Source organism: Petromyzon marinus, chromosome 43, assembly GCF_048934315.1.
Source record: "Petromyzon marinus isolate PM22_M1 ecotype Great Lakes invasive population chromosome 43, UKy_Petmar_22M1.pri1.0, whole genome shotgun sequence".
In the NCBI taxonomy this organism is placed as follows: domain Eukaryota; kingdom Metazoa; phylum Chordata; class Hyperoartia; order Petromyzontiformes; family Petromyzontidae; genus Petromyzon; species Petromyzon marinus.
In genome coordinates this window covers 269,647-558,004 of record NC_133709.1, presented here as the reverse complement: position 1 = coordinate 558,004, position 288,358 = coordinate 269,647, and the positions used below count along the sequence as shown (strand labels likewise).

Genomic DNA, 288,358 nt, shown 5'->3' with positions numbered 1-288,358 from the left:
TCTGTGACCAGTCACAAGCTAATCACTCAGTTATTTCAATGCTAAATTCTCCTAGTTATTTAAATGCTAAATTCTCCTGTTTGATTTGTACTAGGTGCCTCTATGAATGTGTATGCTAATCACTCAGCTATATCAATGCTAAATTCTATGCTAATTCTTTTGTCAAGGGGTGCCTCTGTGGATGTGTATGCTTTAACTTTAACATAGCCATTTCTGTGACCAGTCACAAGCTAATCACTCGGCCATTTCAATGCTAAATTATATGCTAATTCCTTTGTCAAGGCGCTTTGTTTCTTCTGACACAGCTTAAAGGTCGTGATCTGAACGTGGCTTTTTTCACTCCAGCGCTGTCCTACCAGACAGTCTCATCCCTTCACCTGATGAAGGCCACTTGTGTTGTGGCCGAAACGTCGTGAGAATATTATTGTGTTATTTTATTTTATCAATGTATTATTTTATTCTCATTCTACGTGACTTTACCGAAAGAACCAAAGAAGAAAAAGACAAATAGTTCACTACATTAGCCCACCGGTGTGTTGAAGAGTGAATCCACAACATTTACAGTTTGAGTACGACGTTTCGCCGGTAATTACATCCAGCATCATCGGGCAATTCGCCAGAATGGGAAAGCCCTCGCTTGCTCCCGGTCTTAAATAGAGCAGCAGGGTGACGTCATCATTGAACTCATTCAGGTGCAGTGATTTGAGGCGTCACTCTGCTGCTCTATATAAAACCGGGAGCAAGCGAGGGCTTTACCATTCTGGCGAATTGCCCGATGATGCTGGATGTAATTACCAGCGAAACGTCACAGTACTCAAACTGTAAATGCTGTGGATTCACTCTTCAACACACCGGAGGGGTAAAGTAGTGAACTAATTGTCTTTTACATTATGAGACCTCCTTTGCCAGTAACAAGATATAGGAATAGGTTTTACCCTTTTAACTGGCACAAAAACCTGACGCCTTCATTCAAGGCATCATGTTTGAAATAACCACAACACAAGCAGTCACAAATGCAAACAAAAGAGACAACTCTGATAATAATACGCACTGTCCCTGAATTTGATTGGTCCACACCCGAGACGGCTTTTCTTAGAGCCTAGTCTCCACTGGTGTTGGACCAGAAGGCGCCAAAAGGCGTACAACTCAAAAACAGCGCACCATCAGAGTATTGAGGGCTCGGGGTGAGCATTACATTATGAGACCTCCTTTGCCAGTAACAAAATATAGGAATAGGTTTTACCCTTTTAACTGGCACAAAAACTGACGCCTTTATTCAAGGCATCATGTTTGCAATAACCACAACACAAGCAATCACAAATGCAAACAAAAGAGACAACTCTGATAATAATACTAACTGTCCTTGAATTTGATTGGTCCACACCCGAGACGGCTTTTCTTAGAGCCTAGTCTCCACTGGTGTTGGACCAGAAGACGCCAAAAGGCGTACAACTCAAAAACAGTGCACCATCAGAGTATTTAGGGCTCGGGGTGAGCATTTACATTATGAGGCCTCCTTTGCCAGTAACAAGATATAGGAATAGGTTTTACCCTTTTAACTGGCACAAAAACTGACGCCTTTATTCAAGGCATCATGTTTGCAATAACCACAACACAAGCAGTCACAAATGCAAACAAAAGAGACAACTCTGATAATAATACGCACTGTCCTTGACTTTAAAAGGGTAAAGGGTAAAACCTATTCCTATATCTTGTTACTGGCAAAGGAGGTCTCATAATGTAAATGCTCACCCCGAGCCCTCAATACTCTGATGGTGCGCTGTTTTTGAGTTGTACGCCTTTTGGCGTCTTCTGGTCAGTGCGTATTATTATCAGAGTTGTTTCTTTTGTTTGCATTTGTGACTGCTTGTGTTGTGGTTATTGCAAACATGATGCCTTGAATAAAGGCGTCAGTTTTTGTGCCATTTAAAAGGGTAAAACCTAGTCCTATATCTTGTTACTGGCAAAGGAGGTCTCATAATGTAAATGCTCAACCCGAGCCCTCAATACTCTGATGGTGCACTGTTTTTGAGTTGTACGCCTTTTGGCGTCTTCTGGTCCAACACCAGTGGAGACTAGGCTCTAAGAAAAGCCGTCTCGGGTGTGGACCAATCAAATTCAAGGACAGTGCGTATTATTATCAGAGTTGTCTCTTTTGTTTGCATTTGTGACTGCTTGTGTTGTGGTTATTGCAAACATGATGCCTTGAATAAAGGCATCAGTTTTTGTGCCAGTTAAAAGGGTAAAACCTATTCCTATATCTTGTTACTGGCAAAGGAGGTCTCATAATGTAAATGCTCACCCCAGCCCTCAAACTCTGATGGTGCGCTGTTTTTGAGTTGTACGCCTTTTGGCGTCTTCTGGTCCAACACCAGTGGAGACTAGGCTCTAAGAAAAGCCCTCTCGGGTGTGGATCAATCAAATTCAAGGACAGTGCGTATTATTATCAGAGTTGTCTCTTTTGTTTGCATTTGTGACTGCTTGTGTTGTGGTTATTGCAAACATGATGCCTTGAATAAAGGCCTCAGTTTTTGTGCCAGTTCAAAGGGTAAAACCTATTCCTATATCTTGTTACTGGCAAAGGAGGTCTCATAATGTAAATGCTCACCCCGAGCTCTCAATACTCTGATGGTGCGCTGTTTTTGAGTTGTACGCCTTTTGGTGTCTTCTGGTCCAACACCAGTGGAGAATAGGCTCTAAGAAAAGCCGTCTCGGGTGTGGACCAATCAAATTCAAGGACAGTGCATATTATTATCAGAGTTGTCTCTTTTGTTTGCATTTGTGACTGCTTGTGTTGTGGTTATTGCAAACATGCTGCCTTGAATAAAGGCGTCAGTTTTTGTGCCAGTTAAAAGGGTAAAACCTATTCCCATATCTTGTTACTGGCAAAGGAGGTCTCATAATGTAAATGCTCACCCCGAGCTCTCAATACTCTGATGGTGCGCTGTTTTTGAGTTGTACGCCTTTTGGTGTCTTCTGGTCCAACACCAGTGGAGAATAGGCTCTAAGAAAAGCCGTCTCGGGTGTGGACCAATCAAATTCAAGGACAGTGCATATTATTATCAGAGTTGTCTCTTTTGTTTGCATTTGTGACTGCTTGTGTTGTGGTTATTGCAAACATGCTGCCTTGAATAAAGGCGTCAGTTTTTGTGCCAGTTAAAAGGGTAAAACCTATTCCCATATCTTGTTACTGGCAAAGGAGGTATCATAATGTAAAAGCTCACCCCGAGCCCTCAATACTCTGATGGTGCGCTGTTTTTGAGTTGTACTCCTTTTGGCGTCTTCTGGTCCAACACCAGTGGAGACTAGGCTCTATGAAAAGCCGTCTCAGGTGTGGACCAATCAAATTCAAGGACTGTGCGTATTATTATCAGAGTTGTCTCTTTTGTTTGCATTTGTGACTGCTTGTGTTGTGGTTATTGCAAACATGATGCCTTGAATAAAGGCGTCAGTTTTTGTGCCAGTTAAAAGGGTAAAACCTATTCCTATAATTGTATTTTGTCAACGTGACACTTTATTTTGCTGATTGGCTGTGTCGGGTGGTGGAGGGTTACGACACATTTAAAAATAACGCGATCTAACCCAAAAACCTTGATTATGAATAATATTGGTCGCGAAAGCCTACGTGTTAAACTAACGTATGGTCATGTTGTCGTTCAAAACTCAAGGAGTTGAGGGAATGTGGCTGTCCTACCAACGCACAGCAGGGACACAGAGACCTTTACGTGTTATTCCTTTCCATTGTCTTCCAAGTACATAACACCGATGCAGGCCTGTGGCTGCGCTCGTCGGCTCCTTTCGTGGAAAGTCGGAGAGGCCTTTGGTGGTTCGCTAATTCGTCCTCCACATAGGTGGCGTTATAGCCGAGAACGACCCTCGCAAGGCCCATCCTGAAAGTGAATCTTGAGACTCGGTGAGGCTTTCCTGGATATATAACATCACAATTATGAAACTACTTTCGTCAGAAGTATAGTTAAACATTTCACAATAAATAGTGATTCATTGAAACTCTTTCGCTGATAAAGGCAATTGTCTCCAAAAATGACAAGAGACACCCGCGTGTATTCCCCAGCATGAATGGATTATAAAATAAATATGGTAATAGTTTTAGAAAATTTCCTTCATCAATAGCAACTGTAACAATAATGTAGATATAATATATATACAAATCATGTAAAATCTTGACTTAAAGCTTTCGTGACTGCAGTAATTCATATTCTTTGGGTCTATCGGTAAAGTCACGTAGCTAGAAGAAAACATAAAAAATAATAAAAATATCACGACGTTTCGATCGCAACACAAGCGGTCTTAATCAGACGGAGAGAAGACCACTTGTGTTGCGATCGAAACGTCGTGGGTTTTTTGCTTTTATTATTTTCAAGTTATTATTTTTATTTTATTTTTAGAATTTTTATTTGATTTAAAAATACATCCATTTTTTTTGTTTTGTATCTACGTGACTTTACCGAAAGAACCAAGAATATAAATTCCTGCAGTCACCAAAGTTTTAAGTAAAAATTTCACGTGTGAACAATAACACAATATAAACGGTGCAGCACCATTATATAGATGTGACGATAGCACAAAAAGGTCCCATGATGAGATTGCGACATCTCCAGACCATGAGAGATGGCGAAAGCTTAGAGATGGAGGCCTTTATCCATCAGAGCCTTGGCTGATTTTCATAATTATGCTGGATGGTACTATCACGCAATATGCCCTCGTGTCATGCTCTTGACATCAAGGTGCGTACCCAGGTAGCTGATGTTTAAGATCTCTTTCTGATGAACGTGCGTTTGTTTGTAAGCCATATCTCATCGAAAGGAGTCAAAATCAACCACGCGCATAGGAGCTGCAGATTTATCAACGCCAAGTGCACACTCAGCTGACCTCTTGTTTGCACACGTGGAGAACAAGCAAACAGGAGCACACACAAGATGAAATTAAAGGACCTGGGCATTTACTGCGGTTTCGATGAATGGCTTGACTTACTGGTGCGTCATTGCTCTGTTGAAATAGGAACGATTCTCTGAGCGAGCGGAAAGACAACACGAGCCGAGCAAACGTAGCGAGAACTTTCAATGATATCCGTGTGTGGTCTTCGTGCGAAGTTTAGAATAAATGCACTGCGTAAAGAATGGGGTTTATTGTTGCACGCAGCACAGGCGTGGAATGGAAAATGTCTCTGCCTGTCCACGTCAGCCGCCCGCCTTCTGTGTACTTTAACACGCACTACGAATTGATAGTTACCACAAAGCATGGGGCGACAAGGTGGCCGAGTGGTGACACTCGTGGCTCGCAAAAAGAAACCCCTGGGTTTGATGTGTCCAGCTTGTATGCTCTCTCCCCTTGGTCTGCACGGGTTCCCCCGGGTTCGCCAGTTTCCTCCCATAGCTAAAAAAAAACACATACAATGTCACTGCTATTGACAAAACATTCCATTGCTGAAAATTATTACCTGCAAATTACTCAATTGAGATGACACATGGCAACATCGCCACATGCTATTTAACGAACGTGGCGAGACCCTCATGGAGAGGAGGTCTGAGGCTTCCCTCGGTAAACAAGTGGCATCGTCATTTGGGTTATCGTGAATGTGCCAACCCTTGGCTTGGCTGGTGAGTATAAATATTCAGATTCTGTATAGTTTGTATACGTGCTATGTATACACGCGTGTTTGTCTAAAGGTGATACATACGCTGTGTACTCTGAACATCGCCTCTTGTGAAACCACCGTTGTATCAGAGGAAGAGGTATCACCAATTTGTCAGTGGTACACTAATGAATGAAACGGTTACTTCGTACAAAATTGAAAAGCTTCGAGTTTAAATCAAATGTAATGCATATACTATATGTGCCGAAAGTAATGTCTCCAGAATTAGACTAGAGTCTGTATCCACATCGTCCATAATTTGTTAACTCTATGTAAAGTATATATATGGCTCTGGACATGGCCTGTAATCCAGCACCTCCACTTAGCACGGTTAGCTATGTACGATGTGAAAGAAGTTCAACATACACACACATTGTGGAGGCAGCGAGGGTCGGTGAATCGCAAAATTGTTACTGTCGGGTGGTGGAGGGTTTGTACGGGATAGAGTGTTTCCCCCTCGTACGCGTGAGGTTTCTCCGTGTGCTACAGTTTCCTCTCACATGTAAACACTCACTAATGGGCTAATAACGTCTCCATATATAGAGGACGACAGAACTTTGTCAATTGTTGGTACCGGCTCACTGCCTGTCTGCTGCCACTGCTGCCTTCCTGCCCGTGTCTGTTGTCCCGCCTCCGAGTCTCTGTGGTCTCTCTACAAGAGTGCCTGCCGAAGAGCGCGTTCTATTCCCGTGTATTACTATGGATCAGAAACATGAACATCTACAACAACATGGAATGAAGGCTAGGAAATACATTTAGAGGAAGGTGTCTGAGAGGAAATTCGCCGTGGAGATGAAGCGAGGCCTCCATCCAGCAGTGGTTCGATCTTGGCTGATGGTAATGATTATACCCATCCGAGGCACGTGACACGGCTTCTTTCGCAACATGGTTTCATCACTAAAGTACATTTGCAGACCTCAGACGTAGTGTAACCACGTGCATTGGCTTATGCTGAAGACACGCTTGGCACGAGGTCTGTTGTCAAACATGCCTCTGTTCTTATCACCATCAGCTGCCTATCTCTTTCAATGCAACGCTGAAACATTGATTTCAAACTCCAGAACTTATTTACAGTTAGAAAATGAATAATCTGACCGCAAGCCTCTTTCCAATATCTGACCCTCCAAATAATATCAGAGTACGGTATTTTTTTTTACACATCCAATCAGCCATACGGCCTTCTAGGAGTGCGTGATTTCAGCAGCATTGGTTCAAAACAAGCATTTTGAACACATTATTTGGTGACAGTACTACTGCTCTGGCAGTGATCCACAATTTTCGTTAATCATACTACCTTAAAGGAAAAACATACGTGTAATATACGACGTTTTGGGGAATGGCCATTCTTCTTGTGTGTGATGTGCAAAGGCCATTGCCCGAAACGTCACCTATTCTATATATTTTCCCTTTAAGGCTAGTGTTACGGGCGAATGTATTGAGTTGTAATGTCTCCAATTATCAATTGTGGTCTATGGAAGATTAACAGCCTATTGGTGAACAGCAGTTATAGTTGTGTATATTGGCTTTAAAGTTATAGTTTCTCATTGCTAAAGTCAGTTCTCATGAATTTACATCAAAGCAGTATCCGAATAGCTCTTGACACAATGTTGGCCATGGAGAAATAAATAACCAAGGTGGCAAGGTGGTTGTTTGGTGGAACCAAGGTAACAGAAAATACACAAGACTAATTGCTTAGCTTCCACCTGTTCAATTTCCCTGTACTGTAGTGCATAATATCTTGTCGACATTTGTGCTTTCATAAGAAGAGAGGAAAACACAGGATTATTCCGGTTAAGCATCGGGTGAGGTCTCAGTTGTTTAGTCAAATGAAAAGCTTTCCCTAATCTCACGAACTACATTTCAGTGAAAGGCACTGTAGATAAATGAAACATGTTAACAGTCATACATATAATGCAAGGCACATAGTGCAAAGGCTTAAGCTCAATGTAAATAAAGTGAATGTCCACAAGGCAAAACCTTTCCACAAGATTATAACTTTACCAATAACGCTGTCGTTTGTTGAGTATTTAGAAAACTCTTATGTAACGATGCCTTCAGATGGAACACAGTTTATTATAAACATATGCTCCGTTGTCTCATCTACAGTTCTCAAAAGTATTCCAATAATCTACGCGTGCAGTTCAGGAGCTTGTCGACCATGTAAACCAGGCTGCATCTGTCAGTGAAAGTCATATCGAGATATTAAATCTTGTTACATATACTACTCCGTTTAAAAACAATAAAGTGCTTTTGGAGACCCAAGGTGCTGGATTGCAAACAATATTTACTAGACCGACAATATTTCCTAGACCGACAATAACTCACCCACTGACATTTCAATTCACCTTCGGTGCAAATTCAAATGAGTCTTCTTCAGTGCTTTAAAAAAAAGCTTGCTGACGGAAGGACGCAGTAGTGGGCCGTCCATAAATGACGTCACGCGATTATGGACGATTTTTGACCACCCCCCCCCCCCTCGTCACACGGCGTCATAAAAAGTCAGACCCCCCCCCTCAAATATGACGTCACAAAGCTCTGTCATTGGAGTGCGTATTTCATGTGGCGCTGCACTCTGATGTTGTAGGAGAAAGTATTTATTAAAAAGTCTATTTAATTAAGTAGAACGTGTTGTCTATATTTATTAAAAGTTGCGCATGCTGATGTGACGTCACATTTCTCAACCCCCCTCCCTACTCTTTGGTTCTATTCGGTAAAGTCACGTAGGTAAAAAATAAAACAACAAAAAATCACGACGTTTTGGCCACAACACAAGTGGCCTTCAACAGGTGAAGGGACCGGACTGTCCAGAGGACAGCGTTGGAGTGAAGACAGCAAGCCCAGGTCGCGTCCTTTAAGCTGTGTGGAAGGAAACAAAAAAACGCCTTGGCAAAGGAATTAGCATAACAATGATGTAGAGGACCGGCACGGGGGGAGGGGGGGGGGAGTTTACATAATGTTGGTGTGAAGGGAAATAAGCTGCTGTGAAAGTTTGGGATACACTACTTGAATAAATATACTGTACCATTGAAAATTAGTTTAATGTTTGATATGATTTAGAACATCTTTCCAATGATTGCTTAATTTGAAACCATCTTCTCGGTTGAAATTATGTCTGTGTTTGTAAATCTGAATTGCCTGATGGATAAATCTCTGATAAAAAACCCTTGGGTTTGCAGAGGACCTTGGTATCGGAGAAAATTATATCGTGATCACCCACAGCGTTGTAACAGTGATCAGCTACGGCAGAAGAATTAATTCTGCCATGTTTCAAATCTGATTTGTGCTCGCGAATTCGGTCAGAGACACGTCGTTTTGTCTCCCCGATATAGCAATCACCACAGGTGCAGATCAATTTGTAAACCCCGGGGTACTGTAAGTCAGGAATGACATCCTTCACCGAAGGGATCAGGTCACGGATTTTGTGTACTGTATTAAACCGGACCAGGATCTTGTGTTTGTTTAGAATTTTGGAGATCTTTTTAGTAACGCCTGCTATATATGGAAGTGTGATGGTTTTGATCGGAGTATCAAGTGGTTGTTTCTGTATGGAGGGAGAAACAGCTTGGCGGATGGTACGGTCTGAGTATCCATTCCTTTTGAGGGCCAGGTGTATATGTTTTAATTCACTGGTCAGGTGGTGTTGGTCCGAAATGCAATGAGCCCTGTGGTATAACGTTTTGATGAGATAATTATTTTGCGTCGGGTGGTGGTGGGAATCAGGTTTCAAGTAGGAATCTGTGTGGGTGGGTTTCCTGTAGACAGAATGTCCCAATGAGCCATCAGGTCTCCTCTCGAACAGAACATCCCCCCCTCGTCACACATCGTCACAAATGTCTAACCCCTCCCCCCCCCCCTAGGTGCGTGACGTCATTTATGGACGGCCCCTAGGCACGTGATTGTGTCCTTGCTTTGAGGTGATTGGCTTGTTTCCATGCTTGCAATAGCAGGCTCACTGTTGAAACAATAAATATTGGTTGCATAATGGTTCATTGTAAACCCACTGCTGTAGGCGCGGCAGTGAACATGCAGCGAACCCATCAACATTAAACGTTCCACCAGGACTGGGCCACCGTTAGATCCATGTTGCCATGTGCTGTCTGGAGCGTGGTGTATTACATGCGAGACTTTGAAATTCAAAATCACCCTAACTCTGCTGATGACTGACATAGTCGAAACCATTCCAGAGTTTGTGTTGTACCAATGCTGCTGCTGCTGAAAGTGTGTACTCCTAGAAGGCCGTGTGGCTGAAGGAATATAATACAAATTTAAAAATCATGCAAAGACGGTTATGTGAAATAAGTATGTTTGCTTATTTATTTTTAAGCAAACTGGGCGAACTTGATTTGAAGCTTTCGTGACTGCAGGGATTACTCTTTGGTTTTTTCGGTAAAGTCACGTATAAAATAAGAAATAATTAAATAACATAATAGCGTACGACGTTTCGGTTGCAACACAAGCAGCCATCATCAGGTACAGAAGAGCTAACTTATGAGAGAGGGGAGACACATAACCCTCAGATGTATACACAGACACCCAAGTAGGGGGAACTGACACAGATACAGCAGGGGACACAGAGATAGAAGCATACCAGACAAACAGGGTTTAGAAAAAATTTTGGAAACCATGTAAAGCAACACAGACGGTCGGTCAAAACACAATTAACGCATAGTCCGGTTGATCACGCTATTTCAAAAGATTGCTAAATTGCAAGTAAAGTATGAAACTCAAAAGACAGACCGCACACACACAGGCAACCAAGTAGAGCGAGCCAGCACAGAGACAAGCACACAGTAAAGTTGTCTTAAATAGGCAGAGAAGGTAAGGCTGAGTGACAATGGGACAAAATTAGCATGAGGTATGCATGGAGCAAAGTGGGGTGCGGCAGCGCACAATGGGACAAATCAGCACGAGGTAAAGTGGGGATCGGCAGCACCCACTCGGAAGCAACAAGGCCCACACACAGGCAGAGACAGCACAGAGACACAAATCCCAGCCAAGACACAAAGGCAGATACACAAGCAGAGACAACACAAAGACACAGACCTCTTACCTCCCCGAAGAGGTGGTTCAGACTTGATTTGAAGCTTTCGTGACTGCAGGGATTACTCTTTGGTTTCTCCGGTAAAGTCACGTATAAAATAAGAAATAAGAAATAACATAATAGCGTACGACGTTTCGGTTGCAACACAAGCAGCCATCATCAGGTACAGAAGAGCTAAATTATGAGAGAGGGGAGACACATAACCCTCAGATGTATATACAGACACCCAAATAGGGGGAACTGACACAGATACAGCAGGGGACAGGGTTTAGCAAAAAAAAATGGTTTTACCTCGTGCTAATTTGTCCCATTGTGTGCTGCCGCACCCCACTTTGCTCCATGCATACCTCATGCTAATCTGTCCCATTGTCACTCAGCCTTACCTTCTCTGCCTATTTAAGACAACTTTACTGTGTGCTTGTCTCTGTGCTGGCTCGCTCTACTTGGTTGTCTGTGTGCGGTCTGTCTTTTGAGTTTCATACTTTACTTGCAATTTAGCAATCTTTTGAAATAGCGTGATCAACCGGACTATGCGTTAATTGTGTTTTGACCGACCGTCTGTGTTGCTTTACATGGTTTCCAAAAATTTTGCTAAACCCTGTTTGTCTGGTATGCTTCTATCTCTGTGTCCCCTGCTGAATCTGTGTCAGTTCACCCTACTTGGGTGTCTGTATATACATCTGAGGTTATGTGTCTCCCCTCTCTCATAAATTAGCTCTTCTGTACCTGATGATGGCTGCTTGTGTTGCAACTGAAACGTCGTACGCTATTATGTTATTTTATTATTTCTTATTTTAAACGTGACTTTACCGAAAAAACCAAAGAGTAAACTGGGCGAAGTTCATGGTCGCTGGGTAATTATTTTTAATGATACTTGTTTACCTGGACAATCTTCATTGAGTATCATGACTCGTTTCACACAGTAGGGAACAATGTTTTCTATGTATAGTCCCAACTGAGTGATTTGAGGGAAATATTTTAAATTTGGGAAATGTGGCCCCTGCCGTTGGCACGAAATGGCGAATAACATCAGGGGGTCTTTAACGTCCACAGTGAAGCAGCCGGCGCATAGTAGCATTATGGGTAAATACACCCGCAGGAATAACCAGTGCAGCCGCTGCAGTTGAACCGTGAACCTCTTAAACAAGCTGTGAACTATATATATTCTTAGTTTTTTCGGTAAAGTCACGTTGAAGAGAAACAACAAAATAATAAAATATATATAAAACAATAAAAAAAATTCTCACGACGTTTCGACCATAACTCAAACGATCGTCTTCAGGTGTGTTGGTTCGCATAAATTTATTTTTAAACGGCGCATTTATTTATTTATTAAAAAAAACGTTAGCATCACGCGCAGCGATTTGGCAGTTTACCCAGGACTAGTCCATCTATATTCTGAAAAGAGGAGGGGGGAGACGAATTTTTTTATAATGTATGCTGTCTGAAAGCCACTGTAAGCGTGAACAATCAATTAAGACCTGAAATGGTTTATCACATCTTTCCAATGATTGCTAAGATAGAATCCATCTTCTTGGTTGAAATTGTCTCTATGCTTGTATATGTGGATAGCCTCATGAACGAATCTCTCATGGAAGCCAGATGGCTTACAAAGAACCTCTGTCTTGGAAAAGTCAATGGCATGTGAGCCTACTGAATTAGAACAATGATCTGCCACGGCCGAGGTGTTGGTCCTACCGTGTTTAAGGTCTGCTTTGTGTTCACGAATGCGGTCCGAGACATGGCGTTTGGTTTCTCCAATGTAACTACTGCCACAGAGGCAACTTAGTTTGTAGACACCAGGGTATTGTATGTCCGGAATCACATCTTTTACAGACGGAACCAGATCACGGATGTTATGTAATGTGTTGAAACGGACCTGGATCTTGTGTTTATTCAAGATTTTGGAGATCTTTTTTGTGATCCCAGCAATGTAGGGTAAAGTGATGGTTTTGAAAGGCTCCTCAAGAGGGTTTTTCTTCATGGTTTGAGTGATAGCTTTGCGGATTGTATAGTCGGAGTAACCATTAGCCCTAAGAGCTTGGTGTACGTGCTTGAGTTCACTGCTTATGTGTTCCTGGTCGGATATGCATTGGGCTCTATGATACAGAGTCTTGATGAGAGAATTCTTCTGTGATGGATGGTGGTGGGAATCCGGTTTCAGATAAGCATCCGTATGGGTAGCTTTCCTGTAGACAGAGTGGCTCATTGAACCATCAGGTCTCTTTTTAATTAGGACATCCAAAAAAGGTATCTTGCCATCTATTTCGACTTCCATGGTAAATCTGATGGCTGGGTGTATGGAATTGATGTGGTCGAAGAATTGGTCTAGAGCAGGCCGGCCATGTGGCCAGATGACAAAAGTGTCATCCACGTACCTCTTCCATAAGGTTGGGCGCAGAGTGGCAGTCTGGATGGCGTCAGTCTCAAATTTCTCCATGAAAATGTTAGCTATAACTGGAGAAAGGGGGGAGCCCATTGGGGTGCCCTCAGTTTGTTTGTAGAAAGTTCCATTCCAAGTGAAGTATGTATTGGTTAAATAGTGTCTCACCAGGGGGGGTACCTCCCCCTGAAGACGACCGTTTGAGTTATGGTCGAAACGTCGTGAGAATTTTTTTTATTGTTTTATATATATTTTATTATTTTGTTGTTTCTCTTCAACGTGACTTTACCGAAAAAACTAAGAATATGAATTACTGCAGTCACGAAAGCTTTAAATCAAAATTTAAGCTGTGAACTCTTTTCTGCTAGGCCACGTCACCAACCTGATTTATCAATCGGAATTATTGATGAGCAAATATTTTAATAAATCAAAACTAGCTTCAAGCTAGGGCGTTCTCTTTGTCATCATGACTGATGTACGTGACACTACAGGTTGCCTCAATCGTGGTTTATTGTTTTCATTAATAAATATTGTCTTCAGGAATTAATAACATATTGCAATTACATTTTTATTTAAAGCTGTCGTTACTGCAGGGATTCATATTCTTGGTTCTTTCGGTAAAGTCACGTAGAAGGGAAACAACAAAATAATTAAAATATAAAACAATAAAATTGCGGTCCGAGACATGTCGTTTGGTTTATCCAATGTAACTACTACCACAGAGGCAACTTAGTTTGTAGACGCCAGAGTACTGTATTTCCGGAATCACATCTCTTACAGATGGAGCCAGGTCACGGATTTTATGTAATGTGTTGAATCGGACCTGTATCTTGTGTTTATTCAAGATTTTGGAGATCTTTTTTGTGATCCCCGCAATGTAGGGTAAAATAATGGTTTTGAAAGGCTCCTCAAGAGGGTCCTTCTTCATGGTTTGAGTGATAGCTTTGCGGATTGTGTATATGGGTAGCTTTCCTGTAGACAGAGTGGCTCATTGAACCATCAGGTCTCTTTTTTATTAGGACATCCAAAAAAGGTAGCTTGCCATCTTTTTCGACTTCCATGGTAAATCTGATGGCTGGGTGTATGGAATTGATGTGGTTGAGGAATTGGTCAAGAGCAGGCCGGCCATATGGACAGATGACTAAAGTGTAATCCACGTACCTCTTCCATAAGGTTGGGCGCAGAGTGGCAGTCTGAATGGCGTCAATCTCAAATTTCTCCATGAAAATGTTGGCTACAACCGGAGATAGAGGGGAGCCCATGGGGGTGCCCTCAGTTTGTTTGTAGAAAGTTCCATTCCAAGTGAATTATGTATTGGTTAAGCAGTGTCTCACCAGGGGGGGTACCTCAGTGTTTAGTCCTTGATGAACCAAGTCTTCAATGATTGCGATGGTGTCAGGTACAGGAACTTTGGTGAATAAGGAAACTACATGAAAACTGACAAGCAGGTCGTCTGGGGACAGGGAAATACCCGTGATTGTCGATACCAGGTGAGTAGAATTTTGTACCGCAGAGGTGTTTTTTCCAGTGAAAGGCCGCAGGATTTCAGACAGAAAACGATCCAGTTTGTAGGTGGGGGAGTTGATAGTAGAGACGATGGGACGAAGGGGTGGATCTACTTCATGTCTCCCCCCTCCTCTTTTCCGAACATAGATGGACTCGCAATCTGAATAACTGCCAAATCGCTCTCCGTGGTGCTAACGTTAAAAAAACGCCACTTTTTTCAAATTTTCTTGCTGTGGTTTTCACACCTGATGATGAGTGCTTGTGTTGCAGTCGAAACGTCGTGAGAATTTTATTGGTTTATATTTTTATTATTTTATCGTTTCCCTTCTACGTGACTTTACCGAAAGAACCAAGAATATATATTGCAATTACTTTGTCACTCAGCAATCTAGCAATTCTCATTATTTTGTACGTTTTAATGGAACATGGGCAAACATCTCGAGGCTACAATCCGTAACGTCGGGTGGCAATCTGCGATTTTAACAAATAGTTGCCATAGCCCCCTCCCCCCAACCCCCCTCCAAAAAACGAGGGTTTTAATTACTTGCACCCCGAGGACATGTAAACTCATACGTATCGAGTCCAAAACTAAAAAATATGGAATCCATGCTTGTGAAGAGGAGTCGGAGACTGGTGAAGCGCATCTTTATTTTTGAAACCGCAGCCACGCTCGTTCCTAAAACCAACCCCGAACACGCGTTTCACGGCCCCTTTTAAACTCTCCATCTCCGCCCTCGTTCCCAATCCACATCTCCGTCTCGCAATCCGGGTCCGTGTGACGTCAGTGCCCTTTAACCCTTGACCCCCGACAAAAAGACCACCAAAATCCATCGTCCTGCCACAACACCGTTGTGAGAAAGTAGCAGTAAGGCTCGGGAGAGCCTCCGTCGAACCGCAATGCAGAGTCCCTCCTCGGCTGGACTGGCCTCCCAGGATTACAGTGAGGGAAAAAAAGTATTTGATCCCCTGCTGATTTTGTACGTTTGCCCACTGACAAAGAAATGATCAGTCTATAATTTAAATGGTAGGTTTATTTGAACAGTGAGAGACAGAAGAACGACAAAAAATCCAGAAAAACGCATGTCAAAAATGTTATAAATTGATTTGCATTTTAATGAGGGAAATAAGTATTTGACCCCCTCTCAATCAGAAAGATTTCTGGCTCCCAGGTGTTTTTTTTATAGGAGCACACTCTTAAAGGGAGTGCTTATAATCTCAGCTTGTTACCTGTATAAAAGACACCTGTCCACAGAAGCAATCAATCAATCAATCAGATTCCAAACTCTCCACCATGGCCAAGACCAAAGAGCTCTCCAAGGATGTCAGGGACAAGATTGTAGACCTACACAAGGCTGGAATGGGCTACAAGACCATTGCCAAGCAGATTGGTGAGAAGGTGACGACAGTTGGTGCGATTATTCGCAAATGGAGGAAACACAAAAGAACTGTCAATCTCCCTCGGCCTGGGGCTCCATGCAAGATCTCACCTCGTGGAGTTGCAATGATCATGAGAACGGTGAGGAATCAGCCCAGAACTACACGGGAGGATCTTGTCAATGATCTCAAGGCAGCTGGGACCATAGTCACCAAGAAAACAATTGGTAACACTACGCCGTGAAGGACTGAAATCCTGCAGCGCCCGCAAGGTGCCCCTGCTCAAGAAAGCACATATACATGCCCGTCTGAAGTTTGCCAATGAACATCTGAATGATTCAGAGGACAACTGGGTGAAAGTGTTGTGGTCAGATGAGACCAAAATGGAGCTCTTTGGCATCAACTCAACTCGCCGTGTTTGGAGGAGGAAAGCTGCCTATGACCCCAAGAACACCATCCCCACCGTCAAACATGGAGGTGGAAACATTATGCTTTGGGGGTGTTTTTCTGCTAAGGGGACAGGACAACTTCACCGCATCAAAGGGACGATGGACGGGGCCATGTACCGTCAAATCTTGGGTGATAACCTCCTTCCCTCAGCCAGGACATTGAAAATGGGTCGTGGATGGGTATTCCAACATGACAATGACCCAAAACACACGGCCAAGGCAACAAAGGAGTGGCTCAAGAAGAAGCACATTAAGGTCCTTGAGTGGCCTAGCCAGTCTCCAGACCTTAATCCCATAGAAAATCTGTGGAGGGAGCTGAAGGTTCGAGTTGCCAAACGTCAGCCTCGAAACCTTAATGACTTGGAGAAGATCTGCAAAGAGGAGTGGGACAAAATCCCTTCTGAGACGTGTGCAAACCTGGTGGCCAACTACAAGAAACGTCTGACCTCTGTGATTGCCAACAAGGGTTTTTGCCACCAAGTACTAAGTCATGCTTTGCAGAGGGGTCAAATACTTATTTCCTCATTAAAATGCAAATCAATTTATAACATTTTTGACGTGCGTTTTTCTGGATTTTCTGTTGTTATTCTGTCTCTCACTGTTCAAATAAACCTACAATTAAAATTATAGACTGATCATTTCTTCATCAGTGGGCAAACGTCCAAAATCAGCTGGGTATCAAGTACTTTTTCCCTCACTGTAGATTCAATGGGGGAGGCCAGGATAGGGCTTGAATGTGGATAGCTAAACAGGCCCAAATGTCGAAATATATCGAAACACTGCTGCCCAGCCGATTGGTAAACAGTGGACTCACAGAGCGAGTTTAAACCTACGTGGTCACCGATCTGCAATGATCAGCAGGAAACAGAGCCGCGGGAGAAAATGTGACACGCCTCAAAGCATAAGCACTATAACAATATGGCATTTTAATTCACATCCTTGTACACCACCTGTAAATCAGACACCCAATGCCTTCCCGCTGTGAATGCACACGCACAGGTGTGCCTTCCAAATGTTCAAAATCTACCAGTGGAAAGCACCATATATTTACGATTTTGAGGAAATCTCATTGCACCATGTACAAACGCCATGGCATTCACTACATTGGAGAAACTGGCAAATGCCTTGGCAATTGATTGGACCAACATCTTGTGTCAGCTCGCCACACGGACATGTCCAAGCCAGTGGCTCGTCACTTCAAGTGGAGGGATCATAGCCCCAGTGACAGGTCGGTGCGTGACCTTGTCTTGATTTGCTGGCCTGAATGAGACCAGGAAAATTAGAAGGTCGTCACGTATTCAAACCGAACACCGTTCAGTCGGCAGGACTAACGCCTCGCCTGCACTTAAAACAAAGCTTTATTGTTGAGTGCTGGACTGACCTATATATGGTGTGCCTCCTGTTGTAATTCTCATTTGTTTCCAAGGCACATTCGTGAAGATAATACGTACCTCTGATACATCAGTAGAATTGGGACAGCAAGAGCTAAAGATACAATCAATAATTGTCTCCTGTAAATTCCTCTACCTTGCAAGGTTCAGGACTGTTAAACGTTTGAGAAGCCATCTTTTGAACACACATTTCTTGAAATACTCTTTTATCTGATTGAAATGAAAATTGAGCCCAGCAATGATCCAATGTGGATAATTACGTTGTTTATATTTTGATTTAAAGCTTTCGTGACTGCAGTAATTCATATTCTTAGTTTTTTCGGTAAAGTCACGTTGAAGAGAAACAACAAAATAACAAAATATATATAAAACAATAAAAAATTCTCACGACGTTTCGACCATAACTCAAACGGTCATCATCAGGTGTGTCGGTTTGCATAAATTTATTTTGAAAACGGCATATTTATTTATATATAAAAATAACGTTTGCGTCACGCGCAACGATGGCAGTTTGCCAGGACTAGTCCATCTATTTTTTGAAAAGAGGAGGGGGGAGACGAAATTTGTTTTGTTTTTATGTATGCTGTCTGAAAGGCACTGTAAGCGTGAACAATCAATCAAGAACTGAAATGATTTATCAAATCTTTCCAATGATTGCTAAGATAGAATCCATCTTCTCGGTTGAAATTGTCTCTGTGTTTGTATATGTGGATAGCCTCATGAACGAATCTCTCATGGAAGCCAGATGGCTTACAAAGAACCTCCGTCTTGGAAAAGTCAATGGCATGTGAGCCTACTGAATTAGAACAATGATCTGCTACGGCCGAGGTGTTGGTCCTACCGTGTTTAAGGTCTGCTTTATGTTCACGAATGCGGTCCGAGATATGGCGTTTGGTTTCTCCAATGTAACTACTACCACAGAGGCAACTTAGTTTGTAGACACCAGGGTATTGTATGTCCGGAATCACATCTTTTACAGACGGAACCAGATCACGGATTTTATGTAATGTGTTGAAACGGACCTGGATCTTGTGTTTATTCAAGATTTTGGAGATCTTTTTTGTGATCCCAGCAATGTAGGGTAAAGTGATGGTTTTGAAAGGCTCCTCAAGAGGGTTCTTCTTCATGGTTTGAGTGATAGCTTTGCGGATTGTATAGTCGGAGTAACCATTAGCCCTAAGAGCTTGGTGTACGTGCTTGAGTTCACTGCTTATGTGTTCCTGGTCGGATATGCATTGGGCTCTATGATACAGAGTCTTGATGAGAGAATTCTTCTGTGATGGATGGTGGTGGGAATCCGGTTTCAGATAAGCATCCGTATGGGTAGCTTTCCTGTAGACAGAGTGGCTCATTGAACCATCAGGTCTCTTTTTAATTAGGACATCCAAAAAAGGTATCTTGCCATCTATTTCGACTTCCATGGTAAATCTGATGGCTGGGTGTATGGAATTGATGTGGTCGAAGAATTTGTCTAGAGCAGGCCGGCCATGTGGCCAGATGACAAAAGTGTCATCCACGTACCTCTTCCATAAGGTTGGGCGCAGAGTGGCAGTCTGGATGGCGTCAGTCTCAAATTTCTCCATGAAAATGTTAGCTATAACTGGAGAAAGGGGGGAGCCCATTGGGGTGCCCTCAGTTTGTTTGTAGAAAGTTCCATTCCAAGTGAAGTATGTATTGGTTAAACAGTGTCTCACCAGGGGGGGTACCTCAGTGTTTAGTCCTTGATGAACCAAGTCTTCAATGATTGCAATGGTGTCAGGTACAGGAACCTTGGTGAATAAGGAAACTACATCAAAACTGACAAGCAGGTCGTCTGGGGACAGGGAAATACCCTTGATTGTTGATACCAGGTGAGTAGAATTTTGTACCGCAGAGGTGGTCTTTCCAGTGAAAGGACGCAGGATTTCAGACAAAAAACGAGCTAGTTTGTAGGTGGGGGAGCTGATAGTAGAGACTATGGGACGAAGAGGTGTATCAACTTTATGTATTTTTGGTAAGCCGTATAATCTTGGTGGCCTGGCAGCAGAAGGTTTCAACGAAAACTGTTTAGATTGATCAATTAATGCGGTTGAATCAGAAATTATTTTGTTGGTTTGTGTGACGAGGCTGTTGGTGGGATCTCTTTTTATTTTTGTATAACTACCATCGTCGAGTAATTCTTTAATTTTGTTGTTGTATTCTATTTTATCCATGATAACAGTAGCATTGCCTTTGTCAGCTGAGAGAACTACAATATCATTCCTCTTTTTTAATTTATATAATTCAAAACGCTCATCTTTGCTGAGGTTGCTAGCTGGCATCTTAGCGTTTTTGAGGGTTGCAGCGATTTCAGATCTTGCTACGTCTGCAGCGATGTGACCCAGGCCCCTGAGAGCAACGTCTACTTGGGCAATTATATCATTAACTGGTATGTGTTTAGGTGTGACTGCAAAGTTTAGACCTTTAGCTAAAACGGATTTCAGACCATCGGAAATAGAACTGTTACTGCGATTAATTACGACTTTATTAACGCATTTACACTCACCTCTGCTACTGTAACTTCTTCTAATGCGAAACGAATTCTTTTCAAAACTAGCTTAGCTCTTATCTCAGAAAAAATCAGACTTATACGCACAGAACTAGATCAGTTAGACAAGACACTCTACAAATCACACTTATCATTGACGGCAATAATGTCCACATCGGATTGGGAACATGTAGACAATATGACTGCCTCTTCAGCTGCTACTATGTCGACCAAATGTAAGGAAAACCTGATTTCCAAATTTAACCTCCTCTTAAACAAAAGACCGGACCCACACACCAAAAAGTTAGACGTTAATAAAGTCGTAATTAATCGCAGTAACAGTTCTATTTCCGATGGTCTGAAATCCGTTTTAGCTAAAGGTCTAAACTTTGCAGTCACACCTAAACACATACCAGTTAATGATATAATTGCCCAAGTAGACGTTGCTCTCAGGGGCCTGGGTCACATCGCTGCAGACGTAGCAAGATCTGAAATCGCTGCAACCCTCAAAAACGCTAAGATGCCAGCTAGCAACCTCAGCAAAGATGAGCGTTTTGAATTATATAAATTAAAAAAGAGGAATGATATTGTAGTTCTCTCAGCTGACAAAGGCAATGCTACTGTTATCATGGATAAAATAGAATACAACAACAAAATTAAAGAATTACTCGACGATGGTAGTTATACAAAAATAAAAAGAGATCCCACCAACAGCCTCGTCACACAAACCAACAAAATAATTTCTGATTCAACCGCATTAATTGATCAATCTAAACAGTTTTCGTTGAAACCTTCTGCTGCCAGGCCACCAAGATTATACGGCTTACCAAAAATACATAAAGTTGATACACCTCTTCGTCCCATAGTCTCTACTATCAGCTCCCCCACCTACAAACTAGCTCGTTTTTTGTCTGAAATCCTGCGTCCTTTCACTGGAAAGACCACCTCTGCGGTACAAAATTCTACTCACCTGGTATCAACAATCAAGGGTATTTCCCTGTCCCCAGACGACCTGCTTGTCAGTTTTGATGTAGTTTCCTTATTCACCAAGGTTCCTGTACCTGACACCATTGCAATCATTGAAGACTTGGTTCATCAAGGACTAAACACTGAGGTACCCCCCCTGGTGAGACACTGTTTAACCAATACATACTTCACTTGGAATGGAACTTTCTACAAACAAACTGAGGGCACCCCAATGGGCTCCCCCCTTTCTCCAGTTATAGCTAACATTTTCATGGAGAAATTTGAGACTGACGCCATCCAGACTGCCACTCTGCGCCCAACCTTATGGAAGAGGTACGTGGATGACACTTTTGTCATCTGGCCACATGGCCGGCCTGCTCTAGACAAATTCTTCGACCACATCAATTCCATACACCCAGCCATCAGATTTACCATGGAAGTCGAAATAGATGGCAAGATACCTTTTTTGGATGTCCTAATTAAAAAGAGACCTGATGGTTCAATGAGCCACTCTGTCTACAGGAAAGCTACCCATACGGATGCTTATCTGAAACCGGATTCCCACCACCATCCATCACAGAAGAATTCTCTCATCAAGACTCTGTATCATAGAGCCCAATGCATATCCGACCAGGAACACATAAGCAGTGAACTCAAGCACGTACACCAAGCTCTTAGGGCTAATGGTTACTCCGACTATACAATCCGCAAAGCTATCACTCAAACCATGAAGAAGAACCCTCTTGAGGAGCCTTTCAAAACCATCACTTTACCCTACATTGCTGGGATCACAAAAAAGATCTCCAAAATCTTGAATAAACACAAGATCCAGGTCCGTTTCAACACATTACATAAAATCCGTGATCTGGTTCCGTCTGTAAAAGATGTGATTCCGGACATACAATACCCTGGTGTCTACAAACTAAGTTGCCTCTGTGGTAGTAGTTACATTGGAGAAACCAAACGCCATATCTCGGACCGCATTCGTGAACATAAAGCAGACCTTAAACACGGTAGGACCAACACCTCGGCCGTAGCAGATCATTGTTCTAATTCAGTAGGCTCACATGCCATTGACTTTTCCAAGACGGAGGTTCTTTGTAAGCCATCTGGCTTCCATGAGAGATTCGTTCATGAGGCTATCCACATATACAAACACAGAGACAATTTCAACCGAGAAGATGGATTCTATCTTAGCAATCATTGGAAAGATTTGATAAATCATTTCAGTTCTTGATTGATTGTTCACGCTTACAGTGCCTTTCAGACAGCATACATAAAAACAAAACAAATTTCGTCTCCCCCCTCCTCTTTTCAAAAAATAGATGGACTAGTCCTGGCAAACTGCCATCGTTGCGCGTGACGCAAACGTTATTTTTATATATAAATAAATATGCCGTTTTCAAAATAAATTTATGCAAACCGACACACCTGATGATGACCGTTTGAGTTATGGTCGAAACGTCGTGAGAATTTTTTATTGTTTTATATATATTTTGTTATTTTGTTGTTTCTCTTCAACGTGACTTTACCGAAAAAACTAAGAATACGTTGTTTATGTTATGTAAAATAGATAATAACAGACTGCACGTATTAAATGGTTAACCATAATGCAGTGTGCCAGCAACATTTTATAATCTAACTTTTAATACAAATGGGTTTATGGAGTTATACATTTTTGACTATTCAAGAGTTTGTTTCACAAAATGAGCGAAAAGACGACTATGATATTCACGTGCCATTTTAACACTTCATCAGGAAACATTTTTCAAATGTAGTTCTTATGAGGTGCCATGGTGTAAACAAGTAAAGCCTCCATCTTTACCCACTCTGTCTCTCTGGCCTACAGTACATACTATGAGAAGGGTCATTGTCTAAAACGTCACCTATTGTATATTTTGCCTTTTCAAGGCACAGCTGCGGTGTTGTTAACAAATGTGTTTAGTGTTTGTTTTGTTTCTTGTACAAATATACGGCACTAGAGATGACTCTCTTGCAGTATTGTCACATTTCTGAAACGCATGTCAGAGCTATGCGTACTTCAGATAGTAATTCTCTCCCGTCACAGTGATTGGACGCTCATCGTTAGTCATGACAATTTAGATGACATTTCTCAATGTGTCTGCAGTTTCACGACGTTGCCGGGACTGCCCGCAAAGAAGTCATCCGCGACCATGGCTTTAAACCCGCAAAGAAGTCATCCGCGACCATGGCTTTAAACCCGCAAAGAAGTCATCCGCGACCATGGCTTTAAACCCGCACGCACCATCGCAGCCCCGTGAGCCAAATGCCCCTTTCCAACGAGCGAAGCACGTAACATCGACATTCTACAGGATTGTTCGCCTGGTGTAGAAGACACTTGCTCAGTGGCAGGTGGGAGTGATGCCCCCCCCCCCCCCCCACATTCAATCAGGAAAGAGTAAGGGAACAGAGTTGTATTTATTAAGCGTTGAAATAAATGTAAGCAAAAACCACCGTGGCTGTGTCCTGGAATGTTGTTCACCACACGGACGACGTTGATGGACAGGCCGTGTGTGTGTGTGTGGGAACGCGAGCCTGGCTGTGCTTGTCCCAGGCTGATCGACAGGATTATGGATCATTACCTAAATGTGCAACAAGACTGTCAGTGATTGCTTTGTCAGCGATATGTTCTGCTTGTATATTCTAAGCCAAGACGTCTTAGTCTCGTATTCTGACAAAGCAGTGTGTCAGCCACACTGCTTTGTCAGTGTGGCTGACACTTCGCTCAGAGGCCGCCTCAAGTCAAGTGTACGGCTGTGAGCCGGCTCAGCCGAGCCAGAGACAATGTTTAAAAATCCACCTCCTTATTAATAATATACAGTCGTGAGATTGCCCTATTCCTCGTAAACATAGCTCAAAATGTGTAGAGTGTACAGTGTTTTCACGCGACAAATACCGTAGTGTGCAGAACTCGGTTTTATTACTTCGTAATTTCGACTCGTGTGTGTTTTTATTTTCTGCGGCTGTGGAGAGTAAAATGTGCCCGTGGATCATTGTGAACTATGAACACATCCATGTGCCTTTGAACGTCATAAAAAGTTCGCCAACCAAAAAATACATGTTTTCCTTCACAAGACTGGAAATCACAAGGGTATTTACAGTACATGTGGGACAACTGTTGAACATGGGCTGGGATCGATTTGTTTAAATCAAGGGGTGAACAAGGACAGAAAAGATTGATTTTGGAAAGTTGTGTTTTTAAATAAAAAAAACACGCATTAATGTGCGTCAAGAGGCACGTTTTCAATCTGTGCCATACCGGTAAACATACCAAGGTTTAGGGACCGTTCATAAATGACGTCACGCGATTTTGGACGATTTTTGACCCCCCCCCCCCTCGTCACACCGCGTAACAAAAAGTCAGACCCCCCCCTCAAATATGACGTCACAAAGTTCTGCCCCCCCCCCCAAAAAAAATTAAAGATGCTTCAAATCGCTTTAAACTATTGCCATTGTAGTGCGTATTTAATGTGGCGCTGCAACTCTGATGTTGTAGGAGAAAACATTTATTTTAAAAAGTCTATTCAATTAAGTAGAACGTGTTGTCTATATTTATTTAAAGTTGCGCATTTTGGTGTGACGTCACATTTATAATCCCCCCCCCCCCGCAGCTCCTCGTCACACATCGTCACAAATGTCTGACCCCCCCCCCCCCTAGGTGCGTGACGTCATTTATCGTGTGCAACGCCCATGATGAAACCGGTTTCGTCAAGAGTTGAAGCGTCATGAGTTGACAGTCTGCGACCTTTCATCGATAATTGCACAATCATATTAAATTGAGGGTTTTAGATCATTAAAAAAAATTACGTGCCAATCAACAGTTTCAAGTAAATTTTGCTAAATAAGAATTCACGGGACTGTGTGAAGGGTAATAAAGACCGTATGTAGGATTCTAGGTTTGAAGTTTTCGTGACTGCAAGGATCCATACACTTTGGTTTTTTCGGTAAAGTCACGTAGGTGAAAATAAAAATAACTAAATTAAATAACGACGTTTCGGAAGCAACACAAGCCTCCGTCATCAGGCGTGGTTGTGTCGCCTGATGACGGAAGCTTGTGTTGCTTCCGAAAGGTCGTGATTTAATTTAGCTATTTTTATTTTATTTTTTATTTTATTTTCACCTACGTGACTTTTCAGAAAGAACTAAAGAGTACGTATGTAGGATATTTTGGGAGATAAAGCGACAACGCCAATGTGCCTAAAAGAAAGGTTTTCGATCAGTACATAGTGCCTGGTCTGACACGTGCCTCTGACTCCGGGTCAGCCTGATGAGCAAAACTACCCAGTCGTCTCCTCCATGTAGCCTAACTCACACACACACGCATAAGCACACATGCGCACGCAAAAATAAACATGTGTTTTTTTAACACTGAGTTAAATGTGTGTAATTGTAATTAGTATGCTTTGTTTAATTGATTGATCAATTGGTTTTGTATATAAATTGTTATTATTTTTTGCGTGGTTTTCATATAAGCCCTCTTGAGTTTCCAACCTCACCTGCAGACCTTTTTACCTTTTTTGTATTTGCATTTTTTAAATTATTGGGTCTTTCGGTAAAGTCACGTAGATAGGTTCAAAGAAAATTACACAAAAATAACAAAAAAACTACGACGTTTCGTACGCTTGTGTTGCGATCGAAACGTCGTAGTTTTTTGTTATTTTCTTTGAACCTATCTATGTGACTTTACCGAAAGACCCAAGAATATGAATTCCTGCAGTCACGAAAGCTTTAAGTCAATATATATTTGCATTGTTTGCCTTTCGCTTGTGTTTTTGTGCGAATAAACAATACAATATAATTTAAGAGATTCCTTAAATTATATGATGCTGGTCTTCTTCTACCTTTGTCGTACCTCCTGTCCGACCGATGCGGTCCCAATATTCTGCACAGCCCACTGCTTCTGGTGTGGGCATTGCCAAATCTTGAGGAGTGCAATGTGGTGCTGCAGGCCATCTCAGAAGATGATCCCATGATTTTCTTCTCCTGACAAGCACATTGGTCAATTGTGTAGAAGCCCGCACCCCCCCATCCCTTCATGATTTTATGAGAGAGTTGCATCTGCCGAAACCCACTCTGAGTTTGTTTAGGCTCCGCCATTTGAGCCATTTGGAATTGGAGCCAGACGCGAGCTGCTCACTGGGAATGATTCCTCACCGGCTCCATTCAGCAGCTTCGTCACTTGATGTTTCCTATTCTTTTTGTTCTGTCAGATTCCGGTGATATGGTCACAGTGATTCCAGTGGAGCACAAGAAGCTGTTTCTCGATAACAGACGACAACGGTGGTGCTGGCTGATGGCCATTAAAGCGGATGGTGGACGTCACCTGCGGAGTGTGGGCACTATGTCAGATTGTGCTATATAGGCAGGGAAAAGGGGAGCCTCTCAGGAACCCTGTTGTTATTCTGCGCGTATCATTTAGGGCGGTGTCGACATGTTTACTGTGGGTTGAGCGTCCCAAGGTGGAGCATGCATATTCAGCCACAGAAAAACCAAGTGCTAAGGCGGCGGTGCGTAGCGTGGATGGATGTGATCCCCACTTTTAATTAGAGAGCTTTCGCAGAATGTTGTTTTGTGAGTTGATCTTGGCGTTGGTATTTAAAGTGTGCTTTTTGTGCTGAGTATAGGATCTAATGTTACCCCGAGGTACACTGGGTGACTCTGGTGTTCGAGGCCCTGGTCACCCCAGGTGACATTCAGGTGTCGCTCTGCATCACAGTTTCTCAGGTGGAAGGCACAGATTTGGGTTTAACTCGTGTTGGGTTTGAGATGATTATTCAGGGAGTATCTTGACATCTCGTCCAGCGCTCTCTCCAGGATATTCTCTGGGTCCTGGAAATTCCTCTGCTGTGTGGTGATGCAAAAATCTCCTTCATGGATGAACTGCTGACATTCAGTAGGAAGTGGCTGATCGTTGGTGTAGATATTGACGCTGCCTTTGTGGAAAGCCATTCTGTTGGGAACGCCATCTCCTTCTCTGCCCGTTTAGTTCCACGTAGAATCATCTGTTCTCTAGGAGACCTGGCACAGACCTAGGTCGCCAGTCACGAGGTACAGTTTGTGGATCAAAATGCGATGTTGAACAGTGTCACATACAGCAGACAGATCGACAAATGCTGTGCCGGTGAGATCTACCAGGCGTGAAATTCGTTGCAGGCTAAAACGTTCGTAGAGTTTGCTATGGAGGGAGATTGGTCGAAAGCTTTTATGGTGATGAAATGTCGTTCCCTGGTTTTGGCAGACAGCCAGTACACACACCCAGCTTAATAACCAGGCTACAGTCTACATTATAGACTGCCAGTACACACACTCAGCTTAATAACCAGGCTACAGTCTACATTATAGACTGTCAGTACACTCACCATACTTAATAACCAGGCTACAGTCTACATTATAGACTGTCAGTGAACTCACCATACTTAATGACCAGGCTACAGTCTACATTATAGCCTGTCAGTACACTCTACATTATAGCCTGTCAGTACACTCACCATACTTAATAACCAGGCTACAGTCTACATTATAGACTGCTAGTACACACACCCAGCTTAATAACCAGGCTACAGTCTACATTACAGACTGTCAGTACACTCACCCAGCTTAATAACCAGGCTACAGTCTACATTATAGACTGTCAGTACACTCACTCAGCTTAATAGCCAGGCTACAGTCTACGCTATAGACTGTCAGTACACTCACCATACTTAATAACCATTACTACAGTCTACATTATAGACTGTCAGTACACTCACCCAGCTTAATAACCAGGCTACAGTCTACATTATAGACTGTCAGTACACTCACCATACTTAATAACCAGGCTACAGTCTACATTATAGACTGTCAGTACACTCACCATACTTAATAACAAGGCTACAGTCTACATTATAGACTGTCAGTACACTCACCATACTTAATAACCAGGCTACAGTCTACATTATAGACTGCCAGTACACACACCCAGCTTAATAACCATTACTACAGTCTACATTATAGACTGTCAGTACACTCACCATACTTAATAACCAGGCTACAATCTACATTATAGACTGCCAGTACACTCACCCAGCTTAATAACCAGGCTACAGTCTACATTATATACTGTCAGTACACTCACCCAGCTTAATAACCAGGCTACAGTCTACATTATAGACTGCCAGTACACTCACTCCGATTAAGAACCAGGCTACAGTCTACATTATAGACTGCCAGTACACTCACCCAGCTTAATAACCAGGCTACAGTCTACATTATAGACTGCCAGTACACTCACTCCGATTAAGAACCAGGCTACAGTATTATTTTTATTCACTTATTTTTTCATAATAATCTCATATCTACGTGACTTTACCGAAAGAACCAAAGAATAAGCAACACGCTGCCAACAATCGTAGGACGTGCAAACAAAAAAGCACAAATGAGGTACACATCAAGTACACATCAATTAATTCTAGATTTGAAGTTTTCGTGACTGCAATGCTCCATACTCTTTGGTCACGTGGTGTTTCAATCGTGCAAAGTTGTCTCCTATCCCACTCTCCCCCCCTCCGTGGTGCACGAGCAGGACCTTTACCACCCTGGGTCCGTCCTCCCTGCCCCCTCCTCCTCTTACCCTATATAAACAGGTCCCTGCAGGGTGGGCTGGTAGGAACATTGGAATTTTGCGCAATTTTATTTTTACACCCCAACAGCACGAGATTTCACTTCGTTAAACTATTGAAACGGGACGGACGGACACATTAATCTATTGCAGGCTGGTACACTCAGTTTACAACTTCGTTCCTACCAGTATAATCTCTTGTTACAAATAGCTCTCCTAATTCCTTTGTCAAGGGGTGCCTCTGCGGATGTGTATAATTTAACTTAGCTATTTCAATGAGCCATTTCAATGCTAAATTATATGCTAATCCCTTTGTCAAGGCGCTTTGTTTCTTCTCACACAGCTTAAAGGTCGTGATCTGAGCGTGGCGTTTTTTTCACTCCAGCTCTGTCCTCCAGACAGTCTCGTCCCTTCACCTGATGAAGGCCGCTTATGTTGTGGCCGAAACGTCGTAATTTTTGTTATTTTATTTTTTTACCTACGTGACTTTACCCAATAGAACCAAAGAGTAAAGCTCTCCTTATAGTCGTGTTGCTGTGCTAGTTACACCTGATGACGGAAGCTTGTGTTGCCTCCGAAACGTCGTGATTTGATTAACTGTATTTTTTTTACCTACGGGCCATGAGGAAAAATTGAATCTCACAAGTCCAGTTCTAGTGCCGTGCACCGTGAACTTCGCGTTTTGATTGAAATCCGAGCGTCACTCTTCACGAACGTTCCTTCTCGGACATATCACTCGGTCAGCCGTGTTCTTTCAAAACTGTCCAATATACTGTGATGACGTTCAATACAACAACGTCGATACCAGATCTCTCCAACAACAACGGAGGGCGGAGGAGCGACGCTCACAACAACGAGCGGAGCGCCGGGTGGCTAAAGCACAGCAGGTTGGCACAGTAGGGGGCACAGGTGGTGCATCAGCCAGTCATCTTAGTCAGTCGACCCGTGGCACCTGGGTCTGCCCCGTGACCTCCTGCCAGCGGGCGTTCGACACTACACGTGGCCTCAAGGTGCACATGGCCTGGCACAAGCGTCGTGGTGACGTCACCGCCACTTAGTGGCGAATGGCGGTTGTTGTTGTTGTGTCTGTGTGTGTGCATCAGTGTGTGTCTGTGCGTGTGCATCAGTGTGTGTGTCTGTGTGTGTGTGTGCATCAGTGTGTGTGTCTGTGTGTGTGTGTGCATCAGTGTGTGTGCGAGCCCATGTGCTTGACACCAGGACCTACCGTGGAGCTGATCTGCCCTCTGACCATCGATTAGTCACCTGTAAGATGCACCTGCCATTCTTCCACTCCGGTGGTGGGTGTACACCCAGGACTCCATTCCAACCTAAAGTGGCCTGGTCTCAGTTATCTGATTAAAATTGCAAGCGAGAATTTCATCATCGCTTTCGGCTGGAGTTGGCATCGTCCCCCACTCCTCCTGATGTCGAGGTTAAATGGGCGAGGTTTAGAACTGTAACTCATGCGGCTGCAATGTCTGCTTTGGGTACGCGGTCAGGACCTCCCCAGAGGTCCTCGCGAACAGAGGAGGTGTACAGAATGGTTGAGAAAAAGCGACAGGCCCACTGTCATCGGCTACAGAATCCCACGTTAGAGAATGAGGAGGCTTAGCGCAGCCTTCGCTCGGAGGTTCGGAGAGCCGTGAGGCGCTGCAAGGATGGGTGGTGGTCGCGGGTTGCTGAGGAGATGGAGTCTGCCTCAGTGGCCCGTGATCACTAATCTCTATTTAACTCCATCAAAAAAGTAACCTGCAGCGCCACATCTATTACCATCATTAGGGGAAAAAACGGTGATCCAATCTCCGACCCCCACGAACAGGTTTGCAGATTTGCTGAGCATTTCTGCGAGGTCCTGGGGGAGGGGAAATCTCTCAGCCAGGAAAACATCGTGGCACAAAGTGGGGATGACCCTGCTGAGGCTGCAGTGCCTCAAATATTGGAAGGAGAAGTTACCCCCTGTGAGTGGCTGGCTGAGGTGCCATCTGTTGAGGAAGTACTGAAGGCGATCCGGAGTCTGAGACCAGGAAAGGCACCGGGTAGAGATGATCTCCCAAGCGAATTGCTGAGGGAGGGTAGCGTTTGTGCACAGATTGCCCTATATGACATCATAACAACAATCTGGACCACTGGACGGGTTCCGCAGGATTGGAAGGATGCCCTGGTGGTCCCCCTCTTTAAGAAGGGGGACCGCACAGACTGTAACAACTACAGGGGCATCTCACTCCTCAGTGTGCCGGGAAAGGTCCTGGCAAAGATTATTCAACATCGCCTTGCCAGGCACGCTGAGGAGAGGCTTGCAGAGCCCCAATGCGGTTTCAGGAAAGGGCGGTCCTGCACAGATGCCATATTTTCTGTCCGTCTGCTACAGTAGAGGTGTAGGGAAATCCAACAAGACCTACATCTCTGCTTTATTGAGCTGGTCAAGGCCTATGATACCATCAGTAGGCCTGGGCTCTGGGTTGTTCTTCATGCTTTTGGAGTCCCTGACCCTCTGCTCACGATCATTAAGGGCCTTCATGATGGTGAGCGGGCCCGGGTAAATCTACGTGGCCGGGAGTCAGAGCCATTCCCTGTACACCTTGGGGTGCGACAGGGATGTCCTCTGGCTCCCACATTATTTAATATGTATTTTGACCACGTAGTTCGTGAAGCCTTCAATAGCTGTACCGGTGGAATCTCCATTTGGTACAGATATCATGGGAGGCTGATCAATGCACGGGTGCGGTCAAGGGATGGCTCCCTATTGCTCAACCACGTTATGTATGCTGATGATTTGGTAATAGCTGCTCATTCAGAGGAGGAGTTGGAGACGCTGCTGCTGAGACTGGAGCGTGCCACTAAGAGATGGGGCCTTACCATCAGCCCCACCAAAACTAAACACCTGCCTGGGTATTTTGTACCATCGGACACTCCACCCCCACAACTCCCAATCGGTGATGGGGCAGTTGTGGAGAGAGTGGAGAGTTTCCCATACCTGGGCAGTGTGCTTATGACCGGCTCCAGTTTAACAGCAGAGGTCTCACTCCGAATCAGTCGAGCGGCAATATCTTTTCATCGGTTGCGTAATACTGTGTGGAAGCTACCTGGTCTGTCGCTCCGCACTAAGCTTCAGGTCTTCTCGGCCACGGTCATTCCCTCCCTTCTCTACGCTTGTGAAACGTGGACCCCCCTAATGTGTGAGGACCTCACAAATCCTTGAAAGATCTGGGCAAGGTCCCATCGGTGAGCTCCTCCGGCAGGCAAGGCTGCGTTGGCTGGGTCATGTAGCCCGCATGCCCAGCCACCGTATACCGAAACAGCTTTTGTTCGGCCGGATCGAGGGGGCTAAACGGGCGTGGCACGGGCCAGAGAAGAGATGGAGTGATGTGGTACAGAAGGACGTGGAGCTGAGTAGACTTGCCGATGACTGGTACCAGTGGTGTCAAGATCGGCCTCTGTGGAGGAGGCTCGTGAAGGACGCTATTGGGCAGTTGGAGGCAGTCGCCCTCCAACAACAACGGAGGGCGGAGGAGCGACGCTCACAACAACCAGCGGAGCGCCGGGTGGCTAAAGCACAGCAGGTTGGCACAGTAGGGGGCCCAGGTGGTGCACCAGGCAGTCATCTCAGTCAGTCGACCTGTGGCACCTGGGTCTGCCCCGTGACCTCCTGCCAGCGGGCGTTCGACACTTCACGTGGCCTCAAGGTGCACATATCCTGGCACAAACGTCGTGGTGACGTCACTGCCACTTAGTGGCGAATGGCGGTTGTTGCTGTGTCTGTGTGTGTGTGCATCAGTGTGTCTGTGTGTGTGCATCAGTGTGTGTGTCTGTGTGTGTGTGTCTGTGTGCATCAGTGTGTGTGTCTATGTGTGTGTGTGTGCACCAGTGTGTGTGTCTATGTGTGTGTGTGCACCAGTGTGTGTGTCTGTGTGTGTCTGTGGAGAGCGATAGTGTAGCGGTTAGCGCGCTGCGCTATGAACTTGGCGACCCGGGTTCGATTGCCGCTCACGGCCAATACCAGTGACGATTATCTGAACCGGTCCCGGGCCTCTCCTAAGTCGACTCAGCCTCAAATGAGTACCTGGTGCGGTGTGTAAACATTGCCACTAGGGAGACAAAGGCGGTCGGGCGTGGTGCTGGCCACCCACCCCCTCGTGTACCGTTCCGGCCTTCATAGGTGCTCGCTAACAGCACTTGCCCCTACAGTCTGTTAAGTCTATATGGGGGATCTTTGTCATTTGTGTGTGTGTGCATCTGTGTGCATTGATTCACTGCTGATCTGCCCAACCAGGAACATGAGTTTGTATTGCTGGCCATGGAGAACATCACAAGGCAATTGGTATCAAAATCTGCTTTTATTCTCTCCTAGATCAAAACATGTCGTCAAAGATTTGTTATGAGAACATTCAAGCATGAATTATTCCTAAAAATGTGACATTGCTGAAGCGAAAACAAACACAATCGTGTTAGTTAAGAAATGTATATTAATGCGAATATTGTTTTAATATGTATATTAAATATGTGCCAACAATTTGTCAGCAAATTTGTCAATAAAAATGAAATCATTACACTCGGATTTTTTTTTAAACACAGAACTGCACTGTATATCTGTTAAACATGTCCAAGAGTAAAAACGAACTTAATATATATGTATTTGAGATAGAGGAATGCACGGGGCAGCGATTGGCGTCGAAGCTGCGTCGAGGTGCCACGCTAGAAGCATCTCCGGAGTCCCAGCAAGATCACAAGGGAATTCAAACTTCCCCTGTGCTATTATTTTGCACCATCGTAAAATCTTTAAAATGTGCAAATAAGCATTTGCACCGAGGTTGCTGGGCATTCAATTCTTAATATGCTCGCCACAACACATGCCTGAACAGCAGCCCTGTCTGTACACGGGACGTGTGTCTGTGGTAATATGGTTTGGCTGTGTGTGTGTGAGAGTCCAGTTGCAAAGAGTTTTTATTTAACGAGGCGATACCTCAAGAGACCACCACGATTAGTCACATTTGCAAAGCAAACTACAGCAAAGCTAATGGGCCCGGTACATGTAAAATAATCACAACATTCAATAATTCTATAATCCTATTGACATTTGTCGCATCATCAACTCCGAAGTCCTTATCATACATGTGAATGAAACGACTGCCCTTTGCCTGTCACCTGAGTATAAACTGACCACGCGATCTGATGAGGTGGTGTTTCGAATAACCCACAGTACATTTCATACCAAACAGGCACAGGCCTAGCAGCAAGGCCCAGCAAAATTCAAGCAGGAAGGTCACTCCAATATCGCGACCGTTTTGCCACGACATTTATTGGACTGCGACAATAAAAATATGAATTCGATATAGCCATTACACCATAAAACTACGACTTAAAAAATCTACTAGAACTTCTTTGGAGGTTTTCCTTGAAAAAGGGTCATGACTTGTGATTTCCGGAGCATCTTCCAAAGTATCCTCTCAAAGTTTAGGTCATGGTTGGCATAGAAAACGAGCTTCTGCTTTTGGTCATAGTAATGGTCGGGGAAGTGCTTGTAGGTGCTGGTTATGAACCCATAGGCGGAAACCTGCCCATCGGGATGAGAAAAAGGAAATGAAATGGCACATCCAAACTATAACACAAATCAATCGTGTATTATATAGTCTCGTGGCGAAGCAGGACCCGTATCTAACAAAGAGGGTCCTTGCCTGTAAATACCTGGCTGATCAGCAGCATTGCTTCAAGCGAGCCTGACTCTTGCTGATGAGACAATGAATGTCAAAGCTGATCCAGAGTTTGTGTATGAAACCAATGCTAATGGAAAAAATACTTTGAGAATGCTGCATGGCTGATTGGTTGTGTAAAATATATATTTTTTATGTTTAATGTGGAGAGACAAGTATGGGGAGGAGGCGCCGTGTCTGCTTATTTATTTGTTACTAATATTCTGTTTATCCATCTCCATATCCTATAAGCACATCCTTAGAGGATACATTTGCAATAATAATACAATATTATATACCTTTAACTAGGAACACATGACATTAAATGCACCCTATTTCATCGGATCTCAGAAGCTAAGCAAGGCTAGTCCTTACGACGGGTAACCCACAAGAAATGTCAGGTGTTGTCTGTGTGAGGGCGAGGTGGCTAAGAGATGGAATTGCCGAGTGTCATCCCCCTCGTATGCTTGGTTTGTCTCCGGGATTGTCAAAATATTCCAATTTAGCAGAGGCTTTCTGAAAATAATCTTGAGCCTCAGCTAAGCTTTCGTGGGTAGTTGTGGCATTATTATATTTTACAGCTGATTGTTTAACCACTCAATTACCGATTATCGGCTTTATTACTCGGCCCATCATGGATACAAAAATAGTTGGGGAAAAAGTGTGGCCTCTGTTCCCAGGTGTGCCGCCGGATGGGAGGTGGTGAGCGGGGCTTGGTGACATCACTGGCAGGTGAGCCGTGTCACGCCGAGCACGGCTCGGAGGGAGTTTCCTGGCAGAAGGTTGGCAATATTTCAAGCTGTCACCGTATTTAAAGGGACGCAAATAATTGTTAACAAAAATAAGAAATTGCTTCCAACTTTTAACTAATTAATCAACTCAATCGACTAATTGGGCCACATCCAATTATATGATATTTTCAGAGCTTGGTGCTCATTCACAATATACGGGCCTGGAGCAACACGAAGAGGAACTGTAATCCTGCAGTCAGTGATCATTCGTCTGCATGCGAGGTGTCAGGGACAAGAGGCACATTACCTGGTCACAGGTGTGCAGAGCTGTGAGCAGGGCTATGCCGCCTGTGCTTGGCCTATAGATGTCTTTAAACTTTGATTGAAGACGCGTCGAAGGCAAAAAACTGAAATAAAAAAAATGGAGACATTACGTAGTTTGTGCTAAAAAGATTGCAAAAAACATTTTAGGTTTTGTAATAATACAATCTACGTGACTTTACCGAAAGACACTGAGAGTATGAATTCCTGCAGTCACGAAAGCTTTAAGTCAAGATTTAATACAATGTTATAAAAACATTCAGTCAATATGCAAAATGTAAATATTATTTAATAACATGAATGGATGATAATGGATGATATTGGTCGCGAAAGCCAACGTATTAAACTAACATGAATGTGTTTAAAATTGCCTTTTACAAGGTACACTATGTCAAAACATTTATTGTTACAGCTACCCGCAATTCTTATTATGGGCAGCAGCAGCGGAGTCCACGACTGGCTCCCAGTTTTCTTGGGCTCTCGTCACGCTATCATCCACCATCACCTGTCACGCTATCATCCACCATCACCTGTCACGCTATCATCCACCATCACCTGTCATGGTATCATCCACCATCACCTGTCATGCTATCATCCACCATCACCTGTCATGGTATCATCCACCATCACCTGTCATGGTATCATCCACCATCACCTGCCATGCTATCATCCACCATCACCTGTCACGCTATCATCCACCATCACCTGCCATGCTATCATCCACCATCACCTGTCACCCTATCATCCACCATCACCTGCCATGCTATCATCCACCATCACCTGTCACGCTATCATCCACCATCACCTGTAACGCTATCATCCACCATCACCTGCCATGCTATCATCCACCATCACCTGCCATGCTATCATCCACCATCACCTGTCACGCTATCATCCACCATCACCTGTCACGCTATCATCCACCATCACCTGTCACGCTATCATCCACCATCACCTGTCACGCTATCATCCACCATCACCTGTCACGCTATCATCCACCATCACCTGTCACGCTATCATCCACCATCACCTGCCATGCTATCATCCACCATCACCTGCCATGCTATCATCCACCATCACCTGTCACACTATCATCCACCATCACCTGTCACGCTATCATCCACCATCACCTGCCATGCTATCATCCACCATCACCTGTCACGCTATTATCCACCATCACCTGTCACGCTATCATCCACCATCACCTGTCACGCTATCATCCACCATCACCTGTCACGCTATCATCCACAATCACCTGTCACGCTATCATCCACCATCACCTGCCATGCTATCATCCACCATCACCTGCCATGCTATCATCCACCATCACCTGTCACGCTATCATCCACCATCACCTGTCACGCTATCATCCACCATCACCTGTCACGCTATCATCCACCATCACCTGTCACGCTATCATCCACCATCACCTGTCACGCTATCATCCACCATCACCTGTCACGCTATCATCCACCATCACCTGCCATGCTATCATCCACCATCACCTGCCATGCTATCATCCACCATCACCTGTCACACTATCATCCACCATCACCTGTCACGCTATCATCCACCATCACCTGCCATGCTATCATCCACCATCACTTGTCACGCTATTATCCACCATCACCTGTCACGCTATCATCCACCATCACCTGTCACGCTATCATCCACCATCACCTGTCACGCTATCATCCACAATCACCTGTCATGCTATCATCCACCATCACCTGTCACGCTATTATCCACCATCACCTGTCACGCTATCATCCGCCATCACCTGTCATGCTATCATCCACCATCACCTGCCATGCTATCATCCACCATCACCTGTCATGCTATCATCCACCATCACCTGTCATGCTATCATCCACCATCACCTGCCATGCTATCATCCACCATCACCTGTCATGCTATCATCCACCATCACCTGTCATGCTACCATCCACCATCACCTGCCATGCTATCATCCACCATCACCTGTCATACTATCATCCACCATCACCTGTCATGCTATCATCCACCGTCACCTGTCATGCTATCATCCACCATCACCTGTCATGCTATCATCCACCATCACCTGTCACGCTATCATCCACAATCACCTGCCATGCTATCATCCACCATCACCTGTCATGCTATCATCCACCATCACCTGTCACGCTATCATCCACAATCACTTGCCATGCTATCATCCACCATCACCTGTCATGCTATCATCCACCATCACCTGTCACGCTATCATCCACAATCACCTGCCATGCTATCATCCACCATCACCTGTCATGCTATCATCCACCATCACCTGTCATGCTATCATCCACCATCACCTGTCATGCTATCATCCACCATCACCTGCCATGCTATCATCCACCATCACCTGCCATGCTATCATCCGCCATCACCTGTCACGCTATCATCCGCCATCACCTGTCATGCTATCATCCACCATCACCTGTCATGCTATCATCCACATCACCTGCCATGCTATCATCCACCATCACCTGTCATGCTATCATCCACCATCACCTGTCATGCTATCATCCACCATCACCTGCCATGCTATCATCCACCATCACCTGTCATGCTATCATCCACCATCACCTGTCATGCTATCATCCACATCACCTGTCATGCTATCATCCACCATCACCTGCCATGCTATCATCCGCCATCACCTGCCATGCTATCATCCGCCATCACCTGTCACGCTATCATCCGCCATCACCTGTCATGCTATCATCCACCATCACCTGCCATGCTATCATCCACCATCACCTGTCATGCTATCATCCACCATCACCTGTCATGCTATCATCCACCATCACCTGCCATGCTATCATCCACCATCACCTGTCATGCTATCATCCACCATCACCTGCCATGCGATCATCCACCGTCACCTGTCATGCTATCATCCACCATCACCTGTCATGCTATCATCCACCATCACCTGTCACGCTATCATCCACAATCACCTGCCATGCTATCATCCACCATCACCTGTCATGCTATCATCCACCATCACCTGTCATGCTATCATCCACCATCACCTGTCACGCTATCACCCACAATCACCTGCCAAGCTATCATCCACCATCACCTGTCATGCTATCATCCACCATCACCTGTCACGCTATCATCCACAATCACCTGCCATGCTATCATCCACCATCACCTGTCATGCTATCATCCACCATCACCTGTCATGCTATCATCCACCATCACCTGTCATGCTATCATCCACCATCACCTGCCATGCTATCATCCACCATCACCTGCCATGCTATCATCCACCATCACCTGTCATGCTATCATCCATCACCTGCCAATTTGCCCAGCAACTGAAGAACAGCGCCCGTTTACCCGCCCAGTTGTTTGTGGATGAGGGAAACCACCCAGATTATTCGGTTATCCACAAACCCGCTGCGCACCACAAATGTTTCACTGATAGCCACACAGATAATAGGATACACTAAAATCCCCCCCCCCCCCCCCCCCCCCACATTGCTATGGATAAGAGGAGTTCTGCTAACTTAAATAAAGATACTTAAGAAAACACGATTTTGATTAAACAAATTATTTGACGGTGCTGCTGCCGAGTTGGCAGTGGTGTACGCAGACAATTAACAACAACAAAACATTCGTCAACAAAACGGCCTGAAAAAAATACGTATGTATATAAATAAAATCGGTGACGTTTCGGCCAATAATCCTATGTGCTATGTTTTACTGTGACTGCAATCGCAAAATAAATAAACACCTACTTATTTTTCAGGTATCGCAAGAAATCCGGATGCAGCATTTTGAATTTCCTGTCGACATCGTCACTTCCAAAGTATTTCCAGGGTCTGAAAAACAACGTGTTTTATTGACACTTTTAGAACGCCATCAAATGATGGACAAACACTGGGCTGACGCGAGTATTTGCGAACGCGTTAGCACTCACTCACCACTCAGCACTCAGTCAACACTCACTCACTCAGCACTCAGTCAACACTCACTCACCACTCGCTCACCACTCACCCACCACTCACTCACTCACCACTCAGCACTCAGTCACCACTCACTCACTCACCACTCACTCACTCACCACTCAGCACTCAGTCAACACTCACTCACTCATCACTCACTCACTCAGCACTCAGTCAACACTCACTCACTCACCACTCACTCACCACTCGCTCACCACTCACTCACTCACCACTCACTCACCACTCACTCACTACTCACTCACCACTCACTCACTCACTCACCACTAACTCACTCACTCACCACTCACTCACTACTCACTCACCACTCACTCACCACTCACTCACCACTAACTCACTCACCACTCACTCACCACTCACTCACTCAGCACTCAGTCAACACTCACTCACTCACCACTCGCTCACTCAATCACCACTCACCACTCACTCACCACTCACTCCCTCACCACTCACTCACCACTCACTCACCACTCGCTCACCACTCACTCACTCACCACTCACTCAATCACCACTCACCACTCACTCACTCACCACTCACTCACCACTCACTCACTCACCACTCACTCACCACTCACTCACTCACCACTCACCACTCACTCACTCACCACTCACTGACCAGTCACTCACTCACCACTCACTCACCACTTACTCACCACTCACTCACCACTCACTCACTCACTCACCACTCTCTCACCACTCACTCACCAATCACCACTGACACACCACTCACTCACCACTCACTCACCACTCACTCACTCACTCACCACTCACTCACCACTCACTCACTCACTCACCACTCACTCACTCACTCACCACTCACTCACTCACCACTCACTGACCACTCACTCACTCACCACTTACTCACTCACCACTCACTCACCACTCACTCACTCACCACTCACTCACTCACCACTCACTAACCACTCCCTCACTCAGCACTCACTCACCACTCACTCACTCACTCACCACTCACTCAATCACCACTCACCACTCACTCACCACTCACTCACCACTCACTCACTCACCACTCACCACTCACTCACTCACCACTCACTGACCAGTCACTCACTCACCACTCACTCACCCCTTACTCACCACTCACTCACTCACCACTCACTCACTCACCACTCACTAACCACTCCCTCACTCAGCACTCACTCACCACTCACTCACCACTCACTCACTCACCACTCACTCACCACTCACTCACCAATCACCACTCACTCACCACTCACTCACCACTCACTCACTCACCACTCACTCACTCACCACTCACTCACTCACCACTCACTAACCACTCCCTCACTCAGCACTCACTCACCACTCACTCACTCACCACTCACTCAATCACCACTCACCACTCACTCACTCACTCACCACTCACTCACTCACCACTCACTCACTCACCACTCACTCACCACTCACTCACTCACCACTCACTCACTCACTCACCACTCACTGACCAATCACTCACTCACCACTCACTCACCCCTTACTCACCACTCACTCACTCACCACTCACTCACTCACCACTCACTAACCACTCCCTCACTCAGCACTCACTCACCACTCACTCACTCACCACTCACTCACCACTCACTCACTCACTCACCACTCACTCACCACTCACTCACTCACCACTCACTCACTCACCACTCACTCACCACTCATCACTCACTCACCACTCACTCACTCACCACTCACTCACCACTCACCACTCACTCACCACTCACTCACCAATCACCACTCACTCACCACTCACGTACTTATCCTTTTTATCCGGCCCTTTGTTGACCAGGGCACGTCGGAAGGCAGCGGTCACCATGTAGTAGTCCTGATGGCCGCAAGGAACGAACACATATCGTGTTTCCTGAAACGCAAAGTAGAACGAACACATATCGTGTTTCCTGAAACGAACACATATCGTGTTTCCTGAAACGCAAAGTAGAACAAACACATATCGTGTTTCCTGAAACGAACACATTTCGTGTTTCCTGAAACGAACACATATCGTGTTTCCTGAAACGAACACATATCGTGTTTCCTGAAACGAACACATTTCGTGTTTCCTGAAACGAACACATATCGTGTTTCCTGAAACGAACACATATCGTGTTTCCTGAAACGAACACATATCGTGTTTCCTGAAACGAACACATATCGTGTTTCCTGAAACGAACACATATCGTGTTTCCTGAAACGAACACATATCGTGTTTCCTGAAACGAACACATATCGTGTTTCCTGAAACGAACACATATCGTGTTTCCTGAAACGAACACATATCGTGTTTCCTGAAACGAACACGTATCGTGTTTCCTGAAACGAACACGTATCGTGTTTCCTGAAACGAACACGTATCGTGTTTCCTGAAACGAACACATATCGTGTTTCCTGAAACGAACACATATCGTGTTTCCTGAAACGAACACGTATCGTGTTTCCTGAAACGAACACATATCGTGTTTCCTGAAACGAACACATATCGTGTTTCCTGAAACGCAAAGTAGGACGGAACGTTTTTCACTCTTCCGGTTGTGCCACACAACGTCCGACGTTTCGCGTCACCCTCACGGGTGACAAACGTAGGCTCACGTTAAATCTGGCTTTCACGAGTGGTCGCTACCCGCTCTTGTGCCAGGCACAGAGGATGGAGTTCAAGGGTGATGGGTCGCTTAACTCGTCCCTGATCACCGTATGAACAACCACGAACGGCGCTACCATTAGCACCATCCTCTCACCGCTGATTCCAAGGCGATGGGGAAGTCTCTCCCATCGTCAAGGAAACGGTACCCCCATTCACACGGACACAAGGGTGCCAGTCGCAGCGCACCACCTCAACAAACACAATAAATATCTCTAAATGGCCAAACAAACGTCACTTTCTGTGGCCAATAAGTAAACTTTAGTCCAATCCAAAATACCTGGGTGTCATCTTTGACGGTGAAATAACCTTTAGATCATGCACGTAGTAAAGACCTTTGAAAAGGTCAAAACCAAGTCTCAAGTTCATTTCGTGTAACCCGGGGAGAGAACTCAAGGGACCAAGATCGACTTTAATTTGCAAGAGTCACCTGGGCCACCAACATGACAAAAATAAATACAATAAAGTAAGGCAATGAAGTCAATATTAATTGGTGCAAAACGGCGGCGTTTTCACCGCATTCAAAATAAAACAAATTGCGCAAACATAAATCAACGTTAACAAATGTATCCCCTGCAGCGAGTGAGGGTTAACCGGGGGCTTCAATAGAAGCCTTGGTTTGGAACGGAGAGTGTACGGACAAGAGGAAAATGAGATGAGAGGTATGCAGAGGTGAGTCAGTGGAGGATCTAGAGGACATTGAGTGTGATTTTTTATTTGATTTTGGATTGGATTGCGAGCCAGTGGCAGGATTGGAGTGTTTGGGTGACGTGGTAAAGTTTATGATTGTGGGTGACATGTCGTCAGTGCTCATAAGGCTCATGAGCAGAAGTGTAAACATTCCTGTTGCTAACTTCACAGTCAAAGCCGTTTGTTACCGCACCATTTACCACATTTTAGAAAACATCATAAAAGGTCAGGGCTTTTAATGAACACCGTCATCTGCAGTTTAGTGATGATGATGATGATGAAAGTGGTCTCTTACTGCTCACATAAGCATTGAAGCGGTGCTCATCTGTTCACAGCCTGGAGCCAGTGGTGGAAATTCCACATTCCTATGACGGGGGGAAATCTATCAATAGAACAAACACTGTTGACTTCCTCACAAAATAGTATTAGTTTGATCGACCTCAGAGGAATTATGGGCCGAGTCAACCCATGAACATGGATTCTGTGACCTTCTGATTGTGTGCCTCTCGCTGAGCCAGCTCACCAGAAGGTCAGAGTGGTTGACCTCACCTTAGACCAGGGAGGGTGCACGAACCCAAACTTTCTGTATGCTCTCATGGAATTTTTCATGGTATTGGTTGAAAAAAAGTAGAAGGATGTCCGATTGCCAACATCTCGCTCGAAGCCCGCCGTGATCGCCCCGTTTACCCTGGTGGCGAAAAGATCACAAAAGGTCAACGATGTCAGGCATTTGTCTAATCATTACTTATATATTGTAACCTACTTGGGTGTATGTATTCTATCTACCAATATTTTAATTTTGAAATGTTTATATATATGTCTTGAGCTACATAAGGCGAGTTTAAGTATCGTTAAAACAACAACTCTTCTTGGTTGGAATGCACTCCACCGGGGGGGAAACCAGACAACCTCACAAGACCTCCCGGGTCGCTTCAGCTGCTCCTCTTAACTTCTGACGAGCCGGGCTGTTGCGAGTTGGGCAACTCAAAGGGAGTGACATCTGAACTGGTACTGCACGCCCCGCTTCACCAACCTCGCGCACACCGACTCGCATGGTGAAGTATGGTCAACAAATCCGATGACTGACTTGGCATGGGGAGGCCTTCACACAGCAGTAAAGTTACCAAGGGTTGTAAAGTATTTCCGTATTTATGATAACGAGCAGGCTGCACATCATTTAGATGTGATTGTCCCTCCCACACTACCTTCCTACAGCCAGCCAGCCAGAAAAAAACTTTTTTATATATATATTTGTCCAAGGCAAATTTTGTTCCAGGAAATTAATTTAACATCGATTTACGATTCGTGCACGTTTTTTACATCTCCTTGCTTTTGACCCGCTTCATATTTGCTTCACTGGTGTACAGTTCTTTATTTTACGCCATTGCTTTTGTGATGTCGGTGACCCAGATGCAGATGAGGCGACTCTGCTCTCACGAGTGCTTCACCTGATTCAACAAATTACACATGAACCACCTGACCCCCCCCCCCACCACCCCCTTCCTTGGGGAGGGACAGGGAACGGCTCCGAAGACTCCGTACAGTGATCAGGTTGCTCTTCGCCATTGCGAGCAGTTGCGATTCAAAGTACGTGTCGTTAACTGGCGCTGCACTGAAGACCTAGATCGTGTTTTCGAGGCTGTGATTAGAATGTTGTTGCCATGTTCTAGTGAACGCCGCCCGCTAGAGCACAGGCAGAGGAGCACGTTATTTAATTATTTTTACTTCAGCTCTGCAGCAACACTGACCTCCATCTGCGCAATGTCTCCCGTGTCCAACCTTCCCTGACCTCCCCTGACCTTCCCTGACCTTTCCTGACCCCAACTGCCGCTGAGAGCCTCGTCGGTGCCTTCTTGGCACGGCTCCCCGACTGCGACGCTGTCCCCTCTACGGCCGCGACGGATCCCTGAAACTCCACGTTGTCCGAAACGCCGCTACGGGACTTCTCGCCCACGGCCATGAACAACGCCACCACCCCACACGCTGCTCCAATCCATTCGTCGGCACCCAATCCAATCCGGATCAATTTCAAGATTGCACTCTCCGTCTCTATAATATCCTCCGCGGATTCACACCTCCCGATCTCTCCCTTCTCAGTTCACTCCGTCGACTCCTCTCCACCACAGGCCTGGTTCAGATACCACCTGCAATTGGTGCTGGCCTCAGCCATTATTCGAACTCGGGTGACTTCGATAAAAGCGCTGTGGGCAAAAACAGCTCGAATGTGTGCATGAACTTCAGATTGCATACTTGTGTAACTAACACGGTCAGCAATGTGCTGACACGCCAGTAAAAAAAAAACTCAGTTGTACAAGCCTTCAAATATTTAGCCTCCAGACTTGGCATTTACGCACCTCCCTTCTCCGAATCCTTGAAGTTGACCGACGCCTGCCCAAGCGATCCCATGAATCTGGCTTCCAGGAAAGTACGAGGCAGGTGCAGCGTGGAGAGTAACCGCACCTCATCTTGCAAGCCACTGAAATATTGCTGAAAACCATTTATTGTGACAGAGACAAGAGGCAGAGTTTGACTCCCACCCCAAATAAGCATTGAGGCATTGGTGCTCATCCCCTGCTTACAGCCATGCTAAGCCAGTCGTGCAAGTTGACATTCATATAATGGGTGGCGTGGGGGGATAACTTGACAAGACAACCTCTGTTGACTTGCCCACAAAGTGGCACGGATCTTATCCACCCTGGAGGGATGATGGCCTGAGTCAACCCCAATCAGCATTTTTAACTTGCAACCTCCCCATTGCGAGCCGCTCGCTCTGCCACTGAGCCACCCGGACGATATTTCACCTCGCTGGTCAGTGCGGGAAGGCGATAGGGGGGGTGGGGGCGCGGTATTCCCTGGACCGGTTCAGATATCACTCGCCACACAGCGATATTAGCCGTGTCTGGGAATCAAACTCATGTGACTGGGTCCATTGCCATAATGCAGTGCGCTGACCACACTCGTGCCACCGCTCACTGACGACAAAAAAGGGCTCGAAATGTGTTCGATGTAGAACTGAAAGCACGGCGATTAGAGGTTCAACCTCGGGCAATGCAATGGATCTGCAGGGGGCCTTGCCTGAACACGTAGTCGTGGGAATCGATTTCCTCTCCCATCATGGACCCGTTGAGGATCCCTCCGTTCCCGACAACGGCGCAGCGAACGCACTTCTCGGCGTCGCGTCCTCCGCCGCCGCCGCCGCCACCATCCTGCAGGCGGTGGGTAAACATCTCCCGGCACTCCGGGTGGCTCAGCATGTCCACAGCGTCTTCAACATCTGCACATTTCACCCAAAAGCAAAACAAAAAAATACGAAAACCAGAAGCCGTCACTTTTATACAAGATTAGCTAGCTTCAATGACACACCTACCCAGCTTATAATTACCATGAGAGTATTGTCACGTGCAGAAGTGTAGCTATGACATCTGGTTCAGAATCGTGGTGGTTATCAAAACGAAATGGACCAAAAATTAGAAAGTGCACACAGAAGCACGGAGAGATGCATACTTGGAATTAAGTTGAGAGACAGAGTTACATGGATTAGAGAGCGCACGCAGGTTAATGGCATCATTCATAGTGTTAAGAAATGTGAGTGGGCAGGACGCGTCACGGCAACGAGGAATTATGACAGATTCCCGAGAATAATAATGGAGTGGCAGCCACGGAACAGAACTCATCCGAGGATGTCTACCTCCGAGATGGAGTGATTATACCAGCACACGGGCAGGTGCGAAGCGAATGATTACATGGCTAGAGAACCCAGAGGAAACCGGTGCGGAACAAGGGGGAGAACATCCAAACTCCCACATGGAAAGCACCCGAGTGGGGAATTGAAACCATGCCCTTCTTGCTGTGAGAGGCCCGAGTGTTACCACTGCGTCGCCGCCGCCCTGCCACCTGGAAGGATCAATTTACCCTGCCAGATGGACAAAGAACATACGTTAATTGAATAGAATGAACGAACGAACTAACGTACCACTCATGTTCATTCCCTTCCAGCCGTACGGAGTGCGGTACTTTGAAAGGCGATCAAACTCCTCTGGGCTGAAGTGTCCCTTGCGCAGCAGGACCGGGACGTTGAAATCAAACACACGTTGCAGGAGTGGCTTCCTGCCCACCACCCTGCGCAGACTCGCGGAGCAGTTCTAAGCACAAGGGAGGATTGGACAAAACGCTGTGAGGTTACGCCGAGTCAGAACACAAATAACAAAGTCTCCGTGACTGTTGAGGACAGGATAATCCGAAGCATTGTTTTCTCTCTCTGGCTTCAAAGCTGAAATCCTCTGTTGCATTGAAGCCGAGCACGGGGCCATATTAACGCAGGGGCTTTAGTGGCTTCACCAAGTCGCCTCCAATATATACAGACAATATTTGTATCGTGCTATACAGTATTTGTATCGTGCTATACAGTATTTGTATCGTGCTATACAGTATTTGTATCGTGCTTTACAATTGTTAAAAGTGTAGCACAGCAATTCGCTGTTGTGCAGATTGCGCCAAAGTGCCGGAAACATTTTATAATTTTACTTTAGATATACGTTTATTTACTTTTTCATTATTAAAAGGTTTGTCTGTTACCCAAATCTACTATAAGTTTAACTCTTCACATGATAATTTAAAAACTGGCCATCTCAAATGTGTTTTTTACGTAATTCTCATCAGGTCCCTTGGTGTTTTGTGCAGTCTCCAACTCCGCTCTGTCTCTCTGGCCTATAAGCTGATGTGCTATTACGAGGTGTGGGCTATTACCTGAAATGTCACCTATTATATACTTTATTTATTTTAAAGCCACACAGTGTTATTGACACATGTGTTGAGTTTTTCTGAAGCTCTGTGGCCAATCCTAGAGATAATGTGGCAATTAAATCAACAGCATCGCTGTGTGTGTGTGTTCCTACCGGTTACACTCCTATAGATTGCATTCAAAAACGAGAAGTGAAGTAACCGAGAGGTGAATAACCGTGCCATCGTCGTGCACAGGAGGTGGCAAACCGGTCCAGGGAAGGAATTTACAAAAATATAGGCCACATAAACAATAAGAGCCCGGACCCCCATCAATCACAATCTCACACTTCCGTCTTCAAAGACTGCTGAACTTGGGTGAATTAAAAGTTTCACATTTTATTAAATGAAAATAATAAAACGTAAAAATATGTTTTTACTCGACCATTAGTTTAGCTGAGCATAGGATCGAGGTGACGTTGAATTTAAAAAGTCTACAGAGGCCACAATTCCCCATGTGGCAAGTGTAGAATGTGTAGATATTTAACACGTTGAGCGAGATCAATGAAAGTCGAATAATTCGTACATAGACCTGCACGTGTTACGGTGCATCAACAATACATCGGTATCACTCTGAACAGCGCGTGTGTACAGCATCCAAGCACTGTCCACCTTCAAGAAGCAACTCAAGGCTCGCAACCGTTGAGGCTCACGCCTGTTCAGGGCGGTGTGCGAGCGACATTGATGTCTGACTCCACGCCTGCGAGTCGTCAGTGGTACATCGCGTCCAATACGCAACACGTGCGCGCGCTGTATATCACGTTTACTATTAATAATGTGCGGCTCTTAACCTTCACGGAAAACCTTCCTTGCGTGTAGCTCACATGTTGTTGTGTCATGGAAAGGTGAAAATCATTGATAAATGGACATAAGTGCTGACGATTAGCCTGGGTGTGATTCAGCTGGAGGGACACGCGTACTTATGTGCGTACTTGTGTGTGTGCGTGCGTGCGGCTTGTCGACTAACTCAGCAGAAATCACTGACAAACGCGCAGGAATAGAATGCACATTACTTTATACAGTGAGGGGAAAAAAGTATTTGATCCCCTGCTGATTTTGTACGTTTGCCCACTGACAAAGAAATGATCAGTCTATCATTTTAATGGTAGGTTTATTTGAACAGTGAGAGGCAGAATAACAACAATAAATCCAGAAAAAAACGCATGTCAAAAATATTATAAATTGATTTGCATTTTAATGAGGGAAATAAGTATTTCACCCCCTCTCAATCAGAAAGATTTCTGGCTCCCAGGTGTCTTTTATAGAGGTAACGAGCTGAGATTAGGAGCACACTCTTAAAGGGAGTGCTCCTAATCTCAGCTTGTTACCTGTATAAAAGACACCTGTCCACAGAAGCAATCAATCAATCAGATTCCAAACTCTTCACCACGGCCAAGACCATAGAGCTCTGCAAGGATGTCAGGGACAAGATTGTAGACCTACACAAGGCTGGCATGGGCTACAAGACCATTGCCAAGCAGCTTGGTGAGAAGGTGACAACAGTTGGTGCGATTATTCGCAAATGGAAGAAACACAAAATAACTGTCAATCTCCCTCGGCCTGGGGCTCCATGCAAGATCTCACCTCGAGGAGTTGCAATGATCATGAGAACGGTGAGGAATCAGCCCAAATCTACACGGGATGATCTTGTCAATGATCTCAAGGCAGCTGGGACCATAATCACCAAGAAAACAATTGGTAACACACTACGCCGTGAAGGACTGCAATCCTGCAGCGCCCGCAAGGTGCCCCTGCTCAAGAAAGCACATATACATGCCCGTCTAAAGTTTGCCAATGAACATCTAAATGATTCAGAGGACAACTGGGTGAAAGTGTTGTGGTCAGATGAGACCAAAATGGAGCTCTTTGGCATCAACTCAACTCGCCGTGTTTGGAGGAGGAGGAATGCTGCCTATGACCCCAAGAACACCATCCCCACCGTCAAACATGGAGGTGGAAACATTATGTTTTGAGGGTGTTTTTCTGCTAAGGGGACAGGACAACTTCACCGCATCAAAGGGACGATGGACGGGGCCATGCACCGTCAAATCTTGGGTGAGAACCTCCTTCCCTCAGCCAGGGCATTGAAAATGGGTCGTGGATGGGTATTCCAACATGACAATGACCCAAAACACACGGCTAAGGCAGCAAAGGAGTGGCTCAAGAAGAAGCACATTAAGGTCCTGGAGTGGCCTAGCCAGTCTCCAGACCTTAATCCCATAGACAATCTGTGGAGGGAGCTGAAGGTTCGAGTTGCCAAACGTCAGCCTCGAAACCTTAATGACTTGGAGAAGATCTGCAAAGAGGAGTGGGACAAAATCCCTCCTTAGATGTGTGCAAACCTGGTGGCCAACTACAAGAAACGTCTGACCTCTGTGATTGCCAACAAGGGTTTTGCCACCAAGTACTAAGTCATGTTTTGCAGAGGGGTCAAATACTTATTTCCCTCATTAAAATGCAAATCAATTTATAACATTTTTGACAAGCGTTTTTCTGGATTTTCTGTTGTTATTCTGTCTCTCACTGTTCAAATAAACCTACCATTAAAATTATAGCCTGATCATTTCTTCGTCAGTGGGCAAATATACAAAATCAGCAGGGGATCAAATACTTTTTTTCCCTCACTGTATAGAGGCCGGCAGGGCACACGATGGGGTGGCGGGGCAAGCCCCACGCCCGGCCGCTTTCATCTCTCTCGTGGCGATGTTTACTTCCACACTGCACCAGGTACTCATTTAAGGCTGGGTTGACCTAGCGGAGGCACAGGACCGGTTCCTATAATTGTCACTGGTGTTGACCGTGAGCAGGATTCAAACTTGCCGGGTATGCAGTGCAGTGCAATAACCACTACACAGCAAGCTGTAGATGTACGCACCGACACAACTCATTACTTTGGCTACTTGTTTGAGAGTAGTTTACAGCTATTCGCGATGTTTTGTTACCAGGCTACAAATCTGAGGATGGAAAAGGAGCTAATTTCCCTGTCAAGAAGACCACCGTCGACAGCGATTTACTTGGCTGCCGATACCATACAGAGTGCTTCAAAAAATGTGAACACTTCCGATAATTTGCAACAACACCACGTGACATGTGCTGCTGCCTCCGGGCTCTGGAGACCACCTGGAGAAGATTCCAGGCCACGTGATCACAACGATGGCGAACAAGTGGAGACTCTTTGACTTTTTGAAGCTTTGGACATACATTTGTGATAATGTTACGGTGTATTATCCGTTCTTTTTCCATTAAAAACGATAGTCCCGTATAAGTGTTAAAACATTTTTGAAGCACCCTATATTTGGCTACTGTTATACATTTCCACACGATAAGCCACTTCGTTCAGCTATCATTTGTGATTACCAGTAGGTCGCTTTGAAAAATAGCTACAGAGCTCAGTGGGCCTTACCTGGTAAAATAAAAAAAATAGATTAGTGGTTTATTTTTTAGCAAATTCCATCAGTCCTTGTGCAAAAGTGAGAATGCACCGTGATCGAGCAGGAGCGGACAGTGATGGCGACAGCATGTGGGGGAGGCCTTCAACCAGCAGTGGATAGGCAATGACTGACGATGACGATGATGTGAATGTAAATTGCTCGTCACAACAATCCCGCTATTTCAAATGAGTCGAGGCGCGTGCGTGTGTTGTGTAGTAGAACGACACTACTGTGTTGGCTCGGTATGGGGGCTGTATACGGGTGTCACGGAGGTCGTGTCAGGCCGTGACACTCTGCGTGAACCCAACAGGACACGTGACCGGATAAAGGGGGGCCAGGGGCCCCAGGGGGGTCACGTGGTTGGGGGCTCGGGCCTTCCCGAAGGATCGGGAAGGGGGCGTGGCCTGGGGCGGAGCCAGCCACGCCGGAGTAGTTATAAGCGGTGTGTGGACGGGGAGCTGTGCTGTTCTGCTGGGTCATCTCTGGGATGAAGCTCTCCGGTCTCCGCTAGTGGACCAGGCAGCGTGTTGGGCTGTCCTGGTCCAGTGATGTAGTAACCCACGTGGGTTAGCTAAGTTCGGAACGGTGGCTACCACCTTAAGTCGTTATGTTAAGTGTTACCTGTTGTGTTAGCTAATAAATAGTGTTGCCTCAAAAGTCCAGTGTGCGCCTGAATTTAACGCACTACACGTGTCTCGTCTAGGCACGGACGGAAAACCCAAGAACCGCAATCACGCGTGGAAACTTTTATATTGCCCGACTTTTAAGTTGTGCCTGACATTCACGATCGAAGATAATCACCACCCCCACCCAGCGTGCGTTCTACAGGACACGGGGTGGGGACCCGCGGGCCCCCCCAACCCCGGCCACGCCAAGCCACGCGTCAAGGCGAAGCCTTTCAGACTCACGTCCGCTAGCGCGTTGCTCTCACGAAAGTAATCGTCATCCTTGTCGAAGCTGATGTTGTATTTTTTCCTCGCCAGCAGCCACTCCTTCGCCGCCAGCTTCTCGTCCTCCCTGAGGTCGGGATCCCAGGGCAGGGAGCCGCCGGCCCTCATCCCTGCCGCCCTCGCCCTCGTTCCTGCCGCCCTCGCCGTCGTCCCGGCCCTCGTCGTCCCGGCCCTCGTCGTCCCTGCCGTCGTCCCGGCCCTTGTCGTCCCTGCCGTCGTCCCCGCCGCCGTCGCCACGGTGGCGTCGAGCGACATCACGTCCGCGTGGCTTCGCTGGATCCGTTCGTAGAAGAGGGTCTTCTCCTTCAGCCACAGCGCGAAATTGCACCTGCAAGGCGACAATGAGAAGAGACGGGGTTATCTGTGCCTCCAGCGGCCAGACGCGTCTCTACTCGACGGAGCGTTGCGCAACCCCACAACTTCCAGGCTGAAACGAACCTGTCTGACGATGACATTGACAAACGTTTCATATAAAATAAAGCCTTCAAAGTAACGATTACGGTACACGGTCTGGTGCCATGATCTCAGAATACCCCTCCCAATGGTTACCTGTGGTTTTTTTATGTTTGTTGTGTCGTTCGCGTGACTTGCATCTCAAAAACGCTGAAGGGTTTTGTAACGTGGAAAATTTTCTTTTCACGGAGTCACAGGGGGAAGCCACAGGCAAAGCTGAAAGGCAGCCAAAACCGGCGCCAACAATTGCCCAAGCTCTGTGATCTTACATTGGGACGTTTGGCCAACTCTGTTTCAGAATGTACTTGCGTCCAGCCTCAACGGGGAGTTGGGATCTCATGCTCACACCATCTGGGCCCACAAACAGAACCGGCTTGAAGTTTCCAATTCTATTATTTTGTCTAACTGCCTGAGACCTCAAGAGACCAGGATGAGTGTCATTTATACGAGTTACCCAGGTCACCAAAATGGTTAAAAGGGTACATTTGAATGGGTTAAATTAGAATAATGGGTTCATGCTCAAAATACTTAAACATTTCATTATTTAATGAACGTGTTGGATTTTGCAGCCTGTGATGTCATTCATTATCGATTTTTGGGTTGAGCTAAAGTGCTAAGTTTGGTTATGGGAACCTTTTCAGCTTACCTGTGCGTCGGATCGTGGAGGGTCTGAACTACGCAAATTTGGCCAGATTATTAGGTGGAATGATAATTCCAACTTGTAACTACTTTCCATCATAGCGTATTCGCTCACTCTCAAAAGCAGACAACGACTCGGAGGCACAAGGAAAAACAAACAAGCAGAAATATATAGAGGTGCGATGAGCCTATGCCAAATGTACAAGCTCTGCAGCAGGGGGAAATGGAGCACCCAGGTAAAACACACGTGTGCGAGGGGGAAACACTGTATCCCAGACAGACGGAACATGTAGAGTCAATATTTTTGCTCCTTCCGCATTCTCCTGGCGAGCCAGGGTACGGCTCCTTCTCGATCCACATGAGACGGGAGTTTCGAAGGATGTGTGTGATCCACCAACCCTTGCAGCTGCCTCCACAGCGCTAGAGTACAAAGCACGTGCAGCAAAAGCCACCACTGCCCGGTTCAAAGGAAATCGGTATACATATATACATTTATATGTTACATAGGTGACGCTTCTGGACAATGGTCTTTGTTCACAGCAGAGGGAATGACAAGTTTCTTAAAGAGCGTTCCTTTTTTATTTGAAGCATTCGTGACTGCAGGAATCCATACTCTTTGGTTCTTTCGGTAAAGTCACGTAGGTAGAAATAAAATAAAATAAAACAAATCACGACGTTTCGATCGCAACACAAGCGGTCGTCATCAGACAAAGGAGTCAGCCCCTAAAGGCAAAACTCTTTATCAGGGTTTGGCGATGGGCGTAGCCCAAGTGTATCAACAACACCTGGAGCACATGCGGTGCACGAGTGCCAATGAAACAACAATGCCAATGCAGCAGCAATGCCAAGGAAACAACAATGCCAATGCGTTCCTTTGGCTAACCATGGGCCCCTGAATGCAAAGTTGCGCAAAGGCACACACCCAAAAGGCTTACCTTTGTGGAATTTAAATAAATCATAATAAGACAAACGACAGCTTGAGATGATGCGCAGTGGACGTGCAGCAATGAACGCAGCCCGCAACTCGAGGGTGTAAATTCCACTCCTTGCAGAACATTGCTTCTACCACATTATAAAGTGAATATCTATCCAGCAGTGGAGAGATAATGTATAAGTTTAAATGATGACGGGCAGAATACGTTACTAAATAAAGGATATGGACTTTCATAGCTACTTAACGGACACCTTTAAAACTTTGCGAATGCAGAAACCACTTTTGTCCCGTACGGCAAGAGTCAATTACGCGACAACTTCCACTCATTTCCTCCAGCTGTTGTTCATTATTATTACTGCTTTTATTTGACCGCATCACAAATATTGATTCTACGAATGTTTCGGAGTTCAGCCCCACAGCAATGTCAGCAACTTCGTGAGCAATTATTGTCGCCGGTTGAAGCTCTACATTCCTTGAGACGATTCGTCCTTAAAGGCAGAAAGAAAAAGCGAGTTTATGGCTCGCGAGTTCATTTACACAGCGCGCGACCAAAGCTACGCCTCCTACCAGTGGCATAAGTCGACTTCTGACTGATTTGGGATTTTACAAAAATTACACAAACTGCACACAAAAACCCGCTCAAACAGTGCAAATGCGGCTGGTGTCCATATACAGCACCGCATGCAAAACATTAGTGTGAATACTTTGTGTGATTGTACAAACCGCGCCAGTGCAGTGCTCAAACCATCACCACGACGTACACGTGGACACGAGAGCAATGACTCAACAGCTGTGACTCTACAGTCTTCACGACAGCACGTTATTCAATACATTTATCATCATTTACCGTCATCAATTTTAGTCTTGTACCGAATTCACGCATCACAGATTCGACCCCATTGCTTCCTCTCATTGATTCTATTCCTCTCATATCCACCATTACAGTAATCCACTATACTCTTTGGTTCTTTCGGTAGTCACAACAGCAGAAGTGCTGGTCAGCAGTTCTGCTGTTGTGACTGTTCCACCTGATGACGGACGCTTGTGTTGCGATCGAAACGTCGTGATTTATTTTATTTTATACCTACGTGACTCTACCGAAAGAACCAAAGAGTATGGATTCCTACAGTCACGAAAGCTTCAAATCAAGATTATTACAGCAATATGTTGTATCGCTGTTAATTATCTGCAAAGCGTATTGATTAAGGTGCTATCTAAATTCCACTAAGATCAGAATAACATATATTGATTTTTTTTTAATACAGGGAAAAAAGAGTTATGTATTTCAAAGACCTACGATTATAATTTAAGGACTAGAATTCACAATGTCAGTATTAATTATCGATCAACATAAGGGAGCGGATGACTGCATCTCTTGGATGGCAGCGTTTGAATAAAACCGAGAACATCTCACGTACCTGAGAATTCCTGCATTGCAGCGTCTGCTCATCACCCTTACATTGTAAATGTACACGCCACTCGAAAGCAGCACAATTAAGGCAAAGATCTTTTCGATCGACCTGTAACGCATCGTTGTCAAAATATTCTCCTTATGAAACCTTACGAGGCATGTGCCAAACAAGAACCACACACGCGCGCAGCAGCAGTCTGATGGAATCTTACAAGCACAGTTGGGGCATATATCTATATGCGTGGCAAAAAATGGGTGTAAACTTTAAAAAAAATAGTGATGTCAGCAAGACGAAGCTTTCAAAGGTACTCACGGGTGATTACTTTTGAAGGAATCATTTGGCGTGTGTGTTTGTCAGGAGATTATGTAACCCTAGACAAGACGGCATTTTTACGTAACATTGCATCGCTCGTGGAATAAAATGTTCCAGTGAAAAGTAACATCCACATTTTCGTGGCATTACACCTTTTGCCATCTTTATTTATTTGAAACATTTCTGAAGCGTGACAAATATGTCCGTTCACCAGAATTGATTCAAGCAAGCCTGCCTGCTGATCAGACACCGAATGTCAAAACCGGGCCAAAGTTGTGCTTGTATTGAAGCAATGCTGATGAGATTTTCACTCCCAGAAGGCCGTGTGGCTGAGGGGATGTGTCAAGTGTGCCTCGATGTATGACGTGGATCGACGGATTTGTGGAGGAGGCGAATTGTCTGCTCATGCGTAAGGCAGCAGCGGCGCGCGTCCCTATCAGCCAGCAGTGCGTGGTGGTGGAGCGCACCACGTGTCTCTGTCAGCCAGCAGTGCGTGGTGGTGGAGCGCACCACATGTCTCTGTCAGCCAGCAGTGCGTGGTGGTGGAGCGTACCACGTGTCCCTGTCAGTCAGCAGTGCGTGATGGTGGCGCGCACCACGTTTTCTCTGTCAGCCAGCAGTGCGTGATGGTGGAGCGCACCACGCGTGTCTCTGTCAGTCAGCAGTGCGTGATGGTGGAGCGCACCACGTGTCTCTGTCAGTCAGCAGTGCGTGGTGGTGGAGCGCACCACGTGTCTCTGTCAGCCAGCAGTGCGTGGTGGTGGAGCGCACCACGCGTCTCTGTCAGCCAGCAGTGCGTGATGGTGGAGCGTACCACGCGTGTCTCTGTCAGTCAGCAGTGCGTGATGGTGGAGCGTACCACGCGTGTCTCTGTCAGTCAGCAGTGCGTGGTGGTGGAGCGCACCACGCGTCTCTGTCAGCGAGCAGTGCGTGATGGTGGAGCGCACCACGTGTCTCTGTCAGTCAGCAGTGCGTGGTGGTGGAGCGCACCACGTGTCTCTGTCAGCCAGCAGTGCGTGGTGGTGGAGCGCACCACGCGTGTCTCTGTCAGTCAGCAGTGCGTGATGGTGGAGCGCACCACGTGTCTCTGTCAATCAGCAGTGCGTGGTGGTGGAGCGCACCACGTGTCTCTGTCAGCCAGCAGTGCGTGGTGGTGGAGCGCACCACGCGTCTCTGTCAGCCAGCAGTGCGTGATGGTGGAGCGTACCACGCGTGTCTCTGTCAGTCAGCAGTACGTGATGGTGGAGCGTACCACGCGTGTCTCTGTCAGTCAGCAGTGCGTGGTGGTGGAGCGCACCACGTGTCTCTGTCAGCGAGCAGTGCGTGATGGTGGAGCGCACCACGTGTCTCTGTCAGTCAGCAGTGCGTGGTGGTGGAGCGCACCACGTGTCTCTGTCAGCCAGCAGTGCGTGGTGGTGGAGCGCACCACGTGTCTCTGTCAGCCAGCAGTGTGTGGTGGTGGAGCGCACCACGTGTCTCTGTCAGCCAGCAGTGCGTGATGGTGGAGTGCACCACGTGTCTCTGTCAGCCAGCAGTGCGTGATGGTGGAGCGCACCACGTGTCTCTGTCAGCCAACAGTGCATGATGGTGGAGCGCACCACGTCTCCCTGTCAGTCAGAAGTGCGTGATGGTGGCGCGCACCACGTGTCTCTGTCAGCCAGCAGTGCGTGATGGTGGAGCGCACCACGTATCTCTGTCAGCCAGCAGTGCGTGGTGGTGGAGCGCACCACGCGTCTCTGTCAGCCAGCAGTGTGTGGTGGTGGAGCGCACCACGTGTCTCTGTCAGCCAGCAGTGCGTGATGGTGGAGCGCACCACGTGTCTCTGTCAGCCAGCAGTGCGTGATGGTGGAGCGCACCACGTGTCTCTGTCAGCCAGCAGTGCGTGGTGGTGGAGCACACCACGCGTCTCTGTCAGCCAGCAGTGCGTGATGGTGGAGCGTACCACGTGTCTCTGTCAGCCAGCAGTGCGTGGTGGTGGAGCGCACCACGCGTGTCTCTGTCAGCCAGCAGTGCGTGGTGGTGGAGCGCACCACGCGTCTCTGTCAGCCAGCAGTGCGTGATGGTGGAGCGTACCACGTGTCTCTGTCAGTCAGCAGTCCGTTATGGTGGAGCGCACCACGCGTGTCTCTGTCAGTCAGCAGTGCGTGGTGGTGGAGCGCACCCGCGTCTCTGTCAGCCAGCAGTGCGTGGTGGTGGAGCGCACCACGTGTCTCTGTCAGTCAGCAGTGCGTGTTGTGTTGGTGGAGCGCACCACGTGTCTCTGTCAGCCAGCAGTGCGTGATGGTGGAGCGCACCACGTGTCTCTATCAGTCAGCAGTGCGTGATGTGTTGGTGGAGCCCACCACGTGTCTCTGTCAGCCAGCAGTGCGTGTTGTGGTGGTGGAGCGCACCACGTGTCTCTGTTAGCCAGCAGTGCGTGGTGGTGGAGCTCACCACGCGTCTCTGTCAGCCAGCAGTGCGTGGTGGTGGAGCGCACCACGTGTCTCTGTCAGTCAGCAGTGCGTGTTGTGTTGGTGGAGCGCACCACGTGTCTCTGTCAGCCAGCAGTGCGTGATGGTGGAGCGCACCACGTGTCTCTATCAGTCAGCAGTGCGTGATGTGTTGGTGGAGCCCACCACGTGTCTCTGTCAGCCAGCAGTGCGTGTTGTGTTGGTGGAGCGCACCACGTGTCTCTGTCAGCCAGCAGTGCGTGATGGTGGAGCACACCACGCGTGTCTCTGTCAGCCAGCAGTGCGTGGTGGTGGAGCGCACCACGCGTGCTGTGAAGCTCTCAATGCCGTCAGCGTTCAGGAGGAGCCATAACCATGGCTCACCAGGAGACGGCGCTAAGGCAAACTCATCTCCACCTGAAGAGCGCTGACCTCTCGCAAGCGTCGGTTACCTCCAACAATCATAACTCCGGGTTCTTCCCACGTGTATAAGCGCTCGTCAATTAGCTGAAAACATCTTCATATCAAGAAGACGGCAGAGCTTGGGCAATCGCCTGGCTGCTGCCTTTCCGCCTGTTTGTGGTTCCTCCTCGCACCTCTGCGTCGCTATCAGAGAATGCCGTGCAGCGACGCGTTACAACTCTTATTGTTATACTCTTTGGTTCTATTCGGTAAAGTCACGTAAGTAAAAAAATAAAACAACAAAAATCACGACGTTTCGGCCACAACACAAGTGGCCTTCATCAGGTGAAGGGACCGTACTGTCACGAGGACAGCGTTGGAATGAAGAAAGTCAAGCCAGTTCGCGTCCTTTAAGCTGTGTGGGAGGAAACAAAACGCTTTGACAAAGGAATTTGCATAAAACGCTCATAGAGTAACAACACGGTGAGGAGAGGGGAGTTTACAAATGTACAAATGATGGTGTGAGAGGAAATGACCGTGCAGCAACGTGACGGACCGGCACGGGGAGGGGAGTTTACAAACGTTGTTTTGAAGGGAAATAAGCTGCTGTCAAAGTTTGGTATATCACTACTTGGATAAATATACTGTACCACTGGAAATTAGTTTAATGTTTGGTATGATTTAGAAAATCTTTCCAATGATTGCTTAATTTGAAACCATCTTCTCGGTTGAAATTGTGTCTGTGTTTGTAAATCTGAATTCAGGCGGCTACTGCCAAGTTTTCGCAGTCGTGGGCGGTGTTTCTGCGGTCCGTGTGATCCCGTGTTCAATCATTTGCAGGTAATCGTTCGGCACGCGGCATGTTGTTTGGGTCAATCCCAGTTACACGCTGCGTGCGTGCGTGTTTAGCCACGGGAAGAAGCCGAAGAACCCGGAGGAAACCCCATGCGGAACAGGGGGAGAACACGCAACACCACACACACGCAAAGACAAAGATCCCCCGTATAGTCTGGACAGACTTTTGGGGCAAGTGCTGTTAGCGAGCACCTATGAAAGCTGGCAAGGCACACACGAGGGGGTGGGTGGCCAGCACTTCGCCCGACCGCCTTTGTCTCCCCAGTGGCGATGTTTACACATCGCACCAGGTTCTTGTTTGAGGCTGAGTCGACCTAGGGAAGGCCCATCACCGATTCAGATAATCGTCACTAATACTGGCCATACACACTCCACACACAAACTCCACACACACACACTCCACACACAAACTCCACACACACACACTCCACACACACACTCCACACACAAACTCCAAACCTCCGTGTTGTGGACACCACCACGTTGGTAACACGGAGGGGGGGGAGATTATGTCGATGCAGAGCAGCAGCTGCCGTGGCTTGACACCGAGGTGGGTAATGATCCGGATGATTGCGAAGGGGAGGAGCGGAGTGGAGGATCTGTTGTGGAGGGGCGCTGTAATACAATGAAATTGTACACCCGACCAAATCACCCATCACAGCTTTGCCCCCCATATAAGGAAGTAAATTGGGCGTGGCGTTAACCGATGGGGGTGTCTTTGGCCATGAAAGGTTTTATTTTAATGTTTCTGCCGTGCCGCTTCTACCACCGCCGGGCGACTCAAATGCAGCAAGTTGGCATAGTAGGGGGCCCAGCTGGTGGTGCATCTACCGGTCATCTCAGTCAACCCATGGCACCTGCTGGGTCTGTCCCGAGACCTGCACCTAGCCTGGCACAGTAGGGGGCCCAGCTGGTGGTGCATCTACCGGTCATCTCAGTCAACCCATGGCACCTGCTGGGTCTGTCCCGAGACCTGCACCTAGCCTGGCACAGTAGGGGGCCCAGCTGGTGGTGCATCTACCGGTCATCTCAGTCAACCCATGGCACCTGCTGGGTCTGTCCCGAGACCTGCACCTAGCCTGGCACAGTAGGGGGCCCAGCTGGTGGTGCATCTACCGGTCATCTCAGTCAACCCATGGCACCTGCTGGGTCTGTCCCGAGACCTGCACCTAGCCTGGCACAGGCGCCGTGGTGACATCACCGTCACTTAGTGGCGAATGGCGGGGATTGGTGTTGGTGGTCTTGTGGATCGTGATTCTTGTATCAATTCCGCTCAGTCCATCCGGCACCCAGCACTCAGTCAATCGGGTAGCGATCTTGAAAATTTACGATTTTATCTTTGATTTAATTCAACGGTTCACAGATACAAATAACTGTATTGATTTTGATTTAAAGCTTTCATGACTGCAAGGATTCATATTCTTGGTTATTTCGGTAAAGTAACGTAGAAGGGAAACAATAAAATAATAAAAATATAAAAACAATAGTATATTTTTATTATTGTATTGTTTCCTTTCTACGTGACTTTACCGAAAGAACCAAGAATATCACTGTATTGATGTCCTATTTGTACTTAACGTTTGATAGTAGTTTGTTCATATAGTCGATCAGTGCTGTATTAAACATTTCCTTTTTTATGCTTAGCAATCTATGCTATGCTGATGTGTGATTTCACCATGGCCGCGATTCAGTGCATCTCCGATGTCGACTTCATCTTAAACTAAACTCTGCGAGTGTCCGATCTTTGATTAAACTTCATGAAGTGAGTCCATACAAGACCATTGCATTCTGACGGCCGACTTCATCTTAAACTTGATTCTGTGTCAGATGTGCTCAACTTCATTCAGTGAGTACATACACGCGCTTGTATGCTGATGTCCGCTTTTATCATAGCGATTCAGTGTATTCTGACGTCCGACTTCATCTTTAACTTGACCCTGTGAGCAGTGCCGGATTGAAGCAAAAGTAGCTACATATGCTATGGGCCCCGCACTTTCAAGGGCCTCGCGCTAAATGCTTTCAAGCTGTCAACTCCGTTTCAGTGATTCTGCACTTGCTCTACTACTATAGTACTATACCGCCTTCAACTTTTATGAACGACTGGGTGTTTAAGGTTAGCGATTTGTCGTTTAACTGGCTGTATAGCAAATGAAAAAATACAATTACTTTCCTATGCAAGTTAAACATTTACGTGTTTTAATATTGACGTGTTGTTATTTTATTTAGGGCCCCTTTATAACATTTGTTGCAGGCTCCGCACTAGCTTCATCCGGCACTGCCTGTGAGTGTCCGATGTTATAAACGTCACTCAGCGAGTGCAAACAATGACACACACACAGGCTGACACACACACAGACTGGCATAGACTGACACAAAGACAAAGATCCCCCATATAGCCTTAACAGACTGCAGGGGCAAGTGCTGTTAGCGAGCACCTATGAAGGCCGGAACGGTGCACGAGGGGGTGGGTGGCCAGCACCACGCCCGACCACCTTTGTCTCCCTAGTGGCAATGTTTACACACCGCACCAGGTACTCATTTGAGGCTGAGTCGACCTAGGGGAGGCCCAGGAAACGGTTCAGATAATCGTTACTGGTGTTGGCCGTGAGCGGGAATCGAACCCGGGTCGCCAGGTTCATAGCGCAGCGCGCTAACCGCTACACTATCGCTCCCTATCTAATAACACAAACACACAGACTGACACACACACAGACTGACACACACACACAGACTGACACACACACAGACTGACACACACACACAGACTGACACATACACACAGACTGACACACACAGACTCCACCCGGCTTCGACTTCTGCAATCTGACGCCTCCGTCGCGTACCAAGTGAGCTGGTCATGGACACCACCGTGAATCTGTGCCCTGTAATCCTCCCATCATCACCGCCACCGCCACAGTTCATCATCACGCGGATTGTCAGAGAGATGTCCTGCTCAGTTGTGCTTTTGGGCACTGGCGTCCATCTCCCGTCCACAGCCCTGTAGATCCAGTGGTGGAAATTCCACATTCCTGTTGCACGGGCGAGTCTATCCACAGGACAACCACTCGTGCGTGTATGTTGAACTGCTTTCTCACCGTGCGTAGCCAACCGTGCTAATCCGAGGTGCAGGGGAAGGGCAACTAACGAAACAAAAAAAGCAGTTCGAAAGAATTGAGTTGATTTGAAAACTCATTTCTTTAAAACTTGTTTTTTTGTTGTTGCTGACACTGTCGACTTCCTCACACAAGCGGTACTCGGTCTATCGACCCCAGGGGCTGATGGGCCGAGTAGATCCCCACCCAGCCAGGGTTTGCCGAGCCGCCCGACTGGACGTGCTGCCCGGGTTGCTGGGGTACATCCGCCATTCCGGCTGTGTGTGTAGCCATTGTTACACGCGTCGAGTGTGGCTGTGGTTGTGGGGCTGTGGTTGTGGGGCTGTCGTCTGCAGTTGGGGAGGTAGTGAAGTAGGGACCGGTCGTGTTGCGCCACGAGCCTGGTGACCCGAGTTCGATTCCCGCTCACGGCCAACACCAGTGACGTTTATCTGAAATGGTCCTCGGCCTCCCCTAGGTCGACTCAGCCTCAAATGAGTACCTGATGCGGTGTAAATATCGCCACTGGGGAGACAAAGGCGGCCGGGCGTGCTGCTGGCCACCCACCTCGAGTGCCGTGTCGGCCTTCATAGGTGCTCGCTAACAGCACTCGCCCCAACAGTCTGTTAAGGCTACACGGGGGATCTTTGCCTTTGGTGGTTGCTGTGATGAACTGAAGTACTGCAGTTGGAGAGTCGCTCGTGTGGGCGTGGTCAGGCACCTTCACCAACCGCCAATGGGCAGTGCGGGGAAGTATGGTCACAGTCTCCCCTATGTCAATATCTTGTAAATGACAGTAGCCTGCCAAGTGGTACGCATCGGTGGTCACGTTTAGGCGTTATGACATCACAATGCCACGTTACGCCATATCCTCATGGCCCGCCAGCAGACGGCAAGTTTGTCAAGCGGCCCGCCATGAAATGTGTTCACGTGACAACCTACTCAAGTGGGATTCCACACAGCAGCATTCATCGGCCTATGCCTGTTCGCAGGCCTGGTCCTGGGCCATGTTGTGTCCACAGGGACAGCTGCCACTGGGAGTGCTCTTTCAAATCTATGGGTGTGACGTAGGGCGCTCCCAGACGCCCCCCGTATATAGGGCAGCTATATAAAAGCCAATCATGACCAGTGTCATCGTTACCCTCCATCCACATAAGTCTGGTAACAGGGTCCCACACACGTGTTGTGAAAGCAGATTCACTGGGATCCTTTTAGAAGCACCTCTATGAGATTCCAGAATCAATCTGCTACTCACAACCGAGCGAGCTGGATGGACCGAATGGCCCCCTTTAATTTGTAATCTCGATGTTCTTACGATAAAGGTCGCTACATTCACCACAAAGTAAAACAAAAACAATCATTCTCAATCGCAATGACTAAATTGTGAGTGGAAACAGATCGTAACACCACGACCGCAGAAAAGACAAAGATCTCCGACATAGCCTTCAACAAACTATTGGGGCAAGTGTTGTTAGTGATCACCTATGAAGGTCGGCATGAGACAAGGGTGTGGGTGGCCAGCACCACTACCGGCCGCCTTTGTTTCCCTAGTACTGATGTTTTACACACGCCACCAGATACTCATTTAAGGCGGAGTTGACCTCGGAGAGGCCCATTACCAGGTCAGATATTCATCACCAATGTTGGGATGTGAGCAGGAATTGAACTCTGGTCACTGGGTTTGTAGCAAAATGTGCTTAACCACTCGGCCAGCGCTCCCCACACGTGCACACACATACACACACAATGTACACGCGCGGGTGCACGCAACAGACATGCGATAAACGAGGTTTCGAGTGGGCGCTGGTACCAAGTGCTTGTTTATTACATGGAGCCAATGGGAAACAGCCTCCACTCGCTCAGCATAGTCCATTACATCACATTGTTTTACAGGCTTTTTGTGACAACATATTTGGCAAAAAGTTGCATGCATTTTAGAAAATAGCAAAATAGATCTGTAAGTCGGCACGCAGAGCACGGACAGCAGAGCCCGTGGGGTCAAGGCAATCACGGGGGCCCTCAAGCCCCATCCTACCAGCGCTGTGGGTCGGGTCCCACGGCACAGATGGTCCCACTCTCCCGGCTGGGTCTCACTCTCCCGGCTAGGCCCCACTCTCCCGGCTGGGTCCCCTACCCCACCCTGTTGGTGATCTGCGTCTGCAGCCAGAGGATTGAGGAACCTGGCCCATGCAGCTTCCCCTGTGCCCACCTCCCTGGCGTGACGATGCTGCGCAGCGAGAAGCCAAGGCCGCCGTAACGCGTTCTAGAAAAATACAAAACCGAGGCGCACCGCTCCTCCTGGCGCCGTCCCCGTTCGGCGCTAGAAGAGCTGCGAGGCCGCGCCGAACACCAGGTCCTTTCCACCGCCGCCGGCGTCAAACAAGTCCACGGACGAGAAGGGCCCGGCGGGGGGCGCGTGCGCCAGCGGGGCAAGGCCGGACGCTAGCTCGGCCCAGTCCACGCCGTCCTCGTCGCGCTCGCGGTCCGAGGCGCCGCTCTCCGAGCCCGCGCCGGCCTCCGTCTCGGCCCAGAACGCGTCGTCGTCGGCCCAGACGGCGTCGCTGCCGCCGCCGCCGCCGCCGCCGCCGCACACGCCGATCACCACGCCGAGCGAGGCCGCCAGCTGGGCCTCGGAGGGCGGCGACGACGACGGGGAGGGTGCGGCGGTGGACAAGCTCAGGCGGAAGGCGGCGGCGAGGCCCAGGTGGCCGCCGCCCACGCCCCCGGTCGGCCGCGCCGGCGTTGGGGCCGCCCCCGGCAGTGACGATCGCGGCTCCTTCTGCTCGCGGGCGCTAGCGGGGATCTCTGCAGGGGCACGAGGAGAGGAAGGGAAACATTTATTTACGTGCATGAAACTTTCATGGCTTGTGTTTATTTTTCTAAATTATTTATTTTTCATATCACCATTTCAGTAATGGAGGCCCATGCTTCCGTGTTTACAATCCAACGATAACTTATCTGCACATTAAAAATATATTATTTCCACAAATATTTTTTACTGAAACCAAGTCAGTCATTTAGTAGTTTTTTTGGGACATTTTAATCAACTCAGAATAGATTTTTTTTCAAGAGAAATGATCGATTGGGGACCCAGTGTGCAAAGGGACAGCCAAGAGTTGTATACACGTCCCCCAAGAGGTAATGATGGGTCTGAAACATGCAAGAGACATCAATATTGCAAGATTGAGCCATTTCATTTGCGCACGGTGACAATGGTGTGCACAGCTTGACATGCTTCCACTTCTTTGATGGAGTCCCGGCCGCACGGCACGGCCGCGATGCACACGTCAAACGGCCCACACAACGCGAACCGGTCCTTTTACGTTCGTGTCAACGATGAGCGCCTTGGCAACGTATGGTGAAGTAACTCCCATTGCCGACGCGGCGTGGGTACAATTTCATATCCAGCATCGGAAATTGTCAAAGGCCTGTAAATTATTTTAAGACACCGTGATGGAAATGATTTGCATGATATCTGTAGGGCCGAGAGGCACCCCATGTAAAACCATGTTTAAGGAAAGACAAGAGAGTCAAGTGTCTGTTATGTGGGGGTCTGCTGTCTGGAATGCTGTGGCCCAACGCCACAGTTTTGAGTCTATATTTGTGTAGTTTATTGTTTTGTCTTATTTTCCTTCCAACTAAAAAAAAAGCCTCACATTTGGCTTGCACTTAACGGAGTCATAAAAAATAAACTGTGCTGGTCGTGTTGCGAGTTGTGTTTTCCCATTTGTTGCCGCGTCACCTCCGTTCTCGATGAGGATGTCCAGGAGGTCGTCCATGTGCTGCTCCAGGCCTCCCTGGGAACGACACGACGCCGGGTCACAGCGAGCAACGTCGCGACGGCCCTACGGGCGCCATCGCGAGCCTCTGACTTGAGTCAGGGAGTCGACGAGAGCGCGGCTTCTTCTACAGAGGGACTGGCCGCCACATTCCGCCCCACGATTCAAGCTTCAAGTTTTGTTAAACCAGTTGAGAACAAAAGACCAGGACGAGTCTCATTAAAAACAAATACAAGGATGATGCAAATAGAAATACGAGCAAGAGCAGCCACGTCACAGCAGAAATGGACGAGGGGGGGTTGGGGAGGGGGGCGCTCGCCTGCATGGAGGGCCCCTTGTGCTTGACGGCATCCTCGTACGAGGGTGGGAGATCAGGCGTCTCGAGCTGCTCGTGTAAACAGACACATGTGCACACACAGACACGCACAGACACACGCACTTACCATTTATAGTACACAATTGGTAACGTGCGCAGATTTCCCTCACTCTTACCATTTATAGTACACAGCAACGAGTGACACCATTTATTTCCCAAGCTGTGTGACCCTGCATTGTGTTTCTACAGTACACGTGGGAGGAAGCCGCAGTAGCCTTGAGAAAGCCCAAACCCGACCCCCCCCCCCCCCCATAGATGGGAATTAATGCACTGCCCGTGCTGCAATCCCGTGACAGGAGAGAGCGGCGCCCTCGACCCCACGGGTAGCGAGGGAATCTCGTGAGCGTGTGTGTGCTCCACCAACCCCAGCTGCCTCCACGGCAGCGCATTCCGGGCCACGTGCAGCACGGACGCCGTGACAGCAGCGCAAGCCTCGAGCGTGGGCGGGAGGTCGGGGGAGGCAGAGGCTCGGGGAGGGGGGAGGCTCACCTGTAGGGCATCCCCGGGCCCCGGGCGGTGGTGGAGCGGGCTGTCGGGGAACGCAGCGAGCTCCTCGCGCTCCGGCGCCGGCCACTCGCGCTTCACCTCGAGCGGCAGCGCCGCGACGCCGGCGGGCACCGGCGGGGTGCGCGCCGGCGGGGGCTCCCGGTCCGCCTCGGCCTCCGCCCCGCACGACCCCGGCGCCGAGGGGACGGCGCGGTCCCCGGCGAGCGACTCCTGCTGTGCCGGCGCGGCGGTTGGGCCCGGGGGCGATCTCCGACGGGGGTCCACCCGAGGGAAGCAGAACGCGAGCGCGTCCTCGCATCCCCCGGGCCCGCCCCGGCCGTGCGGGGCCCGCGGGACTACGGGGCCCCGGCTTGCCTCCAGGAAAGCGGGCGACGCCCGCTTTCCTGGAGGGTAACCGGGCGAGACCTGGGCTTGCGGGAAGCACGGCGAATGCTGCTGCTGCGGCGGCGGCGAGGCCCGGCCGCCATGCTGGAGGCTTTTCTCGCGCGCGATCTGCCTCCGCAGCTCGTCGGCCTGCTTCTGCTCCTGCTCCAGCAGCCTCTGCAGCTCCTGGATCTTCCTGCGCTTCATCTCGAGCAACAGGCGGTCCCCGGCCGCCGCGTCCGCCTCGGATCCCGGGGTCCCCGTCCTCTCCTCCTTGACCCCGGGCGAGGGGGCGAGGGCGCCGGGGGTTCCGCAGGGACCCGGGGAGAGCGACGAGTCGATGGAGTCGCAGCCCCCCCCCGACGGCGACCCCGAGCCGTCGGGGGGGGGCGGCGCCGCGGCGGCGGCGGCGGTGGCGGCGGCGGGGGCGCTCCCCCCCGCGGAGAAGGCGCGGCGGAGCCGCTCGAGCAGCGCGGGTTTGGTGCCGGAGACCGGCAGCGAGCGGCGCTTGAGCTCGTGCCTCAGCTCCGTCACCTGGCGCGGGTGAGAGGCACGCGGGTGGCGGGGGAGGGGGGGAACGGGCGAAGGCGTCATCGCGAGACCGCGCGAGACCGCGCGCGACGCGATGAACGCACGGGAACGTTCCGCCCGTTTTATTGTGCCGGCGGAGTTCCGGCGGCTCCCTGAGTCACCTTCATCTCATCCAGGTTGGAGGGCAGGGCGCCGGGGCGGTGTGCGGGGCTGCCTGACGAGCTTGCGCCAGGACTCGCGTCGGGCCCGCTCGTCTGAGGCTCAGATTTGATGGCACCGAGAGTCGGGCTTGAGGGTGGGAGACTTCACACATGCAGAGAGTCACGGTTACACTGGCAGCATGGCACACACCTCGTGCCTCCATCACCCTGCCATATATAGCAGGGGTAACCAAAAAGATTTCCAAAATCAAGAACAAATACAAGATCCAGGTCTGATTTAAAACAATTCACAAAATTCGTGATCTGATCCCATCCGTGAAGGACAAGATTTCTGACATGCATTATCCATCCCGGCGTCTGCAAACTAAGCTGTATCTGCGGCAGCAGTTACATTGGGGAAACTAAGCGACATGTCTCGGACCGTGTCCGTGAGCATAAGGCAGATTTGAAACACGGCAAGACCAATACTTCTGCCGTGGCTGATCATTATTTTAATGCGGCTGGCTCACACGAAATTGATTTCTCTAAGACGATGGTACTTTGCAAGCCGACTGGCTATCGACAATGATTCGTTCATGAAGCCATCCATATTTACAGACACAGACAAAATTTCAGGAAGGTTCTAGACTCAGCCATCATTGAAAATATGTCATCAACCACTTTGGGTCATGACTTGATTTGAGTTTTCTTGTCAATCAACCTCCACTGTCAGCAGTGTGGTGTGTGGAGCAGGGTGCAGTGATTGCCTGGCGGTCCTTTGCCACATTGGCATTGCTGCTGCATTGGCATTGCTGCTACATTGGCATTGTTGCCGCATTGGCATTGCTGCTACATTGGCATTGCTGCTACATTGGCATTGCTGCTACATTGGCATTGCTGCCGCATTGGCATTGTTGCTACATTGACATTGTTGCTACATTGACATTGTTGCCACATTGGCATTGTTGCCACATTGACATTGTTGCCGCATTGGCATTGTTGCCGCATTGGCATTGCTGCCGCATTGACATTGTTGCCGCATTGACATTGTTGCCGCATTGGCATTGCTGCCGCATTGGCATTGTTGCTGCATTGGCATTGCTGCTGCATTGGCATTGCTGCTACATTGGCATTGCTGCTACATTGGCATTGCTGCTACATTGGCATTGCTGCCGCATTGGCATTGTTGCTACATTGACATTGTTGCTACATTGACATTGTTGCCACATTGGCATTGTTGCCACATTGACATTGTTGCCGCATTGGCATTGTTGCTACATTGGCATTGCTGCCGCATTGGTATTGCTGCCGCATTGGTATTGTTGCCCCGCCCATTCTGCTGGTGCTGCTGACACACTTGGGCTACACCCATCTCCAAAACTTTATAAACAGTTTGCCTTTAGAGGATAACCCCTTTTCCTGATGACGACCGCTTGAGTTGCGATCAAAACGTCGTGATATTTTTATTCACTTAATTTTTTATTTTTTATATCTACGTGACTTTACCGAAAGAACCAAGGAATAGTTGTGTAATCTTACCAGGTGAGTAACCATTCAGGTCACGACTCAAGAATGGATTTTAATAATGGAGTGTGCCCCCACTCGATGCAGAGGCATTTAAATAATCGGGCCTCACCACGATGCTGTGGCACACGGGGTCGTGATCGTAGGATCGATTTCAGACGACACACCTACGCAGGTTGACGTGTCCAGTGTCCAATCGCACCCGCAGACTCCGTGCTGCAGTACGCCACATCGAGCGGTAGGTGGCGCTCCAAGCCCACAAAGATTCCCCTCTTAACATTCTCAGACCGTTGGGGCAATGCGCTGTTTGGCGAGGACCTTCGAAGGCCGGCACGGCGCACAAGTGGGTGGCCAACAGCACGTCCTGCCGTCTTCGTCTCCCCGGTGACGATGTTTATACATCGCACCAAGTACTCAGTTGAGGCCGAGTCGACCTCGGGGAGGCCCAGAACTGGTTCAGATATGAGACACCGATGTTGGCTTTCGCCGGAAATCGAACGTGGGTCGCCAGTTTTGTAGCGCAATGCACTAATCTCTGTCCCACCGCTCCCCACACACACTCCTATACACAATAATGTACACACCCGGAGCCATACACAACAAATTGCCATTTGCCACAAAGCGACAGGAATTTCACCGCAGCGCGTGTGCCAAGCTAGGTGTACTTTGAGACCACGTGAAGTGCCACACCTATACACTGACGCACAGGCCCATGGACCCCAGTCACCTGGAGGGTGCGTGCGGCCCTGCTTGGAGGGGCAGCAGCCGCTGCTGCCCCAGCAGCTGCCGCTGCTGCTGCTCGTGATGGAGCTGCACCTCTGGCTGCCGCTGCTGGTGCGGCTGCCCGAGCGTTTGCAGATCCAAGAACATCTGCTGCTGTTGCAGGAGCCGCGTGTAGGGAGTGGTGCCGGCTGGCAGGAGCTGCGGGCCGCGGGCCAGGCCGTCGCAAGGCGCCTCCGGCCGACCCCCTCCGGGGCTGCGGGCCGCCGTGGCAGTTCCCGGCGCAGATGCGGCAGCGGCGGCGGCGGCGCCTCCGCCCTTGTCCGGGGCCGGCCGCTGGCCGGGCGGGACGTACTGGTGGTACTTGAGCTTGCGCACCTTGGGCCGCGGGTCCTTGCCGCGGCTCCTGGCCCGCTGGCCCCCGGCCTCCGGCTGGGGCTGCGTGTGCTGTTGACGGGGAGAGGGAGGGGGGAGAGGAACACATCCATGCCACGTCGTCCGTACCGCGTGTATTTTAAGTTAATCTCCGTTAGCATCTGTTTCATGTCTGCTCGCCGCGGAGGCGGTGTGTGGGGGAAGGGGCGGCGGTGGCGGGGGCTCACTTTGACGAGCGGCGAGCGCGGCTTGCTGGGCGGCGTGACTCCTGCCGGCTGACCCTGCCTCGCGTGGAGGGAGACCGCCAAAACCCCCATGGCACTGGCGGCGTCCCCTTGCCGGCCGCACTGCTGCTGCTGCGAGGGGTTATAACGGGAACGAGCGTCGGGAATGAGCGTCGAGAACGAGTGAACCTGCACCACTGCCGTAGTCGATCACCGATCCTCGACATCGGAGTTCTAGAGCTATGCCTGTCCTTGTGGGTCCATGTGGGTGTAAGTCTAGGTGTACACGTGGGTGTACGTGTGGGTGTATTAGTGGCAAGCATACTTCACTATGCATCCGGGAAGTTCAATCCCCACTTATGACTATCATCAGTAATACAAATCTGAAACGGTCCTGGGCCACGCCTTAAAACGAGTACCTGGTGCGATGTATAAAAATCAGCGGTCGGACGTGGTCCTAGCCACCCACTGCCTCGTGCGACATTCTGGCCTTAACAGGTGCTCACTAACAGCACTTACCCCAACAGTCAGTTTAGGCAATACGGGAAATCTTTGTATTTCTACTCTTGCCTCCACAGCGCGGTCTCCATGGTAACGTCTCCATATTAAGGACCCCCCGGAACAAAAAGCAGGACTCACGGCGCCGGGATCTGCAGGGGACGAGGGGTCCGGTCCGGGGACCGAGAAATCGAGGGAGGGGCCCTGCGGGGGAGGGGAGGGGCCCTGCGGGGGAGGGGAGGGGCCCTGCGGGGGTGGGGCGAGGCTGTCGGGCGAGAGGGAGCGAGCGTCGTCCTCCTCGTCCACGTGGGCACCGCCTGCGATGGGCAACACATGCACCAACAACAAAGGCACAGATTCCCCGTGTAGCCTCAACATTCTGTCAGGGCAAGTGCTGTTAGAGCCACCTTTGTCTCCCCGGTGATGTTTATACACTGCACCGGATACTAATTTTAAAGGCTGAATCGACCTAGGAGAGGCCCAGAATCATTTAACATATTTGTCACAGGTGTTGACCGTGAACGGGAATCCAACTCGGGTGGCCAGGGTTCATAGCGCAGCACACTAACTACTGTGCTACCACTCCCCACTTACATACACTAACTATCGTACATACACGTACGTAGAAACACAAGCACATAACATCAGCAACAATAGCCACAACTCGCCACGAAGTGGCGTCATTCTCACCACAACGCTTGTGCGAGGCTAGGCCCACCTTGAGGTCATCACGTGAAGTGTTGAAGGCTTGCTGGCAGGACGTCGCGGGATAGACCCAAGCTTAAAGCTTCTCGAATTATATGTTAAATAGTGTAGGGGGTAGAGGGCATCCCTGTCGCACCCTACGGTAAACAGGAACTGGCTATGACTTCCAGCCCCGCAGCTCTACCCGGGCCTGACCACCTTCATGAAGGTCCTCAACCATCGTGAGCAGAGGGGAAGGAACGCTCTGCTCATGAGTTGCGAGGTCCGGGTGTGAGGTCCAGGTGTGGGCAGCCGTGTGAGTGGTGAGGGTGGTCAGAAGGGGTGGACGCTGTTGGCCACGTGGTCGGTGCGGTAGTCCGTGGTTATTGTGGACGGTGCGGGCCTCATGGTGCAGGCGGTGCAGGTGGTGTGGGTGGAGTGGTTAGTGCGGATGGTGTGGGTGGAGTGGTTAGTGTGGATGGTGTGGGTGAAGTGGTTAGTGCGGACGGTGTGGGTGGAGTGGTTAGTGCGGATGGTGTGGGTGAAGTGGTTAGTGTGGATGGTGTGGGTGGAGTGGTTAGTGTGGATGGTGTGGGTGGAGTGGTTAGTGTGGATGGTGTGCGTGGAGTGGTTAGTGCGGAATGCAGTGGGCGGAGTGGTTAGTGTGGATGGTGTGGGTGGAGTGGTTAGTGCGGACGGTGTGGGCGGAGTGGTTAGTGCGGATGGTGTGGGTGGAGTGGTTAGTGCGGATGGTGTGGGTGGAGTGGTTAGTGCGGACGGTGTGGGTGGAGTGGTTAGTGCGGATGGTGTGGATGGTGTGGTTAGTGCGGATGGTGTGGGCGGAGTGGTTAGTGTGGACGGTGTGGGTGGAGTGGTTAGTGTGGATGGTGTGGGCAGGGTGGTTAGTGCGGATGGTGTGGGTGGAGTGGTCAGTGCGGATGGTGTGGGCAGAGTGGTTAGTGCGGTTGGTGTGGGTGGAGTGGTTAGTGCGGATGGTGTGGGCGGAGTGGTTAGTGCGGATGGTGTGGGCGGAGTGGTTAGTGCAGACGGTGTGGGCGGAGTTAGTGTGGACGGTGTGGGCGGAGTTAGTGTGGACGGTGTGGGTGGAGTGGTTAGTGCGGATGGTGTGGGCAGAGTGGTTAGTGCGGATGGTGTGGATGGTGTGGGCGGAGTGGTTAGTGCGGTTGGTGTGGGCGGAGTGGTTAGTGCGGATGGTGTGGATGGTGTGGGCGGAGTGGTTAGTGCGGATGGTGCGGTTGGTGTGGGTGGAGTGGTTAGTGTGGACGGTGCGGGCGGTGCGGTGAGTGCGGCCGGAACCTATGCCGGCGCCAAGCTGCAGGCCGGCACCGTCCACGGCGAGGATGTGCCGCTGCACCAGCTCGATGGGGCCGGGCCGCAGTGCCAGTCTCCCGTTGAGGTCGGCGGCGAGGCGAGCGCGCTTGAGCCGCAGCTGCACGGCCTGCAGCGCGGGCTGGGCCTGCGTGTCTGTGGCCGCACGCGGGGGGCGGGGGGACGACGGCGTCAGGACCGGCCGCGTCCTCCGCTCTAGACGCTCTGCCTACTGCCACGCTCATTGAACCGGCGGAGCCCATGACGTCGCGTCGAGCGCCGCTCCCACGGTGACGACGGCCGGGTCGGAATCAAACGAAACGAGACAAGTGACGACGAGCGACGCGTGACGAGCGACGCGTCGCGAGCGACGTCATCACCACCTTCCAGGATGTGCTTCTTGACGAGCTCCTTGCGGTCTGGGCGGTTCCAGATCTTGTGCTTCAGGAAGTCCTCCGTCTGCGGGAACGGACGGCATGCGCCTGGATCAACGACGGTCGCAGCACCCGCTAATGCTCACTTCGGTCACTCGCTCACCGTCCGTCAGTCGCATCCGTACCACTCTTAGATTGCTACTGCTTTGGTTACTGATCCCTGAACTTTAGTCGTTGATTCCTCTGCCCATGATTGATCATTGAATCTCGTGGGTCGGATCGCAGAACCACAACAATAATTTGTACCGATTAGGCGCCTTTCGCAACGTCTCAAGGCGTCGTGCGTAAGGAACAGGGTGGCAGAATAGGAGCAAGAGAGAAACAGAGCGAAATGGAAGACAATTTTTTCTTCAAGATATCAACACAATGCCAATGTTGCGTTGTACACCCTCCTCCACCCGACACAGCTAAATAGGAAAGTGCCAATTTGTCATTGCCTAAGCACACCAGTCGCACCAGCCTATGCGGTAAATCCTCCACCCATGTTCTCAGTCACCATTCGTTGTCCGGGTCAGATTTAACCCAAGCAATGAAGTACGAATCCTAGCGTTGGTCGTGAAAGCCAACAACGTGCGAAATCAACTTCTGTCTTTCGGCTTCTTCTCTCACACTGCTCCACTCCTACCATCATTGTCTCTTTTCCCCACGCTCTTATTATAATACTAATAACCTCGCTCAATGCAACTTTAATCTTTTACAACTAGGACAATGATTTTTGTTGCTGGGCGCTTGATGTTTTGGGCCTTTGGGCCCCTATGCCCTGCAACTGTCTGATTTTAACAGGCAAAATTAATCCGGAGCAATTCAGTGGTCAGAGTCCATGTTTGCCCTTGACCCCTGCCCCCCTGGCAACATTGTCCCCCTGTGGCTGCGGTAAGCCTTCCCTATAAACCCTGACCTTTGCCCCCCTGGATAAAGTTGCCCTTCTCCATGGCTGCATTACCCCCCGTGCCCTCTGCCCCATGGGCGTGTGTCCCTGGGTTCTCACCCGCGCTCTGTCCAGGTTCCGGATCGCAGAGGCCATCCTGAGTGCTGCAAAAACACACGCACGCACACAAAGACACGTATACACACACAGACGCACGCACATACAAATACGCGCACGCACACACACACACACGCGCCCGCAGAAAACCGTTCACGCACGGCGCCGGTTTAGAACGCCGAGGCCGCTCCATGAAAACAAAACAACTCTCAAAGTGTTTTTTTGTGCGCGCGATCCTGAAACATCTCAGTCGTACAAACTGTGCGCTCGTGCGTCTCTCGGGCACCTTGGTTTATTTAAGAAATCGTGGTTACCACGATTATTGTTGTTATTGCTGCTGCTATCGCTGCGATTGTCCTTATTGCTGCGCAAACAAATCGGGTGGCGCCCGGCGCTGGCCCGTGGCCCACAGGAGCCCGACGCTGCGAGCGATGAGAGCGATGAGAGCGGGCGGCAGGGCCGCTGGCGTTTCCTCTCCACGGCGCGCTGCCGGATTGACACCGAATCCCCCTCACGAGTGCCTCTGCACGGCTCAGCGAGCCGACCACGAGCGTGGACAGCGAGACAAGCATGCGTGTCCGCGTGTCGGTAACCAGCGCGGCATGCGTATCCACGCGTCCACGCGTCCCCGCGTATCCACGCGTCCACGCGTCCACGCGTGGACGCGTCCACGCGTCCACGCGTCCACGCGTCCACGCGTCCACGTGAGTATATGCTTGTATGTACATGAGTGCATGTGCTGGTGGGGTAGTGGTTAGCACAAAATACCGTGACCCGGCGACCCGAGTTAGATTCCTGTTCACGACCAATAACAGTGGGCTCATATATGAACCAGTCCCGGGTCTCCCCTAGGTCGACTGAGCCTTAAAATCAGTACCCAGCGCATTGAGCGCGAGTGACCGAGTGCGAGCGAGCGCGCGAGCGTACTCACGCGGCACGAGGCACTGCTGCTCCAGGTTCTCCCACGAGCGCCGCTGCTGCAGCTTCACCTGCAGCACTGGGGACACGGACGCGGTGGCCGCTCAACCCCGGCCTCCGCCACGGCGCCCGACCCTCGTCGCTCCCCACCCATGACCCCTTCACCTGCCGCCCCGAAGCACCCCAAACCTCGAGCCCCCGCGCCCGCCCCCCGTCCCCCCACCCTGCCCCGCCCCCCACGCTGCCCCCCACGATGCCCCCCGCGATGCCCCTCGCCACGCGCGCATTCCATCGCGGCTCGCCGGGCTGCGTCGCGGGGATGCGCGGCGTCGCGGTTGGCTCTGCCTCAGAGGCCCTATTAGGACTTTCGATTCCCGCCGCTCCGACACAAACCCTGCCAGAGGCGACACGCACGCGCGTGCGCACGCACGCAAGACGTTACCGAGCCGGCACGTGTGTAACCTCGCCAGGGATACGAGCAGCAGAATTTCCCATTTTTGGAATGCGAGGCGTGTGTGTGTGTGGTTTTTTTTTTTTGCAAAAGCGTGTTTGGGCTGGCACGCGAGCCGCCAGTTTTTTTGACGAGAAAATTACGAAGTGCAGCGAGTGACATCACTCGGCGTGTTGACCGGGGAGAGGGGGGCAGGGGGGGGGGGGGGGCTCCACCCGCGGCGACGAGTGGGGGTGGGGGGCAGAGGGGCGGCGGGGGCCGTGACACCGCAGCCAGGCGAGGTGGGGAAACCTCGTCTTGGAGCGAGGGATCCGAAGAGCCGTCCGCTCCCCGCCACGCTACGCCGGGTCGTGCCCCCTCCCCGCACCCCCACCGCCCCCCCCACCCCCCCGGGGTCGCGCCGCCCTCCAGGGGCGGCACGGGGCGACCGTGCCGCCCCATGTGGCAGTGATTGTGGGGATGATTAAAGAACGGAGGGCTAGAAAACAATAACACGGAGGAGACGCACGCCGCACCGCGCACGCCCAATGGAGCCGTCAAATGAGCCGAGCGCTCATCGCCGGGCACGGCGCTCGGCTTTTGGGAATGGGGGAGGGGAGTAGCCAGGGGGAGGGGGTGGGGGGGGCAGCCACCAGGGCCCACGCTGCCAGGGCCCCCCTGGGATGGGATGCCCGTCCCCCACCTCCCCCCCCCCCACCCCCCCGAGGGAATCCCTCGACCCTGAGCGGCCAACCACGCGAGGAGGAAGTGCACAAAGGGTCCGGCAATCCCTCTCGTCACCGCCTCAACCACCCACAACCACATGCAGCGCAACACCAACTCAACCACACGCTCTCAGATATCACTCTCAACTATCGTTGTAATTACCCCCGCACTCTCGCTCACGTAATCTCTCGCTCTCCCCCCGCTCTATTCCCCAATCTCTCTCACCGTCTTCCTCTCAAACTCTCGCTCATCTTCACTTTTGCTTCACCCAACAATGCAAACCGAGAAGCAAACTCCTCACATCAACCAAGGGCAGTGGTGAGACCTCAGCCTCACAGGTGCCACCTTCTCCCCCCACCTCCAGGCACCTCCTTCCCCGCAGCCCACACCCGGACGTGTCTCTCGGTCGGCACTCAGCCCATCATCAACACTGCGCGAATCACCGTGATGAAATTCAGCACAGTTACAGGCACCAGATCCCAGATCTGGGTAACAAATCAATTTCGGCTGCCCCGACACAGATGCCAATTACCGGACTGTCCCTTGGGAATACTCGGGGTGCCGAAGACAGCTGACGACCCCATGACGGGTGACGACCCCAAGAGGGGTGACGACCCCATGACGGGTGACGACCCCAAGAGGGGTGACGACCCCATGACGGGTGACGACCCCATGAGGGGTGACGACCCCAAGAGGGGTGACGACCCCATGACGGGTGACGACCCCGAGAGGGGTGACGACCCCATGAGGGGTGACGACCCCATGAGGGGTGACGACCCCATGACGGGTGACGACCCCGAGAGGGGTGACGACCCCATGAGGGGTGACGACCCCATGAGGGGTGACGACCCCATGACGGGTGACGACCCCGAGAGGGGTGACGACCCCATGAGGGGTGACGACCCCATGAGGGGTGACGACCCCATGACGGGTGACGACCCCGAGAGGGGTGACGACCCCGAGAGGGGTGACGACCCCATGACGGGTGACGACCCCATGAGGTGTGACGACCCCGAGAGGGGTGACGACCTCTCGCCCAGGTCCAACCTCCCATAGGCCCTCACTACGTTTCGCTTGCCTTACTTTGTTTATCCACGTGAGAACTCGAGAGAGACGAGCTCGACTCTTCTTTGCACGTGTGACCTTTGGTCAACATATTGACCCAAAGTACAGCAATGAAGCAAATAGAAATGGGCGCAAAAAGAACCCTGTTACAGAAGAAATAAGAAACAGAGCTCACAGACGTAATTAAATATTAATCAGAAGATAATTAATTTCCTGTAACGAAAGTTGGCTCGGACAAGCGGCAGAAACATCAGCATGGAGTCGGGGTGATTACTCCAGATCCCTTCGCCTCCACAGGCCCCACTGCCACCCCAGGTGCTGGCACCTGTGCAGGTCACCTACCCCCACCCTGCACGCGGGGGTGGTGGGGGGGGGCCGGGGGGGGGGGGCCTTGGCACTGGACTGCTAAGATAATAAACGCGCCTGATGAGGGCAAGTTCCCAGAAATCAGCGCAAGCGACGCTAATCACTTCCAGTAGCCGCTCAAGGGGTGCCGGGGGAAATGCACACAGACTCGCGCACACACACTCACAAACACACGCTCACACACAGACACAGATCCAGATCCCACGTGTAGCATACACAGGGCTTTTGGGAAAAGTGCCCCTTAGCGAGCACTGATGAAGGCCAGTAGGTCACACCAAGGGGGTTGTGTGACCAGCACCATGCCCGGCCGCCTTTGTCATGCCAGTGCTGATGTTTACACACCGCGCAAGGTGGTCACTTGAGGCCGAGTTGACCTAAGGAAGGCCCAGGACCGATTTAGAATTGCGAATGCTTGGTATGTAGTGCAGCACGCTATACACACATACACGCAACACAAGGTTCCACCTATAGCCATACAGTTTGTTCATGAAAGTGCTGTTAGCAAGCACCTATTGAGGCCAACACAATGCGCAAATGGGTTACGTGGCCATGGCAGCTGGGTAGGCTAACCACTCACTGCACCATCACTCCTAACACGACCACAGCAACTCCTATCCTCTTGTACATAATGCACACACCCACACGCAAGGGGACAATCATATAAATACTCACACCCCCCACCCCCGTATGTCACGTAGAAAAGATCAGCGGATGTCATCAAAGCGGCGACCGAACGTCGAGCATCAACCTCTCGCTGAGAACAGCGACTCTTTAAGCCATCAGAAAAGGTCCTCAGGGCCAAACCTTCCACCTGGTCGCCCCCACAGGGGTACAGATTCGTCAACTCAATGTCGAGGGCCTTTCTCGGGCGATGTGCGAGGAGCTCGCGAAGATCTGGAAGGATGTCATTGACGTCCCCCGCACTCCAAGGAAGCCACGTGTCCGGTGACATGCGTGCTGTTATCACAGACACAGCCGCAAGCTGCTAACGAGGCACTGCCACTCGAAGCATGGTCTCACTACGCGAGTGAGACAGCCCGTCGCCTATCCTGCCAACAGCACACGGAGAGGAGCCACCATTTCTGTCCGAATCGGTCAGCTCATCGTCATGAATGTACAAACCACCCAGGACACACTGGCCGCAAACCTGCTTTACCCAGCATGCAACATCCCGCTACACGGTACTGTATATATGTAAGGGCTACTTCAATAGTCACCATACACAGTAGGGCCATGCGATCAGCAACAGTGCGGACGAAGACCTGACAGACTGGACATATGCAGAAGACCTCCACCACCTATTTGACCCAAAACACCATGCGACCTTTCATTCGGCGAGATGGAGGGGGGATTACGTCCCAGACCTGACCTCTGTTTCCATGGATGAGAATGGTGCACTCCCTGTATTCCCAAACAGCCAGGATAGGCCCGTCGAGACTCACATTGGCATCAAAGTCCCCGTGATTTTCGTCGGAGCCAGTTCCAGGATAGAAAACTGTGGGCAAGGCGACCTGGAGTACTTTTTACCGTCGCCATCGAAAACAATTATTCGGATCCAGCCGCCCCCAGATAGGTTTGAATGGAGCTTGGTCCTTGTGATCTCCGCCGTGAAAAATACAAATTCCCACTCTGTGAACTGAAACGATCAGAAACTGACACAAATCTCCTGCCCATCGACGTCGATCTGACCAACATCCCACCTCCACGGCTGAGATCCGATTTAGAATCACGCGGCGCGAACTCCGCTTCACCCGAATGTCAACATCGAAACGGCGCGGAGCGAACTCGTGGCTTTCAAGCGCCGCGCTCATCAACCAACTGGTTCAGCGAGCCCTCCCCCACCACCACTGCCTGCATTGCACCTTGAAGGGAAACAATGGGCATCACCCGAACCGAATCCCCACCAACCACGGAAGATGCCGACAATTTAGGCACAAATGTAAAATCAAACTCTCCTGCTTGCGACTGCGGCCGGGAACTCCGAATCATGGACCAGACAAGGTCACGCTGCCCCATAGACAAGCGGTGGGCAGTTTGTGCTCGTCACCAACCCCCAGGAAAGGAAACGGAATGGCTGCATCGCTTGTGAGTCCGGACCGTCGCTCCTTCATGGGCCACGAGGAAAGAAGAGAACCGTTCACACGGTGGAGGGTGGTGGTGGGGTGGTGGGGTGGTGGGGAGGGACTGGGTCTGAGAGTCGACTGACTCACTCAGGAAAGAGAAGACTACCATGGTTAGAGAAGGCTGCGGAGGATACGAGGGATGTAGGGAGTGAGAGGTAGAGGGAGTGAGTGAGGGGTGGAGGGAATGAGGAGGTAGGGAGTAAGGGATGGAGAGAGTGAGTGAGGGGTGGAGGGTGGAGGGTGTAAGGAGGGAGGAATGGGTGGAGTGAGAGGTGGAGGGAGTGAGTGACGACGAAGTGAGGGTGGAGGGAGTGAGTGAGGGAGTGAGGGGGAGTGAGGGGTGGAGGGATTGAGGGGGAGTTAGGGATTGAGGGGGGAGGGAGGAGTGGGGAGTGGGGAGGAGTGAGGGAGTGAATGGTGGAAGGAGTGAGGGGGGAGGGTGGAGGGAGTGAGGGTGGAGGGAGTGAGGGCGAGGGGGGAGGGAGGGAGTGAGGGGGAGTGAGTGGGGAGGGAGTGAGGGGGAGTGGGTGGGAGTGAGGGAGAGTGAGTGAGTGAGGGGGAAGTGAGTGAGGGAGGAGTGAGTGAGGGAGTGAGTGAGGGGGGAGGGAGTGAGGGTGGAGGGAGTGAGCGAGGGGGGAGGGAGGGAGCGAGGGGGGAGGGAGGGAGTGAGGGAGGAGTGAGTGAGGGGGGAGGGAGTGAGGGGGGAGGGAGTGAGGGAGGAGTGAGGGGGGAGTGAGTGAGGGGGGAGGGAGTGAGTGAGGGAGTGAGTGAGGGGGGAGTGAGTGAGGGTGGAGGGAGGGAGTGAGCGAGGGGGGAGGGAGGGAGCGAGGGGGGAGGGAGGGAGTGAGGGGGAAGTGGGTGAGGGGGGAGTGAGTGAGGGAGGGAGGAAGTGAGGAGGGAGTGAGTGAGGGGGGACGGAGTGAGGGGGGAGGGAGACAGGGAGTGAGTGAGGGAGGGAGTGAGTGAGGGGGGAGGGAGTGAGGGGGGACGGAGTGAGGGGGGAGGGAGTGAGGGGGGAGTGAGTGAGGGGGGAGGGAGGGAGTGAGGGGGGAGGGAGTGAGGGGGGAGGGAGACAGGGAGTGAGTGAGGGGGGAGGGAGTGAGGGGGGACGGAGTGAGGGGGGAGGGAGTGAGGGGGGAGTGAGTGAGGGGGGAGGGAGGGAGTGAGGGGGGAGGGAGGGAGTGAGGGGGGAGGGAAACAGGGAGTGAGGGGGGAGGGAGTGAGGGGGGAGTGAGTGAGGGTGGAGGGAGTGAGGAGGGAGTGAGGGTGGAGGGAGTGAGGGGGGAGGGAGGGAGTGAGGGGGAAGTGAGTGAGGGTGGAGGGAGGGAGTGAGGGTGGAGGGAGTGAGGGGGGAAGTAAGATTTTATTCAGGAGGGGGAGGGAGGGGCTATGGGTGGCTCCCAGGCGCGGGTATTTGCGGCTCTCGGCGTGGGAACAGCTCAGGCCAAACCGGGCCCACGGACACAGCATGTACACACACACACAGCGTGTACACACACACAGCGTGTACACACACACAGCGTGTACACACACACACAGCGTGTACACACACACAGCGTGTACACACACACAGCGTGTACACACACACACAGCGTGTACACACACACAGCGTGTACACACACACAGCGTGTACATACACAGCGTGTACACACACACACAGCGTGTACACACACACAGCGTGTACACACACAGCGTGTACACACACACAGCGTGTACACACACAGCGTGCACACACACACAGCGTGTACACACACACACACAGCGTGTACATACACACACACAGCGTGTACATACACACAGCGTGTACACACACAGCGTGTACATACACACAGCGTGTACACACACACACAGCGTGTACACACACACACAGCGTGTACACACACACAGCGTGTACACACACAGCGTGTACACACACACAGCGTGTACACACACAGCGTGCACACACACACAGCGTGTACACACACACACACAGCGTGTACATACACACACACAGCGTGTACATACACACAGCGTGTACACACACAGCGTGTACATACACACAGCGTGTACACACACACACAGCGTGTACACACACACACAGCGTGTACACACACACAGCGTGTACACACACACAGCGTGTACACACACACAGCGTGTACACACACACAGCGTGTATACACACAGCGTGTACACACACAGCGTGTACACACACAGCGTGTACACACACAGCGTGTACACACACACAGCGTGTACACACACACACACAGCGTGTACACACACACAGCGTGTACACACACACAGCGTGTACACACACAGCGTGTACACACACAGCGTGTACACACACACAGCGTGCACACACACACAGCGTGCACACACACACAGCGTGTACACACACAGCGTGCACACACACACAGCGTGTACACACACACAGCGTGCACACACACACAGCGTGTACATACACACACAGCGTGTACACACACACAGCGTGTACACACACACACACAGCGTGTACACACACACAGCGTGTACACACACACAGCGTGTACACACACACAGCGTGTACACACACACAGCGTGTACACACACACACACAGCGTGCACACACACACACACAGCGTGCACACACACACACACAGCGTGTACACACACAGCGTGTACATACACACACAGCGTGCACACATACACACAGCGTGTACAAATACACACAGCGTGTACACACACACACAGCGTGTACAAATACACACAGCGTGTACATACACACAGCGTGTACATACACACAGCGTGTACATACACACAGCGTGCACACACATACACACAGCGTGTACAAACACACACAGCGTGCACACACACACAGCGTGCACACACACACACACGGCGTGTACAAACACACAGCGTGCACACACACACAGCGTGCACACATACACACAGCGTGCACACACACACACAGCTTGCACACACACACACAGCGTGCACACAACACCCGCCATTCGCCACGAAGTAGCGGTCACGTCACCACAGCGCTTGTGCCAGGCTAGGTGGACCTTGAGGCGACATAAAGTGTCGAAGGCTCTCTGCTGACAGAAGGTCATGGGACAGGCCCAAGTGCCATGGGTTGACCGATTGAGATGACTGGCTGATGCACCAACTGTGCCTCCCACTCTGCCAACTTGCTGTGTTTAGTCGCCCAACGCTCCGCTCGCTGTTGTGAGCGTCGCTCCTCTGCCCTTCTTTGTTGCTGGAGGGCGCCTGCCTCAAACTCCTCAGCAGCATCCTTCACGAACCTCCTCCACAGAGGCCGATCTTGACACCGCTGGTAGCAGTCTTTGGCAAGTCCACTCAGCTCCACATCCTCCTGTACCACACCGTTTAGCATCCTCTATCCGGCCAAACACGTGTACGCACACAGCCCGTACAAGTACACACATGCACGCGCGTTCCCACACGCACACACATTCACGCCGTCACATGTTCACTCACACACGCATCGGCTGCGTAATGGGTTCACGAGGACACGACACGGATCTCCCGCGTGAAGCCTGAACAGACTGTTGGGGCGAGCGCTGTGAGCGAGGAACACCTTCGAAGGTCGGCACGGCACACCAGGGGTGGTCAGCGCCACCATCGTCATCATAATCATCATGACCACCAACATCACCATCATCATTACCATCACAATCACCGTCTAAACCATTACTGCCATCACATAATCACCACCATCATGATTACGACCATCAACCACGACGATCATCAGCGTGTCTGAGTGAGAGTAGTGGATAAATAATAATTTCATGCGCTCACTACACAAACACAGGCGGAGCGTGCGAATGCGGAGGAGGGGAGAGGTCACGGGAGAGAGAGAGAGCGGGCGAGAGAGAGAGTGTGCACGAGTGTGAAAGAGTGAGAGCGTGAGAACGTGGGTGCGAGAGTGTGTGTGTTGAGAGTGGGAGAGTGTACGTGGCGTGTGATCTCGTGTGTTTAGGAGAGCGGTAGTGTAGCGGGTAGTGTAGCGGTTAGCGCGCTGCTGCGCTACGGACCTGGCGACCCGCTCATCACCAGTGACGATTATCTGAACCGGTCCTGGGCCTCCACTAGGTCGACTAAACCTAAAATGAGTACCTGGTGTGGTGTGTAAACATCGCCACTGGGGAGACAAAGGCGGTCGGGCGTGGTGCTGGCCACCCACCCCCTCGTATGCCGTACCGGCTTTCATAGGTGTTCGCTAACAGCTCTTGGCCCAACAGTCTGTTAATGCTATACCGGGGATCTTTGTCTTGTATGTGAACTCGTGTATGTGTGCGTGTGTGAACTCGTTTGTGTCCGTGTGTGAACTGTGTCTGTTTGTCTGAACTCGTATGTGTGTGTGCTAACACCGCTTGTCCCAACGGGCTGTTTACGCTATAAAGTGGATCTTTGTCTTTGCTCCACTTTCTCGAAGTGGACAACAGTGAATTATGGGAGAACCGTTTGAAATTAGTGAAGTTATTCATCCACTCGTGCTCGCCGTACAACCCAAGCGGTGACACTAAGAAGTGGCGTGGCGCCTCTGCTGTAAGTGGCCTGTAACCGAGCGCTGTAGAGGTGGATCTCACACACACACACGTTGTGAAACTCCCTTCTCGTCGGCAGTGGGAGAGATACCCTGGCACGCCAGGAGAATGCACTGGAACAAAATGTGGATGAACCTTTATGTGTTCCATCTGTACGGGAATAGAGTGTTGCCCCCTCGCACGCGTGGGTGTTCTTCGGGTGCTCCGGTTTCTTCCCACGTATAAACACTCATTAATTGGCCGATAACACCGTGATACGTAGAGGACCGTAAAGCTTGGGAAATTGTTGCTAGCGCCGGCTCCTGACACGCGGCTGCTGCTGCTGCTGCTGGCTCCCCGCTCCTCGTCTGCGGCTCGTCCTCACGCATCGGAGCCGTCCTCCCTCTCTCTACATGAGTGATGAGCGACCGCTGTGTGGCGGTGGTGCAGAGGTACACCTACTTATTATTATTGTTGTTGTTGTTGTCGTTATTCAAGTTTTGCAACCTCAGGTGGAACCGATTTCTGCTCTGGCCCAGGGCGGGGAAGACAACGCTTCCGCACGCACCTCAGGTTCAGTTTCCAGAGACGAGGACTCCGCACGTTCGAACAAGCGCCGGTGGGCAGCACGTCCACATTTCAGGCGTAATTATGCAAACATTTACTTCGCTTTATAAATACGGTGCACGGGCTGTAAATATTTGGCAGGGAGAGGCCAAAAACAACTGCTTTCCATGACCTTACACACTGCAGGATTGCAAACACACACTCGCCGTACACCGGTACATACACACACTCGCCGTACACCGGTACATACACACACACTCGCCGTACACCGGTACATACACACACACTCGCCGTACACCGGTACATACACACACTCGCCGTACACCGGTACATACACACACTCGCCGTACACCGGTACATACACACACTCGCCGTACACCGGTACATACACACACACTCGCCGTACACCGGTACACACACACACACACGCCATACACCTGTACACACACACACTCGCCGTACACCGGTACACACACACACTCGCCGTACACCGGTACACACACACACACTCGCCGTACACCGGTACACATACACTCGCCGTACACCGGTACATACACACACTCGCCGTACACCGGTACATACACACACTCGCCGTACACCGGTACACACACACACACACTCGCCGTACACCGGTACACACACACACACTCGCCGTACACCGGTACACACACGCACACACTCGCTGTACACACACACACTCACCATACACCGGTACATACACACACTCGCCGTACACCGGTACATACACACACTCGCCGTACACCGGTACATATACACACACTCGCCGTACACCGGTACACACACACACACTCGCTGTACACACACACACTCGCCGTACACCGGTACATACACACACTCGCCGTACACCGGTACACACACACACTCGCCGTACACCGGTACACACACACACTCGCCGTACACCGGTACACACACGCACACACTCGCCGTACACCGGTACACACACGCACACACTCGCTGTACACACACACTCGCCGTGCACCGGTACACACACACACTCGCCGTACACCGGTACACACACACACACTCGCCGTACACCGGTACACATACACTCGCCGTACACCGGTACACACACACACACACTCGCCGTACACCGGTACACACACACTCGCCGTACACCTGTACACACACACACACTCGCCGTACACCTGTACACACACACGCATGCTAACCGACTGTGGGGGGCAAGTGATGTTATTAAGGTCACCACAACACACGAGGAGGTGGTTTGATCAGACGGCCCCCAGCCGCCTTTGTCTCCCTAGGCCGAAACGGTGCACGCACTCTGTACACACGTAAACGCACAGACACACGCACACGTGCACGCACGCAGTGTACACCATTATACTGCGCTCGTCGATTTACTTCGGAGCATCAACTCGGAATCAAATCATCCCCAAGCTGTGAACCCTCCACCCTCAACACCTCGCCCTGGGGCTGGCTCAAAGGCGAGGGGACCTTGGGGGCAACGTGGCAGCAATTGCTCTCACTAGGCCCGAGCGTACCCCTGGACCAGGCTAGGTGCACAGAGGGCACGCGCAGTGCCTCACGCCGGCGGGTGGCTTCACGCGATTGGATGGCACGTGCCGAGCACGCCCGCGCAGAAGGTGAAGCGTGGCACAGCGTGGCACAGCGTGTACACAGCGTGGCACAGCGTGACACAGCTTGGCACAGCGTGCTTACCAAGCTTTACGGCTTTTCTGTCGTGCTGTTTGTGACTGGCCGCTTGACGTTTTGGGCCTAGCTCAGTATATGTAATAGATAAATATAAATAAATATGCCAGCCATACGGCTCTTGCGGATGGCAAAGGTGGTGGTGGTTAAATAGTCGATGACATTGAAAATAATTAGAATGAGGATGTTGGTGATGATGTTATGGATGATCTGTATGATATGGGTCTTCGAACTAGGAGCTATATCGTAAAAGAGGGTCATTGCGGTAACATCTGGCAGTTCAAGCGAGCTGACCCTGCTGATGAGACACTGAATGTCGAAACTGGTCCAGAGTATTTGCTTGTGCTGCTCAAATTATGCACTTTCAGGAGGCCACGCGGCTGATGGCATGTGTAAGAAATGTTTTTTTTTGTGGAACCACGGACATGTGAAGGAGGCATTGTCTGCCTATTTACTTTGTTAAAAAATGATGGTGATGAAGATGCTGGTCGTGCTGATGGTAGTGACATGAATAAGAGGCATGGACCACCAAAGCCTGCTTATTGCTATGGTGACGGTGGTGGTGAGGATGATGACACTGACGATGACGTTATGACAACGATGATGATATCGGTAGTGCCGATGATAAGTATGATAACGGTGACTATTTTATTGATCGTAATTACATTGGTGGTGATTGGGCTGGTGATGATGCAGATCATTTCATCGACGATGACTATGGCGATGATCATGATGCAAGCAATGATGTCAGCGACGACAGTGGTGGTGGTGGGGACAGCGATGACGGTGATGATGATGCCAGTGACGGTGATGACAGCGATGACGAGGGCCGGCACGTCACCGCTTCATCCCTGCGCATCTGGCCTGTGTCAGGCTGCGTCACCGCTTTGTGTAAACGGTGTCTATGGCCGTGCCAGGAATGTTTCCATGCCTCAATCCGGGAGTGGGGGCTCTGGGGGAGGGGTCCCCGTGGGGGGGGGGAGGAAGGATCCCCTTTGGGGGGAGGGGTCCCCTGGAGGTGGCGATCCCCAAATTGGGACCCGCGTCAGCCCAGTCTGCGGCTGATACGGGTTTATCATTTCGTACACAAGCACGTCCCACACGTCTCGTGCACCACACCTCTGTCTAAACTTCGTTACAAATCCCCCTCACCCCCTTCACCCTTCACCCCCACCACCGCCGCCCCCCCCCCCACCACTGGCGCAGGGCAGCTCTGCCGTCACAGGGGTTCGCGTGCCACAGTAATTACCACTCGTAACCTACGCAGTGACCCATCGCCCATCAACGTCGCCCAGCAACGTCGCCCTTCAACGTCGCACTTCAACGTTTGCCCAGCAACGTCGCCCATCAACAGCTCTATGAACATCAGCAAACACTCTTCATCACCGTCATTAATCAACATTATGATCACACTCTCCCCAACTCCCTCTGTCTCCCTCTCTGTGCCTCAACGTCTCTCTCAGCCTTCATCTGGTGCTGCTCCCCCATGCCGAATCCATGAAACATGATGGATTAATGTTTAAAATTTCACTCGGACTAAATCTACACCTATCGCTACACCTGCTCATTCACCTCCACCAGCCCATGTCCCCCGCCCTCCCCCACCCCCGTACCGGTCCGGCGCTGCTCCAGGCTGAGGCCGTGCAGCTCCTCCGCCACGGCGCCTCCTCCTCCGTCGGACCCGGCGCCTCCTCCTCCGTCGCGGCTCCCCGGGGGGGTGCTCCCCGTGCGCACCCCCATGGCCCCTCCGTGACAGCGCGGGGGTCCGCCCGATGAGTGCAGCCGCCTGCCCAGATAGACGGCGCCGGTGACGACGAAAAGATGACGATGTTGATGGTTTGTTATTACGCCTGCTCACCCAGGAAAGCCTCGCCGAGTCTCAACTTTTTGTCTGGAGGGTCCTGCCAAGTTTTTGCCGGAGGGGGCGACGTTGCCGCTGCTGTGTGGCATCCCAATTGAGTAGTTGGCAGGTACATGTTCATCATTGGGAGGTTTTGGCCAATACCTGTTACATTGTAGTGTATACAAACAATTGCATAAACGTAAGTGTCAAAAATGTGAATTGCCAATGGGCAATTTGAGTGACGGAGTGGCCTCCAACGGAGGGACCACACTTAGGGAGCGACGAGGAGTGAGTTTGTACATGGCATCGTGGGGCGTTGAGAGACGGAGATCATGGCGAAGCAAAGATGACAACGATCGTTGGTGGTGATGGTGGCGATGGTGGAGATGGCGGCGATGGCGGCAATGGCGACGATGGTGGAGATGGCGACGATGGTGGAGATGGCGGCGATGATGCAGATGGTGGCGGTGGCGATGGTGGTGATGATCGTGGCGATGGTAAAACGGCATCACCACCAAAACGGCAAAACAGCCAAACACAATAATATTTAGGGTTTTTCCCCTTTTTTCTGGCAACAAAACTGAAACCTTTTTACAAGGATTCATGTCTGCATTAACCACAATACCTGCAGTCAAAATGCAAACAAAAAACACTATGATAATATATGCATTGTCCTTGAAACTGATTGGTCCACACCAAGGGATGGTTTTCTTTTTATACTCTTTGGTTCTATTGGGTAAAGTCACGTAGGTGAAAATAAAATAACAAAAATCACGACGTTTCGGCCACAACACAAGCGGCCTTCATCAGGTGAAGGGACGAGACTGTCTGGAGGACAGCGCTGTCCTCCAGACAGTCTCGTCCCTTCACCTGATGAAGGCCGCTTGTGTTGTGGCCGAAACGTCGTGATTTTGTTATTTTATTTTCACCTACGTGACTTTACCCAATAGAACCAAAGAGTATGGATCCTAGCAGTCACGAAATCTTTAAATCTAGAGAAGGTTTTCTTTTTAGCCTCGACCCAATTGGTGCTCGACCAGATGACGCCAAAAGGCGTACACAGCTCAAAAATTGTTTGCATTTTGACTGCAGGTATTGTGGTTAATGCAGACACGAATCCTTGTAAAAAAAGGTTTCAGTTTTGTTGCCAGAAAAAAAAGGGGAAAAGCCCTATTATTATATTTGGTACTGGCAAAAGAGGTCTAATGATGTAGATACTCACCCCGAGCCCTCATTACTTTGATAGTGCATTGTCTTTGAGCTGTGTACGCCTTTTGTCGTCATCTGGTCGAGCACCAATTGGGTCGAGGCTAAAAAGAAAGCCGTCCCTTGGTGTGGACCAATCAGTTTCAAGGACAATGCATATATTATCATAGTATGTTTTTTGTTTGCATTTTGACTGCAGGTAATGTGGTTAATGCAGATATGAATCCTTGTAAAAAAAGGTTTCAGTTTTGTTGCCAGAAAAAAAGGGGGAAAACCCTATTATTATATTTTGGTACTGGCAAAAGAGGTCTAATGATGAGCCAAACACAAGTTCCAGAAAACATCTCAAAAGTCACCGCTTGGGCCGAGTTTCACAAAATCTCCATCCCTGATCGCGAGAACCCACCACCTCCCTCCCCCCTAGACTTCCAAACCCCCCAAACCCGCGTGATTAAAAGCGCCAATAAGCCCCGGACTCGCGGCGCGCGCATAAATCAAGCGCCCTGCGCGGCGGCACTCCTCGCTGCTGCTGCTGCGAGCGAGCGAGTCACGACGGTCCGGGGATTTGGGGATAATCTGATGTGGAGCCTAGCGGGGGGTTGCCCCCCCACCCCCGGCCCCAGCCAGGGTTTGGGGTCTGGCATCAGGACCCCCCCCCGCCACCGAGTGCTCGCTGTGGCACGGCGGCACAATTACTCTTTATTTGAGCAAAAAAAAATCTAAATTCCAAACACGTGTTTGTAGAACAAGATAACGCAGATCACAGGGCGTCTCGCCGGGGCAAAGCCAAGCTCTGTATTTACCAGCAAAGGTGGCCCCCAGGTGGTGGTGATCAAGTTGAGTGGGGGGGAGAGGGGGTGGTCGTGGGCCATCCCCAATGCCCCCCTCCCCAGCCACTGGCCCATTACCCCACGCGACAAACCGGGCCAGCCAAGTCATTAAGTGAGCCTCCTATTCGACTTCACTATTTCAAATAAGAAACTTATTTTATAGTGTATCATTGATTGTGGCTTCACGGTTGCAATCACCACGCAGCTGCTGTTCGCTGGCGGTACCGCATCGTGTGGCCTTGAACATGCCGGAGCAAAGTGTCGTTCGCGAGCGGCGATTACGTCCGGCGCAATGCACGAGGGGGCGGTGTGGCCAGGGCCAGGCCCAGCCACCTTTGTCTCTCCCAGTGGTTACGTTTACACACCGCACCAGGTACTCGTTCGAAGCGGAGGGTGGGAAGGCCCAGAACTGGTTCAGATATCAACTCGCCGCCGATGTTAGCCGTGGCCAGGAATTTAACTTGGGTCGCCCGGTTACAGCGCGGTGCGATAACCACTTTACCACGGGTTCCGGCGGACAGTCCTCTACTCGGGACAGGATAACATCAAACAACAGAAAGTGTTTTTCTCTGTAATATATAATTATAATAAAACGTTGTACCCATGGCGGCACACCATGGAGAAGGGGATGTAATGAATGGAACGAGAGCCAGGAACGGGAGAGAGAAGGGATCCTGGGACAGAAGTCTCCGAGACGGACACAGAGAGGGCACGGCTCAAGATGAGCAGAAGGAAGTAGGTAGGAACACCGGGCAGGAAGGGGAGGAGGCGAAGGCATGACCGGGACGAGACGTCGGGGATGAGAGGAGGAAGGAGCAAGCAAAAGTGAGCTGCATGGAGGAGCAGCGTCTGTTTTCACCGAGGGCGGCAGTGAGAGGGGAGGGAATCAGAGTGGGGGTGACGCTGACTTAAATGCATCAACAACTCAACGCCCCTAAACTCACATCTTATCTGAGCCATTAGAAGGGCCCCCCCCCCCCCCTCCAATGGCAGTTGTCCCTGTGCAGCACAAGGTGACTCAGCACGTGGAACTGCGAGCATGTACATGGAACCTAAAAGCATGCACATGGTACCTGCAGCATTCACGTAGTACCTATAGCATGCACATGGGGTCCTATAGCACCCTTTCCTGAATTCGGGATGACATAACAAAGGAATATATAATAATATCATAACATAAAACAGACAATGTCAATGAAGCTGGCGCAGAGCATGGGCTAAGCGCCGAGATTTACTACTCGGGGAAAGGGAGGGAGAGTGGGGAGGGGGAACCGGGGGGGGGGGGGGGTAAAGGGCCGCTTTGGCCCAGGAGAGCTACAGGCGCAGCCATGTAATTGCCTGCTCGCGCCTCTGCTGGTGGAGGGGGGGGGCTCCCCTCCTCCAATTGAGCGAACTCTTACAGAGTGTTTGGTCTCCTCATCCACGTTCACCAAGCGCGTTGGAAGAGGTGACATGGGCCCCTGGGTGGGGTTCAAATTAATGGGGTGGGGGGGGGGGTGATTGGCTGCGTCCCAGTCTTGTCGCTACCTCGCCCGTGTTCGTGCCCTTTCCCGACTCCTTAACTCCCTCTCCCAAGGTCGTGCAGGGCTTGTTGCGATGATCTGATTGTGGTCATTAAACAGAGACAATCTGCACACGGCAAACAGACACGACGGGCTATGGGGTTACACAACTGCATTGTGTGCCCATGTTTGCACACCGAACCAGCTGTTAATTAAAGGGCGAGTCGACCTGGGGGATATCATCTCCGGTGTTCGCCGTGGATGTGATTCATGGCGCAGGGCGCTAACCACTGCACCACCGCTCCACCCGAGTTGACACACAAATGCAGCAACACTCACACTCGCGTGTTCCAACACAGCCACCACGCTCACTCACGCGCAGAGCTCTCTCTGAACCCGTCGGATCGCATTCCGGGCCGGGAAGGAGGATCGGCAGCCGGAGAGCGGGACACCAACCCCCTCCCCTTCTTCTTCTCTTCAACGAGGCGGAGGGGATCGCAGATCCCCCACTCGCCCCCCACCTAAGAGACCCCCCCCCCTCGCCCTCAAAAAGCATCTCCCCTGCTTCGTGTCCCACCGGCTCCGAGACCCCCCCCCACCTCTTGGTTCCAGAGACCAACAAGGATCACGTGACCAGGCGGCGCGTGCCTCTGCTTAACGATCTGCCTACCCGTGTCTCCGTCTGCCCGTGTCTCCGTCTGCCCGTGTCTCCGTCTGCCCGTGTCTCCGTCTGCCCGTGTCTCCGTCTGCCCGTGTCTCCGTCTGCCCGTGTCTCCGTCTGCCCGTGTCTCCGTCTGCCCGTGTCTCCGTCTGCCCGTGTCTCCGTCTGTCTACTTCTCTAACTACCACGGCTCTCTCTGCCCGCCTCTGATTCCCTGCAATGCCGCCTGAGTACTCGCGGTCTGCGTTCCAGGAGGCCGCCTTTCCCACGCCCACTCTCACCTCCTGAGCAGTGAGGGGGGGGCAGAGGTGTGTGTGGTGGGGGTGAGCGCCTCACCTGTACGGGGGGCGGCGCGGTATTGGGGGGGTGTCGCGCTCAGCTGTCCCGCGCCGCGACCACCGTCGCCCCGTGTCGCGCGAGCCGCTGAGTCTCCGCTTCTGCGCTCCCCGCGACTCCCTCTCCCCGCGTCTCCCGCTCTGGGTCCTCGGCGTGCGGCGTGGGCGCGGCCTCACCAAGTACGGGCACGGGGTGGGGCTGGGACAGAGTTGAGGCGAGGGTTAGGGATGGAGTTGGGGTTAGGGATGGAGTTGTGGTTAGGGACGGGTTGGGGTTGGGGTTAGGGATGGAGTTGTGGTTAGGGACGGGTTGGGGTTGGGGTTAGGGATGGAGTTGTGGTTAGGGACGGGTTGGGGTTGGAGTTGGGGTTGGGGATGGAGTTGTAGTTAGGGACGGGTTGGGGATGGGGTTGGGGTTAGGGATGGAGTTGTAGTTAGGGACGGGGTGGGGATGGGGTTGGGGTTAGGGATGGAGTTGTGGTTAGGGACGGGTTGGGGTTGGGGTTAGGGATGGAGTTGTGGTTAGGGACGGGTTGGGGTTGGGGATGGAGTTGGGGTTGGGGATGGAGTTGGGGTTAGCGATGGAGTTGGGGTTAGCGATGGAGTTGGGGTAAGCGATGGGGCTGTGGTTAGGAATGGAGTTGGGGTTAGCGATGGGATTGGGGTTAGCGATGGGGCTATGGTTAGGGATGGAGTTGGGGTTAGCGATGGGGTTGGGGTTAGCGATGGAGTTGGGGTTAGCGATGGAGTTGGGGTTAGCGATGGGGCTATGGTTAGGGATGGAGTTGGGGTTAGCGATGGAGTTGGGGTTAGCGATGGCGTTGGGGTTAGCGATGGAGTTGGGGTTAGCGATGGAGTTGGGGTTAGTGATGGCGTTGGGGCTAGCGATGGGGTTGTGGTTAGGGATGGGGTTGTGGTTAGGGACGGGGTTCGGGATAGAGTTTTGTGCACACATTGGTCACCACTATCGCGCGAAGGTCAGGAGTTAGGGTCCGGAAATCCGCGGGAGGGGGGGGGGGACAGGGGTCAGGTCGCCCCCTTCAGGGACCCCGCTCTGTGTGGAAGAGCCTCACTACCACGCCCCGCAAATCCCCCGCGCTGCCTTTAACGCAGGCGAGGCAGCGAGCCCCGTGCACGGTCCAGCCGCTTTTTTCTCCCCCAAGTGCTGATCTTGACCACGCCACATCAAGCCCTCGTTTTTGGCTCAGCCGACTTACGCGTAGGCCAAGCGTTGTAGATTCCGGTGACTGCGATGTAAATGAGAGGATACGAGTCTGGTGGGAGGAGGCCGCGTAATGAGTGTCGTTGATGAGGATCGATGTGGGGCCCCAGCCCCGCCCCGCCCCCCATCTCCCCGTCCCGCGTCTTGGCGTGCAAAGCCCGAGACCGGCTCCATAAACAAACAACAGCGCGACGCGTAAACACAGTGCGGGCTGATCCCCCCCCCCCTCTTCCCTGATCCCTCCTCCTCCTTCCTCACCTCCTCCTCCACGCGCAACGGAGCCCGCGTCACTGACCACACTGGGACACTCCCAGCAGGGAGCCCCATCCCCTAGGCCGTACCACTGCCACAGGACACACACCCTCACCACTCCACTACACCCTCACCACTACACCCTCACCACTACACCCTCACCACTACACCCTCACCACTACACCCTCACCACTACACCCTCACCACTACACCCTCACCACTCCACACACCCTCACCACTCCACATACCCTCACCACTACACCCTCACCCTCACCGCTCCACTACACCCTCACCACTCCACACACCCTCACCACGCCACACACCCTCACCACTACACCCTCACCACTACACCCTCACCACTCCACACACCCTCACCACTCCACTACACCATCACCACTCCACTACACCATCACCACTCCATTACACCCTCACCACTCCACACACCCTCACCACTCCACACACCCTCACCACTCCACACACCCTCACCACTCCACACACCCTCACCACTCCACACACCCTCACCACTCCACACACCCTCACCACTCCACTACACCCTCACCACTCCACTACACCCTCACCACTTCACGCACCCTCACCACTCCACTACACCCTCACCACTCCACGCACCCTCACCACTCCACGCACCCTCACCACTCCACGCACCCTCACCACTCCACTACACCCTCACCACTCCACTACACCCTCACCACTCCACACACCCTCACCACTCCACTACACCCTCACCACTCCACTACACCCTCACCACTCCACACACCCTCACCACTCCACACACCCTCACCACTCCACTACACCCTCACCACTCCACACCACCCTCACCACTCCACGCACCCTCACCACTCCACTACACCCTCACCACACCCTCACCACTCCACCCTCACCACTCCACTCCACCCTCACCACTCCACTCCACCCTCACCACTCCACTCCACCCTCACCACTCCACTCCACCCTCACCACTCCACTACACCCTCACCACTCCACTACACCCTCACCACTCCACTACACCCTCACCACTCCACTACACCCTCACCACTCCACTACACCCTCACCACTCCACTACACCCTCACCACTCCACTACACCCTCACCACTCCACTACACCCTCACCACTCCACTACACCCTCACCACTCCACTACACCCTCACCACTCCACTACACCCTCACCACTCCACTACACCCTCACCACTCCACTACACCCTCACCACTCCACTACACCCTCACCACTCCACTACACCCTCACCACTCCACTACACCCTCACCACTCCACTACACCCTCACCACTCCACTACACCCTCACCACTCCACTACACCCTCACCACTCCACTACACCCTCACCACTCCACTACTCCCTCACCACTCCACTACTCCCTCACCACTCCACTACACCCTCACCAGTCCACACACCCTCACCACTCCACTACACCCTCACCACTCCACTACACCCTCACCACTCCACTACACCCTCACCACTCCACACACCCTCACCACTCCACACACCCTCACCACACCACTACACCCTCTCCACTACACCCTCACCACTCCACTACACCCTCACCACTCCACTACACCCTCATAACTACACTACATCCTCACCACTCCACTACACCCTCACCACTCCACCACACCCTCACCACTCCACTACACCCTCACCACTCCACTACACCCTCACCACTCCACCACACCCTCACCACTCCACTACACCCTCCTCACTACACTACATCCTCACCACTCCACACACCCTCACCACTCCACTACACCCACACCACCACACCCTCACCACTCCACCACACCCTCACCACTCCACCACACCCTCACCTCTCCACTACACCCTCACCACTCCACTACACCCTCACCACTCCACACACCCTCACCACTCCACTACACCCTCACCACTCCACTACACCCTCACCACTCCACTACACCCTCACCACTCCCCCACCACTCCACCACACCCTCACCACTCCACTCCACCCTCACCACTCCACCCTCACCACTCCACCCTCACCACTCCACCCTCACCACTCCACCCTCACCACTCCACCCTCACCACTCCACCCTCACCACTCCACCCTCACCACTACACCCTCACCACTCCACTACACCCTCACCACTCCACTACACCCTCACCACTCCACTACACCCTCACCACTCCACTACACCCTCACCACTCCACTACACCCTCACCACTCCACTACACCCTCACCACTCCACTACACCCTCACCACTCCACTACACCCTCACCACTCCACTACACCCTCACCACTCCACTACTCCCTCACCACTCCACTACTCCCTCACCACTCCACTACTCCCTCACCACTCCACTACTCCCTCACCACTCCACTACTCCCTCACCACTCCACTACTCCCTCACCACTCCACTACTCCCTCACCACTCCACTACTCCCTCACCACTCCACTACTCCCTCACCACTCCACTACTCCCTCACCACTCCACTACTCCCTCACCACTCCACTACACCCTCACCACTCCACTACACCCTCACCACTCCACACACCCTCACCACTCCACTACACCCTCACCACTCCACTACACCCTCACCACTCCACTACACCCTCACCACTCCACTACACCCTCACCACTCCACACACCCTCACCACTCCACACACCCTCACCACTCCACTACATCCTCACCACTCCACTACACCCTCACCACTCCACCACACCCTCACCACTCCACTACACCCTCACCACTCCACTACACCCTCACCACTCCACCACACCCTCACCACTCCACTACACCCTCCTCACTACACTACATCCTCACCACTCCACACACCCTCACCACTCCACTACACCCACACCACTCCACTCCACCCTCACCACTCCACCACACCCTCACCACTCCACTACACCCTCACCACTCCACCACACCCTCACCACTCCACTACACCCTCACCACTCCACTACACCCTCACCACTCCACTACACCCTCACCACTCCACACACACGAACCGACACTCCTCACCACACCACACACACGAACCGGCATGATTCGCAACGGCTCAAATCCCTGCACTGCGGGCAGTGAGTGTCTGTGTGGGAGGGTGTGTGTAATTATATATGACAGTGCACCTAGCCTGGCACAAAGGTCGTGGTAACATCACTGCCCACCCTGTCCTCCACCCTTACCCGCAGCCCCACCTACCCCGAACGAGGGCTCCATCCTCTCCGATGCGGGGGGTGAGTGCCGGGCTGTCTCGGTAAGGGGGTGCTGCTATGGTAGGGGGGGGGGTGTTGTTTTTGTTTTATGTTCTCTGCATGAGATCTCTCTCTCCCCAGTTTGTCGCGACGCCAGCAGCCCAGGGAGAGGGGAGGGGGCGAGGCAGCCGCCTTCAACTTCACGATCCCCCCCAGCGATCCACCACATTCTAATCCCATCACTGAGTTTTAGTGATGTGCAGTGGTGAGTGCACTCCGCCATCAAGCCGGCTCCCCAGTTCGATTACTGAACACGGCTACCATCAGTGGCAACCGATCCTGGGCGCCACCCTCCCTCAGCAACCCGCACGAAGCAACGTGGTGTAATATGGTCAAACAATCGGCATGACTGGACGCGGCAAGGGGAGGAAATCATCCAGCAGTGGATTAGCAAAGGGCTGTAAACTTTTTACTCTCCTGAATGTTTATATGCGGACCACCACTCTCCTGTTACCCCCACTCTGCCTGCGCCGCCCGGCCCACACCCCCCCCCCCCCCCTTTCTCTCTAAGCCTCTCCCCAAATAATTGAAGGTTCGACTCCCGACGCAGTTCAACGATGTATTGCAGGCCATTGTTGTTGCTGGTGTCGACTCTCAGTCACGGAATTGGCCACACATCCCGACGTGGAACTCTCCTGAATGAGACTCCTGGAGCCTCGGTGAGGCGTTCCTCTGAGGGGAATAATTGGTGCCCTTTGTAATTGACAGATGAGAGGCGAGAACGCCGCGCGTTACAGAGGAGACCCCTCCAGGGCAAACACAACAAGCCAGCACTCTGGGAGGAGGTGAAGCGAGCCTCTGGCTGGGGGGGTACAGGCGCCAGCACGCAAACGGAGACACCGGCAGCGCCGGGAAACGTCGTCCCCCCCCCCCACCACGAAAGTTTATCTTCGCCAATTTCGTCACAAAGTGCACAGAGCTGGGAGAGAGGCGTCGGGTTGGCGTGTCGAGCCTCCTGCAGCGAGCGCTTTCGAGCGGCGGTTCCAACCTCGCTGGACCCTCCGAACACCGCCAACCGTCATCAGTAATATATCTTTAAACATGACAACATCTTTAAACATTACAACATCTTTAAACATTAAATCTTTAAACATTAAATCTTTAAACATTAAATCTTTAAACATTAAAACATCTTTAAACATTACAACATCTTTAAACATTACAACATCTTTAAACATTACAACATCTTTAAACATTACAACATCTTTAAACATTACAACATCTTTAAACATTAAAACATCTTTAAACATTAAAACATCTTAAAACATTAAAACATCTTAAAACATTAAAACATCTTTAAACATGACAACATCTTTAAACATTACAACATCTTTAAACATTAAAACATCTTTAAACATTACAACATCTTTAAACATTAAAACATCTTTAAACATTACAACATCTTTAAACATTACAACATCTTTAAACATTACAACATCTTTAAACATTACATCTTTAAACATTACAACATCTTTAAACATTACATATTTAAACATTACAACATCTTTAAACATTACAACATCTTTAAACATTACAACATCTTTAAACATTACAACATCTTTAAACATTACATCTTTAAACATTACAACATCTTTAAACATTACAACATCTTTAAACATTAAATCTTTAAACATTAAAACATCTTCAAACATAACATCTTCAAACATTAAAACATCCTTAAACATTACAACATCTTTAAACATTACAACATCTTTAAACATTAAAACATCTTTAAACATTACAACATCTTTAAACATTACAACATCTTTAAACATTACAACATCTTTAAACATTACAACATCTTTAAAAAGTGGCATCTACAAAGAGATCTGCGACACCTCTTCCCACGGCCCAGCGGGGGCCTCCAACAGGTTGGGAGACACTCAGACAGACACTCAGACAGACACACACAGACAGACAGACACACACACACAACAACACAACAACCGCCATTCGCCACTAAGTGGCAGTGACGTCCACACGACGCTTGTGCCAGGCCATGTGCACCTTGAGGCCACGTGAAGTGTCGAACGCCCGCTGGCAGGAGGTCACGGGGCAGACCCAGGTGCCACGGGTCGACTGACTGAGATGACTGGCTGATGCACCACCTGTGCCCCCTACTATGCCAACCTGCTGTGCTTTAGCCACCTGGCGCTCCGCTCATTGTTGTGAGCGTCGCTCCTCCGTTGTGAGCGTCGCTCCTCCGCCCTCCGTTGTTGATGGAGGGCGACTGCCTACAACTGCCCAGTAGCGTCCTTCACGAGCCTCCTCCACAGAGGCCGATCTTGACACCGCTGGTACCAGTCATCGGCAAGTCCACTCAGCTCCACGTCCTCCTGTCCCACATCACTCCATCTCTTCTTCTAGCCCATGCCGCGCCCGTTTAGCCCCCTCGATCCAGCCGAACAAAAGCTGTTTCGGCATGCGGTGGCTGGGCATGCGGGCTACATGACCCAGCCAACGCAGCCTTGCCTGCCGGAGGAGCTCACCGATGGGACCGTGCCCAGATCTTTCAAGGATTTGTGAGCTCCTCACACAATCCAGCCTGGTTAAACCAAGGATGGATCGTAGGCAGGCCAGCCTAAATGTTTCTAACCGGCGAAGTTGTTCCATTAGGGGCATCCACGTTTCACAAGCGTAGAGGAGGGAATGACCGTGGCCGAGAAGACCTGAAGCTTAGTGCGGAGCAACAGACCAGGTAGCTTCCACACAGCGTTACGCAACCGATGAAAAGATATTGCCGCTCGACTGATTCGGAGTGAGACCTCTGCTGTTAAACTGGAGCCGGTCATAAGCACACTGCCCAGGTATGCGAAACTCTCCACTCTCTCCACCACTGCCCCATCACCGATTGGGAGTTGTGGTGTGTGGAGTGTCCGATGAAACAAAATACCCAGGCAGGTGCTTAGTTTTGGTGGGGCTGATGGTAAGGCCCCACCTCTTAGTGGCACGCTCCAGTCTCAGCAGCAGCGTCTCCAACTCCTCCTCTGAATGAGTAGCTATTACCAAATCATCGGCATACATAACGTGGTTGACCAATAGGGAGCCATCCCTTGACCGCACCCGGGCATCGATCAGCCTCCCATTATCTGTACCATATGGAGATTCCCCCGGTACAGCTATTGAAGGCATCACGAACTACGTGGTCAAAATAGATGTGAAATAATGTGGGAGCCAGATGACGTCCCTGTCGCACCCCAAGGTGTACAGGGAATGCTCTGACTCTCGGCTACGTAGTTTTACCCGGGCCCGCTCACCATCATGAAGGTCCTTAATGATCGTGAGCAGAGGGTCAGGTACTCCAAAAGCACGAAGAACAACCCAGAGCCCAAGCCTACTGATCGTATCATAGGCCTTGACCAGGTCAATAAAGCAGAGATGTAGGTCTTGCTGGAATTCCCTACACCTCTGCTGTAGCAGACGGATAGAAAATATGGCATCTGTGCAGGACCGCCCTTTCCTGAAACCGTATTGGGGCTCCGCAAGCCTCTCCTCAGCGTGCCTGGCAAGGCGATGTTGAAAAATCCTTGCCAGGACCTTTCCCGGCACACTGAAGAGTGAGATACCCCTGTAGTTGTTGCAGTCTGTGCGGTCCCCCTTCTTAAAAAGGGGGACCACCAGGGCATCCTTCCAATCCTGCGGAACCCGTCCAGTGGTCCAGACTGTTGTTATGATGTCATATAGGGCAGTATGTGCACAAACGCCACCCTCCCTCAGCATTTCGCTTGGGAGATCATCTCTGCCCGGTGCCTTTCCTGGTCTCAGACTCCGGATCGCCTTCAGTACTTCCTCAACAGATGGCACCTCAGCCAGCCACTCACAGGGGGTGACTTCTTCCAATATTTGAGGCACCGCAGCCTCAGCAGGGTCATCCCCACTTTGTGCCATGATGTTTTCCTGGCTGAGGGGTTTCCCTTCCCCCAGGACCTCACAGAAATGCTCAGCAAATCTGTAAACCTGTTCCTGGGGGTCAGAGATTGGAACACCGTTTTTTCCCCTAATGATGGTAATAGGTGTGGCGCTGCAGGTTACTTTTTTGATGGAGTTAAATAGAGATTTGTGATCGCGGGCCACTGAGGCAGACTCCATCTCCTCAGCAACCCGCGACCACCACCCATCCTTGCAGCGCCTCACGGCTCTCCGAACCTCCGAGCGAAGGCTGCGGTAAGCCTCCTCATTCTCTAACGTGGGATTCTGTAGCCGATGACAGTGGGCCTGTCGCTTTTTATCAACTATCCTAAACACCCCCTGTCAGCCAGGTTCTCTGGGGAGGTCTGGACCGCATACCCAAAGCAGCCATTGAAGCTGCATGAGTCACAGTCCTAAACCTCGCCCATTTACCCTCGACATCAGGAGTGGGGGACGATGCCAACCCCAGCCGCAAGCGATGATGACATTCTTGCTTGCAACTTTCATCAGCTGAGACCAGGCCATTTTAGGTTGGAATGGGGTCCTGGGTGTACACCCACCACCGGAGTGGAAGAATGGCAGGCGCATCTTACAGATAACTAGTCGATGGTCAGAGGGCAGATCAGCTCCACGGTAGGTCCTGGTGTCAAGGACATGGGCTCGCATCCGCTGGTCCGTCACTATGTAGTCCAGCAGATGTTCTTGCTTGGACCTGGCATGTATCCATGATGTTGTGTGGATGCGCCGATGCCGGAACAACGTGTTGGTAATTACAAGCCCATGGGCTACACAAAAATCTAGCAGCCTCCTACCGTTGTTATTGAGCTGATCTGGCCCATGCCCTCCAATCACTCCAGACCAGGTGCCAGCATCATGACCAACTCGGGCATTGAAGTCACCCAACAAGATGACTCTATCCCGAGAGGCCACTTTGTCAGCACCTGTGACAGGAGGTCATAGAAGGCATCTCACTCATTGGCTTTGCCTGCATCCCTCCACGGATGTTCGTCTTCGGTGGGGGCATAAGTAACCACGACCACCACTCCTCACCTCTGGTTGATGGGAAGGCGAGCCCAAAGTGGCCTGGGGCTTACAGCTTCCCACACCTCACCGCCACGCTCCCACGCACCCTTCATTATTTTGTTCAAAAGAAGAGCCACACCCTGTTGTTTGGCAGTCTGCTGTCCCGAGTAGAGGACTATTCCACCCCTCATGGTGGCAGGAGCCAGAACCAGTCCACCGGACCTCCTGAATGCCACAGAGATCCAGACGGTACCGGTCCAGCTCCCAACAGAGGAGTGGCAGCCTCTCCTCTGCAGTGAGCGTTCAAACATTCCACGTGGCCACACAAAGTGGCTTTTCATTGTTTCTGGAGGAGCCCCGAGGGTAGAGATTCAATCTCCTGGCTCCGCCAATTGGGGTTTCACCAGGAGACGGCATACACGCCTGTCCCCCCGGGGCCTCCGGCACAAGCTTATTAGTTATATATTTAAGTCGTGGTTTCGTGGTAATTTTTTGAAGGTGGAGGGGTTACCAGCCCCTCGCACCCATCCAGAGCCCCCGTTTAGCCACTGTGGTGGTCACAGACGCCATGAGGGGAGACGGCCAATCGGAATTGGCCCTCTCCCCACAGCACTGTCCACGACAGAGTTGTCCGTCCGGCACCGCGAGGAGGTAGGGGGTTCATATTCTTGGTTCTTTTGGTAAAGTCACGTAGAAGGGAAACAATAAAAATATATAACAATTTTATTGTTTTATTGTTTTATATTTTTATTGTTTCCCTTCTACGTGACTTTACCGAAAGAACCAAGAATATGAATCCCTGCAGTCACGAAAGCTTTAAATCAAAATTTAAAAAGGTAGGGGGTTGTTTTGCCGGACACACACACAGACACAGACAGACACACACAGACAGACGGACACACAGACAGACACACAGACAGATTAACACAGAGACACACAGACAGACGGACACACGAAGACACACACACAGACAGACACACAGACAGACACACAGACAGACAGACACACAGACAGACAGACACACGCGTGGACAGACACAGCCCACCGGTGGCTACGCTGCACGTGGCCTGTAACCCAGCACTATGAGGACAGCGAGGGTTGGTGGGTCATAAGCAGGTTAATTAATATCTATTATTTCATCTGGACGGGGATTGAGTGTTACCCCCCTCGCACACGCAGAGTTTCTCTGGCTGCTCCAGTTTCCTCCCATGCGTATAAACGCCCGTTCGTGGAGTGGACCAAACATAGGAACATGGAGCTTGGACAATTATTGGCGCTGTTTATGACTCTGAGTTCCCGCGCTTCCATACAAAAACTGTGCACATTACAAATTCTACAGCGTTTTAAAGAGCAATTTCATGAATGACGCGATATACCAAATTATATATCAACATGATGTTAAACTGGCGGACACACGGACGGACACGCCAGAATTGTAACAGTATATTCCGGACACAGCAATAATAAAGTAGCCACCTTGACAATATGAGTATGGGGTAACGTGGGCCCTGTGACACTATTTCAAGAGCAAGTCATTATGTGCCGGGTCCCAAGCCACATTCCACATTTGCGAAAGCAGTAGCAGCAGATAAACTACCCTGGCCAACTACGGGTAGAGGGGCCTCCTCTCCTCCGTACCAGCGCGGCAGCTCAGAGGAGCTCACCTGGTTACACGCAGGAATCGGGGGTGATTGTAGACACCTGACTACACACACGCGGCACGTGTGCCCTGCAACCCACACTCACTCACCACGCTCACCAACCACACCACGCACTCGCAATGCGTACCACTCAATCACTACACCACCCCCTCGTGTGCAGTTACAATCTCCACGTGGGCTCTCTTGACAGCACAGCACTTGCCCCCAACAACCTGTGTATAGGCTACACAGGGGATCTTCATCTTTGCGCGAGCGTGTGTCCGCAACACGCAAAGTCGTAAAAAACTGAGCGCTGCCAGAGACTCAACAACCTCGTCACAACCACCCACTTCGTCACTCATCACAAGCACCTCATCACTCATCACAACCACGCACACCCCATCACACATGCCCTATCACCACTCATCGTCCTCTCACAACAACAACAACAACCGCCATTCACCACTAAGTGACGCTGACGTCACCACAACGCTTGTGCCAGGCTATGTGCACCTTCAGGCCACGTGAAGTGTCGAGGACTGCACTCAGACACACCCCGCTATTCACAGCTCTATACCCATAGACGTCCTCAGACAAAACTCACCAATACACACATCCCACTCACTTCACAAGACAAAGACCCCCCCACCTATAGCCTTAACAACCTGTTGGGGCCTCTCACACACACACTACCCCACTCACTCACCCACCCACAAACACCGCACCCACGCATTCAACGCACACCCCAAAACACCAAACACCCCCTCTCACGCCACACACACACACACTACCCCACTCACTCTCTCACCCACGCATTCAACACAAACCTACTCGCAACAAACGCCACACACCCCAAAACACCAAACACACCCTGTCACACACACACACACATATTCACTCTCTCACCCCACACACCTTCCCAGCTACACCCCACTCACCCACAAACCCTTTCACCACCATCACACACCCACCACACCCTTGGCACACCACGTCCGTCCTCTTGCCAGAAACACCTCCCCACAGGGAGGGGGGTGAGCGGTTCTGGTGCAGGGTGGGGGTGCTACTCGATTTGCCCCCCACTGTCCTCCCACCACGCTCCCCACTCTGCCCTGCCCTATCCTGCCGGTGTTCATGTCACATGGGCATTCACATGGGCATTCACATACGCACAAACGATTACAACAGCCGCTATCCGCCACTAAATGCCGGGGATGTCAGCACAGTGCTTGTGCGAGGCTACATGCGGTGTGGGAGGCTGGCTGCTGGCAATTCACCTGACATACCCAGGTCCAATGGGTTAATTTACTGGGATGACTGACAAATGTACTCCCTGTGGTCCCCAATGTGCCACCTTGCTGCATTTTAGTCACCTAGTTCTCCCCTCGTTGTTGTGAGCGTCGCTGATCTCCCCTCCATTGCTGCAGGAAGACGACTGCCTCCAACTGCCCAGTAACAGCGTCCTTCACGAACCTCCTCCACCGAGACTGATCTTGACACCGCTGGTACCGGTCATCGACAAGTCCACTTAGCTCCGAATCCAAACCCTACCACATCACATCAGCCTTGTTACCCCGTGCCACTTACACACTCACAGATCAGCCCATCTTCTCTTGAGCTCGCGCCGCGCCTCTTTAGCCCCATCAGAAGCTGCTTGGGCATGCGGCGGCTGAGCATGCGAGCTACATGAGCCAGCGGGCTCCATGAGCCAGCCGACGCAGCCTCGCCTGCCCCGTGAGCTTGCTGTCTGTGCGAGTGTCTGTGCGAGTCGATAAAGAGTCAACAGCCATATTTTCGTTGACTCGAACAGACACACAAAATCTCTCTCACACACACACTCATGTAGACACACAGACATACACGCACACACTAACTCACTCGCAAACTCGCACTGGCAGGAGGGGGAGCGGCAGTTTCCTGTCACTGCCTCGGGTTGGGACTCGAGTCCCTGCGCCAGGGACTAGGGGAGGGGGCGGGGGAGGGGAGGGGCCCCCACCCCACAAACCTCCCACGTGGAACATCCACAACACAACCACAACACGACCGTAATGTAGATTGAACACAGGCACCACACACACCATCAGCCATACCACCCACCCCACACACAGCATCACCTACAGTCCTACACCATTAGCCAGACCACCTACACCACACCATCACCCACACCAACAACCCGCTGGTCACCATTAAGTGGCGGTGACGTCACTTCGTGGTGCCATGCTCGGTCACGGAATAGACTCAGGTGGTGTCATGGGTTGTCGGACTGAGATGACTGGCAGATGGCACCAACTGCGATCCCCACTGTGCCAACCTGCTGCGTTTTAACCGCCCGGCGCTCTGCTCGTTTTTTTTGTGAGCGTCGCTCCTCCGACACCGTGCACACCACCACCCACACCACACTCCACCATCACCCGCACCACACTCCACCATCACCCACACCACACTCCACCATCACCCACACCACACTCCACCATCACCCACACACCATCACCCACGCCAAACTCCATCACCCACACCACACTCCACCATCACCCGCACCACACTCCACCATCACCCACACCACACTCCACCATCACCCACACCACACTCCATCATCACCCACACACCATCACCCACGCCAAACTCCATCACCCACACCACACTCCACCATCACCTACACCACACTCCAACATCACCCACACCACACTCCACCATCACCCACACAAAACTCCATCATCACCCACACCACACTCCACCATCATCCACACCACACTCCACCATCACCCACACCACACTCCACCATCACCCGCACCACACTCCATCATCACCCACACCACCCTCCATCATCACCCACACCACACTCCACCATCACCCACACCACACTCCACCATCACCCACACCACACTCCACCATCACCCGCACCACACTCCACCATCGCCCACACCACACTCCACCATCACCCACACCACACTCCATCATCACCCACACCACACTCCATCATCACCCGCACCACACTCCATCATCACCCGCACCACACTCCACCATCCACACCACACTCCATCATCACCCACACCACACTCCATCATCCACACCACATTCCATCACCCACACCACACTCCACCATCACCCACACCACACTCCACCATGACCACACCACACTCCACCATCACCCACACCACACTCCACCATCACCCACACCACACTCCACCATCACCCACACCACACTCCATCATCACCCGCACCACACTCCATCACCCACACACCACACACAATCACCCACACACCATCACCCACACCATACTCCATCATCACCCACACCACGCTCCATCACCAGAGGAGACGGAGTACTTGTTAACTAAAGCCATCGCTCACTAGGGGGCGCACGTTCCCATAGCCTCGCGACACACGCATGCGACTCGCATGGGCAGTCAAGCTGACACAGTATTTGCAATTCTCAAAGCTGAAATTTAGCCGAGTTTAAAAATGCACAACCCATAATGCGCCTTCGCTAGTTACCGGGCTGAGACCATCAACTCCCTACACTTGAGAACCCGGTTCAATTGGTGTGGTGGGGCGGCTGACAGCTGGGTTCAAACCCAGCTGTCGGTTGTTCCGGCTCAACGGTGTGAGCCCGAGTTCTCGGTGGTGAACATCCCAGGTCACGTAACTCAAACAGATGTTCATTCGCCAGTCGCATTGCCAGTTTCACGGCAGCATTGGCTGTCACGGAACAAATGAACTTCCATTGAAACCCTGGCAGCGAGCAGTGCAGCACCTTGTGTTAAAACACGGGCTCTGAGTAGAGTGATTCCTCAGTTCCCTTAAATCGCCTATTGCACGGACTATACCCTCTCAGAGCCATGCCCTCCAGGTCATCACAGGACTCACCAATGGACACGGCCGCTTCACCTCGCTCCTGCAGGAAACACAGCGCACGGTTAGCCTCTATCCGACCGACGAACATTAGTTAACTTTAACATCCACAGCAATTAGCCCCCATTACATCCCCTGCCCCACTCACTGTCCCCCCACTACTCTCACTTCCCTCCACTACTCTCACTGCCCTCCACTACTCTCACTGCCCCCCACTACTCTCACTGTCCCCCATTACTCACTGTCCCCCCACTACTCTCACTGCCCCCCACTACTCACTGTCCCCCACTACTCACTGTCCCCCCACTACTCTCACTGTCCCCCCACTACTCACTGCCCCCCACTACTCTCACTGTCCCACTACTCTCACTGCCCCCCACTACTCTCACTGCCCCCCACTACTCTCACTGCCCCCCATTACTCACTGTCCCCCCACTACTCTCACTGTCCCCCACTACTCTCACTGCCCCCCACTACTCTCACTGCCCCCCACTACTCTCACTGCCCCCCACTACTCACTGTCCCCCCACTACTCTCACTGTCCCCCATTACTCACCGTCCCCCCACTACTCTCACTGCCCCCCACTACTCACTGTCCCCCACTACTCACTGTCCCCCACTACTCACTGTCCCCCCACTACTCTCACTGCCCCCCACTACTCTCACTGCCCCCCACTACTCTCACTGCCCCCCACTACACTCACTGCCCTCCACTACTCTCACTGCCCCCCACTACTCTCACTGCCCCCCACTACTCTCACTGTCCCCCCACTACTCACTGCCCCCCACTACTCTCACTGCCCCCCACTACTCTCACTGTCCCCCCACTACTCACTGCCCCCCACTACTCTCACTGCCCCCCACTACTCTCACTGCCCCCCACTACTCTCACTGCCCCCCACTACTCACTGCCCCCCACTACTCTCACTACCCCCCACTACTCTCACTGTCCCCCCACTACTCTCACTACCCCCCACTACTCTCACTGCCCCCCACTACTCACAGCAGTCGCTGAGTTTCCTGGGTCGCGGTTCCATACCGGGAGCAGGAAGCGCTCTGCGTAGCGCGAGCCCGGGCGCAGCCGTTTAAGTACGAGTCGTAGCGGGGGGGGCCCACTCGTCAGCCCTCGGGCTGCGACCCGCCCCTGTAATGCCCCCCACCCAATCCTTGCCCCCCACCCCGTCCTTGCCCCCCACTCCCGCCTACCTGGACTGCTGCTGCTGCTGCGGCCGGTTAATGGGGAGTGCCCGCCAGGGGGCGGGGGCTAATTTAGGGGAGGAGCGAGTTCGGTAAGAGTGGGCGTGGCTACGCTGTGAGGGGGCGGGGCCCAGGGAGGCAGGGCGTGAGCACAGGTGGTGCAGAGTGCACGCTTCAGATGACCCAAGCGCTGCCTTGTTCACTCGCTCAGCATTTGCGACTCGTGGATAAACGGTTCATGCGCCAGTGTAAGACTGTTATTAAAATGTAATTGCAATCAAGGCCCCATGGCGTATACGGTGGTGGAGTTAAATAATGCATTCTCTAACTACGATTCACTCAATTACACTCATTATTTGGTGATCCTGCTGCGGCGTTGGCAGTGGTGTACAGACAACGACACATTCTCCAATCAGACTGTGCCCTTCTATGTTTGTGCTATAAAAGATGACCATTTCCCGAAATGTTTCTGATGATGTATCGTTTTTTAAGGCCATGATGTTGTCAAGTTGTGTTGCTGTTCTCTGCGTATCTGTGCACCACGCGGGCTCCGGGATGGTTCTGGCATCCAGCGCAATGATATATTCAGTCACTAGGCTCACTATGTACTGTGAAGAAGGGCCATTGCCCGAAACGTCGCGTATGATATAGATTTCCTTTTAGGGTGACGGTGTTTTTGAAGAATGTACTGAGTTTTTATGTTAGTGGGCTGGGAGGGAGAAGTGGTGGGGACGGTGGGGGGGGGCATCACCGCTTCCCCCTGAGCGAGTGACCCCCGCCGCTTGGAGCGTGCATGTGGAACACGGGCGGCAGCCGCCGCCCCCGCTGCTGCTGATGGTGCTGATGATGATTTGGCTCGAGTTTAAACACGAAGGTGAATGTGGAAACAACTGCCATGGGTTCCAAGTGCGGGTGCAGGGGAGGATGAGAGGCGGGGTAATGGGATAATGACAGCAAGGAGAGGGGGGAGGGGCGGGGAGGGGAAGGGTCGCCTCCCAGAGACATTGGCTTTGAAGTCACCGCGTCTCCTCGCCACCATCACCTCAGCGCCATCACCTCATCCAGCGATATTATCTCCCCTTACTTTCATCACTTCCCATACTCACCACCATCACCTCCTCATCACCATCAACTCTCTTCACCACCATCACTTCCCCTCCTCACCACCGTCACCTTCCCACGTTAACATCACCTCCAGCACCTCATCCAAATGCATCAGCTGTTTCTCCTGCCATCCCCAATTACCTCTCACCCCACATCAAACCATTCATCACCTGCCCCCCCCCCCTCCACCATGCCCCCCCCCCCCCCCGCTGTGTGTCTCGGCGTGCCGCTGTAATTGGCTCCCCCCGGGTCGCCCTCGAGTAATCTCTTCCAGGTATTGCCCCCACGTCACGTGGCATCTCCCCCCTAATTAACGGGGCCCCTGCGCTAATTGCGCGAGGGTTCATGCTCTCCCTCGCACAGACACGGGGCCCCCGGGGCACGGAGAGTGCTCGGGCCCCAGAGCGCGGGGTCCCCGTCTCCTATCGCCTTCCCCCACCACCACCGCTCTTGCTGCGTGGGAGCAACTGCAAAATGAAACATCGCAGGGCGGGCCAGACCCCGAGACACGGAGACACGGGGGCGAGGCACCGTGGACACACTGAGACACGGGGTTGAGACACTTAGACACACGGGGGTGAGACACCGGAGAGACAGGAGGACGTAGAAACGCATGCCCGCGCCACGTTGTTCTTTGTAGATAGCATCGGCTGCACGATTCTTCCAAACCTCTTGAGGTTGTTAAATCAGCGCTTATTTATAGAGACATAAAACATTTGACAACTTTATTTCTGATGGGTTTTGCGGGGTCGCCGCACGAGTTGGCGAGCTCGCTATACTATTCGGTTTGCACGGTCACAATGGATTCACTCTGCAGTCCACAGCCCAACACTCCACGGCCCAAGTCCACAACGTGTGGTGATCGTGAAAACAGTCGTAAACCCCCACGCCACCAAGGAGTCTCCAATCCGGAACGACTGAGAGCTTCAAGTCGGCCGGGCGCAGTGGCAGTGGGCGCGCCGTGACCTAGGCGAGCGTTGGTGGATCACGAACAGATTGTGAAACCACCCAAACCCGCTCGGCTGCTAGGTGGCCAGGAGATGGCAATGGCAGGACAGCAAATGGGTTCGTCAACCGTCTGTGTTGAGCTTTGGGCGCAATCCAATCCCGTGGGCGGTGGGGGGAGGGTCTTTTTCTTGTTAATGTGGAACGAAGACAAATGCCTCTTTCAGAAGGAATTGGCCAAACATCCCAAGAGAGTCCTAAAGTTCGGGTTTTATCGGTTAAATTAAAGGACATGATTGTTTATGCTGTAATTATTTAGGAAGATTACGCATAAATACTGCACATCCGACTTAATACTCATGACCAAATCACCAGGGAACGCTCCCGATCTCGTCGGATGTCGAAAGCTAAGCTGAGTTGAGCCTGGATGGTGCTTGGATGGGCGACGACCGTGCACAACAGCAGAGGGCAGTTTTGCAAACAACCATTGTTGTACGGTACTGTCCGTCAGTGCATCCACTGCTGCGCCTCACCAACTCGCAGTAACCAGCGCGAAGTATGGTAAAGTAGCTCCCACGCCCAGCACGGCGTGGGTAGGGCCTCAGCCAGCAGTGGATTGACACCAGGAGCTGTGCAAGGGGGACTGATTACATCCATCGTGGTGGTGATAAGGTGATGTCGCACCGGGCATGTTGCGGCTGATTCATTATTATGCGGGTGGTCTTAACAATGGTGGTGACAGTGATGTTCGATTATGAGGATGTTGTTGATTGGTGACGGTGATTATGATTGCTGCTGACTGATGTCTTATGACACGGTGATGGAGGATGTTGAACAATGATGTTCAATGTTGAAGGACGATAATTATATTTACTAACGATGCTGATGTATCATGTCAATAATGTTTGATTGTGGTGATGGATGATGATGACCTTGCGGTGGCGCTATAATACAACAAAATCGTACTCCCGACCAAATCACCCATCAGAGATTTGCCCCCCATATAAGGAAGTAAATTGGGCGTGGCGTTAACCGATGGGGGTGTCTTTGCCCATAAAAGGTTTTATTTTAATGGTTCTACCGTGCCGCTTCGACCACCGCCGGGCGACTCAAATGCCGCAAGTTGGCATAGTAGGGGGCCCAGCTGGTGGTGCATCTACCGGTCATCTCAGTCAACCCATGGCACCTGCTGGGTCTGTCCCGAGACCTGCACCTAGCCTGGCACAGTAGGGGGCACAGCTGGTGGTGCATCTACCGGTCATCTCAGTCAACCCATGGCACCTGCTGGGTCTGTCCCAAGACCTGCACCTAGCCTGGCACAGACGCCGTGGTGACATCACCGTCACTTAGTGGCGAATGGCGGGGATTGGTGTTGGTGGATGGTCTTGTGGATCGTGAATCGTGATTCTTGTATCAATTCCGCTGAGGACATCCAGCACCCAGCTCTAAGTCCATCTGGTAGCGATCTTGAAAATTTACCATTATTTATTATTAAATTGTATTGCACGGTTCACAGATACATAACGGCATTGATGTCCGATTTTTACGTAACTTTAATAGTAGTTTATTCATATAGTCGATCAAAATGCTGTGTAAAATTGCTGTTTACAAATTCCATTTTTTATGCTTAACAATCTATGCTCTGCAAATGTCAGATTTGATCATAGCCGCGATTCAGTATATTCCGATGTCCTACTTCATCTTAAACTAGACTCTGTGAGTGTCCGATCTTGTATTAAACTTCATGAAGTGAGTGCATACAAGACCATTGCATTCTGACGTCCGACTTAATCTTAAACTTGATTCTGAGTGTTAGATTTTGTATTAAACTTTATTCAGTGAATACATACAAAGCCATGACATTCCTATGTCCTCCATGTTTAACTTGATTCTGAGTGTTAGATTTTGTGTTAAACTTAATTCAGTGAGTGCAAACAATGACACACAAACTGAGACGTGAGTAGCACCTCAAATGGTGCCTCACACGCAGAGAAACAGAACCACAAAACCACACGAATAAGGCGTAAAGTGAGAACTTCACTCCCGCCGATGGCTCTACGCAATCCTGATACACACACACACACAGTTCACCGATTCTATGTTTGCACAGGACATCTGCTCCACTGAACTCCGGCTGGCAGCGGTCTTGTGCGAGGGTAGAGAGGCGTGGGCTGGAACGTCGCTCGTGCCCGCTCCCTGCGGTCTCGACTAGACGCCGCTCTCTGCGTTGGCGCGCAGGCCCCCTGGTGGGGAGCCAAAGTACACCAACATTGTCTCCCCAGAACAACAATCGGATGCAGCACCAACGCTTTGGAGCAAACCTTGGTTCCTCCCTTAAAGTCGGAAATTTTCCGTTAAAAATATCTTAAAACAGAAGATTCGTGCTGGATACAGTCACATTTGCCAATGTGATTTGTAACTTTTATCATTACACGTGTATCGATAGTTTCATGTTATACTGGTAGGAACGAAGTTGTAAACTGAGTGTACCAGCCTGCAATAGATTAATGTGTCCGTCCGTCCCCTTTCAATACTTTAAGAAGTGAAATCTCGTGCTGTTGGGTGTATAATTTGTCCGAAGAACCCTCAACGATTTTGAGGGCAAAAAGGTGGGAAGACGCTCTCAATTTGCACAATTTTACGTAACAATGTCATAAAATTGCGCAAAATTCCAATGTTCCTACCAGCCCACCCTGCTGGGACCTGTTTGTGCTATTACTGGTAGGAACGAAGTTGTAAACTGAGTGTACCAGCCTGCAATAGATTAATGTGTCCGTCCGTCCCCTTTCAATACTTTAACGAAGTGAAATCTCGTGCTTTTGGGTGTAAAATCAGCAATAGACAGCGCAGAGACTTGTCCTACCAGCCCACCCTGCATGGACCTGTTTGAAGGACGACTGGCTGTGTGGCGTTATCTTGGTGCGGGCTGGGAATGTTTTGTTGAGTTTGCTGCCTTTCCCAAACTTCATCAATTGGACTTGTATATTTTGATTTAAAGCTTTCGTGACTGCAGGGAATCATATTCTTGGTTCTTTCGGTAAAGTCACCACGTAGAAGGGAAACAATAAAATAATAAAAATATAGAACAATACAATTCTCACGACGTTTCGACTGCAACACAAGCAATCATCATCAGGTGTGAAACCTACGTGACTTTACCGAAAGAACCAAGAATATGTATGGACTTGTATAGTTAATGCATGTACTTATATTTAGTGGCTTTCTGACCATCTTATATATGTTGCACTCCTTTAGTTGTTTATATTGTTTGCTGTTGTAACTTGCTGACACGCCCATACTGGACTTCTGTGAAAAAAGAGCTTTATCGCTCATCGGATTCCTTCAGCCGAAATACAGATTCTGATCGTCATTGTAAGCGGTACCCATCCGCACTACCAATTCCATAGGGCCTCTATCCGCACTACCACAATTCCATGGGGCCTCTATCCGAACTATCAATTCCACAGGGCCTTTATCCGCACTACCAATTCCACAGGGCCTCTATCCGCACTACCAATTCCACAGGGCCTCTGCGGATGCACTACCAATTCCAGTGTTGGACAAAGAATCACGTGACCAGAGCGGACATTATATTTCCCAGTGTGCTTCCGCGATCGCCAGCGCCCTCGTCTCAATTGGCTGCCGCTGTCACGTGACGCTCCGGATGGCACCCAATCACCTGAGAGCCTGACGTTGCCTATGCGCTCTACGAAATCAAATCAATCAACGGCGGGGCCACGTGACCAGCGCGGGCAATCAACGAACACGTGACTAATTAGGAGCGCGTGACTAATCGGGAGCAGGGGACCCCGAAAGGGCGCGGTGATTAATTCGGAGCACGTTGCCCATCATGAGGAGCGGGTGACCAATTAGGAGCGCGTGGCTAATTATTCTGGGCGGGTGACCAATCAAGAGCGCGTGACTTATCGGGAGCGCGTGGACCCCCCAGTGGGAGCGCGCGTGCGGGGATGGAGGTGGAGTTCACGCGGCGTGCGCGCGAGCGACGCTTCCTGGGCCTGGATGAGCGTGCGTGACTCCCGCACACCACCACCACCCACACCTCGCCACCACTCACACCTCGCCACCACGCGTGACTCCCGCACACTACCACTCACCTACACCTCGCCACCACTCACACCTCGCCACCACGCGTGACTCCCGCACACCACCACCACCACTCACCTACACCTCGCCACCACGCGTGACTCCCGCACCCACCACCCACACCTCGCCACCACCTACACCTCGCCACCACGCGTGACAACGCCGCTTGAGCGTGACCTCGCTTGCATCACGAATTAAAATGTGACGAGCCCGGTTGTGGTCACGACCCTTAATTACTCGTTCATTACGAATGCAAATCACACGTTGATTTCCTACTCAAGTAAGCATGGATGCATGTTGCTCTGAGCCAGTGGTGAACATTCCTCATTTCTATGGCGGGGACGAGGCAATCCATAGGACTTTCATACGGAGTGGTTCTCCTTTTTAGCGACCCTGGAGCGACGGTGACGATCGTCTGAGCCAATCCTCCCCCAGCCGGGACGTGACTCTTCGCGAGCCGCCGCCGGGCGGGTCGTGACCTCCCCGACGTCGTCTTCACTGTCCTTACGTATCGCCAAACTCCACCATACTTCAGAATTGACAGCTAAACGTGACCGTCACTACCCTTAATTATGTGACGTGACCGTGACCCCGCGTGACTGGACACGCGAGGTCACGGCATAGCTGTCACGGCGCTTAATCATCCGCGCAACACACCGACAGTAATTAACAAAACGAGCAGACGTATCGTCTCCACATCTCCAAATAAAAAATGTGTTTCTCACCCGTCCTCTCAGCCGCACTACCTCCTGAGTGCATGTTTCAGCATCATTGTTTCAAGACAAACCTTGCAGGTTTTAACTCGGTAATTAAACGCACTTAATTTCTCGTCATCGCCAAGTAATGTGCCAAGACTCGCTCCTTACCAAGGTTAGCGTCACGTCATTGTATGTGACCACTAGACACCTGACACCATTGTATCAGCAATGTAACCCTTGACACCGTCTGTATCCCTACCCTCACCCATCTCTCTCATCCTTGCCCCTCACCCTGCGCCTCATCCTCACCCTGCCCAATCCCTACCCCGGGGATCCTGAACCTGCCCCTCTCCCTGCCCTTAATATTCTCTGACCTTGTCCTCTCACACTGCCCCACAAGGCCTGCCCTGCCATTTTTTCTCTATCTCCATACCCCCGCACTCCCGTCTGTCCCGACGGCCCGCAGGCGAGTGGCAGGGCAGCTTCTTGTTTGTGCAGGGCGCTGACCCCCAGCTGGGGCTGATGAAGGAGTGGGAGTCGGGGGTGTTGAGCGTGGCGGGTGGGGACGAGTGGGCCGAGGAGCTACGTCTCGCGCGTGCTGCGGTGGCGGCCGTCAACCGCATGCAGCCACGGCCACGCTTCCTCGTGCTGTGTGGCGACCTCGTGCACGCCATGCCTGGTGAGGTCGACCTCACCCGCACGCTCACCACATGCTCACCGCATTCTCCCACACACGAACCACACAAACACCTCGCCTGCACTCGCAACACACCTCAACGCACCTTGACCCACACACTCGCCGCAAGCTCACAACACCACCACGTTCACCCACGTACTAACGACACTCGATCACCACGCACTCTATGCACATGCACACTTCCTCCACGCACAAACCCCACTCGCTGCACCCACATATTCTACATACAAACGCACTCACCACACAAGATGCTAGCACCCTCTCCCTGCCCGAATCGAGTCTCGCTGGGGGCAGAGACACCCGGCGTTGGAGACAACTCCAGCTACTGATGGAGCTACTGCTGCCACGACCGCGTCCACGCCAGCATTAGCCCCGTGCACTCATCATCACCACCACCGCACGCACAAACGGAGGTGATGCTCGCAGGCCGGGGCACCGCCTGAGGCTCAGACTGTCGAACTCATGCAGCTGTAATGAGAGAACGCAGCTCACTCGGGACAGGCTGCTCGTTCGATTGCACCACACGTTTATAAGTTCCCCGGCTGTCCTGGCAGAGTCATTAACTAGGCTCTGTCGGCCGCGTCGACTTACCCCCATCGGTCGCGACATCTGTCATCGTTGCCTCTCCCCATGGCCCCACATGGCACCGTCATTGTGGGGTCTTACGCTGGCAACCGTCAAATCCGTCACCGTCAACTTGGAAACGAGACTGCCATCAGAAAAGGCACGAATGGCAACAATTGCAATCAACACGCAGATCATTAAATCACCCCTAACCCTTTCGCCTTTCCTCCCGCTCCCCTTCTCGCTCTGTCTGCACGACGCGTCGCGTGGCGCAGGGCAAGCGAACCGCGCGGCGCAGGAGGAGGATCTGCGAGCTGCCCTGTGCGAGCTGGACCCCGCCATCCCGCTCGTGCTGCTGCCGGGCAACCACGACATCGGCAACGCCCCCACGGCCGCCACGTTGGAGGCGTACCGCCGCTCCTGGGGGGACGACTATTTCGCTTTCTGGGCGGGTGGCGCGCGCTTCCTTGTGCTTAACTCGCAGCTCTTCGTGGACGCGTCGCTCTGCCCCGAGCTAGCGGAGGAGCAGGAGCGCTGGCTCGAAGAGCAGCTCGAGAGCTACAAGGTGAAGATCCGTCCACCCTCTCTCCTTGCCACCACTCGCCGGCCCCGGCGAGAGGGTGCCCGGGTGAGCGGCGGGCTCCCGCCCGCACTTGTCCCCCACCGCGATCGCCGGATGGCGCCGGTGACGTGGGTCTGTCGGACGTCCCTCGACTGTTCGGCAGGTGCCACTGCGTTGGGTTGCGTGCTGGGGTGCTGTTGTTGAGGTGTTGTTGGCATGTTGTCGTTGGGGTGTTGCCTTGCGCGTTTGGCACGTCATCTCCTCGCTGCCGCTTGTGTCTGCAGGCGGAGGGGCCGCGTGGGCCACTCGTCATCCTGCAGCACACGCCGCTCTTCCTCGTCGCACCCGACGAGGACGACGACTACTTCAACGTGGAGCGCCGTGCGCGACGGCGCCTCCTGGACAAGTTCAGCGCCGCTGGTGACTGCCACCTCGCTCTCCCAACCAGACCCACGCACGGTTGTTGAATCAGGTTTTTTTGCGTTCGTGCAGTGAAACGTATGCCAGCCACAACCTCTGGGCGGTGACATGGCCCGGCACTAGCAAGTTCGCCACTTGGAATCCAGAAGGCCACCCTGGTTATCCTGTTGATGTCATAACCGTGAGGCTGTACGCGCGCCCTCTGTTGCACAGTGGACATTACAGGTACCCCGACTTCGTTAGAAACGAGTAGGCCGATGTGCGACGGCATCACGGTGCAAATTCGAACTATTACTTCCAATTTACTCAATTGGGATTACACACGGAAATCACCGCTCCCTACTGGAAGGCTCATGCCCGCTCAGGCCAGGTTCTGAATCACCTCGAGCCAGGACAGCTGCCACGGGATGCCATTCGAATGCGTGAGATCTTCTTTTCGTGTCCGTCCACCAAAGTCGGTGTCCTTCGAATGGCGATCGCATCTCGATGCTCGCGGGTCGCCTGCTGCAAGATCCTGCACAGTGCAGTGCCCTTTCTCAAGCAGTGGGCAGAGCAAAAGGTGTCACACGGTCCACCTCTCGCTACCGTAGTCGCAACAGCTCTCTGGTTGTGTACTGCCAAGTGGACAGGTTTAGTGCCAAGTTGGTTCAGTCATCCCTGTCGTCCACCCCGCGAATTTACCTGTGGAGAGTTGTCCACTCACCTCGATGTTCAAGCTGATCTCAGCACCGATGCGTCTGAGTTGCTCCCGCCACGTCTCCTCGCAGGAGTGTCGTTGTGTGCCCGTGTTGTTGTAAGGAAGCTCCTGCGTGACTCCAGGCGTTTGACTTGAGCTGTGCGGGTGTGTAGAGGGTGTCTGCTATCTCCGGTTTGTGCGAGATGTGATGTAAGCTTATTGTGTGTAAAGCGCTCCGACTCCCCGGCGTGTAATGGCGCTCGAGCAAAATAAATCGTTATTACAGGTGAAGAAGCTGAACGGCGCTCACCTGTGTTCACCCGCGTGTTGCCACACACAGGTGTCTGTGCCGTGTTCACCGGGCACTACCACCGCAACGCGGGAGGGCGCTGCGGCGCCGTCGAGGTGGTGGTCTCCTCTGCCATCGGCTGCCAGATAGGCAGCGACGTGTCAGGTCTCCGTGTCGTCACGGTAACCGAGGCTGGCGTGCGACACCGATACTACGGGATGGACCAGATCCCGGAACGCGTCGAGCTTGACGTGGAGCAGTGACCCTCGTGGAAAAACAAACGGGCGTGGGCGCGGCGCCTGATCAGCACAGGGTGGTGGCGGCTGCAGCTGCTCACAATAGATTTTATTAACTGAGAAAAGCACATGGCCTTCGTAAAGCTGGATCATCGAGCTGTAACTCGGGTGTGTGTGTTGAACATGGATTTAGAAATGACAGGGGGATGGATGGGGGGGGGGGCAGTGGAGAGGGAAGTGGTGGGGCAGAGAGCCGTTGCCAATAAAGCGCCCGTGTCATTTGGGAGTGGACGCGTCATGGGCCCTGCTTGAGATGCAACGCGCGCGCGCAGGCTGCACCGGGACATGAGCACACAGCTCACTTGCATTTAGGCCGTTTTAATGTTTAATCACGTATACGCCGTGGTTACATTGTAAACAAAAACACCAGGGATTATATTACACGCGGTCTCGCTGTGCTACCCGGGAAGCCACGTATTGCTTTGCCTCGACACCGCTCGCACCTCTGTCCTCTTCATTTCCGGATCGCCAGAAATTGTTTCTGTAACCATTATGGAAATTACGCCACCTCTAGACCCTGCAGCCGAGACGAATCAGTCAGCGACAAAATGCAGCGTTCCCCACGGCCGTGTCGGGCCCGGGCACGGCTCGGAGAGGGGTCCGCTCACCCCGCCGGGCCTGCTGTTCACACAGACGCACGGCTGGAATGTTTTTAGCGAGTAGTATTAGCTTGGAATGGACAAAAACCCCAACATTTTCCATGTAATTTCACTAGTGTATGACTTGTAATTATAAATATATGGAAGCGTGGACATCACACGGTCTTACAAAATACCCACTGAAGTCGTGTACACATTACGAGTGCGTTCCATAAAAAGCTTACGTATGTATGTATGATTACACAATCACATGGCTCATGCACATTTCGAATTGTAGACGAGAGTTATTAATATTAACATTACAACGTCAAAAAACTATTGGGTTTTATTGGTGGAGAATGCAGCTGTGCTTACCACCGACACGGGCCCACACGACCCAGGCCCCCACTGCGTGGACGCGAGTAAATTGGGCAGGCTTGGGGCGGCACGTGTCGTGTTGATCGACAAAAATACCTGCAACACCTGTGGGGCTGAATATTGAGTATGGCGCGTGTGGTGGCCCCAGCCACCGCACGTGCACAAGCAGCCCTTGTATCGGCACCTGCCTACGGCAAGCGGGGACGGGCGAAGGAGGAGAACTGACCGCCGCTCCCCGCTCACTGTGAGAGCGAGCCCAACGATGGTGGCGAGAGTTGCGCCGACTCTTCCATGCAGGAGACTTTGGCAGGAGAGGGGAGCGCTCCTGGTCACGTTGGGTTTGGAGGGCCCACTGCGGCCTACACCTTTGTTTGCTTGAGCCTGCTCGTGAAGTTCACTCAGCACGGCCTCCTCTTGATTTGAAGTTTAAGATACGCGACACGGTGCTTTGTTGTGGGGGGAGATGGCCTGGTTAGGGCCGAGACTCGAGGATTTCCATGTGGTACAGGAACAGAAAGCGCCGGAATTGGATCCCCAGACCGGTAAATCAATGGATAGCTTCAAATACCGACAGATCTCATTAAAACGAATACACTGACGGGGAAGCTATAGAAACTCAAAGAATAATGAAAACCCCAAAGGAAAATCCAGAGAATTATGGAAAAGGCAAGAAATATGAAGAAAATCCTGAAATAGACGGAAAACCCACAGTATAAACCCCACGGGCACACTCGGCCGCTAACATCGACGTGTGGCTGCTGCGGACACCTGGACTCCAAGTCTGAGTCGTTATTGCTAAGGTTATTGCAGCGTCCCCATCAAGTGCCACAAATCATTACGTTTAGGGAGAGCGGCCTCCGCTCGAGGCTGCTGATCAGCGACCATGAACCCGACCACCGCTCAATCTCATTCTCACCTTTGTCCAAAAAGGACAAGCGGTTGAATGTGATGCACGCGAGCGCGAGCGATGGATATAAAACGACGATCTCGGAGAAAGTCACGGTAACATCAACTTTTCTTCTTTGCCACCAAAGACTACACGTGTGATTAAAATCCAGTGCTGGCTGTGATTGTGGCCTGGGATAGTTGTGCACGTGCAGCCCCTGCGGGGCCCAGAGATGCATCCTGGACAACGCAGCGCGTGTCCACGACCGACGGTGCCGCCCGCGAACCGGCCTCGTGGGTTCGGCCCGGGGTTGCCACGGTGGCCCCCAGGTGTCTCGTTCCGCCTACCGTTCCCTCGACAAAGATGAACAAGGTCGCGAAGGCCGCGCGACACGTCGCCGCGCACGCTCCGCTCATCTGAACCACGACCGCCAACATGTAAACTGTGTACGAATCACGACACACAACCCGGGGACACACGCCGCGCTCCATGACAATCCACAACCTCTGCTCCGCGCGGGGCTCTGCGGGGAGCGACCAGGGCAGCCAGGGTCACTGTGAGGCCGCACACCCTCGCCCGCAGGGACATGGGGCCGGGGCGGTGGGGCCACCAGCAGCACCGTTGCACGCGCCGCTCGCACGCGAACCCGCACAGCACACGCCACGGTGGGAGACGACAGGGGCCCATCGGCAGGAACGTGGGGCAACTTGCATTCGCCTTGCAGACGAGACGAGGTCAGCGCCGTTCACACCGTCACCTCGGCCTTGCTGAGCGTCGTCTGCGAGGGTCGGAGCGTGCTCTGCTGACGCTGGTGATGTCGGCCGCTCCCGCTGCCGCTCGTCGGGACCCTGTCTAGGGTACTGTGGTAGCGTGGGGGCCCAGGCCAGGTGTCCTGCTGGGACAGCTGCCCCCGCACCCCGGGGCCCCCAGGACCCTGCTGCTGCTGTTGCTCCCGCGTGTGGTGGTGCTGGAGGGTATGGTGGTGGTGCTGCTGCTGATGTTGGTGCTGCAGCTGATGGTGCTGCGGCTGGTGATGTTCATGCTGGCTCTGGTGCTGGCTCTGCTGGTGCGGCGGCTGGTGGTGGTGGTGGTGGTGCGGGTGGTGGTGGTGGTGCTGCTGCTGCTGGTGCAGCGCCTGGGAGCCCGAGCGCGACACAGAGTCCCCCTCACCACGGGGGAGGGAGCGCTCCCTGGCGGGGCTCATCCACGCGCCGGGGTGTGAGTGCATCTTGGTCATGCGGCTCTTGGCCCCTGCCAGCTCGTCCTCGTCCCCGCGGCCGCCCTCCTTGCCGCTTGCCTCGCTCGCCTGGCGCGACGTGCTCGCTTTGACGGGGGTGGCAGAGCGCAGGGGTAGGGAGGTTGGCGGCCCCGCGTCAGAAGAGAAGTGAATCTTCCCAAAGTGATCCAGAAGCCCGGATTTCTCTGCAATAGCACGGACACGGGGGGGGGGGGGGCGTGGCCGCTTATGAGAGACAACCAGATGGACCCCAGCCAGCATTGGTGGATTCATCGTCCATCCCCACGTTGAAACCGACCAAAATTGCTGTTAAGTGGATTTATATTCAAGAATTCATTTCCAAAATTTCATATTTGAGCATCTCTACCACTCTATCACGTCCAAATCAAATCTCGACACGAAGTAATTCCTAATTCCTCCCCTCTACAAACCATTTCGGGCGATGTCTACATCCGTGTATATAATCCACCGAGTTCCATCTTAAATTCTGTCCAGAATTCGAAGGATCTCCGCATCGATCTCATCTCCCGCTCACTCTCATAGCCACTCCATCATCACTTCCAACACCACGTACATCGCTCTCGCTACCATCTCACCCATCACTTTGTGAATACTACCCTCCCTCGGCCATCTCCTAGATCCCAAATCTACTTCAGCCCCACCAGACATATGTCTCCACCGCTCTGCTCCCCCCCCCCCCCCCCATTCTATCACCTGATTCCAGCTTTAAAGAGACCCACCAATCCTCCCGTCGAGCAAACATCCCGACACCCGTGCTCAACCGTGCTGCCATCCACTCAAACCCAGCTCAGTTTTTCTTCCCTATGCGTTGGGAACGGAGCGCCGGGCCAGCAGAGGGAGCCATGGTCACGTGGACCTCAATATTTGGGAAGGGCATCCTCACCAATTCGCTTCGGAAGGGAGGGATGTCGGCCTCCCTCCGCCTGATTGGCTGCCTCGTAAGTGGGCGGGGCTTCCGAGGCCAGGTGCGGCTGTGAATGAAAGATGGTCTTGAGCTGGGGCTGATCTAGGAATGAAGAGAGGACGGAGAAAACACAGTGAATCAGTCACGGGGAACATGGTGAATCAGTCACGGGGAACACGGAAAGTTGGTCACAGGAACACGGGGATTCGGTCACAAGGAACACGGAGAGTCAGTCACGGGGAACACGGAAAGTTGGTCACAGGAACACGGGGAGTCGGTCACAAGGAACATGGAAAGTTGGTCACAGGAACACGGGGAGTCAGTCACAAGGAACACAGAGTGTTCGTCACGGGGAACACGGTGAATCTGTCATAAGTAACACGGAGAGTCGGTCACGAGTAACATGGCGAATGAGTCACGAGGAACATGGCGTATGAATCACAGTGAATCAGTCACGGGGAAGATTAATCAGTCACGAGGTACATTGCAAATCCGTCATGGGGAATTAGTCACGTGCATGGTGAATGTGTGCATGGTGAGTGTCCGTGGCGTGGTGAGCATGGTGTGTGGTGTACGTGGTGAGTATGGTGAGTGAGCGTGGTGAGTGTACCCAGGCTGGGCCTTGCTCCGTGCATGAACCCGGCCTCCATGGAGGAGGCCCGGGGGGGCAGCATGGAGGGGAACCCCGGCGTGGAGCCGCTGTCCGTGGGCAGCGCCAGTCCACTCTCTTGGTGTGCAGACACGTCCAGCAGCCTGGGGGAGGGGGCAGGGCAGGGGAAAGGGGGGAAGCAGGGGAGAGAGGGGGAGGCAGTGGAGAGAGGGGAGGGCAGGGGAGAGAGGGGGAGGGCAGGGGAGAGAGGGGGAGGGCAGAGGAGAGAGGGGGAGCGCAGGGGAGAGAGGGGAGGGCAGGGGAAAACGGGAGGGGAGGGCAGGGGAGAGAGGGGGGCAGGGGAGAAAGAGAGGAGAGGACAGGGAAGAGAGAGGGGCAGGGGAGAAAGAGAGGAGGCAGGGGATAGAGGGAGGGGGGCAGGGGAGAGCGGAGGGTGAAAGGAAGGGGAGGGCAGGGGAGAGTGGGGGGCAGGGGAGAGGAGGCACGGGAGAGCGGTGTGGGGCAGGAGAGGGAGGGCAGGGGAGAGAGGGAGGGGGGGCAGGGGAGAGAGGGAGGGGGGCAGGCTGACTCCCTCTCCTCCAGCTGTGGACGAGGCGCGGATCGGGGGGTGCAATGGGGACGATCGCTCACCCCCCCCCCCCGTCACTCACCATTCACCTCGTCACATCACCCTCGCTCACCCCATCACATCTCACTCACCCCTCACCCTGCAGCCCCGGTGCCTCACACGGGGACGGGTTGAGACATTGGGACCATTTCCCAGGTAGCATCACAACATAGGCGCGCGCTGATTGCTATCCGCATGCACTGCAGTGTGCGCACACAGACACGCTGGACCAAAGATCCCCCGTGGAGTCTACACAGGCAAGTGTTGTTTGCGACCATCTATGAAGACCAATAGATAACACAGGAAGATGGGGTAGCCAGCACCGCGCTCGGTAGCCTTTGTCTTCCGATGGTTGATGTTTACACACCGCCCCAGACACTAATTTTCGTCGTTGGTGTTGGCCGTGATCGGGAATGGAACTGAAAGATATTCACACTCACACATGCACAACAACATTTGCAATTTGGCAGTGGCCTCGCTCCGTCGAATCAGTCGAGCGGCATTCTCTTTTCATCAGCTGCGCAACGCTGTGTGGAAGCTGCCTGGCCTGTCCGCACATTTATGCCCTCCCTTCTCTATGCATGTGAAACGTGCAGCCCTTTACAGGAACATCATTCAGGCTAACCTGCCTACGATCCATCCGGAGTATAATCAGACTGGATAATATGAGCGCAAGGATTTTTGAATGTTCCGGACACAGTCCCATCTGTGAGTTTCTCAGGGAGGCGAGGCTGAGCTGGCTGGGTAATGGAGCACGCCAGCCCAGCCACCGCATGCCCAAGCAGCTTCTGTTTGGCCAGATCAGAGCTCGGCAACCTGCGGCTCCAGAGCCACATGCGGCTCTTCAAGGACTGCTTCGTGACGTTATTCATATTTACTGCGGCTCTTGAAATAATGAGTTCTTACAGAATTGGACATTTTTTATCTTGTTATTTTGGTTGCCGACCCCTGGGCCAGATAGGGGAGGGGGAGAGGAGATCGAATGATGTAGTTAGGAAGGACGTGGAGCTGATTGGACTTGCAGATGACTGGTTCCAGCGGCTTTAAGATTGACCTCTGTGGAGGAGGATCGTGAAGGATGTTACTGGGCAGTTGGAGGCAGTCGCTATCCAACAACAATGGAGGACAGAGTAACCACGCTCACAACAACTAAACGTAGCGTCGGGCGGCTAAAACACACAAAGTTCGCACATACGGGAGCACAAGTGGTGCATCTGCCAGTCATTTCAGTCAACCCATGGCACCTGGGTCTGCCCCGTTACCTTCCAGCGAGCCTTCTACCCCTCACGTGGCCTCAACGTGCACCTAGCCTGGCACAAGCATCGTGGGGACGTCATCGCCTCTTAGTGGCGAATGACAGCTGTTATACGTGTGTGTACACGTGTGAGTGTGTGTGCACGTGGGGAGCAGTGGTGTAGTGGTTAGCGCGCTGTGCTACGAACTCGCTCACTGTCTACACAAATGATGATTATCTGAACCGGTCCTGGGCCTCTATTAGGGCGACTCCGCCTTAAATGAGTACCTGGTGCGGTGTGTAAACTTCACCACTGGAGAGACAAAGGCGGTCGGGCATGATGTTGGCCATCCACTCCCTTGTGTGCCGTGCCGACTTTCAAAGGTGCTCACTCACATCACCTGTTCCCAGAGTCTACGGCTCCACGGGGTTCTTTGTGTGCACGTTGAGCGGAGCGATTCGCGCACTGCGCCACGACTCCCGCTCACGGCCAACACCAGTGACGATTATCTGAACCGGTACTGGGCCATTCCTCAATCTCGACTCAACCTCAAATGAGTACCTGCTACGGTGTGTAAACATCGTTATTGGGGAGACAAAGGCGGTCGGGCGTGGTGCTGGCCACCCACCCCCTCGTGTACCGTGCCAGACTTCATAGGCGCTGGCTAAAAGCACTACAATGGAGATTGTTGTCTGTGTATGTGTACACGTATGTGTGTATGTGTACACGTATGTATGTATGTGTACACGTATGTGTGTATGTGTACACGTATGTGTGTGTACACGTATGTGTGTGTACACGTATGTGTGTGCGCGTACGTGTGAAGATAGTGTGGGTGTAACATGCGACTCCTGATAACGGAGTCTCGCAGATGAAACACGGAGCCTTCATTCATCATCATCCTCAACCACAGAATAACGACAACCACAATCACCACAACAACTGCAATCTCCACAATAACCACAACCTCCGCAACCTCCATAACCACAACAATATCCACAATAATAAGCGCAACTACCATACCAAAGAAACGACAAAAACCACGAACCCAACCACAACCGTCCGCGCCGTCAGTTCCTGAGCGGCCGTGCTGCCCAGCACCGGGAGAGGAGCTCGCAAACCACACCTCGGTTTGTGCACGATTCCCCTCGGGGTCATTTTACAATTGAGCCCCCTCGGGGCGTCCAAACCCAAACAGAACCCCAAACCCTTCGGATACACCCCCAGTCCCCCTACCTGCAGTGTCCGCCCGGCTCCCCAGGGGGCTGCGCGGGCAGCAGCCCCCCCGCGGGCTTGTAGAGGCCGACCTTGGTGAAGATGCCCGCCAGCAGCATGAAGGCGACGATGCCGCACACCGAGTACACCACCATGTGCGTCTTGTCGCGCGTCGGGCCGAAGGGCCCCACGACGTCTGGGGGCCCCGTGGAGTCGTTGGCGAGGCGCGGGGTCTCGTTCTTGACGCACTGCGTCTGGTTTAGACGCGCGCTCGGCTCCTTGCAGCAGTAGCGGAACCCGCACGAGCCGCAGCAGATGAAGAAGGGGTGCTTCTGGCACACGAACGGGGGGTCGAACTGGCCCATCACGTCGTAGTAGCCGCGGCACTGCTCCGGCGTCTGCTCGTGCGACGGTTCGGGCGGTGGCGACGGCTCAGCCGTGGCCCCGGGGGGCCTCGCGGCCGAGCCGGCGCCCCCGCTGGCGGCCCACGCGCTGGGCCCCCTCGCCGCCGCGACCCCCAAAAGCAGCGGGACGAGACGGACGAGTAGCCAGCGCGACCCTCGCATGGCGCCACGAACTCCTCTCCCCCCACCCTCGATCACCCCCACCCCCCCTCGAGTGGGGGGGCGGGGTGGAGATAGACCCTGGTCCCGAAAACGCTGACCCTCAGAGGCCCCCTTTCTTGTCTCGGTTGTCGTCACGGTCCCCTCCTCCTCCTCCTCGTCGTGACCCCGTCTGGTGGTCACGGAGGCTGTGGGGGTCTTCGGGAGGTCAATGTCAGGTGGAGGGGGGTCCTCGAGGGTCACGGACCGGACCTCTGGGTCCCTCCGCTCAGCTCCCTCGATCCGGCGTCGTCGTCGAGGGAAGATCGGCTGCTGCTCGACGTCCTCCTCCTCGTCGTCTTCCTCCTAACGAACGAACGCGCGAAATCCCAGTTCCTCCGCTCGAACCCTGCTCGGGTCCCCGTCGCGGGGCCCCAAGTTGCTGGGGTCCTGCCCCCCCCCCCCCCCCCGGATCGTCCCGCTGTGATGAGCGCGATGCCGCGCTCCTTACCTCACGGCCCTTAGCGGCGCGGGCAGCCGAGACGCGGGCGCGCCCCCTCCTCCAGCGCGGGAACCCGAGGAGCGCAACAGCAGCAGCGCGGAGGCAGCGCGCGCAGAGCGAGCGGCTCCTCGTGGTCACTCGAGGCGCGGGGAGACGGGACGAGTCTCGTGGAGATGGATCCTGGGCGTGTGCTCTTCCATAGAAGGATTTATGGAACAAGAATCGAGTGGAACAGCGATTCCGTCCACAGAAGCAATTGGTACCAAGGTCGACCCCGTGCTATTTCCCATGCTCGCTCGACCCTTTGCTCGAACCCACGCGTAAAGACGGCACGATCCCCGTGGAGATGGAGCCGAGTTTGCGGCGCGCGGGATGAATGGACGCGCGGCTGCTGCGTGCGGCGCTCTCCGCGAGTGGAGCCGAGGTGGGGGCGGCGCCTGCCGAGCGGGGTCCGCGATGCTGAATGGGGGGGGGGGGAGGAGGGGGGAGGGGCCTCGCGAGCGGCGCGCTCGGCCCCGCCCCTCGGCTTCACCGCCGCGCTTGGAGGCAGTGGAGACCTGTGTACATTTCTCATTGTGGGGGGCAGATCTCATGGTGTGTGTTTGTGGGGGGGGGGGGGGGGTGGGTGCTGATCTGATCCCATTGTGAGGGGTAGGGTCACTTGCGGAGCTTATGCTTGCACGGAGCACGTTTTGTTGGCTCTGAATCGGAGTCTTTGTTGCTCGTGACAATTGAAGCAACGAGAGGCGCAGAGTGGCCGGGGGCTCGAGACGCGTCGACACAAACCGCGTGCGCACTGGACGCTCGCGTCTCCCCCCCCCACATACACGAGGCGCGCACACAGCCTACTGCACGGGCACCCTAGCGCACATCGCCTGCTGCACGGGCACCGTAACGCGCACACACAGCCTGCTGCACGGGCACCCTAACGCGCGCACACAGCCTGCTGCACGGGCACCCTAACGCGCTCTCACAGCCTGCTGCACGGGCACCCAAACGCGCACACAGCCTGCTGCACGGGCACCCTAACGCGCGCACACAGCCTGCTGCACGGGCACCCTAACGCGCGCACACAGCCTGCTGCACGGGCACCCTAACGCGCGCACACAGCCTGCTGCACGGGCACCCTAACGCGCGCACACAGCCTGCTGCACGGGCACCCTAACGCGCACACACGTAGGGACGCTGCTGCACAACAGCCGAGCTTCCGAGCTTGTGTGTGTCTCGGACAGCTGTTGAAGGGGGGCGGCAGTGTCGGATCACAGGCGGAGGGGGAAATCGCCCCCCTGCCCCACTTCATCTTGAGACCCTAAATATTTGCACTTTATGTTTATATATATGTGTTGAACTTGTTTCGCACCGTACGTAGCCAACGGTGCTCATCGGAGGTGCGGCGGAAGGACAACAAACTAAACACTAAAAGGTGAAAGTGTACATGTTTTATTACGAATGTAGGGGCCCTGTCTTTTTTTAAGGCTTTACTTTTCTGGACCGCCTCTTGCCGCACCGCAATGGAAGCTGCGGGGTCGAGAGGCGGCCCGGGGCGCGTGGCAGCGCTCCTGGAAGACTCGAGCCGGTCGTGAACAGTACCAAGCACCGAGGCCTAAAGGGAGACGCGTGCAAGCAGCGTGGTTACCACGACCGCCCGCTATGAGATACGGGTCAGAAGCACGCGGTCATTCGCAAAACACGTGGAGCAAAAACTGTAAAGAAGCTTGGAAAGGAGAGGCGCATGCTTGGAATCACGAGAGACAGAAAGAGGAGATTAGAGGACGTCCGTCATGTTCAATACGCAAATATAGCGACGAGAAGTGGGGATTGGGCTTGCAGGACGCGCCATGGCTCAAAAGGACGATGGTCGAGAATAATAACGGAGCAGAACCCAAGGAATGAAACGCGGCATTCTAGGAAATGGAACGACCACACCAGATGTCTATTACACGCACACTACAAGATCAATACCCATGTATCTTTATTTGGTTGTCTCTGCTCTGATTTATATTCGCTTCGTTGCTGTACTTTTCACGTTATTTATTTTGTCGTGTTGGTGACCCCCAGTTTGCAAATGAGACTCTCCCCGAATGGCTCACAGGGCTATACCAAACAAATGAAACTGAAATTAAACTGAAACTCTCGAGCTCCCACCTGGTTACGCAAATGAAACTTGAAACACGAGAGTCCGCGTGGCTCCGAGCAGCGTTAACCACGGGACCAAGCAGTCAGCAGCAACCAAATGAAAACATCTTAGCCTGGCGGTGGTGCCTCCACATGCGGCCTGTAGGCCAGCACTGTGGAGGAAACAGCAGCGAGGGTTGGTGAATCACCACACAAATGTCGTGAAACTCCCTTCCCTGTGGGCGTCGAGGTACCACACCCTGGCTCTGCCAGGAGAAGGCGGCACAGCAAAGTGTGGACTCCACTCGTTCCATCTGTACAGGGTAGAATGTTGCCCACTCACACGAGTGAATTTTCTCCGGGTGCTCCGGTTTTTTTTCCACATGTAAACATCCATTACTTGGCTGATGACAGCTTCATATATAGAGGACCACAGAGCTTGGCTACTGCTCGTATCTGTGGTTCCTCATCCTCATTGAGCCTCTGAGTCGTCCTCTCTTTCATAGTGACGAGCGAACGCTGTGCGGCGGCGGTGCAGGGTTTACAAGTCGACATCATTGTTATTATTATTCTGAAGCAAACCGCAGGACAGCGATAAAGCAACCCAGGCTCTGATCGCCATCAGACAAAGATCTCTGTATAGTGCTGATAGCGATCACCTATGGAGGCAGGCACGGCACACCACGCCATGTGTGCCGTCTTTGTCTCCATAGTGGCGATGTTTACACGCCGCACCAGGTTCTCATTTGATCCCGAGTTGACCTGGTGGGGGTTCAGTCCCAGTTCTGAATCGACCTCGGGTCGCCAGGTTTGCAGCGCGCTAACCACTGCCCCACCGCTCCCCACGCACACGCACATCGCTGTGTATGGACGTACACAAGCACACTGCTGCAGCTGTTCACACACACACACACCACTCGGTCCCCTCCCCAGGATCTATCGCCACGTCTACCCCGAACCAGTTCCCGTCCAATACAATCGCCGTCCCTAATCACTCTGCCACTCGCGGCATAGCAACTGTGCACAGTCGCCATGGGAACCGCCTCCTCCTTCAGTGCTGGGTACCATGGAGCCCCGCCCCTACCCCCTCCCAACAACCTGGTGGTGATGCTCCTCCGAGATTGTTCACTCCGAGGTTCGACTCGAGTGGTGGTGGTGGGGGCAAGGTCCAGGGACGAGGCATGCGGGGGCACGGCGGTCGAGGCGCTGGCTTCGCTTATTGTGAGAATCCACGGTCATCAGGTCGTGGGGTGGCCTCGCTTTATTTCATGAAAATTCAGCATTTGTAAAACCTGTCCCATTGCCAACGTTCCAGTCATTTGAACACCTCGCATTAGCTTGGAGGCCAATTTGCACCCAGTCGGCATTGCTAATATTGTTCAATCACCCTCCAAGGTTAATTTCCACATTCCTTGCAGAGTCCTCTGAGTTCCTCTCGGTGGTGTGTGCTCGTTCTGAATATAATTGGTGACTTCAATATTAATGTTGATACACCATCCAAACCTCATATCAGGGATTTTTTGGCCACCCTTGATTCTTTTGGTTTCATCCAGCATGTCAAACAGGTAACGCAGTCTGGTGGACATACTTTAGATTTGGTTTGTTCTCTCGGGCTGTCACTATCAGAACTGACTGACATGGATCCAGGAATCTCAGACCACTCTTTGGTTCTCTTTGATATATCCTTGTCCCTTCCTGGCCCTTCTATTAAACATCGAATTTCATTTCGCAAAATTACATCGATCACCCCAGCCTCCCTCACAGATGCCCTATCGAGTTCTCCACTAGGTGATGAGTACGAACTGCCCGTTGAAGAATCTGCTCAATTATATAACTCTGTTCTGTCAGAGATCCTGGATCATTTGGTTCCCTCATGAACCCGTTGTATATCTTCCCATCGTCCTTCGCCATGGTACACTGCAAAATTGAGGGCGCAAACGTGCTTGGAGAAAGTCCGGCCTCACTATTCATCATCAAATATTTAAAGACCTTCGTACTTACCAAAGCAACATTGTCTTGGATAAATCCTCCTACATTGCTGTTTGCATTGCAAATAGTGATAACAAACATCGGGCCTTATTTACCTGTATCAGTAAACGTTTGAATAAGGAAGCAAATGTAATCTCCCACTCTTCCGCTGCTTTCTGTCCAGTCCAAATTAATACCGCTTCTCTCTGTTCCCTCTCTTTCCTAATTGCCTCCAGGTCAGTTCGAGGGCACATTCTTAACCGAGTTTCCCGCAAGTGAGAAACTCATCTCTTTATTTGCCGTCTCTCGACATCCCAACTGTCCACTGGATCCCTTCCCTTCAAGACTGTTACGGGACCATTTCGTTATTCTGAGGCCGTTTTCCTTCAGCCTTCTCAACAGGTCCCTCAAATTCTAGATTTAAAGCTTTCGTGACTGCTAGGATCCATACTCTTTGGTTCTATTGGGTAAAGTCACGTAGGTGAAAATAAAATAACAAAAAATCACGACGTTTCGGCCACAACACAAGCGGCCTTCATCAGGTGAAGGGACGAGACAGCGATGTCCTCCAGACAGTCTCGTCCGTTCACCTGATGAAGGCCGCTTGTGTTGTGGCCGAAACGTCGTGATTTTTTGTTATTTTATTTTCACTACGTGACTTTACCCAATAAAACCAAAGAGTAAAGTCCCTCAAAACCAGCACCGTTCCTAACAATTTTAAGATGGCTTGCGGTCACCTCACTTTTAAAAAAGCTGAGTCTTGATCCCGAGCTTCCAGAAAAATGTCGCCCAATATCCAACCTTCCGTGTGTCTAAAATTCTGGAACGAGCTGTGGTCACTCTTTTACATCAGCATCTGCTGGCCTCAAACGATCAATTTGACCACTTTCAATCGGGGTTCAGACCTGCGCATAGCACCGAGACTGTATAAAGGCTTTGTCAGCCTCCTCATTCTGCTAGATCTAAGTGCGGCATTTGACTCCATTGATCACAGGGTTCTCCTTGAGCGACTGGAAGATTCAATGGGGATCTCTGGCATAGCTTTGCTGTGGTTCCACTCTTACTTCAATAATCGTAGATACTTCGTTACAAAGGATGGCTTCAAGTCGCCAATTAGATCGTTTCTCTGTGGTGTTCCGCAGGGATCTGTGCTTGGCCCATCACTTTTTAACATCCATTAGGCACCATTCTGCTCCAACATCTTGGTTTATCCTACCATTGCTGTGCAGACGATACTCAAATGTATATCCGGTTAGGACCAGCCGATGCAACAGCATCTTCTGTGCTATCTGCATCACTAGCAGATGTTAATTCATGGTTGCGCCAAAACGTTTGCGACTAAATGCCGACAAGCCATATTCATCAGCTCCCCTCTGGATCTTTCTTAAATTGGTTCGCCTCATTTGTTGATTGATGGTCACGATGTCAGTCCCACACGGAAGGTCAGAAACATTGGTGTTCAGTTGACCAGTCATTATACTTTGAGGTAGATATATCTAAGGTGGTTGAAATATCCTTTTTCCACCTAAGAAATATTACCAGAATGCATCACTTCCTGTCACCTGCTCACTTGGAGAGACTGGTCCATGCTTTTGTGTTATCCCGACTCGACTACTGCAACGTCTCACTGGCTGGGATACCGAGCAAAGTACTGGGCAGACTCCTGCTTGTTCAGAATGCAGCGACCTGTGTGCTTACACCACGAACACCATTAACGTGAGCACATTACACCAGTCCTCTTATCCTTTCATCGAGTTAATTTTAAGATACTGCTATTAACCTGTAAGGCTTTAAAAGGGCTCACACGGCATTACTTGCTGGAACTAATATATTTATATATTCCATCAAGGTCCTTAAGATCTTCTGCTCTCCAACTGCTCAGCACTCCCAGGTCTAGGTTGTGCTCTTTTGGAGATCGGTGCTTTTGTTAGCGTGGCACCCAAGCTATGGAACGTCTTGCCACTTGAAATCAGGAAATCAGAGTCGGTAGATATATTTAAGTCTGCTTTGAAAACCCATCTCTTTAAAGTGGCCTTCCCTCTTTAATTTGGTCGTTGCCCTGGTTCTTTTTATTTCCTGCTTTCCATGCATTGCACATTGGGATCCTAGGATGTAATGCGCGTTGTGAATTTTAATTATTATTAACGCCTCGTGTGTCCGTGGAACAATGCAGCCCATGGAGTCACCAAAACACCAGGGATTATATTGCACACCGTCTCGCTCCGCTACCCGGGAGACACGTAATGCTTTGCCTCGACACCGCTCGCACCTCTGTCCTCTTCATTTCCGGATCGCCAGAAATTGTTTCTGTAACCATTATGGAAATTACGCCACCTCTAGACCCTGCAGCCGAGACGAATCAGTCAGCGACAAATTGCAGCGTTCCCCACGGCCGTGTCGGGCCCGGGCACGGCTCGGAGAGGGGTCCGCTCACCCCGCCGGGCCTGCTGTTCACACAGACGCACGGCTGGAATGTTTTTAGCGAGTAGTATTAGCTTGGAATGGACAAAAACCCCAACATTTTCTATGTAATTTCACTAGTGTATGACTTGTAATTATAAATATATGGAAGCGTGGACATCACACGGTCTTACAAAATACCCACTGAAGTCGTGTACACATTACGAGTGCGTTCCATAAAAAGCTTACGTATGTATGTATGATTACACAATCACATGGCTCATGCACATTTCGAATTGTAGACGAGAGTTATTAATATTAACATTACAACGTCAAAAAACTCTTGGGTTGTATTGGTGGAGAATGCAGCTGTGCTTACCACCGACACAGGAGCCCACACGGCCCAGGCCCCCACTGCGTGGACGCGGGTAAATTGGGCAGGCTTGGGGCGGCAAGTGTCGTGTTGATCGACAAAAATACCTGCAATACCTGTGGGGCTGAATATTGAGTATGGCGCGTGTGGTGGCCCCAGCCACCGCACGTGCACAAGCAGCCCTTGTATCGGCGCTTGCCTACGGCAAGCGAAGACGGGCGAATGAGGAGAAATGACCGCCGCTCCCCGCTCACTGTGAGAGCGAGCCCAACGATGGTGGCGAGAGTTGCGCCGACTCTTCCATGCAGGAGACTTTGGCAGGAGAGGGGAGCGCTACTGATCACGTTGGGTTTGGAGGGCCCACTGCGGCCTACACCTTGGTTTGCTTGAGCCTGCTCGTGAAGTTCACTCAGCACGGCCTCCTCTTGATTTGAAGCTTAAGATACGCGACACGGTGGTTTGTTGTGGGAGGAGATGGCCCAGTTCGGGCCGAGACTCGAGGATTTCCATGTGGTACAGGAACAGAAAGTGCCGGAATTGGAACCCCCAGACCGGTAAATCAATGGATAGCTTCAAATCAAAGAAAAACCTCTGGAACAAAATACCGACATACCTTAATGAAAACTAATACACTGACGGAAAACCCGTAAGAAACTCAAAGACTAATGATAACGCCAAGGGAAAATCCAGCGAATTATGGAAAAGGCAATAAATGTGAGGAAAATCTTAAATTAGACGGAAAACCCACTGGCACACTCGGCCGCTAACATAGACGTGTGGTTGCTGCAGACACCTGGACTCCACGTCTGAGTCGTTATTGCTAATGTTATTGCAGCGTCCCCATCAAGTGCCACGATTCATTACGTTTAGGGAGAGCGGCCTCCGTGAGAGGCTCCTTCTCACTTCACCATTGTCCAAAAAGAACAAGCGGTTGAATCGGATGCACGTGAACGTGAGAGATAGATATAAAACGATGACGACCACGGAGAAAGTCACGGTAACATCAACTTTTCTTCTTTGCCACCAAAGACGACGCGTGCGATTAAAATCCAGTGCTGGCTGTGATTGTGATGTCCACGACCGACGGTGCGGCCCGTGGACCGGCCTCGTGGGTTCGCCCCGGGGTTGCCACGGTGGCCCCCACGGTAGCCCCCAGGTGTCTCGTTCCACCTACCGTTCCCTCGACAAAGATGAACAAGGTCGCAAAGGCCGCGCGACACACGTCGCCGCGCACACCCCGCTCATCCGAACCACGACCGCCAACATGTAAACTGTGTACGAATCACGACACACAACCCGGGGACACACGCCGTGCTCCATGACAATCCACAACCTCTGCTCCGCGCGGGGCTCTGCGGGGAGCAACCAGGGCAGCCAGGATCACTGTGAGGCCGCACACCCTCGCCCGCAGGGACATGGGGCCGGGGCGGTGGGGCCACCAGCAGCACCGTTGCACGCGCCGCTCGCACGCGAACCCGCACAGCACACGCCACGGTGGGAGACGACAGGGGCCCATCGGCAGGAACGTGGGGCAACTTGCATTCGCCTTGCAGACGAGACGAGGTCAGCGCCGTTCACACCGTCACCTCGGTCTTGCTGAGCGTCGTCTGCGAGGGTCTGAGCGTGCTTTGCTGGCGCTGGTGATGTCGGCCTCTCCCGCTGCCGCTCATCGGGATCCTGTCTAGGGTACTGTGGTAGCGCGGGGGCCCAGGCCAGGTGTCCTGCTGGGACAGCTGCCCCCGCACCCCGGGGCCCCCAGGACCCTGTTGCTGCTGTTGCCCCCGCGTGTGGTGGTGCTGGAGGGTGTGGTGGTGATGCTGCTGCTGCTGCTGCTGGTGCTGCGGCTGGTGATGCTCGTGCTGGCTATGGTGTTGGCTCTGCTGGTGCTGCGGCGGCTCGTGGTCGTGTGGGTGATGGTGGTGGTGCTGCTGCTGGTGCAGCGCCTGGGAGCCCGCGCGCGACACGGAGCCCCCCTCACCGCGGGGGAGGGAGCGCTCCCTGGCGGGGCTCACCCACGCGCCGGGGTGTGAGTGCATCTTGGTCATGCGGCTCTTGGCCCCTGCCAGCTCGTCCTCGTCCCCGCGGTCGCCCCCCTTGCCGCTTGCCCCGCTCGCCTCGCGCGACGTGCTCGCTTTGACGGGGGTGGCAGAGCGCAGGGGCAGGGAGGTTGGCGGCCCCGCGTCAGAGGAGAAGTGAATCTTCCCCAAGTGATCCAGGAGCCCGGACTTCTCTGCAATAGCACGGACACGGGGGGCAGGGTGGGGGGGTGTGGCCGCTAATGAGAGACACCCAGATGCACCCCAGCCATTACTGGTGTATTCATCATCCATCCCCACGTTGAAACTCACGAAAATAGATTCAAGAATCCATTTCCAAAATTTCACATTTGAGCATCTCTACCACTCTGTCACGTCCAAATCAAATCTCGACACTAGGTAATTCCTCTCCTCCACAAACCATTTTGGGCGATGTCTACATCCGTGTATATAATCCACTGAGTTCCATCTCAAACTGTGTCCGGAATTCGATGGATCTCTCATCTTCTGCTCACTCCCATAGCCAGTCTCCATCATCACTTCCAACACCACTTCCATCGCTCTCGCCACCATCTCATCCATCACTTTGTGACTCCCTCCTTAGGCCACCTCCTGGATCCCAAATCTCCTTCAGCCCCACCAGACATATGTCTCCACTGCTCTGCTCCCCCCCATCCCATTCTGTCACCTGATTCCAGCTTTAAAGAGACCCACCAATCCTCCCTTCCAGCAAACATCCCGACACCCGTGCTCCTCAACCGTCTTGTCATGCTGCCATCCACTCAAACCCAGCTCAGTTTTGCTTCCCTGGGCGTTGGGGACGGAGCCATGGGCACGTGGACCCCAATCTTTGGGAAGGGCATCCTCACCAATTCGTTTTAGAAGGGAGGGATGTCGGCCTCCCTCTGCCTGATTGGCTGCCTCGTAGGTGGGCGGGGCTTCCGAGGCCAGGTGCGGCTGTGAATGAAAGATAGTCTTGAGCTGGGGCTGATCTAGGAATGAAGAGAGGGCGGAGAAAACACAGTGAATCAGTCACGGGGAACATGGTGAATCAGTCACGATAAATACGGTGAATCAGTCACAAGGAACATAAAGAGTCAGTCACGGGGAACAGGGCGAAAGAGTCACGAGGAACATAGCATATCAATCATGGAGAATTAGTGATGTGCATGGTGAATGTGTGCATGGTGAGTGTACGTGGTGCGGTGAGCATGGTGTGTAGTGTACGTGGTGAATATGATGAGTGAGCGTGGTGAGTGTACCCAGGCTGGGCCTCGCTCCGTGCCTGAACCCGGCCTCCATGGAGGAGGCCCGGGGGGGCAGCATGGAGGGGAACCCCGGGGTGGAGCTGCTGTCCGTGGGCAGCGCCAGTCCACTCTCTTGGTGTGCAGACACGTCCAGCAGCCTGGGGGAGGGGGCAGGGGAAAGAGTGGGGAGCAGAGGAGAGAGGAAAGGGAGAGAGGGAGGAGGCAGCGGAGAGAGGGAGGGGGGCAGGGGAGAGAGGGACGAGGCGCGGATCGGGGGGTGCAATGGGGACGATCGCTCACCCCCCCCCCCCCCCCCGTCATTCACCATTCACTTCGTCACATCACCCTCGCTCACCCCATCACATCTCACTCACCCCTCACCCTGCAGCCCCGGTGCCTCACACGGGGACGGGTTGAGACATTGGGACCATTCCCCAGGTAGCATCACAACATAGGCGCGCGCTGATTGCTATCCGCATGCACTGCAGTGTGCGCACACAGACACGCTGGACCAAAGATCCCCCGTGGAGTCTACACAGGCAAGTGTTGTTTGCGAGCATCTATGAAGACCAATAGATAACACAGGAAGATGGGGTAGCCAGCACCGCGCTCGGCAGCCTTTGTCTTCCGATGATTGATGTTTACACACCGCGCCAGACGCTCATTTTCGTCATTGGTGTTGGCCGTGAACGGGAATGGAACTGAGAGATATTCACACTCACACATGCACAACATCTGCAATTTGGCAGTGGCCTCGCTCCGTCGAATCAGTCGAGCGGCATTCTCTTTTCATCAGCTGCGCAACGCTGTGTGGAACCTGCCGGGCCTGTCCGCACATTTATGCCCTCCCTTCTCTATGCATGCGAAACGTGGAGCCCTTTAAAGTAACATCATTCAGGCTGGCCTGCCTACAATCCTTCCGGAGTTTAACCAGACTGGATTATATGAGAAGCGCAAGGATTCTTGAAAGCTTTGGACACAGTCCCATCTGTGAGTTTCTCAGGGAGGCGAGGCTGAGCTGGCTGGGTAATGGAGCACGCCAGCCCAGCCACCGCATGCCCAAGCAGCTTCTGTTTGGCCAGATCAGAGCTCGGTAACCTGCGGCTCCAGAGCCACATGTGGCTCTTCAATGACTGCTTCATGACGTTATTCATATTCACTGCGGCTTATGAAATATTGAGTTCTTACCGAATTGGACATTTTTTTATCTTGTAATTTTGGTTGCCGACCCCTGGGCCAGATAGGGGAGGGGGAGAGGAGATCGAATGATGTGGTCAGGAAGGACGTGGAGCTAATTGGACTTGCAGATGACTGGTTCCAGCGGCTTTAAGATCGACCTCTGTGGAGGAGGATCGTGAAGGACGTTACTGGGCAGTTGGAGGCAATCGCTATCCAATAATAATGGAGGACAGAGTAACCACGCTCACAACAACTAACGTAGCGTCGGGCGGCTAAAACACAGAAAGTTCGTACAGACAGGAGCACAAGTGGTGCATCTGCCAGTCATTTCAGTCAACCCATGGCACCTGGGTCTGCCCCGTGACCTTCCAGCGAGCCTTGTACCCCTCGTGGCCTCAACGTGCACCTAGCCTGGCACAAGCATCGTGGGGACATCATCGCCACTTAGTGGCGAATGACAGCTGTTATACTTGTGTACACATGTGAGTGTGTGTGCATGTGGGGAGCAGTGGTGTAGTGGTTAGCGCGTTGTGCTACGAACCCAGCCACCCAGGTTCTGTTCCTGCTCATAAATGATAACACTTTGTAACATTTTTTTGTTCCTGGGTAGAAAGTGTTATTTCCTTATTGCTTATGCCTCAAAAGTACAGAAAATAGCTATTATTCCCCACAAACTTTGCTTTTGTGACCAGGAGAGTGATATTTAGAAGTTCACCTATTTTCCCGAACATTCCAGATAGATTCAGTGCTGAGTAAACCTGGAGTAACTTCTAGAACATTCTAGAACTTTCCAGCAATAAATTAGTAGTATAAATATAGGGGCCTTAAGCCCACCAGTTCAGTTTAGTTCCAGCTGCCTACGTGGATATATATCTGCATTTTTCTGAGATGGCATCAAGATGCTGCAAACATCCGTCAGACGCATTTTGCTATGTCTGCGGCCAAATTATCAAGGCAAGAGCGAAAAATTACTCTGTGGAAGCATGCCTGTCGGGGATCAAGACAAACCCTGGGCACCTCATTTCACCTGCGAGCAATGCAAAAAAACTCTGGAAGGTGATGGACAATTGTTGCTCGGAATTTTACGTTATAAAATTTGTTAAAATTTTTACAATTGTAGAAATGTTTAATTTTACAATGTTTTACAATTTTCAATGTTATTGAAAAAATATATCACACATGAAAAATGTTGCTAGAATCTCTGACACATTAGTCATGGGTGAAATAAATTATTTTTGTAGGATGGTACAGAGGGGAAAAGAGAGCCATGAAGTTCGCTATCACAAGAATTTTGCGGGAACCCACTGACCACTCAAGCAACTGCTACTTCTGCATGGTGGACCCTTCTAAACGTCAGACTGGCAAGAATGCACCTGCTATCACGTATCGGACCTTCTTTCATCCATTGCCCTGGTGCCACACTGCCATGAGCTCCCCGTACCCACTCCTCCGGAGAGAGAGCAGCCGTCTTTAGAAGAGAGCAGCAAGACGTTGTAGATCCAGATGACAATTTCAGAGGTAGAGCTGAGGAGAGAAACTCATACTACCCCAACCAAAAAGACCTCAACGACTTGATCAGAGATCTTGGTCTCACCAAGTTCAATGCCGAGCTTTTGACGTCTAGGCTCAAGAATTGGAACTTGTTGGATGAAAGTGTGCAAGTCGCAGATCAGAGGAAGCGTCACCAACCTTTTTGCAGCTTCTTCACCCGTCAAGATGGGCTCTGCTTCTGCCACAATGTGACCAGTCTGTTCGAAGCAATCGGAATCGCCTGTAACCAGAATTAGTGGTGCCTCTTCATTGACAGCTCATCCAGGAGCCTCAATGCCGTGCTGCTCCATAATGGTAACAAGTACCAGTCTCTTCCCCTGGCTCACTCGGTGCACCTCAAAGAGGTTACAACAGCATCAAGACCTTGCTGGACGCCTTGAAGTATGATGAGTACGACTGGGAGGTCATCGGAGACTTACAAATTGTGTTATTCCTGATGGGTCTCCAAGGCGGTTTTACCAAGTTTCCCTACTATCTTTGCCTTTAGGACAGCAGGGACACCAAGGCGCACGACCACAGTGCGGGACAGGCCACAGCGGACCGAGTTCTCTGTTGGGAGGAAAAACGTCAAGTGGGAGCCACTAGTGGACCCCCGGAAGGTGCTGATGCCACCACTGCACAAAAAAATTGGGTCTTATGAAACATTTTGTCAGAGCTGTAGATAAGGAGTGGACAGCCTTCAAATTCCTTCAAGGCTTCTTCCCTAAGCTATCTGAGGCAAAGTTCAAAGCCGGTGTCTTCTTCGGAGCAGAGATTAAAAAAAACATCCTGGAGTGCAATGAATTCCTCAAGAAGCTCACGAGCGTAGTGTCGTGAATACAGCCACGACTGTCAGTGGACAGACACATGTCTCTGTGGGTCGCGCCAGCCAGTGCTGGAGGAGCGCCGGGTGCACCGATTGGACGAGCCAAGGGCACATGACCGGAAGCGCTGTCCGATTGGACGAGTTAAGGACACATGGCTGGACGCGGGGGGCGCCGTCCTTGATACAGCAAGGGGCGGGGCTGGGGGCGAAGGGATGGAGGGGCGGGGGGGTTTGGGCTCCTTCGGGAATCAAGAGAGGGGACAGACACGCAACGTAGTGAGCAGCCGGGAACAAGTTAACAAGTTAACCACACTTAGCAACAGCAGCCGGTGTACAGTGAATTGTTTAATGCACGCGTTGCATCCTACAACGGTGTGTGTGCGCCTCAGTCGACATACACGACGCTCTTTGGTTCTTTCGGTAAAGCCACGTAGGAAATCAAATCAAGTAATAGAATACGACGTTTCGGTTGCAACACAAGCAACCATCATCAGGTAAGAATTAATGATAAAGCACAGACACGGGAACAGCATAGACAGACACATGCAGAGAGAGAGAGAGAGACACACACAAAGACACACCGAGCGAGACACCAAGACAAACAGGATAACTAATCTGTGCCGAGCCCTTAAATACACTACACTATGATAATATGGTTTCCCCTTTTTATCTGGCAACAAAACAAATGTTTAGATGTTAAAACACCAAACTGAAACCTTTTACAATGAATCATGTCTGCATTAACCACAATACTTGTGGTTAGAATGCAAACAAACACCATACTCATCTTTCTTTTGAGCCTCGTCTGGACTTTGAACGCCGCTACCAAGGACAGCAGAACGAGAACATGATGGGAGACTACATTTGGGGGCTGATTCGTGAAAGTGATTTTATGTATAATCGTAAATCTCGAATAACTACTAACTTCTAAATCTTTTGTCGTAAGTTTTGTATTACTTTAGTATAAATACATGTTCATTTTGATTAATATGTTTGTCTCTGACTTTATGCGAACGAAAATACACCAATTCGCCCGTTTTCTCATTGAAAATAAGCACATTTCAAAATATCACTGTCCTGGTCACAAAGCAAAGTTTTGGAGGTAAATAATAGCCATTTTCTATACTTTTTAGGCATAAGCAATTACGAAATAACACTACCCAAGAACAAAAGTTGTTACGTCGTGTTATCTGAACTGGTCCTGGGCGTCCCTTAGGTCGACTAAACCTCAAATGAGTACCTGCTACGGTGTGTAAACATCGTTAGTGGGGAGACAAAGGCGGTCGGGCGTGGTGCTGGCCACCCACCCCCTCGTGTACCGTGCCAGACTTCATAGGCGCTGGCTAAAAGCACTACAAGGGAGATTGTTGTCTGTGTGTGTACACGTATGTGTGTGTACACGTATGTGTGTGTACACGTATGTGTGTGTACACGTATGTGTGTATGTGTACACGTATGTGTGTGCGCGCACGTGTGAAGAGAGTGTGGGTGTAACATGTGACTCCTGGCATCGGAGTCCCGCAGATGAATCACGGAGCCTTCATTCATCATCATCCTCAACCACAGAATAACGACAACCACAATAAGCACAACAACTGCGCTTATTATCCACAATAATAAGCGCAACTACCATACCAAAGAAACAACAACAATAACCACAAACACGAGGCCACTCGGGGTCATTTTTTTTTTAATTTAGCCCCCTCGAGGCCTCCAAACCCATAAAGAACCCCAAACCCCACACAAAGAAACCCCGAGCCCTCCACACAAACCCCTCCCGTGGGGGTCCCGTCTCCTACCTGGAGTGTCCGCCCGGCTCCCCAGGGGGCTGCGCGGGCAGCAGCCCCCCCGCGGGCTTGTAGAGGCCGACATCGGTGAAGATGCCCGCCAGCAGCATGAAGGCGACGATGCCGCACACCGAGTACACCACCATGTGCGTCTTGTCGCGCGTCGGGCCGAAGGGCCCCACGACGTCTGGGGGCCCCGTGGAGTCGTTGGCGAGGCGCGGGGTCTCGTTCTTGACGCACTGCGTCTGGTTGAGACGCGCGCTCGGCTTCTTGCAGCAGTAGCGGAACCCGCACGAGCCGCAGCAGATAAAGTAGGGGGGCATATGGCACACGAACGGGGGGTCGAACTGGCCCATCACGTCGTAGTAGCCGCGGCACTGCTCCGGCGTCTGCTCGCGTGGTGGCTGCTTACGCGGCGACGGCTCAGCCGTTGCCCCGGGGGGCCTCGCGGCCGAGCCGGCGCCCCCTTTGGGGGCCCACGCGCTGGGCCCCCTCGCCGCCGCCACCCCCAAAAGCAGCGGGACGAGACGGACGAGTAGCCAGCGCGACCCTCGCATGGCGCCACGAACTCCTCTCCCCCCACCCTCGATCACCCCCACCCCCCCTCGAGTGGGGGGGGCGGGGTGGGGAGAGACCCTGGTCCCGAAAACGCTGACCCTCAGAGGCCCCCTTTCTTGTCTCTGTTGTCGTCACGGTCCCCTCCTCGTTCGCCTCCTCCTCGTCGTCTTCCTCCTAACGAACGAACGCGCGAAATCCCAGTTCCTCCGCTCGAACCCTGCTCGGGTCCCCGTCGCGGGGCCCCAAGTTGCTGGGATCCTGGGCCCCCCCCCCCCCGGATCGTCCCGCTGTGATGAGCGCGATGCCGCGCTCCTTACCTCACGGCCCTTAGCGGCGCGGGCAGCCGAGACGCGGGCGCGCCCCCTCCTCCAGCGCGGGAACCCGAGGAGCGCAGCAGCAGCAGCGCGGAGGCAGCGCGCGCAGAGCGAGTGGCTCCTCGTGGTCACTCGAGGCGCGGGGAGACGGGACGAGTCTCGTGGAGATGGAGCCGAGTTTGGAGCGCGACGCGGAGTTGCAAAGCGCAGGAATGAACTCGTGAGATATCGAGAAGATAAACTACGGTTCCGTGAAGGAGTGACCTCGTGAGATACGGAGAAGATAAATTATGATGATGTGAAGAAAGGTGTGTCATGGCAAAATCCGGTTTTCCTGGGCGTGTGCTCTTCCATAGAAGGATTTATGGAACAAGAATCGAGGGGAACAGCGATTCCGTCCACAGAAGCAATTGGGACCAAGGTCGACCCCGTGCTATTTCCCATGCTTGCTCGACTCTTTGCTCGAACCCACGCGTAAAGACGGCACGATCCCCGTGGAGATGGAGCCGAGTCGCTCCCCGTGGAGATGGAGCCGAGTTTGCGGCGCGCGCGGGATGAATGGACGCGCGGCTGCTGCGTGCGGCGCTCTCCGCGAGTGGAGCCGAGGTGGGGGCGGTGGGGGCGGAGCCACAGACGGAGCTGCGAGCGGCGCCTGCCGAGCGGGGTCCGCTGGGGGGGGGGTGAACGGGGGGCACCCGAACGCACACACAGCCTGCTCCACGGGCACCCTAACGCGCACACACAGCGTGCTGCACGGGCACCCTAACGCGCACACACAGCCTGCTCCACGGGCACCCTAGCGCGCACACACAGCCTGCTGCACGGGCACCCTAACGCGCACACACAGCCTGCTGCACGGGCACCCTAGCGCGCACACAGCCTGCTGCACGGGCACCCTAACGCGCGCACACAGCCTGCTGCACGGGCACCCTAACGCGCGCACACAGCCTGCTGCACGGGCACCCTAGCGCGCACACAGCCTGCTGCACGGGCACCCTAACGCGCACACAGCCTGCTGCACGGGCACCCTAACGCGCGCACACAGCCTGCTGCACGGGCACCCTAACGCGCGCACACAGCCTGCTGCACGGGCACCCTAACGCGTACACAGCCTGTTGCACGGGCACCCTAACACGCGCACACAGCCTGCTGCACGGGCACCCTAACGCGCACACACAGCCTGCTGCACGGGTACCGTAACGCGCGCACACAGCCTGCTGCACAGGCACCCTAACGCGCGCACACAGCCTGCTGCACGGGCACCCTAACTCGCGCACAGTCTGCTGCACGAGCACCCTAACGCGCGCACACAGCCTGCTGCACGGCACCCTAACGCGCGCACACAGCCTGCTGCACAAGCACCGTAACGCGCGCACACAGCCTGCTGAACGGGCACCCTAGCGCGCACACAGCCTGCTGCACGGGCACCCTAACACGCGCACACAGCCTGCTGCACGGGCACCCTAACGCGCACACACAGCCTGTTGCACGGGCACCCAAACGCGCACAAACAGCCTGCTGCACGGGCACCCTAACGCGTACACAGCCTGCTGCACGGGCACCCTAACGCGCGCACACAGCCTGCTGCACGGGCACCCTAACGCGCACACACAGCCTGCTGCACAGGCACCCTAACTCGCACACACAGCCTGCTGCACGGGCACCCTAACGCGTACACAGCCTGCTGCACGGGCACCCTAACGCGCGCACACAGCCTGCTGCACAGGCACCGTAACGCGCGCACACAGCCTGCTGAACGGGCACCCTAACACGCGCACACAGCCTGCTGCACGGGCACCCTAACGCGCACACACAGCCTGTTGCACGGGCACCCAAACGCGCACAAACAGCCTGCTGCACGGGCACCCTAACGCGTACACAGCCTGCTGCACGGGCACCCTAACGCGCGCACACAGCCTGCTGCACGGGCACCCTAACGCGCACACACAGCCTGTTGCACGGGCACCCAAACTCGCACACACAGCCTGCTGCACTGGCACCCTAACGCGTACACAGCCTGCTGCACGGGCACCCTAACGCGCGCACACAGCCTGCTGCACGGGCACCCTAACTCGCACACAGCCTGCTGCACGGGCACCCTAACGCGCACGCACAGCCTGCTGCACGGGTACCCTAACGCGTACACACAGCCTGCTGCACGGGCACCCTAACGCGCGCACACAGCCTGCTGCACGGGCACCCTAACGCGCGCACACAGCCTGCTGCACGGGCACCCTAACGCGCGCACACAGCCTGCTGCACGGGCACCCTAACGCGCACACACGTAGGGACGCTGCTGCACAACAGCCGAGCTTCCGAGCTTGTGTGTGGCTCGGACAGCTGTTAAAGGGGGGCGGCAGTGTCGGATCACAGGCGGAGGGGGAAATCGCCCCCCTGCCCCACTTCATCTTGAGACCCTAAATATTTGCACTTTATTTATGTTTATATATGTGTTGAATTTGTTTCGCACCGTACGTAACCAACGGTGCTCATCGGAGGTGCGGCGGAAGGACAACAAACTAAACACTAAAAGGTGAAAGTGTACATGTTTTATTACGAATGTAGGGGCCCTGTCTTTTTTTAAGGCTTTACTTTTCTGGACCGCCTCTTGCCGCACCGCAATGGAAGCTGCGGGGTCGAGAGGCGGCCCGGGGCGCGTGGCGGCGCTCCTGGAAGACTCGAGCTGGTCGTGAACAGTACCAAGCACCGAGGCCTAAAGGGAGACGCGTGCAAGCAGCGTGGTTACCACGACCGCCCGCTATGAGATACGGGTCAGAAGCACGCGGTCGTTCGCAAAACACGTGGAGCAAATACTGTAATTAATCTTGGAAAGGAGAGGCGCACGCTTGGAATCACAACGAGAGACAGAAAGAGGAGATTAGAGGACGTCCGTCATGTTCAATACGCAAATATAGCGACGAGAAGTGGGCATTGGCTTATGACAGCTTCATATATGGAGGATCACAGAGCTTGGCTACTGCTCGTATCTGTGGTTCCTCATCCTCATTGAGCCTCTGAGTCGTCCTCTCTTTCATAGTGACGGGCCAAAGCTGCGTGGCAGCGGTGCAGCGTTACAAGTCGACATCATTGTTATTATTGTTCTGAAGCAAACCGCAGGACAGCGATAAAGCAACCCAGGCTCTGATCGCCATCAGACAAAGATCTCTGTATAGTGCTGATAGCGATCACCTATGGAGGCAGGCACGGCACACCACGCCCTGTGTGCCGTCTTTGTCTCCATAGTGGCGATGTTTACACGCCGCACCAGGTTCTCATTTGATCCCGAGTTGACCTGGTGGGGGTTCAGGCCCAGTTCAGAATCGACCTCGGGTCGCCAGGTTCGCAGCACGCTAACCACTGCCCCACCGCTCCCCACGCACGCGCACATCGCTGTGTGTATGGACGTACACAAACACACTGCTGCAGCTGTTCACACACACACACACCACTCGGTCCCCTCCGCAGGATCTATCGCCACGTCTACCCCGAACCAGTTCCCGTCCAATACAATCTCCGTCCCTAATCACTCCGCCACTCGCGGCATAGCAACTGTGCACAGTCGCCATGGGAACCGCCTCCTCCTTCAGTGCTGGGTACCATGGAGCCCCGCCCCTACCCCCTCCCAACAACCTGGTGGTGATGCTCCTCCGAGATTGCTCACTCCGAGGTTCGAGTCGGGTGGTGGTGGGGGGGCAAGGTCCAGGGACGAGGCATGCGGGGGCCCTGCAGTCAAGGCGCTGATTAATGCCTCGTGTGTCCGTGGAACAATGCAGCCCGTGGAGTCACGCGTGAGCACAGGCCAAGGTCACCCCCTCCCCTTTCCTTCACCACCCACCCAGAGAAATTTTCCTCACTGACTTGCAGCACCCACACACACACAACATACCTTGTTACACAACACCTGGACGTAACACAACCAAACCTGCACCTGAATACTCACACCACATCGGCAACCAGACGCGCACACTCACATTGGCACAAATACAAAGATCCCTAGTATAGCCTTACCAAACTGTTGGGGCAAGTGCTGTTACTGAGCACATATGAAAGCCGACGGGATTGGTGGCCAGCACCACGCCTTTGTCTTCCTAGTGACGATGTTTTACACACCACACCAAATACTCATTTGAGTCGATCTAGGAGAAGCCCAGGACCGGTTCACAATTTTCACTATTGGCCGTGAGCGGAAATCGAACTCGGTTCGTCAGGTTCGTAGCGCAGCGTGCTAACCACAACACTACCACTCCCCACAACAACAACAACCACCATTCGCCACTAAGTGGCGGTGACGTCACCACGACGCTTGTGCCAGGACATGTGTACCTTGAGGCCACGTGGAGTGTCGAACGCCCGCTGGCAGGAGGTCACGGGGCAGACCCAGGTGCCACGGGTCGACTGACTGAGATGACTGGCTGATGCACCACCTGTACCCCCTACTGTGCCAACCTGCTGTGCTTTAGCCACCCGGCCCTCCGCTCGTTGTTGTGAGCGTCGCTCCTCCGCCCTCCGTTGTTGTTGGAGGGCGACTACCTCCAACTGCCCAGTAGCGTCCTTCACGAGCCTCCTCCACAGAGGCCGATCTTGACACCGCTGGTACCAGTCATCGGCAAGTCCACTCAGCTCCACGTCCTTCTGTACCACATCACTCCATTTCTTCTCTAGCCCGTGCCGCGCCCGTTTAGCCCCCTCTATCCGGCCGAACAAAAGCTGTTTCGGCATGCGGTGGCTGGGCATGCGGGCTACATGACCCAGCCATCGCAGCCTTGCCCGCCGGAGGAGCTCACCGATGGGACCTTGCCCAGATCTTTCAAGGATTTGTGAGCTCCTCACACAATCCAGTCTGGTTAAACCCAGGATGGATCGTAGGCAGGCCAGCCTAAATGTTTCTAACCGGCGAAGATGTTCCATTAGGGGGGTCCACGTTTTGCAAGCGTAGAGAAGAGAGGGAATGACCGTGGCCGAGAAGACCTGAAGCTTAGTGCGGAGCGACAGACACACTAGCACACGCACACATGAGGAAACATACGTACACAAATACGTGCACACACGCACACACACACATCTTTTTTTCCCCAAGCTCACATGACCTTGCTCAATTCAAGAAATGCGTTACACTCTTTAGTAGTGTTGTTTATGGCTGACCGTTTCACGTTTTGGGCTTTGGGCCCGTGCTCAGGAACTGTGTTTAAATACCTGCTGTCAGGGGCGGAATGATCCACTCGCTAAACCCATCCTATTACGCGCTCTTTGTCATGGAATTGAAAAAACGGAGCCAAAAAGAGCCGAAGTAATTTTGACGCAAAATGTTCAAATGCCACTTTTGTCTCTTCTTCAATTCAGAATAATTCATCTGAATTCATGACATCGCGTGCAGTGGATGAAACTTCCACGGATTTCTTCTGCTCTGGTTTAAAAAAACGATCACCCAGAATCCAGTGCAAGGAAGGAGGTAGTGGGCAACCTCTAGGGGACACGGCCAGAAATACAATAAAAATGAAATAACCAAGATCCCTTGGCTTCAAATCAAATCAACATCGCGTCCCCTAATAAAATGGGCCGCTCCGCAGGCAACGGATGAGCCGCTGTGTTGAGTTGCAAGGGCCTCCCCTTGGGGCTGCGCGTGTTTAACTGTTAAGAGTCATTACTGTGGCCATTTAGAGACCTCCGCACGTACGCACGCACGCGGTGAAACAGGTGCCACTCCAAACCACCAATTACACGAATGTCACGCTCGCAAAGCCCCAGCCTGGCCACTTAATGGCACGTGAACACCAGGAGCGCTGCGTGTGTTTGTCTTGGGGTCTTCTCATCGCGGGTTAGGGTTACAGGTCAGCGTTAGGGGTTCAAGGGTAAGATGGGTTAAGTGCTTGGGCTTACGGCCACCCACTGGTTAAGAAAAACGGTGAGGGTTAGAGATTACGGTGTAACGCGTGGATTCGGGTTAAGGCCAGAGATGAAAGTTGTAATGATGCTTGGGTGAGGGGGGTTTGGGGTGGGAGTGATGATGTTGGGGTTGCGATACAGGACATGATTCATTCAGGTTTGTCGTGGGATACACAGATAACCCCTCAGGAACAGGGAAAAGCCGATTGGGAGAGGGAGGCTCTCTCAAGGGAGATCGGAATTTGAGTCATCACAGCTACACAGCACATTCCATAGGGACGGTGGTTGCAGTGAGGATTCTGGAAACAGGTTTTGGGATCTGATTATGGTTTATGGTTGCAATGACTCTAGATTTGATGTTGAGGACCATTTTAGTTTGTGTGTTGAACTTCTTTCGCGCCGAACGTAGCCACCCGTGCTAATCGGAGATGCAGGGAACGGACAACAAAAATCAGGGCGTGTGGTTGAGATGATGATGCTGAGATCATTTCAAGTTCAAGTTTCATTTATTAGGTAGAGCCCTGTGAGCCATGCGGCTCTTAAGTCGGGTGCAACCGCAACAAACAAAATATGAATCTACATTGCAGAAAACTATTACACCACAACCAGACCAAAATAAAGCTACAAAAACAATGTAACAACAGTAATAATAGGAACTGTGATTTTAAATTTAACAATAAACGATATACATAACACGTACGACAAAACCTGCAGCCATAGCTGGCAGAACGACACTTCCAGTGTATGATGTGTGAGTGAGGCAGCAGCAGCAGCGTGAGTGAGTGTATGATGTGTGAGTCGGCGTATGATGTGCGAGTCAGCGTATGATGATTGAGTCAGTATTAGGTTGAGTGAGTGTATGATGTGTAAGTCAGCGCACGATGTGTTAGCGCATGAGTGAGTCAGTGTATGATGTGTGAGCAAGTCAGCGGCAGTGTGAGGTAGTGTATGATGTGCGAGTGAGCCAGCACACGATGAGTGAACCTGTGTATGATGAGTGAATGGGTCAGTGGTTGTGCAAGTGTATGATGTGTGAGTAAGCGCATGATGAGCGAGTCAGTGCATGATGTGTGAGTGAGTCAGTGCATGGTGTGAGTGGGTCAGTGCATGGTGTGAGTCAGTGTATGATGTGTGAGTGAGTCAGTGTATGATGTGTGAGTGAGTTCGTGCATGGTGTGAGTCAGTGTATGATGTGTGAGTGAGTCAGTGCATGGTGTGAGTGAGTCAGTGTATGATGTGTGAGTGAGTCAGTGCATGATGTGTGAGTGAGTCAATGTATGATGTGTGAGTGAGTCAGTGCATGATGTGTGAGTGAGTCAGTGCATGGTGTGAGTCAGTGTATGTGTGAGTGAGTCAGTGTATGATGTGAGTGCATCGGTGTTGGCTCCCTCTGCTCGCGCCGTCGCCCCCCACCCCCCCCCCGGCTCCGTCGCCCCCCCCCCGGCTCCGTCGCCCCCCCCCCGGCTCCATCGCCCCCCCCCCCCAGCTCCGTCGGCCCCCCCAGGCTCCGTCGACCCCCCCTGGCTCCGTCAGCCCCCCCCTGGCTCCGTCGCCTCTTCCCCCGGCTCCGTCGCCCCCCCCCCTCCTGGCTCCATCGGCCACCACTGCAGCCGCACCGGCCATCCTCTGCAGGCCAGGAGAGAGGGAGCTGGGCCACTTCTCGTGGAGCCACTGGGGCCACACTCGCCGAGAGGAAGGTGGCGCCGCGCCTCCTGAAAACAAAAACTCCTCACTGCGATGCGGCGAGATGGCGCATAGGGGAGTGTCCGGGTACCTTCACACGTGCCCAACGAGTCTGCGTCTCCCACCCCGAAGAGACGGAGAAAATAGAAACACGCTCACATTAGCGAGGAAGTCACTGCTACACCAGGTTCACAAGCAACGTTTTTAGAGACGTTTACCCACACAGGTGCTTTGTATTTGTGGAGCTGATGGGAAGGCCCCATCTCTTCGTAGCACGCTCGAGGTTCGGTAGCCTGCCACTTTCACACACACAACCGCCGTTCGCCTGTGGCAGTGACGTCACCATGGAGATTGTGCCAGGCTAGGTGCACTAACAGCCGCCATTCACCACTAAGTGGCGGTGACTTGACCACGGCGCCTGTGCCAGGGCAGGTGCACATTGAGGCTGCGTCAAGTCTCAAAGGCTCGCTGACAGGTCATGGGGCAGACCCAGGTGCCATAGGTCGGCTAACTCAGATGACGAGCAGATGCACCAGCTGTGCCCCCTACTGTGCCAACTTCCTGCATTTTAGCCGCCCGGCACTCCGCTCGTTGTTCCGAGCGTCGCTCCTCTGGCCTCCATTGTTGCTGGAGGGCAAATGCCTACAACTGCCCAGTAGCGTCCTTCAAGAACCTCCTCCTCACACTCAAACACTCGGTCTGTAAAACAAGTGGATAACATGCGAACATAAAAGTCCTCGCAGAAAGGTGCCCGAGTCTGGAATTGGACCTGTACCCAGACTCCTGTTACCTCTTACTGCGTGCGAGTGTTGCCTCTGCGCCACCACCCTGCCGCTTAACATGCGCTTGCCGTTCACGAAGGGACAGAAAAATGCGACAAACGGCACCAACTGCACCTTTTAATAAACAATTTTATTGTCATTATTAATGTGAACACGTAAGACTGCGTACATAATTAATCCTCTGTACACCGCGCCAGATCATCCTCGAGCCCAATCACCACAGCCTGCGCTGTGAGCGAGCGAGCCCTCGTGCCAGCTACCACCACCACCACTAAGGGCCAAGCCCGTGGCACAGCCGGCACGGACTGCCCAGCAGGAGGCCAGGCGAATGCCACCCACGTTGGCGACACACAAAGACACTTGGTCCATGGCACAAAGTTGGCGCTCGGTGTGTCCCGTCAAGACGCGATGCACCTCGTCATCGTCGTCACCACGTGCACGGATAAACCCAAATACTGAGCTGTAAAAAAAGTGCACTTTCCATTGTGAAACAAAATCATAAACGTAGTTGATATAATCTGCAGTGTTTGATAAAGCGAGTCGCCCGCCACCCTTGACCAGAGTTGTAGGGCTAAATAATTTCTCGCGATCGCGAAGCAAGGCGACACCCCAACCGCGGCGTGTCGCCTTCAATCAGTTCTGCTGCCTCGGCTGACATCGGGCGAGCAGTGTTAATTAAGCATCGTGACGTACTCTGCTCAGAGATCTGCGGAAGCTCCAGCTGCCTTGGCGAGTATCGCGACCTGGCGACGGTGCCAACGCCCAAAACTCCCCTGGTCTACCCCAGCAGCACTTTCAACATCAGCTGCTCATTTCAGGCCCAGGTGACCTAGAGGAGGGCGTCACAGATGACTAGGTCAACTTCACTCATATAATCCAGAGAACACACGGATATCTGGAAAACGAGTATTCGCTCATCCAGTTCATCTGCTTGAACATGAGAGCAAACGCGAGCGACTGTCCGCCATGTGCCACTGGCCCATGCGGCACTGCAGAGGTCGGAGCCTCAATTTCCTCCCATGGCAACTTTCCCAGATTCAGCCTTATCACGCAACCATGGGGCTGCTAGAGCCCACGCGAGATACTTTCCTCAAGCCTCGTATCCGGAAAAATCGCACACAGCACAGAGACACAACAGCCCTGTCCCGAGCACGGAGAGTAGAGAGGATGAACTCTGCGGTTCAGCAGCCATGGGAGAAAAGCGGAGACTTTGGTACCAACTAAAAAGAAAGTAAACCAAGGGCAGCCGTGAGGTTTTGCTGCTGGGCAGCGTATTGAGGAATGAAACAGTCCTGAACGGGTTTGATTTGTCTGCATGCAGTTACAGAAACACGTGCTGACACACACACACACATCACGTACACTCCCATAGCCGACAAGCACACCGCCTGCACGTGACTCGCACGAGCTCGCGCTTTCACGCACGAGCTCATGCCGAGAGGTGCACTCACTCCAGCCTTGCACTGGCTCACTCAGCCCGTCTCGTGAATGGAGACATCTCACGCGCTCTGTCTATTCTCAACAATTACCGCTCGGTGCTCGCGGGGTTAAGTGCTTCAACGAAGACGCTCGCAAACGTCCGAGGGCCGGGCTGCCACGGAGACTGCCGTTCGCAACTGAGACGGACAAACTTCAGACAAAACATCACCGAGAGGCCTCAAACGGATCCCCCCCCCCCCCCCCCAAACAAGCAATTCGATTAATTCCCACAATTCCTTTCTCGATTCTTGTTTTTACAGTTTTGTTCGATCCACTATCGTAAATGTAAACAGCGTATAATCTTAATAAATCGTGATTATAAATTCCCGCATGCGCAAGGCAAAGGACACATTACTGTGAGTTAAGATTCCATTGAAATCGAGATAAATCATTGATTACTTTGTCTTATAATATAAAAAAGTCAACAACAAATCTATCGAGCCATTGGGATGCGGCCATCGCTGCCGCTACTCTATCCCACAGCCATCGCAGCTCCCTGCTGCACTGTCGGTCTGTGCCGCGCCACCCTCTCCAGCTCTCCAGCCAGCCGTGCCGTGCTGCACAGCGAATGAAAAACACCGACGGCCAGCCTACAGCAAGATAACCAACCCGTGTGCGGTGGGGGATAAGACATTTCATAATTCAGCACCGATGGAAACACGAAGGCAGCGGCAGCATTAGTCTGGGAACAACCCCTCTGGGGAGCTTAAGGAAATTACGTTTTAATTGGCCGCTAAACGTTACAATCTGCTACTGCTGCCGACGCCACCGCAGAGGTTGGGTGCAGGCGCCGGACCGCGCGACCCATGCCGAGGTGGCAGTGGCGCCCAACAACTGAGGAGTCGGGAAACGCCCTGCTAAATATATATCGGAGAAGTTTGTTAGCGGCAGGGTGGCAGCACGGTGTTAGCGCTCGTGCCTCGCAGGTATAAGGGCCTGGGTTCGATTCCCGACTTGAGCGGCAATCTCATTGGAGTTCGTATGTTCTCCCCCTATTTTGCGTGGGTTCCCTCTGGATTCTCTGGTTTCCTCCTTCCATAGCTAAACACACACAATGTAAAGTATTGGTTAAATCATTCCAATTCTGCAAAAAAATACCTGCAAATTACTCAATTAGAAACACACAGCAGGAACATCGCCCCATACTACAAACAAACTTGTCAGGCTCCTCCTGAAACAGAATCTTGAGAATCAGTGAGGCTTCCCAGGTAAATGAGCAGACTAGCTGGGTATGAACGCTGCTCAGCGAGTGCTCAGGTTTTCAAGGTTAAAGGTCAAGGCTAAAGGTCAAGTGCGGGCGTGGCCTAGGCGACCCAGCCAGCGACAAGCTCATCGGGGGGCATCGTTGTGCAAACTGACAAATGGGGATAGGTGGGACGAGGATGTGGAGAGCTGGGCAGAGCATGACAACGAGGTTGTGAGGATCGGTGAGGGTGAGGTTGTGAGGATCGGTGAGGGTGAGGTTGCTCCCCTTGCTCTGCCACCCCGGCGTGGAGCGACCGTCTTGAGGGGAGCCGCACTCGTGAGCGCCGAAGGTGGAGCTCAGCCCGAGCTGCCCTCGCCACCAACGAGCGAGGCACAGGGTGAGTCGGGTGAGGGGAGTAGAGCGGTGCGGTAGGGAGCACAGTGGAGGCATTTCCATCAGGGAATGTAAGAGCGCAGGGGAGGGAGCGCTAGGTACGGTACTCGCACCAGGACGAGTCCCCGGTGACGGCGATTTGAAACACGTTCTTGCCACGCATGGGGGGCGACGGTCGCCGCGCTCTGGCCGAAGTCTCCATTGGCCTGGCTCGGAGGTCGCGAACCCTGGTGACCCACGCCACCACGCCACGCTGTGTGGGACGGCGCGAGCACGAGGCACGCGGACACGACGGTGCTGGGACGACCGCCATCCCGCTACCTCACGCGCGCGCTTCTACAAACGCCCACGCTCGTGAGAGAGCGACTGCCTTCCCGTCGGGTCCTCCGCGGCGTTGCCAGTGCGAGGGGGGCAGCGCGTCCCCGCGCCTCGTCCGCCGGTACACCACTTTGCCGACGGGACCCCCGGCACACAGCGGATCTCAGCAGGTACCGGCGGTGCCTCGGCCTCATGGTGAACGCGGGGACGGTACCGGTGGGGTCTGCGTGACCTTTTCAGGGGCGTGGGGAATAGTTTCAGAGAGTTCGCAAGTGGGGCTCCTCCTCCAACTACACTCCTCTCTGCCCATGCACGGTGGCCTTTCCCTCGTACCAAAACCATCCCCACCCTACCCCCGCCGTGCAGGCAGGAGGTCAGAGGTCGCCGCTTTGGGGCTCTGGGTTGCGCTGAGTGTTGTGCTGCCGACTGAGCTGGGCCGGGCCCCGGAGGCGAGAGCGCCCTGTCCGTTTCTCGCTCGGCTCCGCGTCCCTGGGCACAAACAACAACGACATCAACAACAACAACGACATCAACAACAACAACGACGATGACAAGAGCAGCGTCCTGCACGTGGCTCTGCTCCGCGCGGCGTTGTGGCCGCTCCCCTGGCTAGCAACCCCTGCGTGTCGCAGGGTTTGTTTGTCACATGGAGTAAAAATTAAACCGCTGGGATTAAGTGAACAACAAGAACATTTGGAAACAATTAAGCTATTATTCTCACAGGCAGCAAGAGAGGAAATTATGCGAAATTAATGCGTTAAATGTTAAATCGAGCAGCCTCAGAGGAGAATCAGACACTCAGATTACACAGCTGAGCTTCCTGCGTCCAGGCTCCATGAGCAGTGCTCACCTCGCCGCTGCTCGCAACAACATCATCGTCGCGCTGCCTTACCAAGGCGCCCGTGTGATTACGTACACCACCACCACCACCGCCACTCCCCACCAACCGTGCGCCACCACCACCGCCCCTCCCCACCAACCGTGCGCCACCACCACCGGCCTGTGTCAATATCACAGCCCACGTCACTGTGGTACGACAGTGGCAGGCGGGACGATGCGGCGCATTACACCGAGCCCCGCCTTCGCTAACGGTCCGCCGAGCGGGAGCGGGACCGGGACGCCGAGCGGGGGCCCGGCGTCACGTTGAACGGGGGAAACACGACCCTCCGCTTGCCGGGTGACGTCGTCTGTGAACCGGCCGACGCTGACCGTGGTGCGGACGGTTCTGCGGTCGGATCGACCGCGCTGGTGCGCTCTGCTGCCCGGCGGTGGAGTGAGCGTACCCTGCGTGGCGGAGGTCCACACGACGTCCGGAAGAGATCTACGCGGCGCTGTTGAACGAATGATGCGGAAGCATTGCGGCCGTACCGAGCGGACCGCGGTCACAAGGCATCTGCTGCCGGTAGACTCGCATGTATGCTGCCAGCATTTGAACGCACGACTGCGAGCAGTATCCAGAGCTGCTAAGACGGTGAGGCTGCAAGTAGCTTCCAGGAGAGACAAGTCGTACAGAGCTGTAAGATGAGATTGTGAGCAGTGTAGACTCTTCACTCAGGGTCATGAAAACCACGGGCGATGGTGTCGGCCACAGCAGAGCGAAAGTGCCAGCGAGTTGGGGCCCTCTCGGCTGGGCCCAGGAGATGAGCTGTGTCCGCCGTGACGAGCAGACAATGCCGCCTCGCTCAGGAGGAGCTGTGCACAGCTCACGGGGATTTAAGTTGCGTCACTAGCCGTGGGGAGGGGGCTCGTGCCCCCCACAAACGGTCGTCATCGGTCACATCTTAAGTCGGTGCGATGGACACGCGACGAACGAACATCTTCGTAATTCAGATTGCGGACGAAAGGAACGCTTCGTTTAGAGGAGGTGGCAGCCGTGTCCTTGGAATGGAGACCACGTGAATGTCACACGTGCACCGGCAGGATCAGCGTCGGTCCTCTCCGATAACGTCAATTAGCGGAGAATACATTAACATTTCACCGGGGGTTGTATTGGATTCGGTATTGATGCGAGGGTTCTATTGTGCGTTGGCCTCGCAGTTCAGCTCCGTGTGGCCACGTTTCCTCCTCCTCCTCATCCTCCACACCTCCCCCTCTCCCCCTCCCCGCCCGATCGGCACGTTCGATCAAACGGCGTCGCCCGCGCGTTAGACAAATGCACGACAATAACCGGAATTGAAAAATTTAACCGAGGCTTTCTGCGCACCGCGCCGCACGATCCGCTATACAGCGGCTGCACATTGCTAAGCGGCGACTTATTCTCTACGCTCTCGTAAGGGAACGAGAGAGGGGCTTCTGCGGAGGCTCCGAGCGTGGGAAGCAGCGTCGCTTCCATTCAAATCTGAAAGTCAAATGTGAAGAGGGAGCCGGCCGTTAACCCAGCAGCGTCATCCGCTTCCCAACCGAGGAGAGAGCAAGAGGACAGCTGCCTCTGCCTTCCGAGAGATAGAGAACGCCTCACACACAGAAAGCAAGACCAGCACAGACCCTGGCATAAACCTTGACATCAACACGGACCCCATCGCCAGCACAGACCCCTTGGCCGGTATGAGATGCCGGCCAACCCAGGTGTGGCGCCATCAAGGCTCAATCATTAGATGTGAACGATTAGTGTGGAGTTTGCCCGGGGGCCTCTCTATTAAATAAACGACGCGGACGCCTGGGCGCGAACGTAAGGGTTAAACCTCCCGCTCACCGCGTGGAGCCAATTCCCTCAGCCACAGCCGCCGGCACCAAACACTCTCCGACAATTTTAGAAAATTAATTCTGGACGAGCGTTTTCCGATAGTGTTTCCAGGGCTCCTGGGAGCCCCGACTATCCCATCACTGATGTAGGTCGCAGAACCAGCTGCAACGGAAAGAGCAATAGCAACAGTAGCACAGCAGCAGCAACACAGCACTACAGCATCAGCACAGCAGCATAACCACAGCAACAGCAGCAGCAATACAACAGCAACAGGAGTGCAACAGCAGTAAAAAAGTATAAAGGCAACTGTTCGATATTGATGGCAGCAAGGCCGTATCTTGCTCTCACCATTGGTCGGGCCAAGGTGAAGCGCACGTGTGGGTGGGAGGGTCACCAAGGCCCGAGAGGCCTCACCTGGGCCCTCTGATGGGAGGGGTCAAGGTGGCGGTAGGTGGAAAGGAACAGGAAGGAGGGCCCCCCATTGTGTTTCCCTCACTGTTCCTCTCACTCTCTCAATTATCTTCACCATCTCTCCCGAGCTCCTTCTATTCTCACTCCTCGCTTGCCACCTCCGTCAAACGATCTCAGACACTGATCCTCCACCAAGTCCCCTGGGCATGTGGCGGGCTGCCCGGGTAGAAATTGAGGGTGACCTCCCATTCCCCGTGGGAGCAGCCAAACGTAGCCTCAGCAGCACGCGCAGCTTGCCGCCCTCCTGCCGGAGGACACGAGCGGACGGTTCCCCACGGCGACGCGGCCCAGCTTGGAGAGTCGGCCAGAAACGATCCCGAATTTGTCCTGTACTGACTGACACCCCGAGTCGCCCAGCTGAGTGGGGTGAGGAGGGGTGGGGGCGCCCGGCCGTTCGGGTAAACGAAGGCAAAGGCTCACTCCAATCACGATGCCGCCTGAACGCTCTGAGGGGTTTACATAATAAAGAGCGGTGACTGTGGGACGTGCGCTGAGACTCCACGCTCCGCTGGCGTGGCCAGTGGGCAGATTACAGCGGCAGACAATTGCTCTCGAATGGGCCATTTTCTTCACATGAACACCTTCCCTACGCAACTGCTGGCGACTACCGGTGGCTACCGGCAACTTCACTGGCAGTCGTGAACTTCACTCATTGATTCGTCCACCCACGGTGATCGCTCAGATCTACCAGACACTAACTGTTTTGTCTCACCCATACGGTGTTCAACCGCCAGACTGCAAGACACAACAACATACTCACCCACTCACCTACCCACCCACCCACTCACCACACTGCAGGTCAAAACCCTTCTCTCTGTTTCTTCCCTCGCACTGCTCCACTGTGGAATTCCCTCCCATCATCGTCTCTTTTCCCCAAGCTCTTATAATAACAATAATGACCTTGCTCAATAAAAAAAAATGCATTAACTCTCAATCTACCAAATATTTGATAGCGCTGTTTGTCACTGGCCGTTTGACATCCTGGGCCTTTGGGCTTGCGCTTAGTAAACTGTGTTAAAATCTCCAGACACCACAACAAGATTTGTTCATCACCCGTGGTGCTCAAGCGATTGTGAGTGGTGCTACTGGCTAAATCGCGGTGGCCTGGGCACACCAAGGGGCGTAATGCGAGCTGTTAGGGTGATCGCCCGTGTCGCGGTGTACGCACACATTTTAACACTTTCACAGAGTTTTTTTACATCTAAGAACCACGGTTGGGTGGCCTCCTGCTGCTTCCATTTCTTAAAATAAGATACAATGAAAATTGAAACAAATAAGAGAGAGAGAGCCGCCAGGCGTGATATTGCAGTGGCGGAATGGCCGTTATATAGCGGCGCATGGCATGGACCTGGAGCCGGCGCTCCGTCGCGGCCGTTCCCCGCATTGTCACCATGGAGGCTGCGAGGTGGCCTAGAGGTCAGGGCACCGAGCCTGGCACCGAGGTTCTCACAGTGAGCGAATTGACAGTCGCAGCTCCGCTCACAATAAAGACGCTAAATTTGCTTTGTGATTTAATTCGGCTAGATATCTGCTCTGACAAATTAAACCGTGGGACCCCCTATAGATGCGATTCATCATTTCCGTTATTGAGGAGCGTTGATCGTTTCGTTATCTGCGTGACCACTCAATCATTTTGCGTCGTCTTCCAAGTGGACTGTCAAGCTACGAGCAGCGTGGCTCTCCCATCGCAGGGCACGTGGCGACGTGTGGGGCCCTCGAGTGCGTGGACCAGAGGTCACTTGAAGGGATCTCAGATGTGACTCTGTGATATCCGTTCCGTGGGCCTCCTCCAAAAGAAGGGTTGCCACTGCTCCATGAGATTTCCAAAAGGATTCTCCGTCTGAAGAGGACGTGATGCCGATACCGCCGTTGCGGTGAGGTGAAGGAGAAAGAGGGAAACGTAAACACGAGCATGTCTTGTACTCCGGTGCTGTGTAACCGGTCTGCCGCGGCAAAGCCCCAGGTGTGCCGCAGTGATTTTGTAATTATCGGGAAGAACCTCACAGTTCACGAGTCGGGCCAAAAAAACTCTTCGTATCGGTCAATGGCCGATCCAGTCCCCACCCACCGCTGGATTGCGTGTCAAACCATTGCACCGCCATTGGCACCAGCAGCATCCTGAATATCAATCATTAAATAAAGAAACCGCAACAAAAAACAAAGATGTTGATTTTTTTTTTGGTTCGGTGTGCCACAAAGATCGAGCAAGTTCGATAGTGCGTGTGATTTCACCATGGAGTGAAAGTGGTTCAAAGTGATTGACAGGCACCACCTCCGTATCCACCTGTTTAACGTCAGCACGGCTCAAAACAAAGCCAGGCATTATTGCTATTGATGATGCCGTTACGACCGTCACAGCCACAGCCATTATCAATCACCCGGGCCTTTTGTCACCCGCACCGGACAGCGCCACTGCTACTCACTGTAGCTCACTTTACAGCTGCCACTTTTTGTCCTGCATCTACACCTCACCACACACACCACCACCTCACCACACACACCACCACCACTACATTACAAAAGCACACAGCTCTCCTGTAACCTGTCGGAAAGCATATCTCCCCTGTTGTTGTGTTCGCTGATTTTATGCGCGTGGACTCGGATTAGTCCAGAAGATCACGCGGAATTATTATCATATCCGTGCCGTGCCTTTGTTTGTGTGCCCCTGTGGAGCGAGCATAGCTCATAACATACAGAGGAACAAACCAGAGGAGAGCGGGGAGAGGGGAGAGGAGAAGCGGGGAGAGGGGAGAGGGAAGCCGAGAAGCGGCGAGAGTGGAGAGGGGAGAGGGGAGAGGGAAGAGGAGAAGCGGCGAGAGGGGAGAGGGAAGCCGAGAAGCGGGGAGAGTGGAGAGGAGAAGCGGGAGAGTGGAGAATGGAGAGGGAAGAGGAGAAGCGGGGAGAGGGGAGAAGGAAGCCGAGAAGCGGGGAGAGGGGAGAGGAGAAGCGGGAGAGTGGAGAGGGAAGCAGCGAAGCAGAACGAGGGAAGGCGGAAAGGGAGAAGCGGAAAGATGGGAGAGGGGAGTGGGGAGAGGGGAGAGGAGAAGCTGAGAGAGGAGAGAGGGGAGAAGAGAAGCAGGGAGAGGGAAGGGGGAGAGAGGAGCGGGAGCGGGAAGCGGGGAGCGGGGGGAGTGGGGAGCAGGGAGAGGGGAGCAGTGAGAGGGGAGCGTGCTCCGCCTGCCAATGATCCCCGCGCCACCGCTGCGCCTTGTTATCGGCGGTGCTCGCTTGCATACAAATGCACAGCGCGAAAGTGAAATCCGCGGATGCCATCAGTGGCTAGGACCATCTCGAGACAAACATCACAGGGCAGCCGGCGTACACTCGCCCTTGAATGGTATTTCCGGTGGTGACGTGGGGCAGAGAGTAGTGCGTGTGCCGGGGGCGTGCATGCGTGTGCGTTCCTGTGGGTCTCAAGGTGCACATGGCCTGGCACAAGCGTCGTGGTGACGTCACCACCACTTAGTGGCGAATGGCGGTTGTTGTTGTTGTCTGTGTTGTGGGAAGGGGCAGTGTCGTGGCTTATCCATTGCAATACGAATCTGGCGAACCAGAGTTCGATTCCCGCTCAAGGCAAACATTAATGATGAATATCTGAACTGGACCTGATCCTCCCCTCAGTCGATTCAACTTTAAAAGAGTATCTCACGTGGTGCGTAACCATCAGCACTGGGGAGGGAAATGTGTCTGGGTGTGGTGCTGGCCACACCACTCTAACTTAGAGGTTCCCCGTGCCAGACTCACAGGAAGAAGGGGTGCAGGCCGGTGAGCGTGCTCTTGCTTGGCTCAGCGGTGAAGTTGCTGTTGGCCTGCACCACCTTGTTGACCACCAGGCGCAGGTAGTCCTGCAGCTGCCTCCTGCGGCCCTCCACGAAGCGCGAGTCCTGTAGCCACCGCCACCACCAGCGACACAGAGGCAGCACAAGCGCACGCGGTCTCAGAGACACACGGGGAGTGCACAGAGTCACGCCGGTTTCCTGCTGCGCTAGTGCCCCGCACAGCCAGTGCTCTAATAAAAAAACTCAGTTGCTGAGCATAGGACCCAAAGGCCCAAAACGGCAAGTGGCCAGCAACAAGCAGCTATTAAAATTATAACGGATGAGAGTTGACACATTTCTCGAACTGAGCAAGTTTATTGTAAGAGCTTTAAAAAAGAGACGATGGTAGGGAATTTCCAAGTGGAGCAGAGCAAGGAAAGAAGCAGAGAGAGAAGTGAGGTGACCTGCGGTGTGGTGAGTGGGTCGGAGGTTGAATGAGTGGGAGAGTGGCTGCGTGCAATCGAGCGAGGCTACAAGAGCACGGAAAAAGAGTCTCTCCACAGGACATCCACTGTTGATGTTCCCAAAAAAGTGGCACTTGACCCTGGAGGTATGGATGATGAGCCGAATCAACCCCTCCCCTCGACATCCAGGATGTGAACTCGGGACCTGCTCGCTCCACCGCTGAGCCGCCCAGCCATCCTGGCGTTTTGTGGAATTTTCTTGAGCCGGGCTCGTAGCTCGACCCAGCGAGAGGCACTCACTCGGTTTTTCACCGCTCCATTTGTAATGTCTCCCTTCGATTCCCGCGCGGTCGTGTCTACGCCGTTGGCTTAATCACAACATCGGCACGTTACGCGCACCTCATCTCAAACGACCGATAGCCCCGTGCGTGGTTCACTGCATCTGTCACAAGAATCGAGTTTAACTGAGAAATCGATGCCACTGATTCACACCGAAACAGCAGTGGAGCGGACCCGGTAAGGCACCATGACCACGACGACTCCACTCTGACCATCACAACACAACAACGGCCGCACCCCCCTCCTCTCGCCATCCTCCCACAGTGTCACCGCGTCGCGAGCCCAAACTACCGTAACCTCCGCGAGCAAGCACACTCTCACTGCTAATTAATCTCCATCGCGTGACATAAGCCACAGCCCTGCCAAAGTCTCTCTTTCAAGCAGTAAACACGGTATCTAATGCCTCCATGGGGGCGGCAAGGAGATCAAGGCTTTCCGAGGGGGGCAGCAGCTCCCAGCGAGGAACAACACAGCCCTGAGGTGGTAGAGCCACACTCACACGCGCGCAATCACACACGCGCGAAATCACACACGCATGCACACACATGCACTCGCGCGCACACTCACACGTGTGGACTCACGCACACACGCACGCACTCACACGTAGACTCACACGTGTGGACTCACGCACACACGCACGCACTCACGCGTACGGATGTTCTCACGCACACACGCGCACGTGCATGCTTATGCACACAAAGACAAAAATCTCCCCCGTATAGCCTTAACAAACTGTTGAGGCAAGTGCTGTTAGTGAGCACCTATGAAGGCCGGCACAGCATGGCATGCGAAGGGAAGGGTGGCCAGCACCACGCCCGGATGCCTTTGTCTCCCCAGTGGTGCTTTTTACACACCACACCAGGTACTCATTTAAGGCTGTGTCGACCTAGGGGAGGCCCATGACCGGTTCAGATATTTGTCACCAATGGTGGCCATGACCGAGAATCGAATTCGGGTTACCGGGTTCATATTGCTACGTGCTCACCGCTGCACTAGCGTTCCCCACATACAGGCGTTCATGCACGTACACACACGCACGCGCGCGGGGCGCTGGGCCTGGCTGCGGCGACGGCCACGAGGCCGGTGACGCCGAGAGGCGGAGTCGCGCCCGCCGGCGCTCAGAGCAGGGCAGGGGGAGTGCACGGGTGCTGTAATTGGGACGCTAATGGACCCCGTGAAGACGCTTCCCGCAGCCAGGACTCTGTTATTATTCCTCCTTCACGGAGCCATCCATTAGCACATTAATGTAGTCGCTCTCCGGCTGGATGCGCGTGCACCATCTACATGAGCCCCTTCCAGCATTCCACCGGCCGGCATGCGCCGCCGACGGGCGCCGCCCTCCACTCAGCGGGCCCACCGCGGCTGCCCATTACCGCGGCGCCCCCAATGCCACCACTGCAACAGCAATTTCCGATATAGGTCGTGGTAAGAGCGTTGGCTGCACATCGGACTGCAACGTTCGCTGCGTGTGTACGATTAGAACCCCGCTGGGGAGACTTGACAAGGACTGAACAACTGAGGAGGTGGAATGAGGAGGCATGAATGAGGTGGTGATGCGGTAGCAACGAGGTGGAACTTGGAGGGGATAATGCGGTGTGGAACGAGGAGGTGGAAGGTGGAGTTGGGCATTCACGGCTCCGCTCGTCTGCACTGCGGACACTAATTGAAGCCAGTGAGGAGATTCAATCAGCGAGCGTTATAAATAGTTCCTGCGGTGGGGACTCGCGAACACGCGCCGAGGAACGTTAATCACGGGGTTTGTGCGTTAATCGCTCAGCCGCGGTAGCGGAGGGGCGAGGCCGTGAGCCCGACTCTCTGGGACCCCCCAAGGTTCATACGGCCCCCCCTCATCCCAATCCCAACGGCTCCCGAGCGTGTCCATCCCTCCACGCGTTCGTGTCTTCTCGAGTTTGCGCTAAAGGTACACGACGCTTGGCCCTGGAGACCCCAATCCTCGCCCTCAGTGGCCCACGTTCCTCATCAACACTGGCGAGGAAGCAGCAAGCGAGGAAGCAGCGAGCATAAAAGGAGCGAGCGTGTAAGGAGCGAGGAGTGAGCGAGGGGCGAGAGGTTGCGGCCACCTTGTTGCCGAGGGCCTTCTTGGGCGGCAGCTTGAAGGAGTCCACGAGTGGGTGCTGCTTGCGCAATGAGTGGTGCAGTGAGCGGAACGCGCTGTAGCGCCGGTACACGTTCCATTCCTCGTCCCGCACACGCACGTACACCTGCTCGCACGCATGCACCATCAGAGACGTCACACAAGCACGCATACCGGCTCGTGATGCACGCACACACGCACAGGCCGTCACGCACGCGCCGCCAGACACATCGCACGCACACCCGCTCTCGATGATATTTAGACTACTCTTCTACGCTGACCAGACGTGGTGGAAGAGGTGGGAAGAGTACCCACACTTTACCCCACCACTTATGACCAGCCGACCGTTTATGCTGCTGGGTGGACAGAGGTAGTGGGGGGGGGGTTTAAGAAACTTGCCACGCTGGGAGATGGAATCGGACCGGCAACTGCTGGATTGCAAGTCCAGTGTCCTAACCAATGCATCGCCATGACAGCTCCCTTAGCTTTACTACGGTAACGATGGCGCATTTATCTTTTTGGACGTTCCTGTGTGTGCGGCATATCGATAGCCGGCTTCTCGCCGTTTCATTCCGTGCGGTCACCAGTACCGCAAGATCGATTTACACAACGCCAACAAGGAGCGGCCATGTGGGATAGCGCGCAGACTCATCGATTACATTCACAATAAGATCGCCACGCTCGCGACGTGGATGCGTCGTCCACGCGCTCCCATGCCTCTACCCTGGACGTGACGGTTGTCGCTCGTTAATCTGGCCCAGGTCACAGTGTCTCAGAATGGTTCTCACGCGGCGACGTGAACGTGCGTCATCTCATCCCCGTGAGCGTCGTTACGCAAACTATGCCCTGCTGTCACATTTATACGATGGGACCAACGAAACGGTGTGAAGTTTATGGCAAAAATGAGATGCCAGTTACTGAACTGAATAAATAATGAAAAGCAAACTGTGAATGAGCCAGAAGAGAAATGTGTTTAATGAGCATGCGTTACCTGCTAGGCCACGCAGCAGAAATACGGACGCCGTCAAGGGCACTGCAGGACTGACCCAAGGCCCTTCACATGGAAGCCATGGGAGCGGGGCTAACGACCATCGTGGTTATCATCGCCTTAGCATCAACAATAGAACAATACCACCCTGAACAACTACCGTTGTATTGTGTGCTGGTGAGCTCACAGTGCTAAACACATCCTGCCCGAAAAATATAGGGCAGTTCACCACGATTGGTTTAAGCAAGCCAGACTCTGCTGAGATGCTGAATAATGAATTCCGACACAGAGTTTGTACTTACGGTCAACCAATGCTGCTGCAATGAACACACTCAGATAAAGCTGTGGTGTCAATGGAATGAACAAAAACATTTATGTTAATTCCATTATATATATTTTTTATGTTGGAGGACAAATATAGGAAGGATTGAGGCATACTGTCTGCTTATTGATTTTGTGCTAAACAGAGCGAAGGTGAAGTCATCACACAACCAATCAGACAGTCGCACCGCTGGCCTTGCACTCGCGTTCAGCACCGTCCAGAGCGGCACACCGGCTGCTGCTGCTGCCATGGTTACCCAATCCTCTCCCGTCCTCGGAATAAATCACAAAACCCGCACCGGCCTCCACCGCTGTAGGCCGCGCGTGCTGCCCAGCGCTCAAGCGCTCCTCGGCGAGTCTTTGTTGCGCTAATGTGAGACCCTGCTCGTTGTAGCCGCGAGCTTAATTACCCCGCATTGCCAGGGTTTTCAATAAAAAAAATTCCGACTAAACCTCAACGCTAAATTATCAGCGGCATCGTAGCAGAGAATTGAAGTTTAAAAATAAACGTGTGTTTTATAGCTACGCATCAATTGAGCACCTGTATTTAACAGAGAGGGCCCTTGCCTGTAACCACACGGCAGTTCACCAGCATTGGTCCAGATTTTTCTTGTGTTGAGCCAATCAATGCCGCTAAAATGATGCACCCCGAGAAGGCTGTGTGGCTAATTGGATGTTTAAAAATATACTTTCATTTTGTTACGTGGAGAAAGAGATGTGTAAAGGAGGTAGATGGTGTTGGAGAGAGGAGCCAGGGTGGGAGATTAACTCTTTCAGGGTCAGGCTAAAAGGTCAAAGCCACACCACAGGCTCCTGCAGTCACGGGAGCCACCAATTATACTTTCTGTTCAAATGGGCATCGAGGCATGATGCCCATCTCCTGTTTATAGCCCTGATCCAGGGGCGAATCTATACATAAGACAACCGCTGTTAACTTCAATTTATCTGTTTGGAAGGATGATGGACTACCATCCCAATCCGAATTTGAGTGCATGACCTTCCGATTGCGAGCCGCTCACTCTACCGCCAAGCCACTCCACCATCGGAGACGAGGCCTCTTTGAACATGGGCCCTCTGCACACTGTTGCCACGAGCTGCCTTCCCGCGTCCCCGAGCGGTGGCAAGCGTGACCCTGGCGTGCCACAGGGTAAGCGAGCGGAAGTAAACTACGAAAGCCAGACTGCGTCAACACGAGCAAGCACACGAGATCGCTTGAATCCCTTGCTCGCGCCGGGTACCTCCCAAGCGTCACATCTGCGCAGTCATGGCCTATGTGGCACGGGTCTACAACAAGGCCGCTAACGTGGCCGCCCTGGTCCTGTGGGTCCCAGGGCCTGGGCAAGACCCGGGGGTGCTCTGAGGCCTACGTGAGGCCTCGGCGGAGCAGGGCCCTGAATGCAGGGCCCGGTCGGCGAGGCCACCGGCCCTGGGTGGGTGCCGTCCCAGCGTGGCCGCAATTTGCCGCGCATTTGTAATCGGCCGCGTTGTGTTCGTGTCAAAACAGATGCCCGCAGGTTGTTCGCTGCGGGCCTCAATCGGGCGACGGAGTCTCCACCCAAGCGGCTGGCATTAACCCGTAGTGCGCCCGTTTACTCCAACGCGTCCTGCTGCACTTGTTTTTCCTAGGGGTTGCATACGCTGCCAATACGGACCGCACTGGGGTTGCCTCGCCCTGGGCACTGAAAGAGCAATCATAAAATGCAAGATCGCATTTCACGTTTCCTGAAATTTTTCAAAGAATTAATTCACAGCCCGGGGCAGCTAAAGAATTAATAAGTAGCATGAGCCATGCTGGGAGAGATGTGAGGGCTTTTATAGCTATGTACACGCGCAGCAAACACGAAGAGCAACAACACAAGCATGAACGCAGCGATTCGGCTTTTGAAGGCCTGAACCGTGCTGGCGTCGTTAATTAAAGGGCTGTACATTGGGTGAAGGCATTTTGGGAAAATTCCCCGGCTTAAGCGAGCTACTGGCGTAGCGGGATTTAGCGTGGCTGCTCTGGGATAATAATCACAGAAATAAGCGCTCCAGCCAACTCGGCATCAAAACAGCAAAAGTAAAATCATTACAAAGCCCTTTGATAGTCAGCCACGGCACGGCACAGGGAGGCCGAGGCCCCGGCGAGCGCCGCCACCACGTTGCCCCCCGCCCACCACCAGCCCTGCACTGCGCTCGCAATGGATGTCTGTGAGCCAGGTGGCTTTGATGAATTATGCAGACAGCCGGGACTGCCGGTCTCGCTGGCTATGAGCACAGAGAAGGGAAACCCTCAACGATAAATCTACATAATCCACGAGGAAGGCGTCTATCACGAGCAGCGGTTGTTGTGCCTCTAGGTGGTGAAGTCTAGGCCTCAGATCCAGTGATCTCATCTCACCCACCGTAGAATGGCTAGAATCCTCCCCTGGCTAATAAGAGGCATTGAAAAAGCTCGGTTTCCACGCCAAAGACTTCGTCTTGAACTCCCAGCACTTATTGCTGCTGCTGTGGCTGCACAGAGCACAAATTGGGCCAAAGCGGGAACCCTGTTGTAATTTTTGGGGTCGTGCACTTGATTTAAAGTGAAGCAGCAGTCAATGACCTGGAACTCACCGATTCACTCCACCCACTGATTCACTCCACTCACTGATTCACTCCACTCACTGATTCACTCCACTCACCGATTCACTCCACTCATTGATTAACTTCACTTAGCCGCTCACTAGCGGCCAGTGGCCTCCTCTTCAATCTTCTATCGCTACTACAACTGCGGTTACTGGTCCCGTAGTTTAGCACTAATTGACTAGGCCCATCACCATCATCCCTCCAAGGTCAATAAAATATATACCATTTTGTGGGAAGTGAACAGCGGTTGCCCTAAAGAGTGACCGTTGACTAGGGAATGTGGAATTTCTACCACCGTCTCGAGACCACCAATGGAGAAGAATGCTGGAGCAGGGAGACACTTTGACTTGTTTTGTTTGTGAGATTTTGATACCGGCCCTCCTCCCCCAACCCCCATCACCCCTCCCCCCACCTCAGACGGTGGTGACTCAAGCGCACATTGATCTGGCACGGAGTAAACACCGGGCTGTGCCGGTGCTGCCACTGCAACGCCAGACGGCCTGTGCAACCGTGCGAGAGAGGCGGAGACGGGTGCCACCGCCAAGGGCCGCCCTTGCGTCCCCGCTGCCCGCTCATGGCGCGGACGAGCACCTGGCACTGGTACTGCTCGATGTCGAGATGCTCCGGAGTGTAACCGCGGAACGAATTTGCCGATATGGCGCGGCCGATCCCAGTGGAAAGCGTCTCTTTATAAATCTGAATATTTATTTATTTATTTTTGGAGCTGTCCCCCCTCCCTCTCTCTCCACCGGAGAGGATGATGGAAGGGAGGGCATGCATATGTAACCGGTGCCACTCAGTGGTGGGAATGTGCCGGTACGCGAAGGTGCTCCTGCGCATCTCAGAACACCAAACGCGTGTGTACCGGCACTTTTCACAACGGTTTCTGATTCCTATGCCGCGGTGTTCACCCAAAGGGCATGGCTGCTGCAGGTCGAGTAGGGTTCACAGTGCACACTGCAAGGGAGTGCACACGTTTTATTGCAAACAACACCCACCGACCCATTAACCAAGGCCTCAACAATGTCACCACGCCGCCAACTCAAGTCCCGATCCCCCCTTCTGGGATCACGCGGTCACCGTCGTAGAATCTCACTCAGATCCGAAAGAATGCTGGTGAACAGAGGGGAACAAGGTGGTAGTCCAGAATAAACACTTAATTCGAAACCCAAACATCGGACCTCCAGGCTTTTAAATTCTTTCTCCTCCTCAAAGACACTGGTGGAACCATCAACCGCATCATCAGAACATAACTAGGCTGAATAATTAAAGACAAGCCATTGTAGTGGAATTGTGGCCATGCAACTCAGACTATGGACCATATAGTAAACCACTGCGGTTCTGTGCTCCTTGCATGGAGGAGGAGGAACAGTAAAACGACACAAACTCTCTCTCTCTCACTCTGCTGAAGCCCTCTTGTCGTGGCCAGCAGCAGATCTCGACATTGGCACCATCGAGCTCCGGAACGCATTGACATGCACAACAAGAAAACAGCGGCGCCTACACATTGACATCTCCACTACCTACGCAGCTTCTCGCCAGTCGGCGCAGCAGCAGCTCGGCATGCCTTGCTCCTCGCACGCCGGCCCCGCCGATCCTGGCCCACGGCCGCGGGGTCCGGCACGCGCTCTCCGCGGTGATAAACACAGCGACTGTGAAAACCACCGCCACTGCCAATCATCGCACGGTTACGGGGCTCGGGGGAACGCGGTAATGTGTGCGACATGACCGCGCGTGGGAACAGGGTCCCGGATTGTGTCCAGGAAAGAGATACAGTGACACGGTATGGGACACTGGTGGCTGCAGGTCCGTGATGTTTCACAGTCTATATCAATCTTGGAAGGCATCAATGAAAGAAGAATGAGAGAGGAAGTAAACAGAAAGAGAGAGAAGAACGGGACTGGACTCGTTCTGCAAGGGGAGGGGTTGATGACGAGGGACGTTATAGAAGAACGGAAGGGAAGAAAACGAGAGGAAGGCGACGATTGGAATGGTCGAAGAGCTGAAGGGAGGGACCGTTTGTGGAAATGAAGTTCAGAGAACAGAGACGGATGTCAGCCAAGCACTTGAGACCCAGAGAAGACAATATGGCAATGTAGGCTATTGCAGAATTTACACGTGACAGCATCTCGAGACACTAAATGGAAGCCGTTTCTTGCACTGCAGCGCCTGGAACTCAGCTGCCCATGCACTCTGGTGGGCAGCAGCCCGCCCCCTCATCCCGATGACCCCCCCCCCGCCCCCCACCCCTGCCGCCCGTCGCTCTGCTGCGTAGAGAGAGATGGCCGACAGTCACCACTCCCCCAATGTCCATCTCCCGCTACTCGTGGCAGCGCTGGCAGCACGACTCGCCAGGATGGGAAATGACATCGCATTCTAGTGTCAGAGCACACGCTCTGTGTGTGGAGCTATTAGCGTCACTAAGTGTGCTTCATTATCCCAAGTAGTGTGTGTTACTGGCAGCAAGATCCCCCCGAAACCTTTAACAGACTGTTGGGGCAAGTGCTGTTAACGAGCACCTGTGAAGGCCGGCACGGCACACTGGCAGTAGTAGCAGCAGCAGCAGCACAGCGGTGGCGGTTTCTGCTGCAGCGGCCTCCCAGGCGTCCGCAGCGAGGAGGGACGAGGTCCCGAGTTCACCTTCAAACGTTTTTAACCGTGTCGGACGAGGTGGCCACGGCCACTCTGTCGCCGGCAGAGGCCCAAGGTTCGCGCGCGCCCACCGCCATTATTGGGGAGGAGACGCAGACGGCTGAGCGCGCCCTTCACCAACAAAGCCTCTGCGCACACAATTCGAGGCAATGATGCGGCACAAGGGCGGCGCGACGCGGTGACGCGCGGACAGGACACGAACATGGGGTCTGCGTAAAGCCAGGCGGGAACGCAGACGGAGAATGACAACAAGAGGCATCATCACAAGGGCATTGTGCTCACAGTGCAGTTCGGCCACTGACAGATGTCTGCTCCCAAAGTGTCATCTCAATTGGATCTTGGTCTCCGGGGCCTAAGCGCCCTCGAGCCTCCCGATGCCAAACACGGTCTCGGGGCCACGGAGAGAGTCGCCCAGGTGGGAACTAACGATTGCAACCAGTATCGATCCCAGAGACCTCATCACCTTCCCGAGGCACGTTGTAATTAAACCAACAACAGCTGTAATCCACCCCAATTGGCTAACAAAACCCACAAACATACAAACACGTGCATGTATGTTCGTGTGACACTGTGTGTGTGTGTGGAGCAGTGGTTAATGGAGTGTGCTATGAACCCTGCGACCGAGTTCAATTCCCATTCATAGTCAACATCAGTGACAAATATTTACACCGGCTCCAGACCTTCCCTAGATCGACTCAACCTTAAATGATTACCGCAGGAGATACAAAGGCGGCAAGGCGTGGTGACTGCCACACGACCCTCTCCTTTGCCATGTCGGCCTTCATAGGCGCTCGTTAACAGTACTTGCCCCAACAGTCTGTGTGGGCTACACGGAGGATCCTAAGAAGGTCAACATGGCGAAGGGGGCGGTAGTGTGGCCAACACCAAGCGCATCCGCCTTTGTCTCCCTCGCATCAAAGTTTCCACACCGTATCAGGAGCTCGACCTATGGGAGGCCCGGGACCGGTTAAAATATTCACCACCGTTATTGGTAGTGAACGGGAACCAGGTTAGTCGTCGTGCTGTGCAGCACTAACCACTGTGCCACCGCTCTCCCATACTCACATGTTCACGCGTGCACGGCGCGCCCTCATGCCCTCGCTCGAACCGAGCCTTTGATGTGGCCGCAAGTGAGATGTCAAACACAGGCTACAGAGACCCACTGCCTGCACCTCATCACCCAAAAACCCGAAAACGGGATCCTCTTAAAAAAGACTCAGAGAGGCGTTCCTGGGTAAAGAGAGGGCATTATTAGGGTCAGTACAGGCTGTTCCTACTCTCGGAGATTATGGGAGCATAGGGGAAGGAACATGAGGCCTCCTGGTCACAGTGAGCACTGTGCGGGAGAGTCAGGGTGAGAGCAGCGTTTGGCTGCCCACGCGCCACCGGCCCAAAGAGTGGCCCGTGGTCGCCATAGGCACAAGCGGCACCGGCAAGGTGGCGCTCGACCATTTAAGACGCCATTATCAATTCAGCAAAACGAGCAAGAACCACCGACACCTACCTAGCAGAGGAGGCAGCTGACAAAAATAAATGGCTGTAAGATGTTGATTATAAGGAATTATCTTGACGAACCAGCAGACGGGGATGCGCGCTGGCAGGTGAACGTGCAGCGCCTCCACGGCAGCGCCCACCGTGCACGGACGGAGTTTGGCTGAGTGTGGGCGGGTTGACTTAAACAGAGGCCTCGCTCGGCGGCTCGTGAATCCATCCGTCACACACGCAGGGGTGGAGGGAAACCGAGGCCCCGAGCAGGCAGCCCGGGCATCGTGTGTACGGGAGAGGGAAATGCAGCAGGGCAGGCGGGCGATAATATAATCGGGCGCCGTCAGGCATCACCTCGCACATGAAGGAACATGGCAGCTCGTTTGCGATGTTAATTAAGTGCTTGGACGGAAAAGGCGGAAACGTTCAAATAAGAGCACGTTGGACGGGAAATTACAATTCTACGGCCTGTGCACCTGGGCGTTCACCCCTGGGGTCCTTGGTGCCTGGGACAGCTGGTGCTCGCAATGGAGGGCATTATAGGTCAACGCAACGCAAAACTCAACTTGCTCTTCTCTCACAACTGCACAGCCAGCTCATTATTGCCAATGAGACGTATCCTGAACTTTTGAGTTCTCACCTCTGGTTTAACAAAATAAACCTGAATGTTCGGTATGTGTCACGGGCACGGTACAGGCAACGAGAACAGGGAGCAGGTGTAGTCATCAAAGCAAGGCCTCATATAGCAGCGACTGAATGCAACTGCAGCTCAGGATGCTGCAGGGTGAACTGGAACATCAGCCTGATGAAACAGGGGCGATTATTCCTGAAGTGGGCAATCCTAATTGAGTAAATTGTGGTGCAACATTTTAACTTGGGCATATTTGAAACATGACGTAGGCACACAATGGCCTAATGTTGTGAAAGACGTTCAGGGATCTTTAATATTCACTGTGAAGACGACGGCACGCGGTATTACTATGGTTGTTACGCTGGCAGATTCACCAGGGTGGCCGTGGGAATCGAACCGTGAACCTCTGCCACGCGCCGCGGTTCGGCCATGTCGACGATCTCGCCACGGCGCGGGGGCGCATCGGGGCCCCCCGCGTCCTCCCGTCCCAGCACACACAGGAGCGCATGCGCTGCCACGGTGGGAAACAGCTGCCGGCCTGTCTGGCACGGTTAGGCGTCACACACACGCAGCGTCCGTTACAGCACACGGAGTACGCCGCAACACGGGTTCGTAGCGCAGTGCATTAACCACTGGGCGACCACTCCCCACACCCGCTTGCACAAACACACACAGGGACACGCATGTGGATGTAGGCACGTGCATGGAGAGGAGGTATGGTTTAGCTCAGGGGCATCGGTCCCAGCGCAGTGGCACAAGCCAAGGTCAAGCGTAGAGATTTCATTAGGTCCTGGGGATTGATCGACTGCAACGCGACTCACACCCAAGCCCACTCCATCTGGATGGGCGGACAGGGAGAGATTCCCTACAGGCTCACAAGTCACCCCTGTCACAAAGACAAAGTTCCCCCTCATAGCCTTAACAGGCATTTGGGGCAAGTGCTGTTAGCGAGCACCTAAGAAGGCCGCAACGGTGCATGAGGAGACACGTGTCCAGCAAAAAGCTCAGGCACCATTACCTATCCAGTGGTGATGTATACACACTGCACCAGGTCCTTATTGAAGGCTGAGCCAAATATCTCAACTCAGGTCACTGGGTGCATAGTGCAGTGTGCTAAACATTGTGCCACCGCTTCCCACAAGCAATCTTTCATTTGTGCACACACACACCTGCACACATATTGTAAAAATGCAAGACGAAACACAAATACGCACACGTCAACACAGACAAGCACGTAGAAGTGCGAGCACGGAGACGTGTGGACGCACACGTACACACACACTGCTGCCTCTCTGTCTAGCAGCGCCTCTTCATCACGTCTAGCTGCTGACGTGACACAGGCTCATCCAAAGCAATTTCACCCCTCCACACAGCAGCCTCCAATTGCTCAAACGCCAAACCCATCCCAGCGGAGTCACTGGGAGACAGATTGCCGTAGCCCCCCCCACCCCCCATCAGGAGATGCAGAAGGGGGCTCGCGCACACTCACACGGCGATACGGACTCGTGACAGCTCACACCATCACCAGACCTCCATAAAATAGTGTCCATCATCACACGCACCAACACACACACATGACGTGCACTATCATGGCCGCCGAGTGTGGGGCCGTCCCTGGCTCACACGGGGCGCGTGGCGACCGTGCTACCGCGTGGCACTGCGCCGCCCCGTGCGGTCGTGCCCTCTGCCCTTTCCCTGGTGCGACACCCAATCACCTCCCGCACACCACCCCCCACCCTCGCCCCCCCTCCTTGGTGCTGGATAATTTGTGACGCAATGCGGAACGACGGCGCCAGAAAGGACCCGTGGTGACGGACGTGGTCGGTGCCTTCGAGCGAGACGTGTGGCCTTGCATGGGGTCTAACAAACGTGCCTGTCGTTGGATTCATAATGAGACGGCGCAATCTCATTAGTCGTCTGCGTGGCGGCGGGGGGGGGGGGGGATTGGCGACTCGTCGACAATGCGAGGGAGCGTAATTTACAGCAGCTGGTGCTGAGCAGGGATGAGGAAATGGTTCGCATGGCACCATCATCCCGGTTCAGGGTTAATGCTCAGACTCACAGACTCACACACAGACATCCCAGACATTATGGTTTCAAAACGATGGTGTCAGAGGTCTCACCGTGACGATGATGGCATGAAGATGACACACTGTGCTATGATGACATGCCCACACTGAGTTGAATCAGCACACAGTGTGGGCCACTTTAAGATGCGCAGGCATGAGCGTCTGATACAGGGTTAACAATATCTCCGGCCGACTGCTAAAATCCAACAGATTCAGACGTCTTAATAATAAATAAACAAAATCTATTTCAAATGGCGACCACGCTGAGCAGGCAAAGCTAAAATTAACGTGGGGGGAGTGGGGGGCGTGCGGAGGAGTGGGGGGGGGTCGATATGAACCTCGGGATAATAACCCTGCACAGCCAGATTCATCACGTTGGGGTCGAGTGATTAGAGTCGTCACTCTCATTATTTTTTATTTCAAAATCAGGCGATTATATTTGGATCTCCTTCTATTTGCAGTTTGCCTCTGATGTCAATCAAACCACTATTTACGTCAAATCCAATCACAGTCAAAATTTGCAGCCGAGTTCCGAGTCAAATTTAGTTCCGGGGTGTTTACCCTCCTTTGGATGAAAAAAATATATAATCAAATGTATTGAAACCAAAATAGGTGGCCCCTTGCTGCCCACTCTCTATACCTCTTGTCATTACCACCACGCTCGTTCACCCGGCAAAGCCGAGCCTCAAGACTCTTTGTCAGGAGGGTCCTGCCAAGTTTGTCTCAGTAGGGGGCGATGCTGCTGCTGTGTGTGATCCCAACTGAGTAATTTGCAGGTAATTTTTTTACATTGGATGTTTTTAGCCAATATCGGTTACATTGCATGGTTATTTTGTCTATGGTCGGAAACTGGAGAACACAGACCCATGCAGAGCAGGGAGAGAACATACACACCCGACACTCGCACTCATCCACTCCCCCCCTCATTCATCCACTCACCCACCCACAACACTGCAGGTCACAACACTTCTCTTTCCACTGCACTGTCTGTACGCAGTATGTGCGTACGTCCACGGTGTGTGTGGGGTGTGGTGTGTACAACTTGCCTGGTACACGTGGTGTGTGTGTGCTGTGTGGTGGTGATGTCACCGCCACTTAGTGGGAAATGGCGGCTGTTGTTGTTGTGGTGTCTGCCACTTGCCTGGTACACATGGCATGCATGTGTGTGTTGTGGTGATGTCACCAGTGACTGTTGTTGTTGTGGTGTCTGCCACTTGCCTGGTACAGGTGGCGTGCATGTGTGTAGTGACTGTTGTTGTTGTGGTGTCTGCCACTTGCCTGGTACACGTGGTGTGTGTCTGTCGCCTTTTTGCGCAGAAACACCGAAGGGATCCAGACGTTGACCAGAGCGCGGTAGTTGGTCGCACTGCAAAGGTCGTGAATTTTAATGGAGCCCAGGAGAATTACGGCCCAGGGCTAACCATGAACCCCTAACATGGTACTTCACAGGGCACGAATGAAGGGGTGGATGTGTTTGAGGCTTGTAATTGTTTGGGCCGTGGTGCTGGGACACAGCGTCCCCACTGTGTTGAAAACAGTGCCGCCAGGTGTTTAACACAGAGGAGAAATCCGGCACCATCCGTACAGGAACCACCTGTAGCAATGGGTGACCTCCGGGGGGTTCAAACTGCTAAACCCGTGCAGGTTGACCCATTGGGGGGCATGCCGACCCCGAGACTCCCCAGCAGGGAGGACATACCCTACAACGACAGAGATCCTCCGTGTAGTCTATGTAGATTGTTTGGGCACGTGCTATTCGCGAGCACCCATGAAGGCCGGCACGGCGCACGAAGAGGCAATGTGGCCAGCACTGCTCTCCATAACCGATGTTAACACGCTGCATCAGGTACACATTTAAGGCTGGGTCGACCTAGGAGAGGCTCAAGACGAGTTCAGATACACGTCACAGATGTTCGGCTGTGAATAGAACTCGCGTTGTGGGGTTTGTAGTACGGTGCACTAACCGCTATGCCACGGCTCTGGAAGAGGCCACATACTCGACACGCACGCATGTACACCAGTGAGGTGTATAGGGACATCATGCAGCGTTTGTTGACCGGGTGGGCTGTAATTCCTTTCTGTGCACACCTGTCAAAGTCCGAGAGGCTGGGGTCTTCGGATGACTGGCTGAGGTCACCGGGAAGCTGTGAGAAGACACAGACAACAATTGTCACGCAAAACACAAACCAAACCCGGCACCCCAGGGCAACTTTCTGCACAAATGAGAATTGGGCCATCTGCGCACGTCTACTGTTTACAGCCCAGCAGAATCAGTGATGGAAATTCCACATTCCTATGGCAGGGAAGAGTCTCCCCATAGAAAAAACACTCTTGACTTCTCCACAAAGTGGTAGCTATTTTATTCACCTGGAAGGATGATGGGCTGAGTTATCATCCCAACGCATCACCCAGGATGGACAGCATCAAACTCCAGGAGCCGAGACAGGCACACGGCACCTTCAGGCGGAAGCCGGGCTCGGAGCGGAGCCGCCTGATCCCGCACGGACCTCGTCAAAGGACGCCGCATGTTCACCCTCTGCGCCACCCTTCCCTCCTTGCTCACACCGCCTCCTCACGTGCCTCTTCTTACACTCTCGTGAGAGGCACTTTTCTTCAATTACCAGGGAGGTGGTACTCGTGTCTCACAGAAACAAGTGCCTGGATTCCATTCCTGACTCGGGTGGAGGTTGTATGTTCTCCCCTCGTTCTGCATGGGTTTCCTCCAGATTCTCCGGTTTCCTCCCTAACAATCATCCCAGTGCTGAAAATTTCACAAAAAATTCCTTCATTGGGATCACACACATCGCACCCTGTTTTGACCAACTTGGCAGGACCTTCTTGAAAAAGAGACTTGAGACTCGGTGAGGCTTTCCCAGGGAAACAAGCTGATTAATTATTATGTTGTGTTGCTGGAGCTCTCCTTGCCCTTCGCACGTACCCTCTGTCCTCGGCGCTGATTTCCCACTTAAGAGTTGGGATCAACGAGGTCTTTTGTTCAAGGCCTTCACATGCAAACGCCCGCCCGCCCGAAGTCGCACAAATGCGTGGCTAACAATAAACAAACAGCGCCATGGCCGGTGCCTGTCAAGGGTTAATCCACCGGCAGAGAACAAAAAAGAATGCGGCGAGGCGCCTTGCGGAATGCTAATCTTGCGGTCAGGCGGCGCGTACTATTCCTGCAAACCTAGCGTGATGTTTAGCTGGATAAGCGAGCGGACACGAGGATGTATTCCGGGCAATTCGCCTCGGGCGGCAACGGTGGTACTGCCGCCACCCCCCTTGCTGCCGCTGCCGCCGGCCCAGCAGCGCGGACACGGCGCCGGATGAGAGCCGCGGGTTTCACGCGCATGGCCACTGCGTGCGTGTACGGCACACGCGGCTAGCGCATGCTGTGGGGTCGCCACCTTTTCCACCGAGGATCAAGCCCGGACACGTGACTCAGTCGGCCTAGGTCTACATCAACACACTATCCAGGCTCAAACCTGCTTAGCTTACAAGACTTGACAAGATCGAGCGCATTCCAGGCAATTTGGGTGGAGTCGTCCTGTTGCGTGGCGCTCCGTGCCGTGAGTGTGAGGCTAGGAGCGGTGTGGCGCTCCGTGCCGTGAGTGTGAGGCTAGGAGTGCTGTGACGCTCCGTGCCGGGAGTGTGAGGCTAGGAGTGCTGTGATGCTCCGTGCCGGGAGTGTGAGGCTAGGAGCGGTGTGACGCTCCGTGCCGGGAGTGTGAGGCTAGGAGCGGTGTGGCACTCCGTGCCTGGAGTGTGAGGCTAGGAGCGGTGTGGCGCTCCATGCCGGGAGTGTGAGGCTAGGAGCGGTGTGACTCTCCGTGCCGTGAGTGTGAGGCTAGGAGCGGTGTGGCGCTCCGTGCCGGGAGTGTGAGGCTAGGAGCGGTGTGGCGCTCCGTGCCGGGAGTGTGAGGCTAGGAGCGGTGTGGCGCTCCGTGCCGGGAGTGTGAGGCTAGGAGCGGTGTGGCACTCTGTGCCGGGAGTGTGAGGCTAGGAGCGGTGTGGCGCTCCGTGCCGGGAGTGTGAGGCTAGGAGCGGTGTGACTCTCCGTGCCGGGAGTGTGAGGCTAGGAGCGGTGTGGCGCTCCGTGTCGGGAGTGTGAGGCTAGGAGCGGTGTGGCGCTCCGTGCCGGGAGTGTGAGGCTAGGAGCGGTGTGGCACTCCGTGCCGGGAGTGTGAGGCTAGGAGCAGTGTGGCGCTCCGTGCCGGGAGTGTGAGGCTAGGAGCGGTGTGGCGCTCCGTGCCGGGAGTGTGAGGCTAGGAGCGGTGTGGCACTCCGTGCCGGGAGTGTGAGGCTAGGAGCGGTGTGGCGCTCCGTGTCGGGAGTGTGAGGCTAGGAGCGGTGTGGCGCTCCGTGCCGGGAGTGTGAGGCTAGGAGCGGTGTGGCACTCCGTGCCGGGAGTGTGAGGCTAGGAGCAGTGTGGCGCTCCGTGCCGGGAGTGTGAAGCTAGGAGCGGTGTGGCGCTCCGTGCTGGGAGTGTGAGGCTAGGAGCGGTGTGACTCTCCGTGCCGGGAGTGTGAGGCTAGGAGCAGTGTGGCGCTCCGTGCCGGGAGTGTGAGGCTAGGAGCGGTGTGGCGCTCCGTGCCGGGAGTGTGCGGCTAGGAGCGGTGTGGCACTCCGTGCCGGGAGTGTGAGGTTGGGAGCGGTGTGGCGCTCCGTGTCGGGAGTGTGAGGCTAGGAGCGGTGTGGCGCTCCGTGCCGGGAGTGTGAGGCTAGGAGCGGTGTGGCACTCCGTGCCGGGAGTGTGAGGCTAGGAGCAGTGTGGCGCTCCGTGCCGGGAGTGTGAAGCTAGGAGCGGTGTGGCGCTCCGTGCTGGGAGTGTGAGGCTAGGAGCGGTGTGACTCTCCGTGCCGGGAGTGTGAGGCTAGACGCGGTGTGGCACTCCGTGCCGGGAGTGTGAGGCTAGGAGCGGTGTGGCGCTCCGTGCCGGGAGTGTGAGGCTAGGAGCGGTGTGGCGCTCTATACCGTGAGTGTGGGGCTAGGAGTGGTGTGGCGCTCCATGCTGTGAGTGTGAGTCGTGTGGTGTTACACCTACGGGCCCACGCAGCTCCACCAGCTCCTGCCTCATCTGGTGGATGAGCGCGTCCTTCCCCATGAGGCTGCGGTGCAGACGCTCGTTAAACTCCATCAGCTCCCCATGCATCTCTGCCACCTGACAAATGGGAATATGCACACACACAAGGCAAAGATAAATATATCCCGTATAGCCTTAACAGACTGCAGGGGCAAGTATTGTTAGCGAGCACCTATGAAGGCCGGCACAGCACATGATAAGGTAGGTGGCCAACACCATGCCTACCGCCTGTCTCCCCAGTGGCGATATTGACACACCACACAAGGTATTTATTTGAGGCTGAGCCGACCTAGGGGAGGCTTAGGACCAGTTCAGATAATTGTCACTGCACACACATGCACACATACATATACATGAATGTATACAACAACAACAACCGCCATTCACCACTAAGTGGCGGTGACGTCACCACGACGCTTGTGCCAGGCTATGTGCACCCTGAGGCCACGTGAAGTGTCGAACGCCCGCTGGCAGGAGGTCACGGGGCAGACCTAGGTGCCACGGGTCGACTGACTGAGATGACTGGCTGATGCACCACCTGTGCCCCCTACTGTGCCAACCTGCTGTGCTTTAGCCACCCGGCGCTCCGCTCGTTGTTGTGAGCGTCGTTCCTCCGCCCTCCGTTGTTGTTGGAGGGCGACTACCTCCAACTGCCCAGTAGCGTCCTTCATGAGCCTCCTCCACAGAGGCCGATCTTGACACCGCTGGTACCAGTCATCGGCAAGTCCACTCAGCTCCACGTCCTCCTGTACCACATCACTCCATCTCTTCTCTAGCCCGTGCCGCGCCCGCTTAGCCCCCTCAATCCGGCCGAACAAAAGCTGTTTTGGCATGCGGTGGCTGGGCATGCGGGCTACATGACCCAGCCATCGCAGCCTTCCCCGCCGGAGGAGCTCACCGATGGGACCTTGCCCAGATCTTTCAAGGATTTGTGAGCTCCTCACACAATCCAGTCTGGTTAAACCCAGGATGGATCGTAGGCAGGCCAGCCTAAATGTTTCTAACCGGCGAAGATGTTCCATTAAGGGGGTCCACATTTTGCAAGCGTACAGAAGGGAGGGAATGACCGTGGCCGAGAAGACCTGAAGCTTAGTGCGGAGCGACAGACCAGGTAGCTTCCACACAGCGTTACGCAACCGATGAAAAGATATTGCCGCTCGACTGCTTCGGAGTGAGACCTCTGCTGTTAAACTGGAGCCGGTGAATGTATACACACGCACACACATGCACACACGCACGCACATGCACACCAATACCAATAACCGCCATTCGCCACTAACGGACGGTGGGTGACGTCACCACGGCGCCTGTGCCAGGCCGGGTGCACTTTTGAGGCCACGTGAAGTGTCGAAAGCTCGCTGACAGGTCTTGGGACAGACCAAGCATGAGCCATGGGTTGGCCGACTGAGATGATCGGTAGATGCACCAGCTGTACCCCCTGTGCCAACTTGCTGCATTTTAGCCACCCGTCACTCCGCTCATTGTTGTGAGCGTCACTCCTCTGCCCTCTGTTGTTACTGGAGGGTGTGGAGAGTGACTACCTCAAACTGCCCAGTAGCATCCTTCACGAGCCCCCTCCAAAGCGGCCGATATTGACACCGCTGTGGCCAAACAGAAGCTGCTTAGGTATACAGTGGCTGGGCATGCGGGCTACAAGACCCAGCCAGTGCAGCCTTGTCTGCCGGAGGGGCTCACTGATGGGAATGCGTCCACATCTTTCAAGGACCTGTGAGCTCCTCACACAATCCAGCCTGGTTGAACCCAGGAAGGATCATAGAGGCATGCCAGCCTGAACGTTTCTAACCGGTGCAGATGTTCCATTAGAGGGGTCCACGTTTAACAAGCATAGAGTTGGGAGGGCATGACTATGGCCGAGAAGATCTGAAGCTCCGTACGAAACGACAGACCAGGTAGCCTCATTACAGAATTGTGCAGCCAATAAAAAGCTAATGTCACCCGACTCTTTCGGAGTGAGACGTCTGCTGTCAAACCGGAGCTGGTCATCAGAACACTGCCCAGGTACGGGAAACTCTCTACTTTCTCCACAACTGCTCCATCACGAATAGGGAGCTGAGGGGGTGGAGTGTTTGGTGGCACAGGCAGGTGCTTAGTGTTGGTGGGGCTGATGGTAAGACCCCACCTTAGTGTCACACTCTTTTCCTGGTCTCAGACTTTGGCTCGTCCCTCACACTTCCCCCACAGATGCTACCTCAGCCAACCATTCAGAAGGGGTGGCTATTTCTGCCAATATTTGAGGGACTGCAGCCCTAGCAGGGTCGTCCCCACCTTGCCCCATGATGTTGTCTGGGCTGAGGGAATTCACCTCCTCCAAGACCTCACAAAAATGCTCTGCAAACCTGCAGACCTGTTCCTGGGGGTTGGAGATCGAATTTCCGCTCTTTCCCTGAAGGATGTTGATAGGTGAGACGCTACAAGTTACTTTTTTGATGGAATTAAAAAGTTATTTGTGATTGCGGGCTAGTGAGGCAGATTCCATCCCCTCAGCAACCCACCACTCATTCTTGCAGCACCGCACAGCTCTCCGAATCTCCGAGTGAAGGCTGCGGTAAGCCTCCTCATTCTCCGATGTTGGAGATTATAGATGACTGGAGTGGACCTGCCGATTTCTCTCAATCTGCCAGAAGACTTCCTCTTCAGCCAGGGTCTCTGGGGAGGTCTGGACTGCATACCCAATGCAGTTGTTGCAGGTGCATGAGCCACAGTCCTGAACCTCACCCATTTCCCCTCAGCATCAGAAGGAGGGGGGCACGATGCTAACCCCAGGTGCAAGCGATGTTGAAATTCCTGCTTGCAACTATCCTCAGCTAGCTGAGACCAGGCCACTGTGGGTTTGAATGGGGTCCTAGATGGACACCCACCACCAGAGTAGAAAAATGGCAGGCGCATCTTACAGATGACAAGTCGATGATAAGTGGGCAGATCAGCTCCACAGGAGGTCTTGGTGTCAAGGACATGGGCCCACATCCGCTGGTCCACAATTATATAGTCCAGCAGATGGTTTTGCTTGGATCCAGCATACATCCATGATATGTGGATGCGCCTGATGCCGGAACAGCGTGTTCGTAATTACAAGCCCATGGGCGACACAGAAGTCTAGTAGCCTGCTTCCGTTATTACTGAGCTGATCGGGCCCATGCTTTCCGATCGCTCCAACCCAGGTGTGTGTCATGACCCACTCAGGCATTAAAGTCACCTAACAGGATTACTCGACCCCGAGGGGCCACTTTAGCTAGCACCTGGGACAGGAGGTTGTAGAAGACATCTTGACTCATCGGCCTTATCTGCATCCCTCATGCACATACGCATAGACACACACATGCAGACTTACGTGCGCGCACACACACGCGCACCTGAGACTCCCCAACTCACACAGCTTTGCACACCCGGGCCTGGTTTCACAGGCGCATCAGCAACGTGTGCGCACAAACGCAACGTACCAATATACGCAGAGACTTGAAATCCCATCTCCTTTACACATGCTGTATAAACACTCAGTGTGGTGTGTGTGTGTACATTGAATAAACTAAACGCAGTTCCTGCGCACAGGCCAAACGGCCTCAACAGACTGTTTCTTTTTTTTTTCATTTATTTGGTATAGCCCTGTGAGCCATTTGGCTCTTGAAACGGGTGCAACCGCAACAAACAAAAAACATGAACAAGAAAACATCTTAAAGTGACGATGTGACTGTGCAAACAGAAAATCCAGGAAAAAACAGCAAAATATTCCTGAAAAAGCACCATACACCAACGCTGTGTGCAAAAATCCCAGTGAGATGCAAGTCAAACAACAACAACAACCACAATACAACTTAGATTAAGGCCATCAGTTTAACTCCGTACTACAACAAACAAACATGGCCAAACCAAAAAACGTTTTCGACATCACCAAAATAAAGCCATAAAAGCAATGTAACAGTGATCATAGGAACTGTGACCGAATTTTCACAATAAACGACATAAACAACATGTAACACCAAACCCTAGAGCCATAGCTGGCTGCATGAGTCACTCCACAACAACAGGAGCATCAGTCGGAGTATCACATTTTTCAATGCACCTTTAAGATCAGCACACTAAATCAAAATACAGATAATACTTTGCAGCGGTCATCCGGAGCGAAACATTTTATTTTATTTTAGGCCACTGAATAGCAGTGGCAGCTAGGGGTGTACAACTCGTCTAGAGCAGTTTTGAGTGAAGATCTCATAGGTAGTGATTCAAGTTGCAGTTTATTGGCAATAGTATTCCAGACCCTGAGGGCATCAATAGCAAAGGCCCTTCCTCCAGTTTTTGTATGGTAATAGGGAATGTGAAGCTGGTAAATGAGCAAAGACCTGAGGTCAAATTTTTCTTTGAAACAGAGAGGAGATCCAGCAGGTAGTCTGCGGATTTTTTTGTAAGTACATCGTGAATAAATAAGATCTGGTGCACAAGCCGTCGAACATTAAGAGATGTTAAGTTTGACCCAATGTAGAGATCACAGTGGTGAGTCCTATATGGGCAGTTCAATGCAAATCTTAAGGCCGAGTGATAGATGGAATCAAGCTTCTTCAGTACAGTACTTGGAGCTGATTTATACACGATGTCACAGTAATCAAGTAGAGGCAGGATGGTAGCTTTTATCAATTCCAAACGGAACATAGGGGGGAAGCAGTGCTTGTGTCGATACAGAAAACCAATTTGTATTTTTGTCTTTTTACCAATATAATCAATGTGATCTTCAAAATTCAGTTTTGAATCCAGGATGACCCCAAGCTACTTATAGATCTTGACTTGCTCTATTTGATAATTATTTAAGGAATGTAATTGGGGAAAAATAACTTCCTGCTTTAGTCCTGGTGAGAAGCATAGCACCTTAGTTTTGGAGGGATTCAGGACTAGTTTAAGAGCAACTAGCTGATGTTGTAGTTTGTTGAAATCACCCTGGAGCTTAGCAATCGCGTCATCCGGAGAGCGGCCAGCAGTAATCAGTATCGTGTCATCTGCAAAAAGATTTACTCTGGAATGATCCAGGTCAGTGCCCAAGTCATTGACATATAGAGAGAAGAAGAGGGGGCCGATGATGGAACCCTGTGGAACCCCTTTTGTTATCTTAACACTGTTTGACCTCCAACCATCTGTGAATACAGTTTGGGTGCGAGAAAAGAGGAAATTTTTTAACCATTTTACTGCGTTTTCGGAAAAACCGAGGCAACTTAGTTTATTAAGCAGGTTGTTGTGGTCTACTGTATCAAAAGCTTTGGACAGGTCAAGAAAAAGACAGGCACAGTACTGCTTATTATCAAGGCTACTGTAAATGTGATTCAGAGAGTCTAATGCAGCAGATGTGGTGCTATATTTATTCCGGAACCCAGATTGTTTTAGATGTAGTAGATTGTTGGTGGACAGGAAACTACTAATTTGGTAGTTCAATAATTTTTCAAAAATTTTCATCAACGGGGACAAAATTGAGATAGGTCGGTAGTTATCTGGATCATCTTTAGGGCCCCCTTTGTGAAGTGGACGGACATAGGAATGTTTCCATTCTAGAGGAACTGATGCTTCTTTGATGAACAGGTTGAAAATATGGGATATAGGTTTGTATATTAGGTGACTAACAGTTAGTAAAGCAAAAACAGGAATACTATCTGCTCCGGTAGAGGAGGACCCTTTGAGGTAGGACAGTTGTTTCAGAACATTACTTTCGTGGATTGGCTGGAAACTAAATTCGTTTAATGTTTGGACAGGGGTGTAGGAATTTGCATGAGCAGGGGTGACTCCCAATACATTATCAAAAAGATTACCAGCTTCAGAAAAATGAAGGTTAAAATTGTCAACTATTTTTTTGGGATCTGAAAAATATTCCCCATTTCGGTTTAGCTCAACGGGCAGATTATCTGTTTTGGATGCCTTTTCCATACATTTGATTGTTTTCCAGAAAATCCTGGCATTTCCATGTGATTCCAGGAGAGTGGAAGAAAAGTAGGCATTTTTTGCATGCCTGATTTTTTTGACGCATCTATTCCTTAAAATCCTGTATTCTAGCCAGTCATTGACCAAATTACTTTTCTGAGCACATGCCTAAGCCTTGTACCTAGTTTTCATGAGCTATGTAATCAAAGGATCAAACCATGGTGGGTGGTTGCCTTTAGTTTTAAATCTAACCAACGGAGCATGTTTGTTAAGAATTTGGAGAAACGTGTACCTGCAGGTCTCCCAAGCCGTAGTCCGGTTGGGGATATCACAGACCTTGTCAATATCTGAGTGATGCACATCATTAGTAAATGCCTGAGTGCTGAAGTGTCTCATAGAGTGCTTCTCAACCAATTTAGGGGGGGCTTTGGGTCTGGCTAATGATCTCACCCCAAAAATGAAGGAGTGATCACTAAGGTTATTACCCAGAACACCAGTCAGTGCAAAATTGTGAGGGGCATTTGTCAATAGGACATCAAGCAGAGATGACTGTCCCGGATTTTTTAGGTTGGGTCTTGTGGGAACATTTATTAATTGAAACAGGTTAAATTCATCTGCAAAATTTGTGGCCACGGCCGGCGGGTTTAGCCAATTGGGACAAGCGAGCATCTACGAAGACCAGCACAGTGCATGAGTGGGTGGTATGGCCGGGACCATGTCCTGCTGCCTTTGTCTCCCCAGTGTTGATATTTACACACTGCACCAGGTACTCATTTAAGGGCTGAGTCGACCTACGGGAGGTACAGAGATTCATCAGTGATGCTGGTCGTGAGCAGGATTAAAACTCGGGTCACTGCAACATTGCTGCTTCCCAACATCAAACTCACACACATGCATACACACGGTGACGAAGACACAACACACACATAGAGATTTAACACAATGTAGGTATTCGCGGCTATTATTATGAGCCATCGTTGATTTTCGAGTAAAAGTTGTCAAGACCCTCCACCACCCAACATGGCCATTCAAATTGAATTGTCGCGCGTGTACAAGCGGTTATCCAATCCCAAAGAGGTGACCGCACATTCTGTTGCTAAGCAGCAAGGCGATGGAACGCTCCTGTTCCTGCCCACATCAGGAATCGTGACTCTAGCAGCAGATTTACATCTGGCTTGAACATCCATTGTTATTCATTGGCTTCTCCTGTAACCTGATTGGATGTTACCTACATTACATAATTATTATTACTGGCTTTTATCTAAATTTTATCTACAGTGTGAACTAAGTTGTCGTTATTGTCAATATCAGCTTTTACTCTTACGATCTGGACATGTGAGTGCAGTTAATTTTTTTTTACTTTTTTATTCATGCATTGGTCTTTTGAGATATTTCAATATTCTGGGCAATATTATCGTTTGAGTCACTCACTGGTCAATTGAAGAACAACTTTCACAAACAAATTTCAGCAGCAATTAAATGCGCGACGTTTGACTCCTCCGTCAAGCATCTTCAGGAAGACCCTGGAAGCGAGACAAGGTGCGTACCTCACGCCGCCGCACACAACTACACATAACCGCGCGCGCAAACGGCGCTGACGCAGTTTCTCCCCGACCATTATTCTCCTCCGATGAAAGAAAGGAAGAAAGACACCTTTGTGTGCGCCGTCACAATCGAGCGCTGTGCTTTATACATGGGGCGTGAGCAGCCGTATTCGTAGCACGGAGGGAGGGCGTTGAGGAAGCGCCAGGCCCTTTCCCTCACGAGCTTCACCTCGACGTTTAAACGATGTCTGTCTTACTGCACCTCCCATGGCTGCACGGCCGCTTGCCGTGCCCCACAACTACCATTCAGAGGTCTGCCTCGTCCTCGTCATCATCATCATCATCCTCTTCATCACACCTGCCATCCTAATGCATTGGTGTTATCGCAGCCAACGTGATGATACATAATTTATTTCTGGGTTAGGCCACGTAATGACCTGGCCACCTGACAGCCAAACCAATTAAATCGTCTTGTGCACAAGCATTTAACGACGCGCCGTTTGTTATTATTATTGTGATCTTTTCGGCTCGCTCTCCGGTTAGTTACAGAACCAATCCTCACAACCGAACTTAGCAGCAATTTGATAAACGATATTTCGCTTGAAACTTCACCAGGCATCTTTAGGACAAGATCTAGGGAATCAGCATAAGACCCATGTCGAGTTTCCGGATTTTAGGAGCATCCCACGACACAGATTTTACAAGATGATAATGTGGCCTAACTCAAAAATCTAATATGAATCACAACATTGGCTGAAAATATCCAGAATGATTTCCTGGATTAGTTTGGCCGTGTCGGGTGGTGCAGGGTCTTGCTACAGGAATTCGGCCTGATCATTACCCGCGCGCATGCGTGTACGCGTGCGCGCGGGTAATCCAAATGACGAATAAAACCAGAATAATGACAGCGGTGGCAACTGAATTAAACCCCGGGAATGCCGCGAGGTGCTCAGGCCGGGTTTATCCTTCGGTGATGGCTGCCGCGTCAAAGGTGTTGGCCACGTGTGGGAGGCGGCTCTGAATTGGCCGGCCCCCATGAGGCCCGGCAGCCATCCCTCCGTCGTCGTCATCGCTCCCAGCTCCAAGCCCTCCTCTCCCTCCTTCCCTCCACCCCACCCACAATCCCTCAGCGTATCTGTTCCATCTTCCTCCCACTCATTCCCTTCCAGCGGTAAGGGACCCTATTTCAAAGCTCAACACTTTTGGACTACCACCCCCCTGGAAATGTATAGATCTGCCTCTGTTCACTCTTCGCACTCCCTTGCACCCCCCTCATACTCCCCTCTTCGTCTCTTTCCCTCTATCTTTGTCTCTCGACGCTGCTCTTCTCTTTTTGGCCCCCTCCCGTTCCCCCCCCCCTCGATCTCTCCCTCCTAATCGATACGCCGCTTGCGCCGGGCCAGCCGAGAGCATGTGTTGTGACAGGTGTTCTGCTACCAGATAAAGCGCTGGGTTGCCGGGGTTGCGCGGGGAAAGCAGGGAGGGGCAATGTGCGCAGAGGTCGCTGTGGCCCCCCGCGCCCCCGTGCCCTCACACCCGCGTGACATTTCCGCAGCGTGGCCCATTACACGGCCCGCGCGTTATTGCCCGATGCCTTCGCGGATGAAAACGAGCCCCTGGCTGCGGCGCAGGAAAAGAGCAAGGAGCGTCCTTGAAATTGCACGTGCATGCGAAAAATATTCTTGTTATTACTGAGCTTGTCTTGCGACTCTCCATCAGCAGTATCTTGCTTTTACAGCAAAGGGCGATGTTGCTGCTGTGCGTGAGCCCAATTGGGCAGCACATACACACTGCTCGCAGAAAGGTGGCCGAGTAGGGAATCAAACCCAGCCACTTCTTTCTGCGAGGGCACGAGGGTTCCCGCCGCCTAGCCGCCCGGAAATAGAGGGAAACATCAACCGCTATGGAGATAAACCTCATGGCAAAAGAGGGGAAATTCCCAGAATGCTTTCTCCTATGTGCACCGTTGCAAACATGATGTTCCATCTCCAGGGAGTGCGCAAGTGAAATATTTTCTTGGATAAAATAAAAGTGTACAAACGACTGCCGCTCTTCCTGTCCCAAATTCATCAACGCTTTGTTCTCTGTCGGCAATGCCCCGTGGACGCTTCTGTACCGTCTGTACATATCAATGCGCACTTCACAAGGTACAGTTAACCCTCGATCACCCGCGCGTGGATTATTTGGGCTGCCGATTGACCCTGCTTGCAGCAAAAAAATTAACGGAACGTCTTTACACGGTACGCCGGGTTAAACTACACGACACTCCTCTCTCGTCGAGGGTCAGCAGTTCGGTGACATGCACGACTCAAAGATGCAAAGGCAAATACGAAGCGACACAAACAAACACAGATACGGGGGCCAAACCTACATGTCTCTCCGCTGGACTGGGCCACCCCCTCGGCCCCGTTACCCAGTTGATTTGGAGGTGTCAGTTGTTGTTGGGGTGATAACGATTTGCTTGTAATGCGCCCCCCCCCCCCCCCCCCCCGCTTATGCCGGGGCACCTCAGCGCGTTTCATACGCGATAAGCAACTTGCATCGCATTCGTGCGGGCTAATTCTGGAATATGGCAAATTTGGACCCAGGCGCCAGCAAACAGAGCCCTCCGTCACGGATCTCTAACCTCCACAAAGTGGGCTTCGCGTGGTTTTTTGGTTCATACACCCGGAATAATAACCGGGGCAGCGTGCCAGATTTGAACAGTGAACCTCCGCAAGCAAGCAGGGAACATTCCTCTCTTCACCATCCCCACCTGCGGCGCTCACTACCGACAGCAGTCTTAGACCCTCGAGCGAGTGAGAGAGCGAGCGAGCTAGAGAGCAAGCGGCTGCACGAGGACGGGTTGGGGTGAGACAGCTGATGGGTGAATTTTTTTCGAAGCCTCACGACAAACTTAATGCTCATCAGGGAGCCAAGCACCGACCTGCACTCTCTCGCGCGTAATCTGCAGAAAATTTTATTGCCATTTTTCCTTGGAAAGGCCACGCTGTCATCACGTCGGCGGCGGGATGAGGAAGAAGGCTGAATTACTGCACCTCGCATGCCCGCTCATTTACACGCATGCGTTTATTTATGAACATGCGTGCGTGGATGAGTAATTTAATTGCATTGCCTCCTCGCCCGCGACGCTTAATGAACCCCGCCAAACGAGGCAATGGAACACGATGATTCCTCGCCCATTCGTTCTCCGTCCCCACCACCCCCCCCCCCACTCCTCCTCCTCACCAGCACCACCGGTGGCCGAGGACCTCTCACCACCGGATTCAACGTCGATGCGCGACCACACTTCGCTCAAACTGTGATAGTGCTGTTTGACGGCTATGGCTCTTTGGGACCCTGTGCTCAGTCGACAGCTGTGTTTAAAAACAAAACACGTCTAGAAATAGCAATGGCGCCCTACGCTCTGCTCTCGACAAAATCACCGCTCTCCTCCCTGCAGGATCACCATCGGGGGCGAGGAGACAAGCAGCCCACTCAGCTTCGTACGCGCAGAGGAAGGGAAGACATTGAGAGCTAAAGGGGGGGGGGTGGTGGTGAGCGCTCGACAAGAAAAATAATGAATTAATTGCGCGGCTCATTACACCCAATTCAGGATTCATTTCCGGCAAAAACCATCGGCGCATAACGTGGCCGAGAGACTCGCCGGCTCTCCGCCCGCCCCCACTCCTGCGGGGTTTATTATACCGGTAATTATGGACGATTTACAGATCTGCAAGTCCTTACAACCCGCTCGTATGACCTTCGTTAAAGGGGGGCCATAGAAAAACTCGGGGGGGCGCTCGATGCAGTCACCGTTAAACAAACTGTAGACGAATGTTAAACGCCAAGCGGACTGAGTAACGACGCGATGGGGAGCGCTCTGCCCTCGCCCTCACCACCCCCCCGTGTGTGCGTTCGTATGGGGGATGGCGATGACGTGAGGAGACCATTTTTCAGCAGTGCACAGATTGTGGCAGAGGATTATGATGAAACACACATTATATTTTTCTTGTGGCCATGTAATAATTTGGACGAATTTTTGTCGCGAGACCCTCCACCACACGACATAGCCAAACAAATTCAACTGTCGCCTGTTACGACCATTTTAACGGCACGCCAATTGCTATTGTTTCGGCTCGCCCTGCGCTGAGTTGCAGGAGCAATCCTCACAACCAGGGAATCCATGCAGAGCGTTGCCAAGTTAACCCTTGTCGTGCGAGTCACGAGCACTACTAACGACTACAAAATACGGCAAACATTCGTTTGAGGCTGCGTCGAGCATCATCGGGACAACCGCCATTAAGTCAAAATAGCATCCAGGAGGTCAGAGTGCATCGTGTAAATGTAGTTTATCGTGTGGAAAGTGTGTATACGTATACATATGTAAAATGTGGTGCATCGTGTATGTATGCATATGCAGCGTATAGCGTAGAGTGTCGAGCATCCTGCTCTGGCATTCACCCTGTGCATTTGGAGAAACGCTGCTATGCCCATCACTTAATTGTCCTAATTTAAATAATTTTATCCGGCTGCCTCCACCTGCTGCAGATAGTTTGACAGCTGCGGGGCTGAGTGAGTGCACTTAGTTGTGGCCGGACAATCGGAGTCCACTTTGATCATTCGGTGGTGGGAGAATCATTGCGAGACCACTTCGTGAATATCAATTCACGCCAGAAGAAAAAAATGTGTGTCTCATGAAGCGCGGAATGCACTCAACGAGGCCACAGCCGCAGGATTTTTGGGCGATTTCCCTTTGATGTCAAAATCTTAATATGTGAGTGTGTGCGTGTGATGTGTACATGTGAATGTGTGTGCAGTGGGGATCGGCGACTCACGCGCACGGGCGCCTGTCTTGGGAAGATTGCCCCCGAGGGAATTCACCGATGGCACTCGGCAAAGCCAAAGTATCACCCTCACTAGCGCTGCGCAGCCACAACATATTCATGTCGAAAGGTAATGGAAATGTGTGTTGTGTTTCTAATGAAGATTTATACGTAAACAATGACTCACTTCACAACCCTGCATCAATACCTTTCCATCACCCCCACCCTGCTGCTTCACTACATCCACAGATGCATTGTGGGCCCAACCCGAGGGTTTCCATGGCGAAATTCCTCACCAATGCAGCTGTCGGTTAAGGAATCGCTGAATGTGGCTTTTACAGGATGGCAGTGTGGTGGTAATGCCCGCATCTCATAGCAAGAAGGGGCTGGTTTCGATCCCCGAAAAAGAAAGGCATACGAGTCAGGAATCGAACCGTTTCCACTGCGCCACCCTCCACAACGGCATCACAGAAGCCCAGGATGTGGCCACATGTCGACACTCACTGGAGTATCTTGCAAACAACCCGGTACCCTAAAGGTAATGATTCAAATAATTATCATCAGCAATGATCAATCCACTGCAGGAGGAATGCCTCCCCATGTCGCTCACCACCTCTCTGGATCTCAAGATGCAATCATCCATCCAGTACCTACACGTTAAATTATTTCATCGCTCTATCTCCGCGGTGGATGTGTCTTGGGAGCATTGCATTCTTTGGCTGCCGCTCCGTTATCGGTCTCGACCATGGGCCATTGTCCCCGCTGGCGGTGACGCTCCGTGCCCAAGCCCCACTCACTTCTCCGCACAGCTTATGTGACGTCATCAACCAGCGTGTATTCTCTGATCCACGTGCTCCTCTTTACGTTTGTCAACGTGAAGCCAAGCATGCATCTCGTCATCTCCATGCTGCTTTAAATATTCACGGCAAATATTCACGGGCGTGAAGTCGCTGTCCGGCCGCCGTCCACGGCGGGCACCGTGGGTAATGTGCCATCATTCTGCGTAAAATGTGCAGGGCTGTGTGAGTGCAACAATCATTATGGAGCAGCACCGGTGCCTCGCAGGGAGGGAGGAAGGTGAGTCACTGCAGCTCAACCAGGTGGAATCATTCAACGTCTCTTCTCATGGGTGACAGGTTGGCTGCGCAATGCTAACACTCACTCCTGAAAGCGAGAAAGGCCAGGGTTCGATTCCTTTCAAAATTCGGCAGTGCTCGGCAACCTATCCAAGTTAGTGGGGCACATAGGCGACCCTTCTTCCCCTCAGTGGGCCACAAGCTTGAAATCGTGCTTGTGACTAATCATGACCCCATGCATTACGCTAAAGACAATGAGACCAGGCCACCATGGGAGGATCCACAGGCCGCAGGTTGCCCACCACTGAAATACAGAGTTTGTATGTTCTCTGCCTGTTCCGCATGGGTTTCCTCCAGGTTTTCTGGTTTCCTCCCATAGCTAAAATAACAACACCCAATGTAGCTGGTATTGGCCACGTCCCAATGCTAGAAACTTACCTGCACGTTACTCAATTTGGATCACGTACAACAACCATCGGCACCTACTGTAAAAAAAAAACGTCGGAAAGACCCACCTAAAAAGTGGTCTTGCAACTTGGCTCGGCTTTCCTGGGTAAACGAACACGATCTAATCATACAAAAACACTTTTTTGTATGACACTTTTTTTGCTGATTGGCCGTGTCGGGTGGTGGAGGGTTACGACACATTTATAAATAACGCGATACAAAAACATATTCAGTATGTCCGAGCACTGCTGCAGCAAATCCGCAGCACAGCCACAAACGGCACGTGCCGGCCAAGGGGCCACAAATATTTACGGGCACCAAGTGCGCTGCCCACGCCGGCACCACGCAGGGCGGGCACCGTGGGTAATTTGCCCATCGCTCTCTGTAAATCGTGCTCGGCTGCATAAGCGCGACGTTCATTTCTGCTGCACAAAGCAGCGACGAGGCAGGCTCGCCGATCGCCGGGCCCACGCGGCACGCTAATTAGATTTAAAATAAACGGACCTGCAAGCAACATCGCGCGTAAAGCCGCCACTCCCCCCCACTTTTGTGCGGGACGGCAATTTCCACGGCTTAAGCGCGTTTGCGTGGGCACGCGGGGACCAACAGAAATAGCGAGTGACAGTTCTGAGCACGGCCACATACGTCAGCGCCCGTATGCACACACGCACACTCACACCGCCGCACCACTAAGAATAATACTAATACGACAGCCATACAGTATGGAGAGATATGCAGCATGCAATGACTGAGTCTAAGAATACTGATGATGTGCAGGAGTATCTCAAGGTATAGATATATATCTATATAGGGGAGCGGCCAGGACACGGTCTGATTGCATATGTAACACGATTTTTGTTCCTGGGTAGTAAGTGTTATTTTCTAATTGCTTATGCCTCAAAAGTATAGAAAATGGCTATTATTCCCTACAAACTTTGCTTTTGTGACCAGCGGCACCGGAACCACCAGATCATTTGACAACTTTGTGCCAACTCTCGCCAGACGGACATGGCCTCTCACCTCTATGAGCTTGCGTTCGTAGGTGCTTGCCAGCTCCTCCGTGTCCACCAGCGGGCGGGGCTCCGGCAGGGGCAAGGGGTCTGCCTCCCCCAGCCGCAGTGCTGCTCCTAGTGCAGGGAGCAGGCCATGGTCGGAGTGGGTGTCGCAGAGAGAGAGAGGGAGGTGAAGTGAGTCACTGAAGCTCAATCAGGTGGAATCTCTCAATATTTCTTATCATGGGCAACAGGGTGGCTCAAAGCAAAAAGGTCCTTGGTTCGATTCCTGACTTTCAATATACGCAGTTTGAATATTCTCCCCTGTTCTGCATGGGTTTCTTCTGGGTTCCCCGGTTTCCTCCCTGAAGAATTACATGCAAATTACGCAAATAGGGGCTTACGCACAGCAGCAGCATCACCACCTACTGGGACAAGCTTGGCAAGACCCTTCTGAAAAAGAGTCTTGAGATTCAGTGAAGCTTTCCTGGGTAAACAATCATGGAAATAATAATGAAGTGAGTGGAAAAGTCACGCGTGGATTCCCAAGGGGAAACCCCTCATGGACGGGGTTCATTGAGGAAGACATGGGCTGTGATAACCAGGCTCCCTCCATATGAACGATGCAGCCAAATTTGCATTATAAGACCCTCCACCACCCGACACAGCCAAGTAGATTAAACGGGCACGTGGCGTCAAGTGCTTAACGATGCACCGGTTATTACTGTTGTTGTTGTTTCAGCTCAGTCACCGGGTGAGTTTAAGAATAACTCTCAAAGTGGAAATTTAGCAGAGATTTGATGCGCGACGTTTCACACAGGACTGTGTCAGGCATCTTCAGGATGCGATGCAGGAAGTCAGAATAAAATCCATTCCAGGTTCCTGGATTTTAGGAGGATCTCACGACAGAGATTTGACATGATAATTACGTGGCCTCACCTAAAAATGTAATCATGAATCATAACACTGGCTGCGAAAACCTACGCATTACGTTAATTAAACCATATCTAATAGAGAGGGTCCTTCCCTGTAAACATATGACAGTTTACCAGCATTGATTCATGTGAGCCTGACTGCTGATGAGACACCAAATATTGAAACCGGTCCATATTTTTACTTATGTTGAACCAAACGCTGCTGAAATGACTCCCCGGAGGTCCGTGTGGCCAAAGGGATGTGTACAAACCTATTTTATGCTTTACGTGGAGGAACGCATATTTGGAGGGGAAGGCGGCGCTCCCCCCGCTCGCTTATCACTCAAACGCACCATTCCTTGCCAACCGTGCACACCCATAGCACGCGGAAGATAACCAGGCCACCGGCCAGGTGGCTCAGAGGTCCAGCACCGAGCTGCACGCCGCTGATATTCTGGCTTCGAATCCAGGCAGCCGCCCATTGATGATTATGCCGGGTCCTCGCAGAGCAGCGAGTCGATGGTCTCAAAATCAAAGGCATTCAATTTGCTGTTGTTTTTTCCTTCATCTTGGCACATTCAAGCTCTGAGAATAAAAAAAAACCCGTGACTAACAATGCAATGTGAATATCATGCAATGTGCATCTCTGTTGCCTGGAGAGCTGGAACTGGAACGCCTCACTAGATTAATCTTCATATTAAATCACGCACGCAATCTCGCTGCGTCTCCGCCGTGAGGAACGTGACGCTGGAGCACGGCGGGCAAGAGGGTGCTGCCCTCGAGCATGGATGAAGGGTCACTTAATTAGAAATAATAATTTTGTACATGTGGTATTCACGCCGGTCTCATAGCGCAAGGCGATCAATGCGAAGGAGGTCGTTTCGTGGACACAGTCTCTAGCAGATCCACCATAGGGTCTGATGTTGCCGTAATCCCAAATTAGTTCTTTGCAGGAAAATGTTTGAATGCCAAGAGTGCGATGAGGATAACACTAGGGGATAAAATGACAGACAAAAGGAATAAAAAAAAATCCACCGCTCTATTCATTTCCTGCCCTAACGAGTGTTTCAAGCACCACGCGAAGGCGCTTTTAACTTGAGCCTCGCACTTCAATGCCAGCAGGGCCTTGCAGCTGCCATGGGGACCCCCCACTAGGTCGGCTCAGCCTAAAAATACGAGTGCTTAACACAACATGTCATGACTTAAAGCTTTCGTGACTGCAGGAATTCATATTCTTTGGGTCTTTCGGTAAAGTCACGTAGAAACGTGATGTAGATACATGACTTTACCGAAAGACCCAAGGAATACAACATGTCATGTCGACGCCAGTTATGATAAGATAGCCACGGCCAGGCATGGTGCCTCCCTCTGATGCCCACCCTCTGTGCGAGTCTTGGATGTCACGCAGTGAGAACTAAAGGCGCTCTCTGACAGCCCCTGCCTAGAAGAGGCCTCCGCTTTGAAACTGTGGCGGTCCCAGCCAACGCAGCCACTGTCCTCCCCCCCACCCCCCTACAATTTCGAATTTCAGAGCCTCGACACACACAGGAAGCTATCCACGAAGCTCCTGTGACATGCCTTGAGGCCTGGTTTAATATGGGACGACATGAGGCCTGCACAAGCATTGGATCTGAAACACGCTCGTGAAGAAAGTACAACATCATCATCATCAGCCGTGATCATACAATTGCTGGATGAAGATCTCCTCAGACTGCCGCCACCTCTCGCCATCGTGCGATTTGAGAATTCGCTAAGCACCTGCACATGAACATATCTTATCGCTTCATCTCCTCGTTCGACGTACTCTCATGCGCGTTCCATTCCTTGGCTGTCACTTCCATTATTATTCTTGACCATTGTTCATCAACCCTTCTGGCCATAACGCGTTTTTTGCACAAGCTCCGCTTACTCCTCTTAACAGTTCCTCTTTTTGTATCTCAATGTAATTCCAAGCATGCGTCTCTCCATGCTTATATGCATTGTGAATGACCGTGATTCTGGCTTGGCGGAGCCAGCTCACAGCCATACGGTTGACTTGAGCCAGCTATCAGCATGGTCCCAGCGCCATTCTGGATGTCTGCGAGCCAAGCCGAGCCACGGCTGAGCCGCTCGTGCGTCTCTGAAACCAATTGAGGAGCTCAAGCCTGAGTCAGGCTGCGTTAAGAGGCGGAGGCAAAGCCGACCCGTGAATAAGAATACGCCATAAAAGCGAAACAGCCATTGTTGCCAAGGCGGGAGAACGACGATGTTACTCATGGATGAAGAAGAGTCTCGCTCTCTGGGCTCCACTTGCGCACCCCACCGGGACGAAGCTGATGGCATTAGCAAGGTCAGCGCTAATTCTCCCCACTCTGCCGCAATAAAGACAGGAAGGCTGTGCGGGCCGTGTGTCATCATCGGCGTCCTCGCTGCTCGATTTGGCAGTGAATCATCATCATGCCAGAACCGCTGGCACAGCAAACGCGCTGCGCCCCCCTCCTCCCTCACACGCCACCCCCCGACCCTCGCTCGTGATTAAAAACGCATCTTTAGCTCGGTTTGCATTACCAGCATTCTGTAAAATTGCCTCCACGTCACAGTTTTAATGAATCACCCGTTGCACAGCTCGGGGCGATCTAACCGTGACAAATGCTCCAAGGGTGAGAATGTTCACGGCCCGTGTGCGGCGTGCGGGTGCGAGGTTAGGGGACTGGAGAAAACGACGCCACATCGGGAACATCTCGTACCTCCGTGTCGGCCGTTATTCTAAAGCTGTGGAGAAGTTGGGGCTACGCAGTTGGACCGTGCGGGTGCAGGTGAGGGGGCTTACCCGCCCGCTCGTTCCTCCGCAGCCCCCAGCCATGCCGCCGCAGGGGAGCCGTGACCCCTCCTGTGATTTGTGCAAAATTAATTTTTCTGGTTGGAGTTGTGGCGTAGCGGTTGAGGCGCTGCTCTATGAATCCGGCGAGTTCAAATTCTCGCCGTGACAAACATCAGTGGTGAGTGATATCTGAACCGACCCTGGGTGCCCCCATTCACCAACCCGCATTGACCAGCATGGTGAAGTACGGTCAAACAACCCTCATGACCGGCAATGCATGGGGAGGTCTTTGTCCAGCAGCGGCTGCACAAGATATTTATTTAAAATGTGTGTTGCGCATCACCACGTGTTCACTGTGCGTGTGTGTCTTGACACTCTGGACGACCTTGCAATGGGATGTTCCGTCTCAAGGAATTTGTTCTGGTGTTGAAGACGAATAATAAGTAACAAAGTGAATCAAGGAGCCGGAGGATTTAGATAAATTTGTTCCACTGACCGTAGCAAGAGTTTATACAGTAAATCTGTTTAGCAGAACCGCGCACCACATTAAACGGCGCTGACAGCTCCGAAGCATCTCGTGCAACGCGCCGTCTCCTCGCGCACGGCCCCGCCGGCTGGAGCGCCTGCGCACCGCTCCGTGGGAATTGCTTTTCGTAAATTTTGGCGAGAGATCAGCCCGGCCCGCGGGCGCTAATCCTGCTCGCTCGCTAATTTAATGAGCGAAAAGGAATTCTCTCTCTGGGACCCGCGAGCTCCTGCGACTTCACATTGTGGAGCATCTGCCGCTCTTATCGTTAACCCTCACAGCAGCAGCAGTAGCAGCGATGGTAACGGCAGCGACCGCCCAACCACGTATGCAGATAGCGCAACAACGGACGTAGCCGTTGGCCCGACGGCACCATCCCGTGAACACACGCGGCCTTCTCCGGCCTCCCGCACCGCCGTGGCCTGCAGTCGAGGGCGGCCCCAGCGACCCAGAGATGCGGCGGCATCCGCACGCACGTGCTCTGCGCCATCTTGACTCTCGGCTGCACACTTAAGCTGTCACCCTCCCTTCGTGAACCGACACGTCTGTGCTCAGAAAAAGCTAAATCTTTGTTTCCTCTCTCGTTTTTCCATTTTAAAACCCATCACGCCCATCACACGCCGGCTTCCCGCGGGAAAGTGTGAAATTATCGCCCTCGTGAGAATACCTCAAATTAAACCGCCGCCGTGCGGCGATTTCCGCTGTGAAGCCGCCAAGGCTGACTGACAACTATAACAAGTCGAGAAGGATGCTCCATTTAAAATCTATAATTACAATTATCATCGCAGATGCGCATTTGTCTCCATGCTGCTGCTGCCTGTCCAAGTGCATGGTGTCACGCTGGGGGGGGGGGCGGCTGTGTCAGCGAGTGTGTCTGTGTGTGGGTAGATGTGTGTGTTGGTAGGTACATTTGTGTGCGAGTAGGTGTGTGTTTGTGGGTAAATACGTGTATGTGTGTAGGTGTGTGGCACCTGGGTCTGCCCCGTGACCTGCCAGCAGGCATTAGACACTTCACGTGGCCTCAACATGCACATAGCCTGGCAAGAGCGTCGTGGTGACGTCACCGCCACTTAGTGGCGAATGGCGGTTGTTTTTGTTGTTGGTCAGCTACGAACCCAGCGACCCAATTTCTATTCCTGCTCACGATCAACCACAGTAATTAACCCATAGAGGGCCTTCGCCAGGTCAACTCATCCTAAAATTTGTACCTATTGCAGTATGTAAACATCAGCATTGTGAAGACAAAGGTGGCGGGTGTGCTTTTGAACCTCGTGTGAGTTTCCAGCTTGAATAGGTGCTGGCTAACAAAACTTGACCTGAAAGTGTATAGAAAAGGTTAAACAGGGACTCTCTTTGTATCTATAATGTACAATATGTAATGTGCACAGTTTTCATTCACACTCTCCGAGACAGAGAGATAATGATAAAGAGGCGTGGGAAACCACAGACAAGCGGGAAAGCAGCCAGAGCAGGTGCGACCAAAAGTTGCCCAAGCTCTGTGGGTTCTATATTGGAATGTTTGACCAACTTCATTAATAAAAGTTTATACACGCGGGAGGAAAACCGGAGAACCCAGGGAAAACCCATGCAGGCGAGGGAGGTAGTAACACTCGGTCCCCGTACAGATGGAATTTAACCCCCTTGCTGTAATGCCGCCATACCCTGGCAAGGCGGGAGATTGCAACCTCGATGCCCACGTGTAGAGGGCGTTTTACGAATTGGTGTGCGATTCACCGACTCCCCTTTGGTGCATGTGTGCGTTGTGCTGATTGCCCGTGCACGTGCAACTGTGTGCGTTGGATGTACGGTCATCCACACGATTGTTTGTGGACGTTGGTGTGTGTTGTCTGCTCGCTGGTAGCACTTGCCCCAACAGCATGTTGAGGCTTTATGAGGGATCTTTGTCTGTGTTGTCTGCATTAGCTACCCATTCCACTTTACTTACAAATGGATAAACAGGGGCAGTGAAACCTGGCCGGTTAAAGGTGCTAAATTATTCATCATCTGATTAGTTTGGCAGAATAAGAAACGAGCTTTTGTTATGCAAAGTGCTCTAAGTAATTCTGCGTGGGTTTGCACAGACAAACACTTCGACTTTGTTGGCACCAACAAACAATTTACATTTAAATCAGCCTCACCAGGATCCTACAACAAGCCTGCCTCCCTGCTGACCCACGACCCCTGTGTCCCTTTACTGTAGTAGGCACCACTCGTGAGTGGGGCTGTGGCAAGGTGTAGTGTAGGTAATGTGTGTTGTGGCGCAGTATGGCGCGGGGATGCTTACCAGTGCCCGTGTGCCCGGCTTCACGTCTCAGCATCTGCACGGCACCCACGTACTTCTTCAACTGCACCTTGAGCACCTCGTTTTCCCTGGGGGCACGTAGAGCATGCATGGTTAATACACACACGTACATGAACATACGGAGCACGTAGGGTTAATACACACACACGTGGAGCATGTGGGCTAAACACACACACATTGAGCACGTAGGGTTAATACACACCCACACACACTAGACGCGAGACACGGGACAGAGCCCTTGCTGCCATGAGCTGCAGTCGGCCAGGTCCCGCACGGCCCCCCTGGGTCATTTCCTTCATTTTCAAAAGTCAGAGCAGTTTCCTGCTCGAATGAGCAGAGGCATTGGTTCTCATCTCCTATTCATAGCCCTGCAGACCCAGTGGTATAAATTCCACGTTCATATGGTGGGGGCGACTATTCATAGGATAACCAACGTTACTTGCTCACAAAGTGGTGCTCACTTTATCAATCCCTGAGGGATAATGATTACAATGATCTGAGTCAACACACTCCAAACTGGACTTGAATTCACTACCCTATGATTGCGACCCGCTAGCTCTAGCGCTGAGCCACCACCGGACCGGCTTGGCGTTTACACTGATAGCCTCGTGTGTGCGGCCACTACAGCCACGCAGCGTACATACAAAGACACCTATGAAGGTCGGCATGGTACATGAGGGGGCGGGTGGCCAGCACTTCGCCCACACACACATGCCACACACCCAAATATACGCCACACACCTGCCACACACACGTCACACATCCATATACATGCCACACCACACACACACACAAGCCAATGTTGCCATGTGCTGCTGTAGATACATCAGGGTGTAGCTTTCATATGACAATGACAACCACATATAAGAGGCTGGTCCACTCTATTGCATCAACAACATAAATAAGCAGACAATTTTCCTCCACCACACATATCCGTCTCTCCACGTAACAATATATACGAGTATTTTTTTACACACATTCCATCGACCACACAGCTTTCTGCGGGTGCAGAATTTCAACAGCATCGCGTTAATTCAAGCAAAACTCTGGAACCAGTTGCGGCATTCAGCGTCTTGTCAGCAGTCAGACTTGCTCAAGGCAATCCTGGTGAACTACCCGTTGATTATAAGCAAGGACCCTCTTTGCGAGATATGGGTCCTAACTCGACACAGTACCACGTAGAAATTATCGAGTCAAATGGCAATTTACCAAAAGTGTTTACAATTTAACATAAACATTACTGGAAATGTACCACTTTGGGTCAATTCTTGAGAACAGAGTGTGAGAAAAAGCCGATGAAATGAGCCCCATCACAACACCGCGTCAGGGAAGTGATAAATGGATCAGCCGAGCCCCACGCAGAAGCTGAAATGAAAACACGAGACGCCACGGGGCGGAACACAATGAGACGCCATGATCATACGCTCATCAGCAGCAGCGGCACGTACCGCCTAACGCCAGCCTCCCAGAGCAATACGCTCCACATCCTGGAGGGGCATGCGCTAAAACACACAGACAAACAAAGAACCCCCGTGTAGCCCACACAGGCTGTTGAGGCAAGTGCTGTTTGTGCGTACCAACGAAGGCTGGAACGGCACACCTATAAGAGGGTGGTGTGGACAGCACAACGCCCGGCTGCCTTTGTTTCCCCAGAACTAATATTTACAAGCCCCATCAGGTACCTATGTTATGGTTGAGTTGACCTAGGAAAGGCACAAGACTGGTTCAGATATTTGTCATTCATTGTTGGTCGTGGGTGGGAATCGCACTTGGTTTAACCGGCTTCATAGCAAAGCACACGAACCACTGCACCACCGCTCGTCACACACAAAGACAAAACACACTTACCTACAAACACACACCAACAACAACAATCGCCATTCGCCACTATGTGGCGGTGACGTCACCACGACGCTTGTGCCAGGCTATGTGCACCTTGAGGCCACGTGAAGTGTCGAACACCCGCTGGCAGGAGGTCAGGCGGTAGACCCAGATGCCACTGGTCGACTGCCCGAGACGACTGGCTGATGCACCACCTATGCCCCCTACTGTGACAACTTGCCGTGCTTTAGCCACCTGGCGCTCCGCTCGTTGTTGTGAGCGTTGCTCCTCACCCCTCCATTGTTATTGGAGGCCAACTGCCTCTAACTGCCCAGTAGCATCCTTCACGAGCTTCCTCCACAGAGGCCGATCTTGATACCGCTGGTACCAGTCATCGGCAAGTCCACTCAGCTCCACATCCTCCTGTACCACATCACTCTATCTCTTCTCTAGCCCGTGCCGCGCCCATTTAGCCCCCTCGATCCGGCCGAACAAAATCTGTTTAGGCATGCGGTGGCTGGGCATGCGGGCTACATGACTCAGCCAACGCAGCCTTGCACACTCTCACACATACCCGCACACACACTTACCCATGGACACACACGTACCCACCCACAAATAACAACGACCGCCATTCGTCACGAAGTGGCGGTGACGTCCCCACGGCGCTTGTGCCAGGCCATGTGGAAGTTAAGGCCACGTGAAGTGTCGAACGCCTGCTGACAGGTCACGGGATCCACTAAGATGACTGGCCAATGCACCACCTGAGCCCCCTACTATACCCACAAATACACGTACCTACCCACACACACATACGCGTGTTCGAGTTGCAAGCACTACGTGGTGCTTGCGGCGCCCATTAGGGAAGCAGGCACACACAGCAACCCAACCACTCGCACAGTAACGAAGCCGGCGTCTGCCGTCCCTGCCGCCGCGCGATGCGCCGAGGACAACGAGCACCATCTGGAAGTGGACGTGGCTTCGTACGAATCGCGATAATTGGGGCAATTCTAGCAAAACATAAACACACGAGGACCACTTTTTAGGCCGCATCCTCCCCCCCACCCTCCACCGGAGCCTGACGGCGCCACCCGTTATCTCGTCCATCCTCCCCTGGCTCCCGCACCCCGCTTCGTGACCCTACCCCCCCCAACAGACAGCGTACGCTCACCTGGCGAGAGCCTGCAGGCGCGCGGAGTGGCGCTCCTCGCTCTCCTCGGAACGGCGCTGCCCCTCCTCAGCCTCGCGTCGCAGCGATGCAGCATGCTCCATCTCACTCTCGAGCAGTGCCCGCAGAGATCTGCACCATAACCATCATCGTCCACACCATCGTCGTCGTCACCACCATCACCACTATCATCATCACCATCATCATCACCACTACATCACCACCCACTATTATCACTATCATGCTCAAAATAACTTACCATCATCATTACCACCGCCAATTCCCGTTCACAACCAATGACTTTGGCGGATGTTTGAACCAGTTCTCAGACTCCTCCAGGTCTACTCAGGCTTAAAATAGGTGCCAGGTGCGGCGTTTAAACTTATGTACTGGGGAAACGAAGGCTGTCGGGCGTAGTGCTGGCCACCCACTCCCTCGTGTGCCATGTTGGCGTTTATAGGTTCTCGCGAACAGCACTTGCCCCAATGGTCTGTTACAGGTCATATAGGGGATCTTTATCTTTGTGTGTGTTTGTGTCCATGGTCATTACGTGTTGTTATGTGCATGTCGGTTAACATCCCGGATACCCTTGTAACAAAGACGTTCCATCTCAAGGGCTTCTCCTGGAGAAGAGTCTCAATAAACAAGATGATCTTGACAATTCACCCAACGAAAGCAGCGGTGGCATGGGGGAACCGGGCACGGCAGTGGTGCCCGCCCCGCTGCCCACACCTTCAATTAGCACAGTTGGCCACATACGGTACGAAAGAAGTTCAACGTACGTACACCTGCAACTTCGTGGCCTCCTGCTGACGCTCACCGACATCAGCCCAATCATGTCTCCTACACGACGACTCATGCCCCCGAGCGCCACGATATTTATGCACGGGGCAACCAGTGGAGCAAAGATGCTGCTCCAAAGACCTTATTCTTGAACTGAGGATTTATTGCTGCTGCTACAGAGCACAGATTCGGCTATAGTTGGAATCCTTCTGCTGTCACATCTGGGGTGGAGCACCCAGTTCCCACCTCACTGCACGGGTTAGAATTCAGAGTCAAGCAGTTGGGGCGATTCATGGTCCAGCACCCAGTGATTCACCTCAGTCACTTGCTGGCAGTCAGTCGCCGCCTTGTCACTCTTCTATGGTTACTGCTACCATGGTTACTGTTTCTGTAAACTTTACTAATTGATTCCTCTGTCCATTTGTGCACTTGGTCCACCTGATATTAACGGTTTCATCTCATCCACACCGTTACAAGAACACACTCACTCACCCACTCACCACACACTAACTCACCCACTCACTCACCCACTCACCACCCACTCACCACCCACTCACTCACACAGTCGGATTTGCACCGCCCACTTTATTTTGTGCCAACTCTGCTCTAATTAGTAGCATAGCAATCATCGCCCGCTACTGGCAGTCGTTTCATACTGCACAGGGACAGCTACCGCTTGGGGTGCCCTACGATTGTTTGAGATTAGATGCGATCCAAGGTGTTTTGAGTTTCTGAGGCGTTTAAGCGAGCTCCACGTAAATGCTAAACATTATTATCAGTAAAGCTTAGGTTTAAAATAAAACAACTTTTAATCTCTACATTTCTAAGTGAGGTCCATTCTTCGCACATCCTTTAAAGCATCCCCTCTGTGTAATCCCAACATTTGTACACATACACGTGACGTTCTCAGTAATTGGCATGACGAAACGAACGAGAATTGCATTTTCCTCAACCTGCTTCATGTGCTTTAATGTGGAATCAATTATCTGCTGAGTGCACACGCCGTGGGAATAGGCGGCCAAGTTATGATTCAATTACAGCGGTCCTCCAGTTTCAGAAACACAGAGCGAGTGAGATGGCGGTGTGATGACATACGCAAACGTCCACGCTCCAACACTCAAACCCCACACACCCCACACACCCCACGCCCTACATGCCCTACACGCCACACACCCTACACGCCACGCGCCCACACGCCACACACCACATGCCCAACACGCCCTGCACGCGCACACCCCACACACCACATGCCCTACACACCCACACCCCACACGGCACACACCCCACAAACAACACGCCCAACATGCCCAACACGCCCTGCACGCCCACACCCCACACGCCACACCACACGCCCTACACCCCACACACCACGTGCCCACACCCCACACACCACGCGACACACACCACATCCCCACACCCCACACACGCCACACGTCCACACATGCCACACGTCCACACCCCATACGCAAATGCTCAAACCCCACACCACATCCCAACGAACCAGGGTCAAAGGTTAAAGGAAGCCGAGTGGCTCCCCCTTGCTCTCATCCCATCTATCCGTGTCCCGCTCTCCCTGTTCTTTTCCAAAATCCCCTCGGTTATGAAAAAATCTTCCCAAAATTAAAACTGCTGTTTTAGACATGCAAATGTGTCAGATTCTAAAAACGTGGTCTGTAACCCAGCACTGTGGGGAGCAGCGAGGGTTTGTAGATCACACACAAATTCGTGAAACTCCCTCCCTACCCATGAGCAAACATTACCATATAGGAGCACAGAGCTTGGGCAATTGTAGGTGCCGATTTTGGCTGCTCTTTCACTTGTCTTTGGTTCCTCCTCACCCCTCTGAGTTGTCTTCTCTCTCTTCAAGAGTGAGCGAGAACTGTGCGGCTTTGAGATTATTATGAGTTACACGTTGAGTTGATTATGACGTCAATAGCAGAGCAAGTGACGGGGCCAAAGATTGGCGCATCTCGATGGTGCCCCGAGCTGTTCGTGTGCCGCGTACCACGAGAACCAGCAATGAAATCCGATCGTGGCCGAGTGCAGAAGAAAACGTGGCGCTCACCTGCACTGCTCCTCCAGCTCATCCTTCCTGTTCATCATGGCCACCAATGCCTGCCGCAGTTCACCTTCGGGGCAGCAGAAAACGAACACCGAAAACCACGGACATGTCATCAATGACCGAGCGTGCTGGCCTCTGAAGCCCGAAGCATCAAGTTTGATTCCAGGTCAACAAGGGTGACATCGGCCACGGTTTTTGTGCGCACAAACGTGAAATGGGCCCACGGTTTAGGTACAGAACAAACCTATACACCGAACTTAGGACTCAACTACCAATTAAAAATTGCCTTCTGTTGGCATGAACATTGTTCATGTGTGTAGTCAGTGAACCATTCTGCTGTGAGGCAGTGTTCAGGACGAATCTGGTGTTTTTATCTTAGCTTAGAAGAGGCGAACGAGGTTCCACACAGCGTGGTGTCGTGACCGGTGCCGCGACCACCGGCACACGGTGGCGCGGTGGGGGGCACGTGGGGGGCACAGGAGACCCCACTCACCGATGCTCATTGAGTCCGAGAGAGGTGAGGAAGCCGAGGGGGGGCTGACACTCTTCGCTTGGCATGGGGGAGGGGGCTCGACCCTGGTGGTGGGGGTAGAGAACACAGGTACAGTATGGGCCTGTGAGCAAATCACCCAGAATGCACCCGATCTCATCAGATCTCAGAGGCGAAGCAGGTTTTTGAGCCTGGAGAGTTCTTGTATGGTTAACCACCAAGCATAACTAACCGGTGTTATAGGCTGCTGCAGTATTAAGGTTATCAGCAGAGGGCAGTGTAAAATGAGATGCTGTTCTGTACTATGATTCCCGTCTTCACCAACCCGCTCTGAGCAGCGTGCTCAAGTCTGGTGAAGTAGCGCCCATTGACCCACACTGCGTGGGGAGGCCCTCATTCAGCAGATTTACAAAAGGGATGCAAATGTGCATGCACACAATACTAAAATGGCAGTTGTAAAACCTGTGCCTCAAGCCCTGGATTTTATTGCTGACTCGGGCGACTGTCTATATGGAGATTGTATGATCTCCCCCTGTTCAGCATGGGTTTCCCCTGGGTTCTCTGGTTCCCTCACATAGCCAAACCCACACACACAATGTCACTGGTATTGGCCAAAACATCCCAATGTTGAAAAATCATCCAAAACCATGAGACAAATGTAACACGTTTGCAGTCTGCCACTGCCACCTTGTGGCAATGCTTATTCATGGCTCTGTACACATTCACTGAATATGAATTTCAACTTGCAACGTGCCACACCGTGTGCACTCTCGATAAGAAAGAGTCATAGATGCCAGAAGGCAGCCAGGTGGTAGTCAGGTGAAAATTGCGACGTCTGTCCATTGGACAACCAATGTCGACTTCTTCACAAAGCGGTACTAACATTTAACGACCCTGGAGGGATGATAGGCCGAGTAAAATGAGAACCAGGATTTGAGCTTGTAACCTTCCGATTGCGAGTCACTTATCCAGTCACCTAGCAGGATCCTATCATAGTTACAAGACTCGGTTAATGACCACGTGAGTATTATTGTAATTTTGCAACAGCAGAGAAAAGCGATGACAAAGTGGGGCGGCACCGACGGCACAGGCCTCGGTAATTATTTAACCGTCTTAAGAATCTGCCAAGTGAACGTGGGGGGTCCTGCTGCCAGTGGGGTGCCATTGTGTCTTGGCACGCGAGCCGCACCTGTGCTGCAGCAGTGAGCCCATTTGTGCCAGCTGCATGGGGAGGGCGGCAGCGTCCGTGGGAGAATCTGCGAGAACACGAACCGAGCACGCGGGTGTCAGGCTGGCGGCCTGTACTCACCTCCACCACACCCCCGCTCAACCGACACACACACACCCCCAGTCGAACGCAGGGGGAGGGGCGACGCTGACCGACCTGCTTGCAGCGGGAAGAGCAGCTCCCCGCTGTCATTGTCGTTGAACACCTGGAGGGCACTCCAGCCAACGGGTGACTGCGGCAGGGGCCTGCACCACCATCACCCGTGCGTTACCGACGGGCGTCAACAACTATCGGCGCGTCGAGTGTCAGTGGCTGCCGTGTCGGTGCGAGTGCGGTGCCGTACGGGCACCGTGGGCGGTGTCTCACTTGTAGGCCCCGTCGAGTTTTGCGTGGCCATCACCGTTCCGGGCCGGCTGAGATTTCCCATAGACCTCGTCCGCGTTGTCATCGTCGTCCTCCTCCTCTTCGTCCTCGTCGGCCATCGGCTTCCTGTCACGTGGGGCTGCAGTGACGCCGTTCTCCATCGCCTCCCCGTGGTGCCAGGGAGCCGGGTCAAAGGCCGAATCCGGACTGAATCTGCCACCAATAACACCGCAATTGCATCGCTGCAATTATATCTCACACAAGGGCAACAAACGACCCCTAACCACGAGATTGTCCCATCGTTGCCCGTGAGGCCGTACCGCGTGTGGGACGCCGCAGCGGAGACCTCACGCGGATCGTCATACCGGCCGCTCCACTCCTCCAGCTGCGTCTCTCCCCTCCTCTCCCGCTCCTCCGCATCATCGTCATCAAAAGAGATGATGCTCGTCACCGGCTTCTTCGATCGCTTCTTTCGTTCCTTGCGATTCTTGACATCTGATCAAGGCAATGTTTGCATGATGATCGATTCCCAATGGTGTCCGCACCATTCTCATGGCGCAGGGCCATCATAAAGCAAGGCGATGCGTAGTATTTTACGTTTAATACACCCATAGTAATAACAAGGGCTGCCTACCAAATTAGAATGGCGAAACTGTGCAACAGGCAGTGAAGGCGCTATCGCTGGGCCACGACACTGCCCCAACGCATGACGGTGTCATCGTCGTAAGACACTGCACGCAGAATTACCAGCACCGCTGGCGTACAGACGGGTGTGCGGGCGTGCGTGCATGCGGGCGTGCTTGCAGGACCGGAGGACCGCACTGTGTTGTCGCCAAGCTACCTGCAACCCGAGCAGACATGACGGGGGCAGGGTCGTGCACCGAGAGGGCCGTGTCCCGCGCGGAGGCCACGGGCACAACAGCTGCTCCCCCGGACGTGCGGGGACCCCCAGGACCGGAGATCTCACGCAGCAGGCTGCTCACACCCTGCATGGCGCACGCATACACACGCGTTAACAATGGCCTACCAATCATCATCACAGCCAAGGCTGCGTCGCGCTCAGAGTGCCGACGCGAATTAAAGTGATGGTGATAATCATAATAATAAATATTATTAAACACGCACGTGTGTGAGCGACGAGTCTCTGAGGAGGGAGGTAACGCTCTGCGTTGACTCCCGCAGGAGGCCCGACATGGTGGGTGCACCCCGCGACACCCCCAGGCCGCCGTTCAGGTCCTCGTTGTCGATGTTGATCGCAAACACAATGGAGTTGAGGCCTGCGGAACGACACGAGTGTAACGACACTCCTTCCACGATGCCGCGGGTGACGTCCCGACTCAAGTAAGCAAGTGAGCATAGTCACCACTACCAGGCCAATATAGTATTGCTTAAATGCCCGGGTATCTCAAAGCACCTTACATCACAGATCTTCAAAATAAAGGTTTTTTGGGTTAGATCGTGTCGTAACCCTCCACCACCCGACACGGCCAATCAGCAAAAAGGTGTCACGTTGACAAAAGACAATTAGTTCACTACTTTAGCCCACCGGTGTGTTGAAGAGTGAATCCACAACATTTACAGTTTGAGTACGACGTTTCGCTGGTAATTACATCCAGCATCATCGGGCAATTCGCCAGAATGGTAAAGCCCTCACTTGCTCTCGGCCTTAAATAGAGCAGCAGGGTGACGTCATCATTGAACTAATTTCAGGTGCAGTGATTTGAGGCGGAGGGGGGGGTATTGTAATTATATAATCGATTGGTAATCAGTCAATGTATATTCTTGGTTCTTTCGGTAAAGTCACGTTGAAGGGAAACAATAAAATAAAAAAATATATAAAACAATAAAATTCTCACGACGTTTCGACTGTAACACAAACAGTCATCATCAGGTGTGAAAACCAACGGCAAGAACATTTGAAAGAAGTGGCGGTTTGTATTTATTTATTTTTAAACGTTAGTACCACGGATAGCGATTTGACAGTTTGTTTAGAAGGACGAATCCATCTATGTTCGGAAAAGAGGAGGGGGGAGACGCAAAATTAACGTATGCTGTCTGAAAGCCACCGTAAGCGTGAACAATGGTTTATCAAATCCTTCCAATGATTGCTAAGCCAGAATCCATCTTCTCGGTTGAAATTGTCTCTGTGTTTGTATATGTGGATAGCCTCATAAATGAATCTCATTGTAGCCCGATGGCTTGCAAAGAACCTCTGTCTTGGAGGAGTCAATGTCATGTGAGCCTACTGAATTATAACAGTGATCTGCCACGGCCGAGGTGTTGGTCCTACCGTGTTTAAGGTCTGCTTTGTGTTCACGAATACGGTTCGAGACAATGGTTATGATTAGTAATGAGTTGTAGATTAGTAATTAGTTGTAATGTGTGTTATTGTGAATATGACTCACTGCCGGCCTGCACATGGGCCTTAGCATGCCAATAGGGGGCAATGCCTGCTACGTGCACTCCCAATGGAGTAATTTGCACGTTTAGCAAATTGTGTCTCGTGTGGGTGGCACGGAAATGTCGCCCAATAGGGTTGCAAGGAGTGCAGCTGAGAAGAACCCGCGGGCATAAGAGGCCACGGTGTGGCCGTGAGGGGTGGGTTACACCGTGACCTGCTGACATGACGGGCAGCATGCTCGACCGCTCATCGTCGAGGAGGAAGGCCCAGTCTTCGTAAAATTGGCTGTGGGCACAAAGTGGCAGGGCTCAGGCTGAGTGGGTCTCCAGCAGCCACCGACCATCACAACACATACAGCACAGCCTGCTCTCTCAATCACGCACTCACTCAACGGGCCACCACACAAACACACCACCATCAGCTATGCTCTAGCCACTGTGAGATGAAGACCTTCCCACATCGTTGCCATCCCTCACGGTCCTGCGAAACCGCAATCCATCTCGCTCATGCATGCGCAAAACCATTCACACATTCACGGCTATGCAGTTTTCACACCAACTCGGAGACAAAGATCCCCCATGTACCCTTTATCAGTCTGTTGGGGTTAAGTGCTGTTAGCGAGCAACTATGAAGTCCGGGAGGGCCCACAAGCTCGCGTCCGTGTGCATGCCCGTGCTCGTGCCGGAAGCCGCCGCACCTGATGCGCTGGCGCTCAGCGAGCAGCGTGTGCAGGTGGCGCTCGAGCGAGTGCTCGTTGAGTGCCGAGCGGAGCCACGCGCGGCCCCTCCCGGCGTCCGTGCCAATGGCACGCAGTGTCAGGTAGCGCTGCAGCTCGTGCCGGCCCAGCTGCTCGCGCACAAAGTGCCAGAACACCGGCTCTGCGGGAAATGGAACGAGACGCATGTCAGGGCTGTGGCAGCCTGGCGATCGAGTGACGACAACGATGCCTCTAGTGGCTGGAGTAACCGGCGAGAAAGGTTATTGGTATAGTTGTGATGATGGTGTTGATGGTGGCGATGAAGCCAGTAGCCACATAAATCCATATTGTATTGATGATGGTGACTGCAGGAAAGGTGGTGAGGATGTTGTTGATAGTAGTGGTGGTAACTGTAGGGAAGATGGTGAGTGTTGCTGATGGTGGTGGCAGCACCGCTGTGCTAGGCAGTACCGGGCTCGATCTTGCCGCCCATGCCCGTGACCTGCTTGAGAGCAGCAGCCGTGAGTGCCAGGCCACGGCTGCCCCTCCGCAGGCCGTGCTGCAGAACCGCCTCAAACTGGGCACACAGGCACGTCACCCTGCAGGGCACGAGCGAGAACGCCACAGCACTTAATAATAGTAATAATATTCTTGGTTCTTTCGGTAAAGTCACGTAGAAGGGAAACAATAAAATAATAAACAAAAATTATCATGACGTTTTGACTGCAACACAAGCAATAATCATCAGGTGTGAAACCCACAGCAAGAAAATTTGAAAAAAGTGGCGTTTTTTTTAACGTTAGCACCACAGAGAGCGATTTGGCAGTTATTCAGATGGACGAGTCCATCTATGTTCGGAAAAGAGGAGGGGGGAGACGAAAATAATGGATGCGGTCTGAAAGCCACCGTAAGCGTGAACAATCAATTAAGACCCGAAATGGTTTATCAAATCCTTCCAATGATTGCTAAGCCAGAATCCATCTTCTCGGTTGAAATTGTCTCTGTGTTTGTATATGTGGATAGCCTCATGAACGAATCTTTAATGGTAGCCAGATGGCTTGCAAAGAAGCTATGTCTTGGAGAGGTCAATGTCATGTGAGCCTAATGAATTATAACAGTGATCTGCCACGGCCGAGGTGTTGGTCCTACCGTGTTTTAGGTCTGCTTTGTGTTCACGAATGCGGTCCGAGACATATCGTTTGGTTTCTCCAATGTAACTACTACCACAGAGGCAACTTAGTTTGTAGACGCCAGGGTACTGTATGTCCGGAATCACATCTTTTACAGACGGAACCAGATCACGGATTTTATGTAATGGGTTGAATCGGACCTGGATCTTGTGTTTATTCAAGATTTTGGAGATCTTTTTTGTGATCCCCGAGGATCCTTCTTCATGGTTGGAGTGATAGCTTTGAGGATTGTGTAGTCGGAGTAACCATTAGCCTTAAGAGCTTGGTGTACGTGCTTGAGTTCACTGGCTATGTGTTCCTGGTCGGATATGGATTGGGCTCTATGGTGCAGAGTCTTGATGAGGGAATTCTTCTGGGATGGATGGTCGTGGGAATCCGGTTTCAGAGCCCAATGCATACACATGACATTCACTTCTCCAAGACAGAGGTTCTTTGCAAGCCATCTGGCTACCATGAAAGATTCGTTCATGAGGCTATCCACATATACAAACACAGAGAGATTTCAACCGAGAAGATGGATTCTGGCTTAGCAATCATTGGAAGGATTTGATAAACCATTTCGGGTCTTAATTGATTGTTCACGCTTACGGTGGCTTTCAGACCGCATCCTATTTTCGTCTCCCCCCTCCTCTTTTCCGAACATAGATGGACTCGTCCATCTGAATAACTGCCAAATCGCTTTCCGTAGTGCTAACGTTAAACATTTTCTTGCTGTGGTTTTCACACCTGATGATTGCTTGTGTTGCAGTCGAAACGTCGTGAGAATTTTATTGTTTTATATTTTTATTATTTTATTGTTTCCCTTCTACGTGACTTTACCGAAAGAACCAAGAATATGAATCCCTGCAGTCACGAAAGCTTTAAATCAAAATAGTAATAATGTTTAGATCTATACAGGACCGTTCGTGCAAATTGCATCTCAGTCACTGAGGAACCACAGACAAACAGGAAGACAGCCAGGCTATTAGCCGGAAGCGAAGTGTTGTGACCTACAGTGTGGTGAGTGGGTAGGTGAGTGTGTTGTTGTGACCTGTAGTTCCGTGTTAAATATGTTCAGCTTGGGAAAGCGTGGCAAACAATTCAATGGAAATAGGTGCGTTCCCACACCTCCAATTAGCACGGTTGGCTATGCACATGGATGTTGGTTATTTTATGTACAAACTGAGGTACATGGGGATGGAATGAGCACTGCACGATGATGTTGATAGATCTCCGCAGGTGCAAGAAAATCAGGGAAGGACAGGTTTTGCTCATGATGAGAAAGTTTGATGGAATAATGCATCAAGGGATGTTTGATTTGAAATATAATTTCCGTGATAATGTATTCACAGATTGTTTGGAGTTTAAATACCTGCTGTCTGAGTCGAAGGCAATTTCCTTCTTCCCTCCGAAGCGTATTTGGCACTGGAAAACGTAAACAAATGACGGGTGCTTTGCGGTGAAGCAGTCCAGGACCGCGCACCGAACTCCCTGTACGACCAACGGTCCCTCACATACCCGCACGGTCTCAGCAACAATTCATTACAATGACCTTTGGTAACTTTCTGTTCAAATGAAAAAAAGAAACAAAAAAACTGAATTTGCAAGGAAACTTGATGACCTGGGAGCATGTGACTAGCACGGCCGTGACCAGCGGAGTCACATGACCGGCAGTGGCTGTTGGGCTCACGTGCAAGCACAAATAATTAAACTGGCTCTCGTTGCCACGCGAATTTTTTACAGTGGTCTTCTGGCAGCATAACTCCTTGTGAGGCTGCCAGGACACAGCAATAACTGGCACGCATGAAATTTAGTGAAATTTAGCAGAATTTAATACATTTGCTGTTGGTGCCATAATTCTCTTCGCGCAAGGTGATCATGGACCCAGTCTGCGATAGTTTCACAGTCTGGGCGATGTTGCTGTGTAATCCCAAAGGATATGCATGTAATTTATTAACGCGTCACTGCTGGGCCATTAAACAGTGCCAGGGATTAAGAGCCATCTGAAAACGCGATTCCAGCGCCACTGCTCCGGAATCCGTGGACAGACGACACGAGGTGCCCGCCTCGGCTGCGTCTCCACGGAGATGCACAGACCATGCCGCCCTCCTGAGCGAGGCCTTCTGTCACAACCGACAAAACCCGACACATTCCACGCGTGCGGGGCACGGGAGATTCTCACCTGCTTCACGGCGTCCAGCAACCGGTCCAGCAGGGCCTGCCGCTCATTCTCATTGTGGACGCCTGCGTCACATAGAACCAACTGACCATCACATTCTCGCGTCTCAAACACGACCGTTCTGTATTCATCGTAAACTTACATAAAAGCCGTAAAAAAAACAATAACTTGATGGGTTTACTGTTTCGATTTAAAGCTTTCGTGACTGCAGGTATTCATCTTCTTGGTTCTTTCGGTAAAGTCACGTAGAATGGAAATAAAATAATAAAATAAAACATAATAAAATATTTTATTTTGTTTTATTTTAAAATATTTTATTTTGTTTTATTTTAATTTTAAAATAAAATATTTTATTATGTTTCATTTTTATTATTTTATTTCCATTCTACGTGACTTTACCGAAAGAACCAAGAAGGGTTTACTGTTGGCTGCCACAGTGATATTTTCTTTGCAAATGTGCAGTGAGCTTTATGTACATGCTGAGCTTCACGGGCCATGTTCATGGGCCCGAATGTGGATTTTATTGAGGGGCGATCCATGCCAGATATGAAGGCAGGAATGCGATGCGAAACTAGAGGTGAGGAATTCCTAAGTATTGTCAGAGACTAATGATCCAAGCAATGTTCCGATACTGTAATTATAATCTCTTCCATCCATATGGGTAGAGTGTTGGAACCTCGCAAGCGTGGGTTTTCTCTGGGTGCTCCACTTTTCTTCCACATGTAAAAACATTTGGCCAATAACACCTTAATATCGAGGACTGCAGGGCTTTGGGGGGAATAATGGCGTAGGCTACCACCTAGCCTTTTCCGCTTGTTTGTGGCTCCTCTTCGCACCTCTCTCTCTTTAGTTTCTCTTTTCCAAAGTAAGGACTTCACGGCGGTGAGTTACAAGATTATTATATTATTGTAAACCATGACTCGTGTTATGTTCACATGAAAACACATAAACACGGACTGTCTACCACACAGTTCCATGTTGTTTACACGGCAAATGTGGAAATAAATGAATACGGACTGTTTAAAAACTAAAATCAGTAACAGGCAGATGACTAGACTTTAAGCCGTGCTCTGGGTCGCACCAGCAGTAGCAGCGCGTCAACACCCGTAATGATTCACGTGGTGTTCTTTGGCAGGAAGAGGGCACCTCGAGTTCTGCATGAGCCCTGACAACTGCCACCGTCGCCAACCACGGCCAGCACTGCACCACTCCAGTCTACTCCGCTGAACGGGGTATAAATCACTGTCGTGGTGCCCCCCACACAACAGCTACAATGCCCCCCACACAACAGTTACAATGCCCCCTCACCGTCCCCGCTTTTTCCGGGAGTTGGAGCCGGGCCTGTTCACCACATGGGTGTATAATCGGCACCGCGTAAATAAGACTTGAATCAGGACCAGAATTCACTCTTCATCCTGTGCCCAGCGTGAGTGAGGCCCACGTCACGGTGCTCTGTGTAGACGCCACTGTACTTCAAAAGCAAATCTGAAGCAATGCCCAGAAGCTATCGAGGTAACGGTGTCAACAGTAAGTTTTCTCGTGTTTACATTACTCACATCTCCACCACCAAAATCAGTTCACCACCACCACTCCATCCATCCTGTAATACAACCGTCATTATTGGCCCTCATCACCATCACCCACCATTCTGCCACATGAACCATCGCTGACCTCCCTCCATCAGCCCTCTTCCTTACTTTTCCACGATCACCATCGCTTCTCATCCATCCACAACCCGCCTTCTCCCAACACCATCCACCCCATACCTCCACCACACCTCCACCCATCACCGTCCTTCACAACCATTCATCCTACTTCATCACCACACCCCTCGTTTCCATCAGTCTTTCCAAAATCACCACTATCCACACAAATCAATATTCCTCTCTGCCATCAATCACCTCCAATCCTTGAGTCTCTTTCACTGCCGTTCGCCCTATTTTACTGTAACTACCAAACCCATAACCCTTTCACCATCTCTCTCGCATCTCCCTGTCAACACCACCATTTCTGACCTCGGTCCACCACCACCTACCAAAGGTCACCTGCAGCAGTATCCGCCTACCCTGCTCCTCCTCCTCCCTGTTGTTGTTGTCGTCGTCCTGCTGCTAACGGCGCTGCGACATCACTTCGGACTGAGGCGCCTCCACGCCGGGGAACCGAGGGCGCGCCGCCTCTCTGCTCTTCCCATGTCCCCATCCTCTTGTCTCTTCCCCTATCACTGTCCCTATCGCTCTTCCCCTGTCCAATTCCGTCCCTGTGTCAGACCCCTGATCCTGTCTCGGTCACTGCCGCTGTCCGTGTCCCCCTGTCCCACACCCCCTGTCCCTGTCCCGAGCCCTCACCGCTCATGGTGCCCGTGACGAGACCGCGGCCTCGGCGCTCGGATAGAAGCGCTGCCGGGCGATGGCGATGCCGAAGCAGCCAGCCTCCCGCCCGCCCGTCGGCTGGCACAGGACTACGAGGCCGCCTCTCGGCCCAGGGACCGCGCGAATGTTCAGGGCAGTCACGGCCTCGGGACCCCCTGAGCCGAGACCCCTAACCAAGGGGCACTCAGGGAGCCGTGGAGCCAGGGACCCGGGACGGGGCAGTGGAGGAGGCGGGAGCTCGGGGCGGGCGGAGCCGAGAGCTGGGCCACGCCTGCCCTGCTCACGCCACCATCACCACCACTACTGCGGCTTGCACAACAACAACTTCACGGAATCGGTTGCTCTAAAGTTTCATCCTAAATTAGTGCAACCTGTGGGGATGTGAACATAAGTTTACTACTGATCAGAAATAAAATGTTGAAACCAGTCCAGAATGCTGCTTGTGTTACTGAAAAGATGCCTCTTCTTTGATTCTTTAGGTAAAGTCACGTAGAATGAGAATAAAATAATAAAATATTCTCACGACACCTCATCAGCCGTACGGCGTAAAAAAATACTGTTATTTTTCATAGATATGTGGGAAGGTGATTGCGAACTTTTGAAGGCAAATGTGTATTCCACTCTGCATACACTGATTAAATGTTTACCCCCCACCGCCAAAGGAATGTGGAATATCCACCACGAGCTCAGGGATATAAACATTAGCACCACCTCGATGCTCAAGCGAGCGGGAAGCAAACGGGAAATCACTTCACATGACGCAGGAATCCTATAAGAATCCCCCCCGCGATGTGGAGGAATCATCTGGAGAACACTTCACGTCTCAAGCGTGCGTCCCACGTGCACGCGTGTTATCACTGATGGGAATAAGCAAACTCGTTCTTCGCAACCGTATCACCTGCACTTCTAAGTGTTATGTGAATCTTGGCAAATACCAGTTACAGTATATAAATGCATGCATAATGTACGTTACCATGAATTCCCCCTTTTTGCTTGTGAAGGGCTCACAAGTGACGTCATCACATCTATCCATTTAAGGACCGAAACAGGATTTCTCCACAAATTTGGCTGTCGCCTGATGAAGCTAGCTGTAATTACTGGAGAAACTTCGTACTCAGATTGTAAATGTTGTGGATTTGCTCTCCAACACACCGGTGTGCTGTACTAATTCGGTTGGTGACGGGTTTAACGACACATTTATATTTACACGATTAACCAAAATAAAAAAAATCTATATTATGGACTAGTTACATTGTTTTAGCTATAGAATGAAACCCAACGCAAACCGATGCAGAACAGGGGAGCACATCCTCCACATACGCATTCACAGATTTATTTCATTTATTTTCTCCACCACCAAAACAAGAACTTTACAGCCACCCGACCCAGATCTACCCATGGTTAAATAGGGAAACCTACTTGAAAAGGAGGCTGCCATGACTCCGCAACAGACTCCACTAAGTCCAAACCCTGTGTGCTTATGCGAGGGGAAGAGGAACAGACTGTTCACCACCATCTTCTCCCACAGTGATGTGTGGTCAGCTGCACAAACACTGCAGGTGGAACTCCTCCATCAGATTGCCAACGCAAGCGTTGTGCATTGTTTGGGAAAACCCATGCAGGGTGTTTGCTGCTACCGGCCAACAGCCATGACACTCAAGGACTATCCTACCTGGTAATACCGCTGTGCCTGTAAACCGAAAGCAGAGTACACCCCGCATGCTGGTGCTTCCGTAACCAAGGTGGCCCGAGCTAGTCCGGAGCCCTTGTTAGCGCCAGCTTGACTCGATGGAGAGTGCTGGTTGTTTGCCGTGTGTGTGTGCGTGTAGATCCGCTGCTCATTTGGTGATGGCCGACAGCCAGCCAAGCTTGAAGAGGGACGACCCAGGCTGAGAGCCCTCATCGTGCGACGCGAGCTGCCTGAATAAGGCCCCAGGGGGACGCGTGTCCACCCCCTGTATGCCGCCCAGCGATACTTCCACCTGACACACACACACACACAAACACCGCTCAAACACGGAACCCAGTGTTGTCTGCGGCCGGTGCTGGGCAGGAAGTTCAAAGAAGCCCCAAGAAGCTCCGAGAAGCCCCTTCCCTACTCCTGCATGCGCAACCGCTGCTATGTCCTGAAGGCTAGTGTCACGGCAAGCAAATAGAGGCCCTCGCCACTGCACCTGGCCGGCCAGCACACCACGGCGGTACACACGGCATGCCCCACACCGGGCTGTACCTGTCAGCTCCCCGACAGCCCGGCTGGCTCGGAGCCTGGCATCTCCTCACACCACTGGAAATGACAACAGGGATAGAGACGCGCTCGCCCACACCGAGTCAGCAAACGCAGAGCGTGGAGATTCCCACGCGGATCCCATGAGTGGAAAAGTCGGAGCACCATGCATGAGGGTGCTGCAGTGTGCATGTGTGTGTGCATGCGTGTGTGCTGGGCAGTGAGAGTGCTGGGTGGTGACCGTGCTGGGTGGTGAGAGTGCTGGGTGGTACGTGTGCTGGGCGGTGACCGTGCTGGGCGGTGAGCATGTTGAGCGGTGAGAGTGCTGGGCGGTGACCGTGCTGGGCGGTGAGAGTGCTGGGCGGTGAGAGTGCTGGGTGGTGAGAGTGCTGGGCGGTGACCGTGCTGGGCGGTGACCGTGCTGGGCGGTGAGAGTGCTGGGCGGTGAGCGCGCTGGGCGGTGAGAGTGCTGGGCGGTAACCGTGCTGGGCGGTATCTGTGCTGGGCGGTGAGAGTGCTGGGTGGTACGAGTGCTGGGCGGTGACCGTGCTGGGCGGTGACCGTGCTGGGCGGTGAGAGTGCTGGGCGGTGAGCGCGCTATGGAATGGTGAGCATTAGGTGGTGGTGAGCGTGCACCCTCACCGGTGCTTGCGCTGTGGCTGGCCCCCTTCTCACTGGGGGGGTGGCTCTGCGTTGGGAGGCCAAGCTGGAGGCCGGCAGGGGCAGCAGCGCAAACCTAGACCACCACACGAGCCGAGGGCCCAGTCCCCCGTGTTACGCACAATCCTTTACTGCGACGCAACGTCCACTCCGTGTTACCGTTCCAACTATTAGGAAGTCAGCCCAGAGCCAATAGTGCTAAATCCACATTCATATGGTGGGGGCGAGTCTAACCATAGGACAAACACTGTTGACTTGACCACTAAGGGGCACTCATTTTACTGACCCCAAAGGCATGATTGACAGAGTCATTCCCCAACCAAGGATTTGAACTCGCGACCACTTGCTCGACTACCAAGCCATGCGTCCGGATCCTATCACAGTGACAGAATGAGCTCAATGCCCTTGTTAGTAACTGCATTATTTCGTAACAAATCCCGGGATCCAGTGGATAGAGGCCTCCTCGTGGTACAGGCCTTGCTTATTTAACCGTCATAAAATACGCACAACTGTCCGTATTACAGGTGTCAAAGATCCTGTGGAGTGGATCACTGTGAACCATTGCCAAATCTGCCAAGAAATTCGGGATGCACGGATAAGAGGTATAAAATGGGCTAGACACACCTATGACATGTAGGCCGCAGGCCAAATGCATGAGGGGTCACCAACAGTGAGATGCACTTGTGATTAATTTTCTTTTTAACCCTCAACAGCTGCAACCATTTCCACATAATGCAACGCCTTTGTACGTTTGTACTGCATGCATATGCCAGTTAAGGTCACTTCTTTCATGCACTGTATGATGTGTGCGCATTCATATTTCATGAATTTGTATAATTTAGACGCATGCTATAGTGCCATGTATAAATTAGAAGACGGTGCAAATCGTCGATGATGTTACCACGCATGTTGTATGTATGTTGAACTTTCGCACCGTATGTAGCCAACTGTGCTAATCATCGCCACCTGTGGCGTAACACTGCAGCCTGCGCGGGTGAAACACGGCGGTGCTTTCGCAAGAGCCTCCCCGCTGTCTTGAGACCGCCAGGATCCAACACCACGCTGAGGGAGCATCACGGCGCTCGAGCGCATGGGGGCAAACCTGGCATGCGTGGCGGCCATCGCCAGCAGGCTGGGGGCCTCAGGGCCCGACGGGGCCGGGCGTCCCGTGTGCTGCCTCTCGGTGCCCGTCAGGACACCAAACAGCACCTGGAAGGCATCACCACCACCACACAGTTACCAGCTCGGTGGCAAACGCTCGACAGCAACGATTATGCAACCTGCCCTGCTACAAGTCCACAATTGCCGTTCCTGCAACTCGAGCTGTACCAGAACTGCAGCTCTGATGGTTGGGACTCATGTCACTGGTGCTGAACATGGCTGACAGGCACAAACGAGTGTGCATGTGTGCGTGCGTGTCATTATAATACAGTGGAGTAGTTTTTAAAACGCTGAAATAACAAGCGTTCAATTCCCAGCTATGGCCAACATCTTGACAAGTGGTCTTAAACCAGATCTTTGCCTTAAACATGTTAACTCAGCCTTGGTGCAGTGTGTAAATGTGAGCAATGTGGAGATAATGGTGACCACACTCCATATTGCCTTAACAGACTGCGTCAAGTGCTGTTAGCAAGCACCTATGAAGACCAGAATAACGAGCGAGTGGGTGGCCAACACGACACCAATGTTAATGTTTACACAACTCAATGGGTACTCGTTTAAGACCGAGTTGACCTAGGGGAGACCTAGGACCGTTTCAGTTATTTGTCATTGATAATGGTGACCTGTAAGCGAGATTTTAACTCGGGTCGCTGGGTTCATAGCGTAGTGTACTAACCAGTGCACCACCGCTCCTCACGTGGCGGTATTGTGTTTGCGCGCAAACATCGCATGAAGGTTGCACAAACGTCCTACAACGTTCTGACCATAGGGTGGGATATGCTTGTGTGTATGCACATGGATGCGTCATACATTGGTGCGTTGCAGCAGTCTCTGGAGGTGCAGGTGGAGGTGTGGGGTGAACACGTCCAGGTCAAACGGGTCCACGTGGCTCTCGAGGTCGTCCACCACGGCCTGTATTCTGCAGAGCGGCACCGGCAGCTGATTGGCCAGTGCAGTAGATGTAATGTCATCCCTAGCGACTGCTGACACTCCCACAGATTTGTGATCTCACGAGGACTCTCGTGTTTATTTCAACACAAAGTTGCGTTTTTTCTCGTACAGCATTCGGATCCCGATACCACCGCTGCAGACCGGACTTTACGAGCATTTTCAATGCTCAGGCCAAGGGTCCACAATGAGGAGGCCCCAGTCCCCACACTGAGGGTCGTACGTGCCTCGCGTGGAGAGGGGTTCCCCGAGCAGCGGCACTGCTACCGCGCGTCCTCTCGGGCCGAACCGCCAGCACGCCGTGCATGAAGCGCAGGTCAAAGAGAAGCTGCAGCGCCCTCGCCTGGCACATGGGGGTCGTCCCAGCCTACATGGACCACACGCACACAAACGCACAGTTCGGATATCTGTGTGAGCGTGTGTGTGTGTATCCCCACTGTGGGGTGTGTGCGAGTGGAGTGTGTGGTATATGAGCAAGGCTGCGTTGTCTGGGTCATGTAGCCTGCATGTCTAAACAGCTTGTTTGGCCAGATAGAGGAAGCTAAATGGGTGCAACACAGGCTAGAGAGGAGAAGGGCTGATGTGGTACAGAAGCACGGGGTGATGTCTCCACTACTTAGTGGCAAACGGCGGTTGTTAAAGAATGTGCTGTGCAAGTGTAGACTTAGGTACATAATGTGGTGTGTCAACATCAAGTGTTGTCCCAGCCTTCATAGAGGATCGCTAACAGCAGCATTTGCCCCAACAGTTTGTAAAAGGTTTCACGGTGAATCTTTGTCTCTGGGAGTGTGCGAGCATGCATTCCCACCGCGGGCTGCAGGCGAGCTTCATAAGCTGTGAGGACGCCATCCATGACGGCCTCCAGCAGGGCTTGCCGGGTAACCCGGGGCACGGCCTGGGCCCCTACAGCCCCCATGGCTTGACCCAGCCCGAACAGCAAGGCCTGTGCTGGGAACGAGGCCTGCAGGCCCCACAACGAAACGAGCACACAACACACCTCCGATGAGCATTGTTGGCGATGTACGGTGTGAAAGGAGTTCACTAACAGCACTTGCCCCAACAGCATACATAAGGTTATACGGGGGATATTAGTCTTATTTATATGTCCGTGTGTATATGATGTGTGTGTTACGCGTGTCTATGGAGTGTGTAGGTGTGTGCAGTATGTGTGCAATGTGGTTGAGTTTTGGTGTGGGGGGATGTCTGATGTGTGTATGGCGTGTGTTTGTACAGTGTGTCAGTGCTCTCCTGCGTTCTGTGCCTGTGCAGGGAGATGTATTTTTGATGCCACACTCCCCCCGGACTCCGTCTCCTCCATGATCTCGATCTCCTCCCAGTTTGGGGTGGATCCCAACACGCGGCCGGGACTCTCCACTCTCAGAGTGGATCCAAACTCGCTCACCGCCACCTGCAGGACGAGCCATTATACTGTGTCACACCGAGGAACAGTTCATCACCATCTCCATCCACTCCTGAATTATTGAAGGTCTTCATGATCACATCACTCGCAGTCATGCTGGACGCATGGTCTCCAGGTTGATATTCCTGTCACTGCATTTCACTGTACATGGGTTTCAAGTCAATAGTCTGAGCCAACTCGTGTTACTGGAAATTTAAGTTAGATTTCTTCAGGTATGCGGTTTTTACTATGATTTATATTTGATTGTTGATGCTCTGTTTAATTTTCACTTTGTTGCTGTACTTTATTTTAGTTTTGCTTTAACCATTTTGGTTACGCATAAGTGAGACTCCTATCCTGCTCTCTTGAGTTATCGCCTGGTTAGACAAATTCAACGTGCACCTTGAAATCTGCACGTGGTCACCGTCGCCTCTAGCCCAGCGGACCGTCTGGAGCCGAGCTCCGCATTTGCGTGCACGTGATCCTGCGGCCTCCGGCAGTGGGGCGTGCTGCTCTCACCTGGGCCACGTTGCGGCTCCACGCATCATACGCACGCAGGCTCAACGCGCCCAGCTCCTCCGACAGCTCTGTCCACGCCGTGTACGCCCGCCCCGCGGGCACCGATCTCGCTTCCCCGGCCAGAGCTCGCGGCAATGGCCTGACCGCCTCGGGAGGTGACGTGACACCAGCCGCGCCCAGGATGGCGAGCCGCAGGCTCGGGCATAGCTCAGGGATGGCGCGGCACAGCCGGGCAACGAACAGCACGATAGCGAGGTGGTGGCGCCGCTGTTCATCGTCGCCGCCACCGCCTTCCTGCAAGAGCTTGGCTGAAGCGTCCAGATGGCCGCGAGCGCAAGCGGAGAGAGCCGTAATGCACGAGGCGCTCTCTTTCTGCAGCGTCTCCTGCACGCGGCCCGAATCCGCAAAGCGGTCGAATCCAGCGCTGTCCTGTCACGCACAGACACACACAGACGCGTGGTCACAGATGCATGACACGATGCTGCTATGTCCTACAGATTCCCATGAACGGAGCCCTCCCCTGGTACCTGCTGTGGGAGTGGAGCCTGGCCGGAAGCGGGGGGCCCTGCAGGGGGAAGGTACGCCGCCACATCCTCGATGCGGGCCCTCAACTTAGCGTCCAGCGCAGCACACAAACCCTGAACCTGTGACCAAGCACACACATATGACCACTCAATCATGAGCAAACACACTCCGTCCCTACCTCCGCTAGCTTATAAGTAGTGCACACACGTCACCATCTTTAGGACAGCACCTACCATGGGTGTGTGTCCTCGGGCCTTCATAGTCAGGCCGGCCCAGGTGGGCACTTCCAAGCAGGTCTGGGAGGAGACGGCGGCCGCGGGCAGGGGTGGTGGCGCGGGGGCGCCTCCCCACGCAGCGTGGGGGGCCAAGTCCCCCGGTGACTCCGTCCACAGATAGGAGGAGGCGTCCGTCTCGGGCGAGGGTCCGGTGCGGTGGCGTGGCGTCCCCAACTCGAGAACGGCAGCCTGCAGGGCCTGCTGGGAGGAGGTCGCGATGGAGTCCAGCGTCTCTTGGAGAAGCTCCTGATGCATGCGCACACACGTCCTGGCATGAGACATCTCATCTGGGAAACGTCGGTTTGCTGCTCCATACGCCCGGCCGCATGGGGAACAAAGGGGTAGGGGGCGCCCGATCTTACCTCCACTCTCTGCATGAAGAGTGGCTGTAGGAACTCGTCCCACAGGGACAGCGGGCGCCCCAGAAGGCGGGCGCACATGGGTGTCCAGCGGCGCGCCAGCCCCTCACTGGCTAACAGCTCCCAGACTGCGTCGCGCATTCCGGCCAAACCGCGCAGGGAGCGCACGAATGGCAAAAGGCGCCGCACGCCCAGAGACACGTCTTCGCGGCACCTGCTTGGCCGCACGGCACACAAGTGTGTAAGTAACACATGTACATTCATACGTGTGTGCTTGCGTGTATCATGTGCTGCACATATGCCCATCTGCTATAGCAGAAGTGTAAGTTCAACCGAACCTATGTCTATGCTTTATTGACCTGGTCAAAGCCTATCATACTTTATATTATGCTGCATGCTTTAAGGTTGGGAACCCTCTGCCCAGAATAGTTGAGGACCTTCATGATGGTGGGCAGGCCCGGGTAAAGCTGTGTGACCAGGAGTAAGAGCCAATTCCTGTACACCATGGAGTGCGACAGAGATGCCCTCTGGTCCCGACACTATTAACAACGTATTTGACCATGTTGCTTGAGAAACTTTCCATGGCAGTAATGGAGAAAAAACTGGTTCGGACACAATAGTGCCAACGGTGTCAGTTTGTAAAGGATGTTAAGGGGCAGTTTTATGCAGTCGCTGGATTCCCTGCATGAGGCATGCAACTCGATTACCAAGGTTCGTTGAGGGACATGCACTTTCATCTTGGCACAGGTTTATTCCTGGCCATAAATTTTAAAAAGTGGCCAGTGATATCTAAAACCAATGCTGGGCCTCCCCTAGGTCGATTGCACTTTAAATGAGTTCCTACTGCAATGTGTAAACATCAGCATTGGAGAAATAAAGTCGGACGGGAGTAGTTCTGGCCACACCACGCCTTTGTGGGCTGTGGCGGCCTTAATAGGTGTTCACTAACAGCACTTGCCCACACGGTCTGTATGACTACATGCGAGATCTTTGTCTCTGTGCACTGTGGCCATAGTTTGCGTACAGCGTGACCCAGTGTAGGAGGGAGTGGCGAAGGTGCTGGAGTGAGATGCGCGAAGGCATCATGGTCGGCACCGGGCGGAAGCTCAGGACATCGGGGGGCAGGTGGCGTCCCCACGCCTCCGCCCCGGCCCAGTCCAACAGAACGCCTTGTCCTGTGCCTGTGCTCCGGCGTTCCAGCCAATCAGAGACATACACACATGCGATGTGGGTGGAAGTCGTACACTGGAGGATGCAGCTATCACATTTGACCAGATTTGAAAATGGAGCAGAAACTATTGCCCACGATAATGGCCTGAGGAAATTGCCCTGGTGCATCGCGGTGGCCAGGTGGTGACTCTGCTGTAGAGGGCTCGCAATCAGAAGGTCGTGAGTTTACATCCTGGTTGGGGGGATTGGTTGGCTAGGGCCATCATCATCTTTCTCTTTGGAGTTGATACAATGAGCAGCACTTTGTCAACAAGTCAACAATGGTTGTCCTATGGATAGAATTGCCTCTGCCATAGAAAAGCAGGATTCCCACCATTGGCTAAGGGCTATGAACAGGCTTTGAGTACCATTTCAGTTGCTCATTGCGGGAAAGGGGTTGAGACAGGCGCACCGGAACGCGTATCGGAGGCAAGGGACTCCAGCGTGCTGATGAGGAGTCCGCACGGCGCATCCTCCATCTCTATCCCCACCCCCGCACCCTCCTCGCCCGGCCCGGGTGGCGAGTAAAACACGGCATGGACCTGGTAGAGCGTGGTGGCCACGGACTCCACGACAGTGCACACCTGCGCCTTGATGCTCGACCCTGCACACACGCAAGCGACACAGGGAGCCGGCGCTAAACATGCAGATAATGGAGAGGGGGTTCTCTTGCTGCTGCGAGATGCAGGACCAAGGTGAGATGAAGACCTGAACTCAAGACCATGCCTGCTGATGATCGTGATGTTGATGCTGATTGCTGGTCGTCTGATTTTTAACTCTATCAATGATGTAGATTTATCCCGAACTGCATTCGGTTAAAGATTGTGCAAACATCCCAATGCAGGAAATTTTACCTACAAATTACACAGTTGGGATTACACATGCAGCAGCAACATCACCCTAAACCTGCAAAGACCCTCCTGATGAAAGTCTTGAGACTCAGCAAGGCTTTCCTGTGTAAATGAACGTAAATTAAAAAAAACATCGGTTATGGTGACATCTAAACAACGTCATCGATGAAGGCCAAAAGCAAACTATCATCAGCAGATATCAACTATCCACTGCTGGAGGAAGGACTCCCCAAACAATCCCCATCTCTCAAGGTCCTGGGAAGCAGCAAAGGGGAAACCACTTCAAGAATTTTCCCAGGTTCTGGCTCAAGAGCCCTCACATGGTTCCCATGCATGGTGGACTCAAACAGGATGGCACAGAGGGAACTTGAGCCGTGGACCTGCCTTGGACAGAAAACTTTAGAGAGAAAGTAATAATAACAATGCTGTTGGGGCTGTGCTGACCGTGTTGTGGCTCGTTGAGGAGGCCTTGCACCACGCTCTTGCGCGCCAACAGGAAGTCGGCGAAGGCCTGGCGAGGGGAGGCCTCCTCCAGCAGCATGACGGCGCACAGAGCATCCGTCACAGCCTGGTCAGCCACGGCGCGCACCCGCAGCACGGCGCGGCTCTCCTGCAGGATTGCACTCCTGCCGCAGCGGGGCAAGGGGAGGAGCGTGGTTCAGGGCCACATGCAGGACGCGCGAGTCACACGGCCTCCTTCTCACGCCGCTCCTGTCTTCTTGTCTGTCTGCTTCTCTGTCACCTTATGTATCTACGTATCTGTCAGCTTGTCTGTCTCCACGTCTGTAAGTTTGTCTGCCCACTTGTATGTCCGACTCATCGTCTGGGCGTCGTGAGTGATCACCTGAAGTGAGCGGCCGCCGCGGCCTGGCGCGCCAGCAGCGGGAACCGCGCCAGCAGCGGAGGGCACGCGGGCCCGGCCGGGTTGCCCGCCACGCCCAGGGAGGCCATCACGTGGCGGCACAGCAGGCAGAGGCGTGCGGCCTCCAAGTGGCGGCCGGCCTCCAGCCAGCCCCAGATGCGCTCCGGCACGCCGAGCACCAGCCGCACCTGCGCGGCCAGCGCGAAGAAGCGCTCCTTGCCTCGCTCCTGCAAACGGGCGAACACGCAGACACTCGTTCTCCGTAGCCAGCACCCGCCCCTCGTGCTGACGGCGTTACACGAACCAGAGAGACGAAGCCGTCCTGGGACAGCCATGCCCAGCAGTCCCGTGTCTCATGTTGAGGAACTCGGTCGACCAGACTGTGTTCAACCACCATGCAGCAGGTCACAACAATACACTCGGCACACTCCAGGGCACCTCACTTTCCTGATTATTTCCTCGCACTGCCCCACTTTGGAATTCCCTCCCATTATAGCTTTTCCCAAGCTATTACATTTACCTCACTCAATGCAAGAGTTGGGTTAAATCCGATTACAAATTGGATAGTGCTGTTTGTTGACGTTCGCTTGGCATGTGGACCTTTGGTCCTGTGCTCAGCTACGATCTACATGATTCGGAGATGGAACTGTCATCCAGACCATCTTATCCATGCAAAGCAAATACGTGAATTCCACATCTGCTCGTCCACTTTCCTGTCAATCTGCTTGTTCGTCGGCACGTCTGTCTGCTTGTCTGTCCGTCAACTTGTCTGGTCAACCTATCAGTCTGTCTATCCGCTTATTCGTCTGCTTATCGATCTTCTGGTCTTCATGAAGATCGAGCAGCACCGCGACCCGACCCGCAAATCCGAACCACGCCACCCTGCGCGTCGCTCACCGCTCCCGCCTCCTTCGCTGCTCCGCGGGGACTCGAGTCGGGGGTTGCGGACAGGCCCGAGTCTGGCTGCGGGCTCTGGCAGTGCGCGCCCATGTCCCGCACGGCCGCGCGCACCCGCTCGGCGCTAGCGCGCATCCCGGCCATGGTGTCCGCCGCCTCCATCAGGTCGCGGTAGCGCTCCCCCACCATGAGGCGCAGCTCTTCCTTCTTGTGCTCGATGTCGGCCCGCACGGCGCGCTCCGCGCCGCGGATTTCCTCCACCGAGTGCCGCTCGAACAGGGCCGCCGAGTCCCCCGCCGTGCACTCGGCGAGCAGGGCCCGCGGGGTCCCGGGCGCAACAGACGTCGCCATAGCCGTCGCCACCGTCTCGGCTCCCGTTCCGCTTGGGTCACCGGCCACGCGCTTCAGGAGTTGCGCGCGGTACCAGCGGACAACACCTTAGGCGGGGAGGCCCCGGTTCCGCCACGCGAGTGGCAGCGACCGACGTGAAGACCCCGCGTGCGGCGCCGTGGCCCAACGAAGACCGACGCGGACTTAACGATGCTCCCCACCCAACATGGCTGAGCGCGCGCACGCGTAAGCCTGACCCGCCAAGCGACCACATTCCCTACACCTGATGGGCGCGGGACGACGTGGCGCGCCTATGCATGCTGGCAAATGCAATGTGGATTGAGCGTCACGTGGTCAGGGGGCGTTGGAGCCCCAGCCACCTCTCCCACCCCTCCGCACGTTGCCGTGGAAACGAGGTCATGGCGCGGAGCGCGAAGGAGCAGGGTAGCAGCAGCGTCAGCTACAAGTGGCTCAAGACGCAGGCACTGGTGCAGGTGCGGTGTCCAAGATGCACCTAGCCTGGCACAAGCGACGTGGTGACGTCACCGCTACTTGTGCCACTTCCTGTCAGAGCCCTTTAACAAATATTGGACTGACGTCTTCCATTAAACCTTTTTTTCCATCCTGCAAGCCCCGCACTTGATGTGAACTTCCCATGATTATCTTCTTTGGTTCTTTCAGTAAAGTCACGTAGAATGAGAATAAAATAATAAATTGATAAAATAAAATAACAATAATATTCTCACGACGTTTCGGCCACAACACAAGCGGCCTTCATCAGGTGAAGGGGACGACACTGTCTGGAGGACAGCGCTGGAGTGTCCTCCAGACAGTGTCGTCCCCTTCACCTGATGAAGGCCGCTTGTGTTGTGGCCGAAACGTCGTGAGAATATTATTGTGTTATTTTATTTTATCAATTTATTATTTTATTCTCATTCTACGTGACTTTACCTAAAGAACCAAAGAAGATGAATCCTTGCAGTCACGAAAGCTTTAAATCGAAATTTCCCATGATTAATTTCACGAATCGCATTGCTGGTGTGGTGGTGGGGTGTGCACGGGTGATGTGTGATGCAATGTGATTGATGGTAAGATTGAAAAGGCGGTGGGAATGGTGTAGTGCAACAGCAATGAGGTGGTGCGATATTTACATATAATTACAATACAGGGGTTTTTGGGGGGTTAAATCGCTGAAATGTCATTAAAGCCGTCATCACCTGACACAGTCAATTCGTAAGGTTTGCCACGTAAACAGAACATGCCCATTCGTTACTAGTACAGCACACCGGTGTGTTGGAGAGTAATCCACATTTACAATCTGTAATTACAAGGCACCCGATATGTATGTTTCTGTAACCTAATTACAATTGTGGAATGACCGATATAAACTTAATCTGCCAGAGCTCACGCGACAGTTTATTGAACTGAATTTACGTTCGTGCAATGCCTATAATTGTAATCTCTCGTGGTCTGAGTTTTCACCGGGTTCATATAAATACATATGGAACACGTCGATGTTGTGTGTGCTGTGGGGTGATATGGCGATGGTGGTGTGTGCTGTAGGGTGATATGGCGATGTTGTGTGTGCTGTGGGGTGATATGGCGATGGTGGTGTGCTGTGGGGTGATATGGCGATGTTGTGTGTGCTGTGGGGTGATATGGCGATGTTGTGTGTGCTGTGGGGTGATATGGCGATGGTGGTGTGTGCTGTGGGGTGATATGGCGATGGTGGTGTGCTGTGGGGTGATATGGCGATGGTGGTGTGTGCTGTGGGGTGATATGGCGATGGTGGTGTGCTGTGGGGTGATATGGCGATGGTGGTGTGTGCTGTGGGGTGATATGGCGATGGTGGTGTGCTGTGGGGTGATATGGCGATGGTGGTGTGCTGTGGGGTGATATGGCGATGGTGGTGTGTGCTGTGGGGTGATATGGCGATGGTGGTGTGTGCTGTGGGGTGATATGGCGATTGTGGTGTGCTGTGGGGTGATATGGCGATGGTGGTGTGCTGTGGGGTGATATGGCGATGGTGGTGTGCTGTGGGGTGATATGGCGATGGTGTGTGCTGTGGGGTGATATGGCGATGGTGGTGTGCTGTGGGGTGATATGGCGATGGTGGTGTGCTGTGGGGTGATATGGCGATGGTGTGTGCTGTGGGGTGATATGGCGATGGTGGTGTGCTGTGGGGTGATATGGCGATGGTTGTGTGCTGTGGGGTGATATGGCGATGGTGGTGGTGTGCTGTGGGATGATATGGCGATGGTGGTGTGTGCTGTGGGGTGATATGGCGATGGTGTGCTGTGGGGTGATATGGCGATGGTGGTGTGCTGTGGGGTGATATGGCGATGGTGTGCTGTGGGGTGATATGGCGATGGTGTGCTGTGGGGTGATATGGCGATGGTGGTGTGCTGTGGGGTGATATGGCGATGGTGGTGTGTGCTGTGGGGTGATATGGCGATGGTGGTGTGCTGTGGGGTGATATGGCGATGGTGGTGTGTGCTGTGGGGTGATATGGCGATGGTGGTGTGCTGTGGGGTGATATGGCGATGGTGGTGTGCCCCGCAGTACTCGGACATGGCGGATGAGATGCGCACGCGGGCCGTAGATCTGTGCCTCAACGCCTGCGAGCAGTTTACGAGCGACCAAATGGTGACGACACAAGCTCCCGACCACGATGGCAAATTGTGAGCTCCCGCGCCGCAGGAGACACCACTCTAAACAGCCTTATGCCCCCCTTGCCCGTAACGCAGAGCGCAGCCAGGATTATCAAGGAGAGCATGGACAAGACGTTTGGGTGTTCGTGGCACGTCGTGGTGGGCGAGGCCTACGCGGTGGAGGTGGTGTACGAGCCGGGCAACCTGCTCCACTTCTACTTCGGCGGCCACACGGCCGTGTGCGTCTGGAAGTGCGACTAGCGGGGGCCTCTACGCACCCCGAACACGAGACACTCGCCATGAACACCAGACACTCGCCCTGAACACGAAACACTCGCCCTGAACACGAAACACTCGCCCTCAACACTCGCCCTCAACCCGAGACACTCGCCCTGAACACGAGACACTCGCCCTGAACACGAAACACTCGCCCTGAACACCAGACACTCGCCCTGAACACGAAACACTCGCCCTGAACACCAGACACTCGCCCTGAACACGAAACACTCGCCCTCAACACGAGACACTCGCCCTCAACACGAGACACTCGCCCTGAACACGAGACACTCGCCCTGAACACGAGACACTCGCCCTGAACACGAGACACTCGCCCTGAACACGAGACACTCGCCCTCAATACGAGACACTCGCCCTCAACACCAGACACTCGCCCTTAACACGAGACACCAGCCCTGAATACAGACGCGAGCCATGAACCATAAGCTCTAATCCTGGGATTCACACTTTCGCACCTCCGATGAGCAGTTGGCTACGTAGGGTGAGAAGGAAGTTAAACACACATCCAAGAGTCTTTTCACAAAGGTTGGACCCGGCGACGTCTTCCATCAAACCTCTCCTCTTTCCCACTCTCCAGCCCCACATTTGTCGTGACGTTCCCATTATTTATTTCACGAGTAACGTTAGAGAACATAAATATATCTTAAACAAAGTATAGGCATCGACCACAGTGGAGCCACCATCTCCCTGCTGCAGGCTTTTGGTTCAAGAGCTTACGCCCATCGTGCGGTGCTCACACTCGCTTGGCGCTTGTAAACATTTATTGATATCGTTACAGGTTTGAAATGCAGTCGGTTATGGTGCTGTCTCTTCTAAAAGTTTGCACTTTATGTTAATAAATACGATAACACGTTCATAAAATCGATCCGGCCGTAAAAACTGGAGCAGGGTGAAACGCATAGTTCGTGCCCACTGCTATGAATGGCCAGAGACCTCTGCAGGCCAGAGCCCACTGCAGGCCGAGGCCCGCTGCAGGAGCCAGAGGTTGCCGATGGCCGGGGCCCGCCGCAGGTCGGGACTTGCCACAGGCCGGAGCTTGCTGCAGGTCGGGGCCCGCTGCAGGCCCGAACTCTTCGCAGGCCGGAGCCCGCTTCAGGTCAGAGAACACTGCAGGCCAGAGCTTGCTGCGGATTGGAGCATCATTATGCCAGGAAACACAACTCGGATCATTACCACTTCGGTTCAAGTGGATGTGCAGGCATTGTATATGTACAGGCCATGATTTATTGCAACGATCATGCAGTAACCGCAGGCAAGGGTGCTCACATGGCATTCAAATATTCAATACTTAACGCACAGCTTACCAAGCCACATGCACGCCATGGCCTACGGGGAACGTCCTCGCAAGCAAGATGCCTGCTTAACATGTAGGCTTTCGCGACCAATATTATTCATCTTATGAAAGATGCCTGCTGCCAACATTGGATTTAAATGCAAGGGTGGCAAACGTTGCGTCGCGAGGCTGGCGAGGCTGACGAGCGTCACCCGCATCCTCCACGCATTCAAGCCGTTTCCCTCCATTGTCCTAAAAACGCACAGCGTGGTCCCAACGGCGATCAGCAACGCTCCCAGCTCCGACGTGGGACACGCGGTGAAGCGTGCGCACACCGGCCAGAATGCCCGGTAGGGAGGCACTGTGAAGCCGTGTGCTTGTCACGGTGACGGTCAGGCTTGGAAGCAAAACAGGGTGGTGAGGGAGGTGGAGTGTCTAGTGAAGGATGTTTGAAGGGGGTGGCATCCCCATTCACCAGTGTCCCCTTCGTCTCCTGGTCTTAAACATCCCAACTAGTTTTGGAGTCGCATGCCTCCTCCTTCGTGCCTCGTGATGTCTCGTGGTTGAAACCCGCGCCAGGGCGCGAAGGCTCAAATTCCACTCGTCCCGCCAGGGGATGGGGAGCGCAACCCAGAATGTTTCCAAAAGGGTGTTCAAAAAAACATACGTCCAGAAATTCAAGCCGTTGTTGATTTTCAGGCGCAGTGCAGAGCTCCACCGTGGAAACGGCAGCCTCAGCATGGAGATCCGTCACAGGGCGCGGCTGTAGTCGGTGACAGGCTTGTCGGGCAGGCTCCGCCAGGGCAGCAGGCTGCGCAGAAGGCCCTGCGCATGGCGGAGCAGCCTCTGGGGTAGCGAGCAGGGCCGGAGGCTTGCCAGCGCCGAACCCACATACTGCATGTAGTCGGTGCAGCGTGGTCAAGGAGCGCACAGGACAAACCACACGAATGAGCGCCATGGCAGCGGTCACATACACCCGGGAAATAGCCGAGATGTGTGATTGTGACAGCCAGCGTCGCGCCACCCGCCATGCGTCTCACCATGCACACAGCAACACATCAGGGGAATTAACAATGCATTGTGTCAATAACACTGTGGCTGTAAAATCAAAATATATAAAAGACGACCTTTCAGGCTATAGGACCGTCAAAGCACAGAGGGAGGCTTTCAAAGGCCGAAGCTCGTTGGGATGTGTATGAGGGAAGTGGGGGTGCTAGTTAAGACTGATTAAGGCGGCTGTCGCCATCCGACCCCCTTTCTGACATGCATCCTCACCTCAGAAAAACCTCACTCGACTCCATGGCAGGAGCCTCTTTGCTCATGGGGGCTTTCAGGCATACTACTAAATTATGACGAATTGTATTTCCAACTGAACTGTCGTATATGAAATGACTGTAGTTGTATCCGAATCGCTTACCATCAATGTGAAGCAGAATGGAGGGTTTCGGTGGGGATGGAGCTAAAGAGAGGCTTCTGTAATGTGACAAGCTAGAGGCGTTTATTCTGTCATCTATAAAGTGAAGATGGAAAACAAGAAGATGAGCAGAGCGGTTGGTCGGCTCCTATATTTTTCTGTTCTCCATTTTTGTACACAGTTTCTCTACGTGTGCTGAGACCATAGTGGGTCTCAGGCCCATCTCATCATCTTCAATATATTCACTGAGAGGTTTAATTTGTGTAAAGGGGGGAGAATATAACGTAAATGTCTATGAAGAAAATGTTAACAAACTTAAATGATGCCGAGGAGTCATTGCAGCAACCGACAGAAAAGAACCAGAGGTGATTGCAGAACTTACTTATAGAAGTGTAAGATAAATACGAGCAAAGGTCATGTACAGCAAGTTCTCTGAACAAATGGATACACCTGTCTGAGACAACTGGAACACAGAAACGAGCGAGTGATCCAATACCAGCGGTTACTGAAGGCAATCGAGACAACTGGAACACAGAAACGAGCGAGTGATCCAATAGCAGCGGTTACTGAAGGCAATCGAGACAACTGGAACACAGAAACGAGCGAGTGATCCAATAGCAGCGGTTACTGAAGGCAATCGTAATCAAAACGATAAAATGAAGAGGTGGAGCGAGAGTGAGGTGGGGGGGCTAAGGGGTGTGGAAGACCGCTTGAGGAAAACTGAAGGAAAAGCAGCAGATCACTGAACCTAATTAAGAACGAGTTTAATCGGTGTGCAGTACCGGATGTGACATGGAACAGAATGGACAATGCAAAGGCAATAGCAGCTGCGGTGTGCATGGAAACACGAAGTGGTTCGCGCTGGAAATGACGAAATACAGGAGGAGCGACTCATGAACCACGTAACGCACAACAGCGGCAGCACACGGCTGATAAGAAACACAAGTGTGCTTGGGCAGGACGCGTCACTGAAGGGATGAAGCGACCACCAACGAAAAATGGCAGCCAAACGAGATGACATATCCAAGGCGAGGTTCACCACGGAGATGGAGCAAATAAATTAACTCATGGCGTAGGAGCAAGATGGATTGTTGCATCGCAAGTTTTGGCTTAGGGAGGCATTCATTCAGCAGTGGAGAGATCACATCTGATAACTGGTCTTCTGATCAGGAATATGCACATTGACCAATATTTTTTCGAAAAGCTGAAAAGTGCACAAAGAAGCATGGACAGGTGTGCAAACATATCGCGAGTCAGTGAGGGTCTCTCCTCCAAAGGACACATTGTGTGTGTGGGTCTGGTTATGGGAGGAAACTGGAGAACCCAGAGCAAACTCATGCAGAACAGGAGGAGAATATACAAACTGCACACAATCACAAAAAGACAAAGATCCCTCAAATAGTCTTGAACAGACTGCTGGGGCAAGTGCAGTTAAGAAAGCACCCTCGAAAGGCCGGTAAGGCACAAGGAGTGGTGTGGCCGGGCCCATGCCTGGGCATATGTCTCCCCAGTGCTGATGTTGACACTACACACCAGGCACTCATTTAAGGCCAAGTTGACCCTACACAGGAAGACTCAGTAACCATTCAAATGTTGACCGATGTTATTGGTTGTGAGCAGGAATCGAACACTGGTCGCTCACTTCGGAGCGCAGTACGCTAATCACTGCACCATCGCTTGCCACACACACACACACTGCAGTACATACAAACACCACGCAGAAAATTGATCAAATCGTGAATAAACCCCAGGCACTGCTTGCTGTTAGGCACGAGTGCTGCTGTTAGGCACGAGTGCTACTGCTGCGCTGCCACCACTCTGCCACCAGTGAGGAGTTTATAGTAAAAGTTTTACCTTGGGGGCAAATGCATAGCGACCAATGGACCCCTTCCGAAACCTTAAATCAGCAGCGCGTAACCGCGGTGAACAACCAGAAGGGCGCAGCAAACTGCGAGGAACAGGGCCACGGGGACCGCCGTGCGGCACAGCCATCCCGGCATGGCCGAGCTTCCGGGGACCGCGGCAGCACCGCCGTCCCTCGCCCCTCCGCAGAGCCGGCGCGGGGAAGGATATACGATTGTCCAGGGTGGGTGCCCTCCGTTGAGGTAGAGCACGTAAGTGAAGCCGTCCTTGAGCACGCCGCGGATCGAGTAGTAGCAGGGCAGGTAGTGGTGCTGTCGGAAGCTGCGGTTCTCGTAGAAGCGGATGGCTGGCGCGTTGGTGGTGAGTACGTGCAGGTACACCGCCTTGCAGCGGTCCTGCGTTGCCGCCTCGATGTGAGCCATGAGGCTGTCGAGCAGAAGTGAGCCTGTGGGCGCAGTCACGCACGCGCGCGTACAGTCACACGCACACGGGTACCCTCATACGCACACGGATCCCCCCGTGTGAACTGCTCGGGCTCTCGGGACAAAGCGGCAGGGAGGTGGCAGTGCTGTGCTAACACTTTCCGCAAGGCGCCTGGGTTCAACTCCTGACCCAGGTGCAGTTCTGCGTGCAGTTCTGTGTGAAGTTCTGTGTGCAGTTCTGTGTGCAGTTCTGTGTGCAGTTCTGTGTGCAGTTCTGTGTGCAGTTCTGTGAGAAGTTTGTGTTCTCCCTCAGGTGTGGTTCTGGCCACACCACCCCCTCATAGGTGTGCCATGCCAGCCGTCATAGGTGCTCACTAACACCATTTGCCCCAACAGTCTGTTAAGGTTGTAAGGGGATATTTGGCCTTTTGCATGTGTGTGTTGCACATGTGTTTCATTGGCATGGTTACCTATTCCCCGGCTGCGGAACTCCTTGACGACGCCCAGGCTGAGGATGTAGGTGACCTGCGTGTCGCTGGGGAAGCTGGACGCCAGCACGTCCGCATCCTGTCCACAGTGACAACACGGAGTCATGCGGAGTCACCCACATCACGAATCAGGGTGATGTGGGTGGTCAGACTTGTGCCTCATAGCAACAAGGCCCTGGGTTCCATGCCACACTCGAGCGCCTTTTTGTATGTCCTCAACCTGCATGGGTTTCCTTCTGGTTTTCCAGTTTCCTCCCATATTTAAAATAAAAACCACACAATGTAATTGGAATTGGCCAAAACATCTCGATGTTGAAAAAAAACCTGAATACAATTTATCATTTGGGATTAGACACAGCAACAACAACGCCCCCCACTGTGAAAACTCGGCAGGACCCCCGTGCATAAGAGTTTTGAGTCTAGGCAAGGCTTTTCTTGGTAAACAAGCGGAAACATAAAAGTAATTAATACTAAGTGCTGATTAGCGAGCACATATCAAACCAATAAGAAGGGGTGGTGTGACGAGCACCATGCCCGGCCATATTTGTCTCCGCAGTGGTTAGGTTTACACACTGCACAAGGCTAACTCGACCTAGGGGAGGCCCTAGACCGGTTCAGATATTCATGACCGATGTTGGCCACGAGCGGGAATGGAACTCGGGTTGTCGGGTTCATAGTGAAGTGAACTTTCCTGGGTAAACAAGCAAAACTCACCTCTTTAAATTGTCCTTTACCCCCCAGCTCTGGATGTATAACAATGGTTCTGTTTATTTCCTGCTTGCCATACACAGCGCATTAGGATCTACGGATGAAATGCACTTTACATACTTTAATTATTACTATTAAAATTATAAAAACAATAACATTGACAACACCAGAGTTTGGGGCCTGCGCACACCGTGTGCTAGCATTAATTTGCTGACTTGATAGGTACGCAAACTCCCGAGGCCATGGGAAGAGTTGGCGTGCGGGGACGCAGGCTGCCACCCGGCACCCCACACGCATCACAGACCCACCTCACGGTGCACCTTAGTCCGGTGCTTGATCTCAGCGACGATCATGCCGATGATGGTGCCAGCGTAGGTGGCGGCCAGGGAGAAGAACCGTGCGCTCGATGTGATGTCTTGGTACCACGAGTGCGGGTACCTGGCAGGGCGCGGGAAGTAGCGTAGAGGTTGGCACGCTGCGCTTCGAACCCTGTGACCCGAATTCAGTTCCCGCTCATGACTCATACCAGTGACGATTATCTGAACAAGTCCTGGGCCTCCCATCGTCGACTGACTCTCAAATGAGTACCTAGTGCAATCTGTAAACATTAGCAACTCGCCTTTTGCCCGTCCAAGGACGGGTGTATTGCAGTAAATCTGAAACTTGCAAGCGAAAAGCAGACCATGACGTGATAGTCATTGCATTAATGCATGTGTAAATTTGTAAGGGCGCGGTGACACAGACCTATTTCATTTTAAGGTTATAATCCCTTGTTCATCATGACGTCCTTTTTACTTTTATGTCTCAATAGCGTTACGGAGATCGCGTGACGTGAGGGTTCTGCCTTTGTAGTGAGGGTTGTAAGTTGATGCTGAGGAGGGGGGAGGAGGCGCCTCGCTCCCCCATGTGGAGTGATGTCAGCCGCTAATTATTATGAATGGGGGGGGTGTCCATTTGGAGGACGTCACTGTATGATTATTAATGAGGGGGGAGGGTGCTCCACGTGGAGTGACGTCACCTGCTCATTATTATTAATGAGGGAGGGGGGGGTCCATAGCTACAAATCCACAGTATAACTGATATTGGCCAAGCATCCCAAAGCTAAAAAAAATACTTGCAACCTACTGAATTGGGATTGGACACAGGAGCAATATCGTCCCCTACCGCGAAAATCTGGCAGGACCCTCCTGGAAACAAGCGTAACAATAAGGTAAAATCTTGACTTAAAGCTTTCGTGACTGCAGGAATTCATATTGCTTGGGTTATTCCGTAAAGAACCTATCTACGTGACTTTACCGAAAGACCCAAAGACAAATAATAAGATACACACTGGCCGGCGGAACAAATGCCGACAGTGAGAACCTAGAGGGAACAGAGCACAGGAGGGGGTGGTGTGGCCACCAGAGCCCAGCCGCCTTTCTCTCCAACACCGATGCTCACACATACAGCCAGCTACTCGTAGATCTATAAGAGACCCAGGACAGGTCCATGTACCTGTAAGCCATCAGCAGGAAACGCAACTCAGTTTCTCGTGCCATACACGGAACAATGCACCACTCCTCAAACTCACCCACTCACTGCTCCACACACTCGCTCCCACACACGTGTGCGCGTGAGTGTGGGGGGCCGTGGCTGTGTGGGGGGGTGCTGGCGCCTCACTCGATGGGGAACCAGTCGCTGCACAGCTGCTTCACGGCGTCCACGTCGCCGGGGCACAGGAAGCGCAGCATGACCTCGCCAGCCACCTCACCACAATCGGCTCGCTCGGCCGACATCAACCCTGCGAACCAGCACACAAGCACATCACACGTGTCACACAACACATCATAAACACAGCACACAGGCACATCACACGTGTCACACCACACATCATAAACACAGCACACAGGAACAAAATACACGTGACACCGCACACCAGATGTACAATCACACAGGCACAACACATCAGACGCACAACACACAACATCACATCCCACATGCACAACACACGTGTCACATCACAACACACTTCACACACACATCTTAACCCTATATCCCAAACTCCACTCCTAGCCATTAAAGCTAGCTTCACCGCTAAGCCCCTATCCCTCGAATTCCACCCCTACACCTCCATGTTTCACCCCTAACCCCGTCCCCTCTATTATAAGCCTCTAACCGTGGAGGCCTAGCTTTGACCCTAACCCGTTAGCTTTGCCCTAAGGTGGCTTGTTGGGTGTTGACTCAGCCCATCATCTCTCCCTCCGGAGTCGATAAAATAGAAACCACTGCATGTGGGGACCGAATTCAACAGTAGTCTCCCTCCATATGAATGTGGGATTTTTCCACAACTCGCTCTCCAGGAAACCGCTCCGACTCCTGTTAATCGTCTGTTAGCTCCTCACCCTAAGACTGTCTATCCACAACCCTATACCCTACCACAATTCTCAACTTCTCACCCTACGCCTATCCGTCTGTTAATAACCCTAACCCTTACACCTATCTCCCCATCCCTTATCCGCCCTAACTATACCTAAACTATACCTCTCCGCATGCCGAGCTTCAACACGAACCCTCTATTGCACCTCCGGCTACATACGGTGCAAGATAATTTCAACAAACGCAAAGTACATACACCCCAACCCTTTCTCTGGCCCCAATCCTCTCCATCCCCTATCTTCTCTTTACCCCGTCTGTGTCCCCCCTATCCCCTCTTTACCCCGTCTGTGTCCCCTACCCCCTCTTTACCCCGTCTCTGTCCCCCCTACCCCCTCTTTAACCCGTCTGTGTCCCCTACACCCTCTTTACCCCGTCTGTGTCCCCCCTACCCCCTCTTTACCCCGTCTGTGTCCCCTACCCCTTCTTTACCCCGTCTGTGTCCCCTAGCCCCTCTTTACCCCGTCTGTGTCCCCTAGCCCCTCTTTATCCCGTCTGTGTCCCCTAACCCCCCCCATCCCCTCTTTACCCCGTCTGTGTCCCCCCTATCCCCTCTTTACCCCGTCTGTGTCCCCTACCCCCTCTTTACCCCGTCTGTGTCCCACATCCCCTCTTTACCCCGTCGCTGTGTCCCCACTGCCCGCGCCTCGGGCCCCGGGACCTCTCAGCTCCCTCAGCAGCAGCAGCAGCAGCGGGGCCCGGGCCGCGCCGCCCCGAGCCGCGTCCCTCCCGGCATCACGGGGCCCGCGCGGCCCGCGGATGGGAGCCGAGGCCTGGGCCGAGTCGGGCCGAGGCGGGTCAGTTGGGGCCGGTATCGCTGTGCCCGGGCGGCCGCGGCCTCCTGCTCCTCCTGTCCCCGCGGGGTTAAACCCGCGCCGTGTAGCGCCGCATCGCCCGGGGCGACGTTCCGGGGCGGCGCCTCCCACAGACGCGCAGCGCCGGTTACGGTGGTGGCTACAGTGGTCGCGGCTGTGGATGTCTCGACTGTAGTGGTGACTGTGGTATTGGTTGAGATGATTGAGACTGTGGTGATAGTTGTGGATGACCCTGTTGGTTTGTGGTGGTGGTGGTTGTTGTGGTTGCGCTCGAGGCTCCCCAGGCCGCGCTGACGTCTCCTCTGCCCCCCCGCCCCACGCTGAATCGACCAGCCGATTCGTATCCAGGCCACAGCGCCGATTCCACTCATCGATTCGCAGGTACAAATCGATTAAGTCGATTCAGGCTTTCGCGTGTGGGCTCTCACTGTGCGCTCTTCCTAGGCGACCCCTGCAGCCAAGAGAGTCCGCTCAGTGTCCCACAACGTGGTGGGTGAATGATGCGGTGATGCACAGAAACTCAACGCGGTGCGTGTCACAAACACCGTGGCCTTAAAATAAACATTTACATAATATTCGACATATTTCCCAAACCGTCACCTCTTTTACACGCTTTTATTTAACTTTTTTTGATTTTAAGCTTTCGTGACTGCAGGGATTCATATTTTACACGCTTTTATTTAACTCTGTTTTGATTTAAAGCTTTCGTGACTGCAGGGATCCATATTCTTGGTTCTTTCGGTAAAGTCACGTAGAAGGGACACAATACGTTATGAGAAGCTTCGGTGTCACTTCCTGGAGTTCTGCCATTACGAGTAGGGTACATTTCATTAAAGCGTGTTTAAAAAAAAAGTATTTTTAAATATGACTTATTATATATACTACTGCCCGGGAGAGAAAACATTTCCAAACTTGTATTCTCTTTAAAAACTTAACGTGCATAAACAAACAGTAATCTATTTTAAAAGCTCGGCGTTCCGTTTGTCCGTATGTCTGTCAACAATTACACAAGAGCCTTTCAGGCCTGAATCGACAAGTTCTAGATGTGGGGGTAAAACGTGATCCAACAGAGTTCCAAAAAGTTGTTCACCCCCCCCCCCCCAAAAAAAATATAAAAATGTTGGAGGCATATATGCCTCCACACCCTACATACAAGAGTCAGTAGTTTCTGCAAACATTTGAGGGCGCCGAGAAGCAGCCCCCCTAAGGAGCTAGAACAAGGGGGCCGTAGGCTGCCCGTTCTACATTAGAAGCTGTGCAGTCTCTTGTCTCCATGCATGCTGTTCGGGAGGTAGGGGGGCAGGGATTGAGTCGATATGTGTGTGAGAGGATGTGTGTGTATGTTAGTCCACACACATCCTGCCACTAAGAGATGGGGCCTTACCATCAGCCCCACCAAAACTAAGCACCTGCCTGGGTATTTTGTACCATCGGACACTCCACCCCCACAACTCCCAATCGGTGATGGGGCAGTTGTGGAGAGAGTGGAGTTTCCCATACCTGGGCAGTGTGCTCATGACCGGTTCCAGTTTAACAGCAGAGGTCTCACTCCGAATCAGTCGAGCGGCAAAATCTTTTCATCGGTTGCGTAACGCTGTGTGGAAGCTACCTGGTCTGTCGCTCCGCACTAAGCTTCAGGTCTTCTCGGCCACGGTCATTCCCTTCTCTACGCTTGCGAAACGTGGACCCTCTTAATGGAACATCTTCGCCGGTTAGAAACATTTAGGCTGGCCTGCCTACGATCCATCCTGGGTTTAACCAGGCTGGATTGTGTGAGGAGCTCACAAATCCTTGAAAGATCTGGGCAAAGTCCCATCGGTGAGCTCCTCCGGTAGGCAAGGCTGCGTTGGCTGGGCCATGTAGCCCGCATGCCCAGCCACCGCATGCCGAAACAGCTTTTGTTTGGCCGGATCGAGGGGGCTTAACGGGCGCGGCACGGGCTAGAGAAGAGATGGAGTCATGTGGTACAGGAGGACGTGGAGCTGAGTGGACTTGCCGATGACTGGTACCAGCGGTGTCAAGTTCGGCCTCTGTGGAGGAGGCTCGTGAAGGACACTACTGGGCAGTTGGAGGCAGTCGCCCTCCAACAACAACGGAGGGTGGAGGAGCGACGCTCACAACAACGAGCGGAGCGCCGGGTGGCTAAAGCACAGCAGGTTGGCACAGTAGGGGGCACAGGTGGTGCACCAGCCAGTCATCTCAGTCAGTCGACCCGTGGCACCTGGGTCTGCCCCGTGACCTGCTCGCAGGCGTTCGACACTTCACGTGGCCTCAAGGTGCACATGGCCTGGCACAAGCGTCGTGTTGACGTCACCGCCACTTAGTGGCGAATGGCGGTTGTTGTGTGTGTAAGTCCATGTGTGTGATTCCATATATGTGTGTATGTGTAAGTCGATGTGTTCGTGTGTGTGGGTTGATGTCTGTGTGAGTGTAAGTCGATGTGTGTGTGTCTTTTTTGCCCGGGCAACACCGGTTCCTTCCCGCTAATCTCTAATATATCTCTATGGGTTCATAGTTTGGGTTGCATGTCAACAATGACATGAATGTAGCTTGTCTTGAATCTTTCATTTATGGAGATGTGGTTCAGCATCAGCCTGTAAGGAGGAATGTCAAACCGTTGAGGTGCGATGTTTGGATCTCATATGAGGTATTTATACTGGACGTCCACGTTGTTCCACTCTGTTCACCAGCCTATATCGCACTTATTCATGAAGATGGCCACATTTCCCAAAACTGGACCAGAGCTTGGGCAATTGTTGGCGCCTGTTCTGCCTTCCCGCTTGTCTGTGGTTTCCCGTGTCTCCGTGAGAAGACTTTTGGACACGTTACAAATTCTACGGCAGCGTGTTGACCTGTCATTTCCACCTCCAGGGGGAGAGGTACGGGGAATGCCTGGAGAAGTCCCGTGAGAGTCAGGAGACACTCATTCAGGCAGCAAGACTCCTGGCCTTCCATGATTCACGAATACTGGCCTCAGCTTCTAGCTTAGTTCCCCTGAGCACCTTGTGCAGTCACATAGCTGAGGTCACCACCCATCTGGGTTGGACCCAGTACACTTCAGGAATCTATGTCTGCTGTCTTCAGGGGGTAGGGGGGGCAGGAATTGAATTGGAACCGAGATCTGGAGCTGGTGACTCTTGAACTTTATTACAGTGAACTGCACAGTAGTTCTGATATAGACCGAGGCTGACTGAGCCACGTGTTGGGGTTTGCTCTGTGTACAAGGTGGCAACCCTACCGCTGGGTCAAAACTTGTGGTTGGTCCCAGGCTGTCGAGTCACTTAGTGTAAACAAACCGTTTCATGTCAGCCAGCTCTGGTCACACAGAAACAACTCACTAACAAATGATTGGCAGTTTCCAAACTAAGTCGATATAAACGGCACGTTTAAAATGTTTCGTGCAACTGGCCACACGTCAACGTATGGTCAACATGAGATCCACAAATCGTAGCCAACACAACAGTAACACAATGAACCGCATAAAAACCAACTTGAGCACGAAAATTCTTCGTGTTCTCTGCACATGGCCAGTGAGCAGTGCCACCTCGAACCATTTCGCAGTCCCAGCCCTTCACCTGGAGCCCCCCACGCCCTTATAACTCGCGTTGATTAAAACTCATTGCACTCTTTGTTCCTCCATCGCTAGGAACCCGTGCTCCAAATTATCCACCATTATCCTGAACCCCAAATAACACTGTCCTTGATCATAGCCATAGCCCAGACCTATCCCTAACCCCCTAGGCCTTAACACTATCCCTGACTCCAACTCTATCCTCAACACTTCCTCTAACCCGTTACCTGATACAACCTCTAAACTGCAGAGCGCCATGGAGTAAGATCCACCGCTACACACGAATATAAATGCACGTCATGGTAAGGACGTGGATCGTCTGTTTGTTCATATTGTGACTGACATTCTCCATGGGACGCGAACTAATATTCTGCATAGAGTGATAGAATCCGCCATTTTGTGAAAAATAATCGTAGCATCTGGCACAGTTCCGCAAACCACTTCGCGCGGGCCTCGACGAACCTTCACCGGTCGTTCCACGGCCCCGAGTCGGCGGCCACTGGCCTAGTGCAGCATTAGGACCTCGAGTCTCTCTGTCCAGGCACCACAATCAACATCACTGTGCTGGCTCAGCTATCTGCGTTTTCCTGCCCGTCTGATGGTCCTACTGCTGATGCTGCTGCGTGCTGATGACGCCGCTGCTGCTGTAGCTGTGGACCGTCGCGGCCGCCGGGCCCCGTCAGGAGGTCCAGGTTGACGAGGTGGCGCATGGTGGGCCGGCCGTGCGGGCAGCTCCACGGCTGCTCCATCTCTCCCATGTGCAGCAGCAACCGCCGCATCTCAGTAGCGTTGAGCGCCGTGCCGATCATCACCTGGAACACACGCGCAAACACCGGTCACCGGTCCAGAACCGGTTACTGAGTTGCGAAAGTCATGGCTAAATTCTCCGGGTGCTCCAGTTTCCTCCCACTTCTATAATAAACACTCAATGACTGAAAACATCTTAAAATAAAAACCCAATGCAGGACCCTCCTGAAAGAAGAGTCTTCGAACTCAGTGTGGTTCTCCTAGATAAACAAGTGATTATAAAATTTGATAAAAGAACGAGAGGACCGCGACAACGGGAACGATCGTCACGGCGGAGGCGCGACTCCTCACCGACTTGCGGCACGCCTTGGAGGCGAGCATCTGCTGCACGCGCGATGGCCGACACATGACGCCGGGGCGGTCGCTCAGCAGGAAAACAAGCTCCTCCACGTCGCTCACGCCAAACATCCAGCCGCGCTGCACGGGCAGTGTGGTGAGACGCACGCGCTGCGTCGCTGGGGCTGCGATGGCAACAACGGCAACACGCGGAGTCACCGAGGGCGTCACACGTTTGGTGTTTGCCGAATTCCGTACAGTGGGGTGAGGGTTGTAGGGCGGCGGCGGTGTGCGGTGGGGTACCTTGCTCGTCGATTATGAAGTCGAACCCGTTTTTCCTGAAGATGTCGAGGTTCTCCATGAGAACGAGCTCCCCCACGGCCGTGAGAGGCAACTTCAGGGGCCTAGAGACGTGCGCACGGCCACGCAGAGACATACAGACCAGATGCATGCATGCAGACACGTGCACATATTTGTGTGCGCACATACACATTAAAAGTGAAATCTGTGTTTGGGGAATTAGTTTGACACCCCAGAGCGCTGCTCATTGGCATTTCTGATGCATCACACCTATTTGGTTGTTTTTGTCCCGATTTCTATTTGCTTCATTGCTGCACTTTGTTTTGCTTTTATATGTTGGTGACCCAGGTCACTCTTACAAATGAGACTCCTACAGCGCTCTCGAGTTTTTGCCTGGTTACACAAAATCAACGTGAAACTACCGCTTACAGCGCAGACACACCGTAACCCCTGCGGTTCGTGTGTGCGACACTCACGCAATGAGACGCTGTCCATGCAGAGTGGCACTGTCCCGGCGTAGCGTCTCATAGTTGTACTTCTCGTCCGACGCGTGCTGGTCCACGATGAAGAGGTCAGGGCCCAGGCGCGCCACCACAAAGCCCAGGTTGAACTGGCCCACGACCTCCATGTGCGCGAACATGTGCTTACTGACCCATGCACAGACACACGTGCTTACTGCTGCGCACACAAAAAAAAGATCCCCCGTATAGCCTTAACAAAATGTTGGGACAAGTGCTGTTAGCGAGCACCTATGAAGGCCGGGACGGCACACGAGGGGGTGGGTGGCCAACACCACGCCCGGCCGCCTTTGTCTCCCGAGTGGCAATGTTTACACATCGCACCAGGTACTCATTTTGAGTCGACCGAGGAGGCCCAGGACCGGTTCTGATAATCGTTACTGGTGTTGGCCGTGAGCGGGAATCGAACCCGAGTCGCCAGATTTGAAGTGCAGCGCGCGAACCGCTCCACTACCGTGTGTGTGTGACGAGCACACACACACGTGCCCCGTGGTGTTTTGTTGCGTCTTGCGGTCGTGGCTCTCACTGGAACTTCTTTTGGAGTTCTTCCTCGGCCGCGCGATTGTCGGAGGGGCTGATCTTGGCGCGGAACCTGCACCCCCCGGGGGGGTCCACGGCCCCCGTGGGGGTGTCCGTGCCCCCTGTGGCGCGGCACGCCCGCGCCCGGAGTCGCGTGAGAGAGAACGGCACTGGCACCTCCCGGCGTGCCAGCCGCATGGCGACATCCACCGTACAGGCCCCGTCCGCCGGCGCCGTTAGCGCCGCTTCCACCGTGCGACCGGGCCCCTCCGCTGTACGGGACACACATCACGCACGACATGTGCCACACACGACACACGGCACGCACGACACGCATCATGCACGCTTAAACATATGGTGAACATGCGTACGGAGACACACGACGTGGTGACGTGCAGCCATTGGGACGCGGCGGCACCTTGCGCTGTGGCCTCCTCCTCTGCCTCCTCCGCCTCCTCCATGTGGGCCTTGCGATTACGCCCAGCGGGCCCGCCAAGCTGCACAGTTGCCATGTCCCTGCGCCGCTTGGGCGTCCCGGAGCTGTGCGGCGCCAACACCACGGAGCCGGGCTGCTGGGTTCGGCACGGCGTGCGGTGGAAGCGATCCAGGACCCCAAGGCCAACGGAGGTGGACGCCAGCACAGACAGGATTCTTGGGCTGCCCCCTCGCACCTCCTTCTCCACCTTTTCCACCGACACTGCCTCCAAACACTGGTCCTCACCGCGTGCGGCACCACCAACCTCACCGCACCCGCCAACATGGGGAGAATCGCACCGCAACAGAGGAGCAGAACCGTCGTCGACCGAACCCTCGACAGTAGACTCCTCCTCCTCCTGCGCTCCTGCGTCGCTCTGTGAGCTGTCCCCCGGTGCTTCCTTCCCACAATCCTCCTGGGAGAAACTCCCACAATCCTCGGGGCTGGTCGGCGATGGCTGGGCCGCATCACTGGAGCCGCGCCCAAATCCCAGCGATGGCCTAAAGCCGAAGGCCCTGCCCAGGCCGGAGAATGCTCGGGCCTTGCCGGCGTCGAGGGCCTTCGGGGGCCTATCGGGCCCTCCTCCCGTGGAACGCGGGGCACTGGAGGCTGCAAGCGCAGGCACAACAACATGCCTGGCCAATTAGCAAATGCCGGTCCCAGCTGGGGGGGTGCCAGGGGGAGGGGGTCCCGAGGAGTGGGGTTAAGGGGCAGTGGTGGCACATGCTGTGATCCAGCGCTGTGGAGGCAGCAGCAGCGAGGGTTGGTGGATCACCACACAAATGTTGTGAAACGCCTTTCCCATGGGCAGCAAGGTGCCATACCCTGGCTCCTCAGAAGGCAGCACAGCAAGTGAACTAATCATCATCTGTTTCCATCTGTACGGGGATAGTGATGCTCCGTTGCAGGTATGGGTTTTCTCTGGGTGCTCTGGTTTCCTCCCACTTGTAAACATCTTAAAATAAAAACTGAATGCAGGACCCTCTTGAAAAAAAATCTTACGACTTTGCGTGGTTCTTCCCCCCACTCCGTGCAGGGGTTGCTCACCCGGGTGCCCCGCGCGGGGGGTTGTGTTGATGGGCAGCTGATTTAGCGTGGGCTCGTAGATGCTCGTGAGCGTTGCCTTGACGACAGCCAGGAGCAGGCGCTCCTCTTGCAGCAGGACGAGCCTCTTGTCGGGCGTCACGTTCACGTCCACTAGGTCTGTGCGCACGCACACGAACATGGGTCACCCCGTCCCGCATTGACCCAGGGGAGGCCCAGGACCAGTTCAGATAATCTTCCCTGGTGTTGGCTGCACCACCGCTCCCTACAAAGTACTTGGTACAGGGCAAAGGTGGCGTTTGCGTCCCTGATCACGGCGTCACTGATCACTGTGTCCCTGCGAGCGACCAATCGAAGTACATGCAGCTTCGTGCCCTCACCGGTTGAGGAGACGATGTTGAGAACGAGGAAGGGGTACTGGTGCCGGTTGTATGAGTGGTACACCTCGTTCACCAGCTTGCTCACCTGTTCGCACATGCATATGAACACAGCATCACCCTGTGTGCTGCGTGTGCCAGGGCTGCTGCGTATCCTGTGTGTGCTGCGTGTAAATTGTGTGCTGTGTGTGCCGTGTTAACACAGCGTGCATCGTGGGAGGGGAATGACCTTAGCCAGGTCGCAGGGTCGCCCATTCACGAAGAGGAATTGCCGGTCAGCGGAGCTCCTCCCGGCACCGTGATCGCACCGCGACACAAACCCGCTCAGCCTGCGCAATCACCACAGTGACTACCGCCATTCACCACCCACAGGTACCACCACCGCCCACAGGTACCACCACCGCCACTCACTACCCACAGGAACCACCACCGCCACTCACCACCCACAGGTATCACCACCATCACTCAGCACCCACAGGAACCACCACCGCCACTCACTACCCACAGGTACCACCACCGCCACTCAGTACCCACAGGAACCACCACCGCCACTGACAACCCACAGGTACCACCACCGTCACTCAGCACCCACAGGTTCCACCACCGCCACTCACCATCCACAGGAACCACCACCGCCACTCACCACCCACAGGTACCACCACCGTCACTCAGCACCCACAGGTACTACCACCACTACTTAACACCCACAGGTACCACCACCGCTGCTCACGGTGGCCACCACTATTCAACCCCCAGGCAGCCTCCTTCTCTCTCTCCCCCGTGTCCCCGCACTGATCTCCTCTGCTACCATCGTCTCCATTTGTCCTTTTTCTGAAGGCTCTTAACGTGTCATTGTGTTGGGTCACACTGCTGCTGCATTGACAGTACAATCAACGCAAATATCAACTTGTTCCGTGCTTAACAACAACACCGAGTGTGTGTGTGTGGCCTTCAACGGAAAACACTCAATAGGCGACGTTTCAGGCAATGGCCCTTCTTCTCTCTGCCGTGAAGAAGGGCCATTGCCTGAAATGTCACCTATTGAGTGTTTTCCGTTGAAGGCCGCACAGCGCTACTGACACGGAACGAGCTGAGATGCAATTGAACTTGGATGCTCAACACATTCAAATGGCTATTGCTGCGGCTGCTGTTGTTGTTTTGTAACAATGATGAGTGGCGCTAGTGAGTAGTGCTTGTGAGTGTTGCTAGAGAGTGGTTCTGGTGAGTGGTGCTCACTGGAAGGTGGTGGCAAGCTCCCCGGTGTGGAGGCCGAACTCCTCGCACAGCTCGGGGCTGGGTGTGCTCTGTTGCAGCGGCAGCAGCGTCTGCAGCTGTGACAGCAGCAGCAGCAGCGACAGAACACACAGTCACAAACGCCATGACCGTGACCCTGGGCAGTGGTGGAGAGTACCCAGCTGGTGAGATTATTGTCAGGATGATACTGGCAGCACCGTTACACAGAGTACCGCGAAACTGAGCGAGGGAGTGAGCACCTGCTTGGCACCGAACACGGCGGCGATGTTCTCCCGCATAGTGGGGGCGCCCGCCGTGGCGAGCACGACGCTGCGCTTGCCTCCAGCGCCACTCTGGTTGGAGCAGGCGATGCGCACCCCGGCCGCCATGATGCAGTACGCCTGCAGCACGTGCACCATCTTGGAAAACTCCTGCACAAGTCCCACACGCACACAAAGGTCCCCCGTATACAGGCTGTCAGGGCGAGCGCTGCTAGTGACCGCCTGTTAAGGCCGGCACGGCAAACCCGAGGGGGTGCTGTGGCCAAGACCACGTGATGTCGGGAAAGCGGCATGGGGGGGGGGGGAAGGGGTGGTGGCACCTTCTTGAGGGAGCGCAGGAACTCCTTGTGACGGACGGGCAGGCAGGAGAAGAGGTGTGCCAGCGTGACGGTGGTGCCAGGCGTACGCGCCACTGCACAGCGCTGTGCCACGTGCCCCTCCCGGTCGAACACGAGGCGAGTGCCCACGCTCGCAGCACGCGCACACGTCACCACGCTCAGCTCACTGCTCCTCGCGGGGGCCAGGGGCAGAGAGGAGTGAGATCATGCAACGCGCGTGCCACATACACAAAGACGCACTCAACAACAGTAACAACAGCCACCAGTCACCACTAAGTGGTGGGGACATCACCACGGCACTTGTGCCAGGCTAGGTGCACTTTAAAGCCATCACGTGATGTGTGGAAGCCTCTCGAGATGGAGGTTACGGTACAGATCCAGGTGTTTTTCGTTGACTGAGATGACCGGTAGATGCACCACCCGTGCTCCCCATTGGCATTCCGCTCATTGCTGTTAGCGTTGCTTGTCCGCTCTCCACTGGTGTCTGTGGCGCTCATTGGTTCGTGCAAGGAATCCAACTCGGGTTGGAAGGAGATTGCCTCCAATTGTCGTGTAACGTCCATCACGAGAGCCTCCTCTGCACTGGTCAACCGTGACACCGCTTGCTCGTACCAGTCATGGGCAAGTCCACAGGTCCGCACACAAAGATCCCCTGTAGAGAAATTTTAAGTGCTTTGAAGGCCGGTACGGCACACGAGGGGGTGGGTGGCCAGCACCATGCCTGGCCGCCTTCATCTTCTGAGTAGCGATATTTACACATTGCACAAGTACTCATTTTACCATGAATCAACCTAGGGGAGGCCCAGGACTCGTTCAGATCATCGTCACTTTTGTTGGCCGTGATTGGGAAACAAATTCGGGTCATCGGGTTTGCAGCGCAGTGTGCTACCCGCTGTACTCCCACTCCCTGCACCTCTGATTAGCACGGTTGGCTACGTACGGTGCGAAAGAAGTTCAACATACGTACATACAAAAACACACGAGCGCACCTGAGTGCACACAGCGAGCTGAGCGCCTCGCCACGGAAGCCAAACGTCTCAACCGAGGCGAGATCCGAGAAGACCTGCAGCTTGGAGGTGTGGTGCTTCAACGCTGCACGCGGCACACACACAGGTCCCCCGGGTAGCCCACGCAGACGGTGAGTGAGCGGGTAAGCAGGTTGAGACGAGCAGGTGAACATGGTGAGCGAGAGGGTGAGCACGGTGCGCAAGCGTGTGAGCTCGGTTAGCAAGTGGGTGAGGGAGTGCCGTACTCAGTCCCTGGAAGTTGTCCTCGTCCACCCCAGAGCCGTTGTCACTCACCTCCACCACCTCCGCTCCATGCTCTTTGAGGCGCACCTCTATAGGGGACGGACACCACGCACAGGCCAGCCAATCAGCGCGCTCCACACTCAACAAAATCGGCGAGTTCCACAGCCAACTAATAATCAATGAGGCTGTGGTTGGCGCCCGGCAGGAGCATGCGCCCCTGAAGTTGGATACCCTCCCGCGGGTGCCGCTCACCGATGGAGGTGGCACCGGCATCCAGGCTGTTCTCCACCAGCTCCTTGACGGCCGTGGCGAGGGTGAGCACCACCTGCCCTGAGCAGATCTGGTGGACGGTGCCGCGATCGATGGCGCGGATCGAGCCTGCAGGTGACGCGCTGGAGGGACACACAGCACAGCTCCCATTCGTCGCCAATCCCTCGCCCCCTATCACCGCCGGCAGGCAATCGGTTTCGACTTTCATTGTCTCATCAGCAGTCAGGCTCGCTCGCTTAATGCGATGATGGTGACCTGCCGTGCGTGCGTGAAAGCAGGCCAGCACCACGAGAAAATAAGGCAGAGCGGTAGAACTTGACAGCAGTGAAGCAGTATGCACAAACGCAGCGCAGCAGTATGCACCAACAGGAGGTGTTTTAATCACCGAGAAAAAAAACGGAACACGACCTGAAGAGTGCATAAAAAAGTGTGGAGAGCCGCATGCTTGTACTTACACAGAGAGACGGGAAGGGGAACACGCGGATTGGAGGACACACACGCACGTCAAAACATCGAGTTGATTGTGAAGAGAAGTGACTGGGGATTGGGCAGAATGTGTCATGGCTAGAAGGGATGACGGCCAGTGGCCGAGACTCATGATGGAGTGGCAGCCAAAGGTGAGAACGTGCCCGAGACAACGTTCACCGCTTAGATGGAGTGATGAGATCGGCTCGTGTGCAGCAGTGAGACGGACTGCTACATGGCAAGACAGAGACTGCGGAATCCTCTATCAAGCTGTGGAGTGACACAGAGCCGCACGATTGTTTAATCAGATCGATGTGGACGGATGATTTCACGCTGTGACCCCCCCCCAACCAAGACTCGTGACACTGACGTGGGGGCTGGCTCTTCATCCATCATCCCCGTCTCCTCCTCCTCTGCGTATTTTCAGGAATCCAGTGGGCAGGGGCCACTCACAGCACCGGACCCACGACACGCACTGCAACACACAGTGGCACAACACGTGCACCACAACAAATGTACACAAGTCTACACGTGCATAACACATGTGCACAACATATTCTTGGTTCTTTCGGTAAAGTCACGTAGACAGAAAACAAAAAGCAAAATTAAAAGCAAAAAACCCACGACGTTTCGATCGAAACACAAGCGGTCTTCATCAGGTGGAGATCGAAACGTCGTGGGCATTTTGCTTTAAAATTTTCGTTTTGTATCTACGTGACTTTAACTAAAGAATCAAGAATATGAATTCCTGCAGTCACGAAAGTTTTAAGTCTAAATGTACCCAGCACGTCTACATAATACGCATCCAAGGTCAAGAAGTCACCATGGTCAGTGCTGTTTATGCCAATGCCCTGCGCCATCGCTTCCTTCTCCCCGACCCCGCACTCAACTCAAGCGACTCCCGGCGTGCTAGGAGCAGTCTCGGGCCCAGCGGTAACTCGTTTCAGAGGTTCAGGGTTCGACTCCTGCGGCCGCCCTGATCATTACTGCGGTGGGTGCATTCACCGTAACATTACAGTGGGCGATTAACATCAGCGTCATTCGCAAGAGATACGCCATCGTGTGCCAGCGTCACGGTCACAATTTTCCAAAGTCGAAAATTACACCGCAAATCACTCAACTGGGATCACACAGCAGCAAGCAGCAGCAAGCACCGCCCCCTACTGGCAGACTGATGCCCGCTTGCAGACCAGGTGCTGAGTCACCTCGTTCCCACAGGGAGAGCTGCCACTGGGGGTGCTCTCTCACGAGTTGAGATGAGGCGCCCCGGCGTGCAATCAATGAAAACAAATCACGATCGTGAGCCCCGGCACCGCGGTGCCCTCGTCGTCTGACGCTTTCACGGTTCTATAGCCACACAACACAGACACACACGCACGTGCGCAGCGACACACACACCTACTCAACACACACACTACTACACACAACACACCTACTCAACACACACACACCTACTACACACAACACACACCTACTACACACAACACACACCTACTACACACAACACACCTACACACAAACCTATCAACACACCTACTACACACAACACACACCTACTCAACACACACACCTACTACACACAACACACCTACTACACTACACACACCTACTACACACAACACACACACCTACTACACACAACACACACCTACTACACACACGCCTACTACACTACACACACACACCTACAACACACACACCTACTATACACACACACCTACTACACACAACACACACCTACTACACAACACACACACCTACTACACACAACACACATACCTACTACACACAACACACACACCTACTACACAACACACACACCTACTACACTACACACACACCTACTACACACAACACACACACCTATTACACACAACACACACACACCTACTACACAACACACACACCTACTACACTACACACACACCTACTACACACAACACACACACCTACTACACACAACACACACCTACTCAACACACACACCTACTCAACACACACACCTACTACACAACACACACCTACTACACACAACACACACCTACTACACTATACATGAACGAGTCATTTGCGTACATCACGTGACCCCGTACAGTCGCGGTTCACAATGGCAGCGTCGCTCTACGCGCGGGAAACCAGCGGTGCATCTTCCTGTGATGGTAGAGTCTTCCTGTAATGGTAGAATCTTCCTGTGATGGTAGAGTCTTCCTATAATGGTAGAGTCTTCCTGTGATGGTAGAGTCTTCCTGTGATGGTAGAGTCTTCCTGTGATGGTAGTGTCTTCCTGTGATGGTAGATTCTTCCTGTCATGGTAGAGTCTTCCTGTGATGGTAGAGTCTTCCTGTGATGGTAGAGTCTTCCTGTGATGGTAGAGTCTTCCTGTGATGGTAGAGTATTCCTATGATGATAGAGTCTTCCCGTGATGGTAGAGTCTTCCTGTGATGGTAGACTCTTCCTGTGATGGTAGAGTCTTCCTGTGATGGTAGAGTATTCTTGTAATGGTAGAGTCTTCCTGTGATGGTAGTGTCTTCCTGTGATGGTAGATTCTTCCTGTGATGGTAGAGTCTTCCTATCATGGTAGAGTCATCCTGTGATGGTAGAGTCTTCCTGTGATGGTAGAGTCTTCCTGTGATGGTAGAGTCTTCCTGTGATGGTAGAGTCTTCCTGTGATGGTAGATTCTTCCTGTGATGGTAGAGTCTTCCTGTGATGGTAGAGTCTTCCTGTGATGGTAGAGTCTTCCTGTGATGGTAGAGTCTTCCTGTGATGGTAGAGTATTCCTGTGATGGTAGATTCTTCCTGTGATGGTAGATTCTTCCTGTGATGGTAGACTCTTCCTGTAATGGTGGAGGCTTCTTGTGATGGTAGAGTCTTCCTGTGATGGTAGATTCTTCCTGTGATGGTAGACTCTTCCTGTAATGGTAGAGTCTTCTTGTGATGGTAGAGTCTTCCTGTGATGGTAGAGTCTTCTTGTGATGGTAGACTCTTCCTGTGATGGTAGACTCTTCCAGTGGCGGTCGAGTCTTCTGGGAAGAGGCGCACGCGTGGTCCCAACACTAACCGCCAGGGGGCGCACTAGGATTTGCGCAGGGCCCAGAGACCCAAAACGTGATGCGGCCAACAACAAACAGCACCATCAGATATGTTGCAGATGAGGAAACATGTTTCTTGAATTGCTCAAGGTTATTCCAAGAGCTTCGCGAAAAGAGATGTGTTTTGGGGAATTGTTATTGTTTTATTTGACGGTGAAAACCACGCTTAATGAACTTCCTTCGCATCGTACGTAGCCAACCGTGCTAATCGGTGGTGCGGGGGAAGGACAGAAAACTAAACACAAAACGCAGTTCTGCGCGGGGCATTTGCTCCGCCACGGATCAGAGACGCGGTCACAGAGCAGAAACCCAGAAATATGGAACACAATCTGTGTGGAACACAAGCGTGGAGAGGTGGCGACTGTCTGCCTGCACCGAGCTCCAGGAAGAGCACGTGGATTTAGAGAACACGCGCAGGTTAGAGAGTTTCAGTTTATTTTGGTATAGCCCTGTGAGCCATTCGGCTCTTGAATCGGATACAACCACAACAAACAAAAACACGAACAAGAAAAACATCTTAAAGTGACTATGTGACTGTGCAAACAGAAAATCCATGAAAAAAATCAGCAAAATATTCCTGAAAAAAAGCACCGTACACCAACGCTGTGTGCAAAAAAATCCCTAAGATCAAAATCATCATGAGCCATGGTCAATCCGCTACTGGATGAAGGTCTCCCCCAGGCCACCGCTATCTCTATCACGAGCCGTGGCACTGGTTGAGAACAGGAGTGAGTGGAGCGGCCATCGCGTCGACCTCCCGCGCCCCCCCCCCCCCCCCCCGGGCCACGTGGGGAGGCCGCGGTAATTGGACTCATCACAGCCTCATTCATCATCACTTGACGGGGGGGGGGGGGTCAGCCCACTCACTGGAAAACAGCTCTTTGCACCACAACCATCGTCACCACCACCGTGGACATCAAACATCGCATCATCACCGCCATCGTCAACATCGTATCCAGCGAATCAACGTTATCACCACCATCATGAACATCATCGTAACCATGACCATCGCCATAATCACCATCACCTCCAGTAAGTTACCACCACCATATTCTGTATCATAACCCGTGGCATCAACATTACAGTAATTGCATCATCACAACCACATTCTCACCACAACCATTACACCATCACAACCACATCACCACAACCATTTCACCATCACAACCACATCATCACCACAACCATTTCACCATCACAACCACGTCATCACCACATTGACTTAAAGCTTTCGTGGCTGCAGGAAATAATTTTGATAACAAAAAACTAGTTTTTTTTTTTATCTATCTACGTGACTTTACCGAGAGACCGAAAGAACATCACCACATTGGCTGGAGGGAGTGCGCGTCGCCTTTTGAGGTCCTTCCCAGGGCCCCGCGCCCCCCTTCATCTCGCGGGGGGGGGGGGCGCGGGGCAGGGGGCTCATCAACAGCGCCCCCCCCGCTCTCTCTCCGTTCTCTTCGACCTCCCCCCATTGTCTCACCCCGCAGTCGTCTCTCACGGAAACAAGTACACGGCACAAAACGTATAACACACATAGCATACAGCGCGCGTGCATACCGCACATAATACATAGCACACATCATACATGCAGAGCACACAGCACATAGCACGCATACATAACAGAGCGCGCATACAGAACACAGCATGCATACAGACCGCGGCACAAAGCACACATCACGCAACACACATCACATAGCACTCAGCATGCATCAAATATTACTGCACGTAGCACGCATTATATAGGACACATGATCTAAGCACATGACATAGCACACCTCGCACGTGACAAGTCACTGCGCACAGCACAGGGTGCGCGTCACGTGTCCGCGCGGTTACGCAACACGGAGAAGGCGGGGGGAGCGGAGAGACTGGGGGCAGTCTCCCTCCCTATCCCGCAGCTATCACACTCAGGGTTGGGGGGGGGGCTAAGAGCCCCCCACCCAGTGCACGTGTCCCGCGACCCGCTGCTGCTGCAATGGGGACCGAGAGTATCCCCCCCCCTCCGACCCCCACCGCACCGCCCCGGAATCAATGGCGCCTCGGCGCTTTCTCTCTTCAAAGCAAAGCTCCCGGCTTCAAAAGCACCGCTCATTAAAATCAAACCGCTCCCCCATCCCCCGCGCCGTGCCCCTGTTAATTGTTAATGACCTCGCGCCGGCGTTCATTCGCGAGGACGCGGCGCGTCGTTAATATTCTTCCTCTTCATCTCTCTCACCTCCTCATCCCAACCCTACTCGTAACCCTACTTCTAACCCTAGCCTAACCCTACTCCTAACCCTTCTCAGAACCCTAGCCTAACCCTACTCATAACCCTACTAACCCTACTCATAACCCTAGCCTAACCCTACTCATGACCCTAGCCTAACCCTACTCCTAACCCTACTCATAACCCTACTCCTAACCCTACTCCCAACCCTACTCCCAACCCTACTCCTAACCCTACTCATAACCCTACTCAACCCTACTCCTAACCCTACTCATAACCCTACTCCTAACCCTACTCCTAACCCTAGCCTAACCCTACTCATAACCCTACTCCTAACCCTACTCCTAATCCTACTCCTAACCCTAGCCTAACCCTACTCCTAACCCTACTCATAACCCTACTCCTAACCCTACTCCCAACCCTACTCCTAACCCTACTCCTAACCCTACTCAACCCCACTCCTAAACCTACTCCTAACCCTACTCCTAACCCTAGCCTAACCCTACTCATAACCCTACTCCTAACCCTACTCCTAACCCTACTTCTAACCCTAGCCTAACCCTACTCCTAACCCTACTCATAACCCTACTCCTAACCCTACTCCTAATCCTACTCCTAACCCTAGCCTAACCCTACTCCTAACCCTACTCATAACCCTACTCCTAACCCTACTCCCAACCCTACTCCTAACCCTACTCCTAACCCTACTCAACCCTACTCCTAACCCTACTCCTAACCCTACTCCTAACCCTAGCCTAACCCTACTCATAACCCTACTCCTAACCCTACTCCTAACCCTACTTCTAACCCTAGCCTAACCCTACTCCTAACCCTACTCATAACCCTACTCCTAACCCTACTCCTAACCCTACTCCTAACCCTACTCATAACCCTACTCCAAACCCTACTTATAACCCTACTCCTAACCCTACTCCTAACCCTAGCCTAACCCTACTCATAACCCTACTCCTAACCCTAGTCCTAACCCTACTCCTAACCCTAGCCTAACCCTACTCCTAACCCTACTCCTAACCCTACTCATAACCCTACTCCTAACCCTACTCATAACCCTACTCCTAACCCTACTCCTAACCCTACTCATAACCCTACTCCCAACCTTAGCCTAACCCTACTCTTAACCCTACTCCTAACCCTACTCCTAACCCCACTCATAACCCTACTCCTAACCCTACTCCTAACCCTACTCTTAACCCTACTCCTAACCCTACTCATAACCCTACTCCTAACCCTACTCATAACCCTACTCCTAACCCTACTCCTAACCCTACTCATAGCCCTACTCCTAACCGTACTCCTAACCCTACTCCTAACACTACTCATAACCCTACTCCTAACCCTAGCCTAACCCTACTGCGAACCCTACTGCTAACCCTACTCCTAACCCTACTCCTAACCCTAGCCTAACCCTACTCCTAACCCTACTCATAACCCTACTCCTAACCCTACTCATAACCCTACTCCTAACCCTACTCATAACCCTACTCCTAACCCTACTCCTAACCCTACTCCTAACCCTACTCATAACCCTACTCCTAACCCTACTCATAGCCCTACTCCTAACCGTACTCCTAACCCTACTCCTAACACTACTCATAACCCTACTCCTAACCCTAGCCTAACCCTACTGCGAACCCTACTGCTAACCCTACTCCTAACCCTACTCCTAACCCTAGCCTAACCCTACTCCTAACCCTACTCATAACCCTACTCCTAACCCTACTCATAACCCTACTCCTAACCCTACTCATAACCCTACTCCTAACCCTACTCCTAACCCTACTCCTAACCCTACTCATAACCCTACTCCTAACCCTACTCATAACCCTACTCCTAACCCTACTCCTAACCCTACTCAACCCTACTCCTAACCCTACTCATAACCCTACTCCTAACCCTACTCCTAACCCTAGCCTAACCCTACTCATAACCCTACTCCTAACCCTACTCCTAACCCTACTCCTAACCCTAGCCTAACCCTACTCCTAACCCTACTCATAACCCTACTCCTAACCCTACTCCTAACCCTACTCTTAACCCTACTCATAACCCTACTCCAAACCCTACTTATAACGCTACTCCTAACCCTAGCCTAACCCTACTCATAACCCTACTTCTAACCCTAGTCCTAACCCTACTCCTAACCCTAGCCTAACCCTACTCCTAACCCTACTCATAACCCTACTCCTAACCCTACTCATAACCCTACTCCTAACCCTACTCCTAACCCTACTCATAACCCTACTCCCAACCTTAGCCTAACCATACTCTTAACCCTACTCCTAACCCTACTCCTAACCCTACTCATAACCCTACTCCTAACCCTACTCCTAACCCTACTCTTAACCCTACTCCTAACCCTACTCCTAACCCTACTCCTAACCCTACTCCTAACCCTACTCATAGCCCTACTCCTAACCCTACTCCTAACCCTACTCCTAACACTACTCATAACCCTACTCCTAACCCTAGCCTAACCCTACTGCGAACCCTACTGCTAACCCTACTCCTAACCCTACTCCTAACCCTAGCCTAACCCTACTCCTAACCCTACTCATAACCCTACTCCTAACCCTACTCATAACCCTACTCCTAACCCTACTCATAACCCTACTCCTAACCCTACTCCTAACCCTACTCCTAACCCTACTCATAACCCTACTCCTAACCCTACTCCTAACCCTACTCATAACCCTACTCCTAAACCTACTCCTAACTCTACTCATAACCCTACTCCTAACCCTACTCCTAACCCTAGCCTAACCCTACTCCTAACCCTACTCCTAACCCTAATCATAACCTTACTCCTAACCCTACTCATAACCCTACTCCTAACCCTACTCATAACCATACTCCTAACCCTACTCCTAACCCTAGCCTAACCCTACTCCTAACCCTACTCCTAACCCTACTCCTAACCCTACTCATAACCCTACTCCTAACCCTACTCCTAACCCTAGCCTAACCCTACTCCTAACCCTACTCCTAACCCTACTCATAACCCTACTCCTAACCCTACTCATAACCCTACTCCTAACCCTACTTCTAACCCTAGCCTAACCATACTCTTAACCCTACTCCTAACCCTACTCATAACCCTACTCCTAACCCTACTCATAACCCTACTCCTAACCCTACTCCTAACCCTACTCATAACCCTACTCCTAACCCTACTCCTAACCCTACTCCTAACCCTACTCATAACCCTACTCCTAAACCTACTCCTAACCCTACTCCTAACCCTAGCCTAACCCTACTCCTAACCCTACTCCTAACCCTACTCATAACCCTACTCCTAACCCTACTCCCAACCCTACTCATAACCCTACTCATAACCCTACTCCTAACCCTACTCCTAACCCTACTCCTAACTCTAGCCTAACCCTACTCCCAACCCTACTCATAACCCTACTCCTAACCCTACTCCTAACCCGAGCCTAACCCTACTCCTAACCCTAATCCTAACCCTACTCCTAACCCTACTCCTAACCCTAGCCTAACCCTAGCCTATCCCTACTCCTAACCCTAGCTTAACTCTACACTATCCCTACTCCTAACCCTAATCATAATCCTACTCCTATCCCGAGCCTAACCCTACTCCTAAACCTACTCCTAACCCTAGTGTAAACCTACTCCTAACCCTAGTCTAACCATAACCCTAGTCTAACCCTACTCCTAACCCTCATCTAACCATAACCCTAGCCTAACCCTACTCCTAACCTTAGTCTAACCCTACTACTAACCCTAGTCTAAACTTACTCCTAACCCGAGTCTAACCATAGCCCTAGTCTAACCCTACTCCTACCCTTAGTCTAACCCTACTCCTAACCCTACTCCCAACCCTACTCATAACCATACTCCTAACCCTACTCCTAACCCTAGCCTAACCCTACTCCTAACCCTACTCCTAACCCGATTCCTAACCCTACTCCTAACCCTGCTCATAACCCTACTCCTAACCCTACTCCTAACCCTACTCATAACCCTACTCATAACCCTACTCCTAACCCTACTCATAACCCTAGCTTAACCCTACTCATAACCCTACGCATAACCCTACTCCTAACCCTACTCCTAACCCTACTCCCAAACCTACCCATAACCCTACTCCTAACGCTACTCCTAACCCTAGCCTAACCCTACTCCTAACCCGAGCCTAACCCTACTCCTAATCCTAACCCTACTCCTAACCCTACTCATAACCCTACTCTTAACCCTACTCCCAACCCTACTCATAACCCTACTCCTAACCCTACTCCTAACCCTAGCCTAACCCTACTCCTAACCCTACTCTTAACCCTACTCCTAACCCTACTCATAACCCTACTCCTAACCCTACTCCTAACCCTACTCCTAACTCTAGCCTAACCCTACTCCTAACCCTACTCCTAACCCTACTCATAACCCTACTCCTAACCCTACTCATAACCCTACTCCTAACCCTACTCCTAACCCTACTCATAACCCTAGCCTAACCCTACTCATAACCCTACTCCTAACCCTACTCCCACCCCCTACTCATAACCCTACTCCTAACCCTACTCCTAACCCGAGCCTAACCCTACTCCTAACCCTAATCCTAACCCTACTCCTAACCCTACTCCTAACCCTAGCCTAACCCTAGCCTAACCCTACTCCTAACCCTAGCTTGACTCTACACTATCCCTACTCCTAACCCTAATCATAATCCTACTCCTATCCCGAGCCTAACCCTACTCCTAAACCTACTCCTAACCCTAGTCTAAACCTACTCCTAACCCTAGTCTAACCATAACCCTAGTCTAACCCTACTCCTAACCCTCATCTAACCATAACCCTAGCCTAAACCTACTCCTAACCTTAGTCTAACCCTACTACTAACCCTAGTCTAAACCTACTCCTAACCCGAGTCTAACCATAGCCCTAGTCTAACCCTACTCCTACCCTTAGTCTAACCCTACTCCTAACCCTACTCCTAACCCTACTCCTAACCCTAGCATAACTCTAGACTAACTCTAGACTAACCCTACTCCTAACCCTACTCCTAACCCTACTCCTAACCCTAGCCTAACCCTACTCCTAACCCTACTCCTAACCCTACTCATAACCCTACTCCTAACCCTACTCCCAACCCTACTCATAACCCTAATCATAACCCTACTCCTAACCCTACTCCTAACCCTACTCCTAACCCTAGCCTAACCCTACTCCTAACCCTACTCCTAACCCTACTCTTAACCCTGCTCATAACCCTACTCCAAACCCTTCTCATAACCCTACTCGTAACCCTACTCCTAACCCTACTCCTAACCCTACTCATAACCCTACTCCTAACCCTACTCATAACCCTAGCCTAACCCTACTCATAACCCTACTCCTAACCCTACTCCTAACCCTACTCCCAACCCTACTCATAACCCTACTTCTAACCCTACTCCTAACCCTAGTCTAACCCTACTCCTAACCCTCGTCTAACCATAACCCTAGCCTAAACCTACTCCTAACCTTAGTCTAACCCTACTACTAACCCTAGTCTAAACCTACTCCTAACCCGAGTCTAACCATAGCCCTAGTCTAACTCTACTCCTACCCTTAGTCTAACCCTACTCCTAACCCTACTTCTAACCCTACTCCTAACCCTAGCCTAATTCTAGACAAACTCTAGACTAACCCTACTCCTAACCCTACTCCTAACGCTACTCCTAACCCTAGCCTAACCCTACTCCAAACCCTTCTCATAATCCTACTCCTAACCCTACTCCTAACCCTACTCATAACCCTACTCCTAACCCTACTCATAACCCTAGCCTAACCCTACTCATAACCCTACTCATAACCATACTCCTAACCCTACTAATAACCCTACTCCCAACCCTACTCATAACCCTACTCCTAACCCTTCTCCTAACCCTAGCCTAACTCTACTCCTAACCCGAGCCTAACCCTACTCCTAACCCTAACCCTACTCCTAACCCTACTCATAACCCTACTCCTAACCCTACTCCCAACCCTTCTCATAACCCTACTCCTAACCCTACTCCTAACCCTAGCCTAACCCTACTGCTAACCCTTCTCCTAACCCTACTCCTAACCCTACTCATAACCCTACTTCTAACCCTTCTCCTAACCCTACTCCTAACCCTAGCCTAACCCTACTCCTAACCCTACTCCTAACCCTACTCATAACCCTACTCCTAACCCTACTCATAACCCTACTCCTAACCCTACTCCTAACCCTAACCTAACTCTAGCCTAACCCTACTCCAAACTCTAGCTTAACTCTACACTAACCCTACTCCTAACCCTCATCATAATCCTACTCCTATCCCGAGCCTAACCCTACTCCTAACCCTACTCCTAACCCTACTCCTAAACCTACTCCTAACCCTAGTCTAAACCTACTCCTAACCCTAGCCTAACTCTAGACTGACTCTAGACTAACCCTACTCCTAACCTTACTCCTAACCCTAGCCTAACCCTACTCCTAACCCTACTCCTAACCCTACTCATAACCCTACTCCTAACCCTACTCCCAACCCTACTCATAACCCTACTCATAACCCTACTCCTAACCCTACTCCTAACCCTACTCCTAACTCTAGCCTAACCCTACTCCCAACCCTACTCATAACCCTACTCCTAACCCTACTCCTAACCCGAGCCTAACCCTAATCCTAACCCTACTCCTAACCCTACTCCTAACCCTAGCCTAACCCTAGCCTAACCCTACTCCTAACCCTAGCTTAACTCTACACTATCCCTACTCCTAACCCTAATCATAATCCTACTCCTATCCCGAGCCTAACCCTACTCCTAAACCTACTCCTAACCCTAGTGTAAACCTACTCCTAACCCTAGTCTAACCATAACCCTAGTCTAACCCTACTCCTAACCCTCATCTAACCATAACCCTAGCCTAACCCTACTCCTAACCTTAGTCTAACCCTACTACTAACCCTAGTCTAAACTTACTCCCAACCCGAGTCTAACCATAGCCCTAGTCTAACCCTACTCCTACCCTTAGTCTAACCCTACTCCTAACCCTACTCCCAACCCTACTCATAACCATACTCCTAACCCTACTCCTAACCCTAGCCTAACCCTACTCCTAACCCTACTCCTAACCCGATTCCTAACCCTACTCCTAACCCTGCTCATAACCCTACTCCTAACCCTACTCCTAACCCTACTCATAACCCTACTCATAACCCTACTCCTAACCCTACTCATAACCCTAGCTTAACCCTACTCATAACCCTACGCATAACCCTACTCCTAACCCTACTCCTAACCCTACTCCCAAACCTACCCATAACCCTACTCCTAACGCTACTCCTAACCCTAGCCTAACCCTACTCCTAACCCGAGCCTAACCCTACTCCTAATCCTAACCCTACTCCTAACCCTACTCATAACCCTACTCTTAACCCTACTCCCAACCCTACTCATAACCCTACTCCTAACCCTACTCCTAACCCTAGCCTAACCCTACTCCTAACCCTACTCTTAACCCTACTCCTAACCCTACTCATAACCCTACTCCTAACCCTACTCCTAACCCTACTCCTAACTCTAGCCTAACCCTACTCCTAACCCTACTCCTAACCCTACTCATAACCCTACTCCTAACCCTACTCATAACCCTACTCCTAACCCTACTCCTAACCCTACTCATAACCCTAGCCTAACCCTACTCATAACCCTACTCCTAACCCTACTCCCACCCCCTACTCATAACCCTACTCCTAACCCTACTCCTAACCCGAGCCTAACCCTACTCCTAACCCTAATCCTAACCCTACTCCTAACCCTACTCCTAACCCTAGCCTAACCCTAGCCTAACCCTACTCCTAACCCTAGCTTGACTCTACACTATCCCTACTCCTAACCCTAATCATAATCCTACTCCTATCCCGAGCCTAACCCTACTCCTAAACCTACTCCTAACCCTAGTCTAAACCTACTCCTAACCCTAGTCTAACCATAACCCTAGTCTAACCCTACTCCTAACCCTCATCTAACCATAACCCTAGCCTAAACCTACTCCTAACCTTAGTCTAACCCTACTACTAACCCTAGTCTAAACCTACTCCTAACCCGAGTCTAACCATAGCCCTAGTCTAACCCTACTCCTACCCTTAGTCTAACCCTACTCCTAACCCTACTCCTAACCCTACTCCTAACCCTAGCATAACTCTAGACTAACTCTAGACTAACCCTACTCCTAACCCTACTCCTAACCCTACTCCTAACCCTAGCCTAACCCTACTCCTAACCCTACTCCTAACCCTACTCATAACCCTACTCCTAACCCTACTCCCAACCCTACTCATAACCCTAATCATAACCCTACTCCTAACCCTACTCCTAACCCTACTCCTAACCCTAGCCTAACCCTACTCCTAACCCTACTCCTAACCCTACTCTTAACCCTGCTCATAACCCTACTCCAAACCCTTCTCATAACCCTACTCGTAACCCTACTCCTAACCCTACTCCTAACCCTACTCATAACCCTACTCCTAACCCTACTCATAACCCTAGCCTAACCCTACTCATAACCCTACTCCTAACCCTACTCCTAACCCTACTCCCAACCCTACTCATAACCCTACTCCTAACCCTACTCCTAACCCTAGTCTAACCCTACTCCTAACCCTCGTCTAACCATAACCCTAGCCTAAACCTACTCCTAACCTTAGTCTAACCCTACTACTAACCCTAGTCTAAACCTACTCCTAACCCGAGTCTAACCATAGCCCTAGTCTAACTCTACTCCTACCCTTAGTCTAACCCTACTCCTAACCCTACTTCTAACCCTACTCCTAACCCTAGCCTAATTCTAGACAAACTCTAGACTAACCCTACTCCTAACCCTACTCCTAACGCTACTCCTAACCCTAGCCTAACCCTACTCCAAACCCTTCTCATAATCCTACTCCTAACCCTACTCCTAACCCTACTCATAACCCTACTCCTAACCCTACTCATAACCCTAGCCTAACCCTACTCATAACCCTACTCATAACCATACTCCTAACCCTACTAATAACCCTACTCCCAACCCTACTCATAACCCTACTCCTAACCCTTCTCCTAACCCTAGCCTAACTCTACTCCTAACCCGAGCCTAACCCTACTCCTAACCCTAACCCTACTCCTAACCCTACTCATAACCCTACTCCTAACCCTACTCCCAACCCTTCTCATAACCCTACTCCTAACCCTACTCCTAACCCTAGCCTAACCCTACTGCTAACCCTTCTCCTAACCCTACTCCTAACCCTACTCATAACCCTACTTCTAACCCTTCTCCTAACCCTACTCCTAACCCTAGCCTAACCCTACTCCTAACCCTACTCCTAACCCTACTCATAACCCTACTCCTAACCCTACTCCTAACCCTACTCCTAACTCTAGCCTAACCCTACTCCCAACCCTACTCATAACCCTACTCCTAACCCTACTCCTAACCCGAGCCTAACCCTACTCCTAACCCTAATCCTAACCCTACTCCTAACACTACTCCTAACCCTAGCCTAACCCTAGCCTAACCCTACTCCTAACCCTAGCTTAACTCTACACTATCCCTACTCCTAACCCTAATCATAATCCTACTCCTATCCCGAGCCTAACCCTACTCCTAAACCTACTCCTAACCCTAGTGTAAACCTACTCCTAACCCTAGTCTAACCATAACCCTAGTCTAACCCTACTCCTAACCCTCATCTAACCATAACCCTAGCCTAACCCTACTCCTAACCTTAGTCTAACCCTACTACTAACCCTAGTCTAAACTTACTCCCAACCCGAGTCTAACCATAGCCCTAGTCTAACCCTACTCCTACCCTTAGTCTAACCCTACTCCTAACCCTACTCCCAACCCTACTCATAACCATACTCCTAACCCTACTCCTAACCCTAGCCTAACCCTACTCCTAACCCTACTCCTAACCCGATTCCTAACCCTACTCCTAACCCTGCTCATAACCCTACTCCTAACCCTACTCCTAACCCTACTCATAACCCTACTCATAACCCTACTCCTAACCCTACTCATAACCCTAGCTTAACCCTACTCATAACCCTACGCATAACCCTACTCCTAACCCTACTCCTAACCCTACTCCCAAACCTACCCATAACCCTACTCCTAACGCTACTCCTAACCCTAGCCTAACCCTACTCCTAACCCGAGCCTAACCCTACTCCTAATCCTAACCCTACTCCTAACCCTACTCATAACCCTACTCTTAACCCTACTCCCAACCCTACTCATAACCCTACTCCTAACCCTACTCCTAACCCTAGCCTAACCCTACTCCTAACCCTACTCTTAACCCTACTCCTAACCCTACTCATAACCCTACTCCTAACCCTACTCCTAACCCTACTCCTAACTCTAGCCTAACCCTACTCCTAACCCTACTCCTAACCCTACTCATAACCCTACTCCTAACCCTACTCATAACCCTACTCCTAACCCTACTCCTAACCCTACTCATAACCCTAGCCTAACCCTACTCATAACCCTACTCCTAACCCTACTCCCACCCCCTACTCATAACCCTACTCCTAACCCTACTCCTAACCCGAGCCTAACCCTACTCCTAACCCTAATCCTAACCCTACTCCTAACCCTACTCCTAACCCTAGCCTAACCCTAGCCTAACCCTACTCCTAACCCTAGCTTGACTCTACACTATCCCTACTCCTAACCCTAATCATAATCCTACTCCTATCCCGAGCCTAACCCTACTCCTAAACCTACTCCTAACCCTAGTCTAAACCTACTCCTAACCCTAGTCTAACCATAACCCTAGTCTAACCCTACTCCTAACCCTCATCTAACCATAACCCTAGCCTAAACCTACTCCTAACCTTAGTCTAACCCTACTACTAACCCTAGTCTAAACCTACTCCTAACCCGAGTCTAACCATAGCCCTAGTCTAACCCTACTCCTACCCTTAGTCTAACCCTACTCCTAACCCTACTCCTAACCCTACTCCTAACCCTAGCATAACTCTAGACTAACTCTAGACTAACCCTACTCCTAACCCTACTCCTAACCCTACTCCTAACCCTAGCCTAACCCTACTCCTAACCCTACTCCTAACCCTACTCATAACCCTACTCCTAACCCTACTCCCAACCCTACTCATAACCCTAATCATAACCCTACTCCTAACCCTACTCCTAACCCTACTCCTAACCCTAGCCTAACCCTACTCCTAACCCTACTCCTAACCCTACTCTTAACCCTGCTCATAACCCTACTCCAAACCCTTCTCATAACCCTACTCGTAACCCTACTCCTAACCCTACTCCTAACCCTACTCATAACCCTACTCCTAACCCTACTCATAACCCTAGCCTAACCCTACTCATAACCCTACTCCTAACCCTACTCCTAACCCTACTCCCAACCCTACTCATAACCCTACTCCTAACCCTACTCCTAACCCTAGTCTAACCCTACTCCTAACCCTCGTCTAACCATAACCCTAGCCTAAACCTACTCCTAACCTTAGTCTAACCCTACTACTAACCCTAGTCTAAACCTACTCCTAACCCGAGTCTAACCATAGCCCTAGTCTAACTCTACTCCTACCCTTAGTCTAACCCTACTCCTAACCCTACTTCTAACCCTACTCCTAACCCTAGCCTAATTCTAGACAAACTCTAGACTAACCCTACTCCTAACCCTACTCCTAACGCTACTCCTAACCCTAGCCTAACCCTACTCCAAACCCTTCTCATAATCCTACTCCTAACCCTACTCCTAACCCTACTCATAACCCTACTCCTAACCCTACTCATAACCCTAGCCTAACCCTACTCATAACCCTACTCATAACCATACTCCTAACCCTACTAATAACCCTACTCCCAACCCTACTCATACCCCTACTCCTAACCCTTCTCCTAACCCTAGCCTAACTCTACTCCTAACCCGAGCCTAACCCTACTCCTAACCCTAACCCTACTCCTAACCCTACTCATAACCCTACTCCTAACCCTACTCCCAACCCTTCTCATAACCCTACTCCTAACCCTACTCCTAACCCTAGCCTAACCCTACTGCTAACCCTTCTCCTAACCCTACTCCTAACCCTACTCATAACCCTACTTCTAACCCTTCTCCTAACCCTACTCCTAACCCTAGCCTAACCCTACTCCTAACCCTACTCCTAACCCTACTCATAACCCTACTCCTAACCCTACTCATAACCCTACTCCTAACCCTACTCCTAACCCTAACCTAACTCTAGCCTAACCCTACTCCAAACTCTAGCTTAACTCTACACTAACCCTACTCCTAACCCTCATCATAATCCTACTCCTATCCCGAGCCTAACCATACTCCTAACCCTACTCCTAACCCTACTCCTAAACCTACTCCTAACCCTAGTCTAAACCTACTCCTAACCCTAGCCTAACTCTAGACTGACTCTAGACTAACCCTACTCCTAACCCTACTCCTAACCCTAGCCTAACCCTACTCCAAACCCTTCTCATAACCCTACTCCTAACCCTACTCCTAACCCTACTCCCAACTCTACTCATAACCCTACTCATAACCCTACTCATAACCCTACTCCTAACCCTACTCCCAACTCTACTCATAACCCTACTCCTAACCCTACTCCTAACCCTAGCCTAACCCTACTCCTAACCCGAGCCTAACCCTACTCCTAACCCTAATCCTAACCCTACTCCTAACCCTACTCAGAACCCTACTCCTAACCCTACTCCCAAACCTACTCATAACCCTACTCCTAACCTAACTCCTAACCCTAGCCTAACCCTACTCCTAACCCTACTCCTAACCCTACTCCTAACCCTACTCATAACCCTACTTCTAACCCTACTCCTAACCCTACTCCTAACCCTAGCCTAACCCTACTCCTAACCCTACTCCTAACCCTACTCATAACCCTACTCCTAACCCTACTCCTAACCCTACTCATAACCCTAGCCTAACCCTACTCATAACCCTACTCCTAACCCTACTCCCAACCCTAATCATAACCCTACTCCTAACCCTACTCCTAACCCGAGCCTAACCCTACTCCTAACCCTAATACTAACCCTACTCCTAACCATACTCCTAACTCTAGCCTAACCCTAGCCTAACCCTACTCCAAACCCTAGCTTAACTCTACACTAACCCTACTACTAACCCTAATCATAATCCTACTCCTATACCGAGCCTAACCCTACTCCTAACCCTACTCCTAACCCTACTCCTAAACCTACTCCTAACCCTAGTTTAACCATAACCCTAGTCTAACCCTACTCCTAACCCTCGACTAACCATAACCCTAGCCTAAACCTACTCCTAACCTTAGTCTAACCCTACTACTAACCCTAGTCTAAACCTACTCCTAACCCGAGTCTTACCATAGCCCTAGTCTAACCCTACTCCTACCCTTAGTCTAACCCTACTCCTAACCCTACTCCTAACCCTACTCCTAACCCTACTCATAACCCTACTCCTAACCCTACTCCTAACCCTACTCATAACCCTAGCCTAACCCTACTCATAACCCTACTCCTAACCCTACTCCCAACCCTAATCATAACCCTACTCCTAACCCTACTCCTAACCCGAGCCTAACCCTACTCCTAACCCTAATACTAACCCTACTCCTAACCATACTCCTAACTCTAGCCTAACCCTAGCCTAACCCTACTCCAAACCCTAGCTTAACTCTACACTAACCCTACTACTAACCCTAATCATAATCCTACTCCTATACCGAGCCTAACCCTACTCCTAACCCTACTCCTAACCCTACTCCTAAACCTACTCCTAACCCTAGTTTAACCATAACCCTAGTCTAACCCTACTCCTAACCCTCGACTAACCATAACCCTAGCCTAAACCTACTCCTAACCTTAGTCTAACCCTACTACTAACCCTAGTCTAAACCTACTCCTAACCCGAGTCTTACCATAGCCCTAGTCTAACCCTACTCCTACCCTTAGTCTAACCCTACTCCTAACCCTACTCCTAACCCTACTCCTAACCCTAGCCTAACTCTAGTCTAGACTAACTCTAGACTAACTCTAGACTAACCCTACTCCTAACCCTACTCCTAACCCTACTCCTAACCCTACTCCTAACCCTACTCCTAACCCTACTCCTAACCCTACTCCCAACCCTACTCATAACCCTACTCCTAACCCTACTGCTAACCCTACTGCTAACCCTTGCCTAACCCTACTCCTAACCCTACTCCTAACCCTACTCCTAACCCTACTCCTAACCCTACTCCTAACCCTACTCCTAACCCTAGCCTAGCCCTACTCCTAACCCTACTCCTAACCCTACTCATAACCCTACTCCTAACCCTACTCATAACCCTACTCCTAACGCTACTCCTAACCCTACTCATAACCCTAGCCTAACCCTACTCATAACCCTACTCATAACCCTACTCCTAACCCTACTCCTAACCCTACTCCCAACCGTACTCATAACCCTACTCCTAACCCTACTAACTCTAGCCTAACTCTAGACTATCCCTACTCCTAACCCGAGCCTAACCCTACTCATAACCCTACTCCTAACCCTACTAACCCTAGCCTAACCCTAGTCTAAACCTATGCCTAACCCTAGTCTAAACCTACTCCTAACCCGAGTCTAACCATAACCCTAGTCTAACCCTACTCCTACACTTAGTCTAACCCTACTCCCAACCCTACTCCTAACCCTACTCCTAACCCTAGCCTAACGCCTGCCTAACTCTAGACTAACCCTACTACTAACCCTACTCATAACCCTACTCTTAACCCTACTCCTAACCCTACTCCTAACCCTACTCCTAACCCTAGTCTAACCCTACTCCTAACCCTAGTCTAACCATAAACCTAGTCTAACCCTACTCCTAACCTTAGTCTAACCCTACTCATAACCCTACTCCTAACCCTACTCCTAACCCTAGCCTAACCCTACTCCTAACCCTACTCCTAACCCTACTCATAACCCTACTCCTAACCCTACTCATAACCCTACTCCTAATCCTACTCCTAACCCTACTCATAACCCTAGCCTACCCCTACTCCTAACCCTACTCTTAACCCTATCCTAACCCTACTCCTAACCCTACTCATAACCCTACTCCTGTCCCTACTCTTAACCCTACTCCTAACCCTTGCCTAACCCTACTCCTAACCCTACTCCTAACCCTACTCATAACCCTACTCCTAACCCTACTCATAACCCTACTCCTAACCCTACTCCTAACTCTACTCATAACCCTAGCCTAACCCTAATCCTAACCCTACTCCTAACCCTAGCCTAACCCTACTCCTAACCCTACTCATAACCCTAATCCTAACCCTACTCCTAACCCTACTCCCAACCCTACTCATACCCCTACTCCTAACCCTGCTGCTAACCCTACTCCTAACCCTAGCCTAACCCTACTCCTAACCCTACTCCTAACCCTATTCCTAACCCTACTCCTAACCCTAGCCTAACCCTACTCCTAACCCTACTCCTAACCCTACTCATAACCCTACTCCTAACCCTACTCATAAACCTACTCCTAACCCTACTCCTAACCCTACTCATAACCCTAGCCTAACCCTACTCATAACCCTACTCATAACCCTACTCCGAACCCTACTCCTAACCCTACTCCCAACCCTACTCATAACCCTACTCCTAACCCTACTAACCCTAGCCTAACTCTAGACTAACCCTACTCCTAACCCTACTCCTAACCCTACTCCTAACTCGAGCCTAACCCTACTCCTAACCCTAATCCTAACCCTAATCCTAACCCTACTCCTAACCCTACTCCTAACCCTAGCCTAACCCTAGCTTAACTCTACACTAACCCTACTCCTAACCCTACTCCTAACCCGAGCCTAACCCTACTCCTAACCCTACTCCTAACCCTAGTCTAAACCTATGCCTAACCCTAGTCTAAACCTACTCCTAACCCGAGTCTAACCATAGCCCTAGTCTAACCCTACTCCTACTCTTAGTCCAACCCTACTCCTAACCCTAGCCTAACGCCTGCCTAACTCTAGACTAACCCTACTCCTAACCCTACTCTTAACCCTAATCCTAACCCTACTCCTAACCCGAGCCTAACCCTACTCCTAACCCTAGTCTAAACTTATGCCTAACCCTCTTCTAAACCTACTCCTAACCCGAGTCTAACCATAGCCCTAGTCTAACCCTACTCCTACTCTTAGTCTAACCCTACTTCTAACCCTAATCCTAACCCTAGCCTAACGCCTGCCTAACTCTAGACTAACCCTACTCCTAACCCTACTCATAACCCTACTCCTAACCCTACTCCTAACCCTACTCCTAACCCTACTCCTAACCCTAGTCTAACCATAAACCTAGTCTAACCCTACTCCTAACCATAGTCTAACCCTACTCCTAACCCTACTCCTAACCCTACTCCTAACCCTACTCCTAACCCTACTCCTAACCCTACTCCTAACCCTAGTCTAACCATAACCCTAGTCTAACCCTATTCCTAACCTTAGTCTAACCCTACTCCTAACCCTACTCCTAACCCTACTCATAACCCTACTCCTAACCCTACTCCTAACCCTACTCCTAACCCTACTCCTAACCCTAGTCTAACCCTACTCCTAACCCTAGTCTAACCATAAACCTAGTCTAACCCTACTCCTAACTTTAGTCTAACCCTACTCCTAACCCTAGCCTAACCATAGCCCTAGTCTAACCCTACTCCTAACCTTAATCTAACCCTACTCCTAACCCTAGTCTAACCATTACCCTAGCCTAACCCTACTCCTAACCCTACTCCTAACCCTACTCCTAACTCTACTCATAACCCTAGCCTAACCCTAATCCTAACCCTACTCCTAACCCTAGCCTAACCCTACTCCTAACCCTACTCATAACCCTAATCCTAACCCTACTCCTAACCCTACTCCCAACCCTACTCATACCCCTACTCCTAACCCTACTGCTAACCCTACTCCTAACCCTAGCCTAACCCTACTCCTAACCCTACTCCTAACCCTACTCCTAACCCTACTCCTAACCCTAGCCTAACCCTACTCCTAACCCTACTCCTAACCCTACTCATAACCCTACTCCTAACCCTACTCATAAACCTACTCCTAACCCTACTCCTAACCCTACTCATAACCCTAGCCTAATCCTACTCATAACCCTACTCATAACCCTACTCCGAACCCTACTCCTAACCCTACTCCCAACCCTACTCATAACCCTACTCCTAACCCTACTAACCCTAGCCTAACTCTAGACTAACCCTACTCCTAACCCTACTCCTAACCCTACTCCTAACTCGAGCCTAACCCTACTCCTAACCCTAATCCTAACCCTAATCCTAACCCTACTCCTAACCCTACTCCTAACCCTAGCCTAACCCTAGCTTAACTCTACACTAACCCTACTCCTAACCCTACTCCTAACCCGAGCCTAACCCTACTCCTAACCCTACTCCTAACCCTAGTCTAAACCTATGCCTAACCCTAGTCTAAACCTACTCCTAACCCGAGTCTAACCATAGCCCTAGTCTAACCCTACTCCTACTCTTAGTCCAACCCTACTCCTAACCCTAGCCTAACGCCTGCCTAACTCTAGACTAACCCTACTCCTAACCCTACTCTTAACCCTAATCCTAACCCTACTCCTAACCCGAGCCTAACCCTACTCCTAACCCTAGTCTAAACTTATGCCTAACCCTCTTCTAAACCTACTCCTAACCCGAGTCTAACCATAGCCCTAGTCTAACCCTACTCCTACTCTTAGTCTAACCCTACTTCTAACCCTACTCCTAACCCTAGCCTAACGCCTGCCTAACTCTAGACTAACCCTACTCCTAACCCTACTCATAACCCTACTCCTAACCCTACTCCTAACCTTACTCCTAACCCTACTCCTAACCCTAGTCTAACCATAAACCTAGTCTAACCCTACTCCTAACCATAGTCTAACCCTACTCCTAACCCTACTCCTAACCCTACTCCTAACCCTACTCCTAACCCTACTCCTAACCCTAGTCTAACCATAACCCTAGTCTAACCCTATTCCTAACCTTAGTCTAACCCTACTCCTAACCCTACTCCTAACCCTACTCATAACCCTACTCCTAACCCTACTCCTAACCCTACTCCTAACCCTACTCCTAACCCTAGTCTAACCCTACTCCTAACCCTAGTCTAACCATAAACCTAGTCTAACCCTACTCCTAACTTTAGTCTAACCCTACTCCTAACCCTAGCCTAACCATAGCCCTAGTCTAACCCTACTCCTAACCTTAATCCAACCCTACTCCTAACCCTAGTCTAACCATTACCCTAGCCTAACCCTACTTCTAACCTTAGTCTAACCCTACTCCTAACCTTAGTTTAACCCTACTCCTAACCCTAGTCTAAACGTACTCCTAACCCTAGTCTAACCTTAACCCTAGCCTAACCCTAGTCCTAACCTTAGTCTAACCCTTAAACTAGCCTAACCCTAGTCCGGACGCTAGCGTATCCCTGACCAGAGCCTGACTCTAGCCTAGCCCTAACCTTAGCTTAGCCCTAGCCGCAACCCTATCCTGACCCGAGCCCAAACTTATCTTAACTCTTGCCCTAACCCTAGCCTAACCCTCGCCCTGACGCGAGCGCCTGGTGAGTGAGTGGGAGAGTGAGTGGGTGAGTAGGTGAGTGAGTGGTTGGGTGAGTAGGTGAGTTAGTGGCTGGGTGAGCAGCACACACAGCGAGTCGAAGTCAGGGGAAGCATTCCTTCTCGTCTAAATTTATTAAAAACGCTTCCACGCCTTTTCATGAAACCCCTTGTTTACAGCCTCCCCCCACCCCCTTGTCTCAATCGACTGACCATACTTCACTGCGCTGGTCAGTGCGGGTTTGTGCAAGCAATGAGCATAGGCGCTGGAGCATATTGCAGTGCAACAAGAGAGGCGAGCTGCTCTGTCCACCACGTAGCCCGGCAGCCGCCTGCTGCCACCGTGCCGAGCGCGGTGGCGATGATCGGTGCAACACACGCGGCGTTGTTGTTGGCACGTGTCGAGTGGTGTTGTTTTTGCCTGAGCTTGTGCACCACCGCCGACTCAGCAGCAGGAGATCACGCGTGAGATGGAGATCGAGACGAAAGGACTCGACTGAGATTGCCACTGACGTCATGATGGCCGTGATGGGGATCAGGAGTGGTGCGGTGAAGATGGCGCCGTAACATACACAATGATAGTTTAATCATCTCAACTTACAACGCGCCGCCGTCACACAGGTATTTACTCGGTCACGTAGAGGGTGGACGATTCAGAATCGCGAGGAGGAAGCATAGACAAGCAGCAAGGCAGCAGCAGCCGCGCGGTGAGCCGGGGCCAACAATTTTCCAAGCTCTGCGGTCCTCTACATATTACGGTGTCATCAGCCAATTGATGTTTACAAGTGGGAGGAAATCGGAGCACCATGAGAAACGCCCGCGAGGGGGCAGCACTCTATCCCATGAAGACGGAACAAATGACGGAATCCACATTCGCAATACAGTACCGCCTTCTGGCGAGCCAGGGTACGACTCTTCCCCACTCACGGGGAAGGAGCTTCGCCTGCACACAGCGCTGGGTTCGAGGCCGCGTGCGACGCGGCTGCTACCGCGGTGAATATTCTCGTGGTGGTTGCGGCCACGAGGGTCGCCACCTTGGTCGTTCTGAACGCCAAGTCGGAGCGCGCCCCAGCACCGTCTAGGGAGGGGGCATCCCCATGAACACATAAATATAGGTCACGGGCCATTGTTCTGGAATAGAAAGTTCGCCGATCCAGTCACGGCAGACGGACGCAGGGTCTCAGTCCGTGCCACGTCTGCGATGATGATTATATATTGCCGTGAGAACTGTGCACTACAGTATACAAAGCAGTTTCCGAGCACAGCCGCCGCATGGAGCGTTGGGGTCAACACTGCCGCTCAAATAACGTAGGGCAGCAGTCCTCCCCCGATATGGAATCCGAACCCTACCAGTAGACCTATAACCCTAACCCTAAATCTCTAACCCTACACAAAACCCTACCCTCACATCGAACTCTATCCTACCCGTAGACCTACACTCCTAACCCTCTATCTCTAACCCTACACAAAACCCTACCCTCACATCGAACCCTACCGTACCTGTAAACCTACACCCCTAACTCTATCCCTCTATCCCTAACCCTACACAAAACCCTACCCTCACATCGAAGCCTACCGTACCTGTAAACCTACACCCCTATCCCTCTATCTCTAACCCTACACAAAACCCTACCCTCACATCGAACCCTACCGTACCTGTAAACCTACACCCCTAACCCTATCCCTCTGTCTCTAACCCTGGGGTTGGCAATCAAAGTAACAAGAAAAGATGTTTTTTTCCAAATTCGGTAAAAAAACTAATATTTCAAGAGCTACAATACATGTGAATACATACACACGTTACGTGTGAATACATACACACAACACATGTGAATACATACGCATTACATGTGAATACATATACACATTACATGTGAATACATGCATACATTACATGTGAATACATACACAATATACACAATACATGTGAATACATACACACAATACATGTGAATACATACACACATTACATGTGAATACATACACATTACATGTGAATACATACACACATTACATGTGAATACAGTGAGGGAAAAAAGTATTTGATCCCCTGCTGATTTTGTACGTTTGCCCACTGACAAAGAAATGATCAGTCTATAATTTTAATGGTAGGTTTATTTGAACAGTGAGACACAGAATAATAGCAAAAAATCCAGAAAAACGCATGTCAAAAATGTTATATTGATTTGCATTTTAATGAGGGAAATAAGTATTTGACCCCTCTGCAAAACATGACTTAGTACTTGGTGGCAAAACCATTGTTGGCAATCACAGAGGTCAGACGTTTCTTGTAGGTGGCCACCAGGTTTGCACACATCTCAGGAGGGATTTTGTCCCACTCCTCTTTGCAGATCTTCTCCAAGTCATTAAGGTTTCGAGGCTGACGTTTGGCAACTCAAACCTTCAGCTCCCTCCACAGATTTTCTATGGGATTAAGGTCTGGAGACTGGCTAGGCCACTCCAGGACCTTAATGTGCTTCTTCTTGAGCCACTCCTTTGTTGCCTTGGCCGTGTGTTTTGGGTCATTGTCATGCTGGAATACCCATCCACGACCCATTTTCAATGCCCTGGCTGAGGGAAGGAGGTTCTCACCCAAGATTTGACGGTACATGGCCCCGTCCATCGTCCCTTTGATGCGGTGAAGTTGTCCTGTCCCCTTAGCAGAAAATCACTCACAAAGCATGTTTCCACCTCCATGTTTGAGGGTGGGGATGGTGTTCTTGGGGTCATAGGCAGAATTCCTCCTCTAAACACGCCGAGTTGAGTTGACCACAACATTTTCACCCAGTTCTCCTCTGAATCATTCAGATGTTCATTGGCAAAATTCAGACGGGCATGTATATGTGCTTTCTTGAGCAGGGGGACCTTGCGGGTGCTGCAGGATTTCAGTCCTTCACGGCGTAGTATGTTACCAATTGTTTTCTTGGTGACTATGGTCCCAGCTGCCTTGAGATCATTGACAAGATCCTCCCGTGTAGTTCTGGGCTGATTCCTCACCGTTCTCATGATCATTGCAACTCCACGAGGTGAGATCTTGCATGGAGCCCCAGGCCGAGGGAGATTGACAGTTCTTTTGTGTTTCTTCCATTTGCGAATGATCGCACCAACTGTTGTCACCTTCTCACCAAGCTGCTTGGCAATGGTCTTGTAGCCCATTCCAGCCTTGTGTAGGTATGCAATCTTGTCCCTGACATCCTTGGAGAGCTCTTTGGTCTTGACCATGGTGGAGAGTTTGGAATCTGATTGATTGATTGCTTCTGTGGACAGGTGTCTTTTATACAGGTAACAAGCTGAGATTAGGAGTACTCCCTTTAAGAGTGTCCGCCTAATCTCAGCTCGTTACCTGTATAAAAGACACCTGGGAGCCAGAAATCTTTCTTATTGAGAGGGGGTCAAATACTTATTTCCCTCATTAAAATGCAAATCAATTTATAACATTTTTGACATGCGCTTTTCTGTATTTTGTTGTTGTTATTCTGTCTCTCACTGTTCAAATAAACCTACCATTACAATTATAGACGGATCATTTCTTTGTCAGTGGGCAAATGTACAAAATCAGCAGGGGATCAAATACGTTTTCCCCTCACTGTACATACACACAATACCTGTGAATACATACACACATTACATGTGAATACATACACACATTACATGTGAATACATACACACAATACATGTGAATACATACACACATTACATGTGAATACATACACACATTACATGTGAATACATACACACATTCCACGTGAATACATACACACATTACACGTGAATACATACACACATTACATGTGAATACATACACACATTACACGTGAATACATACACACATTGCATGTGAATACATACACACATTACATGTGAATACATGCACACATTACATGTGAATACATACACACATTACATCACGAAGAAATCCGTAAAAAGCCGCAGGTTGCCAACCCCTGCTCTAACCCGACACTGAACCCCACCCTACCTGTGACCACACCTTTAAGCCTATCCCTGAAGCACCCTACCTGTTACTACACCTCTAAGCCTATCCCCGAAGCACCCTACCTGTGACTACACCTCAAAGCCTATCCCTGAAGCACCCTACCTGTGACCACACCTCTAAGCCTATCCCTTAAGCACCCTACCTGTGACCACACCTCTAAGCCTATCCCTGAAGCACCCTACCTGTGACCACACCTCTTACCCTATCCCTAAAGCACCCTACCTGTGACCACACCTCTAAGCCTATCCCTGAAGCACCCTACCTGTGACCACACCTTTAAGCATATCCCTGAAGCACCCTACCTGTGACCACACCTTTAAGCCTATCTCTGAAGCACCCTACCTGTGACCACACCTTTAAGCCTATCTCTGAAGCACCCTACCTGTTACTACACCTCTAACCCTATCCCTGAAGCACCCTACCTGTGACCACACCTCTAAGCCTATCCCTGAAGCACCCTACCTGTGACCACACCTTTAAGCCTATCTCTGAAGCACCCTACCTGTGACCACACCTCTAACCCTATCCCTAAAGCACCCTACCTGTGACCACACCTCTAACCCTATCCCTAAAGCACCCTACCTGTGACCACACCTCTAAGCCTATCCATAACCCTGTTTCTGTCCGGCTGGCTCAGCGTTAGAGATAGCAGCTCACAATCGGAAGATCGCGAGTTCAATCCCTGGTTGGGTGGGGGCTGATTCATCATCGCTCCCTCCGGGATCGATAAAATTAGCACCACTTTGTGGGGAAGGTCAGAGATGATTGGTCATATGGATAAACTCGCCCCCGCCAGAGGAACGTGGAATGTATACCGCTGGCTCTGCAGGACTGTAAACAGGAGATGAGCGTCAATGCCTCAATACTGGTTTGAATAGAAACTCTTGACTTTAGATTCCAGTTCTAGCGCTGATCCCACCCCACCGTGACCCGACCATGACCCCCAACACTCCCGAGGGAGAGTCTGGCACCCCGCGGTGGCGATTCGTGGAGTCCACAATTCGGGTTCGTGGTACGATTCAAGGATCGATTATCTCGTCTCGTTAGTATTGTTCCACGTTATGTTCGTCCCTTTGGCCAACACATCTCATGAAAATATCATTAGCATATAGTTTGCATATACTATGAATGATATTAATGTAGAGTTTCATTTCGCGTGAGCTGGCGCGACCAGTGGGTCAGGCTCTGAGATGTTTTTGGCCAATTGATAGGTGGGTGTTCATACATGTAGGAGGACACACGAGTACCTTGAGAAATCTTGACTTAAAGCTTTCGTGACTGCAGGAACTCATCACGAATGTTTTTGTTATTTTCTTTGAACCTATCCACGTGACTTTACCGAAAGACCCAAAGAATACCTTGAGAAAACCCACGCGTGCTGGGGGGAGACACTATATCTCATGCAGATGGGACAGATGGAGTCCACACTCTGCTGTACCGCCTTCTGGCACCTTGACGCCCACGGGAAGGGAGTTTCACAACAATTGTGTGATCCACCAACCCACGCTGCTGCCTCCACAGTGCTGGATGGGAGACCACGCGCAGTGCGGCCACCACCGCCGACAACATCGCAAAGCTTGTCAACAAAGAATCCATTCGGAACCCTCGCACAGCAATGCGAGACACCCCCCCCCCCCCCCCCGTATTACAGAACGGCCCGCGGAATTGAAAAGCATGGAGCTGGCTCTGAAATATCAAGTGCGAAAGAAGTTCAACATGCATACATACACGTGACCTCTGGTCCAAACACAAGTGGCGCTGTTGCCCGCTTGGAACAGCGAGAGGCGTTGGTTGTATGATGCTCAGAGTCAATGTTTGTATTCCCCAAAGTCGCAATAGCTCTCGCATTGCGACTTTGTAGATAGGCGAATTTGATTACGTGTTCTGTGCAGTCATTGGTGACATCGGGCTGAGACCGCCGACTCGCCACCCTTGAGAACCCGGTTCGATCACAGTGGGCGGTTGACACGGGACTCGAACCCAGGGAATCAACAATGCCATGCGCTACGTCCCTGAGCTCGATGACTCTACACATACGCAGATATCTTCTTTGGTTCTTTCGGTAAAGTCACGTAGAATGAGAATAAAATAATAAATTGATAAAATAACACAATAATATTCTCACGACGTTTCGGCCACAACACAAGCGGCCTTCATGACGTTTCGGCCACAACACAAGCAGCCTTCATGAAGGCCGCTTGTGTTGTGGCCGAAACGTCGTGAGAATATTATTGTGTTATTTTATTTTATAAATGTATTATTTTATTCTCATTCTACGTGACTTTACCGAAAGAACCAAAGAAGATGAATCCATGCAGTCACGAAAGTTTTAAATCGAAACATACGCAGATAGTTAATCGGCCCCCTTCCCACATCCGTGTCACGTATGCTCTCCAAAACGAAGCGAGTGATTACCCTGTGTTGTGTATTACAGAGATGTGTGTTGAACCAGGACCCATGTCTAAGAGAGAAAGGGTCCTTGTCCACAGACATCTGACAGTTCACCAGCAGTCGTTCAAGCAAGCCTGACTCTGCCGATGAGACACTGCGTATCGAAACCGGTGCAGAGTTTTTGCTTGTATTGAACAAATGTTGCTGCAATGATCACCCTTCCAGAAGGCCGTGTGGCTGATGGGATGTGTAAAAAACCCCATCTCATTATTTACGTGGAGAAAAAAATGTGGAAAGGAGGCGGAACGTCTGATGATGTTTTAACTGATATCGTCTCCGCGGAGACGCGACGACGAGTTAGTCACCGAGGCCGTGTGTGACGATACCGGCTCACGTGTCCTGTGGCGGTGGCGCTCCGGCACCTATGACCGGCTGGTCCAGCGCTGTGATTGGCTGCTACCTCCTCCACATGGGCCCCTCGCTCCTCGAACCCAGTTCGGGTTTAGCACCAGATGGAGCGGTGGCGCAGTGGTTGTCGCACTGTGCTACGAACCGGGCCACCCGAGTTCCATTCCCGCTCACGGGCGGCCAAAATCAGTAACGAATTAGCTGAATCGGTTCTAGGCCCTCTCCTAGATCGACCGAATCTTAAATGAGTACCTGGTGCGGTGTGTAAACATCAGCACTGGGGAGACGAAGTCTGCCCCCATGTGCG

The 288,358-nt window shown here is 52.1% G+C and overlaps 11 protein-coding genes and 2 long non-coding RNA genes across 27 annotated transcripts; 4 read left to right on the top strand and 9 right to left on the bottom strand.

The window, feature by feature from the left end:
- Positions 1–32,716: 32,716 nt before the first annotated feature.
- On the bottom strand, positions 32,717–43,663 carry LOC116951588 (alpha-N-acetylgalactosaminide alpha-2,6-sialyltransferase 2-like). The gene is made up of 5 exons (XM_032970337.2): positions 43,502–43,663; positions 41,385–41,488; positions 39,394–39,477; positions 35,613–35,712; positions 32,717–34,438 (listed from the first exon to the last, which is right to left on the bottom strand). Exons 1-5 carry the CDS (start codon positions 43,559–43,561, stop codon positions 34,256–34,258), a joined length of 531 nt encoding a protein of 176 aa, XP_032826228.2. The 5' UTR covers positions 43,562–43,663; the 3' UTR covers positions 32,717–34,255.
- A 2,125-nt stretch (positions 43,664–45,788) lies between these two features.
- Positions 45,789–55,774, bottom strand: LOC142930780 (alpha-N-acetylgalactosaminide alpha-2,6-sialyltransferase 1-like). Its single transcript, XM_076073680.1, has 4 exons — positions 55,557–55,774; positions 52,071–52,440; positions 46,926–47,094; positions 45,789–46,226 (listed from the first exon to the last, which is right to left on the bottom strand). Exons 1-4 carry the CDS (start codon positions 55,667–55,669, stop codon positions 45,988–45,990), a joined length of 891 nt encoding a protein of 296 aa, XP_075929795.1. The 5' UTR covers positions 55,670–55,774; the 3' UTR covers positions 45,789–45,987.
- An 8,668-nt stretch (positions 55,775–64,442) lies between these two features.
- LOC116951429 (myocardin-like) lies at positions 64,443–110,277 on the bottom strand. The gene is made up of 17 exons (XM_076073679.1): positions 110,223–110,277; positions 109,032–109,059; positions 106,760–106,923; positions 93,880–94,077; positions 89,115–89,287; positions 76,041–76,106; positions 75,113–75,156; positions 74,074–74,149; positions 73,679–73,846; positions 71,819–71,994; positions 71,183–71,311; positions 70,588–71,027; positions 68,358–68,499; positions 67,285–68,199; positions 66,739–66,804; positions 66,383–66,437; positions 64,443–65,445 (listed from the first exon to the last, which is right to left on the bottom strand). Exons 3-17 carry the CDS (start codon positions 106,867–106,869, stop codon positions 64,961–64,963), a joined length of 3,243 nt encoding a protein of 1,080 aa, XP_075929794.1. The 5' UTR covers positions 106,870–106,923; positions 109,032–109,059; positions 110,223–110,277; the 3' UTR covers positions 64,443–64,960.
- A 5,683-nt stretch (positions 110,278–115,960) lies between these two features.
- Positions 115,961–120,794, top strand: CPPED1 (calcineurin like phosphoesterase domain containing 1). Of its 2 annotated transcripts, none has more exons than XM_032970415.2 (5): positions 115,961–116,288; positions 117,563–117,743; positions 118,601–118,890; positions 119,172–119,307; positions 120,324–120,794. In XM_032970415.2, the coding sequence occupies exons 1-5, from the start codon at positions 116,283–116,285 to the stop codon at positions 120,533–120,535; spliced, it is 825 nt and encodes a 274-aa protein (XP_032826306.1). In that variant the 5' UTR covers positions 115,961–116,282; the 3' UTR covers positions 120,536–120,794. The 2 variants fall into 2 exon arrangements, with proteins under 2 accessions (XP_032826306.1, XP_032826305.1); XM_032970414.2 differs by having other exon boundaries at positions 115,962–116,288; positions 117,531–117,743.
- Positions 120,795–120,875: 81 nt separating this feature from the next.
- On the bottom strand, positions 120,876–129,873 carry LOC116951632 (protein shisa-9-like). Its single transcript, XM_032970411.2, has 4 exons — positions 128,261–129,873; positions 125,183–125,325; positions 124,552–124,674; positions 120,876–123,832 (listed from the first exon to the last, which is right to left on the bottom strand). The coding sequence occupies exons 1-4, from the start codon at positions 128,803–128,805 to the stop codon at positions 123,156–123,158; spliced, it is 1,488 nt and encodes a 495-aa protein (XP_032826302.1). The 5' UTR covers positions 128,806–129,873; the 3' UTR covers positions 120,876–123,155.
- An 834-nt stretch (positions 129,874–130,707) lies between these two features.
- On the bottom strand, positions 130,708–146,230 carry LOC116951633 (protein shisa-9-like). Its single transcript, XM_032970412.2, has 4 exons — positions 144,757–146,230; positions 139,438–139,580; positions 139,045–139,167; positions 130,708–138,369 (listed from the first exon to the last, which is right to left on the bottom strand). Exons 1-4 carry the CDS (start codon positions 145,299–145,301, stop codon positions 137,714–137,716), a joined length of 1,467 nt encoding a protein of 488 aa, XP_032826303.1. The 5' UTR covers positions 145,302–146,230; the 3' UTR covers positions 130,708–137,713.
- Positions 146,231–154,076: 7,846 nt separating this feature from the next.
- SNX29 (sorting nexin 29) lies at positions 154,077–222,213 on the bottom strand. Of its 3 annotated transcripts, none has more exons than XM_076073676.1 (24): positions 221,009–222,213; positions 218,667–218,728; positions 217,857–217,909; positions 215,787–215,914; positions 215,316–215,496; positions 214,833–214,903; positions 213,343–213,494; positions 213,059–213,203; positions 212,538–212,712; positions 212,221–212,430; positions 212,011–212,099; positions 211,816–211,882; positions 210,630–210,712; positions 210,140–210,203; positions 207,295–207,423; positions 204,285–204,370; positions 201,484–201,543; positions 197,789–197,895; positions 182,945–183,061; positions 179,992–180,047; positions 179,182–179,269; positions 167,137–167,277; positions 164,239–164,378; positions 154,077–157,829 (listed from the first exon to the last, which is right to left on the bottom strand). In XM_076073676.1, the coding sequence occupies exons 1-24, from the start codon at positions 221,013–221,015 to the stop codon at positions 157,715–157,717; spliced, it is 2,526 nt and encodes an 841-aa protein (XP_075929791.1). In that variant the 5' UTR covers positions 221,016–222,213; the 3' UTR covers positions 154,077–157,714. The 3 variants fall into 3 exon arrangements, with proteins under 3 accessions (XP_075929791.1, XP_075929793.1, XP_032826315.1); XM_076073678.1 differs by having other exon boundaries at positions 212,583–212,712; XM_032970424.2 differs by lacking the exon at positions 201,484–201,543.
- On the top strand, positions 190,155–195,821 carry LOC142930779 (uncharacterized). The gene is made up of 3 exons (XR_012946728.1): positions 190,155–190,435; positions 195,240–195,375; positions 195,587–195,821. It is a non-coding gene; the product is annotated as an uncharacterized LOC142930779 (long non-coding RNA).
- Positions 219,857–221,458, top strand: LOC142930778 (uncharacterized). Its single transcript, XR_012946727.1, has 2 exons — positions 219,857–220,190; positions 221,002–221,458. It is a non-coding gene; the product is annotated as an uncharacterized LOC142930778 (long non-coding RNA).
- Positions 222,214–222,345: 132 nt separating the features above from the next.
- Positions 222,346–233,492, bottom strand: COG1 (component of oligomeric golgi complex 1). Of its 3 annotated transcripts, XM_032969959.2 has the most exons (17): positions 232,922–233,492; positions 232,007–232,251; positions 231,607–231,788; positions 230,724–230,915; positions 230,127–230,283; positions 229,106–229,316; positions 228,702–228,989; positions 228,471–228,587; positions 227,944–228,372; positions 227,287–227,433; positions 226,834–226,986; positions 226,253–226,392; positions 225,888–225,996; positions 225,019–225,125; positions 223,899–223,992; positions 223,263–223,316; positions 222,906–223,014 (listed from the first exon to the last, which is right to left on the bottom strand). In XM_032969959.2, exons 1-16 carry the CDS (start codon positions 233,270–233,272, stop codon positions 223,266–223,268), a joined length of 2,973 nt encoding a protein of 990 aa, XP_032825850.1. In that variant the 5' UTR covers positions 233,273–233,492; the 3' UTR covers positions 222,906–223,014; positions 223,263–223,265. The 3 variants fall into 3 exon arrangements, with proteins under 3 accessions (XP_032825848.1, XP_032825850.1, XP_032825849.1); XM_032969957.2 differs by lacking the exon at positions 223,263–223,316 and having other exon boundaries at positions 222,346–223,014; positions 232,922–233,491; XM_032969958.2 differs by lacking the exon at positions 222,906–223,014 and having other exon boundaries at positions 223,120–223,316.
- A 76-nt stretch (positions 233,493–233,568) lies between these two features.
- Positions 233,569–237,064, top strand: LOC116951350 (dynein axonemal light chain 4-like). The gene is made up of 3 exons (XM_032969880.2): positions 233,569–233,745; positions 235,814–235,897; positions 235,999–237,064. Exons 1-3 carry the CDS (start codon positions 233,569–233,571, stop codon positions 236,161–236,163), a joined length of 426 nt encoding a protein of 141 aa, XP_032825771.2. The 3' UTR covers positions 236,164–237,064.
- Positions 237,065–237,386: 322 nt separating this feature from the next.
- On the bottom strand, positions 237,387–245,950 carry NAA60 (N-alpha-acetyltransferase 60, NatF catalytic subunit). The gene is made up of 6 exons (XM_032970002.2): positions 245,398–245,950; positions 244,027–244,147; positions 242,676–242,805; positions 241,642–241,738; positions 240,960–241,194; positions 237,387–238,379 (listed from the first exon to the last, which is right to left on the bottom strand). Exons 2-6 carry the CDS (start codon positions 244,140–244,142, stop codon positions 238,223–238,225), a joined length of 735 nt encoding a protein of 244 aa, XP_032825893.1. The 5' UTR covers positions 244,143–244,147; positions 245,398–245,950; the 3' UTR covers positions 237,387–238,222.
- A 2,772-nt stretch (positions 245,951–248,722) lies between these two features.
- Positions 248,723–259,524, bottom strand: PMS2 (PMS1 homolog 2, mismatch repair system component). Of its 10 annotated transcripts, none has more exons than XM_076073670.1 (18): positions 259,360–259,524; positions 258,524–259,287; positions 257,689–257,793; positions 256,836–256,975; positions 256,586–256,672; positions 256,323–256,425; positions 255,316–255,499; positions 254,975–255,145; positions 254,718–254,812; positions 253,711–253,810; positions 253,485–253,569; positions 253,108–253,263; positions 252,004–252,669; positions 251,593–251,857; positions 251,025–251,195; positions 250,552–250,652; positions 250,264–250,433; positions 248,723–249,977 (listed from the first exon to the last, which is right to left on the bottom strand). In XM_076073670.1, exons 3-18 carry the CDS (start codon positions 257,712–257,714, stop codon positions 249,735–249,737), a joined length of 2,763 nt encoding a protein of 920 aa, XP_075929785.1. In that variant the 5' UTR covers positions 257,715–257,793; positions 258,524–259,287; positions 259,360–259,524; the 3' UTR covers positions 248,723–249,734. The 10 variants fall into 10 exon arrangements, with proteins under 10 accessions (XP_075929785.1, XP_032825869.1, XP_032825870.1 ...); XM_032969978.2 differs by having other exon boundaries at positions 258,524–258,665; positions 259,395–259,524; XM_032969979.2 differs by having other exon boundaries at positions 258,524–258,665; positions 259,360–259,385.
- Between the last annotated feature and the right edge of the window lie 28,834 nt (positions 259,525–288,358).

Excerpts from the sequence above, each read along its gene's own strand:
- COG1 (XM_032969957.2), bottom strand. The coding sequence starts at position 233,272 with ATGGCGACGTCTGTTGCGCCCGGGACCCCGCGGGCCCTGCTCGCCGAG. Across the intron at positions 228,990-229,105 it reads TCTTCATGCAGAGAGTGGAG|GAGCTTCTCCAAGAGACGCT; the intron begins GTAAGATCGGGC and ends CGCATGCATCAG. Across the intron at positions 225,126-225,887 it reads GACTGCTGCAACGCACCAAT|GTGCTGTTTGGTGTCCTGAC; the intron begins GTATGACGCATC and ends GATGCCTTCCAG.
- NAA60 (XM_032970002.2), bottom strand. The coding sequence starts at position 244,142 with ATGTCGGCCGAGCGAGCCGATTGTGGTGAGGTGGCTGGCGAGGTCATG. Across the intron at positions 242,806-244,026 it reads AGCGACTGGTTCCCCATCGA|GTACCCGCACTCGTGGTACC; the intron begins GTGAGGCGCCAG and ends GCGCCCTGCCAG. Across the intron at positions 241,195-241,641 it reads GTTCCGCAGCCGGGGAATAG|GCTCACTTCTGCTCGACAGC; the intron begins GTAACCATGCCA and ends CTGCGCCCACAG.
- LOC116951350 (XM_032969880.2), top strand. The coding sequence starts at position 233,569 with ATGCTGGCAAATGCAATGTGGATTGAGCGTCACGTGGTCAGGGGGCGT. Across the intron at positions 233,746-235,813 it reads AGACGCAGGCACTGGTGCAG|TACTCGGACATGGCGGATGA; the intron begins GTGCGGTGTCCA and ends TGTGCCCCGCAG. Across the intron at positions 235,898-235,998 it reads AGTTTACGAGCGACCAAATG|AGCGCAGCCAGGATTATCAA; the intron begins GTGACGACACAA and ends CCCGTAACGCAG.
- LOC116951632 (XM_032970411.2), bottom strand. The coding sequence starts at position 128,805 with ATGCGAGGGTCGCGCTGGCTACTCGTCCGTCTCGTCCCGCTGCTTTTG. Across the intron at positions 125,326-128,260 it reads GAGCCGGGCGGACACTGCAG|GCTGCTGGACGTGTCTGCAC; the intron begins GTAGGGGGACTG and ends CCCCTCCCCCAG. Across the intron at positions 124,675-125,182 it reads CGGAGCAAGGCCCAGCCTGG|ATCAGCCCCAGCTCAAGACC; the intron begins GTACACTCACCA and ends CTTCATTCCTAG.
- SNX29 (XM_076073676.1), bottom strand. Across the intron at positions 207,424-210,139 it reads GAGCTGGAGGAGCAGTGCAG|ATCTCTGCGGGCACTGCTCG; the intron begins GTGAGCGCCACG and ends GTTATGGTGCAG. Across the intron at positions 164,379-167,136 it reads AGAAGGCCCTCGGCAACAAG|GACTCGCGCTTCGTGGAGGG; the intron begins GTGGCCGCAACC and ends CGGTGGCTACAG.
- LOC142930780 (XM_076073680.1), bottom strand. The coding sequence starts at position 55,669 with ATGCGTTACAGGTCGATCGAAAAGATCTTTGCCTTAATTGTGCTGCTT. Across the intron at positions 52,441-55,556 it reads TGCAATGCAGGAATTCTCAG|GTGCAATTTCGCGCTGTGGC; the intron begins GTACGTGAGATG and ends GTCGCCTTGCAG. Across the intron at positions 47,095-52,070 it reads AGAGCAACGCGCTAGCGGAC|AACTGCTCCGCGAGTCTGCG; the intron begins GTGAGTCTGAAA and ends CCTTGTGCTTAG.
- PMS2 (XM_076073670.1), bottom strand. The coding sequence starts at position 257,714 with ATGATGGATGAAGAGCCAGCCCCCAC. Across the intron at positions 256,426-256,585 it reads GGACAACTTCCAGGGACTGA|CGTTGAAGCACCACACCTCC; the intron begins GTACGGCACTCC and ends TGCCGCGTGCAG. Across the intron at positions 250,653-251,024 it reads CATGGACAGCGTCTCATTGC|GCCCCTGAAGTTGCCTCTCA; the intron begins GTGAGTGTCGCA and ends GCACGTCTCTAG.
- CPPED1 (XM_032970414.2), top strand. The coding sequence starts at position 116,231 with ATGGAGGTGGAGTTCACGCGGCGTGCGCGCGAGCGACGCTTCCTGGGC. Across the intron at positions 117,744-118,600 it reads CCTCGTGCACGCCATGCCTG|GGCAAGCGAACCGCGCGGCG; the intron begins GTGAGGTCGACC and ends CGCGTGGCGCAG. Across the intron at positions 118,891-119,171 it reads AGCAGCTCGAGAGCTACAAG|GCGGAGGGGCCGCGTGGGCC; the intron begins GTGAAGATCCGT and ends TTGTGTCTGCAG.
- LOC116951633 (XM_032970412.2), bottom strand. The coding sequence starts at position 145,301 with ATGCGAGGGTCGCGCTGGCTACTCGTCCGTCTCGTCCCGCTGCTTTTG. Across the intron at positions 139,581-144,756 it reads GAGCCGGGCGGACACTCCAG|GCTGCTGGACGTGTCTGCAC; the intron begins GTAGGAGACGGG and ends CCCCTCCCCCAG. Across the intron at positions 139,168-139,437 it reads CGGAGCGAGGCCCAGCCTGG|ATCAGCCCCAGCTCAAGACT; the intron begins GTACACTCACCA and ends CTTCATTCCTAG.
- LOC116951588 (XM_032970337.2), bottom strand. The coding sequence starts at position 43,561 with ATGAAAAATTCCATGAGAGCATACAGAAAGTTTGGGTTCGTGCACCCT. Across the intron at positions 39,478-41,384 it reads GGGCCGGATAAAAAGGATAA|ACCCTGGAAATACTTTGGAA; the intron begins GTACGTGAGTGG and ends GTTGTTTTTCAG. Across the intron at positions 34,439-35,612 it reads CTCTGCACACCTGTGACCAG|GTTTCCGCCTATGGGTTCAT; the intron begins GTAATGTGCCTC and ends CCCGATGGGCAG.
- LOC116951429 (XM_076073679.1), bottom strand. The coding sequence starts at position 106,869 with ATGGAGCCCGCTGGCTCATGTAGCTCGCATGCTCAGCCGCCGCATGCC. Across the intron at positions 71,028-71,182 it reads CGCGCTCGCCGCTCGTCAAA|CACACGCAGCCCCAGCCGGA; the intron begins GTGAGCCCCCGC and ends CCCCGTCAACAG. Across the intron at positions 68,500-70,587 it reads GGGCCGCACGCACCCTCCAG|TCTCCCACCCTCAAGCCCGA; the intron begins GTGACTGGGGTC and ends GCATGTGTGAAG.